This window comes from Schistocerca gregaria, chromosome 3 (genome assembly GCF_023897955.1).
Source record: "Schistocerca gregaria isolate iqSchGreg1 chromosome 3, iqSchGreg1.2, whole genome shotgun sequence".
Lineage (NCBI taxonomy): Eukaryota > Metazoa > Arthropoda > Insecta > Orthoptera > Acrididae > Schistocerca > Schistocerca gregaria.
In genome coordinates, this window is record NC_064922.1 from 697,360,896 (window position 1) to 697,588,119 (window position 227,224).

At 42.0% G+C, this 227,224-nt stretch overlaps 1 protein-coding gene across 3 annotated transcripts; it reads left to right on the top strand.

The window, feature by feature from the left end:
* Positions 1 to 49,809: 49,809 nt before the first annotated feature.
* Positions 49,810 to 224,540, top strand: LOC126354704 (spondin-1-like). Of its 3 annotated transcripts, XR_007565374.1 has the most exons (15): positions 49,835 to 50,108; positions 92,968 to 93,170; positions 112,469 to 112,763; positions 119,595 to 119,739; positions 124,726 to 124,932; positions 138,150 to 138,273; positions 150,919 to 151,046; positions 151,131 to 151,332; positions 164,253 to 164,421; positions 172,134 to 172,362; positions 182,368 to 182,533; positions 199,042 to 199,271; positions 207,256 to 207,331; positions 220,599 to 220,881; positions 223,744 to 224,540. XR_007565374.1 is itself a non-coding variant. In XM_050004524.1 (14 exons), the coding sequence occupies exons 1-14, from the start codon at positions 50,038 to 50,040 to the stop codon at positions 220,766 to 220,768; spliced, it is 2,415 nt and encodes an 804-aa protein (XP_049860481.1). In that variant the 5' UTR covers positions 49,810 to 50,037; the 3' UTR covers positions 220,769 to 221,464. The 3 variants fall into 3 exon arrangements, 1 of the variants encoding a protein (XP_049860481.1); XM_050004524.1 differs by lacking the exon at positions 223,744 to 224,540 and having other exon boundaries at positions 49,810 to 50,108; positions 220,599 to 221,464; XR_007565375.1 differs by lacking the exons at positions 207,256 to 207,331; positions 220,599 to 220,881; positions 223,744 to 224,540 and adding an exon at positions 199,745 to 199,948 and having other exon boundaries at positions 49,896 to 50,108; positions 199,042 to 199,367.
* The last annotated feature ends 2,684 nt before the right edge of the window (positions 224,541 to 227,224 follow it).

Sequence of the window (227,224 nt, forward strand, 5' to 3'; positions counted from 1 at the left end):
TTGCTCAATATACAGATTGAATAGCATCGGGGAGAGCCTACAACTCTGCCTCACTCCCTTCCCAACCACTGCTTCCCTTTCATGCCCCTCGACTCTTATAACGGCCATCTGGTTTCTGTACAAATTGTAAATAGCCTTACGCTCCCTGTATTTTACCCCTGCCACCTTCAGAATTTAAAGGAGAGTATTCCAGTTAACATTATCGAAAGCTTTCTCTAAGTCTACAAATGCTAGAAAAGTAGGTTTGGCTTTCCTTAATCTTTCTTCTAAGATTAGTCGTAAGGTTAGTATTGCCTCACGTGTTCCAACGTTTCTGCGCAATCCAAACTGACCTTCCCCAAGGTCCGCTTCTACCAGTTTTTCCATTCGTCTGTAAAGAATTGGCGTTAGTATTTTGCAGCTTTGACTTATTAAACTGATAGTTCGGTAATGTTCACACCTGTCAACACGTGCTTTCTTTGGGATTGGAATTATTATATTCTTCTTGATGTCTGAGTGTATTTCGCCTGTCTCATACATCTTGCTCACCAGATGGTAGAGTTTTGTCATGACTTGGCTCTCCCAAGGCCGTCAGTAGTTCTAATGGAATGTTGTCTCCTCCCGTAGCCTTGTTTCCACTCAGGTCTTTCAGTGCTCTGTCAAACTCTTCCCGCAGTATCTTATCTCCCATTTCGTCTTCATCTGCATCCTCTTCCATTTCCATAATATTGTCCTCAAGAACATAGCCCTTATATAGACCCTCTATATACTCCTTCCACCTTTCCGCCTTCCCTTCTTTGCTTAGAACAGGGTTTCCATCTGAGCTCTTGATATTCATACAAGTGGCTTTTTCTCCAAAGGTCTTCTTAATTTTCCTGTAGGCAGCATCTATCTTACCCCTAGTCATATGCTCCTCTACATCCTTACATTTGTCCTCTAGCTATCCCGGCTTAGCCATTTTGCACTTCCTGTCGATCTCATTTTTGAGACGTTTGTATTCCTTTTTGTCTGCTTCATTTACTGGATTTTCATATTTCCTCCTTTCATCAATTAAATTCAATATTTCTTCTGTTACCCAAGGATTTCTATTAGCCCTCGTATTTTTACCTCTTCCTGAAACTCTCTACAACCTATGGTTTTTTCAGTTTATCCAGGTCCCATCTCCTTCAATTAGCACCTTTTTGGTTCCAGTTCATACGTTTGTATTTTATTCCTAGTTTCAGGAAGGTAAAAATCTGTCTCCCTTTGTCATAAATAATACACTTTCACCACCAAAAAAATTTGGGTTGATCAATTTTGAAAATCTTTGAAATGGGACACACGTGTCAAAAAAGTTCAAATGTGTGTGAAAGCGTATGGGAGTTAACTGCTAAGGTCACCAGTCCCTAAGCTTACACACTACTTAATCTAAATTATCCTAAGGACAAACACACACACACACATACTCGAGGGAGCACTCGATCCTCCACCGGGATTAGCCGCGCAGTCCAAGACTGCAGCGCCATAGACCGCTCGGCTAATCCCGCGCGGCGACACACGTGTCCCACGAGCCTAACTACACCAATGTTTTCGTGTGGACATAGGATTACAGGAGTAAATTTTTAATTTGGTAACCATGGAAAAAATATAAAAAAAACAGTACCAAAACACATTTATTCTTCTGACAGAAAACCACGAAAGATCGCCCACAGGTTTTCAGCATAAGATTTGAAGATGGCTTTGACGTCCTGCACACACGTTGTCTTTCATCTACGAAGTTTTCTAGGGCGTTGCGTCCCGCTACACACGAATTATGTACAAACCAGCAGAATTAATTAGGTATGTAGCAATATTTCAAAGCAATGTCCACGTTGTACAAGAAAATACAATTAGTTACTTCATTCTTGGAATGAAGAAGGTCGTGATTTGACTTTCCTGAAACACACACACTGTGCTACCTACATTTCTATTCCGTGGTCCGCAGGTCTAAAAGCTCCTGGCTACATGCAAGCATTAAACAGATACGATGTATAGACGCCCCAACGCTCAAAACTGTGCATCACTTTAGTGGGACGTATGTGTCCCATCAATCACGAAAAGGTTAAAATGTTACAGTTTAAGGAATATCAGCTATAACAGGATCAAGAGTGATAGAAGAATTTGCTACAGTTCTAGCAGCATGAGTAACTGCAGGCGCAATTACTGTATTATCTGACTCCTGCGTTGTCTTGACACCACATAATAATAATAATAATAATAATCACTCTAAACAAAACGAAATGTCTCTTAAGACGTTTATTTTAACGAGAAATCCGTCCTTACGCTATAATTTTAAAAGTGTCCAAATAATGACAAAAGAAACGGGATCGTTGTACAAGGCGAGCCTTTAACTGACATATATACAGCATGATGCGACAGATGTCTCATATTGGTTCTAGGATTAATTGTGGCTCTGGGCTAGTGAACTATTCTGACGACAAAGTGCGTTTCTACAATCCTAGGGGTGGGTGGTCCATTTCTGGGCTTCAGCGCTAATGACAGCCCCAGCTGTCTGCAACAGGTCTCTTCAGGCAAGTAATGATAATACATCAAAACAAATTAGCGTTTACTACAACAGTTAATAAACAATAAAGTCAGTTACATAAAATGCATGACAATTCTGTAGGAATAAAATTAAGAAAATGCAGTCAACACAGTGGTAAATTTAAGGTGAATAGAATTTTTTCAATTTACGAAAAAAGAATATGTGTATAGATTTCCTAAGCAAATTAAACAGTTAAGATCGCAGCTAAGTAGAGGTAAGATTATGCGAACAGTTTCAGAAACTACATGATTAACTATTGCACAGAAGAGGTCAGTTACGGTCATTAAGATCGTCACCTCTCTTGACTAGGTTTATCAATTTTTTTCTTTTTGGCAAGGAGCATACAAGGATGATAAACTCATTGGTTGCAAATACTGAACAACAAAACGGAAAACTAACATATGTAGTGTCGTATGAAGACTTGTGGACTTCAGCTGTGAATGTCAGTTTATTCATAAGTATTTCTGGGGTTTCGGAAGACGACTGCGTGAAAACTACAAGACAAACGGAAGAGAGACACTTTGCAGTGCAAGTACAAAAATGTTCACGAAAATTCAGGAATACAGAAATAAAAGTCTCTAAGGAATGAAATATAAAGGAAGTGCAGGGAATCTCAGACAAAGTGGCTGTATGAGAAATGTGAAGAAATCTAGAAAGAAATGATTGTAGGAAGGAGTGACTCAGTATATTGGAAGTCAAAAAAACCTTCGGGGAAATTAAAAGCAAGGGTGGTAACATTAAAAGTACCAAGCAAGTTCCACTGAAAAATGGAGAGGACAGAGCGGACATGTGGAAAGAGTACATTGAAGGCCTCTCCAGGGAGCAGATTTGTCTCACGTGATAGATGAACAAATAGGAATCAATTTAAAAGAGATAGGGCATGCTGTATTAAAATTTTGTGAGAGCTTTGGGGGACTTAAGGTGAAATAAGGCAGAAGACTTTAGATAACATTCCACCAGAATTTCTAAAATCAGTGGGGAAGAGGCAACAAAATGACTATTTACGTTGCTGTGTAGAAGGTATGAGTCGCCAGCCGCGGTGGTCTCGCGGTTCTAGGCGCGCAGTCCGGAACCGTGCGACTGCTACGGTCGCAGGTTCGAATCCTGCCTCGAGCATGGATGTGTGTGATGTCCTTAGGTTAGTTAGGTTTAAGTAGTTCTAAGTTCTAGGGGACTGATAACCACAGCAGTTGAGTCCCATAGTGCTTTGAACCATTGGAACCAAGGTATGAGTCAGGCTACACACTATCTGATTTCGGAAGAATATCATCCACACAAAGCCGAAGACTGAAAGAGCCGACAACTTCGAGAACTATCATGCGATCAGCTTAACAGCTCATGCATCGACACTGTTTAGAAGAATAATTTTCAGAAGAATGGAAAAGAAAATTAATGGTGTGTTACATGACAGTCAGTTTGGCATTAGGAAAGGTAATAGCACCAGAGAGGTAATTCTGACGTTGCCATTGTTAATAGAAGAAGACTAAAGAAAGATTAAGAGACGTTCATATTATTTGTCGATATGGAAAGGCGTTCGACTATATAAGATGGTGCAAGATATTCGAAATTCTGAGAAAAACAGGGGTAAGCTGTAGGGAAATGTACAAGATCCAAGATGGAATTATAAGAGTGGACGACCAAGAACGAAGCGGTCTGATCAAAAACCGTGTCAGACAGGAATGTAGTCTTTCGCCCCTACTGTTCAATCTGTACATGGAAGAAGCAATGATGGAAATAAAAGAAAGATTCATGAGTGGAATTAAAATTCAAGGTGAAAGGATAACAATGATACGATTCCTGAATAAATTGTTATCCTGAATGAAAGTGAAGAAGAACTGCTTCATCTGCTGAATGGAATGGACGGTCTAATGCGTATATAATGTGGACTGAGAGTAAACTGAACGAAGACGGAATTAATAAAAAGAAAACAGCAGAAATGAGAACAGCGAGGATTGATGGTCGCGAAGTAGATGAAGTTTCGCAATTCTGCTACCTAGGCAGCAAAACAACCAATGGCGGACGGAGCAAGGAGGACATCAAAAGCTGACTGACACTGGCAAAAAGCGCATTACTGGCCAAGAGAAGTCTACTATTATCAAACAAAGGCTTTAATCCGAGGAAAAAATTTCTGAGAATGTACGTTTGGAGCACAGCATTGTACGGTAGTGGAACATGGACAGTGGGAAAACAAGAACTGAAGCGAGTAAGCATCTGAGATGTTGAAAATTAAATGGACTGATACGGAATGAGGATGATCTGCGCAGAGTCGGATAGGAAAGGAATATGTAGAAAACACTGACAAGGAGAAGAAACAGGATGATAAGACGTATGTTAAGATATCAGGGAATAACTTCCATGGTACTAGAGGGAGCGGTAGAGGGCAAAAACTGTAGTTGAAGGCAGAGACCGGAATACATCCAGCAGATAACTGGACGTAGATTGCAAGTGTTACTCTGAGATGAAGGGATTGACACAGGAGAGGAATTCATGGCGGGCAGGATCAATCAAGTGAGAAGACTAATGACAAAAAAATCTTTGGACAGGGTGTCTCTCCAAGTTTTTAACTATCATTACAGGTGCTCAGCATGCACTTCATTTGTGACGCGGTAACCGTCAATAAATGTGAGCGTTTCATTGAAGTTGCTGACACGAACTGCCAGGGAAGGTGCGGCAACAACCCACTCTGAGTGTCTTTGCATTCGGTTACGTGTCGGCAGGCGTTAGCTAATTCTATGCCACAATACGTTCCTTATAACTTGTCAGCACGTTCTGATGTGCTCTCCCATTATTGCAACTACACCACGACACTTCCTACGAATGAAAAGCTGAAGGATGCTCTATCCATTGATATGTGTCATTTTGCAGAGTGACTTCAAGTTTTTGTGCAGTTGTCTTCTGAAAAATTGGGGAAGTTATTAATAACTGTGTGTATTTATCTCAATAAATATTTCAAATATTTCAAGTGAAGTGCTTCACTTTAAGTAACTAATGTCAGGTGCAAGTAAAAGTGGATATGAGAGGTTTGTGTCTATGTGTGTGTGTGTGTGTGTGTGTGTGTGTGTGTGTGTGTGTGTGTGTGTGTGTGTGTGAACCTGAAATTTATGTTTGGTATTTTTCTAGGAGTTATTTTATGACGCGTAATTTACATGTTACTATTACATTTATACTGACTTCAGTTATTTGCAAGGTATCAGCCTACCATTTTTCACTGTTTCTCTTCTCTGTTTGCGTAACATATTTCAAAGTCACTGTCTGCTACTTATGCATCTATACTGCAAGGTAATAAGAACACTATTCCAAGTCAGTTTGTGTATTCACACAAATACCTACGCATCTACGTCTCAAGATAATAAGAACGCTATTCCAATCCAGTCTGTGTATTCATACAAAGTGCCTTTTCATTTGAGACATCGAGGGTACGGTAACAGGAAGAGATAAGTGACATTGGGTAAATGGTATTCTAGATGGTAGATACACAGTATGTAGTCTCGTACAATACGAATTTGAGATTGTGTTTAGGTGTAGTGAATTCAGCTCTAGCGTAACAGAGTGCACTTTGTTCATTAACGATATGTGATTCACCCATGCTGACGCATATCTGAATGTAGTTGCTGTTGCTCTCTTGCCTTCTCGCTGTTGTTACAGATATGTTTAGTAGTCGCCACATTTGGGAGCATTAGAATGATCCCAACGCAACCGTCGGTGTAAAATGCATCCGTCAGCTGTCCGGCTGACTCGTTTCATCCACTCTGACAAGGAGAATGAACATGTTTTCAGTTAAAACATTCGGACTGGAAGACTGTGGTCACTGTATAAAACTGCTTCTTAAAAGTTTCGTCTCCAAATGCGGGGGACATCCTTCAAGGCAAAAGAGCCGCATCCACTAAGGCTTGAGGGGATGTGGTATTTACAGCACGCAAAGACGCCACCACCACATGTCACGTGTTGCCGACTGTATGACTACCTGTACATGGCATCATCATTCTCGATTAAAAATAATCGACTGTAGGCGCAAAGTCGACCTCCATATTTTATTTAACTTCAAACCTTCTTCGTTTCTATTAAAATTATTACAGTACTTATGAATCTCTATTACTTCCACATACGAGTAAATGAGTGCATGATAAAGTGATGTCCTTGTTAAAATGCTGGTCTCATTGAATTTTATTTGGTAGCTCCATCTCGAAAAACATATTTTGTTACTGCCGATTTTTCTGTACGTCCCAGATCGATCGTAGTGAAACATGTGTTTCGAGATGGGAACCACGAAATAAAATTCAGTGAGACAAGCGTTTTGGTAAGGACATCACATTATCACGCACGCATGTATAGAGAAGCATGAGAGACTCAGACACCACAATAATTTTAATAGAAAGAGTTAGTTTTGAAGTTAGGTAAAACATGGATGTCGGTTACCTCAAGATGTCTCCCGCAGTTAAACGTTAGGCAGTGCTTTTATACATCGACCAGAGTCTCTCAACATGGAAATTTAACTGACGAAGACGCCGGCCGTGGAAGCCTACACTGAATAATGAATGAATAGGAGTAAAAGTTGAAGGAACTACTTAGAATTTGTTGACAGCTGGAACTTGAAGCTAGGTTTCTTGCTTTCAAGGCAGATGTGCTAATCACAACACCACCGTAGCATTGTGACTACCCTATGTGATCGAAGTACCATAGTCCAACGCCTCGCAGCCCCCAATACAAACTGCAGTTCACACGTTGAGTCTTCCCCATCTTAAATCGTCAGTATTCCCGCAGCTCCTCGACAATGGAATAGCACCCCAGCTTTCTACATACTGGGGATATCTTGCCTATACCTCGTGTATAGGTTATCTACCGATCTGATGGAATCACACGTTCCTCTATAAATATCTTTACTTTTATCTTTGATAAGGATAGATGCTGAAGCAGTGAATTAAAATTTGTGCCATGGTCAGGGATTAAACGCGGGCCTGCTGCTTACTGGGCAGGTGTAGAAGTTTGTATATCTGCCTGTTTTAGTTCATTGCTTCACTTTCTGTCCTCATTTGCCTGCAGGTAAACGTAATTCCATCTCTTTGGGAAACTCAGAGAGTTGATGATGAGGATGTCGTGTGACTAGAGCCTCCCGTCGCGTAGACCGTTCGCCTGGGGATTAAATGATGATGATTAGGACAACACAACACCCAGTCCCTGAGTGGAGAAAATCTTTGACTCAGCCGGGAATCGAACCCGGGCCCTTAGGATTGACATTCTGTGGTGGCGCTGACCATTCAGCGACCGGGAGGGGGGGGGGGGGGGCGGACACTCAGAGAGTTGATCTGCTCTCATATCACTGGGTAACCACTTTTTACGTGTCTTGATTGACTTTTTTTTCCAAGGACGGTATAGAGAGCAGAGAATCGGTTCAGCAGCAGTTTTCAGCCGGCGCAGCGTCTGCCTTTAGAATACGAAGATGGATTTCATGTTCTCCACTGATCGACATATATGGAAAGTGGGTAAGATATTGCTTCGAGCAGGCGTTATTCGCTCTTAGGGATTTTTGGGGAAGCCTGATTCCTCAGTGACACCCCACTCATCACCTCGCGGCACTTCCAGGACGGTGGCAGAGCTGCGGCGACCTCTAGGCAGAGGTCGGCACGGCGGTGGTTGACGACTTTATGACTTAATGATTCATCCGATGACCAGGCTGCCCGGACGCCCAGTATTTATACGCAGCAGACCGGGTCTGTTGAGGTGATATTCATTATTTTCTACCAGTTCTCTGCGGCCTACTCAGAGGTTCTTAATATGTAACGTCAAACTAATTGTTTCCCATTTTTACTAATGTTTGTTTCTTTTCTCTTTTTCACATGTAAATATCCTTCAGTTTCTTTTCTGATTCGTGTAGTAATGGAAGTCGGTAAACTGTGCAAATATGGGTTTTCTCTATCTACTTCATAGTTCGACAACCTTTGTCACATGTTTTAATAGCTTGTGTAAGACCATCACCCAAGGTTTATTCATGAGGGTCGTTTTATGTTACATGTTGCGCGAAATTTTAAATAAACACGTGGGGAGCGTTCTGATCTACAGGAAGTCTACATGGAATCTACACATTAAACAAACAAGTTCAGTCGAAGCTCATGGCCGGCCCTCGCATAATATCGTGACCCTGCCACAGGATTTTTCATAACTGTGGTTACCTGATTGAATGTGATTATGCAGTGTAAGCAGATTTCACATTTTTCGGAAAGATAGCATAAATTATCAGTAACTTTTGGGTAGCGTGTATCAACTAATCCTAACATTTCTCTTCAATTTAATTTTGGCTTTGTGAGTTTTACATATGTATATTAGTTGTACCAGGCCACAGTTAGCTATGACCCACTCTACTTAAATGGAAAAGAATGAAAACATAAAGCGACATTTCCAACATGTATGGGGATTGTATATACGTCCTAATCCCTTTCTCTCCCCTAACTGTATCAATATCATCTCCCCCTTTCTTTGTCCATATCCTCCTCCTTCCCCCTCTCTCTGTCCATTCCTTTCACCGAAAAATGTTCTATCCATCTTCTCCTCCCCTCCCTCTCTCTCTCTCTCTCTCTCTCTCTCTCTCTCTCTCTCTCTCTCTCTCTTTCTCCACTTCCTCCTGCGCCATACGTCTATCCGCCTCCTCTTTACCGTTCTGTGCGTCCATTTCCTCTGTTCAAAGCATCTTCCTCCCTCTATCTGCCTGTGGGCTTTGTTTATTGTTACTGCAAATTAAGTAGTATTCTAATCACAAAATAAACAGCCATAAATACAACTTTATTGTTCGCTAACTACATTTCTATATCGGAAAGGAACGTTTTGAGAATTTTGGTAACACTTTTATATATATATATATATATATATATATATATATATATATATATATATATATATATATATATATATATATATATATACACTCATATTGAAGAATTAGGTACCTAAAAACAAGCCCGTACTTGTATTCAACGTTGTGTTAAAATATGAAAGCAATCGGTTCAATTGGCTCTGAGCACTATGGGACTTAACATCTATGGTCGTCAGTCCCATAGAACTTAGAACTACTTAAACCTAACTAACCTAAGGACATCTCACAACATCCAGTCATCACGAGGTAGAGAAAATCCCTGATCCCGCAGCAATCGGTCAAGAATTTTCTGACACTAACGATTTTGATCAAACCAACATAAATATCGTTTCCCCTTTTGTTACACAAGTATTACATATATACCAAGCGGTGTTCCATTATTATATAAAAAGTTGTGAGAATTCAAAATGCAATGCTACGTCAAGATTCGAAAGCAATCAGTCAAGAAATTTCGGACATTTGAGATTTTGAAGAAACGAACATCTACGTTTGCACATACATAAAAACGACAAATGTTCCAAATGACCAATAAACATGGGTCTAAAATGCATCCTTTCAGAGGTACGAACACTTACTCATCTTCGTTAGTGTGGAAGATGTCCCCTTTATTGAACAACTGTTCATAGCTCTTAATGGATGCATTTTAGAGCCCATGTTTAGTGAACTATTTTTCTCGCTTTCATGTAAGAAACCTGTCACCAAAGCTTGTCTGAGTTTCTTGGGACACCATATCCATAGCGTCGTCAGACACATTTTCTCTAGTATTTTGGCAAATATCTACAATTTCATTTTTGCAGTGTGAAAGACAGCCCAAACAAATGATTTTGTTGTTGTGGTCTTCAGTCCTGAGACTGGTATGATGCAGCTCTCCATGCTGATATATCCTGTGCAAGCTTCATCATCTCCTTACTGCAACCTACATCCTTCTGAACCTGCTTGGTGTATTCATCTCTTGGTCTAACTCTATGATTGTTACCTTCCACGCTGCCCTCCAAAGCTAAATTTGTGATCCCTTGATGCCTCAGAACATCTCCTACCAACTGGTCCATTCTTCTTGTCAAGTTGTGCCACAAACTCCTCTTCTCCCAAATTCTATTCAATACCTCCTCATCCATGAACCATGGACCTTGCCGGTGGTGGGGAGGCTTGCGTGCTTCAGCGATACAGATGGCCGTACCGTAGGTGAAACCACAACGGAGGGGTATCTGTTGAGAGGCCAGACAAACGTGTGGTTCCTGAAGAGGGGCAGCAGCCTTTTCAGTAGTTGCAGGGGCAACAGTCTGGATGATTGACTGATCTGGCCTTGCAACATTAACCAAAACGGCCTTGCTGTGCTGGTACTGCGAACGGCTGAAAGCAAGGGGAAACTACAGCCGTAATTTTTCCCGAGGACATGCAGCTTTACTGTATGATTAAATGATGATGGCATCCTCTTGGGTAAAATATTCCGGAGGTAAAATAGTCAACCATTCCGATCTCCGGGCGGGGACTACTCAGGAGGATGTCGTTATCAGGAGAAAGAAAACTGGCGTTCTACGGATCGGAGCGTGGAATGTCAGATCCCTTAATCGGGCAGGTAGGTTAGAAAATTTAAAAAGGGAAATGTATAGGTTAAAGTTAGATATAGTGGGAATTAGTGAAGTTCGGTGGCAGGAGGAACAAGACTTCTGGTCAGGTGACTACAGGGTTATAAACACAAAATCAAATAGGGGTAATGCAGGAGTAGGTTTAATAATGAATAGGAAAATAGGAATGCGGGTAAGCTACTACAAACAGCATAGTGAACGCATTATTGTGGCCAAGATAGATACGAAGCCCACACCTACTACAGTAGTACAAGTTTATATGCCAACTAGCTCTGCAGATGATGAAGAAATTGAAGAAATGTACGATGAAATAAAAGAAATTATTCAGATAGTGAAGGGAGACGAAAATTTAATAGTAATGGGTGACTGGAATTCGAGTGTAGGAAAAGGGAGAGAAGGAAACATAGTAGGTGAATATGGATTGGGGCTAAGAAATGAAAGAGGAAGCCGCCTAGTAGAATTTTGCACAGAGCACAACTTAATCACAGCTAACACTTGGTTTAAGAATCATGAAAGAAGGTTGTATACGTGGAAGAACCCTGGAGATACTAAAAGGTATCAGATAGATTATATAATGGTAAGACAGAGATTTAGGAACCAGGTTTTAAGTTGTAAGGCATTTCCAGGGGCAGATGTGGACTCTGACCACAATATATTGGTTATGACCTGTAGATTAAAACTGAAGAAACTGCAAAAATGTGGGAAATTAAGGAGATGGGACCTGGATAAACTGAAAGAACCAGAGATTGTACAGAGTTTCAGGGAGAGCATAAGGGAACAATTGTCAGGAATAGGGGAAAGAAATACAGTAGAAGAAGAATGGGTAGCTCTGAGGGATGTAGTAGTGAAGGCAGCAGAGGATACAGTAGGTACAAAGACGAGGGCTGCTAGAAATCCTTGGGTAACAGAAGAAATATTGAATTTAATTGATGAAAGGAGAAAATATAAAAATGCAGTAAATGAAGCAGGCAAAAAGGAATACAAACGTCTCAAAAATGAGATCGACAGGAAGTGCATAATGGCTAAACAGGGATGGCTAGAGGACAAATGTAAGGATGTAGAAGCTTATCTCACTAGGGGTAAGATAGATACTGCCTACAGGAAAATTAAAGAGACCTTTGGAGAGAAGAGAACCAAGTGTATGAATATCAAGAGCTCAGATGGCAACCCAGTTCTAAGCAAAGAAGGGAAGGCAGAAAGGTGGAAGGAGTATATAGAAGGTTTATACAAGGGCGATGTACTTGAGGACAATATTATGGAAATGGAAGAGGATGTAGATGAAGACGAAATGGGAGATACGATACTGCGTGAAGAGTTTGACGGAGCACTGAAAGACCTAAGTCGAAACGAGGCCCCCGGAGTAGACAACATTCCATTAGAACTACTGACGGCCTTGGGACAACCAGTCCTGAGAAAACTATACCAGATGGTAAGCAAGATGTATGAGACAGGCGAAATACCCTCAGACTTCAAGAAGAATATAATAATTCCAATCCCAAAGAAAGCAGGTGCTGACAGATGTGAAAATTACCGAACTATCAGTTTAATAAGCCACGGCTGCAAAATACTAACGCGAATTCTTTACAGACGAGTGGAAAAACTGGTAGATGCAGACCTCGGGGAGGATCAGTTTGGATTCCGTCGAAATGTTGGAACACGTGAGGCAATACTGACCTTACGACTTATCTTAGAAGAAAGATTAAGAAAAGGCAAACCTACGTTTCTAGCATTTGTAGACTTAGAGAAAGCTTTTGACAATGTTGACTGGAATACTCTTTTTCAAATTCTAAAGGTGGCAGGGGTAAAATACAGGGAGCGAAAGGCTATTTATAATTTGTACAGAAACCAGATGGCTGTCATAAGAGTCGAGGGGCATGAAAGGGAAGCAGCGGTTGGGAAAGGTGTGAGACAGGGTTGTATCCTCTCCCCGATGTTATTCAATCTGTATATTGAGCAAGCAGTAAAGGAAACAAAAGAAAAATTTGGAGTAGGTATTAAAATTCATGGAGACGAAGTAAAAACTTTGAGGTTCGCCGATGACATTGTAATTCTGTCAGAGACGGCAAAGGACTTGGAAGAGCAGTTGAACGGAATGGACAGTGTCTTGAAAGGAGGATATAAGATGAACATTAACAAAAGCAAAACGAGGATAATGGAGTGTAGTCAAATGAAATCGGGTGATGCTGAGGGAATTAGATTAGGAAATGAGACACTTAAAGTAGTAAAGGAGTTTTGCTATTTAGGAAGTAAAATAACTGATGATGGTCGAAGTAGAGAGGATATAAAATGTAGACTGGCAATGGCAAGGAAAGCGTTTCTGAAGAAGAGAAATTTGTTAACATCGAATATAGATTTATGTATCAGGAAGTCGTTTCTGAAAGTATTTGTTTGGAGTGTAGCCATGTATGGAAGTGAAACATGGATGATAACTAGTTTGGACAAGAAGAGAATAGAAGCTTTCGAAATGTGGTGCTACAGAAGAATACTGAAGATAAGGTGAATAGATCACGAACTAATGAGGAGGTATTGAATAGGATTGGGGAGAAGAGAAGTTTGTGGCACAACTTGACTAGAAGAAGGGATCGGTTGGTAGGACATGTTTTGAGGCATCAAGGGATCACCAATTTAGCATTGGAGGGCAGCGTGGAGGGTAAAAATCGTAGAGGGAGACCCAGAGATGAGTACACTAAGCAGATTCAGAAGGATGTAGGTTGCAGTAGGTACTGGGAGATGAAGAAGCTTGCACAGGATAGAGTAGCATGGAGAGCTGCATCAAACCAGTCTCAGGACTGAAGACAACAACAACAGTTACGTGATCTACCCATCTAACCTTCAGCATTCTTCCGTAGCACCATATTTCAAAAGTTTCTATTCTCTTCTTCTGCAAACCATTTATCGTCCATGTTTCACATCCATACATGGCTACATTCCACACAAATACTTCCAGAAACGACTTCCGGACACTTAAATCTATACTCGATGTTAACAAATTTCTCTTCTTCAGAAACTCTTACCTTACCATTGCCAGTCTACATTCTATATCCTCTCTACATCGACAATCATCAGTTATTTTGCTCCCCAAATAGCAAAAATGGCAAAAATGGTTTACTACTTTAAGTGTCTCATTTCCTAATCTAATTCCCTCAGCATCACCCCACTCAATTCGCCTACATTCCATTATCCTCGTTTTGCTTTTGGCGATGTTCATCTTATATACTCCTTTCAAGACACTGTCCATTCCGTACAAGTGCTCTTCCAAGTCCTTTGCTGCCTCTGATAGAATTACAATGTTATCGGCGAACCTCGAAGTTTTTATTTCTTCTCCATGGATTTTAATACCTACTACGAAATTTTCTTTTGTTTCCTTTACCGTTTGCTAAATATACAGATTGAATAACATCGAGGAGGGGCTACAACCCTGGCTCACTCCCTTCCCAACCACTGCTTCCCTTTCATGCCCCTCGACTCTTATAATTGCCATCTGGTTTCTGTGCAAATTGTAAATAGCCTTTCGCTACCTATATTTTCCGCCTGCCACCTTTAGAGTTTGAAACAGAGTTTTCCAGTCAACATTGTCAAAAGCTTTCTCTAAGTCTACAAATGCTGCAAAAGTAGGTTTGCCTTTCCTTAAACTATTTTCTGAGATAAGTCATAGGGTCAGTATTGCCTCACGTGTTGCAACATTTCTGCGGAATCCAAACTGATCTTCTCCGAGATCGGCTTCTACCAGTTTTTCCATTCGTCTGTAAAGAATTCGCGTTAGTATTTTGCAGCTGAGACTTATTAAACTGATACTTCGGTAATTTTCACATTTCTCAACATCTGCTTTCTTTGGGATTGGGATTATTATATTCTTCATGAAGTCTGAGGGTATTTCGCCTGTCTCACACATCTTGCTCACCAGATGGTAGAGTTTTGTAAGGCTGGCTCTCTCAAGGCCGTCAGTAGTTCAAATGGAATGTTGTCTACTCCCGGGGCTTTGTTTCGACTCAGGTTTTTCAGTGCTCTGTCAAACTCTTCCCTCAGTATCTTATCTCCCATTTCGTCTTCATCTGCATCCTCTTCCATTTCCATAATATTGTCCTCAAAAACATCGCCCTTATATAGACCCTCTATATACTCCTTCCACCTTTCCGCCTTCCCTTCTTTGCTTAGAAGTTCAAATGGAATGTTGTCTACTCCCGGGGCCTTGTTTCGACTCAGGTCTTTCAGTGCTCTGTCAAACTCTTCACGAAGTAGCGTATCTCCCATTTCATCTTCACCTACATCCTCTTTCATTTCCATAATAGTGTCCTCCAGTACATCGTCTTTGTATAGACCCTCTATGTACTCCTTCGAGCTTTCTCCTTTCATTTCTTCGCTTAGAACTGGGTTTCCATCTGAGCTCTTGATATGCATACAAGTGTTTCTCTTTTCCCCAAAGGTCTCTTTAATTCTCCTGTAGGCAGTATCTATCTTACACCTAGTCATATGCACCTCTACATCCTTACATTTGCCCTCTAGTCATCCCCGCTTAGTCATTTTGCACTTCCTGTCGATCTCATTTTTGAGACGTTTGTATTCCTTTTTGCCTGCTTCATTTACTGCATTTTTATATTTTCGCCTTTCATTAATTAAATTCAATATTTCTTCTGTTACTCAAGGATTTCAACTACCCTTCGTTTTTTTACCTATTTGATCCTCTTCTGCCTTCACTACTTCATCCCTCAGAGCTACCCATTCTTCTTCTACTGTATTTCTTTCCCCCATTCTTGTCAATTCTTCCCTTATGCTTTCCCTGAAACTCTGTACAACCTGTGGTTTAGTCAGTTTATCCAGGTCCCATCTCCTTAAGTTCCCACCTTTGTGCAGTTTCTTCAGTTTTAAACTACAGTTCATAAGCAGTACATTGTAGTCAGAGTGCACATCTGCCCCTGGAAATGTCTTACAGTTTAAAACCTGGTTCCTAAATCTCTGTCTTACCATTATATAATCTATCTGATACCTTCTAGTATCTCCAGGATTCTTCCATCTATACAACCAGATTCTTGAACCAAGTGTTAACTATGATTAAGTTATGCTCTGTACAATACTCTACGAGACGGCTTCCTCTTTCATTTATTACCACCAATCCATATTCACCTACTATGATTCCTTCTCTCCCTTTTCCTACTCTCGAATTCCAGTCACCTATGACTATTAAATTTTCGTCTCCCTTCACTACCTGAATAATTTCTTTTATCTCATGATACATTTTATCAATTTCTTCATCATCTGCAGAGCTAGTTGGCATAGAAACTTGTACTACTGTAGTAGGCGTGGGCTTCGTGTCTATCTTGGCCACAATAATGCGTTCACTATGCTGTTTGTAGTAGTTTACCCGCACTTCTATTTTCTTATTCATTATCAAATCTACTCCTGCATTACCACTATTTGATGTTGTGTTTATAAATACTGCTCATCAAATCTTCCATGTAACGCCCAGTGCCGAACGAAAGTGTCTGTCTGTTTCCCGTTATCAGGACAATGGTTTTTAAACTGGATTTTACGTACCCATTCGATTCAGCGGTTCCAAATTAGCCTAGGGTCATATTTGGTTTATGGAAATATGTTAACAGCGACAATAAAATCACAAAGTAACCTACTGGCCATTAACATTGCTACATCACGAAGATATGACGTACTACAGACGCGAAATTTAACCGACAAGACGAAGATGCTGTGATATGTAAATGATTAGCTTTTCAGAGAATTCACACAAGGCTGGCACCTTGTGATACCTCGTGTAAGAAGGAGAAATGGGCACCATCACGTTTCCGACTTTGATAAAGGTCGGATTGTAGCCTATTGCCATTGCGGTTTATCGTATCGCGACATTGCTGCTCGCGTTCGTCGAGATCCAATGACTGTTAGCAGAATATGGAATCGGTGGGTTCAGGAGGGTAATACGGAATGCCGTGCTGGATCCCAACGGCCTCGTATCACTAGCAGTCGAGATGACAAGCATCTTATTCGCATCGCTGTAACGGATCTTGCAGCCACGTCTCGATCCCTGAGTCAACACATGGGGACGTTTGCAAGACAACAACCATCTGCACGAACAGTTCGACGACGTTTGCAGCAGCATGGAGTATCAGCTCGAAGACCATGGCTGCGGTTACCCTTGACGCTGCATCACAGACAGGACCGCCTGCGATGGTGTACTCAACGACGAACCTGGGTGCACGAATGGCAAAACGTCATTTTTTCGGATGAACACAGGTTCTGTTTACAGCATCATGATGGTAGTATCCGTGTTTGGCGGCATCGCGGTGAGCGCACATTGGAAGCGTGTATTCGTCATCGCCATACTGGCGTATCACCCGGGGTGATGGTATGGGGTGCTATTGGTTACACGTCTCGGTCACCTGTTGTTGCATTGACGGCACTTTGAACAGTGGACGTTACATTTCAGATGTGTTACGACCCGTGGCTCTACCCTTCATTCGATCCCTGCGAAACCTCACATTTCAGCAGGAAAATGCACGACCGCATGTTGCTGGTCCTGTACGGGCCTTTCTGGATACAGAAAATGTTCGACTGCTGCCCTGGCCCGCACATTCTCGCGATCTCTCACTAATTGAAAACGTCTGGTAAATGGTGGCCAAGCAACTGGCTCGTCACAATACGCCAGTCACTACTCTTGATGAACAGTGGTATGGTGTTGAAGCTGCATGGGCAGCTGTACCTGTACACGCCATCCAAGCTCTGTGTGACTCAATGCCCAGGCGTATCAAGGCAGTTATTACGGCCAGAGGTGGTTGTTCTGGGTACTGACTTCTCAGCATCTGTGCACTCAAATTGCGTGAAAATGTAATCACATATCAGTCCTAGTATAATATATTTGTCCAAGGAATATCCGTTTATCATCTTCATATCTTCTTGGTGAAGCAATTTTAATGGCCAGTAGTGTAAAATCAGTTCCCCAGTTGCAATTACAGAGTAGCGCTGTTTGAGTTGTAGCATTCATTGTGGGTCCTGACGTTTCTGACACTGCTGGAGTACTGGCTATTCTCCGTATTTTACCGGCCCTGTTAATAGATATCTATAAAACTAATATGGCGCGAGATTAATCTGGTACTGATCATCGGATGGACACGTAAAAATTCGCTTTAAAAATCATTTTACTCGTAAGGGGAAACAGACCGACACCTACCGTCACTAGGCGCTACATGGAAGACTTGATGAGCAGTATTTTTGTGAACTGATTGCAGCTCCGAATTGCAAAAACTATATTGCAAACATCTTCTGAAACGCCTGAGATAATGCTTGTGGCTGAACTGTTTGTGACTTAGTGTGAGATCTTGTTCTGGGTCAAGCAAAGGCTCATGAGGACACAGAGCTAGAGCAGAATCAGGGAAGCGTCTCAGTTTATAAGTAACTGTATAGCTCTGGAGCTGGTTCACCATGAATCAACACAAATAAATGACGAATACTTGGTGCTACCGAAAGAGTAGACTATACCTGTTCGTGAGAAACAATTAAGACAGAGTAGCATTATGAACACAGAGAACTGCGAGAGAGGTGTAGGTTTAGTTACTGGTCGAGACGCGGCTGAAGAACCAGTAACATCACACGCAGGATCCGCAGTGGTTCATGAAGATGTATAGGAAATAAATAGCGAAACTTCTGTTTGTAATCGAAACAGCAATGTTCAACTGTGCTAGTCACCCCATGCTTCGTCTGCAGAACTCTCGTGTAAAGACAAGCCAGATATGAAAATGGAATTTATGTGATTTATGTGAGAGATAAAACGAAAATCTAAGGAAATGATGAGTCGCAGGGAGATAGCAATGAGTACGGAGACGCGAGAATTTAAACAAAGTTAGGCCAAGGTCATGGGGTTCGACCAAAATATTAGTTAGATAGCAGATAAGCAAATAGAATTGTTCAAATAAGTGTCAGCAGACTAGGAGTGTGAAAGGCAAAAAGTTAGCCATGTGAGCCATGTAGACAAATGCCAAAATGAACAAGAGGGACGAATGACCTAGTAGAATGTGGATTAAGTGTAGTGGAAGAGGAGATAAACAAAGCACCAAATCAGATTGAGGACAGATTAATAGAAGCACTAGAGAAGCTTACTATTTGAAACAGGGATGTAATAGCAAAAGTAGTTAGAAATGCCGGAGATAGCGTTGATGGAACTCAGACGGAAATTAGGGACCGAGCCGAGTTACGTAAGTTCAGAAGGAAGCCGTGATACGAGCGATCTCCTATTCGCAGGTATGACTTTCATGTGGCTAGTGACTAGTAATGAACTGAAGCTATCATTGTACTAAACTGTAAAAACATGAGAGTCAATTTATTGGAAGAACACACCCGTATGAGGACCAAGAATGTACACCCAGTAATTACAATGTCGGTAAGAAAAATACACACATAAAAAAAGTTTTGCATCACCCCGGTTCCCAGAACTGGGGAGATAGACCTTGACTGTGGATATCAAATCCCCTTTGATAATTTAGAGATGTCACTAAACCTGCCCAAAGATGTAAACAACCATACATGAGCAGCGCCTATTAGACGGAGGGGTACCGACAGCCGATCAGTTACAGTCATTCCACCAGAAGAAGGTACATGGCTCGTGTTGTCTGTAGTTCAACCGTGTCTAGACGGTCAATACCGCTGTTCTATCGCGTCCGCGTTGACACTTTTTGCCAGGAAGGACACTCAGCAAGGAAAGTGTCTAGCGTCTCTGAGTGAACCAAAGCGATGTTGCTCGGACATGGAGGAAATACGAAGAGACAGGCACCGTCGGCGACAGGCCTCACTCAGGCCGCCCAAGAGCTACTACTGCAGTGGATAATCGCTGTCTATGGATTATGGCTAGGAGGCATCCTGACAGCAACGCCATCATGTTGGATAATGCTTTTCGTGCAGCCGCAGGACATCATGTTACGACTCAAACTGTGCGCAATAGGCTGCATGATTAGCAACTTCACTCCCGACGGCCACGGCGAGGTCCATCTTTGCAACCACAACACCATGCAGCGTAGTAGAGATGGGCCCAACAACATGCCGACTGGACCTCTCAGGATTGGCAGGTTCATAATTGTTTTGAGGTGGCATGTGGCGTCGACGTACGTCGCTGGGGGTCATGGAAGGAGCCGTAACGGCTGTACGATAAGTGAATGCCATCCTCCGACCGAATGCGCAACCATATCGGCACCATATTGGCGAGGCATTCGTCTTCATGGACGACAATTCGCGCCCCAACAACGCACATCTTGTGAATGACTTCTTTCAGGATAACGACATCGCTCGACTAGAGTAGCAAGCATGTTCTCCAGACACGAACCCTGTCGAACATGCCTGGGACAGATTGAAAAGGGCTGTTTATGTATGACCTGACCCACTAACCACTCTGAGGGATCTACGACGAATCGCCGTTGAGGAGTGGGACAATCTGGACCAACAGTGCCTTGATGAAATTGTGGATAGTATGCCACGGCGAATACAGGCAAGAATCAATGCAAAAAAGACGTGGTACTGGGCATCAAGAGGAACCGGTATGTACAGAAATCTGGACCACAGCCTCTGAAGGTCTCGCTGTATGGTGATATAACATGCAATGTGTGGTTTTCATGAGCAAAGAAAAGGGCAGAAATGATGTTTACGTTGATCTCTACTATAATTTTTTGTACAGGTTGCGGAACTCTCGGAACCGAGACGATGTAAAACTTTTTTTGATGTGTGTATTTAAGCATTGTTTTTGACAGCGGTAGTGTAATTTCAGCCTTCTCGAAAGTGACTTATTTTATTTATGTACCGTATACCGGCCATAACAGATATATCACATATATCGATCTCGTGAACTGACATACGGTCGGAGACAGCTGTGTGCTGACCACATCCCCTCCATATCCGCATCAAGTGACGGCTATGGTCTGAGGATGACACGGCGGCCGATTAACACTGTTAGACCATATATATTGCAATTTTACATTTAAGGATTTATGCACAAAACTAATATGCGTTAATTCAGACTTAATTAAAACAGATACATTTAACCAGCGTTCAATATTTAGCCAATGACGCCAACTGACACCAGAGAGAGCCGCATCAATACAATCACTGAATGATTCGAGATACGTTCTCAGAGTGCAGTATTTGATACGGACGGTTCTTGGGCCCCACGATCACAGTCTGTGTGTGTCAGGGTCTCCACTTGTGCATCATAGCATTTCACTAGGTGTGGCACGTTCTTATTCTGTTCTTATCTGTTCAATCTTCTCAATTCACTTCTCTTAAATCAAATCCAAGTAGGCTGCTAAGTGCATCTTGAACACCGTAATTTTTTACTGTTGCAGCATGCCATCTCTTCCACCACACTTCTTGAACGTCATACTTCTTGTTGATTTTTCCATTATGCCACAGGGGAGTGCACGATATCAAGCCATCTGGAGGAGGGTCATTTAAGACTGTTTGTATTGGAAGGTCTTGGGGATGGTTGTACGTGATGCAGTTCCTCCATCTCTATTGGATGCTTTTTGGCGTCACAATTCAGTTGGTGGGATGTTACCAATGATTTGCAGGCAAAGAATCGATGTGGATTTTACTATATCTGAAATTATTTTCATTGATTCATTTACAGGGATGTCCAGATTCATTGTGTAATCACTGTGTTGCCATATTGGGGCACGGTGTTCAGGTACTGGGTGTCCTGACGTATAAGCTGCAATATATAGAGTGGATGCTTCACCAATCCAGGTTGTGCCAACTATTTTCTTTACGGTGTTATTTCGAGACTTTGACTTTTCGCTGGTGTTTTCCAGGCAAGACGGTGAAAAGTCTACACCACCAGCTATTGGGAAGAATGTAGACGCCAGAAAACAGGTTCGGCTTTATTCTGCCTCCCAGAGGTGCCAGTTGAGTGGAATTTTCTGGTCGTCTCCATGCTGTCACTAGATGTGATATTAGGCGTTGATTTTTTTGTCCAGACAAAACGCCATCCTCGATTTAGGAACAGGAAAAATAGCGATTGTAGAGGATTCCAGGGTAAACTTAATTTCGGGCAAAAAATTTAGTGGTAGGGCCTGAAACCCACTAGCTAAAGATATGCATGGAGCGGGTGTTGTCTGATGACAGTGTTGCTAGCCACTAAAGTACTAACACTTTTAATTCATGGTGTGTGAAATACCGTTTACGGGAGAAATTGACCAAGACATTCAGTCAAAAGTTAATTAGGAGGCAAATATTGGAAGTAGTGAATAAGGAGAACATTTGGAAATTCTAAGAAACCATACTCCAATATTTTCGCCTTTGCTAGGGACCATAAAACATTTTCAGTATAAATTCAGGGTGAAGAAACACTCAAAAGTCTTATTGAGTCCATGTCCTGTTCCGTTGATTCACAAGCAAAAGGTTTTAGAAGAAATTTAATCCGTGCTTGAATATGGAGTTATTGAGTCAGTCACAAGCTTGTATAATAGCCCACCTAGTACCATTATGTGCGTACTGTACTCTCAGCAGATCAGTACCATCATCACATCAGAGACTGACCGGTCAGAGAATCTTGAGGAATTATTACAGAAAATCCATGCATGTTCTCCTTTATCTCACCCCTGTTTGAGGTCCTAGCAGGTCGAGACCGATCCAGCCTATCGCCAGTGCATTGTGTTTCGTTGCTTTGAGAGATGCTAACAATTTAGGCTTCTCATGTTTGGATTAAACATCTCTTTCACAGCTTTTATTCATGGACTGGACCCTATCATAGACGAAACGCTTCGTCACATGGTGTGTTGCTGACATACTCATAGCTGAGACCACGAACTGGCCCTCCGCTCTTTAACCTCACCTTTTCAAAATTACGGCGTCACTCCAAAACTGAAGAAATTATTTTGTAGCTCAACAAATATTAACTTTCTGGGGCATGTTATGACATATGAAGGGATCTCACTGGACCTATTTAAAATCAAGGCTGTACGGCTACTACCTGTGCCAATCGTTGACACCATAACTTTGTGAGCAAGTGGAAAAACGGTGACCTGGAGTTTGAATGAACAGGTAAAAGTAGAATTTCAGTCATTAAGCGTACCGCCTTTGCTCTCTCCATACTATCCCATCCTGACTTGTCTTATGATTTTATAAGGCATAAGGCAGCTCAAAGATGGGCCCGAAATTAGTTCTGTTTCAGGAGGTTTAGGAAGAAAGAACAACAGAGCGTAAGACAATCGCATTCACAAGTATAGTGGAATGGAAATGTGAGCTTGCTATCTTGTGGGGATTCTAGAAATTCCGTTACTCTTGAGCGACATCTGAAAGCATTCACTGACCGCAAGGTGTTGCAGTTTCCACTTACTGCTAAACTTACGCATGGGCTACTTGCACACTGAGTACGACATCTCCAAGAATTTAATTTTACCATGTTTCACGTTCCGATGAATACCACTGAAGATGCTTTGTCTCGGTCACAAGTAGCGTTAACTCAAGGAACAGAGGAGGACTGTGAACGAAATCTTTTCAGCATGTGGTACATGAAGACGTGGTTCTTCAGAGCTTGGAGTCCACCTCATTGAGACCGACCGCCGGCGAACAGCACAAGGAGTCTAAAGGAATTTGGATATGTGGGTAAAATTATTTCCGATAATGTACAACAGATTCGGTCAATGCAGTTGAATTCAGTGTTTAAACAACATTATAGAAAACCGATTTCCACCTTGGCATACCATCCGTCCTCGTATTTGCCGAGAGACTGATGACAGAGCTAGAAAAATTGTGTCAGTTGTACTTCTCGAAACAGCACCCTTCGTGGAATGTTTTCTTCAGGTACTTCCAGCATGTCCTGAATGAGCTATGTCACATATTGTCTTCATTGCCACCAACCACATTATTAACGAATAAGTCGCCGTGAGATAGAATACGGGATTTGATTGATTTCCCTGTTAGGTAAACATTCCCATGTACCATAATGGTATTGTTGGTTCTCCAACATATTGAAAAGGCAGCAGAATGAAGAAAAGGCCAGGCGTCTCATTAGGTGAGGTCTGTGGTATGTGGAGCTAGACAGAAGCTGCTAGTCAGCTTATTACCTGAAACTGAAGGCAATCTACCATACATTTTTCTCTGTTTCTGCGAAGTCTTTCAGGGCAGAGTAGTGAATATAAATAAGGTTTCAGCTTTCACCGACAATTTGCTGTGTCTTCGACGAGCAGCCGACTAGATTTACCAACAAGCAGTACAACCACTACATTACCCGACGTGTAGAAAGGAGCTTTTCGCCGTTCAGTGTACTACTTTGCTCTAGTTATGAGTGGTAAAACTTTTTTCGTGAATTTTTACGTTCTTGAACAAAGCTGAATTTTTCAATACAAAGAACTTTAAATAAGGCCGTAAGGTCAGAGTCAACAAACGATGTTAGTCTTCTTTTCTTTACTTCCATTTACCTTGTGAGAGACGGTATAATATACATCTTAGTCCGAACGGAGATACACAGAAATAAAAACGTAACTTTACTTGAATTTACACAAATTTGTAATAACCTAGGTTGATGGCTACCAAGAGTTGTACACGTCACTTACATATAGGTTTATACACTATGGTGAGAACAATGGGCATTTAGTAATTTCTTAAAAAAATAACGGCACGTCTTGTTTAATAGTAATGATAAAAATGTTAGCCATCTTCCTACTTTACTACCCTCCCGGCTACGCTGTCTCTACAGAAGCTGTATACTCCACATAAAAGAAACTACGGTGTGGTGTAAATACATAAAGAAAAGAAACTGTTCTACCATACCAAATCGGGTTGTCCTTTAAAATCATTAGACCTTTATTCTGCTCCCTGTTTCTGTCATGTGCCTTGAAGCTCTCGAATATCCACTATTCTTCTCACGATCCTCATCATTTCAGTAATGTTTCATTATTTCTTTTATTTATCTCAGTGCTGTTGGGACTAAATTTATCATTATTACTGTTATTTCATAGTGATTACCGTAAACGACCTCAGCTATGAACCTCATAGCTGATAGCACACCCCAGAAAGCCCATTACCTTAACATAATACTCATTTTGCTTGCTGTGTTCGAACTGGTTTCAGTGCTCATAACTGACAAACATCTCTGTGTTCCTTTCCTCTTTCAAGTAGTTGCTCTTCCTCAACTTTATCTTGTAGAGTTGGTACTTAAAGGTAGACTATGCTTAAATTAAACACATGTGTTTTAAATAGTATTCCTCTGGCATTAATGGCCCTACTGCCAAAAGGATATGAAAATCTGAACGGTAAAAATGTCTTTATTCATGTACCTCCTTTCTATTACTTATTCACTGTGTGATCAAAAGTATCCAGACATCCCCAAAACACACGTTAAACACACGTTTTTCAAATAAGGTGCACTGTGCTGCCAGCTGCTTCCAGGTACTCCATATCAGAAACCTCAGCAGGCATTAGACATCATGAGAGAGCAGAATGGGGCGCTCCGCAGAACTGACGGACTTCTAACGTGGTCAGATGATTGGGTGTCACTTGTGTCATACGTCTGTACGCGAGATTTCCGCACTTCTAAACATCCATAGGTCCACTGTATCCGATGTTATAGTGAAATGGAAACGTGAAAGGAGACGTACAGCACAAAAGCGTTCCGGCCGACCTCGTCTGTTGACTGACAGAGACCGCCGACGGTTATAATGTGTAATAGGTAGACATCTATCCAGACCATCACAGGAATTCCATACTGCATCATGATCCAATGGAAGTACTATGACAGTTAGGTGGGAGGTGAGAAAGCTTGGATTTCATGGTCGAGCGGCTGCTTATAAGCCACAATCATGCCGGTAAATGACAAACGACGCCTCGCTTGGTGTAAGGAGCGTAAACATTGGACGATTGAACAGTGGAAAAACGTTGTCTGGAGTGACGAATCACGGCACACAATGTGACGATCTAATGCCAGGATGTGGATATGGCGAATGAACGGTGAACTTCATCTGCCGGCGTATGTAGTACCAACAGTAAAATTCGGAGGCGAGGGTGCTATGGTGTGCTCCTGTTCCTCATGGAGGGGGCTTGCACCCCCTGCTGTTTTGTGTGGCGCTATCATGATACAGGCCTACACTGATGTTTTAAGCAACTTCTTGCTTCCCACTGTTGAAGAGCAATTCGTGGATGGCGATTGCATCTTTCAACACGATCGAGCACCTGTTCGTTGTTCACGGCCTGTGGCGGAGTGGTTACACGACAATAGCGTCCCTGTAATAGACAGGCCTGCACAGAGTCCTAGCCTGAATCCTAATGGAATATCGCCTGCAGTGCCTCTACTGCGCTCGTGAACCTATCGATTGGACCATAGAAGATTGAAAAAGTGAGGTCTGATCAAACAAGTCCCGATTTCAGTTGATCGGAGCTGATGGTAGATTTCGAGTGTGGCATAGACCCAACGATGCCATAGACCCAAGTTGCGAGCAAGGCACTGTGCAAGCTGATGGTGGCTCCAGAATTGTGTGGGCTATGTTGAAAAGGTATGTACTGTGTCCTCTGGTGTACGTGAACCGATCAGCGACTGGAAATGCTTATATTCGACTATTTGAACATTGCAGCCATTCAGGGAATGCACGTTTCCTAACTATGATAGAATTTTCATGGGTGACTTTGCACTATGTCACCAGGTCACAATTCTTCGCGATTGGACAGTTTGAGCGAATCATTTCGCCCGATGTGAATCCCATTGAACATTTGTGGAATATACTCGAGAGTTCGTGCACAAAATACTACTCCAACAACACTTTCGCAATTATGGGTGCCTGTAACTGCAACATCGCTCAGTATTTCTGCAGGGAACTTCCAACGATTTGTTGAGGCCATGCCACGTCGATTGCTGCACTACATCGGGTGAATGGAAGTCCGACACGATATTACGAGGTATCCCAATGTGACGCCTCTAATTAGTGGTAAAATTAATTACAGTGATGTGCGCTTAACAGAGAATATTTATCACAAATAGTGTATTAAGAAGGAAGCTCCATGTTGACCTTACTTAAGCTCTTACGGGGCGTGATGGTAACAGATGCATCCCCCAGCTTGTCACAAGCGAGTAATGCCCATGACTGGGCAGAGGATGCTGTTTTTATCAAGACTGACCCTGACCGCATTTTGGGAAAGTGCTCCACCTTCGAAAACGTATCCTCTAAGTGCTCCACTAAAAACTGAGGCTTCATTGACCTGAAAGATTCCTCATCAACTCTCATACATACGATGTGACTGGGCCAATAAGCTTCGCTGCCATCATTAGTCTGGCGTTCCTCCCATGGTGTGACCAGGGAATGGAACGATTTGGGGACTTATTTCTTAGCACTGAAATTAGACTTTGACAACTAATATACTGCTGGTGTTGGACCACCAGCAAGATATGGCATACGACGCTTCATGGCGTTTCATGCCACCCACTCCGACCAGGGGCCCTCCCCAAGGGCGCCATCCAGCCTCAGCAAGGGCCACTGCTGAGTCTCTAAGCCGCAGGCAGACAGGCATCTACTCCTTGGCATACGTGGGGAGTTAACGGCGCAGACATCAGCAGAGCGATCCCTGTGTAGTCAAGGGGCTACAACCAACAGGGTACATAGCGGCCCCACCACAAAGGACTGGCTACCGTGCTGGATATGAGGTGCAAAGACTTCCAAGGTCATCGTCGGGGCAGAGACCGACACTGTATAGTGCATTGAGGAAAACGCAACCAGAACGATATCGTCGCCCAAGATATGGAGAATGAGCGTGACTGACACGCCACGTCGAGAAAGTGGGCAAAAGATGACAATGCCCGATGGACACGATGCACCACGATGCCCTTCTCCAATTGGCTCGCTCTTCGGGAATGTTTTGAAAAATAGATGTCAAACCCCACAGGGGACCATCACAAAGACCAAACCATGTGAGACTCCTTTTAGTCGCCTCTTACGACAGGCCAGCGTACCGCGGGCCTATTCTATCCCACGAATCCGCAGGGGGAGAGAAATTTGGTGAATGGAATTTCGTGAGAAGATTTCATCTCAACAAAAAAACTCCTTTCTTTTAATGATCTCCACCTCAAATCCTGTACCACTTCTGTGACACTACCCCCCCCCCCCCCTATTTCACGGTAATACAAACGTGATGCCCTTATTTGAACTTCGATGAACTCGGTCAGTCCTATACGGTAAGTATCCCACACAGCGCCGCACTATTCTAGAAGAGGATAGACAAGTCCAGTGGAGACAGTCTCCTAAGTAGATCTGTTACATTTTCTAAGTGCCCTGCCAATAAAACACAGTCTTTGGTTAGCCTTCCTCACAACATTTTCTATGTGTTCCTTCCAATTTAAGTTACTGGAAATTGTAATTCCCAGGTATTTAGTTGACTTTATGGCCTTTATGTTTGACTGATTTATCGTGTAAACGAGGTTTAACGGATTCCTTTTAGCACTCATATGGATAACCTCACATTTTTCGTTATTTATGGTCAACTGCCAATGGCCGCGACATTCAGATATCTTTTGTAATTCGTTTTGCAATTTCTTTTGATCTTCTGATGACTTTATTAGTTGATGAACGACAGCGTCATCTGCAAACAACCTACGACGGCTGCTCAGATTGTCTCCCGAATCGTTTATATGTATATATAAGGAACAGCAAAGGGACTATAACACTACCTTGGGGAACTCCAGAAATTACTTCTGTTTAACTCAGTGACTTTCCGTCAATTACTACGAACTTGACCTGTCTGACAGGAAGTCACAAATCCAGTCACATACGCAAGACGATATATAATCCATAAGCACGCAATTTCATCACAAGCCGCTTGTGTGGTACAGTGTCAAAAGTCTTTCATAAATCCAGAAATACGAAATCGATCTGAAATCCCTTGTCAACAGCACTCAACATTTCATGTGAATTAGGAGCTAGTAGTGTTTCACTAGAAAGATGTTTTCTAAACCGATGTTGACTGTGTGTGTCAATAGACTTTTCTTCTCGGTAATTCCTTATGTTCGAACACAATACATGTTCCAGAATCCTGCTACACATGGACGTTACTGATATGGGCCTGTAATTAAGTGCATTACTCCTACTCCCTTTCTTGAATATCAGTGTGACCTGTGCAACTTTCCAGTCTTTGGTTACGGATCTTTCGCCGAGCGAACGGTTGAATCTGATTGTTAAATATGAAGCTAATGCATCAGCATACTCTGAAATGAACATAATTCGTATACAGTATGGATGAGAAGACTTGCTTTTATTAAGTGATTTAAATTGCATCACTACTACTTTTACGTTACTCATGTTGGCAGCTGTACTTGATTCGAATTGTGGAATATTTATTTCGTCTTTTGTGAAGGCATTTTGGAAGGCTGTGTTAAATAACTCTGCTTTGGCACCACTGTCTTCGATAGTATCTCCATTACTATCGCGCAGAGAAGGCATTGATTGTTTCTTGCCGCCAACATATTTCACATACGACCACAATCTCTTTGGATTTTCTGCCAGGGTTCGAGACAAAGTTTCGTTGTGATAACTGTTATAAGCATCGCGCATTGAAGTCCGCGCAAAATTTCGAGCTTCTGTAAAATATCTCCAGTCTTCGGGATTTTGCGTCTGTTTAAATTTCGCGTGTTAATTTCGTTGTTTCTGCAACAGTGTTCTGACCCGTTTTGGGTACCAAGGAGCATCAGCTCCGTCGTTTGTTAATTTATTTTGTATAAATCTCTCATTTGCTACAGACACTTTTCTTTGAATTCAAGCCACATATGGTCTACACTTATTAATTTGGTAGGGGTGGAGATTGTGTCTCAGAAAGGCGTCAAGTTAATTTTTATCTGCTTTTCTAAACAGGTATATTTTTCTTTTATTTTTGGAGGATTTTGGGGCTTTAATATTCAATCTCCCTACGAGAAGCCTGTGTTCACTAATCACTGTATCCGTTTTGATACTGGTTATTAACTCAGGATTATTTGTTGCTAAGAGGTCAAGTGTGTTTTCACAACCGGTAACTGTTCGCGTGGGCCCATGAACTAACTGCTCGACGTAATTTTCAAACGTCCGTGCAGCGGTGCCAGTAATCAGCATGACAACACTTTTTCACACATTATACGTGCCTCTATTAAACATCCGAATGATGTTGAGGTGCTCCTGTGGCAAACTTGGTCCCCAGATCTCTTCCAATGAAACATGTATGGAACCAACCAGTCCCACAGACGTATCGAGCATATCAGGTACCAGTTACTACAGTCTGGGTCAGTTTGTCTCACGACAGGATGCAGCGTTTTTACGAAATTCTTCCCAACAGAACTAGTACATGAGTCTAGTCCAGAGAAGTGAAGCTCTTATATTGTAGCCACTGAGATCACATACTCTATACTCCTTTGAAATTTCATTGCGTTTCCTCGTCTCCGTTTGAATGCTTCACTTTTCCTGCCTGTTGTCGGCTATTTATGCTGTATTTGAAACCTCAATTACTGCTCTGAACGACTACGACTAGTGTGTTCCATCCTATTAAAAAATAAACTCAGTCATATCTCACAGTTTTGACGTACTCATTTTTAGGGTACCACACCTCAATCGGAAACAACGGAAGCCTTGTGGAATCGCTTTGTTGTCCGTCCGTCTGTCCGCTTTGACTTCAGAACCCTTTTTCTCATAACGGGAATACGTATACAGTTGAAATTTATGTCACATACCAAGGTCTACGATCCATTAGCTGCGTGAAACATTGAAGCTAATAACTTAATGCAAACAAAAGATATTGCCGTTGAGGTAACAACTTTGATACTCGTAAACTCTCTCATTAAAGCCTACAGGATAGTACCTGGTGATCTAGATTCGTGTAACTAGGGAAGAAACTAAGTTTCACTGCAAAAGTAAGGCAAAAGAATTCTAAATTTGTTGAATTGAAATGGTATCACATAAAAAATATGTTTTTGCCGGTAGAACTCACACTGTATTCAACAACCGTCAAAAGTATTATAATGAAATATTACTCCATGCAAGCTTAAAATGTAAGTTGTAGTCGTCATTTAGTAAGTAATGAAAAATCTTCCGTCGGGGTGTGTATAAATGGAAGTCCTAAGCTCGCTACTTTTTTTGTGTCCGAGCTAGTCTCAAGAACTACTGTAGAGAATCTGGTAAGGTCATGAAATTGACATCGATAACAGGCAAAAAATGTTTGAGCTTCTCAGTTCCCGGAATTAATGAGCTATCTACATACACACTCGAGTTTTTTTCGGAACTCCTACACTACTGGTAATTAGAACTGCTACACCAAGAAGAAATACACATGATAACCGGGTATTCCTAGGACAAATATGTTATACTAGAACTGACATGTGATTACATTTTCACGCAATTTGTGTGCATAGATCCTGAGAAATCAGTACCCATAACAACCACCTCTGGCCGTAATAACGGCCTTGATACGTCTGTGCATTGAGTTAAACCGAGCTTGGATGGCGTGTACAGGTACAGCTGCCCATGCAGCTTCAACACCATACCACAGTTCATCAAGAGTAGTGACTGGCGTATTGTGACGAGCCAGTTGCTTGGCCACCATTCACCAGACGTTTTCAATTAGTGAGAGATCGCGAGAATGTGCGGGGCAGGGCAGCAGTCGAACATTTTCTGTATCCAGAAAGGCCCGTACAGGACCAGCAACATGCGGTCGTGCATTTTCCTGCTGAAATGTGAGGTTTCGCAGGGATCGAATGAAGGGTAGAGCCACGGGTCGTAACACATCTGAAATGTAACGTCCACTGTTCAAAGTGCCGTCAATGCAACAACAGGTGACCGAGACGTGTAACCAATGGCACCCCATACCATCACCCCGGGTGATACGCCAGTATGGCGATGACGAATACACGCTTCCAATGTGCGTTCACCGCGATGTCGCCAAAGACGGATGTGACCATCATGATGCTGTAAACAAAACCTGGATTCATTCGAAAAAATGACGTTTTGCCATTCCTGCACCCAGGTTCGTCGTTGGGTACACCATCGCAGGCGCTCCTGTCTGTGATGCAGCGTCAAGGGTAACCGCAGCCATGCTCTCCGAGCTGACAGTCCATGCTGCTGCAAACATCGTCGAACTGTTCGTGCAGATGGTTGTTGTCTTACAAATGTCCCCATCTGTTGACTCAGGGATCGAAACGTGGCTGCACGATCTGTTATAGCCATGCGGATAAGATGCCTGTCATCTCGACTGCTAGTGATACGAGGCCGTTGTGATCCAGCACGGCGTTCCGTATTACCCTCCTGAACACACCGATTCTATATTTTGCTAACAGTCATTGGATCTCGGACAACGGAAGCAGCATTGTCGCGATACGATAAACCGCAATCGCGATAGACTACAATCCTACAGTTATAAAAGTCAGAAACGTGATGGTACTCATTTCTCCTCCTTACACAAGGCATCACAACAACGTTTCACCAGGCAACGCCGATCACCTGCTGTTCGTGTATAAGAAATCGGTTGGAAACTTTCCTCATGTCACCACGTTGTAGGTGGACCACCGGCGCAAACCTTGTGTGAATGCTTTGAAAATCCAATCGTTTGCATATCACAGCATATTCCTCCTGTCGGTTAAATTTCGCGTCTGTACACGTCACCCTCGTGGTGCAGCAATTTTAATGGCCAGTAGTGTAGTAGTGTAATAGCAGCTGGCCAATTTTTGTTGTAGGCCCTGAGTACCGCTGTCTCTGTCTTACGTGCAGTTATTAGAAACTGATGCCTTTGTATAAACTTGTCTTGCTTTTTTAATAACTTTTATGTAATATTCATTATGTACAATCATCGTCTAAAGTTGACTTCCGTTTACACTGATAAATGCTGCAGTATGCTGAAGTCTCAGCCTTGTTCCAATTACGTTATATACAACACATCGTCTGTAGCTGATCTTGCCGTTCTAAACGCTTGTTGTACTCACTGGCAATTTCTACAGGGTGGGACAAGTAAAAGTCGCCCGAAAAACAGGTTTCCAGGGTACATTGAAACAAAGCAGAGGAAATGAAATACAGACCTGAGTACAGCAGATGTTGAAAGCGGAACATTCCGCTAGCTCGTCAGACGGTATCACTTTACAATACCGGTGAATTCAGTATTAGCGTACGCAGCAAGAAAAACATTCTTGGCACTTTTGAGCCCTGGTCAGCAAGTTGCTTAAGACGGATCGAACCTGGATTGCTGGATTTGCTGCAGTCTCATCCTAAATGTTCTGGTGCTATTCTAGAAAACTATGAGGCTTCTTGCGATACACCTTAGACATTAGGATTCCCCACCCAGAGTAACCGCACAAAGATCAGATGATGTGGGTGGACAGCTAGGGCCGCGACTAGACTCATCTCTGCTAACAACTGTCAGGCGTGAATACGTGTACGTATTGTAAGTAGGCTGTTTAGGTTTTCTTAATGGTAACACCACGTAGCGCTCTGTATGAAAATCACTAGCTGTGCTGTGTGCAGTCTGTGGCTAGTTTGCATTGTTGTCTGCCGTTGTAGTGTTGGGCAGTTGGCTGTTAACAGCGCGTAGCGTTGCGCAGTTGGGTGTGAGCCGCCAGCAGTGGTGGAGGTGGGGAGAGAGATGGCGGAGTTGTGAGAGCGGATGATCTGGACAGAGACAGCAACTTTGTAAAACTGGATGTCATGAACTGATATATATAATATGACCTTTGACCAATATTGAGATAGATACATTGTTTTTTTCTCTATCAAAATCTTTCATTTGCTAACTATGCCTATCAGTAGCTAGTGCCTTCAGTAGTTTGAATCTTTTTTTTTTAACTGGCAGTAGTGGCGCTCGCTGTATTGCAGTAGTTCGAGTAACGAAGATTTTTGGTGAGGTGATTTGTGAAAGGTATAGGTTAATGTTAGTCAGGGCCATTCTTTTGTAGGGATTTTTGAAAGCCACATTGCGTTGCGCTAAAAATATTGTGTGTCAGTTTAAGCACAGTCTTGTACAAATTTTTCTAAGGCGACGTTTCAGTATATGTGCGTCAAGGAACACCAGACACGACTGCTCGCTACCAACAACATACAGCTACTGCTACGCAGTTCTAACTGCAGTCAATACTGCTCTTTGGTCTCAGATTCTCTTCTAGCTTACATATCGCAGGCAGCGCGTGAGCAATACATCGAAATTACATCAGCTCGAATGCGCTAGCAACAAGTTCTCTAATTGTGGACCCCTTACAAGTTTTGCTGTTACCTGTCCAGAAAAAAATTCGTCTGCCATCCATGCAACAGATAATTTACTTGTTCACCAGCGCTATTGGTTATACACAGTCACTTACCATTTCCTATATTTTAGTAATTCTGTGTTTACTTAATCTTTTGCAGTTGTTCACTTCGTGAAAAATCCGAAGATATCTAGAAGGACCAGTCCCTGCTCGGGCTGCTCATTTACGAGATAAGTCTTCCAGAAAATTACGCATCTGAAAAACAGCCGCAGCTGTCTGGCTGGCCTGCCGTGGAACATTCCGCTCGCTCGTCAGATGGTATCACGTTACAAGGTCGGCGAATTCAGTATTAGCGTAGGCGGCCAGAAAAACATCCTGTGGTGGTGAGTCTGCTACGACAGAAACGAGTGACCTGCTTTCCTAACTTATGCGTCAGAATAAAGCGTGTAAATTTCAAATCTCCACGAAGCATTCTCGTTGAAATATGCAGGAGTTTGAGGTACTAACATTCAATGAATTAACTAAGCACAGTGTTTTGCTTATTGGTCTTTATAATTAACACTGCAATATGCGAACATTTTATAAATTGCAAAGAGCAGAATAGTAGTCACGGATGCCATACGAACTGTTAAGATATTTCTACATGCAGAGCATTACATTTATAAAGTCATTTAACATTATTTTAAAAGATCTGTATATGCTAACTAACAACAGACAGTCAAGCTAATCTATATCATGTGACATTAGGGCACATTTCACTGACATCTCCCAAAGATAATTTTACATATCTAGGTGAGAAGACAATACCATCAATTTCCTTCCTTCCTCTTCCACTACTAGGTGTTGTTTCACAATGTCGTTCAATAAGCAGATGACTGAATGATTCCAAAGTAACTAAATAGATTATACAGATTGGGTTAGCGCATAAGATCGTAGTGTAGAGTTTTTCCATAAGATTAATAAGCACAACAGATAAACGTAACCGAGACTTTATTAATTAATAATATATCCTCGTTCAGCATTTACAACAGCCTACCAGCGCTTTTCGATTGGCGTGGTTTTAAGACGAACTCGTCGACCCATGTTCGGAGAGCATTTTCATCCAGAAAGGAAGTTTCTTGAAAGCTGTTCTATCGAGAGGGGGAACGGTGAAAATCTAGAGGCACAAGATAAGGTAAATAAGGTGGGTGCGGAATAACTTCCCAGACCAACTCCTCTGTAGTGTTTGTCAGTCTAGCATAACGTAGGCGTGTGTTACCGTGGAGTATCATCACTTTACTGAATCTTCATGGTCTTTGTTCTTGGACTGCCTCTGCAAGATGTCTTGAGTTGCTAACGATAAAAGTCAGGAGTGATGGTTACATCCCAGGGAAGCAACCCTTAGTACACCACAACGTTGCTGTTCCACCATATTCATAACATCTTTCGTGGATACGAGCAGCTAATATAAAAACGATCCTCCTTAAAATAAGAAAAGCGTTTTTGCCGTGCTCTATACAGTGGCATTATTTCCAACAAGACGCAAATGTTTCTCTCTGCTTCCGTTACTGTCATCCCTCAATTGAACTCAGAAAGCACAATATGTCGCAAATGTCCCCAATTCACCACACATCACTCCATTTTCTAACGTCCACAACCCCAATCACTTTCACCAAAGCCAGCCGTTGTGGCCGAGCGGTTCTAGGCGCTTCAGTCTGGAACCGCGCGACCGCTGCGGTCACAGGTTCGAATCCTGCCTCGGCCTTGGATGTGTGTGATGTCCTTAGGTTAGTTAGATTTAAGTAGTGCTAAGCTCTAGGGGACTGAAGATCTCAGAGTTAAGTCTCATAGTGCTCAGAGCCATCTCAACCATCTGAACTTTCACGAAATGACAAACTGACAATATGTCAAATAGAAATAGTGAATTACAAATAAAAACGACAATCGAGAAATAAACCTTTACCAACCGGAACACCAACATACAAAACAAAAACGCTACGAACCTCGGCACCAAACTATTATAGAGATGGTTTGAAATGAATTCCCCAGAGACGCGAAATGATTTTCGAACAAGCTAATGTCCAGTTGCCTCATTAAATATCATTGCTCCATAGTATAATTTAGGAAAGAGATATTACGGGTATCAATCATTAGAAAAGTCATAAAACTCTTCGATGCGCAGTGCATATAGCAGAAGCGAACAGAAAAAGAAGCAATATTCTAAGATTACTTAAATGTGTAAATGTACTATACCCATGATGTCACTGACGCAGTATGTCTCTTACTAGTTTCATTTCTATTATTAACAGTAGGATGATGTAATAGAAGCTGTTTTAACAACGTTATGTTGCCTTATGACGATCGTTTCGACTGTAACTAGTAGCAAAGAAAGTTTTTTTATCAACAGCTTTTGGTCCTAAATAAAAATGACTTTCTGCAATTATGTACGAACTGTGGATCATCACATACCACAGCTGGAAGAGAGACAAGCTACATTGAACACTATATTTACAAATACTAGAAATACAGGCATCAGATGCATTCGACTTTTTATTATTAAGCTATTTTAATTTTCATTTTGGTCTTCACGATGCGATTGGAAGGAGGGACTATTGGAGTAGGATATACCTCAGTGAAACAGTTTTGGAAAACTAATATTTTGGCCTTCTGTCATCCTCCGCTTCGATGCCATTGGACGGATGGCCTTGATCTACTTACCAAGTTAAGTAACATTAAAGCTTCTCAGAATGGGCATATGATTAGTGAAACTGAACAGTTCAAATTTCTAGGTGGTCAGTTAGGTAGTAAACTGTCGTGGAAAGCCCACGTTCAGGATCTTGTTCAAAGACTTAATGCTGCAATTTTTACTATTAGAACGGTATCTAAAGTGAGTGATCGTTCGACACGAAAATTAGTCTACTTTGCTTATTTGCATTCGCTTATGTCGTATGGTATTCTATTTTGGGGTAACTCTTGCCATTCTAAAGGATACTTTTGGCTCAGAAACGGACGGTTTGGCAATAAGTGGTCTTGTCGACCCCTGTTCACGAGTCTGGGTATTTTGACATTGGCCTCAATGTACGTATATTCCTTATTGTCATTTGTTGTTAACAATATTAGCTTATTCCCAAGAATAAGCAGCTTTCGCTCAGCTAATATTCGTCAGAAATCAAACCTGCATTTGGATCTGACTTCCTTAACTCTTGTGCAGAAAGGTGTGCAGTATACTGCTGCATCCATATTCAATATGCTACCACTCAAATTCAGAAATCTTAGTAGTAATCCACGCGCTTTCAAATCGAGACTGGACAGTTTCCTCAAGGATCACTCCTATTCCGTCGAGGAAGTCCTTGAAAAATTAAGCTGATTCTTGTTGTATTGTTGATTGCGTTTACTTAAACATATGGATTGACGTTTTTCAGGTTCGTAGGCATTTTATTTTTATGTGTTATTACTTTTATATTGTAATATCATGTACTGACACGTTCCATGACTTTGGAAATATGCTTCTCAGTTTGGTACTACGAAACCTGACGCGTAAATAAATACTTTTTCAGGTTTTAGAATGTCATTGTCTAAATCACTGAGCACTTCACGCATGACTTTCCTTCCTTTCATTTAGGATTAGTTCTGCTTTTGTTCGTTAAAATTACTATCTACTTTTAAGTTTTTTTGTAAACTTCTCGTTACTTTCTGACAAAATTTCTAAGACGCTCTTGAATCAACTCACAACTTTGGCACATACCTGTCGAAGGAGTATGTACAATTCATATAGCCAATAAAAGAAAAATTGCAAGATGCAGAGGCTCTGAACTTTCCACGTTGCTACCACTGTAGTTCAAGTGATAAACAAGAAGAAACAATCAGGAAGCATTTCGCCCACAGCTATGCATTACTTGCTATTGGCGTACACCTTGTTAATACTAAAAAGGAAGAGAAAATAGACTTAGTAATGTATTTATCAGAATCTAAGCACAGTCCAGTCATATTATTGTGCTCACCTGTCTAAAGCCTGAAGTCACCATCTGCAGCGCAGACAGCTGCGAGACATGCGGAGGAGGAGTCAGTGACGTTCTGGAATGTGCCGACATACACTCCTGGAAATGGAAAAAAGAACACATTGACACCGATGTGTCAGACCCACCATACTTCCTCCGGACACTGCGAGAGGGCTGTACAAGCAATGATCACACGCACGGCTCAGCGGACACACCAGGAACCGCGGTGTTGGCCGTCGAATGGCGCTAGCTGCGCAGCATTTGTGCACCGCCGCCATCAGTGTCAGCCAGTTTGCCGTGGCATACGGAGCTCCATCGCAGTCTTTAACACTGGTAGCATGCCGCGACAGCGTGGACGTGAACCGTATGTGCAGTTGACGGACTTTGAGCGAGGGCGTATAGTGGGCATGCGGGAGGCCGGGCGGACGTACCGCCGAATTGCTCAACACGTGGGGCGTGAGGTCTCCACAGTACATCGATGTTGTCGCCAGTGGTCGGCGGAAGGTGCACGTGCCCGTCTACGTGGGACCGGACCGCAGCGCCGCACGGATGCACGCCAAGACCATAGGATCCTATGCAGTGCCGTAGGGGACCGCACCGCCACTTCCCTGCAAATTAGGGACACTGTTGCTCTTGGGGTATCGGCGAGGACCATTCGCAACCGTCTCCATGAAGCTGGGCTACGGTCCCGCACACCGTTAGGCCGTCTTCCGCTCACGCCCCAACATCGTGCAGCCCGCCTCCAGTGGTGTCGCGACAGGCGTGAATGGAGGGACAAATGGAGACGTGTCGTCTTCAGCGATGAGAGTCGCTTCTGCCTTGGTGCCAATGATGGTCGTATGCGTGTTTGGCGCCGTGCAGGTTAGCGCCACAATCAGGACTGCATACGACCGAGGCACACAGGGCCAAAACCCGGCATCATGGTGTGGGGAGCGATCTCCTACACTGGCTGTACACCTCTGGTGATCGTCGAGGGGACACTGAATAGTGCACGGAACATCCAAACCGTCATCGAACCCATCGTTCTACCATTCCTAGACCGGCAAGGGAACTTGCTGTTCCAACAGGACAATGCACGTCCGCATGTATCCCGTGCCACCCAACGTGCTCTAGAAGGTGTAAGTCAACTACCCTGGCCAGCAAGATCTCCGGATCTGTCCCCCATTGAGCATGTTTGGGACTGGATGAAGCGTCGTCTCACGCGGTATGCACGTCCAGCACGAACGCTGGTCCAACTGAGGCGCCAGGTGGAAATGGCATGGCAAGCCGTTCCACAGGACTACATCCAGCATCTCTACGATCGTCTCCATGGGAGAATAGCAGCCTGCATTGCTGCGAAAGGTGGATATACACTGTACTAGTGCCGACATTGTGCATGCTCTGTTGCCTGTGTCTATGTGCCTGTGGTTCTGTCAGTGTGATCATGTGATGTATCTGACCTCAGGAATGTGTCAATAAAGTTTCCCCTTCCTGGGACAATGAATTCACGGTGTTCTTATTTGAATTTCCAGGAGTGTAGTTGTGGAGCCACGCTGATTCCAGTGGCATGAGTAGCTGCCCCAAGTTTCTCGGCTGACGATCCGTGACGCTTACAAACCAATCGATACGGGCCCACAGTTTCCTGATCGAGTTTGAATTTGGGGAGTTTGACTGCCACGAGAGGACAAAAAGCTCATCCTGGTACTCTTCGAACCATGCATCCAGACTAAGCGCCGTGTTCCATATTGCAGCGTCCTGCTGGTGGATGTCATCGTTCCGAGGATAAACAAACTGCACATATGGGTGGAAATGGGCCCTAAGGATACGTGCAAGTATGTGTTGACCCATTGTGCCTTCCAGAGCAAGGAGATCACCCAGGGAATGCCACCAAAACAGTTCCAAACCCATATCGGTCCCTCCTGCGGCCTTGGCCCTTCTGACCAGTGTTACAGGATGTTTGCTTTCAAACGCTTCACGCCGTACACGCCAGCGGCCATCTGTCCGGTGGATCTTAAATAGCCACCTGCCGCCAGTCAGTGAACGTTCAGTTGCGGTACTGGTGTAGAAGTTACAATCTCCGCCGGCGATGAATAGCACTCATCGTCGGCGCACAAAGCAGGTGCCTGCTGCGGAAAATTCTGTGAACGGTCTCTGAGGAGTGACAGTTCATCTGGGCGTTCAGTTGCTCAACAGTTGTACATATATCCGTCGTTTGCACACAGCTCCACAACCGTCGTTCACCCATGTCGTGGACGGTCCGTGGAGCACCTCAGATGCCTCGGTGCCGGTTCTGGATGGCACCATTTTGTCATACACATTATACAATACTTTCACCACGATGGCACACAAACAGTTTACAAACTTAGCCGCTTCGGAAATGCTTCCACGCTTATTCCGAAAGGCAGTGATCATGTCGTTTTGGATGTCACATAAATCCGATTCACGCCATGGACTGCACTGATTCCGCGACCTCCGACTCCATTATACGAGGGTGAGTCAAATGAAAACGTCAAGTATTTTTTATTGTGCAGAAGTGGTAAAAAGCTGTATCACTTTTCAACATAATCTCCCCCGTGCTCAATGCAAGTCCTCCAGCGCTTACAAAGTGCGTAAATTAATTTAGGTAAAAATTCTTTTGGTAGTCCGCGCAACCACTCATGCACCGCGTGGCGTACCTCTTCATAGGAACTTCTTTCCTCCCATTGCGTATTTCAGTGGTCCAAACATATGGAAATCACTTGAGGGAAGGTCTACAGAGTATGGTGGATGAGGAAGACACTCATAATGCAGGTTTGTGATTGTTACAACTGTTGTACGGGCAGTGTGTGGCCTTGCACTGTCATGTTGCAAAAGGACACCTGCTGACAGCACGCCACGTCACTTCGATTTGATTGCAGGCCGCAGATGATTCTTCAGGAGATCTGTGTATGATTCACTGGTGGCAGTGGTCCCTCTAGGCATGTAATGCTCCAAAATGACGCGTTTTGCGTCCCAAAAGAGAGTCAGCATAACGTTCCCTGCTGATGGTTCTATTCGGTACTTCTTTAGTTTTGGTGATGAGGAATGGCCTCATTACTTGCTCGCTCTCTTCGTTTCCGGTTGGTGCAAGGGAACCCAGGTTTCGTCCCCAATAACGATTTTTGCAAGGAAGCCATCACCTTATCGTCCAAAGCGAAGAAGTTCTTCGCAAGCATCAACACGTCGTTGTCTCATTTCAGGAGTCAACTGCCGTGGCACCCTTCTTGCAGACACTTTGTGAAACTGGAGCACATCATGCTCAATGTGGTCTGCTGACCCATGACTAATCTGTAAAAATGCTGCAATGTCATTCAGCGTCTCTTGGCGGTTTTCCTTCACCATGGCTTCAACTGGTGCAATTTTCTGTGGAGTCACAACTCGTTGTGCCTGGCCTGGTCTAGGTTCATCTTCCACTGAAGTCACACCATTTGCGAACTTCCTACTCTATTCGTAAACTTGATGCTGTGACAAACATGCTTCACTGTACTGAATGTACATTCATCGATGAATTTCAATAGGTTTCACACCTTCACTACGCAGAAACTGAATAACAGAACGCTGTTCTTTCCTGGTGTAAGTCTCAAGTGGGGCGGCCATCTTTATACTGATACTGCGGCGGTATGTGTGCATCTACACTATACTGCCACCTACAGGCCATTCTGCACGCTGTTTGTAGAACGCTTAAGGACTTACAGAATAAGGGCGAGAAATTTCGATTTGTTATTACAAATTTAATGTTTTCATTTGACTCACCCTCGTAGAACCTCCATTGCCAGTGCTTCCACGTACCCTCTTGAAGTAGTTATTGCACGTTGACGTCGAACATTGGCAGTAGTCACATTAATGTCACTAGACCATGGAGGAGTCGATTAAATTTAGTATACTTACATATGTTATACTAATTTAAAAAAATTAAAATCTTTTTATATGTTCCTGACAGTCTTATGTTATTTTATTTATTTAGCTATTTATTTCTTTATTTTGCACTGTACTACGACTACTCGATGTTCATAGCATGACACTATTTCTTAGTGGCTGTGGCACGATGACAAGGGTTCTGAACAGTGAAGTTTCTCTTGCAGCTACACCATTGAAAAGGTAAAAGATTTGCAAACAAAATTGGTTCAAATGTCTCTGAGCACTATGGGACTCAATATCTTAGGTCATAAGTCCCCTAGAACTTAGAACTACTTAAACCTAACTAACCTAAGGACATCACACACATCCATGCTCGAAGCAGGATTCGAATCTGCGACTGTAATGGCCGCGTGGTTCCAGACTGAACAGCCCGGCCATTTGCAAACAGTATTGGCGGGAGCGGAGTTGGTTAAATTTTACTCTGCTTGTAAATTTAAGATGTAAGTCCACAGCCTACTCACAGTACTGTGATCAGGGCGTGTGGTCGACTTCAACCTGCAAATAATTACTCACAGACGGCATGTGCCTACACTAACAGTGCAGTGTATATAAAGCAAGGAGGGAAGAGCAAAATACAGCCAGGGACAAGGGTTAAAAGATTTCCGAAACAGCTTAGCTTGTAAACTGTTAGAGTGCCACCATGGATGAATTATGTTCTGTATGGCAAAACGACGCTACCTAAAAGCGGCACCGATGCGACTGTTGTACATCACGCGCCAAAGATAACAGACCTGGACGTAGGGAGCGCAGATGTGCGCGGGCGAATAGGCATGCAGCTATTGAGCAACTGACCACCCACATGAAAGAAGGGTCTACAAACAATGTCTCCTCTAAGACCGTTGAGCGGACGCTGCTGCGTATAGGCTTCCGCAGCAGACACCTGGTTCATGCACCGATGATGACCGCTGTTCACCGGCGACGAAGAATGGAATTCCAGCGCCAGTACCGCAACTCAAAGTTCAGTGAGTGACTACAGGTGGCCTTTTAAGATTTATCACGTTTTATTCTCCATGACGTTGGCGTGTACTAAGTACTACGTCTAATACCAAACATTCTACATTATTCGTCGGAAGGGCCAGGCCGGACATGTGAGCTTTATGGTTTTGGGAATGTTTTCGTGGACCCTGAGAATCTCGTCGTTCTGGAAGGCACAATGAATAAACACTACATTGTCTCTATTCTTGAGGGACCATGTCCACCCCTACATAAACTGTTTTTCCTTGAACCGATGGCAGCTACCAACAGGATAATGCAACGTATCACACAACTTGCACTGTACGCACGTGGTTAGAAGGGCACCAGGATGAGTTCACTGTACTCTCCAAATGGAGAATCTGTGGAACCACCTCGGTCGGGCTGTTCGCGCCATGGATTTTCAACCGACAAACTTGGCGTAGTTGGACACGGCACACAGATATAAACATCATGAATAGAAGTTAGTTTTGAACATAACCTTCGTTAAGTTGGCAACAAGTAGGTAAACAAACCAACGACAAGGTAAAACGTAAGAATATTTACGTCTGCATCTACATGGATACTCTGCAAATCACATTTAAGTGTCTGGCAAAAGGTTCATCTAACCACCTTCACAATTCTCTATTACTCCAATCTAGTATAGCGCGCGGAAACAACGACCACCTATATCTTTCCGGACGAGCTCTGATTTCCCTTATCGTGGTGGTCGTTTCTCCCTAAGTAGGTCGGTGTTAACAAAATATTTTCGCACTAGAAGGAGAAAGTTGGTGATTGGAATTTCGTGAGAAGATTCCGTCGCAACGAAAAACGCCTTTCTATTAATCACGTCCAGTCCAAATCCTGTATCATTTCAGTTACACTCTCTCTAGTATTTTGTGATAATACAAAACGTGCTGCCCTTTTCTGAACCTTTTCGATGTTCTCCGTCAGTCCTATCTGGTAAGGATACCACACCGCGCAGCAGTACTCTAGAAGAGGATAGACAAGCGTAGTGCAGGCAGTCACCTTAGTAGATCTGTTACATTTTCTAAGTGTCCTGCCAATAAAACGCAGTCTTTGGTTAGCCTTCCCTACAACATTTTCTGTTTGTTCCTCCCTGTTTGAGTTGTTCGTAATTGTAGTACCGAGGTATTTAGTTGAATTTAGGACTTTTAGATCAGGCTGATTTATCGTGAAACCGAAGATTAACGAGTTCCTTTTAGCACTCATATGGATGGCCTCACACTTCTCGTTATTTAGGGTCAACTGCCAATTTTCGCACTATTCAGATATCTTTTCTATATCGTTCTGCAATTTCCTTTGATCTTCTGACGACTTTATTAGTCGATAAACGACAGTGTCATCTGCAAACAACCTAAGAAGGCTTCTCAGTTTGTCTCCCAAGTCGTTTATATAGATAAGGAACAACAAAGAGCCCATAACACTACCTTGGGGAACGTCAGAAATCACTTCTATTTTTCTCGATGACTTTCCGTCAATTACTACGAACCGTGACCTCTCTCACAGGAAATCACAAATCCAGTCGCATAACAGAGACGATATTCCATAAGCACCCAATTCCACTACGAGCCGCTTGTGTGGTACAGTGTCTAAGGCCTTCCGGAAATACAGAAATACGGAATCGAGCTGAAATCCTTTGTCAATAGCACTCAACACTTCATATGAATAAAGAGCTAGTTGCGTTTCAGAGAAGCGAAGCTTTCTAAACCCATGTTGATAATTTTACGTTGTTGTTCGAACAAATAGCTGGAAAAAGAAACATAGTACACCATAAGCAAGAAGGAGAAACATTGAAACTGCGTGAAAAAGTTCGGAATATAAAGTTATGCTTATGTTTAGGAAATAAAATGGTAGAGTGACCTCCAGACCAGATGAGAGGGAACTCAGATGCCAGCACACTAAGTAATTACTTATGTACATAAAAAACGCGACGTGAACTGTTTGATAATCTAAAAGTGACAAAGCTATCACTATAGGTCCCGCTAAAGCTGCCTTAGAGTAAGAAAAAGGCGAAACACGCCTGGGAAAAGTAAGTAGCAGCAAGAAAAGGCCGTTTTGTTAACAGAACAAGTTTTAAAATAATTTTTTTCCTAAAAGTGCTGATGATAGATGGAACCCTTCTAGCTGATAATCAGTAGGCTATTTTCCCATAAAATTTGCCCCCGAACAGATGTCTTTTAAAACATACGCAACAGTACTGTTTCTCTGTATTATTTTACTTAGTATTCAACTTCACTTCCCACAATTTCACATAAAATTTACACGAGTAGTTTACATTTAACACTCTTTTTACCACTCAGAACCAACACTAAAACCTGCAATTACGGATAAAGGAATGTAAGGCGAAAGGTTAGGGTTTATTCACCATCACGTGACATTTCCTGATACTACTCATCGACACAGGTACCTCTGAAACAGATAGGCCTTTGACAATCACAAAAAATGGTACAAATGGCCCTGGGCACTATGGGACTTAACATCTGTGGTCATCGGTCCCCTAGAACTTAGAACTACTTAAATCTAACTAACCTAAGGACATCACACACATCCATGCCCGAGGTAGGATTCGAACCTGCGACCGTAGCAGTCGCGTGGTTTCGGACTGCGCGCCTAGAACCGCTCGGCCACCGCGGCCGGCTGACAATCACAATTTCAGTTAATTGCGACACAAGATGACTAAGATATCAGATCTTAATAATAGGGCACTAAAAACAGGTACGCCCTGATTAATAGGAGTTTCAGCTAACCCAAATTATTATACAGGTTTACTTTAGTTGAAAGGGGTCAGGTAGGCATTCAATAATAACAGCTTCAGTTAAGTAAAATTACCAAATAGAAAACAGGGTAGGCCTTCATCAATAACTTCTTCAGTAAGTAACCAAGAGTTTGAATTGCTCCCTTATATAGGATTCACCAGAAGGCTTATACGCAAGGAGTACTAGACTGGACAAAATAGGACCTAGAAAGGTTAGAAAGAGAGGACTGGCCATCCAAGGCCCTTTCCGTTGGGTACAAACCGGCAAAGTAGTGTTAACACAGCAAGGTGAGAGTAACAATCACTAGCCATACGCAGAGTTGTGACGTCTACAATGTCCGAAGGTATCTCGAAATCGGCACCCGGCCATGTTAAAAGAGGAACATACTTACCTTTTCGTTCGCATGGAGGTCGGCTAAAACCCAACCGTCTAGACGCTGCTTGATGACAGGTGGGTTGGCCACAGCATAGAAGAAGCGTAATCGCTCTGGCTCCGGAAAGGCTATCGGCTAAATAACCAAAGCCAGAATCGACTCAGGAAAGGCAAACAACAGCCTCAGTTCAAGGCATCAACTAGTGGTGAAATAGATCAGCCAAGAAATCGCAATTATCGGTGCAGACCAATAGGTATCAGTAAGAAAAAAATAGTCGAGATCTCGAAATCCAAAGCTTAACTGAAGTTCACGAATCGAAGCTTAAGCTTGCTGGTCCCAAAGGGGGTCCAGAATTCAGCACAGCGAAACCGGGTTCAACTGTCTCACCGGTGTGCAATGTCCGGAAGCTGGCTGTTCACGCTACGCACGAAGACGGCACTCGAAGTCAGCCACGGATTCAAATCGGCCCACAAACACGCCCAGCAAGTCGTTGCCAGACTGCGTTCCCAAGACGCTTGATCAAATGTTCGCCTTACTCGCCTGGCGGACCTCACACATCGACCTCCTCCCTCAGTAGCAACACCCGAACTCGCCACGCCAAAACACGCCGCATCCCCATCAACAACCTCGAGCAAAGATCTTAGTGGCCTTACACCAAAGGGACATCACGCTTCAAATCGAGCTAGTGGCGCCAGGAATTCGAAAGGCGACGCCATCAACGCCACCACGGCTCAACATCACAAATGCTGTCCAAGTAATTTCAGTAAACAAAATTAGAGGTTTGGATTTATTACCCAAGAAGCATACGAAATTTTTCATTATGCTGATACAAACCGTAATGTGTTGATTCAGTTGCATATACGTCTCTCTTTCTGATAAAAGATACATATCAAGTAACGTTCATATGGAATGAAATGACTGCTCAGTGAAAGAGTCTTTCGCTGGAGTGGAGAAGAAATAAATAAATTTTGCTGAACTCTGCATAGGGCACACTCATGCCAAGTTTATCCAAACGTTGACCTAATGTGTGCTCAGTACACAGATGTAAGAGATGTCCTTCAAATAGCAGTGTAAAAATGTAACTACAGCCATATGAACTTTTTCATTCTATCGGTAAAATAAACGTAATAACACATTGCTCAGTCACATTAATGGGACCACCGCCTATGTTCGACGTCAGTGTGCAATAACAACTCAAAGACGGCAGGTGGTACCAATAGTCATGGAGAGTATATAATGTGAGTCGCACGTTGGGGAGGGCTACTCGCAAAACACTGCACTCGTTGACGTAGTGTGGAAACGCAGAAATTTATCTGACGTCCAAAAGGGTCCCCAATGTAGTGTTATAGGCCCTTGGCTGTTCCTTATCTATATAAACAATTTGGAAGACAATCTGAGCAGCCACCTTCGGTTGTTTGCAGAAGACGCTGTCTAATAATAATAAAGTCATCAGAAGATCAAAACAAAATGTAAACGATTTAGAAAAAAATATCTGAATGGTGCGAAAAATTGCAATTGACCCTAAATAATGAAAAATGTGATGTCATCCACATGAGTGCTAAAAGGAACTCGTTAAACTTCGGTTACACAAAAAAATCAGTCTAATCTAAAAGCCGTAAATTCAACTAAATACCTAGGTATTACAATTAAGAACAACTTAAATTGGAAAGAACACATAGAAAATGTTGTGAGGAAGGCAAACCAAAGGCTGTGCTTTATTGGCAGGACACTTAGAAAATGTAACAGACCTACTAAGGAGACACTACGCTTGTCAGTCCACTTTTAGAACACTGCTGCGCGGTGTGGGATCCTTACCAGGTAGGACTGACGTAGTACATCGAAAAAGTACAAAGAAAGGCTGCACGTTGTGTATTATCGCGAAATATGCAAGAGAGTGTCACAGAAATGATACAGGATTTGGGCTGGATATCATTAAATGAAAGAGGTTTTCGTTGCGATAGAATCTTCTCACGAAATTCCAATCACCAACTTTCTCCTTCGAATGCGAAAATATTTTGTTGACACCGACCTACATAGGGCGGAACGATCACCACGAGAAAGTAAGGGAAATCAGAGATCGTACGGAAAGATATAGGTGTTAATTCTTTCCGCGCGCTATACGAGATTCGAATAATAGAGAGTTGTGAAAGTGGTTCGATGAACCCTCTGCCAGGCGCTTAAATGTGACTTGCACCTCTATCCATATAGATTTAGATGTAAATCATTGGCTTTCCGAAATGGCAATGTTTGTAAACTGTTCGCGTGGTGCAGTGTTTAAAGTATACCATACAATGCAAAATGGCGCTCTCCAAAACCAGCGCCGAGGCAACTGTGGTCCACCGTAGATGACAAGGGTGAACGACGGCTGCGGCCATGTGCACGGGTGAATAAACATGCAACTGTTGATCACCTGGTCTCCCATCAACAGTGACTCCTCAACGATCGCTGAGCTGCTGCGTATGAGCCTGCTATTCATTTGCAACGACGGCAACAGTTTGCACGTCAGTACCGCAATTGCCAGTCCATTGAGTGATTACAGGTGGAATTGAAAAGTTAATCAAGTTTTCTGCTACACCGAACAAATAACCGTTGGCATATAAGGCGTAAAAACGTGTGACAGCAAATACTCTGGAAAAATCATGGGCATTACATGGGTGATCTCGACATTCCGTAAGGCGCAATGTTGATGCACCAACACAAGTATGTATCTTTCTTGGGGATCCGTGTCCTCCCCCACATACATATGGTTTTTTTCTCGCCACGATGTCATATACCATCAGGGCAATCCAACATGTCCCACAGCTGGCAGTGTACGATTATGGTTCGAAGCCCACCACGGTGAGTTTACCGCACCCCAGGGCCACTGTATTTCCAGGACTTAAACCCGATCGAGAATGTGTGGGACCACCTCAATGGTGTCTTCGCGCCGTGGATCCGCAGGCGAGAAAACTAGCGCAATTTGTCACGGCAGTGGCGTCGACTCGCTCCACATCCTTGTCTTCCAGAACCTCATTGACCTTCTTTCTGCATGTCTCGCAGTGGTTCGTGCTGGAAACGGTGGTTTTCCAGGCTTCCGACAAGTTGCCACATTCAAGTGGCTGGAGAGTGAAATATCAACTGAATCAGCATTTAACAAGAGTTTGCTGAGACAGTTGTTTGTGCACTTTTTCTATTGAGCGGCTAGCTTGTTACTCTTACCTCGCGTATTTTAAAGACAATTTTTGGTAAACGACAATCTGAAATACCACTGAAAAATAGATTAATTAGGTGTGACTGCGTAATCTTTCCCAGAGCAGTAATTCTTAGTAGTTTCCATGTGCTTACTGACGGATCCTAAAATTATTACCAATTTTTATTTCGGGGATCCAATTGTTCGGCATCTTCAGGAGAGATGCTGCTGCCTCGGAGTCTCGGTGAAAACCTTAACAGCAGCAGGAGCGGTGGACAGATACATCACCTACGTATCGAATCATGTTGACTTTAGGATCCGGTAGCAAACCTGAGGGGGCTATCACATTACTTACTTTCTCACTTCTCGCAGTGTGGTAACGAAAGAACTGTCTACATAACAGCGCAGCCGTTTTGCTATGGCAAGAAAAATAAACATGGAGCCATCCGATAGGAATACCCGGTTGCCTTAAGTGATACAAAAAACAGCGACAGAATGTAATAACACTTCCCATCTGTCTTGTACAGCGCGTCTCGGACTCCAGCGCTGCAAGCGGCCGGCCCGCAAACTGCTCGCAGCGCGGCGCATAAGAACAGCGGCCGTCGCGAACTATTCCAGTGCAGCGTCAGACGCGTTGCTGAAGTTAAGAGCTTAGCAGTTCGCTTGTGATTTCGTAGTTCATTCGGCTTTGACATATATATACTTACACCTAGCGCTTCAGCGACTTTAATGTATGTTTAACGTGGCGCTGCTTGAAACAGTATTTGAAGAATTTCCTGACAAAATGTACGACGCACGAAGAAGGTAAGTCTCTTCCTACAGCTCAGTTTCTCCAATTAAATTTGAACAGAGCTACTTTCATCTTTGTTCCTAAATGTGTCTGTTTTTCACTGAGTTGGTAAACTATCCCGAGAAAGCCTACTTATAATTTTTCAAGAGTCGTGCACTTCACAGATGCTTGTAGAATACAGATGTAGACAACATGTTTGCCTTTGATGATCAAAAATGAGTTATGCAGCTAATTTAGCTGTGGGTTCCAAAGGATTGTCAAGAGGACCGCTTCCAGCTGACTACAGTCTTACACATATAGTCATGGATAAGCTTTCATAATTGAAATTGTATTAACGTTGATAACAAGCAACAATAAAAAAGCAACAGTCGTTGAACAATGACACGCTGATATATCTCGTGCAACATAGTTCAGACTACGTGAAAAAGAATGGGAGTAGGGGGGGGGGGGGGATGAACAGAACAGCGGGTGGTCTCAGAATCAACTCGTACTTGTAGAAATTACTGAAATTGTTACTAGAGAGAACTGAAGCACTCTTTTGTAGCTTCTGAGGGGCTTTATGCTATGCTCACGTGAGGATCCATGTATGTGAAAGTTTTCTTCGTGGTTCTCACCATAAGATACAAGAGGTACAGTGGTGTAATTTTAAAATGAATACTGCAGTACATCTAACCCTACCTTTCTTTTCCAAGAAATTACGGGACACGTGGAAAGGCTATGACCAACTGACCAACAATTCCTGAGATACTGTGTTAACGAAACACGTGCATGATGGACTAACTGACTTTGCATCATATCAGGATTTATTAGTAGCCTAAGAGAAGTACACTTACAAATCATTCACATTGCTAGAATTTTGTTTGTATCTTTCATTTGAGTGAATTTGCTCACACAAATGTTTAGTAGGTGTCAATCTGTCGTAGAAATTTGCGCATAAAATTCTTAGATTGCACTTTACAATCATTGCATGAGCAACTGAAATATCTAAAACATTTGTTTTATCACATGATTAACAATCATTAATTTTTGGAAACTAACGCTCAGTTCTTGCATTCAATCCCAGGATGCACACAGCAAGTTCTACAACTTTGGACTGGACTTTCATTTTTATACTTTTTATGTAACACTTTAAATATTCCAACTCATTTACTTTACACTTCTCCTTTGAAAATACACTATCAATTTCTACAGTGCTTACTTTCTGAATCCTTTTCCGAACTGGTCCAGCCATGTGAATCATAATCTGAGAACAGCTTCCCTCATTAATACAAATACTCAAGTGCTACGTTGTAGACAATGAACATAAGAATAAAACCTACTGTGAGAATCTTGATCATTGTCACAAAATTCCTGAAATATGTAGATTTAACCTTAAAACTTCCAAAAATTATTTTCTTTCCTATTTTTTTTTTTTTTTTTTTGTCTTTGTTATTTGTAATTCATAACAAGATCTTATCTCTGCAAGGAAGGAATTTTGCTTTTCGATTTCTTAAATGCCTTCACTGTTATGACCTAACAATTGACAAAACGCTAAAAATCTCTCAGCGTTTCCACCTTTGCAGTATAAATATGAAAATACTTGTAAATCTTACAGCTGTTATTCTCTGTATCAATTCGCAGCTTCCCAGTAGCTGTTTCGAAACTGTTATGAATGATATATTGCCATGCAGCCAACATCTATAAGATAATTCCTTCCAAGGCTTGTTTGCAATTTTGCAAAAGCTTTTTCTTTGCCAATTCTGTTTTCTCAACAAAAAAAACTTTGGTTCTCGACAGAGATCAGGCTGATCCGACATCACATTTTTAGATATTAGATTAGAAGTTTCATTTTCAATAGAAATGAGTTCCAGTGTCTTTCAATTTTTTAATGTTTTATTTTTTTCATACAAATTAAGGCTCACAACTGTAACATGTGTGGTTATCACTACACAGAGCCGACTTTAAGGAAATGTCTTATAGCAGCTACGTAAGCAGAATTTCTTACACTTGTTGAAGAAGTCATGGATTTTAGAGGACGTTGCAACAACAGTAAAAGAAGCCACCTTAGTTTTGTTTGATTTGTCATGCTGAACAAGATGTCTAATTGAAAAGGTGGCAATGAAAATTTTATAGTGAACTTACATTTCTCCTTTTAAGTTGTAAGAAAAGGTGCATTCGGGTTTATGCATAACAGATCAGTCCATGCGAATAACCACACACCTCATCAACTGCCAACACTAGACTAAACACATGTCGTCTATCTTAATTTTTCACAGAACGCGCGAAACAGTGACAAGGATAAGTGTGATAGGCATCTATCCAGCATATCTCGAAACAAGAAATGGCAAAACTAGTTCGTTTTTTTTTTTTAATTTAGAAATTCAACGTTAAGAAAATGTGGGACCTATGCACGACCTAACAAAAAATTTCGGGGGTTGCAGTACACATCACGTCTTTTACGCGACGAATGGCAGGCTTCAGTACACCTTTAAGGTGGTTTTAATTCACTCACATTGCTTTACTTAGAGGTCTAGTTTATAGATGTTCGCGAGGTTAGTAGCATAGCGATTTAATTGTGTTTTGCATGGCTCTATCGATGTGATCGCAGAGAACATGGAATTCAGTTTCCGTTTAGCATTCCAGAAAAATACATAAACCAAAATTGACTGTCCAATGTTTGATGTTTCTCGACAGCCGCCAGGCCATTCTCAGTCACTCGTTTAAGTTTGGAAATACGTACACTTGTTACAACAAGAAAGTTTTCCTTTTATGTATTCAGTAGACGATTTGAATGTTATTTTCTTGTCGATATTATGTGGAACGAGTCAGTTTAAAAGACGTACGTTAATTTACTATAATTACAAGTTCTGCATGCTAATCACATACTTTTAACTTGGCACCCATACCGAGGATGCTGGGAGGCAAAGCTTGTGATCTGTTTATAGCACACTGGCTGCTGACAAAGAGACAACCACCACCTCCTTCTCTCAGAGCAACAAGCTATAGCTTGTAAAAGAAACGAACATATAATCGATTAATGCGTCGTAGAAGTGACAAGAAAGCTGACGGCGAGTAGCAAGAAGGGCTAGGTACAACCTCTTCGCTCATTTTTGTAAATAATGTTGACTATCACCACGCCAAGGTATGCAAGGAGCGTAAACATTCTGGAGCTGCATGAAATCAATCGACTTTGTGGAACAGAGGCAGCTAAGTTGGTGAGATTAGTACGAGACCTTCGTAGGGAAAATCCTGTTCTGATACTTCTCCTACTCTGTAAAACGCGTTTTACATTCGTGATGAAAGAACAGTAAGGTTTCTTTAAATTTCTCAGCCTCATGTGGGCGTGTAAAGCATATTCATCACGTATTGCATGGAGAGGCAACACAAGAAGTTTTGGTATATGACATTTTTCTTTATGACGAAGTGTTACCCAAGAAGCAGTGCGATACTACTGTATATTTAGATTTACTCTATATCTAAGTTTAGTTAAAGAGCTGCAAATGATATTAAAAGTGGAAAAAAATATCATTGCCTTTAGATTATTTGCTGTGAAAATATCGTACTCTTTGAGCAAAGGCTTAAAACGTGCCAGCCGGTGTCATTAATGTTGTACAAATGTCTTAGACTGGCTGTGAATAGTGATAATAAATGCCGTTGTAAGGTCTTTAATGACAGCTTGTTCAGTCAGTGATAGAGTGTGTTTGCGTATAAAGAATTCATGTCATATTGGTTCAGCCGTAGGTAGGGGTCATATACAGGTCCGTTATGTGGAAGATTTATTTGAATGATGGGAAATCTGTCGATCTATTACTTATCGCTCGGTCTAAGAAGACGCCGTGCTTGTTCCAGTGTCAACAAAACAGGTATGCGGTAATTCCCCGTAGGAGGCGTGAAGGAAATACTTGACTGATTACAATTCGGTACGTCACACACAAGTAGTAACTCTTCCATCACCACTTTAGAGAATGTAACAGGAACAATACTTCATGAATCACAACAGACAGTAGCCTCTGCTTCCACTAGGACCCGTCTAAATGACTTAAATAGATTTGAAAATTAAATTTTGTACATTCTTAACGTAAGGAGCAATCTAAAAGTTCCCTGTTGAGATCGTTTTTGAAGCGTATAGTCTATTTAGCACGACCCGATGCCAGTTTACAAGCAACGACCTGTCGGCAAAGGATTAGTGTGGCATTCGCGTACTTCCGGCGTGTGTGCTGTAAATAAGGAAACTGCAAACTGTGGTGACCAAGTGCGCTTGCCGAATGGCAAACACCCACTGACATGAAGAATTAAGGTGAAACGTCCGGAAAAACTGCGATAGTTGGTGCAGCTACTTCGTGATGACGCAGAAGTTTCGCTAACTCAAGTGGGAGACACTCAAACACCCGACCTATGTTCCTGATGTCTCCCCATGCGATTATTATGCCTTCGGACCCTAAATAAAGGCCTTGAAAGGTCGACGATTCCTGTCGGACTAATATTGCAGCAATCTGTTACGGACTTCCTCACGCAGCAGGACACAATGTTTCCCAAACAAGTATCTTCAATCTGGTGCTTCGGTGGGATGATTGCCTCAATGCTCATGGCGATTTTGCCCGATTTTCATGCTGTTTGTGGACCGTACGCCCTTCCAAAGGAGGCTTTTCGATAGTCCCTTAGAGCTCACGACTATTCATACGAAATACTGAGGAATGTAACGCAGGTCATTGTTCATGGGCAGAGAATTTAACTTTGTATGTGTTCCACGGTACATTCAAACTCCTGAAATTGATATTAGCGTGCGAGGATGTAAGGTATTCAACTGACTATTGCATATATTAATAAGTCAAATGTAATGTACATCTTGCTGACGTTTGATAGCTACACTTTTGAGTAAGTATGTTTTCCAGTTAGACCCTTGTAACATTTTCCCGTAGGTACTGTGTAAGCAACAACCTTAGGTAAACGTAAATTCACTGACACACTAAACAATTGGCCAAGTGCGAGTAGTACTCGTGTTGTGAGGGTTCTGCACGAATACAGTTACGTATATACATAAATATAAATCAGTATAAAGGTATCGATATTGTAGGAAAATTAACATTGCCGGTTCAAATAGTGGTGCACAGTGTATCTGTGATGGTATGAGATCCACCATAGTGATAAATACAGTCAAATGGCATCGCATTTGATGTCAGTATCATAGTGTATAACTTGTAGAGGGTAGAACTGGGAATTGAAGTAATCCTAGTGTGTGAGTACATGCCTTTCCTGCAGATACGAAGCAGACTTCATTACTGACAAAGTGTACTGTGTACATAAACCATCATTGTGACAGCGCCACGCGAAAAACAGTTATCATGTGATAAAAAAGCAAAAATCCATGCATAGGAGGAAATGGGACTCTTAACAGTGGAGTCGCCAAGAAACTGAACCGTTAATGTGCAGTGATTTGTAATTTCATAAGATTGGGAGCACGATATGAATAGAATGGTAAACATGGGCAAACTAGAAAATTACCTGAGTCATCGAAATGGTTACTTTTGTATAAAATAACTTCTTATTTACAGTTGCCAGTAACTGACAGATGTGAACTACAAACTTTGCAAATGACAAACATCTGGCATTCAAGACACGACTGCAGAAACCTGCTCTAACACCCTAACATAAACAAGCTAGATTGCACTTAGATGAACAGCAATTGTCTTGGACTTAAGAGTGGGATAAAGTCATCTTCATTAATTTAGATGGTCCGGATGGATTTCGGTATGATTGGTATGCTCTGAGAACAGAGCAGCGGGTAAGAATGGTAGAAAATGTGGTGATGAAGGTGTTTCGACTTGGGAAATGTTCTGCACTAAAGGTGGCTCACACATGGCTTGAATAAATACTAAAATGTGAGGTGCTAGAGACAGAATAGATTAGAATGTATGAGGATCTAGGAGACGAAAGTTTGATGTATGAACAAGATAATGCATCTCTGCATCCTCCTACTAAAATAAAAAATTGGTTTGAAGAAAAAAGATATCGATGTCTAGTCCTGGGCTGCACGTAACCTGGATTTGAAGCCAGTGGAAAAAATTAATTGAATACTTGCAAGACGTATTTACCGCGGTGGAATGCAATTTGAGACGTACGCCAACTGATAAGAGTGAGACGAGAAAAGCGGCGACAATTTCACTGCAAGAACTACAAACCCTAACTAAATCAACACCGAAGAGATTTTTGGGGTGATTAGGAAGAGCAGAGTTTGGAGGAAGAAATAAAAATTCAACATGGCAACAGGACAGTGAGTGTCTTTGTACCAACGTCAGTGCAGGAAATGCAAACGCCTTGTTTTGTTTCTCGTGCTATGAAAGAAACAATGTAATTCCGTCTTAATTGTTTATGTCTGCTATGTATCTACTACTTTCATAGTAAATATGATACATGCATGCTTCAGGCACTATATTATTACTTTCGTATTAACCGTGCCTTTATACTGATGTCCACGAGTGCAAATTCTTCCTCCGTACCAGGAATCAACAATCTCGATGATTTTTGCCTTTTTTCTTTGTATTCTTGATTGGCGTCTTTCTTATTTTCTTCATAGCTATTGTTCGTATTGCATTCGATAAAAAACTTCCGGTGCTGACTGACTCGCGCAAGTAGCGGGTCTGTCTAACGTGTAGATGCCCTGTAGTGAATCTTCATAAAAGGAGCGAGCTGTCTCATGGTAGTGTTCCCGTAGAAATGGGGCGCATGCAGCCTGGTATACGATCTCAGTTCTCGTGCCTTTACCGTTCGAAGCCTCTTCTCATCTTTCGGCAGTGCTGTCGCATAGTACCGAGAAGTATTCGAGTACAGGACAGGACGACGCCTTGTAAAGTGGCAGGCCTCAGTATGACGTCAGAGTCATGCCCGGCTTCAGCATCAGATAGAAGGAGATGAGTCATGCAAAGACCTTGTTTCTGACGTCGTTGATGTGTTGGCACACGTCCGCTTGTCTGATATGGAGCCAAGATGGCACGTCGTGCTGTCCGAGGACACAGCGCGAGCAACGGTGTTGACAGGTTCAAGGTCTACTGATGTGCGGCGTCTTGGTGGCGTTGGGAGTTGAGCTGCATTTGACAGCCCACTTACTGAACCTGTCACTGAGGCGCTGCAGGCTAGATTACGAGATTAAAATATAAGTGGGCATTTTCTGCTTGCAAACATCGTCGTGTCATCAACTCACAGGGCCCGTAGCATGCAATCAGTCCATGGCGAGACGGTGGCGTACAGAGAGTACAAGATCGCTCAAGGAGCGATGCCTGTTGAATTCTGCACGTATGTGACGTGCTGTGGACATGATGCGACATGCCATTCTACACACCATCCGTTCGGTAAGGCAGCTTTTCAGCAGGTGAGTGAACGACACAGTACCTCCTGCACAAGTAACTAGTTCAGGAGACGATAGTGCTACACGCTGTCGAAGCTCATGGAGAAGTCAAAGAGTTTTGGAGGAGATTTCCGTTACCAGGGGAAGGAAATGTTCTACCGTTGAGTGGCCACGCTGAAACCCAATCTGCCCTTCCGGTACGAAGGACTCTGCTTCGACGTGGTACAGGAGACCAAACGTTTTGACAGCGCCCTGAGCTGCCAGCCATCGGACGTTTTTTTTCCCGATTCCGGACACGGCAACTATCTCAGCGTATCTCGGCATGTCTTCATGCAGTTTAGATCGAAACATCTCGCTGAAGATATCCACCAGCTTAGTGGCGATAGGAGGTAGCCGCTTCAGGAGAATACAGGATGTGCCAGGAGAATGGCCAGTATTCAAGGATGTCACAGTAAATATCATTTGGAGCAAAAAACTTCATATAGATATATTCCCTAGTCTGCATCGTTTCCAAGATGCAATTCAATGCACATATGATATTGGGCCAGTGGCGCATTTACCCTAATCGCTTGATTGGTCATACATTTAACTGGGCATCAATGTGGAATTTGATGAAGTCTGTGGTATAAAAACGAAAGGCGAATGCGTGAAACGAACTGATTGGTCGCATCATTGACGCTGCTGCCATCATTAGTGGCACTCAGACAAGAATCACAAGAGTGTACAAATGCACTTAAGTTGACAACTTTTATTGTGAACTGTACAAGAGCTGTTATTTCAAATGTACGATAATGCATAAGAGTGAACGTGTAAACTACGTATTTTAAACTGATAGTAAGTCGCTTACTAATTGCTCTATGTGTGTTCCTGTGTAAACCTGACAACGTATTGAATAATACAGAAAATAAATAACAAAATACATTAAATGTGTTCTGCCTTGGGAACCATTCGGAATAGGGCATATGTCCACATGAACTTTCTTCTTCAAAATATCGTTTCAGCATTTCCCTGAATAGTGACCATTCCTCCTGGGGCTCGCTGAACTGGAGATATCTTCTGATCTTCCAACCTTCTTGATGTCGAGACGGCGTAGTGACAAAGTAACCCATTCTGCTGATGCAGTCTTTACTTTGTCGCCTTCCACAGAAAGCTCAGAGGTGCCGTGGCAGCTGGTAGACTTGTCGACCTCTACTGCACAGACAGGCGTGAAGACAAGGGGAAATGCAAAAATGTTCGTCTCCTCGTGTTTGCTGCAGACAATTCAGGGTGACAGAATGCGATGGCAAATGTGCTCATTTCGTTTAGTATCAATCAGTGATTCCGATTCTCCACTCAGACTATCTAAATGGATGAAAAATCAGAGATTCTCAGGCTTCATAGTTGGTTCCTACAGAGCACCCCACGGGGTAGGTCAAGTCAAACCGTTCACTGACGCGAAAATACCAGCAGATGCTCGGACCCCCACGTTTCCCTCATTTTCTCGCTATTGTCTGAAGCATTCGGTACACGCCATTGACGGTACAGTGATTAGACTTGCCCGTGTTTATGTTTTTCACGCGCTTACGACGACTTTCTCTATTCCTTAGACTTTGCTCCTGGCTAGTCGTTCACTTCGTGAACTCCGTCGTCATAGACTACATGGAACGCCTCTTCCTCATTAGTGGCAATAACTCCTCGTAATTGCCACTGCAGTTGACTACAATCCTTTCTCCACCAATGCAGAGTAAGACAGGACACGAGACAAGACTTCTGTCTTCAAGTGCAGCTATTCACCGTAGAGTGTGGATCCTGAGTTTCTCAAGTTGTGGCAGTAGTACTTGCAACTGCAACAGAAACATCACCATCTGCAGCAAAAGTATCATGAGCAATGGTAGTTCCAAAAGCAGCAGCAGTAACAACAGCAATAGCAACAGAAGCATAGCAATAGCAAGAAAAGCATTTGGTACTCCAACAGCTACAGCAGAAACTGCTGTTACAGCTACTGTAAAACCAACAACAGTCTGCAGATGTAGTAATAATAGTTTCTCGAGCTTCCAGTCGCTTCAAGTGGTTTAAAATCCATGAGCTTTCGGCCGAGTACTTCTCGGCCACCGTCAAGCGGTGACAGTCTTCTGGTTTTTTTCCCTTTATTGTTATTTTAATACCTATACATCAGGTAGGCTGTCAGCGGCATGCTACGCCGCTCTTCAGCCATAGTGTTGACAATGACAGAACACAGGTTGGAGAAACAGAATGAACATAGTGACGGGCTAAAAAATAGTGGTCACAGATACACAAAAAAAAACAGAACCGTTCACACTCGACGATAACGACACTGAAAACACGTTGACTTGGCACACAGAACACTGATGAATCCGACGGCACAAGTGAACGTAGAAGCGTGACGGCGGACACTAAAAACACAAAACGACGTCACACACATGAGACACAGATGGCGATGATATCCGGCGTGCGAAAGTCCACGTAGCGTGTGTGATTCCTGGGGCCTGCCAAGAGGGGAAGAAAGGTGAGGGGGGGAGAGGGTGGGGAGGGGAGAACAAAGATGCCAATGGCTGAGGAGATGGAAGGAGGGGGAGAGGGACAGGGGAGGGGAAGCCCGGGGGAGGGGTGGGGAGAAAGGGAGGAGGGAGGGAGGGTGCCCAAAGAAACAGACAGAGGAAGAGGGAGGATCAAAGTTGGTAGGAGGGGTATATGGATGGGAGGAGGGCATCATCAGGGAGGGGGAGCTAGCGGAAGCCACCTTGGGAGAGGGTAAGGAGGGTGGAGAGATGGAGACCGTGTGGGACGTGGGAATACAGGCGTGGCAGTGGGCAGGGGTGGGAGAGGATGGGCGAGACAAGTGGGTGAGGAGGATCGAGTTTGCGGGAGGTGTACAGGATCTGTATCCTCTCAAGGAAAACGAGGAGGTGGGGGAATGGTATGAGATCGTACAGGATCTGCGTGGGGGAGGGAGTCTTCTGGTTGCTGCTGCCGTCCTTATATAGCCGCGCTGCCTTCCGTGACGTCACTGTATCCGCTCTGGCACCATGCATGGAAATGTTTGTGTTGTGCGGCCGCCGCGTCCAGTTCAACCTTCCGATGGCCGGGTCCCATGGTGTGCTTAGTTGCGGGCCGCCGTGTCTATGGAGCGTGCTGTAACTAATTATTATTTTGATGGCTTCTTTTATTATGCTTTCCAGACACTGTTAGTCCTTGTGCTAATAGATGTCTCGTCGAATGCAATACGATGACCGCTGATTTCTCTAGGTACCGTAGACGAAAACGTCCCTTGTGTTCTACACAGCGCTGTTCAATGGTACGCACAGTCTGTCCGATGTAGAACTGTTCACACCCACATGGTATTTTAGATACTCCTGGCGTTCTGAGGTCTACGTCGTCTTTCACAGACCTCAAGAGCTGTCGTATTTTTGCTAGAGTCCTGAAGACAGAATCGATTTTATGCCTCTTTAGAAGTCGGCTTGTCTTTCCTGTTAATGAGCCACAGAACGGCTGGAACGCAACCGCCTTCGAGTCCCCCTCGGAGTCTTTCTGATTACTTATTTTCGGAAAGATAGCTTGCGAAATCTGGAGGTTGTTGTAGCCGTTTTCCTTGAATACTTTCCGCAAGTCGCTCATTTCTTTTGGCAAGTTTTCAGAATCTGAGACCGCTTCGGCTCGATACACTAAGGTCATCAGAACAGAACGTTTCTTGCGACGGATGGTGGTAGCTGGTAGCGTGCAGACATTGGTCTGTGTTGGTGGGTTTCCGGTAAACGCTGTGGTTGAGACACCCATTTGCTTTGCAGCCTTAGAGGACATCAATAAACGGCAAGATGTAATATCATTGCCTTCACGGCAGCCATTCGTTTGCGTCTACCCGGTGTATAATTACGTCGTTTTGTTCTTTAAATAATTCGCCCTGAACATCAGAGGACACTTTTACTGTAATAATAACAACCTTTACAATGTGGTGCAATCACTACGTTCACTACAGACCAAGGTAGTTTGAGCTTTCCTCGCTTTTGTGATCTGCTGACTGACTATTACGCTCAAAAAACCCATGTGCTTGTAACTAGACTCAGATTTAACCAATACATTAAACACACAATATGGGCTGCTGACGTAGAAGGTTTAGCATGCAAGTGTGATCTTTCCTGTAAACGGGGTCCGCAGCTCGTGGTCGTGCGGTAGCGTTCTCGCTTCCCGCGCCCGGCTTCCCGAGTTCGATTCCCGGCGGGTCAGGGATTTTCCCTGCCTCTTGATGACTGGGTGTTGTGTACTGTCCTTAGCTTAGTTAGGTTTAAGTAGTTCTAAGTTCTACGGGAATGATGACCATAGATGTTAAGTCCCATAGTGCTCAGAGCATTTTTTTTCCTGTAAACATTGTGACGCTTTGAATGCAGAATCATTAATTCATTTTGTTATTATACATATATTTTTGATGCTTTAGAGTCGTCTGACCTAACCATGAACGATGCATCAAAAATTTCCCAAGGTCTCGAAGCAACAGCATCACCTCGAGCTATTCTTACTGATAATACTGATGTTGACCTTCATCGTAGTATTAACAACCACTGTGTTACACGATCAACTGATGACAACCAGTCATTTTAGATATCCGGTTTATCGAGCACAAACAGGTGTCCTTTGTTTTACACAACCGTTTCCTCCAAAACTGTCCCGTAACTGATATAAAATGAGAATATAGAGACCCATTGGACAAGGATAATTAATCAGCACTGAGAAATGAAATGCATATGAGTACGAGTGATCATAGCTAGTTAATTACCTTCATTTACATTTTATCTGGATTTGCGTCAGATGTATAAGTGTGAAGCCATTTGCAAGCACATTGGGATGAGCTGCCAGCACTCGGGTGGGCAGCGAAGTTCTGCAGCCGGATAGAGGAACCACTCACAGGGGTGTTGTCAAAAGCATGAGCTGGACGGGTTGCAGGTCAGTGCCACTTTCTTGACCAGACTTTGGGTTACCGCAACTGGAAGCCAAGCACCACACAGGCAGCACAGATAAGATTTCCTGTGGCGTAAGGCCTCCATCGGTGACTGTCTTCAACATTCGAAGGTGGAAATCAGAGAAACGCTGTTTTCAGCAATGTCCATGAAATGCACTATTGTGAACCAAACGTAGACCTATGTTTCTTTGGTAAGCACTGGACGCCACAGATAATATCTATAAAATGGTATGAGAGGCCGCACTTTGCGACCTTTTTTCTATGTATGAGATACCACTGAAAGTCAGGTCCACAAAAACGAAATTTTCACACAATATGCTAACTGCCAATATTGGTTGTGGAAGATAAAGTGGAAGTTAGAAAGAGAAACTCGTCTGTTCTACTGAGATCCCACTTCATTGTCCACAGAAAGAAATAGAGAGTGAGAGTTAGATGCCCTTAATAAGCACTAAATGGTACGAAGCCTATTAGTGGTTAACTACCTCACGGAAGGGGAACGGCATCACTTAAGGAAGCGTTTCACTGGTCAGTGCTCGGAATATCCGTAGCCTAGCCAGTGGGAACAAATCAAAGCACACAAAATGCCGAAATAGCTTTCCTTTTAAGAATCAGTCGGTAAAAATTCATTTGACATCCGACTTTCCACAATTCAAATTCTCCTTCGCTTCAGCAGCAGGAACCATCTTCTCTGCTAGTCTTCGTCGCTGCAAGGATCCGTCACTGAGCAGACGAGCTGAGACACTTAAAAAGATTTTGGGCTGAATCGAACGTAATGCAGGGGCGTGTCTTTGGAGTATCACCATTGACTGATTCTGCAGCCACCTTTGCCTCCACCTACCGATAGATAAGCTGACATCAAATCACGATAGTCATTTCTATAGAATTTCAGTAACATCAGGCTTCACTCTCAAGACTTTCTTTCCAGATCGCATGACCAGTTTTCTTCCAACTCCAGTCATAGACGTAACACATTACCTTCTCTAGTACCATCACTCTTCTACCTAACGCACGACAATCATGGTACAACTTTGTAACAGGAGTTGTTCCATTTTTATATGCGGCTATTAGAATCTCATCTCAGATCCTTGCGGTCAGATGTGCCAAACATTTATTGTAAAATTACTATCGTTTGACAGATAACTTGTAAGTCACTTTAACATAATGAACCAAATTAATTATGTTTCGTGTTTCATTTAGTAGTCACTGAATTTCTTATCCACTGTTTTTGACGGTGTCTAGTTAATTCATGTCAGACGACAGGATCAACTAGAGTACACTCAGATTAGAGAACCCAATGTCCCCGAAAATTTGTTAGTCATCGACATATTTGAAAGCGAACAGCAGCTGATACGAAAGTCTACAAAAGACCTAAGAGTTCCAGAAAGCTCAATACAAGCAAATCGTGTCCAGATTGCGGCTCAAAGCATCACTACCCGTTCCGTAGTGTCACCCGTATTGTATGTTGCAAATCGTGACATCTAGGAAGTGTCTGCCTTGCCTGGCGGGAGTGCACAAGAACAGCCACCAGCGCGCTGTAGTCTTTGCGAGTGCGAATAGCAACAGCAGAAGGAGCAGCACACACAACGTGGACGCACTTCTCCGCTTGCCGTTCGTTCCACATACATAGTTCGAGGGGCATGCCTTCGACATCAGTCAGCAACACACTCGCAACGAATTTTCAATCAAGCACCCGAAGTAGCAACAGATACATGCCATGGTGGGCTACACCACAGCATGTTTTCTGCTGTGCACCGGGGCTGAGCAGAGCACCTGCGTAAGACCCAACATACTGCACCAACACACTGCTAAGCGCATTAATGTGATCGCCTGTTAAAAACTGAACAACCACCGTTTGCAGCACCGGTCACTACGAGAATTGCAGGAAGAGAGTCAATGAGATTCGGAAAGATACCAACTTGGATGTGGAGTCATGCCGACTTGAGTGTCATGACCAGCTGCGATAGGCTTCTCGGTTCAGGATCCATGGCTCGAAAAGCCGATCGTGGTGGTTCCATAGATTCTCAGTTGAGCTTAAATCCGATGAGTTTGATGGGCAGGGGAGTACAGTAAACACTTTTTAGTGCTCTTCGAACTACGCACTGCAAACTGCGAGCTGTGTGACACCTTGGATTGTTCTCCTGGTGGATACCAACGAGCCAAGGGTATGTAGGAGTAAACCTGGTCCCAAAAGATAGATGCATACTTGTGTTAATCCAGTGTGGCTTCCAGATTGACGAGATCACTCAGGGAATGTCATTCTCCAGACCATAGTGCTCCCTTGGTTGTTGCAGAGTTTTGCTTTCAGACGTTTCACGCCGTAAAAGCCAGTGGCCATCCGTCTGATAGAGCATTAAGTGTGATTGATCTGAAATTCCACTTGGCGCAGAGCAGTGGACGGCCAGTTAAAGTACTGGCGCGTAAATCCCAGCCTTCGTAGTCGATGAACAGCAATGAACATGCGTGCATGAAAAAGCCGCCTGCTGCGGAGGCCCATACGCAGCAACGTTCGCAAAACGTCGTTGCGGAGACACTGTCTATAGCCCCTTAATTCATCTCGGCGGTCAGTTGCTCCACGTCTATTCGCCAGTACACATCTCTGCAGCCGTCGTTCACCCCTATCATGTATGGGCCAAGGTGCACCACAGCTGCGTCGGTGCCGATTTTGGATAGCACCATTCTGCCACGCGTGATATACTTTAACCACGGCAAAACGCGAACAGTTTATAAACTTAGCCGTTTCGGAAATGCCTCCGCCCTTGGCCGAAAGCCAATGATCATGCCCTTTTGGACGTCAGATAAATCGTTCAAAAATGGTTCAAATGGCTCTGAGCAGTATGGGACTTATCTGCTGAGATCATCGGTCCCCTAGAATTAGAACTACTTAAACCTAACTAACCTAAGGACATCACACACATCTATGCCCGAGGCAGGATTCAAACCTGCGACCATAGCGGTCGAGCGGTTCCAGACGGTAGCGCCTAGAACCACTCGGCCACCTCGGCCAGCTAAATCGTTCAGTTTCTGTATTACGATAAACTTTTTTCCGCGTCCCCCTGACCCCTGACACGATTTATATAGTCTCCACCGCTTGTGCTGCCATCTGCCGTTTGTGAAAGGTCATTGCACGTTGACGTCAAAGGTAGGCGGTGGTCACATTAAGGTGACTGGACAGTGTACTTTCTTGAATTTCTGTCAGAGATGAAATGCCATTTTGGCGCAGCAATTTCATGAAATCTGATAAATATTACGAGTAAAACTACGTTGAACAGATTTAATTCATTTAACAACAATCCAAATACGGCCTCGGTATCTTTTCTGGCACCATAAGTGAAAAATTAACGTCGTCATATGTTACAAAAACGTTGAAAAGAATTCCATGTGGCAGTAAACAGGCATCCAATTTGTCACGACTGCAGCGTCGTTGCGTTAAGTAGCAAGATATTTTTCTTCATCCACTGCAGTTTCGTATTTTAAGGCTCAAATAAGTAGTCGACATCGGGTCGTGATCCCCAGAACTATATAACTTCTATTTCGTAACCAGTAGACAAGGTCTCTTCCACGAAATAAATTGTTATGTGTGGTTCTGCAGAACATTTGTACTTGATAACCTTGTCTTGGGCAGATGCTAATACAGAAACGACTCCCCATCTCAGTTTATGTATGTCAGGCGTTATCAAAGACGTCAGCTGCGTGAACATTGCATAATACTCTTATGACTGCATAAAGAGAAGACGTTGCATTAGTATGAAACATGCGGACGCCACTATTAAATTTTAATGTCTGAAGAAAGACACCAAAACAAGGCGTAACTGAGTTAGTCTTCTCTTTAGTATATTGACTCAAACTTCTGTTGTTCAAAATGGCTCTGAGCACTATGGGACTTAACTTCTGAGGTCATCAGTACCCTAGAACCTAAGTAACCTAAGGACATCACACACATCCACGCCCGAGGCAGGATTCGAACCTGCGACCGTAGCAGTTTTCCTCTTTCTCAACTATCTGAAATGATACGATGCACCAATCATAGAAAAATAAATCCACACAGTTATTAATGAAACGAAACCCTGCATTACTCTGTGACATTTGCAGGACAATTAAACTTCTTGTCAATATAGAAGAGCCAAACATAGCTGATATTGCATCTTGAGTGAACAGATCTCCTTTGGCAAGTGGGAATGGCTGTGAGGGTACTAGTTCCTTAAACTGAGGACTGGCGATAATTTCAAATTATTCCTGGTCAGTGACTTCTTTTCCCATTATGTTCTGCGTTGATGCATTACTAAACATTCCGGTTCATTTTATCGTGAAAATAGAGCTTCGACACAGCTAGTGCCGTCACAGTTGCTTGAATTGTTCGAATGTTTACCCAGTGAAATTCTGGTATTTCTCGAAACACTGAGTTTACAGCCCTAAGTGACGCTTCTTCGATCCAAGTTCATTTCGAATCAGGTTCCCATATTCTGACTGCGACAACATAAATAAACAGAATTTAGTAGAGACTATGTAACATAGTAAGTGCATTAATTCTATACCTCTATAAAATACTTACGAAAACTGAATGCTACTTCCTTCTTTCTTAGTACAATTTCTTTTATCAAAGTACTGTAAACGCATAATTTGCCTATAGCTGTTGAGATATTCTATCTTCAAGAAAGCCTTTTTCACTGCCTTTACATTTTATTCTCTATCTAAAAATAAATGGGCTGTCTGAGATCCTGTGTATTATACAGCGAAATCTCAGTGAACTGAAATTGTGATGGAGAGGTCATAACAAACGGTGTCATATATCTTATGACGGTCAGGAAAGACTGCAACGAGTTGTTGGTGTTTAAAGAAATCCTGACGGATTGCCATTCTCAACCTAACAGAAGTCTCAGTTGTGAACCGTCCCTCCCGCACTAGATGTGGGCCAGAGGACCTCAAGATTCGAGAACCCAAGGTAATTGACTGGCGACCATCCTTTCAATCAGTTTGCAGAGTACGTTGGTGAGGCCAATCGGACGGTACATTAGCTCACACAGATATCATCAGTGAGCGGATTCCCCTCAGTACATCATTGAAAGCAATAGCGGTGCACACCTGTGGGCGTTGAGTTTTTGCCTGGTGTAATAATTAGAATGATGATACTATCTCACCGGTGCTTAGGTAAGACACTTTCGAGCCAAGTATGGCTGAAGACCCTGAGCAGATGGAAACTTCGAGCAACATTCAGATTTTGGATCATCTGATTATGAATAGAATAAACCCCTGGGACCATAGCGTGTGACAAGGCCAGAGACTGAAGCTGTTCTCATATAGTGAAAGATTCGTTATATGAGTCATCGTTCCCGAGAAAAAGATCCCCCAATGCCAACGGATTCTAAAGCAATGTTCATTGAAGTGGTACCATCCTCACAGGTGACAAGCAGAGATTCTGGGGCGCGACCTGTGTTGCTCTCCAAGAAAAACACTTCACTGATGACCATTTATCTGTGCTTGGATGTTACTGCGCATTCTGTAGGTATCGTACTTTCCCTGAGAGGATATGTGGAGGATTCCTTTATTTATTTATTTATTTTGTGTCTCATTCACTTTTGGTAGAAGGGGTTCATTGCGTTTAGGAACAGACGAACAGTTTGCAGTCATTCGTTGGGCCCGGGTTTCTGATCTCTGGATTTTCAGGGTTCCAGAGAGGGAGCGCTAACACTGCGAGAAGCTAGGGAGGATGCTGCTTCTGCAGCTGGGTTTGGAAAGTGGTTCCCATAGATGGTGCAAAGGGAAACACGAGATTCGATTTTGGAAAAGTTGAGGTAAGAAGGGTAATATCTGTATCTTTTGCATATATGGTCATTATGTGGACTGCATGCCAGCTTTCCTATTTTTTCCTTGCCTCCATATATAACAGGCAGTAGATTTATATTTTTGTATTTTCTTTTCCTTTTTAAATACTAGACAATCTGGTGAACTTCAAGAGTCAGGTTCCTTACATTTTACACACAAAGGCAGTTGCTCACAACGACGAACTTAATGAAGTGATCTTCCGCGGTTTTCGCATTTTACATCATCTGCGCAGTGGAGTGATATGTGTCCAGAGTTTAAGCTAAGGAACCCAAGGGTGGCAGGATGTAAGGTTTCATGTCCTACTATAAACCAAAAATTTTTTTGGGAGGACATTTCCTTCAAAAGCTTAGATGAAAACGCCTGTATGCATTCGATTATACAGGAATTATCACAAAGAAGAGTTACACAGTTTAAAACTGGCTATACCAACCATACCCTTTGAAATCACAATGGGTATGGGTTGAACGTGCAGTACAATGGTAGACCAGCAGATGGCAGTAGTGTTATGACGCATTGATGTCAATGGAAAAGTGAGGCCGTGGCGGAAAAATGACTGATATTCAAATAGCGAGAAAGCACTCTCAAATAGTTCTGTAAGTTCGAGGACATCAGTGAAATGCAACGACATTGGAGAGAGGAATATGGAACTGAACCAGCAAGCAGCACAAGCAACGCTCGCCTTCGTGATAGGTTCGAAGCTGCTGAAGGAATTATGGATATCCACAAGGTAAGGTCGGGCCGACCGCACAGCAACAGGTGATGATTCTTCAGCTCAGGTGTTACATACCTTCATACGCTCACCACAGAAATGAGCACAACAACGAGCAAGTGAAACAGGCAAGAGTAGGGCAAGCGTAAGTCGTATTTTGCACGGTGTAAAATAGAAAGCTTACATTCCGCAACTGTTACAATCACTGATGATGACGACGAGGACAAAAGTTAGCTTAGTGAATGGTTCATCGCACAGTTTAAACATGATGCTAATTCGTTTCCAGAGTGGTGTGGCCTGATGAGGCGCGGTTTAAATTACATGACACGATAAACAGGTATAACTGTACTCTGGTCTTCGCAAAATTAACATGTTTATGTCGGGCATGCGGTTATCGTCAAGGGTACTGATTCTACTTTTCTTCTTCGATGCTGCGGTTACTGGCAGGTATTACCTAGAGATTCTGGCCTCATTATTTTTACCATCCACTCGTGATTTGTTTGCTCATGAACCTTTTGTCTTCCAGATTCATGAAATTGAAACTGCTTGTGAATCATTTTATGTACTACACTCGAAGGCGTAACCTTGAATGCACGGCATCATGCTCAGAAGTATTTGAAGGCGGATGATTACCAGTTTGAACATTTATTGTAATTGTTTCGCTTTGAGTCATTGTAATACTGATGGTAATATATAAGCTAACCTTTATCGAAGTGTATATACATTTTTCTGATCTACCCCGTATTTTGTATCTTTCTGTACGTGACAGACAGGTTAGACCGTAGTTCCTCGTCTGTGTGAAGTTTCATGTAGAGTAATAGTCACTAGTACGTCAACCAGTGCAGCGCATGTCTGAGGTGCTTGTGCAGCAGAAGAGTCTTAAATCAATGGTGGTCCGTTTTGAAGGTTTCCTAATGAGTCCACTTCCCCAAATTTGTCTTTTATTTGTTTCACTAAAAGTAATGCGCTTCTGTAAAAGTATTCCATGTGTTCTAGTACCTATCAGGTAGCCAATAAATTGTTTCATTCCCCGACTTGTTCGTCTTCTCAGCCATGGTAGAGTACACAGTTGAAATGAAGCTGTCCACATTGAAACATCGATACCTATCTTTGAGGACAGCCGGATCAATATAGCTAATATGTTGGTGTAATCTGGTGCACTTCATTTGCGAAACGTCCTCCCTGATGTCATGTACTCATGTACTCCCATCAAGGACTTTCCCACTGGCGCCACCCAGCCAGGAGTCACGAGGCCCCCAAAACTGGGCATTTTCTGCTTTGCATGCATAGAGAGCTGGCACCTAAGGCATCTGATGTGCGATACCTATGTTGTCAGTGGACTGTACGGGAAGGGTGAGAAATGATACCGCCACTTTATATTGGCCTTTATCGCATAAATGCGCCTGCATAGTAATTGTGTCCAGCTGTACGTAGTTGGAAATATGTAAGGCGTTCTTTCTCAGGTAGTCCACACTACAGAACAGAATTTGAAAATGTAGATAAAACTCAAAAGGGGACCAAAAATTGCTTCAGCCGACAAACTGATGTAAATAAAGTGGATAGAAATGTACACGAAATAAGGCAGGAGGTAGAGTGATAGCCAGGTCAACATCAAAGACTGACACCATCGGGTAGTTGGAGGTGAGAGATTACAACTCGGTGAAGGATGTACTGCAGTCACTGCAATAGCTTGCGGACCTGTGCTGGCCAAGCAAGTACTCACGAAGATTCGAGAACATCTTGAGGGGGCGAAACTGGAAACGAATGTTTTTTAATAGCGGTTTTCTTGTAGTCTCTTACGCAGAAACTCGGACATATTAAACATCATTCGCATAAATTACTTTGCACAGTTTATTTTGAGAAGAGAACTCATAACAGCAAAGCCTCAGAGATATGTTAAATTTTATCAACGGAGATGATGCAACAGATTGTCCAGATCTGTACTGTTCAAGGATGCAAAGGGTATTTTTCGTATGTAATGTAAATTACAGAACATTTAACATTAATTACGAAGGTACTTTTTTAATTGAGAACTTGAATTACATATGAAGGTTCCAAAATACTATTTATTTAATAGTACATCATGAACCAGGTTTCAGCTTCTTTGGCCTTCGAGAGATAATTTAATACTAAACAGAAAATCCACACAACTTCAGCTAGAGTTCATAGCTGTATGGTTATTGTACGAAGATATCTGGTACTTTATGACTGTACCGATTAAAAAAACACAAGTATAACGTAATACCCAAAAAGACTCTGAGCAAATAAATCTTATATTACAGTATATTCAAATATTAAATCTGTATGAATTTATAAGACGAATATGTGCTGTACATGTGAATAATGCCACAGGCTACTATGTCATTTGGACAAGCCGGTGAATGTGATGAAAAGGCCGAAAATATTGGGGCGGTAAGGGGGGGGGGGGGGAGTTGAGGGGAAGAAGTCTATGGAATGTGGGTGTAGAACAATTATGATAAGCTCATTATCTAATGGCGAGAGAAATAATAACTGGCTGCTGCTACTTTGGTAATGGTGAGTAGAGAACTGTGTTTGGTCATCAAGGACCAGGTCAGGATTGTTTGATTGATATTTATTAATGACCAGATTTTCAAGTAATGTTAGTTTCCTACCTTTAGTTCCTCTATGGAGAACATCACATTTGATATCATATGATTAACGTTCACTCAGAGCATGCTCACCAAAGATGGAATCTTAACATTTCAAACTTCTCTCATGCTCAGTAAGCTATCAGTTGTAGATGTACTTGATTGGCCAACATATAATTTCCACTTAAACTGCAGGAAATCCTATAAAATCCTTTCTACTCTAAATGTGTAATCGTATCTTTACTGTTGAACAAAAGGTGGGCGACAGTATTCCTAGTGTGAAAAGCTGGACTATATTTCCTGGATTGCAATTTCCTGGCAAGAGCCTGTGAAGTCCTACCCACATGCGGAATGGGGGCCCACTTGCTATCGGTGTGATTTTGTTCTGTCTTGTATGACTATTTTACTTCTTTGTTTAATATACAGTTGAAGAATGTGAAGAAATTCAATGAGCCTCTTTCTTGTTTCTAATGCAATGCTTTTTCTTCTAACTGATTCGATTTATCACTTAGTCGGTGAGGTACTACGACATTTTACTCTATACTTCCAAAAAGATGTCGTCTACGGTATATGTGCGGCTACTGCTGATGTGTGTCTGTTGTGCATGTAGGCTCAAATGTGCTCCGTATGCCTGGTGTGGAAAGCACAACTTTTGGGCTATCTGTTACATCATGTCTGCGGACTACATGCAATGTATCTTCGTGAATGTTTGTTGTTGTTCGTTTTTGTTTTCGGCATATACTGTGCTCTGTACATTTTTGTGGATGACGCTTAACACATGTAAGTGTCTACATAAGAGGACTACAAGAAAACCGTGAGTAAAAAGTATTCTCTAAATACGTCAATAAATGTAGAGAAGGAGCCACCATTAAAACTGCGCGGGTTTACATATTACTTAAAGGCGACAGAATAATGGAGCAGCTCACACTCTGAAAACAGTATGAATAGATATAATACATACCACAAGACTTGAAAGTTAGAATCATTTCGCGAAACACGCCGTACGAGAAAAAAAATGTGACGAGCAGCAGCCAGAGGTACTCTGCAACAAACAAACATATCGTTTTTACAGTCACAGACTTTCATCGACCAATTCTGATGGATAAAATAAAGAAAAAGCACTTGAATTGAGGGAACTCTCAGTACTACAACTGCATACAATGTTAACAACAACTAACCCCGCCTTTATCTAAGATGTATTAAAATGTCACAATACGAAGCTCAGTGTCAGTAACTATTTAACTTACGTTGTAAAAGTTTTTTGTTAAATGTACTAGCAACATTTGGTTATGATATTAATCTTTTATGAAATCCTGAGACTTCTTCCGAAGTACGTCAAACTGTTTTCCACATAGTATAATTTTGTATGTGAAACATTTTTAAACAAGGATTCTTCTACATGTATATTTTGCACTCCCTGGACTGGTATGCAGTGTCTTTTCTTGTCGTTCTTCAAACAAAGTAAGATCAGGCATGAAAGAAACGTTGCAACGAACGTTTACGAAATCAAAACCGAGAAAATCTCGAATTTTGACACAATTCTTCTTGCATAAAGTTAGGATCTTCGAATGGACCGTCGATACGTTCATCCTCACCGTTATTTTCAACGAAATATTGCTCCACTTCATGTAAAATTTCGTCCCCTGTAAGTTAACGTGCAGCCATGTCTTTTCATACCTTTACGTAAATGAACGAACAGTTGCCGCCTTCCAGCTGCTTGGCATCGTGTAACAAATGGCTGTTTTAGAGCCTAAACGTCCCTTGTAAGACAATGAAGTTCGATGAAGCCCGTCAGTATATGTGGCATTGTTTATAAAGGCGGGAGAAGTTGTACTCCGTCACATTTCGGGATGCGCACTCTACCTAAATTTTTGTGTCCCGTCAATTGCTGGGAGTGGCAGTGAAACTATCAGTAACAATAACTATACTTACACTTAAATGCATTATGCAATACGAGATACGATGACAAGTGTCAACTAAATTTGTCGAATGTCATTTCTCTTCTGCTCACCGTTTTTTTAATATGACCGCCTCTATACCGCGCGTTCACAAATCCATGCTGCTTCCGTTTGACATGCATTCCATAGCAGTTGATCAGTACGAGGTATATATACCACTGAGTTGTCAGCACTGGAACACAAACAAGAAAACATTCTCCCTCTCACATCCTCTAACCCCGCAGAGGCCGCACTACATACTCTTCTGCTCCTGAGGTACGCGGCTAACCTTGTTTATCTCTTGGTCGAATTTGCTGACGTCAGTCAAAGTTAACCATATTTTAAAATATAACTTTCGCTGTATTTCTGATTTTCACCGAGCAGGAAAACTACACTCTTAAAAAAAACTTGTAACGCTAGTTGAAAGGTTTTGGATTTTCCTGTTAGCTGCTAGTCACATATCATTATAAAATACATATGAGAACAGCAGGCCGCACGAATACTTGATTAGGTCCACGTGCGTCCTGCGGGCCGCAGCTTGACGATCATTCAACCGGTGCTTTAGTTATCGCACCATCTCCTTCCCAAGAACGCTGATAACGCTTACAGAGAAAGCAGTAAGCAGGACAACAATCCAGATATCTTTACGACACTCAGTTATTCGATATGCGCATTTATTTTTACTTTTAATACATTTTTCTTTCTACTCTCATCTAACTGTAGATTCGACAAAATCAATAATTTTTTTGACAAGAGATGTACTTTATAAAACGACTTCCAAAGATAACAACCTCAGCGTCGTTGCCGTCGGCGGCGCCCTGATATCAAATATCATCGTCACCCATTTTACATACAGTGCGAAATACAGACCGCCGCGCGGTCTACGGCGCCTTTTCACGGTCCGCCCGGCTCCCCCCGAAGGAGGTTCGGGTCTTTCCTCGGGCATGGGTATGTGTGTTGCCCTTAGTGTAATTTACTTTAAGTTAGATTAAATAGTGGGTAAGCTTCGAGACCGATGACGTCACCAGTTTGGTAGCACAAGACCTTACCACAAATTTCCAATTTCCGATATGCAGATCTCTTCTAGAATCTTCCATTCATTGTTGCCTTAAGCTGTACCCCCAATTTCTTTGCTGCACGTTTTCTAATGTCATCTATCCACCTTCGTCTCAGATTTAATTTGTTTTTAGTTTTGTTTTTATTTATTTATTTATTTATTTATTGAGTGGTTCAAATGGCTCTGAGCACTATGGGACTTAACATCTGGGGTCATCAGTCCCCTATAACTTAGAACTACTTAAACCTAACTAACCTAAAGACATCACACACATCCATGCCCGAGGCAGGATTCGAACCTGCGACCGTAGCGTTCGCGCAGTTCCAGACTGTAGCGCCTAGAACCGCTCGGCCACTCCGGCCGGCATTTTTGAGTAAAGTAAAGAACATCCTTGGTCCAGCTGCTGTACATTCTCCTGTCTACATGTCCCACCAGCTTCCATTTTATTTTCGTTGCAGTCATAATCACACTTGTCACTCCAGCCTGCTGTGTGATCGAACAGTTTATTTTTTTCTTTTTTCGTTCTCTAATTAATTTCCTTCCTTTCTCTCCAAGTAACCCTTTCTCTCAAAGTAAATCTTAGCATGCATCTCTCAATTACTCATTGATCCACTCTTTGGTTTCCGATAGTTGTCACTTAGAAATCAGCATGAACATTACTTTATCCACGATAGTGGTGATTCAGCTTCAATATTGCGGCTTAAATAATTTAAAATATAACAAAGTGGCCCTTTAAGTGCACTAACGGGAAAATTCACCCTAGACCAAAAATTAATTAATACAGGATAATGAAATTTCAACAACACATTTGTCTAGCTAACAGGTTGGAGAACATTCGAGAAAAGCCATTGTACATGTGAAATGCTGGTACATTAATAACCGATGTAACAGCCAGAATGTTCAATGCAATGTGCATGCATTGTGTTGTGCAGATGCCAAATGTCAGTTTTCGGAATGGAGTACCATGCATGTTGCACCTGATCGGTCAACACAGGTACAGTTACTGCTGGTTGTGGGTGACTCTGTAGTCAACGTCCGATTATGTCCCATATATGCTAGATTGGAGGCAGATCTGGCGATCGAGAAAGCCAAGGGAACATTTCGATAGTCTGTAGAGTATATCCAGTTACAACATTGGTATGTGGGCGAGTGTTATCCTGCTGAAAAACAAGCTCTGGAATTCTGATCATGAACGGCAGCACAACAGGTCGAATCACCAGATGACGTAAAAGTTTGCAATCACGGTGAGTAGGACAACCACGAGAGTGCTCCTACATTCATATACAATTGCACCCCAGACCATTACTCCAGGTGTAGGTCTCATGTGTCCAGCAACCAGACAGTCTGGTTGCAAGTCTTTAATTACCCCCTGCGTAGGTAACATGCCGCTATCACTGCCTCTGAGGCAGAACGAGCTTTCACCTGAAAAGACAACAGGGCTACACCCTGCTCTACACTGAGCTCTCGCTTGACACCACTGAACTTGCAAATAGCCGTGGTTTGGTGCCAGTGGAATGTAAGATACATGTGTCTGGCTAGAAACTGTCCTTGTAGTAACGGATTTTTTAAAAGAAACTTCCTGGCAGATTAAAACTGTGTGCCGGACCGAGACTCGAACTCAGGACCTTTGCCTCTCGCGGGCAAGTGCTCTACCGTCTGAGATATCCAAGTACGACTTACGTTCCGTACTCACAGCTTCAACTCTGCCAGTATCTCGTCTCCTACCGTCCAAACTTCGCAGAATTCTTCTTCGAATATTCTGCACACACCCCCAGGCTGTGGCTAAGCCATGTCTCCGCAATATCTTTTCTTTCAAGAGTGCTAGTTCTGCAAGATTCGCAGAAGAGCTTCTGCGGAGTTTGGAAGATAGGAGAAGACGTAGTCGCACAATTGAAGCTGTGAGGACGGGTCGTGTGTCGTGCTTGGATAGCTGAGATGGTAGAGCACTTGCACGCGAAAGGCAAGGGTCCCGAGTTCGAGTCTCGGTTCGGGACACAGTTTTAATCTGCCAGAAGTTTCACATCAGCACACACTCCGCTGCATGGTAAAAATCTCATTCTGGATTTTTAAAAGTTTATTGTGTCACTATGGCGCCAACTGCTGCTACAGACACAGTTGTATGCGCCAGAGCCACACACCGAACACCAAGGTCTTACCTCTCGGTAGTTCCACGTGGCCGTCCAGACCGTACATTCCCGCGACCACGGTCATCAGCAGTCATGTACAACGGCTACATTACTTCCTAGTCTTTCTGCAGTATCGCAGAAGAACATCCAGCCTCTCGTAACCCTTCCACACCATCTCTTTGAAAGTCAGTGATGTGTTGATAATGGCATCTCCGTCATCTTAATATCCTTTTCGACTGACAGCAACTCACCACGTCCATTATCAAAGGTAACTAACGCGTTGACGGCCGTTACAACTTACATTTTAAGCAAACCTGATTAGCATCCTCACAGTCGCGCTACTAGCGCCAATGTTATGCGACTGGCGCGAAATCTGAATAATCATTTTTCAGATGTAGAAACACGCCTACCAACTTGGTGTTGCCAATTTTTTCAGTTGATGTATTTTTGTCGAGTAGTAAAAATCTAAGCGATGTTAAAGTATACATTTTTGAATGCTAGGAACGCAATTCCAACGTACATATATTCATGTCTAAAATCCATTATTGTTAGATATATAAAGTTAATGGCAGGAACGATGGTGTAACATGACCGGAAGATACTAGTATAAGGGTGACAGGTTTAAAAAACTGTTTCACGCCAGGAAGAATCGACGAACTTATTTGTAATACAAACTTAGGTTCTACTGCCATATGTCAATATCGGTGATAGCCACTAATAGTAAACTTCGTTACCAGACACATTGGAATCATGGAATCATTTCCCAGTATTACAAAGAGGTATAATGTAACTAGTGGACCTTTTCCATGGACATGGTTATCTTGTTAAGCCCCTTGGAGCATGTCACCAAAGATTTCTGTTAGTTATTTTTCTTCTCAGAACAATATTGTCATTTCTTACATAGTTCATTACCTAAATTGCCACATATTTTATGTAAGATAAATAGTTTTACACCGCATTTTACTAAACTGGTTCTTCACCTTTTAGTATTACATCAAACACCAATTGTTATCTGTGAAAATCAACTGTGACACTATGCAGATGCACTTTATTTAAAATGTTTGAACTCACAAAAATTTCACAGTCACAGATAGTTATCTTTGTACTTGCCGATGGTGTAACAGCCGAAAACCTCCTTATAAATTAATAAATAATGTACAGTAATGTACCTGTGTCATTCATAATGTATAAAATATTATAGCAAAAACTAACGGAAAAGTCAGTTATTGCAATGGACGCATAATGATTGAAAACTAAATATCTGTCCAGCAGGTTCAGTTTCTCTTACCAGGTGTTGAGGAGCTTTTAGAGATGAGAACTTGCAGTATGTGTATGACCCCTCATAGAAAATTCTTTCCAGCCGAATCAAATATGACATCGTTTTGATATCATGTTTCATGATTCTGGTAGCCTCCTTGTGCGTTTTTCCTGTGCTGTTGTTACTAGTAGTCGAGGGAGTTTGTGTTTTCCACGGCGTTTTTAACAGTAGTGTTGACGATTACGAGGAATAAATAATGTCGTTTTCTTCTCTGGAGATGAATAACAGATGGCGTAGTGTGTTTGTTCGGTTAAGTTCTCAGGAACTTCTAAATCATTAAGGAAGTTACAATGTAGTTCGCCACGGGCTTCTGTAGTGTCGGCCTGCCATTCGCCAGCAGAAAAAAAGGGAGTCAGCAGGATAACATTCGGCGTTGTTGTTTGTCCCACAGGCTGATACGATGTAGCACGTCACAGATTACTGCAGCGGACAAATAAACGACCTTGCTTCTCGGAGTTGTTTGTGGGAAACTGACTCGCCTAACTATTGGCTGACCCGCACAGGCTCACCCACTGATAGAAGGCGAAGTGAACATCTCTCCTCTCAAATGCATTAAATCTTACACAAAATTACAGTATAATATCGCCATGAAGTTACGTATTAATTGTCACACATGAAAACATATGCACACGGAGCATCTTGTGTCGAGCACGAATCTCATCAACCGTGTTGCGTAATATGGATACAGTAGCTTTCAGTTACAGTGTTTTAGATTTGATATTACCCTGTGAATTAGATCCTTCACCAGAAGAACAGTTCCAGCGATTATGAGAAACAGAATCAACGCTATTTATTTTGTATTAAAGCGGTATTTCGTGAAACAGCAATTTGAATTTTCAGTATTCGAAAGCTAAAATATCAACTCTTAAACTACAAATGTAACTTGCAGAATCATTGTATTATCTATAAGCAAGTGATGTGATATTCGCTGAGGTCGTCTAGAACAGTGGCTGCAGCTTTTATCTGTTGTGTGTGCAATGCATTTTATTATCTTTGTGCCATTCTTGCAATGAAAGCAGGCGCTGCTAACAGACATTTGGCGATGCGAGGAAAGTACTAAAGCAGCCACAATATGAAGCAATGTTAGCCAACTTCGATCTATACTTAAATAGGGTATGTGTGAGTTGTCACTTCTTGAGGAACATACATAATTCGAATGATTTAATAGTTAAATACAAGTGAAGTCAGTTTTTCGTTCAAACAATTAACAGGGTGTGGCATACGAAACGCGTGGTTTTGAAAAAAAAATCCGTAACTTGTTACGTTTGTGTGATGCAACATACATAAAAATTTACAAAAGGATAGAACACTGACACGAATGGTCACAATCTTAACATGGTATATAATTTCTTACTGCTGACAGAGAAGGACGATCGTCACCCTCCCTCCACCTCACTTTTTTCCCGGTGTACCATCCATTTACAAAACAAATTCAAGAATCTCCTTATGAAGCCCTAAATGTTATTGTGACGGCATCTAAATCTGGTAAGCTAATGCCTGAACAAGCAAACATGTTTGACAGGAGTTATTTTTCCCAGTGCGGTAGAAAATTTGTTGATTTTATGTGAAGGTGTGCTAAAACGCTATGGTGTAAAGTTTTCCTTACTGATTATCGCATTATCATAATGATTTTTATCATGACAATGGGTTACCCATTATTTTCAATTCTCAAACTACAAGTTTTCGTAACGGTAAACGAAAATTAATTTACAGCGTAATATAACAGTTTGAAACATGAACCAAAATAAATAATCAAATAATTAGAATAATAATGAATGTTTAGATATTTTAACAAGGTATGGTGCACATGCTCCGACATCACATTTTTTACAACTCATTTTCTAAAAGTGGCATAACCTTTATTACACATGGATGTGTGTGGCATGAAAGCTTCATTAATTTATGTAGCAACAAAAGTTTCCATTTTACAAAATTCTTCAATGTTAGCAGAGTAACTTACAAAATTCCATTTTTTTTTAAATTGATCATACAGTTTTCAGGAAATGTAGTTACATTTCAACTTTTATATGAAACAATTTTTTTTATATTGCATAGTTTCGCAGCTATTCCCTATAAACCTAATACTCCAAATTACCTTATGGGGTGCGTTTTACTCCTTAAAACTGAAATTGAGCAAAAACTAAAACAATACTTATTGCAAGTTTAATCAGGATCGTTCATTGACACTAGGGAATGATTCCTTGTCAGTGGACGAGGATCCAAAATAAGCGAACACGTGTTTCGGCCTGTACATAGATACTCGACCCTTTCTGAGAAAAGTTTACTACGTAATCGAAATGCTTTTTAGCGCTCGTTGAACTTCCGCAACTGGTGGAATAGTAGCTAGCGACGTGACCGTTTCCCTTTGGCATCTGGTGTTCGAAACCCGATCATTGTTTTTACTTCTGTTTTCATTATTATTATATTATTATTTTCTTTTATCTAGCCACGTCCGTAGGAGGTTACTACATGAATGTTCCTTATTTACAAAGTTAGGGGATACAAGGGCGTTATATTAACTGTAAAATTACATGTGGGTTTCACTATAAAAGTCACAGATTTGCTATACAATGATGTGCGTACAGTATTTTTAGGGGTTAGAATCTTTTCAAATTTTCGTGTTCCTGTATTTCATTCTTATATTCTTAATTCTTATAAACAGATCAAAAAAACGTTTGCATCAACTCGGTTCCGAGTGTTCCGGAACCTGTACAGAAAACTGGACTAGAGATCAATATAAACATCATTTATGACCTCTTTGTTGTTCATGAAAACCACACATTGCATGTTGTATCACCATACAGCGAGACCTGGCCCAGACTGCTCTACACACCGGTACCTATAATACCCAGTAGCACGTCCTCTTGCATTGATGCATGCCTGTATTCGTCGTGTCATACTATCCACAAGTTCACCCTGGACGTCGGGAGTGAAGTTGCTCATCACGCAGCCTATTGCGCACAGTTTGAGTCGCAACACCACTGCACGAAAAGCATTATTCTACATGTTGGCGTTGCTGTAAGGGCTCCTCCGAGCCATAATCTATATGTAGCGGTCATCCACTGCAGTAGAAGCCCTTTGGTGGCCTGAGCGAGGCATGTCGTCGACAGTTCCTGTCTCTCTGTGTCTCATTCATATCCGAACAACATCACTTTGGTTCACCCCGAGACGCATGGACATTCTGCTTGTTGAGAGCGAGAGCCCTTCCTGGCACAAAGAATCAATGCGAACGCGATCGAACTGCGGTATTGACCGTGTGGGTATGGTTGAACTACAGACAGCACGAGCGGTGTACCTCTTCCCTGGTGGAAGAGGTACCGTCTAATAGGCGATGGTCCTGCATGGTTGTTTACATCTTTGGGGGGATTTGGTGGCATCTCTGAACAATCAAAGGGACTGTGTCTGTGATACAACGTCTATCTTCAGGACTTCTGGGGGCCGGGATGATGCAAAACTTTTTTGTGTGTGTATTTTATTCTTGTGACTGCTCTTCAAGGAAGATTTGGTGCATTCCCTTGGTTGATACCGATCGTAGAAACATTCGAAACATAGAAATTCCGAACACCACGAGCATCACACAGCGACATATGAATCTCACTCAGGAAAGAAGTTTTATTAACATTGCTGAAGATTTCCCGCGCTGGCAATAATCTCGCGATAAACCTCACATTACAGATCACTTTGCCGAAACCTCGTGCTAGGAACTGATTATAAATTAAGATGCAACGTCAGAATTTCACCGAAAACAATTTCAAATAATTTATTTATTCGCTTCTTTTTTAGTTCATTCACCAGACGTACAGTTGATAGATGAGTAAGGACACTGTCATTTCAGTATACATTGGAAAACAGTCGTGTTATGATGTTCTACATAATGGGGAGACAAATGAGGTTATCCACTGTGCCACCGCTTCGGTTGGACAGTTTATTCGCTAAGTGGCACATGAAGTACTTCGAAAACTTCGCATTTTTCTTAGATTACACACGGGTAAGCCGAGAATCCTCTACTACTGAGCGGAGTTTCTGGGTAACCGGATTGTGGCTCTAGTCGTGTTCTCCAAGTGAGCTGGCCATGGAAGAGCGCTACCGCGTCCACTCCAATGCTGACCTAACCGCACATCAATGAACATCGAGTGCAAAATGTGTTGTTACCCCATCATGTTCAAACCACAGAAGGTAACGAACTTTCGACGTCATACTGTCTGAGGAACCGTGTGAAGACCTTGGTGGAACGCCTCTTTTGTACCACTTTGTTCAGTTTATCTGGAATCATGTAATGACGAATCACGTTATTGTTAACAATACCTTCTCATACATTTACAATTAACTTGTGTTGACAGGATCGACAAACCACTGGGCGTGGGCTTCCGTCATCACACACGTGGCTCTTTCTTCTGTTGAAAGTGCCCTCTCTTGTGAACATGGCCTCATCTGTAACCAACAAGAAAACAGGAAGATTATGGATTTCTACACTTTGCCGCTGGAACGATTCATTGTACATCGGATGTCTGATGGCTACAATCACTGCACTTTCTGTGGATCGTGCGGATGCAGTTGTTCACCCAAGTTTCTGAAAACGGTTGTGTTGTCTGGGTGCAGTGGTTCAGATACGATTAGCAAAACAACTGTAACTGTTTGCCGTGTGGTCGGTGGTGACAGATGATGTTCGGCAGTTAAAATGAGCACATATATGTAGTATTCAGTAACGTGCCATTAGTTATGAAGATGACTATTACTGCACACAGTAATCTTTCTGGTTTTAATTCTGAGCTTGCATGTTATGTGCTATATATAACGTGCTCCTTTTCCCCGCGCGCCGTTCGAGAGTGGAACGGCAGAGAGACAGCTTGAAGGTGGTTCATTGAACCCTGTGCCATGCACTTTATTGTGAATATCGGAGTGATCACGTATATATATATATATATATATATATATATATATATATATATATATATATATATATATATATATATAAGGCCGAAACCTGCCAGTCGTGCTACGTATAATAAATTGAATACTTGCGAAAAATTGAATAAGAAATATATGGTTTTGGTGCCCCATGTGAAGAAAAATTCTCAAAACATTTTTTAGCTTCTATTTAGACTTTGTGGCAAAATTGTCACCTATCGCTTCTAGCTCATTCTCTTCCAGATGGTCCGCAGCTCGTTCTTAGTGGCTACCACTACTGTCTCTGGATCGAGGGGTCGCGATTTCGATTCCCGGCAAGGTCAGGGACTCTCTTCAAGTGGGGAATGGGCGTTTGTCTTGTCCTCATCATTTCACATTCACTCGGCAAAGGAGCGAGACTGACCTGTGTAACATTTGGAACTTTGAACGAGCGCTGATAACCGTGCCGTCGAGCGCCCCACAGCCCATATATCATCGTCAACATGCTCCAGATCGAACGACCTAGCACACGTTACACGTACAGTCTCTCCCATTCTAACATGGAAGGACTGAGTTTCTCGTAGAGACCTATGTGTCTATGTACAGATAGAAAAGGTATGTACTCTTGCTGCCGCCGCAGCGATAACGGCTCAGCATAGCGTCCTTGTGCTGCTCTCCTGTTGCATTAACTGACACCATACACGAGGTGCACATTGGCCAGATCTTCATCAGTAAGCCTATCCGCACTGGTACGGGTCACAGTTAACGTACAAATAACATTAATTGGAATTAAACCTGAGACAGAACCGAACAATAGTAAAAGCAAGCTTGCGGGCGAAGAGTAAAATGAGCGCTACTGTTAACAGCAAGTATAAAGCCATAACTGTACTACACTACTGGCCATTAAAATTGCTACACCAAGAAGACATGCAGATGATAAACGGGGAATCATTGGACAAATATATTATACTAGAACTGACATGTGCTTACATTTTCACGCAATTTGGGTGCATGGATACTGAGAAATCAGTACATAGGACAACCACCTGCACATGTCTGGGCATTGAGTAAACAGAGCTTGGATGGCGTGTACAGGTACAGTTGCCCATGCAGCTTCAACCCGATACCACAGTTTATCAAGAGTAGTGGCTGGCGTATTGTGACGAGCCAGTTGCTCGGCCACCATTGACCAGGCGTTTTCAATTTGTGAGAGATCTGGAGAATGTGCTGGCCATGGCCGCAGTCGGACGTTTTCTGCATCCAGAAAGGCTCGTACAGGACCTGCAACATATGGTCCTACATTATACAGCAGAAATGTGGGGTTTCGCAGGCATCGAATGAAGGGTAGAGCCACGGGTCATAACACATCTGAAATGTAACGTCCACTATTCAAAGTGCCGTCAATGCGAACAAGAGGTGACCGAGACGTGTAACCAATGGCACCCCATACCTCAAGCCGGGTGATACGCCAGTATGGAGATGATGAATACACGCTTCCAATGTGCGTTCATCGCGATGACACCAAACACGGATGCGAACATGATGATGCTGTAAACAGAAACTGGATTCATCCGAAAAAATTACTTTTTGCCTTTTGTGCACGCAGATTCGTCGTTGAGTACAGCATCGCATGCGCTCGTGTCTGTGATGCAGGGTCAAGGGTAGCCGCAGACATAGTCTCCGAACTGATACTCCATGCTGCTGCAAACGTTGACGAATTGATCGTGCAGATGGTTGTTGTGTCGCAAACGTCCCCATCTGTTGACTCAGGGTGCGAGACGTGGCTGCACGACCCGTTACAGCCATGCGGATAAGATGCCTGTCATCTCGACTGCTACTGATACGAGGCCGTTGGGATCCAGCACGGCGTTCCGTATTACCCTCCTGAACCCACCGATTCCATATTCTACTAACAGTCATTGGATCTCGACCAACGCAAGCAGCAATGTCGCGATACGATAAACCACAATCGCGATAGGCTACAATCCGACCTTTATCAAAGTCGAAAACGTGATGGTACGTATTTCTCCTCCTTACACGAGACTTCACAACAACGTTTCACCAGGCAACGCCGGTCAACCGCTGTTGGTGTATGAGAAATCGGTTCGAAACTTTTTCATGTCAGCACGTTGTGGGTGTCGCCACCGGCGCCAGCCTTATGTGGGTGCTCTGAAAAGCTAATCATTTGCATATCACAGCATCTTCTTCCTGTTGGTTAAATTTCGCGTCTGTAGCACGTCATCTTCATAGTGTAGCAATTTTAATGGCCGGTAGTGTAGAACCAGTAGCGATAGGCGGCCCCAAGTGTAAACAACAAAGATAAACTCCATAAAGTGGTATACCTCCTCACCGCAGGTTGTAGTGACTACATGCTCAAATAAGCAATGTCCTCAAATATTTCCTGGATGCATTCCAATCTCTGTCGTCCTCTATAGCTTTTTTTACCCTCTTGTACCACGGAAGTTATTGTGTGATGTCTTAACAGATGTCCTATCGTCCTGTGTTTTGTTTTCCATGTACCGGGTGATTTTTACTAACGTTTCAAAACTCCCAAAGTGACGTAGATGACACTGAGACAAGTATTTTAATATCAGACACATGGGACAGCGATGTTAGGCAAGACCCCAAAAGTTGAACATGTGACGCCGCTACATGACTTACATCGCCGCTCGTGCAGCAGTGGAACATATCGGTCTGTCTCATCTGATCATTCCAACCCAATTCAAGCGTTCACGTCGGCGTGGCTCCAGGCCTACACGCGCTATTTTAGCGTATGGGGCACAGGATTCGAATCTTACGTCTGGCAAGCAGTAATTTTTTACTTTGCTTTACTTAATTATGTCTCTACATAGAGGTAAGATTTATAGTTTGATTTACCGGTCTCCTGCTCTCCGCTGGTAAACTGAAAAGTAGAGTACCACTAAAACCTACCGTGTTGCGCCAGAAGTAAATAAGTACAAACTTCAGAACTGCATCGCTAGCAGCAAATGATCTATTTGTTTATCAAATAAAATCTGCAGACACACGGAAAGGGACAAAAGCAAAGAAACACAGAAATGGGACAGCTTTTTCTTGGCTGCAGCGAGAGTAATAACTGTGTAACTTCTGTGTTTACAGCAGATAACATTTACAAAACGGGTTCCGAAACAGATTAACCTAGCCCCCTACCGGCGGGAGTAGCTTCGACATGCCAAATCTTTGCATCTGAGGCGACAAACTCAGTTGGTGACGTCAAATGTTCAATATTAGTTGTCCACTTTTGGGGTATTTCGTGACATTTGCGGCTCCATGTGTCTTGTATTAAATTATTTGTCTCAGCGTCGTCTAGGTCGCTTCCGTTTCTTTCTTTTCTTTTTTTAAAGTCAATAAAATCACCTTGTATTCCTATCGCTGCCAATCCCGCGGAGAACCTCTTCATTCCTTACCTTCGCAGTCTACCCAATTTTCAACATTCTTCCGTAGCACCAAATCTCAAATACTTCGATTCTCTTCCGTTCCGGTTTTCTCGAAGCTGATGTTTTATTACCATACAGAGCTGCACTCCGGACGGACTTTCTCCGACATTAAGTCCTCAAATTAAGGCCTATGTTTGATACTAGTAGATTTCTCTCGGCCGAAAATGCCCTCTTTGAGTGTTCTAATGTGCTTTTCATGTCCTCCTAGCTCCCTCCGTCATGGATTATTATGCTGCATGGGTACAAGAATTCCTTAACTTAGTCTGCTACGTGATCACAAATTCCGATGTTAAGTTTCTCGTTGTTTTCACTTCTACTACTTTTCATTACTTTTGTCTTTCTTGGATTTACTATCAGTCCACATTCTGTACTCATAAGACTGTTCATTACCTTCAACAAATCTTGTAATTATTCACTTTCACTGAGGACAACAAAGTCACCAGCAAGTCTTATCATTGATAAATGTCCACCTTTAATTTTAATCTTCTATTTCTCATCGCTTCTTCAATGTATAGCTACGACAGTAGGGAGAAATACTACACTGAAGTGACCATAGTCTTGGGATGCTTCCAAATACCATGACGTACATCCTTTTGACCGGCGTAGTGCAGCAATGGAGATGAAAATCAAATTCCCATGGTGGATTGAAATGCGATAGTAGAGAAAGGAGTAGAAGAAGGGGTTAAGCGAGAATTAGGGCTTGGTACTAGCGATGAAACAGGAGGAAGACTATTTGAGTTCTGCAATAAATTTCAGCTAATAATACTTTATAGCGTGTTCATGAATCATATACAACTAGAAGGTATATTTGGAAAGCGCCGGAAGATACGGAAGATTTCGGTTAGATTACATCATGGTCAGGCAGGTATTCCGAAATCAAATACTGGACTGTAAGGTGTACCCTAGAGCAGATGTAGACTCATATCACAATTCAGTAGTGACGAAGAGTAGACTGAAGTTTAAGGGACTAGTCAGGATACGAAACTACTAAGGAACGAAGAAATAGGCCTGAAGTTCCCTGAGGCTATAGACACAGCGATAAGGAAGAGCTCAGTAGGCATTTCGTCCGCAATTCGTGGTCTAGTGGCTAGAATTGCTGTCTCTGGATCTGGGGACCCAGGTTCCATTCCCGGCCTGATTGGGACTGGGGACTCAGTGTTTGTGGTGTCCGCATCACTTCATCCTTATTCCTGAAAGTGTAGAGACTGGGCTGCGTAAACATTGGGACTTTGAACGGGTGCTCATAACCTAGAAGTTGAGCGCCTTATAGACCAAATATCAGTAGGCATTTCAGTTGAAGAGGAGTGGACATCTCTAAAAAGTGCAGTCACAGAAGTTTCAATGAAAAACTTAGCTACAAGAAAGGTAACTGCGAGGAAACCGTTGGTAACAGAAGAAACAGTTCATTTGATCGCTCAGTGAAGAAAGCATAAAAATGTTCAGGAAAATTCGGGAATACAGAGATACAAGTCACATAGGAATGAAAAAACAGGGATGGCAGGGAAGAAGGCGAAATTGCCGCATGAAAAGTGTAAGGATATCTGAAGAGAAACGATTGTTGGAAGGTCTGACTTAGCATATGGAAAAGTCAACCTTCGCTGAAATTAAAAGCGAGGGAGGTATCATCAAGAGATCATAGGAACAAGCGTTCAACAATGTCAAATGGTGCAAGATCTTCGAAATTCTGAGGAAAATAGGGACAAGCTATAGGGAATGACGGGTAATATACAACATGTACAAGAGCCATTATCGCACAATCAGCTTAACAGCTCATGCATCGAAGCTGCTTACAAGAATAATATACAGAAGAATGGAAAAGAAAATTGAGAATGCGCTAGGTGACGATCAGTTTGGCTTTAGGAAAAGTAAAGGCACGAGAGAGGCAATTCTGACGTTACGGCTAATAATGGAAGCAAGGCTAAAGAAAAATCAAGACACGTTCATAGGATTTGTCGACCTGAAAAAAGCGTTCGACAATATAAAATGGTGCAAGATGTTCGAGATTCTGAAAAAAGTAGAGGTAAGCTATAGGGAGAGACGGGTCATATACAATATGTTCAACAATCAAGAGGGAATTATAAGAGTGGACGATCAAGAACGAAGTGCTCGTATTAAAAACGGAGTAAGACAAGGCTATAGCCTTTCGCCCCTACTCTTCAATCTTTACATCGAGGAAGCAATGATGGAAATAAAAGAAAGCTTCAGGAGTGGAATTAAAATACAAGGTGAAAGCATATCAATGATACGATTCGCTGATGACATTGCTATCCTGAGTGAAAGTGAAGTAGAATTAAATGATCTGATGAACGGAATGAACAGTCTAATGAGTACACAGTATGGTTTGAGAGTAAATCGGATAAAGACGAAGGTAATGAGAAGTAGTAGAAATGAGAACAGCGAGAAACTTAACATCAGGATTGATGGTCACGAAGTCAATGAAGTTAAGGAATTCTGCTACCTAGGCAGTAAAATAACCAATGACGGACGGAGCAAGGAGGACATCAAAAGCAGACTCGGTGTGGCAAAAAAGGCATTTCTGGCCAAAAGAAGTCTACTAATATCAAATACCGGCCTCAATTTCAGGAAGAAATTTCTGAGGATGTACGTCTGGAGTACAGCATTGTATGGTACTGAAACATGGACTGTGGGAAACCCGGAACAGAAGAGAATCTAAGCATTCCAGATGTGGTGCTATGGACGAATGTTGAAAATTAGGTACACTGATAAGGTAAGGAATGAGGAGATTCTACGCAGAATCGGAGAGGAAAGGAATATGTGGAAAACACTGATAAGGAGAAGAGACAGGATGATAGGACATGTGCTAAGACATGAGGGAATGACTTCCATGGTACTAGAGGGAGCTGTAGAGGGCAAAAACTGTAGAGGAAGACAGAGATTTGAGAACATCCAGCAAATAATTGAGGACGTAGGTTGCAAGTGCTACTCTGAGATGAAGAGGTTAGGACAGGAAAGGAATTCGTAGCGGGCCGCATCAAACCAGTCAGTAGACTGATGACAAAAAAAACAAGAGCCAAGAGGAAACAGTAAGAGTAGAAGACTCAGAACGTAATGCTCAGGTTAAAAATGGTGTAACTCAGGGCTGTATTCATTAACCTCTATTGTTCCGTCTGTACGTCTAAGAGGCAGTGACGAAAATTAAAGAAATGGTCAAGAGAGGAATTAAAATTCAAGTTGGAAGGATATCGATGATAAGATTCGCTGATGACATCGCTGTCCTCAGTGAAAGTGAATAAGATTTACAGGATCTGCTGAATGGAATGAACAGTCCAATGAGCACAGAATACGGGTTGAGAGTAAATCTAAGAAAGGAAGTAATGAGAAGTAGCAGAAACAAAACATAGAAAAATTTGCATCAGGACTGGTGATCATCGAGTAGATGAAGTTAAGGAATTCTGCTACCTAGGTAGCGAAATAACGACGACGTCCAGAAAGTTTTCGAAACCAACGGCGAACAAATGCAGTACAGTGAATGGTGCATAGTCGTCCATAAAAATTCCATTTCTGCTTGGGAACATGAAGTCCAAAAATGGAAGTCCACCATAACGGCTTCCCGTCAATGACAGATTCATTTGGACCAGGCAACCCAGTCCATGCCATGGAAACATAGCCCACGTCGTTCTAGAGCGATCACCAGCTTGCACAACGCCTTGTTGACCAACTGAGTCTATGACTTCGTGGGATCTGTGCAACATTCCAAGCCTAACATCACCTCTGACAAATTTAAGACGGAACTTATATGACCAGACAACGGTTTTCCGACTGTCTGAGGTCACGAGCTCAGGAGTGGCGGTGCTCTCGGCCATTAAGTGAAGACCGTCGGCCACTGCGTTACCCGTAGTGAGAAGTAAAGTCTGAGATCTGGTATAAGCATCATATTTTTCATACTGATGATATTGGAATACTGAAATGCTTAACAATTTCTGAAATGGAACGCCATATGAATCTAGGTCCAACTACCATTCCGCGTTCAGAGTCTGCTAATTACCAAAGTGCTGCCATAACCATGTCGCAAACCTTTTTGCTTATATCGCCAGAGAACAAGTGACAGATCCGCCAATGTACTGCCATTTTAAACGTTGTGTACGTGATACTACAGCCATTCGTATACGCGTATTCACTATCCCATGACCTGTATTACCTCAGTGTACATCTCTGTCGTACGCCATTTATAATCCTATCAGTTCGTTCTTGGTCCATTTTGGTCCTTGTATATATTTTACGACACACGTCTTTCCCTATGCTTACCCCTGTTTTCCCCACAGTTTCGAACATCATGCTTTAAATTATCTAACGGTTTTTCCAAGTCGTCAAATCCTATCGACGTCTCTTCATTTTCTTCGGTGTTGCTTCCATGATCAATCGCTACATCAGAATAGCATCTGTCGTGCCTTTACCTTCCCTATAGCCAAACCGATCGTCATCTAACAGATCCTGAATTTTTTTCATTCTTCTGTATATTATTCTCGTCAGCAACTTGGATGAGCTGTAAAGCTAATTGTCCGATAATTCTCGCACTTGTTGGCTCTTCTAATCTTCGGAATTGTGTGGATGATGATTTCCGAAAGTCTGATGCCAGTCACATACACCCTACACGCCAATGAGTATAGTCGTTTTGTTGTCATTTCCCCTAATGCTTTCATAAATGTCGATGGAATGTTAAGCAAGTCTTCCAAAACTCTTTTAAATTTTATTGTAATACTGGTTCCCTTATCTCTTCCCTTTCGACCCTGTTTCTTCTTCTATTACAGGTAAGTCCTCCTCCTCATAGAGACCTCCTACAGTGTAACTTTTCAAGTCATTGCACACTCCTCTGCATTTAAGAGTGTAGTTCACATCATCTCTTAATATTACATCCTTCATTTTTAATTTCAATGAAGGCCGCTTTGGTTTTTATACATGCTCAGTCAGTCCTTCTGCCAATCATTTCTTTCTCGATCCCATACCACTTTTCACGCAACTCAGAGTCAAACGGGTCGCTCGGGTAAGGGGTGCAGGGAGACAGCCCCTACGACATATGTATACTACTGGCCATTAAAATTGCTACACCAAGAAGATATGCAGATGATAAACGGGTATTCATTGGACAACTATATTATACTAGAAATGACATATGATAATATTTTCACGCAATTTGGGTGCATAGAACCTGAGAAATCAGTACCCAGAAAAACCACCTCTGGCCATAATAACGGCCTTGATACGCCTGGGCATTGAGACAAACAGTGCTTGGATGGCGTGTACAGGTACAACTGCCCATGCAGCTTCAACACTATACCAAGAGTAATAACTGACGTATTGTGACGAGCCAGTTGCTCGGCCACCATTCACCAGAAGTTTTCAATTGGTCATAGATATGGAGAATGTGCTGGCCAGGGCAGCAGTCGAATATTTTCTGTATCCAGAAAGGCCCGTACAGGACCTGCAACATGCGGTCGTTCATTATACAGCTTAAATGTAGGATTTCGCAGGGATCGAATGAACGGTAGAGCCACGGGTCTTAACACATCTGAAATGTAATGTCGACTTTTCAAAGTGCCGTCAATGCGAACAAGAGCTGACCGAGGCGTGTAACCAGTGGCACCCCGTGTCACCACGCCGGCTGATACGCCAGTAGGGCGATGATGAATACACGCTTCCAATGTGCGTTCACCGCGGTGTCACCAAACACAGATGCGACCATCATGATGTTGTAAACAGAACATGGATTCATCCGAAGAAAATGTCATTTTGTCATTCGTGCATCCAGGTTCGTCGTTGAGTACACCATCGCAGGCGCTCCTGTCTGTAATGCAGCGTCAATGGTAACCGCAGCCATGGTCTCCGAGCTGATAGTCCATCGTGATGCAAACGTCGCCGAACTGTTCGTTCAGAGGGTTGTTGTCTTGCATACGTCCCCATGGGTTGACTCAGGGATCGAGACGTGGCTACACGATTTGTTACAGCCATGCGGATAAGATGCCTGTCATCTCGACTGCTACTGATACGAGGCCGTTGGGATCCAGCACGGCGTTCCGTATTACCCTCCTGAACCCACCGATTCCATATTCTGCTAACAGTCATTGGATCTCGGACAACGCGAGCAGCAGTGTCGCGATACGATAAACCGCATCGCGATAGGCTACAATCCGACCTTTACCAAAGTCGGAAACGTGATGGTACGCATTTCTCCTTCTTACACGAGGCATCACAACAACGTTTCACCGGACAACGCCGGTCAACTGCTTTTTGTGTATGAGAAATCGGTTGGAAACTTTCCTCATGTCACCATGTTGTAGGTGGACCACCGGCGCAAACCTTGTGTGAATGCTTTGAAAATCCAGTCGTTTGCATATCACAGCATATTCTTCCTGTCGGTTAAATTTCGCGTCTGTACACGTCACCCTCGTGGTGCAGCAATTTTAATGGCCAGTAGTGTATATGGGACACCCGCGTAATCTCAACACTTTGCTAGAAGATGGTGAGTCTGGTAGTACTTAGATAAATGTCATGGAATTTAAACGCAGCCACACGGATGGAAGGTCGAGAAGATTTCGTCAATCATCAGCTCATTCTACGCTCTCATCCCTGGCACTGAAATGCTCAATTCCTTGCCTCGATTGCCATAAACGAAATTCCTCGCCTCAGTACCCTGACTTAGCTTCGGCCTTCCACTCGTGTTTCAGCCTGAGCGGGGCACGCGCCCGCAGCTGCCTGGTGCTGTCCGCGCTTCTGGGGTGTCTGGTGACGTCAGCGGCGTCCAGCGCCACCGAGTGCCGCCGGCTGCCGTACGAGGACACGGCGCCGCGCACGCGCCTCACCAACGACCGCTTCAGCATCTCCGTCAGCGGGAACCCCAACGGCTACGTGCCTGGGGAGGCGTACACAGGTACTTAGTAGCCGGTCCTTCAGTTGCTTACTGAACGTTGCGAAGCAGCTTCACAGGTGGTGTTCCAGGGACGTATTGAAAGACTCATACTCTTCGTTCCTCAACAGAAGGAGTCTGATATTATGTACTTTATGGGCCTGATCTATGCTTATCGGAGAACTGAAGAACACTTGCACTTCTTTTATACAGTGGTCAGACAGGACATTATGACCATCTACCTAGTAGCCATTATGCCCACATTTGGCACGGATATCAGTGGCGAACCATCGTAGCTTGGAAGCAATGCAGCCCTTGCAGGTCATTGGAGGGACTTTCCACGTCATCTTGACACACAAGTCACTTAATTCCCGTAACTTCTTGGGAGGTAGGCGATGAGCTCTGATGCCACCTTCATTCACATCCCAGATGTGTTCGTTCGGATTCAGACCTGACGAGTTGGGGACTAGCACATCAATTGGGACTCGCCACTGTGTTCCTCGAACCACTAAATCACACTTCTGGCCTTGTGACGTGGTACATTACCTTGTTGAAAAATGTCGCTTCCGTCAGGAAACATGATCGTCATGAAGGGGAATTGGTCTGCAACCACTGTATGCTTTGGGGACATTCACGTGGCCTTCTATGGGTACAGTGGAGCTGGTGCTTGGTACCTTAGTGACTTGCAAGAGCGCCACTGGACTCGTGGGTGCCCAAGTCAATGTTCCCAGAACATAACGGAGCCGCCGCCACATTGTCTCCCCGACACAGTACATGTGTCAAGTAGCTGTTCCACTAGAAGATGGTCCACAGCTCGTGGTCGTGCGGTAGCGTTCTCGCTTCCTGCGAACGAGTTCCAGGGTTCGATTCCCGACAGGGTCAGGGATTTTCTCTGCCTCGTGATGACTGGGTGTTGTGTGATGTCCTTAGATTAGTTGGGTTTAAGTAGTTCCAAGTTCTAGGGGACTGATGACCATAGATGTTAAGTCCCATAGTGCTCAGAGCCATTTGAACCTAGAAGACGACGGATGTCCGCCCTGCAATCGGCTTGATGCAGAAGGTATCAGGATTCGTCAGACCATGCAACACTCTGCCACTGCATCAACGTCCAGTGCCAATGGTCACGTGCCCATTTCAGTCGTAGTTGCCATTGTCATGGTATTAACGTTGGCACATCGTTAGGGCGTTCGGTGCAGTGTGAGTTCACACACATTTGTATTCTGTCCAGCATCAGAGCCTGATGTTAGTTCCACCACAGTCCGCTGCTGTCTTGTTTTACCAGTCAGCCCAGCCTACGACGTCCGACAGCTGTAATGAGGGGTCTGGACGTGGTTTAACCTTTGTTTCACTACGTGTTGCAGATAATCACCTCTACACTCCTCGAACACCCAAGAAGTCGCGCTGTTTCTGAAATGCTCGTGCCGACCCTCCAGGCTATCACAGTATGCCCGCGGTCAAACTCAGATAGGTCACGCGCCTTTCCCATTCCACGCACGGACAGTACGCTCACTTATACTACATGCACCGTACGTGTGTCTGAGTCGCAGTCATTCCTCGCCAGGTGATGCTACTGTTGCGTGGACAGGTTTATATCGATAGTAGATCAGTGGCCATAATGTTCTGGCTGTTCAGTGCATACTTATTGTGTTGTGTACCGTACACAGTGAATAGATGAACTTAGAAACACATGGGTAACATGATGTGAAGAACTGATTCAGAGTGCAATTTTGAATCAGTGTTTTTTAACAAGAGGCAATCTGAGCGAGCATTTAGAAAATGTGTAAGATACAATAACACATGTTGCACAGACCTGTCCGTCAGATTCTCATAAAGAGTTCCAAAAGGAGAAGAAGCTAAGTAGTCTTATTCCAGGAAGAAGAGTGCGAGGTTGTTTTGTATAATATTCGAGAATCATCTTGTTGCAGAAGTTCTGTAACACTTAAACCAAGAATACTATAAGACTGGAAGCCTCAATCCCCCTTAAGTACATAAAAAGTGTACAAAAATCACACACCCCTTAACCCCTTTCCGCTGTTTGACGAGTCTGTCTCGTAATAACAATTTTGGACCGGGTTCGAGTCCCGGTCGGGGCACACATTTTCATCTGTCCCGGTTGACGTATGCCAACGTCTGTAAGCAGCTAAGGGTGTTCATTTCATTGTAATTTCATTCTAACGAGCTGCATGGTCACCGATGGTATCTGTTCTTCCGGACATGTCCGAAAAAACAGATACCATCTTAGTGTATAATTCTGGACAAGATATGAATATCTTGAGTGAGAGGACCCGTGGAAACAAACGCGGACCAAAAATAAATTTCACGAGTCACACTCGAGGGAACGAAAGTCGGTCCATCGCCTGTCTGAGTCATGAGACAAACACCTGCCAGTTGCAATCGTGGTTTAGTTCTTAGCACTAGGCGGCGAGAATTAGTGACAATTCGTTAAATCCAACCCACAAGGCAATGGTGCTAGTAGTTTCGTTCTTTCGTTTTGAATAAAAAATATTACAAACTATGACACAATGTTGACAGAGTGGCGTTCACCGGATGTAGTGATGAAGTATCCAGTGATACTGACGACATTGTACAAAGTAGAACATCTCTACACTGATCTATGCATCTCAGACAATGGTAATGAAGAAAAGAGATGTAAGAGGATTACAGACATGTAAAATGAAGTTCCTCAGAAGTAGGATAGGAGTAACAAAAAGAGAGAGGGTGAGAAATGAAAGTGCAAAGGGAAACAGTGAAAAGGAACTTTTGGCGAGCAGTATATAAACATCAACGTGGTATGGGCACTTAAAGAGAATAGAAAACAAGAGATATTTGAAATGGAGATGCGAGGGAAATGACCAGGAGGAAGACCAAGTGTGGCGGAATGTGTTCAAAAAAGAGGCGAGAACTGGATCAGAGTGAACAAAGAAAGTTGGTGAGACAATACGACTAGATGGCGCAGTTTATGTTCCAAACAGACTCAGCTTGGGGCTGAAAAATGTTGATGATGATGATGATGAAAATACAGATTCTATCGGGAAAGTACGCAGTAATAGGCAAAATTCGCCATAAAGTATTCATAAATAAATTTTACAGAAAGGAGAATGTTTATGGAGAATTTGTAATTATTTGTTGGTGCTCAGGTGGAAAGACAAACGTGCCATGTATAAGACATCGACAAAACACGGAAGTGTAGTGATCGTCGATTACATAGACAAAAAACTTCGAATAACAATGACCCCGAAGTGCACGCCCCAATACATAACTGAATGGATAGAACAGATCGTCAGTATCAGACGTTGTCCCGTTTCCCAGACGTAACAAAAATCGTTAAAGAATATCGAAAACTTCTTTTTTATAACTCTGATATTGCTGTTCTCAGTACTTACATTATCCATAAAACAATACACGGTCAAAGAAAGGAAACATATGTTGTAACTCTTCAGGCTTTCCCGGCGAGATCTTGACATGTGGAATAATCGGGCCTACTGCCGGATGTTTGTGTCGCTCTGGCACAATATTTCGGCCACGTAACACGTTTCCTCCTTCAGGTGCTACCTGAGACTGCTGTGTTAGAGGATCTTGTCCAGTATTTTGCCCAGAGGGCGCTGGGTGCTCTCTTTGTCGACTGCGCCCGCCTCGCACTGCTTGTAATGTGTTGTCTCTTCCCAAGTGTTCCCTCGGACATCCGCGCCCGACTTGGGCGCCATCTGTGGCAGCTGCGCTGCAGAATATATTGGGGCATCAAGGATTGCCCAATCTGAAAGTAGAAGTTAAAGCCATGCGGCTATGACTTCCATAATAAAAATTAACATTAAAACAATAGCTTTTTGGTTGTCATATTTTTTTCTGCTTTTAAATGATTTAAAATACATTAGCTGTGTGGTAATTTTTTATTTTATGATTTTTATTTCTTTTTTCTTTTTTTCCTTTTTTTCTCTCTTTTTTCCCTTTTTTATTTTTTATTAATTTTTTTCATTCGATCACACATTCACACAATATATACATTGTACTCACACATACATAAAGTTAACACATTCTCACACTCATTCATTCACCTTGGTAAAATAATAATAATAAATAATAAATATAATAAAATAAGAACGTCAAAACAGGGCACTAGCACAAACAGGCAGCCTGGGTGGCTGACTAAAGGGATAAGAATATCTTGTAGAACAAAGTGGCAATTATATCAAAACGTTAGAAACAGGCAAAATCTAAATGCACCAGCACATTACAAACAGTATTGTAAGGTGCTTAAAAATGTTATTAGGAAGGCAAAAATTATGTGGTATGCAGATAGAATAGCTAAGTCTCACGATAAAATTAAAACCATATGGTCAGTGGTAAAGTAAGTGGCTCGTCTGCAGAGACAGGTCGAGGATATAGAATCAGTGCGTAGTGCGAATGTCCGTGTTACTGATAAGTCGCATATATGTACAGTATTTAATAATCACTTTCTGAATATAGTAGGTGAACTAAATAGAAACAGGGAATCATATAGTGCTCGTAGAAAAAAGTGTTCCGAGACTGTTACCTAAAATGCTCCTCCATGATACTGACAAGAGGGAGATTGAGTTAATAATTAAATCACTAAAGACTAAGAACTCTCATGGATGTGATGGGGCATCTATCAGAATACTGAAGTATTGTTCGATGTATGTTAGCCCAGTACTTAGCCATATCTGTAACTTTTCCTTTAGGAGCGGTCGGTTTCCTGACTGATTAAAGTACTTGGTAGTGAAGCCACTTTATAAAAAGGGAGACAGGGATAATTTTGACAATTGTAGATCTATTTCTATGCCATCGGTGTTTGCTAACGTCATCGAGAGGGTTGTATATGCAAGGTTACTGGTGCATTTAAATTCACATAATTTGCTGTCAAATGTACAGTTTGGTTTTAGAAATGGCTTAACAACTGAAAATGCTATAGTCTCTTTTTTCTGTGAGGTTTTGGATGGATTAAATAAAAGGTTGCGAACGTTAGGTGTTTTCTTTGATTTAACGAAGGCTTTTGACTGTGTTGACCACAAAATATTATTGCAGAAGTTGGACCATTATGGAGTAAGGGGAGTAGCTTACAATTGATTAGCCTCTTACTTTAAGAACAAAAAGCAGTAGGTAATTCTCCACAATATTGAGAGTGGTAGTGATGTTCAGTCCCAATGGGGCACTGTTAAATGGGGCGTTCCCCAAGGGTCAGTGCTGGGGCCGCTGCTGTTTCTTATTTATATAAATGATATGCCTTCTACTATTACAGGTGATTCAAAAATATTTCCGTTTGCTGATGACACCAGCTTGGTAGTGAAGGATCTTGTGTGTAATATTGAAACATAATCAAATAATGTAGTTCATGAAATAAGTTTGTGGCTTGTGGCAAATAATTTGATGCTAAATCACAGTAAGACTCAGATTTTACAGTTTCTAACTCACAATTCAACAAGAACTGATATTTTAATCAGACAGAATGGTCATATTATAAGCGAGACGGAACAGTTCAAGTTCCTACGTGTTGGGATAGATGATAAGGTGTTGTGGAAAGCCCATGTTCAGGATCTTGTTCAGAAACTAAATGCCACTTTATTTACCATTAGAACAGTATCTGAAATAAGTGACATTTCAACACGAAAAGTAGTCTACTTCGCATATTTTCATACGCTTATGTCATATGGTATTATTTTTTGGGATAATTCTTCTGATTCAAAAAGGGTATTTTTGGCTCAAAAACGGGCTGTTCGAGCTATGTGTGGTTTAAGTTCGAAAACCTCTTGTCGACCTTTATTCAATAGTCTGGGAATTTTGACATTGCCCTCACAGTATATATTTTCTTTAATGTCGTTTGTTGTTAGCTATATTAGTTTCTTCCCAAGATTTAGCAGCTTTCACTCAGTTAATACTAGACAGAAATCAAATCTGCGTGAGGAATGCGCTTCCTTGACTCTTGTGCAGAAAGGAGTGCAGTATTCTGCTGCATCCATTTTCAATAAGCTACCACAAGAACTCAAAAATCTTAGCAGTAGCCCAAACACTTTTAAGTCTAAACTGAGGAGTTTCCTCATGGCTCACTCCTTCTATTCTGTCGAGGAGCTCCTGGAAGAGCTAAAAAATTAAGCAAATTCTAGTGTTACATTCTTGGTTTTCTTTATTTAATCTAACGACTTGTCGCCTGATATGTTGCTTACATTTCATTTTATCTGTTTCTAAAATCGTGTTATAATTTCATTTATTGACTCGTTCCATGGCCATGGAGACTTCTTAATGTGGTCCCACAGAACGATAAATAAATAAATAAAAATAAAATAAAAATTAATTAAAATAAAATAAATTGCGTTAAAATAAAATAAAATAATTAATTAAAATAAAATACATTGGGTTAAAATAAAATAAAATTTTAATTTAAAGTAAACGTTAATAAATTGTAAAAATTAAAATAATTAAAATTGTATAAAAATATATACACAAGATGTGTAATCTCGTTATTCACGTAGGTCATCGGGCCATCTAGTGGAAGCCAGGTAGTCCACCCAGTGTCCAAGTTGTCGTACAAGTTCGTTATCTGACTGTTGCGTGTTTTCATAGAAGGTTTTTGCACTGGTTCTAAATCGGTCTATCAAATAGGGTACCCCTGCGAGTTGGTGAAGTTCATTCGTTGGGAACCGGTATGGAAGATGGAGTGCTCTTTTCAGAGCACGATTCTGAATACTTTGTAACCATTGTATGTGGGAGGGAGGGTGGGAGAAGCATTGCCCCACACGACAGCAGCGTAGTCTAAGATTGGTCGCACCAGTGTGAGGTACAATATCACCCCCAGTCTTGATGGTAGTGTTGACGCTGGATTTAATAATGGATAGCGCTGTACCATTCTTCTCCAGGCTTTCTCTCGAATATCTTCCATATGAGGTTGCCATGTCAATCGCCTATCAAGGGTCACACCCAAGTATTTTGCTGTTTTTGACCACGTAACTGGGGTGCCCCCTATCTCAATGGACTGGATGTTAGGTGGAAGTGGTCTTCTACAGATTACTATGGCCTGCGTCTTTGTGGTGTTGAAAGACAGTTGCCATCCCGTTGCCCATTCACTCAGCTTATTACATGCTTGTCACAGTCTTGCCTGGAGGTGTGCAGTATTCGTACTTTGGGAGTAAATGGCTGTATCATTGGCGTATAAGGATAGGTGTGTTCTGGCCGTCGATGGTAGGTCGGATGTATACAAGTTGTATAACAGTGGTCCCAGAACACTGCCCTGAGGTACTCCTGCTTTGATTGGTCTGGTGGACGATATACCATCTTGAGTACGGACTTGAAAAGTCCGGATTACTGGATAACTCTTCAGGAGTGTTGCGTGTGACACGGGGATCAATCAAAGGCACGAGAAACATCCAGAGATACAGCCCCGAAGAATTCTTTCCTTTCCATGGCGCTGAATGCTTCCTCAGCTAGGCATAGTAGCTGCTGGGTGGTGGAAAGACCTTGGCAAATGCCGAACTGGACATCTGGTATCAGATGCTCTGCTTCCACGTGCTGTTGAAGTCTCTTTATGTATAAGCGTTCAAAAAGTATCGATATGGCAGGTAAAAGACTGATTGGTCTGTAACTAGCAGGTGATCGAAGGTCCTTTCCTGCCTTAGGTATGGCGACGACCTCTGCATGTTTCCATGTGAGGGGGAAGTCGCCAGTTGCCAGGATCTCATTGAACACAGCCGCCATTATTGGTACTGCAGTAGGTGGTAATTACTTCAACAGCTCATTAGTCAGAAGGTCTGGTCCTCCAGCCTTCTTTCCGTTTAATTCTTCGAGCAGTTTTGTAACTTTTGCTGTCGTGATTGGTTGAATGTGGTTATATTCGGCTCGACTGACGAGGAATCTTGGAAGTCTCTCGTTGACTAGGCCAATGTGGTCAGCGTCGGCAGGATCATTCATCGGTGTGAAGTTTTTTGCGAATACATCTGCCAAAGCATTTGCTTTGGCATTTGGTTCGCTGATTATATGGTTGCCCACATGTAGTGGGGGTAACTTCTGTCCACTTCTTAGTAGTGACTTCGTCATCTTCCAGGCCGATTGGTCTTGTAATTGTAGCAGTGCAACCTTATCTGCCCAGACTTGATTCCTGTGTTTTTCTACTTCTGCCTTAATTTCTCGTTGTAGTCGATTTACTAGGCGCTTTGTGGCTGGATTGCGCATTGCCTGCCATTCTCTGAATGCTCGGTTTTTTCCCTGATGGCTGCTATGATAGCTGGCGGTGGTTTATGAGTTTTTGGTGGTATAGGCCGTCTCAAAGTAGGATGTTAGGTATAACAGAGTGTTTTCTGCTCCTGCTATCCCTTGGTCTGGTGCATCCAGGAGGTCTCTTTCAAGCACTTGATGATACATTTCCCAGCTGATTCCTCGAATGTCAAGACAGTGTCTAGGCGGTTTATTGATGCCGATGAGGTCGACATAAAAAATGACAGGTTCATGGTCAGATGTAAGAGCCCTTCTGGTAGTTGCAGTAACACCATTGGGGAATCCCTTAATGATGGCTATATCCAGCACGTCACTCTGGCCTCTATTCGGAAAGAAAGTGGGGTCATATAGTCCCACGATGATGGCGTGGTTTCTTTCAGCAACCCACATGAGACGATGCAGCTATTCCAGTTGGTATTTTCGGCATTAAGGTCACCAGCAAGAAAACGATTTCCTTGCTGTGACAATAGCACCTCTAGATGGCCACGGTGGGGGGGGGGGGGGGGGGGGCTGTACACTGCAATAAATTGTATGTGGCCTCTTGATGTCGGGACTGCAACTGATGTGGCTTCTACAGTGGCTAATGCTGGAAGTGGCAGTTGGTGATGAATCAAAGAGTTTCTTACATATACTGCTGTTCCTCCACCAGCAGTCGGCCGGTCCGTCCGGAAACAGCTGTAGTTGGCGACTCATACTTGGATGTCGAGTTTCAAGTGTGTCTCGGTGACCAGGCACACATCGATTCTTTCATCTTGGAGGAACTGACGAAACTCTCCTACTTGTTGCGAATTCCATTGGCGTTCCATGTGCACACAGTCCAAGGGAGCACCGGGGAAGAAACAACACCTTACAAGCAGCGCCAGGCGGGCGCGGACAGCGAACAGAGCCCCCGACGCGAGACGGGCCACAGACAGCTGCCACAACTGCAGATGGTCGACTAGGCGGGCGCGGCCGTCCGTCGGAGCACCAGGGAAGTGCCAACACCTCGGGAGCAGCGCCAAGCGGGCGCGGACCACGAACAGAACGCCACATGTGGGTCCGGCCCCAGACAACTGCCACGACCACAGATGGTGGATGAGCCCGGCGCGGACGTCCGTGGGAGCACCAGGGAGGTGTTGTGGTTGGCAGGAGAGCCAACCTCGTATTTCTAAAGGAGGCCGAAATGCACGTGTCTCAGCACACGCAGGCTGGCGTGAGGTCTGGAACATGACAAGGGAATTAGAATTGAGATAAACGGATGTAGCTGGTGGAATACTTAACTTTAATCCATTAATGACGAACGTCGCTCTTTATGGTACATGATTCACACTATCAATAGTACGGATACTGGCGCCTTGCTAGGTCGTAGCAAATAACGTAGCTGAAGGCTATGCTAACTATCGTCCCGGCAAATGAGAGCGTAGAAGTCAGTGAACCATCGCTAGCAAAGTCGGCTGTACAACTGGGGCGAGTGCTAGGAAGTCTCTCTAGACCTGCCGTGTGGCGGCGCTTGGTCTGCAATCACTGATAGTGGCGACACGCGGGTCCGACGTATACTACCGGATCGCGGCCGATTTAAAGGCTACCACCTAGCAAGTGTGGTGTCTGGCGGTGACACCACAGGAGGGCTAAAGATCTCAGGAGCAGCACCTGGCGGGCGCGGGCCGCGAACGGAACGCCCGACACAGGACAAGCCTCAGAGAGCTGCCAAAGGTGGCGCCCAAGTCGGGCGCCGACGTCCGAGGGAACACCGGAGAAGAGACAACACATTACAAGCAGCGCCAGGCGGGCGCGGACGGCAAAGAGAGCACCCAGCGCCCTCTGGACATAAATACTGGGCAAGATCCTCCAACACGGCAGTCTCAGGTAGCACCTGAAGAAGGCAACGAGTAATGTGGCCGAAATATTGTGCCAGAGCGACACAAACATCCGGCAGTAGACCCCATTACTCCACATGTCGAAACATATGTTGATTACTAAATAAATGCAGCAAAGGTAATTTTTAAAAATGTTCAGTTGCTAGACTTCTAAAGCATGGAGAACCTTCACTAGATGCTACACCTCTTCGACTCCAAGTCTAATATTGGGCTCATTTCCTATAAACACAAAGTACTAAGTGAAACGATGTGCGAATGAACGGAGTATAAAGAGGTATAACATCTACAACAGTGCTTTCGAAAGTATTACCATGCCATTGAGGACTACTAATTTTTAGAGTTGTAAATATTTTCCTATTAAAAATTCGTTCAAGGGAACAGTACATTATTTACTTAAGTTTATTTTGGACAGTATCTACCTTTAGGTGTCTTGATATTACATTTCTTCTGAAGGAGACGCCCAACAGGTCTATAATTTCTTGAAAATAGGGTTTTGGTATAAAAACTTATATTTGTGTTTACATATGTATTATGAAGGACTGTTTGAAATACTCTGTTCACAAATATTGCTATATAATAGTAGAAATTTTAGTATAACAGTAGTACACACTAGTAAAATCTGAGTGTTGACGTCCCCAAGAGCAGTATTGTTTGGAACGAATTGACGTGTTGCTACATAACAGGTATCCACAAGTCAGACAGTACTGCGATTGGTACACTAGCCTATTTCACACGGGTCGTCTCCAACCGCTTGGGCATGGATTTCATTGAACTAAATGGTAAGTCAAGGGGTTAAAAAAGAGGCCACTGAAATAAAACAAAACTGGCATAGTACGCAAAATAAATAACAAACTATCAGTTGCAGACGCAACATAATACTACCACAAAAACGAAACAGACGTCGCGCGGCAATGGCCATCACAGATCGACATAGTACATCCGAAAACCTAACAGAAACATTCAGAAGACTTCGAAAGAAATCCATGAAAGGAAAAAGGCGTAATTCTCACGATGAAGTGTTGAATGAACTTCAGAATTCGTATTCGAGAATGAGTGTGCGACCATTAAGCTGTAACCAATGTATAACACGAGATAAAGTTAAGAGGTATTGGGGCTCACACAGAGGCATTTCGAACTCCATTCTCTCTCGCTGAATGAGTGAATAGAAAAGGAAATAAATTTACACATACACGGCTCACGCTTTCCGCCAGATAGTACTGTTAAATTCTTACAATATTTCATCGTCACAATTGTCGAGGCGGGGAATGTCAGAAGCCCGAACGTGGTAGGGAAACTAGAAAATCTTAGAAACGAAATGATAAGGCCCAATCTAAATTTAGTTTGGGTCAGTGAGGTGAAGTGGAAAGGATATCAGGATTTGGATCATGTGAGTACAGGATAATATCAACAGCAGCAGAAAATGTTAGCTCGGGAGCCTGCCGGAGTGGCCGAGCGGTTCTAGGCGCTACAGTCTGGAGCCGCGCTACCACTACGGTCGCAGGATCGAATCCTGCCTCGGGCATGGATATGTGTGTTGTCCATAGGTTAGTTAGGTTTAAGTAGTTCTAGGGAACTGATGACCTCAGCAGTTAAGTCCCATAGTGCTCAGAGCCATTTTTATGTTAGATCGGGAACAGGAATCGTTATGAATAGGAAGGTAAGCCAGAGAGTGTGTTATTGTGAACAGTTCAGTGATAAGGTTGTTCTCATCACTATCGACAGAAAACCAACATCGACAACGAAAGTTAACATACCGACGTCGCAAGCTGAAGATGAAGAGGTAGAGGTGGAGAAAGTACACGAAGATACAGCACGGAGCACGGGTAATACAGTACGTAAAGGGAGATTAAAATCTAATATACATGGGTGCGTAGAATGCGGTTGTAGGGGAGGGAGTAGAAGAAAGGGTTGCGATATAATATGGACGTTGCACTAGCAGTGAGAGAGGACCAACACTAATTGAGTTCTGCAATAAATTTCACTAGTAAAAGCGAATGCGTTGTTCAAGAATCACAAGAAGAGGAGGTATGCTTGGAAAAGGCCAGGAGATACGGGAAGATTTCAGTTGGATTATAACATATGCAGAGATTCCGGTATCAGATATTGGATTACAAGGCGTATGCAGGAGCAGACGTAGAATCAGATGACGATGTAGTTGTGACGGAAGGTAGACTGAAGTTTAAGAGATTAGCCAGGAAGAATCAATAAGCAGAGAAGTGGGATACGGAAGTACTAGAGAATGAAGAGATACGCTTGAAGTTCTATAACACAATAGATAAAAGCAATACCTTAGTAGGCAGTACAATTGAAGAGGAATGGGAATCTCTAAAAAGAGTAGTCTCAGAATTTGTAAAGAAAAACATAGGTACAAAGAAGGTAACTGCAAAGAAACTATAGATAACAGAGAAGAAATACTTCAGTTGATCGATGAAAGAAGGAAGTGCAAAAAATGTTCAGGGAAACTCAAGAATACAGAAATACAAGTCACCGAAGAAGTTCAGGGAATCTGCATGAAAAATGAGAAGTCATCGAAAAAGAAATGAATGTCGGAAGGACTGACAATGTATACAGAAAAGACGAAACAAGCTTTGGTGAAATTAAAGCCTTAAGCGTGCGACGGGAATTCCGCTGTTAAATGCCGAGGAGAGAGCGGATAGGTGGAAAGAATAAGCTGAGGGCCTCTAGGACGAGGAAAATTTGTCTGATGTGACAGAAGAACAAACAGGAGCGGATGTAGAAAAGAAAAGAGATAAGAGCTCTTGAAGACGATCAAATACAGCAGAAGGGATAGAAGGGACAGATAACATTCCATCAGAGTTTCTAAAATCATAGGATGAAGTGGCAACTAAACTACTTTTCACGTTACTGTATAGAATGTATGAGGTGGCGATACACCATTTGACTTGCGGAAGGGGCAAGTGTGGCAAATGTCCGGCGTGGCAAATGTCCAGCATTCACTGTAACTGTCTCGTCCGAAGAAATCGTCCACCCTTCCAGCCCTTTTCTAAGGGGCTGAAGAGATCACGGCTACAGAGCGAGTGCTCGAGTGTCGAGTGTTACGGACGAGGCTGGCCTCCCAAACTGATCGACGTCTTTTGTCGAATCGCGACCTTCGCGAAACCTGGCGCACCATTCCACAACGGTGGTTTTCGATAGACATGCTGCCCCCTCTACATTCATCATTCTGCGTTGGATGTCTTAACAGTCTTTCAAAAAAAGAATAACAGCATGCTGATGCTTTTGGGACGCATTAGGTAATAACGTCATCATAGTTCACTTTGTCGCATTTAGCGCAGACACGTTGAAAAGCCACAGATGCCATGCTAATCACTTACCTACATGTCAGTGCTTATCTGGCCACATCGAAGTCGCACAACGCTCCATGCGCGCTGCAACAACACCCCCAAATGGAAACTTTTTGATAGCCCCTCAAATGTTCTCGGAATACCAAATAGATATCACTATTGTGAAAAGGAAAGTTGCTACTCACGATATAGCGGAGATGCTGAGTCGCAGATAGGCATAACAAAAAGAGTGTCACACATATAGCTTTCGGCCAGTTAGGCCTTCGTCTAAATTACACGACGAACACACACACTCAGACTGCAGTCTCAAGCAGTCTTTTTGTTGTGCCTATCTGCGACTCAGCATCTCCGCTATATGGTGAGGAGCAACTTTCCTTTTCACAATATTGTTACATTTCATCCTGTATTTTGCATTGTTTGAAATAGATATCTCTATTACGTACAACGCCGTTTCGTACTGGCTAAGAAAAGGAAATCTCGAAAACACCCAGAAGATAAGTGGTGTCAGGATCTGTAATAAAGTCCCGTTAAAAAACTGGACGGCGAATACCTGGTAGAGTCGATAGAACGGTACCGATAAGAAATGACAAGTTTTGTTCTCTCTTTCTCAACATTTCGGGAAGAATGTCCCAGTCCATCCCGTTCGGGGTGTGGCGTTTGAGTAAGTGGAACTGTAACGAAGTAAAAGTGAAGTGGTCAGCGAAGATAACAAGCGTGTGAAGCTCATTTCTTCAAAGCCAGGTGTCCACATCGTTGGCAAAACTCACTTACGCGCTACCGAAACGACAAATGGAGATAAGTGCTGGTACCAAACCCGACGTAGGTTCGTGTTATGTTTTAACAATAGTAGTTTTAAGATATGTTTTGTACAAAATTCAGTTGCAACTTTACAGCGCAGGGTAATTTTCTATAGTGAGACCTCACAAAAGCCGTATAATGGGAACAAAGGCTCTAGTTCTCCAGAGCCTCATTCACACGTGCAAGGCTGCATAGAAGTAGAAACAGCAAGGAAATTTAAGCAACGAGCTGTGGCTCTACACTCGAATTTATATTCTAGATCTACAACATCCGGCTACTGAATGGGGACTTGCCTATGACTCTTCCTTTCTCTATGCTTTCTTCTCTCTTACTAGCTTGTAATGAGAATTCTTGAGTATTTACTCTTAGATTATATCTTTTACATTAATTATTATACTATGTAACAACACCGTATACAGAAATTGTAAATGAATGCGACGCTTTTATATCATCTCACTGTTGTAACTGTGATTGTTAGTTGTGTACTTAATGGAATGTAGGTTCCGTCACAGTATTTAGACGGCATGCTCTAAAGTTCGTGCAGCAAATGCATGAATAAATACATAAATAAATAAATGAACAGTATCTCAAAATTTGACTCATGAGCCTTCCATCAAAATTCACTTCATTTTAGGGTTACCTGACGTGCACGCTTTTACTTTTCTACAGAGTAAGTGCTAATTACCAATCTTTGGATTAGGTTGACATGTCGTCAAGATGAGACTAGATTTGACTAATACTATTAACAAGTAACACTTACTTATAAATAAGTTACAAGTTATATAGGTTAATACTGTCTTCGTGGTTAGAATAAAAGTCTTACAAAGACCAAACGTGCTTCACGTTATAATTCAAAACATCTGCAGTGCATTGTTTTTCTTATAACTTTGTTTGCTAGCATCATAAAAAGTTCTCATGCGTTTACTTAATATTATACAGTATTAAATTATTATCGAAGCTAATATTTTTTTCTTACGTCATTTACTTCATTCCTCACTTTCCTCTATACGTATATAGTAGCTTTCCACTACATCAGATATCTTCATCTTCACTTTTTTAAGGTCTAATGCAATATCGACATTTCGTGTACTTTGGTTTGCTACTGCGGGATGCGTTCGTCTTTTGCTTGTGTCAGTAGACCCTGCAATGGTCTCTCTCTCTCTCTCTCTCTCTCTCTCTCTGTCTGTCTCTGTAAGACGAGCCAGTTTGTCGGAGATGTTTCTTTATACTGGACCAGGTTATTTTCATGTCTGTTTCTATACCGGTAGGTTGATGGTTTTCTTGTTAGAGAAGGTCTGCAAATGTTACATGGATGTTGTCATATTTCCATACTCCGTTATATTGTATTTAAAATGCGCTGCTGGTCTGCCGTAAGTGCAGAGTATCACAACTGTTGTACTGGGGTCGCTAAATTGCAGACAATTGATATTTGTCAGTATCATCTTCCTCCTTTAGGCACTTCTGCTTTGAGCAACTGCTTTGGTATCTACTTTCATTCCTTTTCTCTTGGGAATGTTCGTAATTCTGTGCTTTAGTTTCTTTTCCAATATGTGAGTGCGTACGAAAGTGTCTGTTGAGTTTCCGTGTTGTGTCCCTGTTTTATTTGTGACGGTGTTGTTGGTGAGTTTGTTTGCTGTCAGTGTTATAGATCTCTGTATTTGTGTGGTATTTTTTATTATTTTTAAGTTTTCATAGATTTGCTTATTCAGTTTTGGAGCCAGAGGTTCTTGGTATCAGTTATTTTTTTGCTATCTGAATTATGTATAGATCGTTATCACAGTTTCATTGGTCAAGTGGTACTGTTTTTATCCTGTGGAACGTACACCTGAGAGTCGCTTGTTCTTGGGACTGGGAGCGCTGAGATAATCACTGAAGAAACCATAAACACAATGACTGAGGAGGCTTCAGTCTACAATCTCAGATTGCTCCCAGTGTGATGTCCTAACGGCAGGCATTGGCACCCTTAATGATATATGGATTCCTGTTTCTTGGTCGCTGTCGTTTTATTACTCAACTAGCTGACTACTGGGCGTTGCCCGGGTATGTATTTATTAGTTCATCTCCTACTTTCCCTCTGACTACCTCATTCTCTCCTTTCTCTCTCTCTCCCTGTCCAACTGCCGCTCTCTGTCCATCTGCTCCAACCCTTCTCACTGTCCATCTGCTGCCCCACCCCTCCCCTCTGTACATCTGCTCCTTTTCCCTCTGTCCATCCCCACCTCGCACTCGTCACATTTATTTCAACTCTATTTAATATATTCCATATTTACCTATAGACGTATTTCACTTCTATCTCTAGCGAATTTAGCCCTGCAGTTTAGTTTTCACGCAACTCTATGTTTATGACATCGTATCTCCCGCAACATTTTGTGAACAGAGTTAGTAGCAAAGAAGTAATAATCCTGATGCTGCAGTTTTACTGCAAGACCAGTGAAAATGTAGTTAGAGGCAGAGTCTTTTTTTCTTTAATCATTTTGCGAGGGGCTTCAAAGAAAAAGTGTCGTGCAGATTTAAAATTATGTGTAAAGTCTGCTGCAAGCGACTATCTGCTCTCTTTCTCAAATACTGGATGAATTTAGTCTGGGTATTTGTGCGTCGTGAGCTACTCTTGTGTTTCACCCCCATCCTTTTGAGAGGCAGGTGGTGTTTACCCCTACAATGGTTTTTTCCAGACAGTAAGTGATATGTGTACCAGCTTTGGTTGAAATTGATCCAGTGGTTTGGAAGAAGATGTGGAACATATATGCATACATTTTATAATACACTATGTGATCAAAAGTATCCGGACACTCCCAAAAACATAGGTTTTTAATATTAGGTGCATTGTGCTGCCACCTACTGCAGGTACTCCGTACCAGCGAGCTCAGTAGTCATTAGACATCGTGAGAGAGCACAATGGGGCATTCCGCAGAACACACGGACTTCGAACGTGGTCAGGTGGTTGGGTGTCACTTGTGTCATACGTCTGTAGGCGAGATTTACACACTCCTGAGCATCCCTAGGTCCACTGTTCCCGATGTGATGGTGAAGTGTAACCGTGAAGGGACACTTACTGCACAAAAGCGTACTGGCCAATCCCGTCTGTTGACTGACAGAAACTGCCGACAGTTGAAGAGGGTCGTAAAGTGTAATAAGCACTCCGTATTCAGGCCACGAGTGGCCTACCAGGAGCATCCGACCGCCGTGTCATCCTCAGGTGAGGATGCGGGTAGGAGGGGTGTGGGGTCAGCACACCGCTCTCCCGATCCTTATGATGGTATTCTTGACCGAAGCCGCTACTATGCGGTCGAGTAGCTCCTCAATAGGCATCACGAGGCTCAGTGCACCCCGAAAAATGGCAACAGCGCATGGCGGCTGGATGGTGACCCATCCAAGTTCCGGCCACACCCAACAACGCTTAACTTCGATGATCTCGGGAACCGGTGTATCCACTTCGGCGATGCCGTTGCCTGTAATGTATAATAGACAGACATCTATCCAGGCCATCACACAGGAATTCCAAACTGCATCAGGATCCACTTCAAGTTTACTATGACAGTTAGGTGGGAGGTGAGAAAACTTGGACTTCATGGTCGAGCGGCTGCTCATAAGCAATAAATCCCGCCGGTAAATGCCAAACGACGCCTCGCTTAGTGTAAGAAGTATAAACAGTGGACAATTCAATAGTGGAAAAACGTTGTGTGGAATGGCGAATCACGGTACACAACGTGGCTGTCCGATGGCAGCGTGTGGGTATGGCGAATGCCCGATGAAAGTCATCTGCCAGCGTGTGTAGTGCCAACAGTAAAATTCGGAGGTTGTGGTGTTATGGTGTGGTCGTGTTTTTCATGGAGGGGGCTTGCACCCCTTGTTGTTTTGCGTGGCACTATCACAGCACAACCTTACATTCATGGTTTAAGCACCTACTAGCTTCCCACTGTTGAAGAGCAATTCGGGGATGGCGATTGCATCTTCCAACACGATCGAGCACCTGTTCATAATGCACGGCCTATGTTGGAGTGGTTACACGACGATAACATCCCTGCAATGGACTGGTGTGCACAGAGTCCTGACCTGAATCCTATAGAACGCCTTTGGGATGTTTTGGAACGCCGACTTCGTTCGAGGCCTCACCGACTGACCGATAGCTCTCAGTGCAGCACTCCGTGCCATTCCCCCAAGAAACCTTCCAGCACCTTATTGAATATATACCTGCGAAAGTGGAAGCTGTAATCAAGGCTAAGGGTGGGCCAACAACATACTGAATTCCAGCATTGCCAATGGAAGGCTCCACGAACTTGTAAATCATTTTCAGCCAGGTGTCCGGATACTTTTGATCACATAGTGTGTGTATGATTGTATACAGAAAGAGAGAAGGGGAGAAAGATTTTGATAATCTTGTACACACATAACAGCAGCGATCGCTATGAATTAATATTATTACACAGAACAGTCTTGATCGTATAAAAATACTTTTATTCATAAGTGGTGACCGGTTTTGGCCCGATGTCTGTCATCTTCGGGCCATACTCCTTTGTTCGACCTGTACTTGAGTATTGCTCATCAGTGTGGGATCCGTACCAGGTCGGGATGAGAGAGGGGATAGAAAAGATACAAAGATGAGCGGCGCGTTTCGTCACAGGGTTATTTGGTAAGCTTGACAGCGTTACGGAGATGTTTAGCAAACTCATGTGGCAGACTCTGCAAGAGAGGCGCTCTGCACCGCGGTGTAGCTTGCTGTCCAGGTTTCGAGAGGGTGCGTTTCTGGATGAGGTATCGAATATATTGATTCCCCCCACTTATACCTCCCGAGGAGATCACGAATGTAAAAGTAGAGAGATTCGAACGCCCACGGAGGCTTTCCGGCAGTCTTTCTTCCCGCGAACCATACGCGACTGGAACAGGAAAGGGAGGTAATGACAGTGGCACGTAAAGTGCCCTCCGCCATACACCGTTGGGTGACTTGCGGAGTATAAATGTAGATGTAGATGTAGATGTATATCGTCTCGATACGTCGTCACTGGAGTCCATCTGGTCGAAACTGGTATCCACATATGAATAAAAGTTCCTTCACGCTATCTACTCGTATACCATATTTTATAGGGAGAGGTTTCTGGAGCACACTCTAGCCGTGTGTAGGTTTGCTACGGTGTGGGTTGTGGCGCAGTGGTGCTGCAGAGCTCGCCGCAGATGCACCGGTTCACGGGCTTCGTGCTGACGGTGGAGCTGGCGGACGAGGAGCCGCCGGCGGACGACGACGAGGAAGAGGAGCAGGCGCCGCGCGGCCGGCTGCACTCGCTGGGGCCGCTGGGCGCGGGCACCTTCTCGCTGTACGGCGACACGCTGACGCGCTTCAGCGACCGCTGCCCCAACACCGTCACGCACACCTCCAGCTACCGCAAGGACAAGGTGCAGGTGTACTGGAAGGCGCCGCCCTCCGGCAGCGGCTGCGTCGTCTTCAGGTGGGTAGCTGCTACCTGCTACCTGCTGGATAACCCTGCATTCACCTCACAATCCCTGTCCTAAACTAATCTCCATCGTGTTTAATGACGAGAACACGGCAGGTGCCGTAACCTGATTTCCCAGAAACTTCACTCAGTGGAAGACGTGTCAAAATAAACGAACAGATGTCTCGGCTTATCTGTAGGTATTCGACAGTTTCTGAGAAAACGACGGTCAACGTTTTCGAGGTACTTCATGTTCCTTTGAGCGAGTAAATGGTTCAGCAGAAGCGGTATCACACAGGCTACTGTCACATCCTAACACTTTTGCCTCCCGTATTTGAAACCTAATTACCATTTCTAATATTATTTTTGTTTCTCGTTTATCTATACGCGTCGGTAGAAGATTGCTACACGAATGTTTCCCAATGTATACTGAAATAACGATCTCCTTAGTGTTCTATTAAGGCAACGGCCTTGCCGCAATGTACACACCGGTTCCCGTCAGATCACCGAAGTTAAGCGCTGTCGGGCGTGGCCGGCACTTGGATGAGTGTCTATCTGTGTCATTTTTCGGGGTGCACTCAGCCTTGTGATGCCAACTGAGGAGATACACCACCGAATAGTAGCGGCTCCGGTCAAAGAAAACCATATAGCCACTAGGAGAGCGGTGTGCTGACCACGCGACCCTCCTATCTGCATCCTCAGCTGACGATGACACGGCGGTCGGACGGTCCCGGTGAGCCTCATGTGGTCTGATGACGGAGTGCTTTATTATTCTAGTGACAGTATATCTGATGAATGAATTTTTTTTTAAATGAATGAAAAATTTATTTTAAATTGTTTTCAGTAAAATTCCTGTAGTCTATCTTGATTCTAAATCCATTGCAAGTGACAGAAGTGATACGTCATGCATGGTTTCCCGCGAAACTATTGCCGAAGTGTGAAATCTTTACGATGTTTCTTTCCCTGGCGAGATTTATACAAAGAAATGTTGTGGTGGCAAGCCTGCCTTGGCTCTTGGTCTTCTGAATTTCTATCTTTCGAATGGTTTTGTGGTCGATATAATCCAAGGGAATGCATCAAGTCTTCCTAAAGAGTAAATATACGAATATATTGAAAGAATCAACAATATCAAGAATGAGAATTTAAAAAGACTGTAACCCCTGAAAATATCATACATTCATGTATTGTATAATAAGTGTCAGACACTTATTGTGAAACGCAGTTCTAATTTTACAATTATTGTAACTCTCTTCTATCTCCTAACTTGGTAAGAAACATTCGTAATGTCACCTTCTATGGACATGAGTAGCAAAATGAAAATATAAAATAACAGCAATAAACGGATTTCGAACACTAAATGCAGAAAAGCGACACATCGCGACACCAGCCACTGTGCCACAACTTGGACTGAGTTTATCAACCGATTTCTCCCTCCAAGCGACTCAAAGTAGGATACTAATTACCCTGTGTTAACTAGATTCAAAAGACATTTCTACTTTTGTGGTATATGATTAAATGTGGTGTGTCCTGTTTTGTCAATGAGAAATACCACTCCTCGTCTTCCCTCCTGCACACAGGTCTGTAAGCCGTTGGTGTAGTGCCTTACATAATATGTGTATGTTCCGTCCACAGAAAAAGTCAGAAAAACATCCATGCATTCCTCCTTCCTGGTAACTTTGATACATACAAGGGTTATTCGGAAAGTAAGGAACGATTGGTAGCGAAATGGAAAATACAGTGAAAATTTGATGAAGCTTTTCACTGATGCCTTGGGCACTGCGTCTAATAAGCCCGTCGATCGCATAATGTAGCTCTTTTCAGTTCTGAGCTCACAGTGAGAACGTAAAGATGGCTAGAAATTAGCGTCTCCCGCCAAGTATGAGAGCCTGGCGAAAGATTTCGCCTGAAGCTATGCAATCCACATAACATAACTGTCATGTTCTTCGTTCTACACGACAATTTTCGGCCGCACTCTTCGGGGGCATTGAAGATGCTCGTGCACGGTTTTCGATGGGAAATGTTTAATCACCCTGATTACAGCCCGTAAATGGCTGTCCCTGAGGTTAATCTCTGCTCAAATGAACCGCTGGCTATGAAGACAATATTCTGCACAGACAACAAGCTGCAGTCCAGAGTAGAAAATTGGCGGCTGTCTTCTGTAACGAGGGAATTGAAAAGTTGGTACAATGCTACGACATATGTCTAAGTCTGAACGGCGACTGTGTAGAGAAGTAGCTGGAAGGTGTAGCTAACCGTTAGATATAAAACAGTTTGGATTTTCACTGTGGTTTGCATTCCGCGACCTATCGTTCCGTACTTTCCGAATAGCCCTCGTATAACGTTTTACAGGAGTCTACCGCCTCATGGGATCGAATTGTTGAAGGTGTCACAACTTCATGAACTTCTGAGTTCTTCCGAATACGGTCAGAGAGAAAGTTCAATGAGAAGCGAGGAAACATGTTACTACAGTAAGCACATTTGGATGAAAATAGGACATCTTTATGTTAGTGGATAATCTGCAGATTTTTTAACCTTTTTACACTGTACAGCCACATCAATGTGGCGACGTTTCAAAAGCCTGAATAATCACCTTTTGCAGGGTGAGACATGCGAAGGAGAGTCAGTGAGGCTCTGTAAGGATGTGGACCCACGCCGACTGAAGTCGCGCGTCCAACTGCGCTAGGTTTCGCGGATGTGGACTCACGACCCGAACAGTCCGCTCTAGGTGGACCTAGACTTTCTCGCCTGGGTGTAAATCTAGGGAATACGCTAAGCTCATCCTGGTGCTCTCCGAGTCACGCATTTACACTACGAACAGTGTGACACGTTGCATTGTCGTGCTGGTAGATACCGTCATGCCTATGAGTGCACATGGTCGCCAAGAATAGACGCACACGCGCGTTGATCCACTGTACCGTCTTGAATGACGAGATGAGCCAGAGAATTCCACGATCACATTTCCCAGACCATAAGGCTCCCTCCTCCGGCTGGACTGTCTCCACGCCGTACACACCAGTGGCCATCTGTACAATGGAGCACTAAACGTGATTCATGTGACAAAGCCATCTGTCGCCACTCAGTGGACCTCCGTTTGCTGTATTGCCGTGCAGATTCCAGCCTCCGCCGCCGATGTACAGAAGTCAACAAGTCTACACGAACCTGACACCTGCTGCAGAGGCCCATAAGTAGCAACGTCCGTTGGCCGGTCATTGGGAAGATAATATGGGTAGCGCCTTGGTTCATCTAAGCCTTCTGTTGCTGAACGGTTTCATATCTGTTAGTTCGAACACATCTCCGCTGCTATCGTTCACCCCTGTAATCTATAGCCCATGGTGCATCACAGTTACCTTGGCAACTCTTTCGGATAACGCCATTTTCCATGCACTATATACTGTAATAACGGCGGCATGCAAACAGTTTGCAATCTTAGCCATTTCGGAAATGCTTTCACCCTGGACCCAAAAACCAATGATCATGCCTTTTAGACGTCATATAAATCGGTTCCTTTCAGTTCAGAACTCAGAACTGGATAACAATGCAATATTAACTCTCTTTCTTGTCTGATGTGTGGCGGAGTATACTTTGTGTACCACTGCTATTTCTGTACGTAAGAAACTGGAACAACTACACCCGTGCTTACGATGTTATTTATTATATGGCTACCAGTTCAGGTTCTTCAGTGGACCGTTTTCAGCCCTTAGCTGACGCTGACGAGGTTCACTTCAATCGTATACACGATTCTTCAGTGCCCATCATGAGCTGGTTTTCGCAGACTACCTATAGCAACGATGTGACTCGTAGCATCAACCACCAACTCCCTGCTATTTCTCTCTTTTCCTGTTGGATCGCGAATGTTTCTCGGTAAGAACGATTGCCAATAGGCCTCCGTGTGAATCTCTCTAATTTTTACCTTCGTGATCTTTTCGCGAGACCATAGGAGGAAGTAATATATTGATTCACTCATGGTAAAGAAAATTGAAATAACCCAGAACTTTACCAGTTGTCTGTTTTCATCTCATTAAAATGTCTGACAGCTACAGAAAAATTGCATATTGCATACACACAAGACTAAATAGAATAAAAAGCCTTTTTAATATAACATATTTTTAAAACGAACTAAACAGAATAAAATAATTTCTCCTCGGCCTGCACACATTCATAACACCATACAGATAGTCCTGAAAATCTGTGCTTTTGAATTTTTTGATAGCTATGACAATACTTATAATATTTAAATTGATAAACGTGGGAAGCACGCAACAGATAATAGTAAGTAATGCAGAGAGTAGCTGCTGTTGAGAAAAATAACGCAACAGCTCACATCATTTGTAGAGCAATAATCATTGTTGGTGACTTAGTCATTCATACATCACTTACTATCTACTGTATGCGACCGCGTTTTTTGTTTAAAATTTTACAAGTATTGCCATGTCGTTGTTGTTGTGGTTATCAGTCCTGAGACAGGTTTGATGCTACTCTATCCTGAGCAAGTTTCTTCATCTCCCAGTACCTACTGCAGCCTACATCCTTCTGAATCGGCTTAGTGTATTCATCTCTTGGTCTCCCACTACGATTTTTACCCTCCACGCCGCCCTCCAGCACTAAATTGGTGATCCCTTGATGCCTCAGAACATGTCCTACCAACCGATCCCTTCTTCTAGTCAAGTTGTGCCAAAAACTCCTCTTCTCCCCAATTCTATTCAATACCTGCTCATTGGTTATGTGATCTACCCATCTAATCTTCAGCATTCTCCTGTAGCACCAGTATTGCCATAGCTATTAAAAATTTGGTACAGCTTTTCGTAACTTCCTTTATGGGGTGAGGGATATGTGTGGGACTAGAAAAACATTAACGTATTCTCCAGGTTTGACTGATATTTCTGCACGGGAAGTGGATTTAGAGTGACTATCTTCGTACAATATGTTTAAGGAACTTCAGCTGTTCAGTATGCAACGTAACATTAAAGACTACTTCAGCCGTCTGTATTTTGAACGTAATTTATTTATGCGACCAATTTCGGAGTTTTATTACGTCATCTCCAGGCCTGCTGAGCAACTTGTAGGAGATCGAAACTTATGTGCAGTTGAAATAGGGGCCAGAATTAATTAAATGAGATCAATAGGCTTCTGGTTTCGACAACGAGATCCCTTCGTTGATCAGCTGCTTTCATTTATAAACGATTTACCACCTAGTGACAGACAGATTGTGTTTTCACAATATTAAATTTTACAGGTACATATTATGAAGTTTATTTGATTTCCTAATATTTTAACGAAGTTTTGACTACATTGAAGCTTCAAACAGCTGTAAACTTAAAATTAGTTGGGAAACTAACAGTTTTGTGTATTAATAAGACAGGAAATAGGAAGAAAGGAAAGAGTTTCGATTCATAGAGTGTGCTTCTCGTTTCTGGGCAGCCTCCGCTCGAGCCTATACTACTCGGCATCCGAGAGCAATGACCTCAGCAATACCTTTAAGCTCTCGTTGTCGGATGATATTTCTTCAGCAACTTCTTCTTCAGTAATCACACTACTTTCCTCTTTGGTAGAAATAAACATTATTGATCTGCGTAATTTTTTATACGTTACTTCCTCGTTTTCACTAGCATGTGTAACTATAGGAGCTCAACGCGTTTGGATTATGAAAATAACTTTCATCGCTTATTTGCTGTTAAATACACACATCATCAGAGATTTTCATCACCCCGATATGTCGCGCAGATGGGTTGCTGTTGTGACTGTTCCCGTGTCAATCGGAAGGTCACTCCTAAACTTGTTTGTAAAGATACACACAATAGTCATGAGCGCCACCTACGGGCAGAACACAGTACTCGTACGGACTTCAGCATCTCAGATGAAATTGAAGCAGCAGTAGGGACGCATAGAAACTGCACAACACCACGGACTTCGTTAGAAATGGGCAAGAAGTCATGGTGAACTGACGCCCCAAGACTGGCGTCGGCCGTTATTTGCGGATGAAACTGATATATTTGTACCCTGATAGGTGCAGACAACGTGACTGGAGACAGTTCGGTAATAATGAACGCCCCCAACACTGTCCTCAGCATTTATAACAGGCAGGTGGTGATAGAGTGATGTTCTGTGATGGCGCTACATGGGACCACCATAAACCTCTCTTAGTTATTCAGGTCAATCTCATTGCTGTGCGATACAGGAAGGAGATTCGGCAATCAAAAGTGCGACCGTATCACCAACATTTTGGTGACTATTTCATCTTTACGGATGATAACTGCGCTGTTGTCATGAACACTTTCCTTCGGCGTAGTAGGACCCCCATAATGGAGTAGCCTGTCCATGAAGCGAACATGAACCCAATCGAGCATCCGTGTTGTTCTTGGACGTCGTCAACGGGCACGAACGTTGTGCGACTTGTGCAAAGTCGCCCTGTAAGAGGGGGACAATTTGGAAGAATGCTGGCTTGATGACCTCATCGATGGTATGCCACTGTGGATTCAAACTTGCATCCGGACAACGGGACGTTCCACCACGTTTTGCTGTTGCCCAGGAGCGCTGTGAAAAACCACCCTTGGGAAACAGACGATTTCGTCGTTACACCATTTTTTTTCTGTTCGTGATCTGGAACGTTGCAAATACAGATAGTTTTTGAAATCTGTGCCATGAATTTCGAAACAAACAAGTGATGCGAAACTTTTGTTGATGTATTTAAATAAAATTGGCAAGATGGATTAGAGCGACCCTTTCATATGAGGCTGAAATTTACCATGGCACTTCAGCTATTCCCTAGCAATATATCCTTTACCTGAACAGGAATTCATCTATAAAGAGATGCATTGCGTTACGATAACATGTGTGAAACTGTTTCAGGGCCACAGTAATAGAACGTCCAAAGGTCTGGTACATGGATGACGGGCCATTGAGCCACGTTCTTTGCGAAGAGGTTCCGGACACCTTCGAGGATCAGCTGCCAGTTCAAACAGAGTGCTGTCCTTGCGACGAAGCGAAGTACGAGGTAAATAAGACTTTCAGTGGTTGCTTTTATGTCTTTCTAGCTCATATTTATTTCATTGTTTATTCGCCAAATGAGATCGCTACCTTACACGACACAATATATTCCTTTTAGGCAAATGCAACTTATTTTGCCACATAATAGTAAATATTAAATTAGTTCTAAAGATATGCACGTTTATTGCCTCCCCTTTAGCTAACTACTCTCGGACTGATTTGATCTATAGTTAGAGACAAAACGACATTGGTCTTAGCCTGTTGTTGCATGCAAAATTTAGTATTGTGCTATTTCTCTCCCTGTCATTCTATTAAAGCCAATCACTATCCTTAAAGATTAATAGCAGAGTCTATACTATATCTTTATTAGACTCAGCCTTCAGGATTCTGTGTCTTCAAGAAGTCCATTTTCATCACCTTCACCACAAAGTGTCTACAGTTTTAGGTTTCTTTCTCGGTACAAATCAAGTGCAGATATTTTCTGAAGTTCCCGTGACCTGTCATTAGTACTAACGTGAGTTTCATGTGTCTCCTTTTATAACACGAGTTTGCAGAACTTCTCTTAAAACATGGCTTCTGCAATATTAGCTATCCATGTTTTTGTTTTTGGACCTTAATCCAATATTTTGCATGCTGCTTTCTGATCTAGCTACTTTGTTCTGATTTTACCATCGCCTTAGTAATGTTTAAGACAGGTTCGACCCAACAAGTGGAGTCATCGCTCCTTCCTTGATCAGTTTGTCAGCTGGTTCATCGCCACTAATTCCCGAGTGACCAGGGACGCACACCAGTTTTTCTCTATTGCTTTCTCCTGGCCGCACAAGGGCGTCATGGCTTCCTGCTATGATCTTAAATCTCGTTAGGGAGGAGGGGGAGGGGTTGACTGAGCTTTTGGACCAGCTTAGTTTTCTGAATGAATGTAAATACTGTGATCCTTGTAGCTCTGACAGCAGCAAGTTCCCCCCCCCCCCCCCCCTGGAATATTGAGGTCAACTTCCCTAGAAAGACTGCGCTCTATAGGCCGTAGACCTTATACCCTGGCCCCAGAACCTTCATCTGTTTTCGACCTGCCAGTAAACCAGACTACATCTCTTGATGCGTATCGTGGTGCATTCTTCCACTGCTCCCAACTCTCAATTGTTACCTTGATAGGTTTATTGAAGCATCTCTAATTTATTGTTTAGTCAACTGGTATTTTCTTGACCATGCTTATATTTACCAGACTCATTCAAATAGTGTAGGACTCAAGATATGCTAAAGATAGTTTTAGCCTATATGCACCTGTTGATGCCTCAGTTTTAACCCACAGGTGTACAGGTGTAATGACAGCATGTCCAGCATGATATTCACCCTAGCAATGGGTGTGCTTCTAAGTCCTCCTGTTATGACCAGGCAGACCAATCTCTGCGCTTTCGCAGACGCCTTAGTACACACCGTCCGTTTCCCTTTATTCCATCTTGTTGCACCCCCAAATTTTCATAGGTTTTATTACAGAGGTTCATATCCAGTACATACTCCTGGATTATGGAACCCAAATTTTAACACAGGCCCTTCCCCTTCTGGTGCACATGAAAACACCCTTTGCCTCGGAACATATTCTTTGTATGAGGAATGCATGATAGTTTCACATCTAGGGTAACTCCTAGACCCATCACTACAACTTATACTGCTAGTATTTCGTCAAAGAGCTTGATATTCCAGTGCCTTTGTCGCTATGCTTCCTCGTGAATGGTATTACAACAGTTTTCCAGGGACTGACCCATAGATCCCGTTTCCTGCACCAACTGTTCACAATGTTCAGAGAACATTGTGACATTGTTCTAACGGTACTTCAAAGATTTGTCGAGTGTTACAATGACTATTGGATATCACTGTCAGTAACCATCATCCTAAAATCAGACTGTGTAATATATATGTGTCTTTTTCTGGATGTGATTGTCCTGATAAGTGGGAGTACTGGATTTCTGCCTCGTTCTCTTCTTTCCCATGTTGGAGATGGAGGGCATCTATTCACCATTTCACTCTGATAGTCTTTCTTTCGAGGTCATAACTTCAAGACCTTTTAGTTCCCTCCACCTACATTTAAGACGCCAATCTTTACCTTCCTTTTTGAGAAGTTTGCTCCTCCTCTCGACCTGGTCCAGCTTCTCAGTAAAGCTTTCTGTTTCTTAGGATAGCCTGTCACTGAACCCAGTAGGAGAGATGACTTCCACGGGGCCAGCTACGACGTTTTGTTATTTGGGGTATCACCAGGTCTTTCAGGTTTTGGATTGTTCTCCACTTTGGTCCAGTGAGAACTGAGGTTATATTAGATCGACACTAGTGGCACGCCACACCGTTGCAAAACTAATTAGTCAGGGTAGTCTCCCAATATCCCCCAGGCTCCGTGTACAACTTACTTTAATTTCCCATATGTTCTTTAGTTTAAAATCTGAATTTTCCTGCGTTTTCGTATATTTATCAGGCACAGTTTCGTATTTTGTTAACCGTGTAGTGCATACTACCGCTGTTTGCATTGCGACAGGGGTTTTTGTTGAAGCGCCACTACCAGCTGTAAGATCATTCAGCAGCAACGCATCGCAGCTCACCGTTTCATTTGTCAGTAGACAGCCTCTTGTAAGAAGATACTTATTTTAAATTTCCTTTGTGATTTTAGTTTAAACTCGTAATTTCTTCGTTGTTTCCGTATTTATCGGTTTAGTAACTGCTAAGCCGTCTTTAATATGGATAGGTGGTGCTGATTTCGGTCACGCAGCTTGAGGCTGTTGCCAGTGGGCATCACCGTGGAGAACCAGACGTGGGGATCCAAGGGACGTCCAGCACATCACCCGTGTTCCCCACCTCAGGTACTGCCTGTGCTGATGTCAACACCTCACATGTAGTGGAGTGAGAGGTCGTTCCAAGGTGCGGTAGGCAGCGAAAGACTTTCCACAGGAGTTAACGAAGGCCCTCCCCAGTTCTTGAGACGAACAGGCTTCAGGCGCTGTCTTGTGGGTGATAAACGTACTGAGCCAGATGCAGTCGTTTGCCCTGTTTCGGGGAAAGCTTCTCGGCCTGAAAGATCTAGGCAGTCACAGAGAGTGCTCCAATGTTAGATACGTAGTAAGCCCCTCTAGGGATATGGCTACCTAGAGTCATTCTAGATATGAAACAGGTATTTCTTAATCCCATGAAGAGTACAGGGTGCAGTGAACTGCGGGTGCTGGCTCATGTTGGTACTAACAATGTGTGTCGCTTTGGACTGGAAGAGATTCTCTCAGTGCTTCAGATGGTTAGCTGAAGTGTTAAAGACTACCACTCTTGCTTGCAAAATGAAGCCGGAGTTCATCTGCAGATCTTTGGCACAGATCCGAGTGGAGGATCTAAATCTGTGACCGCGTAGGCAGCACATACCTCGACTTGCGCCACATGGTGGTGGGTTTTCGGGTTCTGCTTAATAATCAAGGATTTACTACACATGGATAACAGGGGCTGTGTGGAGGGGACTGGGTGATAGCGTCTTGGGAAACTAATAAAATGCGTCAGTCTAAAAGGATGCAGGGCAAACACAGAAGGCAGGAACCATTTATATTGTAGGTGTAATCTGTCGTATCTGTGTTGGGAAAGAACAAGAGCTGCAAGAACTAATAGAAAGCACTGAACTCAAATTGTGATAAGTGTGGAAAGCTGGTTACAACTGTAGATTAGTTCAGCCGAAATTATTACAAATAACCTAGCAGTTTTCAGAAAGGAGTTTGTGGTGCAGTGTTTGTTGCTGTCAACCTTGTAGTGAACTAGAAGCAGATAGTTCCTGTGATTTAATGGGGATAGAGGAGCTACCTGAATTAAAAGTAGTGCCTCTAAAGTCGACAATACAAGATGGATTGGGATGCAGTGCGTTGACCATATGCATCTTCAGCAAAACACTATCTTTACGACATGGTTAGTTGCTTTAGTTTTCATGAAGTATATGGGTCGCAGGTACACTATTGATGGCAAATTGCTCTAAACAGTGTATATTGTAAACTACCCAGAACGAGCCTAAAGTGGAATGACGACATAAAACAAAAGCATTCGCCAGACAGATTCATAGGAAGATTCTTAAGCAAATGTAACTAATCTGTAAAAGAAGTGGCTTACGAAGTGACTTTTCGACCGATTTTTGATTATTGTTCATCAGTCTGGGACTTATCGGGTGGGACTGATAGAAGAGGGAGGAGGGGAGATCCAACGAAAGGCAGCGCGTGTCATCGCGGGACCATTTAGTCGGCGGGAGAGCGTTACAGAGATGCGCAACAGCCCGTAGTGGCAGACGCTACAGAAGAAGCGTTGCACATCACAAAGATGTATGCTATTGAAATTTCGAGGGAGCACTTTTGGGGAAGAGTCGGACAGTATGTTATTTCCTCCCAAATACATCTCCCGAAATGACTACGAAGAGAAAATTCTAGAAATTGGAGCTAACACAAAGGCTTACCTACAAGCGCCATCCGAGAGTGGAACAGGGAAATGGGGGGATCTATTAGTGGTACAGAAAGTACCCTCCGATACGATTTACGGAGTATTGATGTAGTTGTAGACCACGAGTGCCGGCCGCTGGTGGCCGAGCGGTTCTGGCGCTACAGTCTGGAATCCCGCGACCGCTACGGTCGCAGGTTCGAATCCTGCCTCGGGCATGGATGTGTGTGTTGTCCTTAAGTTAGTTAGGTTTAAGTAGTTCTAAGTTCTAGGGGACTTATGACCCCAGCAGTTGAGTCCCATAGTGCTCAGAGCCATTTGAACCTTTTTTTTTTTTTTGACCACGAGTTTCTGACACCCTCTGACTTAAAATCAGGATGTTTCTCAATGTTTTAGTAACTAAAAGCTCGGTATCATTTTCTTTGTGATTCCATATTATTATTAAGGCCGTAGAATAAAGCTATACGTTTTAATGTGTAGATCACAGATCTTCTCGTGGTGTATGGATAAATTTGTAAGTGATCTACCCTGCACTAACGACTTTCTCTCTCTTCAGCTCGCCTTTGAAGGACTGTGGTCTCGGCACACGCACCCGAAAGGCTTCCCGGACGACAGCTTCCTAGCAAAGTTCAGCGACGTGGTCGGAGCCTCCCACACGCCGGACTACTACTTCTGGTCGTACGGAGCCAGGGCGACAAGGGGCCTGAGGCAGCTGGCCGAGCGAGGCTTCACCCGGGAGCTGGAGCACGAACTCAAGACCCACGTAAGAGCGCGCCGCACCTCACTTTGCTCTAGTCTGTAGCTGTACGTCACTTAACGAAAAACCCGACCGGACAGTCGGGCGTACTAACATGACCACTTGCAGTACGGCGAAGTATGATGGCCCCGGATCCAATCCGCCCGGTGGATTAACGACGAGGGTCGGTGCGTTGGTCAGCCTGGATATGGATTTTAGTAGCTGTTTCCCGTTTGACAAGAAGTGTACACGAGGAGGGTTTCCGAGTTCCGCTTCAGTTACACAGAACGCAAGCATTTACACTACAAGCCATTAAAATTGCTACACCAAGAAGATATGCAGATGATAAACGGATAATCATTGGACAAATATATTATACTAGAACTGACATGTGATTACATTTTCACGCAATTTGGGTGCATAGATCCTGAGAAATCAGTACCCAGAACAACCACCTCTGGCCGTAATAACGGCCTTCATACGCCTGGGCATTGAGTCTGAGCTTGGATGGCGTGTACAGGCACAGCTGCCCATGCAGCTCCAACACTATACCACAGTTCATCAAGAGTAGTGACTAGCGTATTGTGACGAGCCAGTTTCTCGGCCGCCATTGACCATACGTTTTCAGTTGGTGACAGATCTGGAGAATGTGCTGGCCAGGGCAGCATTCGTACATTTTCTGTATCCACAAAGGCCCGTTCAGGACCTGCAACATGCGGTCGTGCATTATCCTGCTGAAATGTATGGTTTCGCAGGGATCGAATGAAGGGTAGAGCCACGGGTAATAACACATCTGAAATGTAACGTCCATTGCGGAGTGCGGTCAATGCGAAAAAGAGGAGACCAAGACGTGTAACCAGTGGCAACCCATACCATCACGCCGGATGATACTCAAGTATGGCGATGACGAATACACGCTTCCAATGTGCGTTTACCGCGATGTCGCCAAACACGGATGCGACCAACATGATGCTATAAACAGAACCTAGATTCATTCGTGCACCCAGGTTCATCGTTGAGTACACCATCGCAGGCGCTCCTGTCTGTGATGCAGCGTCAAGGGTAACCGCAGCCATGGTCTCCGAGCTGATAGTCCATGCTGCTCCAAACGTCGTCAAACTGTTCGTTCAGAGGGTTTTTGTCTTGCAAACGTCCCCATCTGTTGACTCAGGGATCGAGACGTGGCTGCACGATCCGTTACAGCCATGCGGATAAGACGCCTGTCATCTCGACTGCTAGTGATACGAGGCCGTTGGGATCCAGAACGGCGATCCGTATTACACATCGGAACCCACCGATTCCATATTCTGCTTACAGTCATTGGATCTCGGACAACGCGAGCAGCAATGTCGCGATACGATAAACTGCAATCGTGATAGGCTACAATCCGACCTTTATCAAAGTCTGAAATGTGATGGTACGCATTTTTCCTCCTTACACGAGGCATCACAACAACGTTTCACCAGGTAACGCCTTTCAGCTGCTGTGTATGAGAAATCTGTTGGAAACTTTTCTCATGTCAGAACGTTGTAGGTGTCGCCACCGGCGCCAACCTAATGTGAATGCTCTGAAAGGCTAATCATTTCCATATAACAGCATTTTCTTCCTGTCGGTTAAATTTCACGTCTGTAGCACGTGATCTTCGTGGTGTAGCAATTTTAATAGCCAGTAGTACAGAACACTTTGTGACACTTGCACACGGAAAATCCATGCTATACGTAGACAGATTGGGTACACTGCTTCTGTCGTGGAAGGTGAATGACCTTCGCTGTGTGGTCTCCTCATATATTCTCTTAGTAACAGCACAACAAGAAAATAATCTAATTCGTTCTTGATTCTCCTAATACGTACACGCCAATTGTAGAATGTGCACTTTCTCTGCTGGAAATGTCACACTTACTTAAATATTCCGAACTATTGCATCGTTGGCCCCCGTCTAAAATATGCAGCTGAGCGCATCGGCCACCTGGTTGTCTGGAACCTCGAAACGAAAGGCAGATATACGGATCGCCGGCCTCACAATCCTGCCTGTATTTCTTGGGCGGTCCAAAACCCAACCTAAGTCCTGGCCCCCCCGGTCAAATTCTCTGTGTTCAACATAAAATTTAAACTTTTCAAGAGCGAACCGAACAGCCAGAACTTCACACACATACAACGAATACTTAAGTTCTAGTCCCACCCGTCTTCGCGGGGCATAGGCAATAGGTCGCCTCTCTCCTACGTCTTCCTGTAAAAGGACGGCGGCCACCCAGGCAATAAAAGAATCGGTCTGCAGAATGAGTCTCGTTTCCGAATTAAGAATCACTAATATGGGCTGGTTACTGAGAGCCGTCTTAATCGCCTAAAATTCCCATCCTTTCTTAGGAATATTGTAAGAGGTCCATAATCAAAAAATTTGTTGCTAGCTTATTCAGAATGATGTATCAAGGCCGTGACGTAGCATTGCTGACGTCCAAAATTTACCAGGTTAACTTGACTGTCAGTTATTGAAAGGTTATAGGTTTGTCACATTGTATTATATTTTCACTGTTGGGTATTACGCTAAATGAGAGTATTATTCATATTATTATGTTTTATTTTTGTGGGAGGTTACAATATCGTTAAGGGAGGCGGCTAACTGAGAGAAATTAGGGACAATCTTCCGAAAGTAGTTGGCCGTCCAGTAACTCGGGTGACACCCTTTTCGTTCTTAGTGCGAGGAAATTTCTTCAGATCGGCAGTACATTATTGGCCGATTCTTATTCCATCTCTACAAACCAGATCTCACAAAAGCGAAATTTGCTGCTTGGTGAGAGTGACCTTAGAAGGTTTGACCATCATACAAGCAGATCGAAGCCTCAATAACACCTGTTGAAGATACGAAAGGTGTTCAGCGAAGGATCGACTACATGCAATAACGTCAACAAGCTAATTATAAACAAGTTGAACTTTAAATCCCCGCCGGCCGCGGTGGTCTCGCGGTTTTAGGCGCCCAGTCCGGACTGCTACGGTCGCAGGTTCGAATCCTGCCTCGGGCATGGGTGTGTGTGATGTCCTTAGGTTAGTTAGGTTTAAGTAGTTCTAAGTTCTAGGGGACTAATGACCACAGCAGTCGAGTCCCATAGTGCTCAGAGCCATTTGAACCATTTTAAATCCCCCAAAATATGATCTAAAAGCCGTGAAAGCTCGGCAGCTCCAGTGTCTAGGCCGAAGGGTACACGGTTGAATTCAAAAAAATTCCATTTCGTACAGAAGGCTGTAACGGTCTTGGAATCCTCAATCAAGGACATTTGATAATAAGCCTGATTTAAATTAACCACAGAAAAACTAGAACGCTTCACCAAACCAAGTAAAACAGTTATGGAGATCCGAAAGGGGAACAGATTCTACAAAGGCCGTTCAAAAAGTTTTGAACAGACGTCTCTATTTTTTTTATTTTTTGCAGGAGGAGAATGAATTTTTTTGTGAATATGCTTGAAACATTTAGCTATACATTGAGCCTACTCAAAGTAGCCATCTGGCACAGCGTTCTTTCCATAATGTAAATGCACTTTGGTAAAATTCTGGGGATTGATTTTTACACCATCACTTGAACAGGAACTAAGGTATTTCTCACTATCAATTGTTTTACCGCGCAGGTGGGCCTTCAGACGAGGTAAAAATCAGACGGAGCCAAGTCCGGACTGTAGGTAGGATGAGGAACAATTTTCCAACCCATTTTCCTGATTTTCTTCTGCATCGTAAGGGCTGTATGGGGTTTGGCATTGTCATGGTGTAGTCTGATGAGCTGACCATGAAGCTGTGGTCTGTGCGTCTTGATGACACGTCGCAGCTTCTCCAGTGACAAGTAGTAACGGTCCCGGTTAATTGTGGAGCCAGGTTCTAAAAAGTCAATGAAAATGACACCACACTGATCCCAGAAGAAGGAGGCCATCAAGTTTCGGCCTGCTGTTAGCGAAAGTCTTGCAACTACCGCTGGATATTGCTGCCATCGACTATGTCCTCCCCATAAACAGGGAGCAACTTCCTGTGAATCGATATGGCAGAGTTATCGGCGGTCTTGAAGAGGAATTCCATCACCGACCGTTGTCGCACCCTGACATCTACTTCACAGTCTACATTATGGCCTGTAAATAAAAGAAAATGCTTTTATACACCAACTTATAGCTAAATGTTCCAAGTATGTTCACAAAAAATTTCATTCTCCTCCTGCAAAAAATAAAAATAAAAAGATTAGAGACGACTGTGCAAAACTTTTTGAACTCTTTGTAATAGGTTTTTTTTTTATTGAGGATCTTGCAATCAACAACGGATCTAAAATCTTCCCCTCTGTCCCTTAGGCACCAACAATGCAGGCGAGGCATATGGAGATGAAGGTTTAATTACTGCATCGCGAAGCGTGGTCTCTATCTTTTGCCTTAAAATCTTCATTTTAGGTGGTGAAATATGATGAAAAGCCTGGCGAAAGGGAACATCATCCAATAAACAAAATTGATATTAAATTTAGTCGGTCATCGCCAACCGATCAGTCAGCACATCGGGAAACTCGCTCAAAAGATCCCTTAACTGAATAACCTCAGGTTCACTAAGATGACCACGATCAACCTTCGTCCGCTCAGTCTACACTACTAGCGGAACAGGTACGGACGCCTAGCTTCTCTGACGGGCAAACCACAAAGGAAAAGGTATTGCAGGCAAAATCGAAGACTAATCTAGTACGTTGGGTAAAATCACATCCAAGCAAGGTGACAGATAATTTCTTCACAACTAACTTTCTAACCATCTTGGAAAAAAACAGAAATCGTCAGGCTCACTCGTACCTCACCTACCAAAGGCAACTCCTGCCCATTGTCAACAAATCTCCGGGGCGGTTGGGGGTGAGGGGGCGGTTAGGGGCGGGAAAGATCTAAGAGAGGTCGAAATTCGCGGCACCAATCCTAATCAAGTAAAAAGCATAATCAAGCAGACCGCAAACGGGTTCTCTATTAATTTGGGTACATTCATAAGGTAGGGGCGGCTTGTCATTAGCGAGAATACGTGCACAAAACCACACTAAGTGACTCCGGGGACCACACCGAAAAAACTAGTTACTAGACGATGATTTAACATCTGAGTCGCGATAGTTGCCACTACAATAAGAATAGCCATGTGACTCTCACTCACTTCGTTTACGCTGCTCACCATCAAATGTAAGGGCTTCCATAGAGGTTACCAAATCATTGAGTTCAGCAAAGGTGGGCGGCTTCCGAGTGAAGACAAGCCATGACCGATCCTCAGACCCCCAGATCTTTAAGATGTTAGAAATACAATGAATCCGGTTCGGTGACATTCATACTACATTTACATACATACTCCGCAATCCACCATACGGTGAGTGGTGGAGGTTACCTCGTACCACAACTAGCATCTTCTCTCCCTGTTCCATTCCCAAACAGAGCGAGGGAGAAATGACTGCCTATATGCCTCTGTACGAGCGCTAATCTCCCTTATCTTATCTTTGTGGCCTTTCCGTAAAATGTAAATTTGCGGCAATAAAATTGTACCGGAGTCAGCCTCAAATGCTGGTTCTCTAAATTTCCTCAGTAGCGATTCACGAAAAGAATGCCTCCTTTCCTCTAGAGATTCCCACCCGAGTTCCTGAAGCATTTCCGTAACACTATCAGTAACAAATCTAGCAGCCCGCCTCTGAATTGCTTCTATGTTCTCCCTTAATACGACGTGATAGGGATCTCAAACGCTCGAGCAGTCCTCAAGAATAGGTCTTATTAGTGTTTCATAAGCTGTCAGATGAACCACATCTTCCCAAAATTCTACCAATGAACCGAAGACGACTATCTGCCTTCCCCACAACTGCCATTACATGCTTGTCCCACTTCATATCGCTCTGCAGTGTTACGCCCAAATATTTAATCGACGTGACTGTGTCAAGCGCTAAACTACTAATGGAGTATTCAAACATTACAGGATTCTTTTTCCTATTCATCTGCATTAATTTACATTTATCTATATTTAGAGTTAGCTGCCATTCTTTACACCTATCACAAATCCTGTCCAAATCATCTTGTATCCCCCAACAGTCACTCAACGACGAAACCTTCCCGTACACCACAGCATCATCTTCAAACAGCCGCACATTGCTATCCACCCTATCCAAAAGATCATTTAGGTAGATAGAAAACAACAGCGGACCTACCTTCGACCAGCTTTCCGATTTTACGTAAGACCAGAATTTCCTTGGGTTTTCAGTAAGATCTTTTGCTAAGGTACGACGGTGGTAGTGATTGAATGCTTCGCGCATCGCTCTTTTTACAGCAGCACGAATCTCTACTAACTTTTGCCTGTCCTCATTCTCCCGATGTTTCTTGTAGCGGGAGTCCAACTGCCTTTGCTTTCTGAGCATTCTCCGAATTGCGCTGTTAAACCACGGTGGGTCTTTTCCGTCCTTAACCCACTTTTTCGGCACATACTTGTCCAATGCCTGATTTGCAATGTGTTTAAAATTTGCCCATAATTCTTCCACGTCCATCGTACCGTTAGTAAATGAAGTCGATTCATTTACTAACTGGGATGCTAACAAGTGCTTATCTGCTCTTTCTAGTAAAAATACTCTCCTAGCCTTCTTGACCGACTTTTTAACATCCATAACCATAGTCGTAATGGCAACATCAAGATCCCTGTCTCAACTCTGACACCGTCGATGAGGTCTGGTCTGTTCGTGGCTACCAGATCTAAAATATTTCCATTACGCGTTGGCTGTCGATTTAGCTGCTCAAGACAGTTTTCGGATAATGTTTTCAAAAGTAATTCATACGACGGCTTGTCTGTACCACCTGTAATGAATCCATAGACATCCCAGTCTATAGTGGGTAGGTTGAAGTCGCCTCCGACTAATATAGCATGATCCGGGTACTTCTGCGATACAGAATGTAGACTCCCTTTGAATGATTCTAGAACTGTCACGGCGGAACCTGGTGGCGTAATAACATCCAACAATTAACTTTATTTCCCCTAGGCCTGTTAAGCGTGTCCAGATAACTTCACAATCACACTCTACTTTGACCTCAATAGACATAATATTTTTGTCAACTGCAATGAAAACACCACCTCCTACGGTGTCTAATCTGTCTTTCCGATACACGTTTCAAACCTCACTAAATATTTCAGAACTTCCTATCTCAGGGTTCAGCCACATCTCAGTCCCGAGAATAAGTTGCGCGCCACACGCTTCCTTTGTACTCCGTCTTCAGGCCACAAGTGGTCCATCGGGACCATCCGACCGCCGCGTCATCCTTAGGTGAGGATGCGGATAGGAGGGGCGTGTGGTCAGCACACCGCTCTCCCGGTCGTTATGATGGTTTTCTTTGACCGGAGCCGCTACTATTCGGTCGAGTAGCTCCTCAATTGGCATCACGAAGCTGAGTGCACCCCGAAAAATGGCAACAGCGCATGGCGGCTGGATGGTCACCCATCCAATCGCCGGACACGCCCGACAGTGCTTAACTTCGGTGATCTCACGGGAACCGGTGTATCCACTGCGGCAAGGCCGTTGCCTCCCACACGCTTCCTGGACGGCAATAAATTCAGGAACTTTATTCCGAACACTATGAAGATTTACTGCTAATATCTTGATAGCTAAAGTGTCTTTACACTGAGCGCGTCCTCGTTTCCCTGCCTGCACGTTGACTGGTGAGTGTTCATCAGGACACCTCGCACTACTGCCTAGCCTAAAAAAAAAAAAAGAAACCATGCGCACGCCACTCAAAGCCGAGACAGCAATACGATCACGCTTCAATGAACTGAGACAAGGTTTCTTCGGAAGCCTGTACTTGCTCAATAATACAAGCTCTCAAGTTCGTTCCTAATGCAAGCTGGCAATTTCCTTTGAATTATACAGGCCCTATCTAACCTGCCCCACATGTTCCTGCTCTCCGAGTACATGTGACAGCAATTCACTTAACACACCCTTAGACAAAGTATAAAGAAGAGAGAGAATGACTGTAAGCGAGATCTGCAAGGCGTTAGCATGTAATTCAGACCGCACGATTAACAGTAAAACTTTAGGAACTTGGTTCAGTTGGTCAATAGCTAGTTCAGTATTACCATTTAATAAAAGCAAAATAGGATTCGGCCATTTAGCCAAAGAATCTGAGACAGATCCCCAAGAGCATGGATTTCGGCCTTTATACCTTGGAACTGATCATCGGAAACACCATTTTTCCCTCTCGGTCCTTCACTCTCCAAACCTAACTCGCCCGCGCTAACCTGTAACTCCTTAATCCTCGCGCTTAGCTGTTTCACATCGCCCTTCTGCTAATCGACGACTTCAAGGTGGGCTAGCTCATCAACACCGTTACTGAAATGACACAACTGGGCTAGAACTGTACACACTTGCTTACGCGTGAGTTTGTTACCCTCTAAGAATTTAATGTTTTGAAATAGTTCATCCGAAGTTAAACAAATGGTGAAACCAGCAGCACCCACCTCACTGTTCGTTTCGGATGAAATGTGGGAATGCTCGCCCAGTGCCGCAAGCAAACAAGCAAACCTGCTGCCATCTCTGAAACACCGCCCTCGACAGGTGTACGACGAATCCGCAGTTTGTATTTAAGATATTCGCGTTCTAGATAGCCTATGCCTGCACGACTCCCTGCCTCGACACTGGCCACGTTTCTCGGAAACAAATCGATATTTGTCACAAATATTGCACTTAAAAAGGACAAATAATGTTAACAGGGGTAGACAGTACTCGAACCCTCCCTCGAGGATTAGCAACCATGAACGCAACCACGCTCTGTGGCTACCAATGACATCGGAAATTACCAGGATCAGGGAAATGACATGGAAGGACAAGCCCCTTAAATTAACATCATTTAGCCTCCGACACCAACATTTATTTTTATATATTTTCTTTGACAACAACGGCTCCTCTTTGAATAATAGGTAGGAAAATTTAAGTTAATTTGCCATTACAGTCATTCAAAATGGTGAGTGAGACAGCCGTTAAATTACAATAATAACCTTAAAAATTCAAGAAATAGGACCTTAACAATATTAACCTTCCTAAAAAATTTTAAAATAATGTTTTTTAATTAGACTAGCCAATTAAGATAATTAAAACAGTTCTAGATAAATTTCTTCAAGTGAATTCAAGTCCAATACATTAGACAGTACTCTGAAGGATAAATATTAACAAAGATAACCTAGGGATTACCCAAAAGGTTTACACAAAAAATTATAATATAACTTACAACAAGAATACAGTATGTATTAAACACTAAGGAGAAGATTCTCGACTCGAGCATAAACAGGCAGGACGCACGATTGCAAACAGACAGCCGCGCTAGGAAATGCTCGAGAGCCGTGCACACGGCCGCAGGTTAAGTCCAGGAAAATAAGTTGATACGCCCTAGCAAATGAGATAGCTAACAGGACTACAGAAAGGGAGCTGTAATTTCTTCCAGGAAGAAATACTCTCCCCACAGCCACGCGGGGTAGCCGTGCGGTCCAGGGCGCCTTGCCATGGTTCGCGTGGCTACCACCCATCGGAGGTTCGAATTCTCCCTCAGGCATGGGTGAGTGTGTTGTCCTTAGCCTAAGTTAGTTTAAGTTAGATTAAGTAGTGTGTAAGCCTAGGGACCGATGACCTTAGCAGTTTGGTCCCATAGGAACGTAACAAAAATTTCCAAATTTACTCTCCCAACGGCTTAGTAATAAGCGTCTAACTGGACTTAACTTGCGGCCGTGTGCAAGGATCTCGAGCATTTCCTAGCGCGGATTTCTGTTTGCAAACGCACGTCCTGCCTGTTTAAGACGAGTTACTTCTAAAGCACACAGAGCAGACACGGTAATACACTATTCCTGAGGTCATAGGACCAAGTACAAGACGAGCATGACGGCTCAATGAACATGCGAGGTGCATTCAAGTTCTAAGGCCTCCGATTTTTTTCTCCGCACTGGAAAGAGATAGAAACATGCGCATTGTTTTAAAATGAGGCGGCGTTCATTGCCAATACGTCCCAGAGATGGCAGCACCGTACGGCAGGTGGAATTTTACCGCCAGCGCCGAGAATGGGAACTGTTTTAAATACTTAAAATGGCGACGTTTTCCTTACTTGAACAGCGTGCAATCATTCGTTTTCTGAATTTGCGTGGTGTGAAACCAATTGAAATTCATTGACAGTTCAAGGAGACATGTGGTGATGGAGTTATGGATGTGTCGAAAGTGCGTTCGTGGGTGCGACAGTTTAATGAAGGCAGAACATCGTGTGACAACAAACCGAAACAACCTCAGGCTCGCACAAGCCGGTCTGACGACATGATCGAGAAAGTGGAGAGGATTGTTTTGGGGGATCGCCGAATGACTGGAGAACAGATCGCCTACAGAGTTGGCATTTCTGTGGGTTCTGTGCACACAATCCTGCATGACGACCTGAAAATGCGAAAAGTGTCATCCAGGTGGGTGCCACGAATGCTGACGGACAACCACATGGATGCCCGTGTGGCATGTTGCCAAGCAATGTTGACGCCCAAGGACAGCATGAATGGGACTTCCTTTTTGTTGGTTGTGACAATGGATGAGACGTGGATGCCATTTTTCAATCCAGAAACAAAGCGCCAGTCAGTTCAATGGAAGCACACAGATTCACCGCCACCAAAAACATTTCGGGTAACCGTCAGTGCTGAAAAAATGATGGTGTCCATGTCCTGGGACAGCGAGGGCGTAATTCTTACCCATTGCGTTCCAAAGGGCCCCACGATAAAAGGTGCATCCTACGAAAATGTTTTTAAGAACAAATTCCTTCCTGCCCTGCAACAAAAACGTCCGCGAAGGGCTGCGCGTGTGCTGTTTCACCAAGACAACGCACCTGCACATCGAGCTAACGTTACGCAACAGTTTCTTCGTGATAACAACTTTGAAGTGATTCCTCATGCTCCCTACTCACCTGACCTGGCTCCTATTGACTTTTGGCTTTTTCCAACAATGAAAGACACTCTCTGTGGCCGCACATTCACCAGCCGTGCTGCCATTGCCTCAGCGATTTTCCAGTGGTCAAAACAGACTCCTAAAGAAGCCTTCGCCGCTGCCATGGAATCATGGAGTCAGCGTTGTGAAAAATGTGTACGTGTGCATGGCGATTACGTCGAGAAGTAACGCCAGTTTCATCGATTTCGGGTGAGTAGTTAATTAGAAAAAAAATCGGAGGCCTTAGAACTTGAATGCACCTCGTAAACACCAGTATGTCCTCAAACATCTTGCAGAGCGGGAAATCGGTGTACTGAGCTGAACAACTAGGTGCGCACAAGGTAAACGAACCACTGCTTTGCCTTCTTCCCAGACCTGGGGAAGAAGAGTGAACAACGGCCAAGAAAAGACGTTGCTGCCTCCAGCTCCAAAATGTGCGAAAGCTCTCGTCAACTGCCTGTACCGCGCTCTTCGGAGCCCCTGCCCTCTCACCACTCTCTCTCTCTCTCTCTCTCTCTCTCTCTCTCTCTCTCTCTCTCTCTCTAAGACCCAATTCAAAAGTAATAGCAGTGTGCATACCTATAACACCAGGAGAAAGGATGATCTTCACTATGCAGGGTTAAATCTGACTTTGGCACAGAAAGGGGTAAATTATGCTGCCACAAAAGTCTTTGGGCACCTACCAAACAGCATCAAAAGCCTGACAGATAGCCAACTAACATTTAAAAATAAATTAAAAGAATTTCTAGATGACAACTCCTTCTACTCATTGGCTGAATTTTTAGATATAAAGTAAGTAAAAAAAAAAAAAAAAAAAAAAAACTTAATCATTAGTGTCATGCAATATTTTGTGTAATGTAATTTCTTGTACAGACATCTTTTATTAACCTGACACGTTCCACATCATTACGAAGTGTCGTATTCATGATCTATGGAACAAGTATTAATCTAATCTAATCTAATCTAATCTTTGAATACTAGACGAGGCAGCGATAACTGGACAAGGGAGTAACCCTCGCCCCCTAGTAAGATGCCAGCTAAAAGTTATAGAAAGTGAAATGAGCCGCCACGGCTAATCGTAGTACAGTGAAAAATAAGAACAAACCTGAGGGACTTGCGACAGTAAATCTTCCTATTATGACATATTGTCTGTTGATTTTTGTCTCGGGATCTTAGACTGACGTTTTGCTGCGAGAGTGGCTGGCATTTTCAAAGGTTCACCATCCATTGCTGGTTAGAAAAATCGATAAACAAACCTCGCCCGATATCCCGAGATCCAATACAACAATCAATACGTCAACAAATTGCCAAGTAATCCTGTTTCTTTCCAAAAGCAAGTAGTTAAAATTAGCGCTGAAATAAAATACAGTTAAATCTGTTCCTTCAGATCGTCTATTAAATTAGTGTTAAATTGTTTCCTTCAAAACGTCAACATAATTTATGAAAAAGTCGTTCCTTTTGATTTGATCAGCTATTGCGCTGTCAGGTTTTAGTAATCTCATTCGATATTTTTGGTAAATGTTACAGTATTCCCTGATATTTCAGGGTAACAGCTGGATGATGTTGGCTTAGTAGCATGTACTCCGACAGCAAAGGAGAAATTAGAGACCGTAGGGACAGGAATAATAATGTCCACCATGTTTTTAATCATGACTATGCTCACTGCATCACTTTCTGCCCACAGCCCCCCCCCCCGGCAACCTCCTCAAAAAAGTTTCTCTTGTTGTCTTTTAACATGCGGATGCCCAAAGCAATTTCCGTGTAACACATAACTGATGTCTTCCTTCATCGCCATCAATGGAATTAAAAAATATTATGAATGCAGCGCATCACATAAATAATACTTCTTAGTACTACCAGTTGATTACAGATATTTCAACAAATAACGTAGACATTACTGAGTGACTAACCGCGCAATTTGTGTGGCGCAGTGCCAAATTCTGACGTTGACGCTTATATTCAGAATAGTATAATTTTCATGACCTTTGGTACCTTCCACTAACCTCAATGTAATGAAATTCAACAGCAGTAATCAACGAGCATGATTACACAGTTTTTCAGATGCTATAGTCGAATGCTGATGGCGAAATAACCATGAATCCAACAAGATTTTGGTAGGTTACTTTTAATCTGAATCAGACCAGTTTCAGAAGACATTGCATGTGATTTATAATATGTCAGATATTAACAGACCACAGAAAAGACATCTCCTCTGTTTTATCATTCACTAAATGTAATCTTAAATGCCTCTTCTGTTTTAGCCGAAATCTGCATTAATAAATGATACGTTGTTTCCTTTTAGAGTCACGAAATACGCACTATTATAAAAGCGCGTGGCCTAAGCTTCCCTGAAGTGACAGGGAAGACGTTTTCAGGCTTCCGTGTCGACAGGAGACATCACCTGGTGTCCATTGTATCAAAAATAAGTAAGTATGGCTGTGTGAATTTATCACTTCTCATATGATACACTTAATGGCTACAATTTAAATGTACGAGTATACTGGAACTTTTGTAGAAGGAGCACCTAAAAGTTTCTGAGAATGGATTTATATTTAAACGTTGAGATCGTCTGATCCAATTTTTATCGTAAAAACTGAATGAACAGGAGAAGGCAATACACACAGTAACTCTTCCAAACTTCACTTAACTTGTTACATTTACTTTTAATAAATAGGGGTAAAGTAACATTACTTTATCAGTGTGTTAGATGTCCGCCCCCGGTAGCTGAGTGGTCAGCGCGACAGACTGTCAATCCAAAGGGCCCGGGTTCGATTCCCGGCTGGGTCGGAGATTTTCTCTGCTCAGGGACTGGGTGTTGTGTTGTCCTAATCATCATCATTATTTCATCCCCATCGACGCGCAAGTCGCCGAAGTGGCGTCAAATCGAAAGACTTGCACCAGGCGAACGGTCTACCCGACGGGAGGCCCTCGTCACACCACATTTCATTTCAGTATATTAGATGGTTAAAAAATAAAATCGATGAATTTCTTTTTGGTTAGATGAACAGCAGCTTGCAAAGTATGTAGATGTAACATATGGCATTTAATCATTGATTTCAAATATGGACAAAGCAGAGTTGTCGCTTATATTTATAAAGTATTTAAATATGAATACAGCGATGCTCACCGACTTTACAGCGATCAGCACTTGGAAGCTTGAGCTGTACATATATAATTTCGTGGAAAGTCACAGTAAACGCGTAATTCTGAATTATTTGTGAAACAGCTTGATACACTATTAAACTTCTTGAGTTTCAAACAGACTGAGATAATATTAAAAAGGTATTTAAATTAAATTAAAATTTTTATTGGACACCTGTTATTGAATTATCATTGAGTCTCTTGCCACTACACATAAATTTCGGGAGGATAATGTACACTAAATGTTATAAACACTTAGGACATGAATATTATTCAGTAGCAATAGTTTGGATTTAAAAAATGACTGGCAACCGGACAGGCCATATTTATCTTTACATATGGCACACTAAATCGATTAAACAGTAAGCTCTACCACTGTAGATATTATGTGAACTGACTAAAGTTTTTGATTATGTGAACCTTGTTAACTCACTGCAACAGGTGAAATATTATGGAATAGTACACATACCAGCAACATGGCTTTTATATTACTTGAAGCCGGCCGGGGTGACCGAGTGGTTCTAGGCGCTACAGCCTGGAACCGCGCGACCGCTACGGTGGCAGGTTCGAATGCTGCCTCGGTCATGGATGTGTGTGGTATCCTTAGGTTCGTTAGGTTTAATTAGTTCTACGTTCTAGGTGACTGATGACCTCAGATGGTAAGTCCCATAGTGCTCAGAGCTATTTGAACCATCTTATTTGAAGGACTGGAGGCAATTAATCTGTTCCATGTCTATAGCATACCGGCAGGCATTCAGAGTTTGAAGGTATCACACGTGGTGTACCACATGGTTCTATTTGGCATCGTATGTTGCATCTCACATAAAACCTCTACTTGCATCTTCGTAAGATGAAAAAATTTCTCCTTTTACCAAATCGTACAAGCAGAATAAAAAAAAAGTAGTTATAGCCCACTCACTGAAGAGGCAAATAATGAAGCACTTGAAAACCCCAACAGGTCGATTAAGACCTATTTTATGAGACACACTATATACAGTTCAGTGGTCCTCGTTGAACATCATAAGCACTATGAACAGAATTCTCATATACTGAGACACAAAAAGTCGAGAGAGATCACAGATAGATCACAACCTTAATTGAAAATATAACTGCCTACTATTAATGAAGCATTTCAGTTCACCTCTCTTTGCAGCATGTGTGATTACTACTGCAGGTGATTTGACAAATAAAGATACTAATTTATTTGCCTAGTTTCATTCAATAATGGTTTATGAAATCACGTGCTGTGAAGACTCAACTTAAACGTACTTTGATTCAAAATGCGGAGGCATTTTATTCTTTAATTCGGTTCCTTAACTGTATAACATCCTCCTGACATTTCTTCAAAAAACTTTGTATTTTGATATGTGCTTCACAATATGTATATTCACTGACGTCGTTTGCCTTTAGCAATATTGCTTCAATCTGGGTATGCCTAGTTAGGTGTAAGAGAAGGCCTGAAGGCCCTAATCTTGCCAGGTAAAATAAATGCATAAATAAATAAATAAATTACCAAAAATGATGGAAACGAAGAACATAACACTTAAAAACGAAGGAATATTAACGTTTAAATGATAATTAAATCAAGACCATACGCTGTCGACAGGCTTTGATTTACATCAACGGGAACAGTTGAAAATGTATGCCCCGACCGGGACTCGAACCCGGGATCTCCTGCTTACATGGCAGACGCTCTGTCCAAATTAGCCACCGAGGGCACAGTGTGTGGACATTCGATTGGGAATGTGGGTCTCATGGAGAGCGTGGAAGGAATAAGTCCCTGCAATCACACTATTCCCTGTGCCCTCGGTGGCGAGAAGGATAGAGAGTCTGCCATGTAAGCAGGAGATCCCGGGTTCGAGTCCGGGTCGGGGCACACGTTTTTCACTGTACCCGTTGATGTATATCAACGGCTGTCGACAGCGTAGGGTCTTGATTTAATTATCATTTCATTCTAGAACGCTGCATGGTCACCGATGGTATCTGTTCTTTCGGACATGTCCGAAAGAACAGATACCATCTCCATATAATTAAGGTTTAACGTCCCTTCGACATTAAGGTCATTAGAGACGGAGCATAAGCTCGAAGTGGTTTAAAGATGGGGAAGCAACTTGGATGTGTCGTTTCAAATGAATCATCGCAGCAATTTCCTTTAGTGATTTAGGAAAATCAGTAAAACACTAGCACCGAAAACAGTTTCCATGGGTTAATTTCAGTACACGAAGGAGACAGCTACATGGGTTTACATCTGTTCAACAAACAAATAGAGTACTTAAATGTTATATAAATGATGTGGTGGCGTTCAAGCCTGAATTACATAACTTTCCTTTGAGCACATTTTTCTGCTTTACTGAAATATCTTCACAGAAAACCTTAAATTAATTATTTAATTTACTTTATAACGAGAATTGACGTACCCAGTCTCTTAATAAGCTTTAAGTATGAAAAATGTAGACGCAAGATTCAGGGCAAGGCACGAGCAATGTGCGGAAATTTTGATAAGATTGCTTATGATGAAGGAACAGCCAGCACAAAGCTGGCAATCTTCCACTTCTTCTGAACAGACAGAAAAACAGAATCAACGTATGGAAATTCAGCATCACCACAGGAAAGAAAACATGGAGTTCAAAAGCAGCAACAAACGAGAAGTTTTCCAATAAACTTTACACCATCCTAAGCTAGTAGTTCCTGATAAATCAGATGAGCACATACATTCAGGAGAATTAGAGGCTGAAGTGTGCCAGCATATAAGCCTGCTACCCGGAATTATCTCCAGAAAGAGAGGGAAGCGCAAACACAAAATTCCCACTAGGATGGCTTCCATACTCTAGGGGAATGTTAATGGGTTGAGGAACACAAGGGGAGAAAATGAAACTTTTCGTACAGGATAGAGCGATGTGGGGCAGTGGATAGCGCTCTGGACTCGAATTCGGGAGGACGACGGTTCACATTCACATCCGCCCATCCATATTTAGGTTTTCCGTGATAATCCTAAATCGCTCCAGGCAGATGCCGCAATGTGTCCTTTGAAAGGGCACAGCCGATATCCTCCCCATCCTTTACCCTCCGTCTCTAATGACCTCGATATCGACGGGACTTTAAACGCCGTCTTCTTTCCTTCCTCCCTCGTACAGGAAATATTTCTCTACCTGTGTCTACTAGAAACAAAACTTACTGACTACCCTGTACCTGCAGGCTATTGTCACTGCAGAAAAGACGACGCTGCCAGTGACAGGGCGATGAGTACAATGGCAGTGTTTGTCAGCAATATCTACGACTGTTCATCTGCGTCTTAATTACATTACTACAAGCCTGTCAGGTTCATGCTCACGTTACGTCACCGCTGGTATCTGTTCTTTCGGACATGTGCCTCCCACCACTCAAACCTGATAAGGAGACCCTCAAAAAGCTTATTGTGAATTCACGCATCCTTTCCTCGTTTTAGGAGATTTCAAGGCAAATATTGCGTGACGTGGCTCTTTCACTACCTGTCCCCGAGATCGAATAATTGAGGGCCTCACACAAACTGAGGGTATCACGTTGATGTATCACGTTACATATTTTAATATAGATATAGCTTCATCTGTAGATATACTCCTGTCATTCTGCTAGCTTAACTATGTAGCCGCTGTTCAATATGAAGTGAATCACGAGAGCTGCAGTGATGCGTCCATCCCAGAATCAGGAAAATGTAGGTTACCTGCTCCTTGAAGAAATGACAACCACTGTGCTGGACTTAAGGTTATATTGGTGGCAATGTGAAAGTTTAAGCGGTGATTCATGCGTGAAAGCCTCGCAGCCTTTCACGTGGAAGGGATAAAAGTGAGCAAAACAGTTTAAGAGAGTAAGAAGGGCTTGTAGCAACAGTTCCTGAGCATCATCAATAGAGTCAAATACACAAGTAAAGTACGGGATATTATTAGGAGGATTTACAGGTGGCATACAAGAGAGCCAGTAGCCGTTGTACAAGATAGGATATTTCCCAGAAACGCCCTTCCCAGACAAAGGCTCCTGAGCTCCATCAGTAGATTCAAATCCATAAGTAATGTACGGGTGACTATCAGGAGGGTTTCCCGGTGGCATACAAGAGAGCTAGTATCGGTTGTAGAAGATAGTGGAAATTTCTTAATAACATCAAGGGGTATTTCCCAAACAAAGGTTGAATTTTATAAGAATATTTCGGCTGGCTACAGCCAACTTAGAGTCGATTTTGGGCCAAAGGGGAAAGAGGTATTTAGGAGTTCCGATCCGTCAACGTGAGAAATACAGCTACCCAATCACCCAGTGCGAGCTGGATTCTGAATGTCTTGTGATACTTTCCCTGGTCACGGCCAAAAACTATCATTATGTTAAAACAGATAAATAAAATTGAATAAAATTCGACTGACAGAAATATTTCCCAGCTTAGGAAAGAAACAATGTTAACGCCAATTCGCCGATTCATTCCGAATCTTATGTGTGCGCAAAATTTTCAAGAATCTTTCTTTAGCACCACTTCTCGAACGCTTCAGTTCACTTCATATTCGGTTTTCCCACAGTCCATAATTCGGTTACGTACAGTGCCGTGCTTCTAACGTGCATTCACAGAAATTTCTTCCTCAAATTGTAGCACACGATTTGTGTGGAGTTTATCTGGAGATTATGCAAGAGAGCACTCACAATTATATTTCCTTTACTAAACAATATTTTACAACACCAGGGCGCATATGAATATTAAACTTTTCCTCTCAGTTTCTATTTCAAGAACAATAACTTCACGAATCTAATGATACAATACTTCAAAACAATGCGCCACCCCGACGGAAATGTAATCTTACTGCACAATGAAAAACAATAAAAAAACAATAGAACTTATGCCAAGTTATATCCTTGCGCTATACGAATAAAATAATCTTACTTCGACCTAGAAAGACTACAAAAGAAAGCTCCAAAATAAAATGGTATGTTGTTTCTGAGGGTGACTAACTTTTCAAAAGAAACTAGCTTCTATCCATTAGTAACTTTATAGGGGTGCACTAAAATAAATCAGAATTGGCAACAGACTCCCTACAAGTAACTACAATCTACTTATATCCCTGATCAAAGAACTAGGAAATGCAATTACTAGGAAATGAAGAGACACGCTAGAAGGTCTCTAAGGTAACAGATATTGCGATAGTTAATATCTCAGTAGGCAGTTCAGTTGAAGAGGAATGGATATCTCTAAAAACTGAAATTACAAAAGTTGGAAAGAAAAACAAAGGTACAAAGAAAATGAATGCGAAGAAACATCGGAAACAGAAAATACTACAGTTAAGCGATGAAAGAAGGGAGTACAAACATGTTCCGGGAAATTCAAGGATATAGAAGTACGAATCGCTTATGAAGTGCAGGGAAGCTGAGGTGAAATGGTTGGATGAAAGATGTGAAGAAATCGAAAAGGAAATGATTGTCGGAATGATTCACTCAACATACAGAAAAGTATGATGAAATTAAAAGCAAGGGTAGTAACATAAAGTGTGCAATGGAAGTTCCACTGTTAAATGCAGAGAAGAGAGCGGATAGGTGGAAAGACCACACTGAAGGCCTCCATAAGGGGAAGATTCGCCTGATATGATAGAAGAAGAAACAGGAGTCGATATAGGAGAGATAGGAAATCCAGTATTATTATCAAAATTTAAAATAGCCTTGCAATATTTAAGATCAAATAAGGCAGAACGGATAAATAACATTTCATCGGAATCTCTAAAATCATTGTTGGGAAGTGGCAATAAAACGACTATTCGCTTGCGTGTGTAGAATGTATGAGACTGGAGACATACCATCTGACTTTAGGAAAAATATTATCCACAAAATTCCGGAGACTGTGAGAGCTGATAAGTGCGAGAATTATCGTGCAATCAGATTAACAGCTCACGCATCCAAGTTGCTGACAAGAATAATAAACAAAAGAATGGAAAAGAAAACTGAGGATGTGCTAGATGACGATCAGTTCGGCTTCAGAAAAGGTAAAGCCACGAGAGAGTTGCAGTTGATATTGGAAGCAAGACTAAAGAAAAATCAAGACACGTTCATAGGATTTGTAAACCTGGAGAAATTGATGGATAATGTCAAATGGAGCAAGATGTTCGAAGCTCTGAGGCAAATGGCGGTAAGCCATAGGGAGAGACGTGAAATATACAACATGTACTAAAGCCAAGAGGTAATAATAAGAGTGGAAGACCAAGAGCGAAGTGTTCGGATTAAAAAGGATGTAAGACAGGGATGTAGTCTTTCGCTCCTACTGTTCAATCTATACATTGAAGAAGCAATGATGGAAATAAAAGAAAGCTTCAAAAGCGGAACTATAATTCTAGGGTGAAATTATATCAGTGATGAGAATCGATGATGACACTGCTAGCCCCAGTGAATGTGAAGATGAATTACAGAAGAGTCTAATGAGTGCAGGATATAGACAGATAAATCGAAGGAGGACGAAATTAATTAAAAGCAGCATAAATAAGAACAGCGAGAAACTTAACAACAAGGCTGATGGTCAGGGAGTAGATGAAGTAAAGGAATTGTGCCACGTACGCAGCAAAATAACCACTGGCAGACTGAGCAAGGAGGACATGGAAATCAGACGAGCACAGTCAAAAAGGGCGTTTCTGGCCAAGAGAAGTCTACTAGTACTAAACATATGCCTTAATTCCAGGAAGAATCTTTTACAGACAATTGTCGATCGATATATTTTTATGATGTTTGCAACTTCATTACAGAGTCATGCAAGCTCTTCCTGATGAAAACAACGTAGAGTCCTGAATCCTGGGCAGTTTTAACACGACAAAATTGCCTTTCACGTGGGAGCTACATCACAGATCTAGCTGGGCCATTACCACTTTCAACTGAAATGGCAAATAGTCTCGAAAACAGTTCGAAACAAACGTAAGATTGATAGTGACCTGAGAAGGTTTAGAAAACTATCCTTATAATTCTTTCAAGATCGCAATAAATTATTCAGAACTCACGTTTTCTTTGACTACAGTGAGCTTAGGATAAAAGATAGTGTTTTTTAATCAGAATTTATCCCTTAGGTGATGTGATTTTCTTTTTTATTGCATCCCCTTCAAATCTAAATAAGTTGTTTCTCACCTTGCGCTGTGGTCAGTATGCACTCCACTTCCCAAGTCCACTTAAAATACACCGCCTGCAATCCATTCCCAGTGTTCTAATTTTCGGTTCTGCTTTACTTTTCCTTCATGCTCCTTTATTTGAGCAATACTTGGGTGTAATGTACACAGTGACGAAAAACGTCGCACTTGGCGGTCAGCACGCGATCCCTCATCCCAGTTTAAGACAAAGGTGTGTCTAGCGAAACCTAGCCCGTCCATCACGTTTAACAGAAATTTTATTTAAAAACGAGGCTCTATAAACTGCGTTCAGCACTGTGCCGAAGTTGTCCCATGAGCTCAGTGAGATGCGGCACCGTAGCTCAGCGTGCTCGGTCAGAGCAAAACAGAGGGAATGGATCAACGATGAAATTGAACGAGTGTCATGGGACGTCCGTCCTGAACAAACGCAAAGAAAAAATTTAATTAAAAAAATAGTAAGAACGAAAATGCAGACTTGCCGATGTCCGTCACGCATTCCCAACAAACATTTTTCGGTTAAAGCATCAAACTGTTTCCAGTTTACACCTTCACAGTGCGGTATCTTGTGCCTTCTTTCTGTTACTGTTACCTTATTTAAAGACTACACCACGAACTTCTTGCAGCCATAAACGACCGTTTTGTATCATCTATGACACAAATAAAGTCAACAGTGGTTACAGTAACATCGTCTGCATCCAGGAGATACAAAAAGCACAATAGGTAGGCTATAGTAGACTGCACATTATACTACGCACAGTAATTCTATTCTGTACATTTGACGTCCCGGCTTATCTTCACACGACCTGTAGATTCACATACGAGCAATGTTCACCTTATGAAAGATGTTCAAAGCGATCACCCTGCATTTCATCACTCGCTGGATCGTGCTTTGTTGGACCCTATGCAACGCACCTGCATCTATCATTGCCGAGGCGGCAAGCGAGCAAGCTACTGTATTATGTCGTGTGCATCCGTGGGTGGAGTACGATAAATTTACTCCTTTAAGTACCTCCACAAATAGAAATCTATTGGATTAAGGTCCAGCGAACGTGGAGACCAGGCCATTGAATCTCCACGATCAATCCATTTCCTTGTAAATGCTTCATTTAAACAATTACGCACATTCTTTCCAGCGTGTGACGGTGCAACCTCACGCTGAAACCATAGCTGTCACGGAATACCAATGAATCATATGTAGTACTGCAAAGAAACGTATGGTACAGGGACACACTTAGCTTGACCGGTAGTAGGTAAGGACCCAAAAGTACTTTTCTTACGATTTCAGTCCACAGATTTATGGCAAACTATGCCTGAAGGTCATCTTAATGCGTGACATGTGAGTTGTGTTCCGACCAATAGTGACTGTTATGGATGCTGCAAATACATTCACTAGTGAATCTAGATTCGTCATGCACATCAAAATATTTATAAAATGTTCGACGTCTTCCACTTGGTGCAAAAACCATCCACAAAACTATGCTCCTCGAATGCAGTCTTCTGGACGCTGGTGTTAACGTTTAATTATATGAATGCAGTTCTTCTTCGTGAAACATCTCAACAACCAGTCTTTGAGATATCCGGAACTCCCTTGCAATATCACGAGTACTTCACCGAGGTGACTGGTGAACAGTTTCAAGAATTGCGTCCTCTGTGGAGTACGTCTAGTCCATGGATGACCTCTATCCATTACTTGAGAACGAAGATTATCGGTTTCCCGAAGGCGTTGCTCCAGGTGACAAAAAACATTCTTATCTGGATGACGCCTCTGAAGACATCGTCCTGCATACGTACAAGTAGCAGCAGCAGCTTTGTTCTCGGATGTACCCAGCACCGAAAGCATATCGACGTATTTATCATTTTTGAACTCCATGGGGAAGCCGCCCTACATGAACTTGATAGTACCAGTTATTGTTGTGCACTGTGTGGTTAATAGGGAGATGCATGCAGATTCATGGATCCCACAGTCATGTGATAGGCTATTGTCATGTGACATAATGATGTCCTGCTTATAAACGAAGAGCACTAGGAACGCCCACAAAATAAAACAGGATCCTGACGAGAATTCGAATCACAGTTCCCTGGTGGATGTGGTGTTGCAGTCCACTCCTTGAGCTACGATGGCTGGTACAGCAGTGTGGAGTGATACACGTTCCTCTGTACATTTCGATGCGCTGCACTACGTGACAATGTTGCCAGCTCCTCTTTTTTTACACAAGTGTTTCAAAAGTGCACCCAATATGATTTTGCTGGAGGAACTTTTGTCTTGAATATGGATGAGGAATCTCATGCCGACCTCCAAGTGCTGCATTTTTTCTTTGTCCTGTACAAAGTCTCTATACTCTCCGTTCAGTTCCGCCGAAAAATGTTGCAGCTTACTATCTAGTAATGAATGCGTAATCATAATTGCACCACGTGCTCCACGCCGGCAAATTTAGTGCAAAGTACTTCTTGCTGTAATGTTCTTTCATCGTCGATTAAATATTCAAATTCCTTCTGCACGGTGTTGTAATGTCGTTTCACAGCAACTTTGCGGTGCCTGTAGATTATGCGACTGCATAAAAAATATTGAGAATTGCCATCCTTTTCTTCAGTCATTCCCATTTGATTTTAAAGGCTTGTGGCGACAGAACGCTGCACAGCCTCTTCTTGTCCAAACAGCCACTGGACATGTGAACTTCCTTCACACCCCACGAACAAATAGCGGTAGGTGCACAGCTCTTACACCAAGATACTGGACATGTGAACTTCCTTCACACCACGAACAAACAGCGGTGGGTGCACAGCTCTTACACCAAGATACTGGACATTTGAACTTCCTTCACACCACGAACAAACAGCGGTGGGTGCACAGCTCTTACACCAAGATACTGGACATTTGAACTTCCTTCACACCACGAACAAATAGCGGTGGGTGCACAGCTCTTACACCAAGATACTGGACATTTGAACTTCCTTCACACCACGAACAAATAGCGGTGGGTGCACAGCTCTTACACCAAGATTCTGTCGAACTGAAGAATTTCGAGTTGACTGAAACATGCCACACCGTAATATTAAATGAAATATCGCACTCTACTGCGTACTTTGGGGAAGTAAACCTACCCTAGGGATACCCTTCGATTTTGTTTGGCTTTGAATGTGTTTTGGTGAAGAGCAAAATAAGACACACATACAGGCCCGCTTGAAAAAAATTCAGTTTAATTTTTCTGAATGAATATCGTCGAAACGGTTAACAGATATAAAAAAAACTTCAAGTAGAAGTTCTATTGTTTTTAATGTACGCTACAACAGTGCACCCACATTTCTAGAAAAACTCATTTTCTTCCAGGTCCTCTCCCCACACTATTTTATTTTTCATTTCGACATTTGACTAACAGCAAAACGTTAACATCACATTTAATCGTAAAATGATGAATTGGTATTCCAAAGCCGCATTTGTCATAAATAAGCAAGAAAAATCTCTATGTCGCTGTACGTGTACCCAATATGTGTGTGCTGCATAGCCTACTGTCATGTTGGCTTTTTCAGTAAATCTTTCCCCGATAATAACATTCTAAATGTGTATGCTACAGATATTGTTCTTTATTTATACATTCTTTTAATGTTATGGAATATAAAATATCTTGTGTTGTATTTGTGTGCTTCTTTTTACATTTGGTGTACTATTTTATTATTGTTTTTATTTTCAAGTTGCTACCTTTTCAGACTTAATTATGTTATATTTTAAAATGTTTATATTTTATTGTCGTAACATTATTGTAAACTTGTACAATTATGAGAAAGACGCTGAATTGTTCTGGTCGGAACAATACTGAATACACGTTATCCAGAGAGTTACTACCTTATTTCTGACAAATGCGTCTTCGGGATAACACTTCATCATATGTGACTAAACTTGGTGTAAGTGATGCTATATGTTTTACTATTAATCAAAAGTCGAAATGAATAATAAAACAATAGAGGTGAGGGTATTTCGAAAAAGAGACTTTTTCCCCAAATCTGGCTGCACTATTGTAGGGTACATTAAAAACCATAGAAATTTTATTTGCTTTTTTTTTTCATGTGTGTCACCGTTACAGCGGAATTCATTCAGAAATATTAAACTCAAATTCTTTCAACGGATGTTTCTCCCCCTTAAAGGCCGTATGGGCACGTGTAAAAAAATTTGGGTCTCTTATTTTGCTCTGCACTAAAACACACTCAAAGGCGATCAAAATCGAAGTGTATCCCTTCGGTAGGTTCACTTGTGAGAAGGATCGAGCAAACCCGAGACAGGCCGTGCCTCGGCCTGCACATGGCGCACATATGTGTGTTTTGGCACGCTTTGTCTGGCCCTGATATGGCCTATCCGAGATGTCACACCTGGTTCATTTAAAGTGTTGAAAATTGCCCTGATACTGTTTAGAGACTTTTTTCGCTTACGTGATATGTTAATGTACAGCGTCGTTTGAATGACGTAGATGTACATGTATAATGTAATTTTGCGCCATATTTCCTTTCTGTGTCTAATACAGGTTTCCCATTGAGCGTTTCCATCGGGGCATCAGCTTTAGTTTTTGGTGGTTTCCCTTTAACAATTAATGGAAAGACCAAGATGGGTCCACTAAAAAGTATAAATCCAATGACTTCTACCATTTTTCCTTCAGTCTGAGCTAGTATTATGTCCTTTCTTCTTGCTACAAATTATGAACTTTTTGTAGAATATATTCCCTGTTTTTATTTAAAGATCGTAACTATGCTATCACTGACTGTATTAATAAATATTCTGTACGCTGCGAAAGCTTAACTATTGTAGATATTTATTATTTTCTATTTTTTTAGATCCATCACCTGATTGGATTGTTGGTATAGCTGGATTGGAGCTCTGCAGAAACTGCAGCTGGGTAGAGAACTTGGAATTAAATTTGTATCCATGGGACATAGGAACAGATAGCGGAGTCACATACACAGTGAGTAAATTTCAGTTTCCAGAGCTTTACGCTTTTTCTTTTTTTTTAGAATTTTTCCCTATATCTCCCCATTATTTCCTGCAGTCGCCTAACATGCCAACCGTTCCGCAAGACGTGATCCGACGCATCACGTCCAGCTTCCCTAACGACGAGGAGGCACCGTTTTATGACGAATCTGGAACTCCGATGAAGCCTCTGGCCCGTCTTTACCTCACAAGGCAGCGATTATACAGAAGACACTGTTCACCTCAAGAATCAAGAAGTATGGGAGGATATCAAATTGATGGCAAGTTCTTCATTACTCTTATACAATCTTCTCGAATCACACACAGTTGGCATTTTTCACACATTGTGGTTAGTACAGCCTGCTACTGTTTTTGTCTGCATGCAGCTTGATTTGTTTCGTTCATATGCAAACTGGAATGATAGTGTAATAAATACGTACAATTTTTTATCTGTGTTAAACTATCAATCAATTTCTGTTCGAAAACTAAGTTTGACTCGGAAGAATCCTTTTCAAAATTGTATGTAAAGTCGGAATCCAACATTGATTTCCGTAATTTCTTAGCAGAACCCTATTAATTGAACTTTCAAGTACTTCTGTATCTAAGGATGTAGCTCGGTTGATACAACCCTGAAAACCACTGCGTGTTGGAAACCAAAGACAACATAAACTGACCGATTAGCTCAATTCAGACTTTCTTCCATACTAACAGATAGTAAGGGGCCTTCTGACTCCTAAAAACTTCTATCACAAATGCAACCAACGTTTCCTGATGGTCGTATCCCGATTAAATACACAGCGTTCGCCTCTCATGAGAATTGCTATTACCAGACGCTTCACCACAGAGTCACGTATGGCTTTCCCAATGCTGACATTACAAAAAGTATGGAGAAAGTACATACAGAAGCACGGTAACCAACAGACGCAGTATTCAGAAATCAGTCGATAAAAACATTATACTGACGAAGATACTAAAATATCTTAGGCTCCAAACCTTTCTTCGCCAAAATAAAGCTTCAAAAAAAGCGACTATTTGCTGTGTTCTTCAACTAATTCAGTCAATGGAGGAAACCCTGTTTTACTGAAATAAATATGGCCCTACACAACCGTCAGCTGGCGCTGTAAGCATCTTAACGTAAATAGGGTCGGCTGCAAATCAATGGTGAATCACAATATGACGGCTATGAGTTGAGTTCGACATTACACAATCCGTACTGTTCAATGTGCTGTCAACATTTGTGGCACTGTTAGTCAGGTAATCCCCTCTATGACAGCAAGACCGTATTAAATCGGAAGGGAAACATTGGTTTTTAAGTGTCCCGAGACCAAAAATCGCATACAAAGCAAAATGACTTCGGTTTCTAATTTTCGCGAGATTGGCGCAAGGCATATTCAGTTTGCTGTCCACCGTTTTCTCCAAGTTGAAATCGAGAAACTGGCAAAGTTCATATCTCATTAGACAATACAGACAGAAGTCCGAAAGCTGTCCTGCCTTTAGTTTGTATGAGGAACAATCCATTTAAGTTTTGAGAGCTCCTCTCGGGCGCATAGACTCGTGCGAGCCCTTGCATTGTCATCGACGAAAAGTTTGTTTACATTTTCGTAATGATGAAATTGCTGAAGTCATTCCTTCGGTTTCATGAGGGAATCACAATACACTTCCGAATCGACCGTTGCACCATGATGGAGGGCATCGAACAGAATAACTCCTTCAGAGCCTCACGAGACTGTCGTCATGACTTTACTGGCTGAGGGTGCGGCGATGAACATTATCTTCAGAGCAGAGGTGGCGCAATTCCAAGGATTTCCGTTTTGCTTCCGGATAGCCTGTGACGATCTTCGAGTAAAAAATTGCCACAATCAGCCTCATAGCGCGCAAAAAATTCCTTACAGATGGTCATTTATTACTTTGTATGGCCTTCTTTAGGCCGTTAGGAACCCAATGGGCGCACAACTTTGAGTACCCCAATTGGTGAAGGAGTGTATCAGTGCTACCAACAGAGACGTCCAGTTGTGCAGCGAGGTATTCCATTGTGATCCATCGATGACTCTGGATGAGGTGTTCACATGTTCAGCACTGCAAGAGTCCCAGCTGAGTGCGGTCGGTTGGCACGCAAGAGATAGGACAGGTTTGTGCGACCTTGTTGCGATGACGAGAAACGCCTCTCCCAACGACTAACCGTGTTTCTGTTCATTGCCTAGGAATATCTGCGATTCTCTGGTTTTCCGCAAAAAGAATCTCAATGGAAGCTCTCTGCTTCGAACGCGCCTCCTTTACAGATGCCATTTTCAACGCTTTGTACAGCGTTCCCACCTACTGGAACTTCATAAAACTATTAGGGCTGAGCTGGGAATATTCCACGGGTCCCTTAACTAACACTGTAGTTTTTCAAGCGAAACTGACCAAGCAAAAATGTGTTGCAATACTTTTTTAACGCCCCTCATATGGAAAAAGCTAAATTCGATAACTTTCACGACTTGTAATGCACTGTCACCATATGTTTTTGTGCGTTTTTTTCTCAGCCATGAAGGATACAGGAGACTGCTATATATACAATAGAGTGTAGATTTTAGTTTTTATAAACCAAATACTACGATAATCAATGCCACAATAAGTAGTTCAGCTGAACAAGAAGCAGAAAGGGCAATCGCAAATGGGCAGGAAAGGAAATTACAGATAAATTTCAGTACAAGCAAGGTAATTATGAAGTAACTGCAGAGAACTATTTCAGTTACCGACAAAAGAAAGAACGTACAAAAATTTTCAGGAAAAGACCAGAATTAGCCAATAATTATATAGCCATAAATTTTATAAGTTATATAATAATATGTAATTGTATATTAAACATTATTATAATTGGATATAATAAATAAAATATATTTATTTAATATAAGTTATTATCTTAATATACATATTTATATTAATTATAATAATATAATTTTCAGATTATCAATAATTAGATTAGTTAACTTAATTATATTTAAATTAACTTAATATACAGTTAATTTTATATAAATAACATATTACATTAATGGTCCGCATTCCACGTTAAACCATAGATCCCTATCAACGGTTGAAGAACTGGAGAAGGTTGGAGATACGCAATGTGTTGAAGTGGCGTCGAATTTAAAGGCATCAACCAGACCATTGAACCACACGAAATTGTTATTATTATAGATACATAAGTCCCTTGTTGTTGTTGTTGTTGTTGTTGTGGGCTTAAGTCTAGAGATGATTTCAGGCAGCTCTCCATGCTACTCTATCTTGTGCAAGGCCCTTCATCTTCGAGTAACTTCTGCAACCTACATCCTTTTGAATCTGTTTAGTACATTCATACCTTGGCCACCCTGTACGATTTTTACCCTCTGAGCTTCCCTCCAATACTAAACTGATGATCCCTTGATGCCTCGCCGGCCGCGGTGGTCTAGCGGTTCTAGGCGCTCAGTCCGGAACCGCACGACTGCTACGGTCGCAGGTTCGAATCCTGCCTCGGGCATGGATGTGTGTGATGTCCTTAGGTTAGTTAGGTTTAACTAGTTCTAAGTTCTAGGGGACTGATGACCACAGCAGTTAAGTCCCATAGCTCTCAGAGCCATTTGAACGATTTTGAACCTTGATGCCTCAGTATGTGACCTATCCACCGGTCCCTTGTTGTAGTCAAGTTGCGCCACAAATTCCTCTTCTCCCCAATCCTATTCAGTGCCTCTTCAGTAGTCACATGATCTACTCATCTAATCTTCTTCAGTAGCATCACAGTTCGGAAGCTTCTATTCTCTTCTTTTTAACTATTTATCGTCCATATTTCACTTTCATACATGGCTATACACCATACATCTACTTTCAGAAAACACTTCCTGACACTTAAATCTAAACTCGATGCCAACAAATTTCTCTTCTTTGGAAACGCTTTCCTTGCCATTGTCAGTCTACATTTTATATCCTCTCTACTGCGACCATCATCAGTTAGTTTTCTTCCCAAATAGAAAAACTCATTTGTTACTCTAAGTACCTCATTTCCTAATCTAATTCCCTCAGCATCACCCGATTTAATTCGACCACATTCCGTTATCCTCGTTTTACCGTTTTTGATGTTCATCTTATCTCTTCCTTTCAAGACACTGTCCATTCCGTTCAACTGCTTTTCCAAGTCCTTTGCTGTCTCTGACAGAATTACAAAGTCAATGGCGAACGCCAAATTTTTTATTTCTCCTCCATGGATTTTAATACCTACTCCGAATTTTTCTTTTGTTTCTTTCACTGCTTGTTCAATATACAGATTGAATAACATCGGGGAGAGGCTACAACCCAGTCTCACTCCCTTCACAACCTATGCTTCCCTTTCGTGCCCCTTGACTCTTATAACTGTCATGTGGTTACTGTACAAATTGTAAATAGCTTTTCGCTCCCTGTATTTTACACCTGTCGCCTTCAGAATTTCAAAGAGAGTGTTCCAATCAACATTATCAAAAGCTTTCTCTAAGTCTACACATTCTACAAACGTAGGTTTGCCTTTCCTTAATCTTTCTTCTAAGATAAGTCGTAGGGTTAGTATTGCCTCAGGTGTCCCAACATTTTTACGGAATCGAAACTGATCTTCCCCGAGGTCGGCTTCTACCAGTTTTTCCATTCGACTGTAAAGAATTTGTGTTGACATTTTGTAGCCGTGACTTATTAAACTGATAGTTCGGTAATTTTCACACTTATCAACAATTGCTTTCTTTGATATTGGAATTAATATATTCTTCTTGAACTGTGAGGGTATTTCGCCTGTCTCATACCTCTTGCTCACCAGATGGTAGAGTTTTGTCAGGTCTCTCTGTCCCAAGGCTATTGGTTGTTCTAATGGAATGTTGTCTACTCCCGCGGCCTAGTTTCAACTTAGGTCTTTCTGTGCTCTATCAAATTCTTCACACAGTATCGTATCTCCCATCTCATATTCATCTACGTTCTCATCTATTTCAATAACATGGCCCCCAAGTACATCGCCCCTCTATGGATCCTATATGTGCTCTTTCCGCCTTTGTGCCTTCCCCTCGTTACTTACAATCGGTTTTTATCTGAGCTCTGGATATTCATAGAAATGGTTCCTTCTCCAAAAGTCTCTTTAATTTTCCTGTAGGCAATATCTACCTCACCCCTAGTGATACATGCCTCTACATCTTTACATTTGACCTCTAGCCATACCTACTTAGTCATTTTGCACTTCGGTCGATCTCATTGTTGACACGTTTGTATTCCTTTTTGCTTGCTTCACTTGCTGCATTTTTTATATTTTCTCCTTTCATCAATTAAATTCAGTATCTCTTCTATTACCCAAGGACTTCTACTAGCCCTCGTCTTTTTATCTACTTGATCCTCTACTGCCTTCACTATTTCATCTCTCCAAGCTACCTATTCTTCTTCTATTATATTTCTTCCTCCCGTTCTTGTCAGTCTTTCGCTAATGCTCTCTCTGAAACTCTTAACAACTTCTGATTCTTTCAGTTTTTCCTGGCCTTTTCTCCTTAAATTTTCACCTTTTTGCGGTTTCTTCCGTTTAATCTACGCTTAATAACCAATGGATCGTGGTCAGAGTCCACATCTGCCCCTGGAAATAACTTACAATTTAAAACCTGATTTCAAAATTTCTGCCTTACCATTGTATATCTGAAAGCTTCCAGTGTCTCCAGGCCTCTTCCACGTATACAACCTTCTTTCATGATTCTTAAACCAAGTGTTAGCTACGATTAAGTTATGTTCTGGGCAAAACTGTACCAGGCGGCTTCCTCTTTCATTCATTACCCCCATGCCATATTCGCTTACTACTTTTCCTTAACTTCCTTTTCCTACTATCGAATTCCAGTCCCTCAGCACTATTAAATTTTCATCTCCCTTCACTGTCTGAATAATTCATTTTGTCTCATCATACATTTCTTCAGTCTCTTCGTCATCTGCGGAGCTGATTGGCATATAAACTTGTACTACTGTGGTAGGCGTGGGCTTCGTGTCTATCTTGACTACAATAATGCGATCACTATGCTGTTCGTAATTTCTTTCCCGCGCTCCAATTTTTTTTAATTCATTATTAAAGCTGTTACTGCATTACCCCGATTTGATTTTGTATTTGTATCCCTGAATCAGCTGGTCAAAAGTTAGCTTCCTTCTGTCACCGAACTTCACTAATTCCCATTATATCTAACTTTAACCTATCCATTTCCCTTATTAAATTTTCTAACCTACCTTCCCGATTAAGGAATCTGACATTCCACGCTCCGATCTGTAGAAAGCCAGTTTTCTTTCTTCTCATAACGACATCCTCTTGAGTAGTCCCCGCCCGGAGATCCGAATGGAGGACTATTTTACCTCCGGAATATTTTAGCCAAGAGGACGCCATCATCATTTAATTATACAGTAAAGCTGCATGCCCTCCGGAAAAATTACGGCCTTAGTTTCCCCTTGCTTTCAGCCGTTCGCAGTACCAGCACAGCAAGACCGTTTTGGTTATTGTTACAAGGCCAGATCAGTCAATCATTCAGACTGTTGCCCTTGCAACTACTGAAAAGGCTGCTGCCCCTCATCAGGAACCACACGTTTGTCTGGCCTCTCAACAGATACCCCTCCATTGTGGTTGCACCTACGGTATGGCTATCTGTATCGCTGAGGCACGCAAGCCTCCCCACCAACGGCAAGGTCCATGGTCACTTAGGAATTAAATAAATAAAAAGTGCAGGGAAGCCAAGGGAAAATCGCTGCAGGAAGAAAGTATTGAACGTTGGAAAGACTGGTTCAGCTTACAGAAAAGTCGAAAAAAACTTCGTTGAAACTGAAAGCAAAGGCGTCAACACTTGTAATGTACGAGAAATTCTACATGGGGATTTCAGGAAACGGGTAAGTGGAACGAGTACACTAGAAGCTTGTATGAGGGTGAGCAACTGTCTGCAGAAGTGGGAAAAGAAGGAATGAGAGTCGAGATGGAAGACGCCGAGGTTCCAGTATTTGAGTCAGCGTGTAACAGAATTATCGAAGACTTGCGATCAAATAAAGTGAAAAGCAGATATAACGTTCCTTCGGAATTCCCTCATCATTTCATCTCATCTCTACCGCCGCGCAAGTCGCCGAAGTGGTGTCAGGCACCAGACGAGGATCTCCCAGCCTATAATACTTTGCCATCATAATTTTTTTCTAAACTAATTTTTGGAAATAGCAGACAAACGACTATAGTAGTTGGTGTGTGGAATCTACGAATCTGGAGACACACCATGGACGTTCGAAAAAATGTGAACCACACAATCCAGAAGACAGTCAGTTTAACAGTTCTTGTATCCAATTTGCTGATCAGAATAGATACACAAGGACGAAAAAGAAAACTGAGGTTCTACTACATGACGATCAGTTTGGATTTAGCACAGGAAAAGACACCAGAGAGGCAGTTCTGTCGATGCACTCGATAACGGAAGAAAGATTTAAGAAAACTCAGAACTCTGTCAGAGGGTTAATCGACTTAGAGAACGCGTCTGTCTATGTAAATGGATCAAAATGCACTAACTTCTCAGTTGAATAGGTAACAGATTTTGGTGGTATGCGAATAACATACAGTATGTACAAGAAAGAAAAGGAAAAAGTAATAATCCGAGGCCGACAGTGGAGCACTCGACTTGGAAAGAACATAAGAGAAGGATTTAGTGTTTCGCCCCTACAGTTCAGTTGTATCATGACATACTGTAAAGTAACTCGTTTTGGTCGTGCGTGTCATTTAGTTCATGCAGAGAGGCTGGCCGGTGGGACATCGGCAGCTCGCAGGCGACACAGTGGCACAAGCGGGACGCTGAGAACACGATACCAGATTAGACATTATGTCCGCCCTAGGAACACGCACGGAGGATTGTATAGTGTTATCGACATTTGACATGTTCAACACAAACCGTAGTACTTCCAGTGAAGCACGACGCATCATCTTCAAGAGGAGAGAGAGATAATTAAGATAGTATACAGGTAGAGCAAGAGTCTAAAAGGTCTCTGTAATGCATTTTCAGTATATGTCTTTAATAACACTTGTAAGTATGAATCAAGAAAAGAAATCGAGCCTTCAGGTTAAAGCACTCATCTACATACATCGCTTGAGTTGCTTACGTGTTGGCCTGCCCGGTTAGCGGTGCGGTCTAACGCATTGCTTTCCGGGCGGGAAGGCTTACAAGTCCCCTGCATCTGCCGGGCGGATTAGTGTCGAGATCCGGTGTGTCGGCCAATCTGTGGATGGTTTTTAAGGAGGTTTTCCATCTGCCTAGGCGACTGCGGGCTGTTTCCCTTCATTCCGCCTCAGTTGTACTGTTAGCGCAAACGCTGTCTCCAAGTACCCGAACACCATAATTACTCTAACACGCTAACATTTGTGGTTACACTTGTTTGGTGTGAGACGTTCTGGGGGAGGGTGGGGGGGGGGGGGCACTGGGGCCGAACCGCACAATAACCCTTTCTTCGGTGTGGGCTGGCGGTGGGGTGAGTGGACTGCTGTAGCCTGTTGTGGGGTTGTGAACCACTGAGGACGACGGCGGGGACGAAGCCCCTGCGTGGCTTCTACGTCCCCTGTTCACCACAATACAATACATATATTTTTGATTACTTATTTAATCAACAAGTGAAAGGCAGTTTAATCACACTCTTAAATCAGTTTAATTTATGAACAAAACTTGGTACATGACAGCAGTACAGCATTGCAGTGTATGTCGGAACGACTATGCACGCTTCACCTACAACATGTAGATCATACGTTTTATATTTTTAATTGACAAATTTAATTGATTATACTGCGTAGCTTCACCTGTAATTTAATTGCGATTAAAGATGTTCTGTTTTGATTGCAACAAGGAAAAGAGCAGGTTCCTAGATATCCATGCAATACTTGTGTGGACTATAACACAATTGGAGCCACCGTGAGAAAACACTGAAAATCGATCACTACAATTGAAATACGTCATCATTTAACTAAGATTTGTGGGCGAACTACAGGTATTTAACGTATTATTAAGTGCAATATTAATTTTAAACATATTTTTAGCGTGCTTCTAACGATGCATCTGTTTTTAAAATTAGATTTTTTTAAAGATATGTACGACCAGCGTTCAGTACACTTTTTTCTCTGAAAGAGGGTTGGTTTTATGCAGGATTCCAATGCACCATATTATTTCCCCCCTCTTTTCATTATAAAACTCTGCTCTTCAACTCAATCTCTGTTCAGCGCGACGGCCTTACGCCACCTTACCGGAGGGTCTGTATGCCCACGGTTAAAGGTCAACGTCAGAGTCGACGCCTTTCTGCACCAGTAACCCTCCCCCCCCCCCCCCCCCCATCAGCAACGCACAGCTCCCCGCGGGATGCAACCTTCTTTGGGCTAAACAGACGAAAGTCGGAAGGTGTGATGCCCAGGCGATGGGGTGGATGACGAAGAACAGTCCAATGAAGCTCCTCTAGGGTATGAAGACTTGCGTGAGTCCTTGCGGTGTCATGGAGGAGAAGTTCGTTTGTATTTTAGTGGCGTCGAACACGCTCAAGTCGTTCTTCATATCCTCCAGACTTCATCGTTGAACCATCAGGAGGGACATCAAACCGAATAATCTCTTCTGAGTGCCAGATGACCGTCGTCTTCACTTTACCAGCTGAGGATGCGGCTTTGAACTTTATCATCGGAGGGTAGGTGGTGTGACGCCACTGCAAGGATTGCTGTTTACTTTCCGGTTGATTCATTGCCTGTGAGGACGTTCGACAAAAAATTGTTACCATCAACCTCGTAATGCGCAAGCAGTTTCACACGGATGGGCCTTCGTTGCTCTGCACGGTCTTGTGTTAGCGTCAAGAAACCGAGAGGGTAGATACCTTTCGGTATTGGTGGACGAGGTGTCAGCACTACCAACAGAGGGTCCAGTTAGCGGCTAGTTGTTTGACTGTGATCCGTCAATCACCTCGAGTGAGAGTGTCCACACGTCCCAACATTGTAGGAGTCACAGCTGTGCGCCGCCGGCCAGCAAGTGGGACCTTGTTGTAATGGTGACAGCGACTCACATTGCTCTTGTTCAGTGCCAGGTCTCCGTATAAATTGTGCAAGCCTTATGAATATCTGCGATGCTCTGGTTTGAGAGCTCACTGCTTGGAACGTATCTCCGTTACAGATGCTATTTTGAATGCTACAAAGAACGATGCCACCTATCGGAACTTTATGAAACTACACAGGCTGGAGCGGGAATATTCCGCAACGTCCCACAACGAGTTCCGCCTTTTCTGAAGCGCAATTGGCCGACAGAACAGAGTGGCGCATTTCTTATTGAACGCCCCTCGTAAATAAGAACTGCTCAAAAAAAGTATTCAAATGTGTGTGAAATCTTATTGGATTTAACTGCTTAGTCCCTAAGCGTACACACTACTTAACCTCAGTTATACTAAGGACGAACACACACACCCATGCCCGAGGGAGGACTGGAACCTCCGCCGGGATCAGCCGCACAGTCCATGACTGATGCGCCTTAGACCGCTGGGCTAAACCCGCGTGCCTAAGAATTGTTCTTTCTCTCACACGTTGATGTGGGTTCTTGGAATTTTCTGCAGTACAGGCACTTAATACATAAAACGCGGCGATAATCTTGCCACTTTCCTTGGTTGGACGCAGATGAACATACAGAGTCTGTGCTACTTGGGTCAATGATCTAGCCGTACCTGTTTTGAAACTTTGAAATTTTCTGAGGCGACGGGTCGCAACCTTAGTATTTCATGCTGTTGCTCAGAGGGGGTTCTTATTACCTTTGCAGTCGTAGACAGAATTATTTTGATTTTAATTTTAATAATTAACAGCCTCACTTGCCCCATTTGCCTAGAATTTACCTAGGTTTCAGTCGGGATAACCCAACCTTCTTCAGAATAACAGTAACTACCGTCTTTCCATAGTGGACATCGTCAAGCTAAAACTACAGATCCATAAATTATCGTCGCACTATAAAACTTATCTGGAACTGCCTCGGCACGACTTCGCGACCGCGATGTGGCAGCCACGATTGCTGTATTGGAACTCCTGCTATTCAAGCTGTGAAAATGTTGAATAAGCCGTTGAACTCAAACTTTAATAAATATTGTAGTTGAGTAACGGTCATTAATTTTTATTTGTACATCAGTGACAATTAATTATTGTTATTTAAGAAAGCTTTAGGTATATTCTCAGCACTCTCTATAACAACGCTTACAGAGCGAATTTGTTGATAAAACTGTACTGTGGCGTAGCCAGTACGCTTGCACAATGGCAGTGGACAAAATCACGGTGAGTCGTTGGGCAAAGCGTCTGTCATCATCGCAACAAGGTCGCGCAAACCTATTCTTCCTCATACACCCTACAGCCCGTATTTCGCACTTTCCGACTTCCATCTGTTTGGCCCAATGCAGGATGCGCTCCACGGGAAGCGGTACATGGATACTGTAGAGGTTCCTGATGCAGCAAGACGTTAGCTCCGACGTCGACCAGTAGATGGTATCATGAGGGCATATAATCTCCTCCAGTAATATGGCTTAAGGCTGCCGTATTCAACGGAGATTATGTTGCAAAATAGTATTTTGTACCCAGAAGAGCGGGGAGTAATGTGAGTAATGTGGTGGATAGGAATCCTGAATAAAACGTACCTGCTTTCAGAAAAAATGTGTTGACTCGCTTAGTGAATGCAACTCGTGGGTTCGTTTGTTGATAATGCGGTTCGCCGTAAATTGTACCGTTACCTTTAAAATGTAAATCATATTGGAATGGTTCTGCAATAAAGAGGGATGCTATCTTTTTAAAAACAGTAGCAAAATAGAGTCCCTAAATTGAGGCCCACACATCATTGTACATCTCCTTATGGGACATCACACTCCAAACGAAGAAGAGTCAAACACGCCGGCGATCAGCCAGTCTTCAAATCCCTGAACGGTCCTCTTCTACCTCACCAGTACAACACAAACATGGCTATACTATTCTTGGCCGACGTCCCGCACGCATAGTAATAGCCTCCTTTCCGTTTACACTCTAGAATCTGCGGCGACGTACTGAGACTACAGAGACTCTTACATGGCTCAGTTGTGGTGGAGCCTGAAAGACACGGCGCTTCAGTTTGGAACCGCGCGACCGCTACGGTCACAGGTTCGAATCCTGCCTCGGGCATGGACGTGTGTGATGTCCTTAGGTTATTTAGGTTTAAGTAGTTCTAAGTCTAGGGGACTGATGACCTCAGATGTTAAGTCCCATAGTGCTCTGAGCCATTTGAACCATTTTGAAAGACACAGCCACTTCTTCAATAGTTACTTATCTTGATGCTTCAGTTATGGACCATAGCGCAGTCATCGCAAATAGCACGTGTCACTTCCTGCGCTAGAATTTGCGAAAACAAAATAGTTCGCAAAGTGTGACATGTAGAGGTTGCCGCCATTTCGAGCTCGAAAGGAGAGACCACTGAACATACAAAAATATAGTTACAAAATTCTCCAAACACTGGCGAGGCTGTTCAGTCATCTTTTACAGTGGGGACGCAAGGACTTGTCGTGGTTTTGGCCTTGGCCGTTAAGAGGAGTTTAGGCTAGGTTGTTTGGGGAAGGAGACCAGACAGCGAGGTCATCGGTCTCATCGGATTAGGGAAGGACGGGGAAGGAGGTCGGCTTTACCCTTTGAAAGGAACTATACCGGTATTTTCCTGGAGCGAAATCACGGAAAACCAAAATCAGGATGGCCGGACGCAGGATTGAACCGTCGTCCTCCCGAATGCAAGTCCAGTGTCTAACCATAGCGCCACCTCGCTCGGTTAAGACTTGTTTCTAATGACCAACTTTATGGTTTCAACTAGAAGAGTTAATACTTTCTATTTCGTTTTCTGTTTGTTCCTTTTCTCCTGAACTGTATTAATTTTTTATCACATCAAATACCATCAATTTTCCAACAACGAGGCACTATCTGCAAGCACAGGAATTCGCAAACTGCTGTATACCCACAACTTACATAAAGTGATATAGAGCATCAGAAAACTACTTTTACAAGTACGAATAAACTCGCCGACAGGCCTAATAAAATGTTTATCTTCCAGTAGCCTCTGAATGACGTTCAATTAGTACACAATGTAATCATCGCTAAAAGCCTTTGCCCTACATGCTTCTCACATCTTTGTACACTTCTGAAATATTTTCTCCTCGTGTACAAAAATTATTAAAGGAACACTTTTTACAGGATGCGCAACGACGGAATGGTCTGAGTGGAGTCCCTGTTCAGTAACCTGTGGCGAGGGAGTCACACAACGTTGCAGAAAATACGTCGACCCACAGACGGCAAAAGAGAATGGGTGCAGGAGGAAATTAACGGCAAAGAGAGCCTGCACTGCCACTATTCCAAGCTGCAGGTAGTAGACTAACCCTGTAATAGCATGGCTCACAATAATAATGATATTAATAACATTAAGAACCAAACTATTAACCAGAACAAATCTCTTATTACAAACTAAACGGACAGTGTAATTTCTTCTGTAACTGCATTCATTACAGTTTAAGAAATGACTGATTCACGGCAACATTAGAATATCGTCCGTAATGCGTTGCTTGATAAGAAAAGTGAACTATCCAGAAGGGGAGGAGGAAACGAAACGAAACTTGATGGCTGAGAGTATATTTGATGTTATTTCAGCGAGTACAACATCGAGTCAAATTTAGAGAGAACTTGGCAGTATGAACCCACTTATCGGTATGCCGTTGTCCCGTCTTTGGCCTGTATGCTTGCACTGATTCGGTCTACACGGGTATCGTAAAACCGTTGTATTATTTCCGGAAGTAAGCTAGCCCTATGTATTGTAACTGACCCTAGATTTCCTGGATACTGACACTGGGACACTGCTGCTGCTACTCTCCAACAAATGGTGCCGGATGATAAAGAATGTTGCAAGGAGTCCATTACTCGTTCTCGGATGGCAGACATGCTCGAGAAGCGGCTACGGTATGCCTGATGTACGATACGGAGATCCTCCCATGTGACGGTGAGACTTGATCGAGGACAATCCTGGCGACGAATATGCCTGCCATAACATTCCCACTCAGTCCAACAACAGGCTGCTGTCACATTCGAATGTTCTACGGATCTGGATACTGCACGATTCGCCCAGCCAGCTAAATGACCGCCCACAATGAGGACCCTTTCATGCACTATCAGTTGCTGATAACGCTGTCTCACACGAGTATGGCCATCTCTTTGTTCTTCACAGTGAGTTTAACATCTGTCGCTGTCCATGTCCCTTACACGGGCTGCGCAGAAACAGTCTGAAAAGTTTGTTAAGTTGTAGCAGGGTAGGTCGCGTTGAGAAATAATTTTTCTGAAAAAAATTTGATGTCTTGCGCCTTTCAAGACTTGTTAGTTAGCCAATCAGGACGTAGATAGCGCAATTTCGAGCCTAACACCAGATACAATTAGTGTCAGTTCTTCTGATAGAGTAGATGATAGCGCGCGAGACTACTCAGCCTTTGGCTCTGGTTCGATTCTTTCTACTATCAAACGTCCAATTTTTGTATCGCTCTCTTGTTCGATTTTAGAAAACCAAACAAAATACATGTTTGGTGACACCGTCTCTGACGGGCCGCTTGAATTTGCACGCGCAACGGCCTGATTCAATGCTAATTAACTCGGAAACGGCTCAAGGTATTCAATTTATTTTTCTTAACCATTATTTCTCGGCTCATCCTACTCTGCAAAGCAAATATCCTGACTGGTTCACTACCTCATCATGGCCCACCGAAAGCGCTAAGGATAGAAATTTGAAATTTGAAGTGTGTGTTGATCTCATAATTTAGGCATCGTTTAAGGAGGGACTTCGCCAAATTCCACCCCTAAGGGGATGAATTAAGGCATCAAAAGCTTTTCGAAACTATGTCGCTATCGGAACAATTCTGAAGTTGGAACGACGAAAACTGGTATTCTATTTCTCGGTCTCCATTAAAAAAAATTTTTGGTAATTAAATCCCTTAGGGACTGCAGTAGGGGATGAAAATTTTTATGGAAATATGTAGTTACTTTAAATGTTTTAAATCAAAATCTATGAAAACTGGTATTTAACTTCTCAGTTAGAAATACATAGATATGAGAGGGGGGATGGAAGTTTCTGTGGAAATATCGCCACAAGAACTCAAAAGGCAGCATTAACAAAAAGCTCTGACTGGAGCTGCCGGAATAGCTTTTTGATCAGAATTGCTATCGGAAAAGACCATACGTCTATGGCGTTAATTAGTGCAAAATGTTTAGAAGGTGTTCTAATTAGTGAACTAAATGAAACGAAGCTATTTAGCAGTTTGCAGAGAGTGTAGATTTACACTTGAGCAAAGGATGTAACAACCTATAAATTCTATTAAAGAGAAGGAACAAGGGAAAAAACCGTGTAGACCACACAGTTTGCAAGAGTGTAGCTGCAGGCGTTAAGCTGGTTCCTGTATACACTGAGCTGTTACCGCCATCTGTAAGCCCCAACGTATACAGATGGCGGTAATATCGTGTAAACAAGCTCTAAAAGGGCAGTGCATTTGCGAAGCTCTCATTTGTAGGCAGGTGATTCATGTGAAAAGGTTTCCGACGTGATTATGTCACATGATGGGAATTAACAGACTTTGAACGTGGGCTGGTAGCTGAAGATGGACGTGTGGGACATTCCATTTAGAACATCGTTAGGGAATTCAATACTCCAAGAACCACAGTGTCATGAGTGTGCTGAGAATACCAAAGGCCAGGCATTTCCTCTCACGACTGACAGTGCAGTGAGTGACACCCGTCACTAAACGACCATGAGCAGCGGCGTTTTCGTAGAGTTGTCAGTGCTAACAGACAAGCAGTACTGCATGAATAACCACAAGAATCAGTGCAACCGTTACGACAGTGCTGCGAAATTTGGCGTTAATGGAGCATAGCAGAAGATGACCGATGGCTGCAGCGTCTCTCCTGCGTGCCTATTCTGTATTTTTTCGCCAATGTGCCGATCGTTTCGGTACTCAAGACCACCGAACGGTCTAGTACTCGACTTAAGAGTCCCATCTTTATTCAGTATGCATTTCGGTAGCGATGCCGTTCGGGTCTAGAGAACGGAAGCGCTGTTGTCGGTTCGCACCGCGCAAGCCAATGAAAAGCAAGCGGCCACAGATCCGCGCATGCGCACTGCAGCGCGCACAGCGCCACAAACACAAAGCGGCCAGCAGACGACACAGGGGTGCTATTCTTCGCAGTACCGTACTTGCGTTTTCGCACTACGAAGTGTTGCTAAAATACCAGCGGAAATGTCGGACGAAAATGAGGTTAGTAGGTTCACAGTTCAGTGACACTGACAGAGCGTTAAGGGTTGCTATTGTGATTGTCATTTATGAGTATTTTATTTGAAACAAAAACAGCAACCCTGGATATGGAGAGGCACTTTTTGAATAGTTTTGGACAATATTTGTGTGTAGTACCACATTGCACTGATACATCTATAAAAACACCCGAAAAATTGATTGAGAGTTTCAAAGAATAAGAAGACAAACAGAATGTGGTTATCACTCGCTCCTAGAGATCCAAAGGATTAAGTAGCCCATTTCCCTATATGACACGACATCATTTCGGTCTTCAAAACAAAATTGAAAAAACGCGTTTTGGACAGCTCCTGCAGTTCATCAAAGTTTATAACATGCATCTCATGAATGAAAATCTATGAAAATGAATGAAAAAATATTACGGATATCTTTCATCTCTGTCTACTGTTGTTGAGGGTTCGATCGTAGAGAAAGACTTGCGACAAACAAGTTTATGAAGATGACTCCTGCTAGTTACATTCCCAGTAATTTAAATTGTGCTCTTAGTTTCCCGTCTGACCGCATACTCGGAAATCGCTACATATTTTTAAAAAATGTGAATTATTTCTGAGAAGAAAAAATATAACGGTCACTGTCGGTTGTTTCACTCACAGCAATTTCATCTCCAACAATTTCATATTTCGTATTTTAAACACACAGAAATCAAGAAATCATTACTGAGGAAGTGCGGTCTTACATGCAAGTAGTATTGCAGAAAAATCTTAACTTACACGAATAACAATGTGTTGCGCATATGAAGAAGAAAAAAAAAATTTGCACCCATTCCCGCGCAAGCCCGTGCCTTTACGTGTAGCATTCCCGCGCGCTAACCACTTAGCTGCGGTAAACAACAGCTACGCATGGCTTAATTCTTGTACTATTGTAGGCTGACTTCGTTGCCAAACGATGCTGCGTAAGTCAGAAATGCGTAATAGTTTGGAAGGTTTCTAATGTCAGGCTTCACACAATTGCTTTACATTGTTACCTGAAAGTTGTAAACACGTATCGATGATTACTAACTACAACCATTTGTGGGAAAAAGTACACAAAGTCACTAGTAACGTCAGTTCAATATACGTAAGTAGAATAATGCCTTGCTATTTAATGATCTTTAAACTCTTATATGCATTAAAATAACACGTATTTTGTGAGAATATTGACCGAAAACGTTTTCTTTTTGGATGTAATCATTCACAGTAACAACCTAACGTAAACATATTTCTAACAAAGGAAAATAGTCTATTATGAACTCATTTTCCAACCAGATGCATCCTCTGGTGATTCTTTAGTAACACAATCACTAAATCCAAAGCTAAAACCGCTAAATATGTTTAAAATAACAAATTATAGGTGTACATAAACCACAGCTCACGGATCGACAGGGCCACACCGAAATCCAAAACCTGTCGGTACAATTGTCGTAAAATCGCTGGGAGGACCGTTCGGTAACAGGTCTCAGAATCGTACTGAATAGGATATTTCGATAAAGAACCGAAAATGAAGTCACTACCGAAACGAACCAACTACACCGATCGATATGAGCGATACAGAATAGGGCCCCTTGGCTCGGGACCATATCGGTTGGATCCCAGATGACTGAAAACCATGGCCTGGTCAGATGAATGACGATGGTAGGTTCTGAGTGTGGTGCACACATGACGAGGCCGTGGATCCAAGTTGTGAACAAGCTGTGTGCAAGCTGGTGGTGGCTCCATAATGATGTGGGATGTGTCTACATAGAATGGACTGGGTCCTGGTTATGTTCGGCTACTTGGAGACCATTTGCAGCCACTTATGGACTTTGTGTTCCCAGACTATGATAGAATTTTTGTAGATGACAACGAATGATTTAGACACCCAGGTCCCCAACATAAACATTTATGGGACATAATCGAGGGGTCAGTTCTTGCACAAAGTCATGCAGCGGCAGCACCTTCACAATTATGGATGGTTAAACAGGCAGCAGGACTCAGTATTTCTGTAGGAGATTTCCAACGACTTGATGATTCCATGCCACGTCGACTTGCTGCACTGCTTCTGACACAATGCCGTGCGACACGATCTGAGGAGGTATCCCACGACTTTTGTCACCTCAGTGTATAATGAAACTTACTGTCACGTACGTAACCGGTAACGTAAACAGCTATTTAATTAATAGATGCTTGTGTGCTATTTAATTAAGAAATACTTAAGTTGACACCTGAATGTGCGCTTACGCTGGAATAACAATAACAATTATAGATTCTCGTGTGCATAAGGCGAAACGAGACCCTGACAGGTCACTGCTGTGGGCAGTTTTCAGTAGCAATTGAGAAAGTTTAGGACAGTACTTCGTCAAAGCCACAATCTCCTGTAGTGATGAAGGTAGGCTGCGCGAAGCATTCACCCAAAGTTCACTTCAACTGTCAGGTATCTTCTCCGGCCGTATCGTCTTAGGACAAGAGGGTGAGGGGGGTGGGAGTGAGGGGGATTTTGGAGGAGGGGATGCGTAAATGAGAGTCTGGTGTTGGTAGCGAGAGGACCGAGAGGGATAGGATGTTCGGATCACGGCGACATGAGGAAATGTGAAGACATCGAATGTCAATCAAATGGAGGACCGTGGTAAATAACAATATTGGTTAAACTTGTTATGGTTTTAAGATGGAAAATGTAGCTGAATATGTAGTAAAACAATGGCTAATTTCAAATCAGTGTTTTAATTTAGTGAACTAAGCGATAAGGAATGCATTATAATAAACTCTGTCATTAATGAGGGTAGTGTCATCTCAGAGCACCCAGACTTTAAATATTGAAGGAACAGTATTATTAAGTGTAGTAAGGACTGCGTTTGACTACTAGGCACATAATCGGAAGAAATGCCAGTGACGGAAGCTGTACCACTATTAATTAATCGTCTAATCACCAAACTTGATGTAAGACCATTTCTGATAAAAAAAGATTCATAAAAAGCATGGGGAGTGTTACGCTGTGTTTAACCTCTATTAAAAGGAAGGAAGAGATTGAAACCCAGTGTCGGCAAACAGTCAACCTCTTTCGAGAATCACTAAGAGTGCTGGCGAGCTTAAAAACTCGGACTTTTCCTTCAAGTTTTTCCTGCCTCTTTTGTCCACTTCCATAGGCGTAAAATAAAAGTGAACGTTTTTCATATTACTGTCTTCTCTAAGACAGTCAGTACATGCGTGTTTCGAAAACGTCAGCAACGTTAGGGTAGACAGTCTTGTCATTCTTAGCCCTTATTGGTATAAAAGTTTCGTTTGCAGATAAATTATTAATTCAACAATCAAGCGCACAATAACACCATTTCATTGCACATGGCAAGTCATATTAAAATGTAAAATATGTTCTACAAAACCTAATACTCCACACAAAAAGTTAATAACCACAATGAACTTAAAATGACTTATGTCTAGATTTTATACCAATAATTATCATAAAAACATGTCTGCATTCTACAGAGCTGAATAAAAGTACCCACTGCTGATGGTAAAAATATGCTGAAACATGTTTTTGCATTAAAAAGAATAAGTGTTTGCCTGAATTCCTGTTACAGTACTTCAGTATTTGTACTAGGTTTATCGAAAATGCTCTGTAGGGAACACTTCGTAACGAGATTCCTATGAACCCACTAATTTGCTATTTGTTATTTTCCATACATATGCATTAATAGTTATAGTCTTATTGAACAAAACAAGATACTAAACTAAAGTAATAACAGTAAAGTATACCTTTAGTTTGTACCAAAACTAATTTCCAATTTGAGTTGTACTAGCTGCGACGTTAGTTCACATCATATATTATGATCTTTTCGTGTTTCATTATACTGATTTCTTTTGTAAGACATGGAATCCCCAAGTTAGACGGACTGCGATCTGTATTATTTATCATAAACTTTAGTAGTCTTTATCACAGTACAATGTAATTAAAAATAGATGGCAATCGGTTTCAGTTGACTAGCAACCGTCCTCAATCTTGTAGAAATAAACAGAAAAACTTAGTTCTAGATAATATGAAGATCTCCTAACAATATTTAGAAAAACATACGTTATTTATTAAAGTTTTACAACACTAAAAGTAGTAAAAAACATACCAGCTTACTACTACAATGGGTACCTAAGTACACTGTTCGCACATCAACACCGTTTCTAAGCATAATTTGTCATTTTCCAGAAGCAGGTCAAAGCATGAATGTTAGCGTATAAAATCAACAGGAGAATAACTGCTACGTGTACTAGCCTATGACTCCTGTAGTTTGCCAGTTATAACTGACAGGGAATGTACAATAAAGCAGAATGGTTTTGAGAAACAAACAGTAATGTTTCAACGACAGTTTTAAAATTATTGAAAAAGTACAAAAACACTCCATTTCTCCTTCCTTAATTTCATTTATTATATAATTCAGTTATTTCAGTTACTATACAATTTTTGTGAAATTTATATTATACTGGTGTCATCGATTTCATGTAAGTTTTCACATTTATCTCAGTAATTATGTATCTTTCACAATGTTATTTTGCGACCAGTACCATTAAAATTTATAGTACACTGATTTTCGTTTGACTGCAATCACAGTAACAAGTCTAACTGATAGTTAAACACAGCTTTATACATAAGTACACAATAAAAAGAACCATATATAAAGCGTTGTGCATATGTGCCAATAAAACGTTTTCTAAGTCAGTTGTGTATGAATAAGAAGAGTACTCGTAGAAGCAGGAACTTCTGTCTGCCTACAACTTCTTTTGTGTCTTTCTCTCTCTAGGGCTATACCAGACGAATGGGACTGCAAAGTAACCGAATGGTCTCAGTGGACGGAGTACATCAGTAAATGCCGCCAGGGAGCTCAAGGAAGGGATGTGCCATTCAGACAGCAGCAAAATGCGGAGTGTAATGTAAATAACGTAATGAATATTGAGCAAACCGAAGTCTGCTACGGTGCGCAAAGTAAAGACTGCAGTCAGTCCGCTGAAGAGGAACAAGAATTTCGGAAAGTAAGAACACCAATAGTTTACATCTTATTGTGTTATTTTATTCTATATCCACTGTAAAAGATTTTCCAATTTCGGTTGCTTTCGAACATGTAGGCCACTTTACTTTCTGTTCAGTTAGTTCCATATACGAGCAAAACATATTCCCAGTGAGTGAGATGTTACAGCAAAGAGAAGTGTTTGCTTTCATAAAGTAAGAAATCAATTGATTCTCATATTCTTCTCAGGTAAATGGCATTTCGATACTGGGGTAATACTCTAATTAACTTTACCATAACTTCGTATTCACTTTCATCTTATTTAATCATAGGACAAGTCAATGACTTATTGGCAACATCAAATTTTGTAGCCTTTGTGGTCTGTGGTGCGATATCCTTGCGCTTCTGCTCATAATAATGATTTTGGATACTCCAAAAATTTCATCAAGAAGTATGTTCAGTTATTTATAGTTTATACCCTACTAACATGTAAAAATACATCTCAAGGAACAAACTTTCTCCTGCAGTTAAGTTTGTTATGAGTTCTAAATAATACGCACTACACGACAACAAGTTTCGATATCTATTTCACTAAACAAGTTCCCGGTTTTGAAAGATTAACTTTCAGTCCATTTTTATGAGCTGATTCAGTTGCTACTAGATGATAGGAAAAGTTATCATGTTTGGAATAATTAAAGTAAGTGCTGTGGCATGATACATAACGGACTAATGAAAGATATACAGAATCGCGACACACGTGCCGTTTTCTTTTATTTCTTCTGGCAGATGAGGATTAATGAGCTACATATACGTCGAAATATATTAAAACTAATTACTGTTGGAGCTTTTCTAGTAAACGAGTGTCTTACAGTACACATATTATACTCTGGCTACTGGTTATGTCAAGGATTGAGAGGCTCATTTTGCATGTTGTTCCAGCTGAGCGCATGAAATCCAGACACCAATCTTGATTCTACCATCGTAAGCACCTCTACACACAGCTCTGCGTTGTATCGCAAAAGCTATCAAGAATTAGCACTACTCGTTCTCTACCACTTATATCTGTATGTAATGTGTTATCTCCTCTTAAACTCATTTCACACAACAAAGAAAGCCTTACAAAGCAACAATGTGATGTTACATGACACATGATTTCGAAACTTTCACATTTTATCTCTCCCCGATAATAGACGTTAAAAGAAAAAATCGGGGGAACTTTTATTTACAACAATAAATCATTCCACCATATCTACACGTGCAGTTATATACGATTATTCCTTGAAAAGTTAAATTCTATTCAGTCAATGACTCACTTACACAAATCATTTTTCTGATAGATACGAAATAAGGTGGTTAGTGTCGTCGTTAGATGGTTTCATGTCCCTTGACTAAATGTAAATGTCGTGTGACTTGGGCCTCCCGTCGGGTTCACCGTTCACTGGGTGCGAGTCTTTCAATTTGACGCCACTTCGGAAACCTGGCGCGTCGATGGGGATGAAATGATGGTGATTAAGACAACACAACACCCAATCCCTGAACGAAGAAAATCTGCGACCCATGGCTGACCACTCAGCTACCGGGGGCGGACTCCCTTGGCTTATTTGTACAATTACTCGCAATGATGCAGAATGAAGCATTTTACATTCATATTATTCTTCGGTAAAGATACACCCGTGGTCTAGGGGCAGCGTCTTTGACTAGTAACAACCTCTTCGCGTCACTTTCTCTCAAAAATTACCAGCTTAGAGTACAGGGAACCGCTAAATTTTCCACGAGGAATGAGCATCTTATCGCTTCGTTTCCCGGTTCTATGACGGCCTGTACCTGACTCTGAGTTCGCTGCAGATGTCCACGTATCGCCCCTACAATTCCACAATTTTGAACAGGCATTGTTGGAAACTTATTCACCTGATTTACGCAATTGAATAGGTTGCAGTTCTTAACGGATATACTTGCGCCGGTATCAATAATTACATTCACCGGCATGCTGTGTATGTTTCCTTTGATTGCAGCTTGTACTAACTCAGTGTTTCGCTGACCGCACTTTCTCGGATCAACACACAGTTCTTCGTTCAGATCCAACCCTTCGTTGCATCTAAGCATGCCTCCCATTCTGCCCCAACTACCACATCCGGAAGTCTTACATTGAACGTGTGGCGTTCGATGCTTGCGACGTACTTGGTTGCGGGTCATCCAACGTCTGTACTATTCTGACACTATAAAGTTGATGCATCTGTCGCGGCACCATATTCTCTGGCTGTAGGCACTGTGGTTGTTGATTAGGGGCTGGCAATGCTGTAACATTAATGTTATTCACAGAATGATTCCCACACTGTGGTGTTTGGTTTGAATGCCAGTTTCCTAGACCTGTCTTTTGTCCTTGTTTATTCCTCATATTCTTCGGTTGAAACGAGGCGTTATAGCCCTCTTCAGTTTTCCTTTTTCTATTAAAATTGTTGCTCCTGTTCTTAAACGGATTCCCATTGGAACTGTTGTTAAGATTACTTCCATAATTAACTTGAATTCCGTGCCCGGTTGCAGATTTTTAATTGGCTAAGGCACAGAAATCATTGTCTCCTTGGTGTTAGTTTTTGCTGGACTCTTTCCATTTTGATGGAGTGGCCGATTCCACTCTTACCTGTCTCCCGTATGAGATCAAGTCAGTCAACAGCGGCCATAAACTATTCCAGGTCCGTACCAGGGACATGGAAAATTTTTCCCTAATGGCAGTTGGTAGTCTGCCTGTCAGTATTCGTAGTACATCTCTTTCAGATGTTGATTCATCCCAATACCCAGTCTTATTTAAGAAACTTTCAATGTGTTTACGCAGGTTTCCATGTTTATGATTACATGGTTCGGGATTGCTAACCTGTTTCCTCAAGCGTTCTTCAACACATTTTGACCAGAAGTGTGATAGAAATAACTTTCCGAATTCCGAAAAGTTCTGACAGGTGTCGGCTATTTCCATCGCCCAGAATGTTGCATCGCCAGTGGTGAAGGAAATCACAAACAGGACCTTTCTAATCAAGAAGCCGGCAGTATATTCCTAAAACTCTTAATGAAAACAACGGGGTGTACCGTTCTTTACTCTTCTGAGAACGTCTGGAATTGTCTGCGTTTTATAAGCGACTCTTGGTCCTTTATATGTGCCAAGGTTGGCACTGCAACGTCGACGGCTAGAGGGTATACATTGCGCTCGGCACTGTTCGAGCTGTATCTGCCAGCTTGACTGCAGTTTAAAATCTCGCAACGTGCACTGTCAATGCTCCTATTTGGGATTTCATTAGGTTCTCTAAATCTGTTACCGTTCGTCTCACGGCCTGCCATAACCATACGTTGCTGTGTGTCACGCACGGCCTGTGGTAGTTAAGGTCATCTTTCTCACGATTTACTGCAATATTCACACATTGCAGTGGCTCGGTACCTCCGATTTCTGTTTTCTTGTCTAGGTAATAGGACAAATGCTCCACAGTACTAGTAAACTTTGTTACCTGGCTTTCAAGTGTTTGGTGAGCTTCTTCTAGTCTGTTCACTTGTGCGTCCATTTCCCTCACTTCAGTAGGCAAATCCATATTTTGGGTGATTAGTTCTTCCATTTGTGTGCGCATAGTATCCATTTCCTCCTTTATGTGGTCCACGACACGCTTAGCACAAGCATCGTTCGGCCAGCCAATTATTTCTTATCACATTTGAGTTCGAGTATTCATTCCCTTTCCTCTCGTTCCTTTTCCCTTTCTTCTCATTCCCCTTCCTTTGTACGCTCTGTCAAGTCTAGCTTCTGAAGCAATAGGGAAACGAAATCGTTTTCTGTCGTCGTAAGTAACTGCATCTCACCTATCGCTACAGCTTGTGCGGTATTAATAGTAGCGTCAGCTGATACTGCCCTTCTCTGTTGTTCCTGCGTTCCTACAATACAACCAGACATCTGATTACCCATCTCGGTTTCCTCGGTTTCCAAATTCTGGAATTCCGCGGTATTATCCTTTGTTTCGGTATAAGCCAACTCAGGAATTTTATCAGTTTCCTCTAATTCTGTCACATTATCTCCCTTTAACCTTCCTTTCCTGTTAGGCCTACCCATGTTGAATACATAAGTACATTAAGCACACAAGAAATATTAACAAACTGAAAGCAGCACAATAATCTAAATAAGAAAATCACTCCTACTATTAATCCGTACTCTGCGATGAAACTTTCCCACACAGAATTGCAATTTATGTAGCAACAAGAAGCAATTTTAAAAAGGCACAAACAAAATTTTATTTCTTCCATGACCCAAAGATACTTATTACTGTTATTCTTGAAGCTTGATGTTTCATGCCACAGCATCCTTATCTGGGATGTTACTCAGTTTTGTAGTGTTGTTCAGGATCTTATTAGTAACGCTCATCTCAGCTTATTGTCTTGCCGATCAATTTGTATGTTAGTTGGTGTAGGCAATGATATACATGTCAGAAAATACGGCACAAATTACAATGAAATATAAATTTTGAATCTTGTACCACACATGTGTTTCTCGCCACACCGTATAGGCGCCAATGTAATGATTTTTTCGTATGTGTATGGTTATGTATATTTGTGCTGTTAATAATACATCGTAAGGTCACACAAGGCTGCATACAACATATTCACTGCAATTTCACTCCACGGCAATAATTTTTATTTTTTATATTGTTAAGACTTTCTGTATTCAAGTGCCCGATAAATAAGTCACTTTCGTATGCCTGTGCAGACGTAAAATAAATTACGATCAGCTTGGTGTGGACACATTAATCGTTTAATTTTAGAAAATATCTCATGGTTCTAACGGAATGTCTTTTCAGATGAATAATAATTTATACTTTGGTATGTTCGATTGGAGAAACACGTTTTGCGTGGTAAACTTATTATTAATTCAAAGCTGAGAACTTTCTTAACTGTGAAAATCACTTCACTTGAACAAAAGACAGCCGTGATGCGGCAACAACAAGGATATATTTTGATATCGATCATACTCTTTGAGAAATGACTGAAATTAACGTCACTTTAGTCTGTTTATTCAAGAAATTAATTGTAACCCATCTCGTTGTGGCTTTACCCTACGTAATATTAGAATAATTTAAAAAAGAAACTGCCATCTTCCAAATAGCGGCCACTAATACTAATTACAGCTCTCGCTGTACTGCATGTTATCAATCACTGAATAAATGATCAATTAATTTTTCATACATTTAGGGATGCTAATGCTACTATAATAAGTGCTTTGGTTATCAATAATAGCACATATTTACTGGAAATACGATACAAAATACATTCGTCCCCATTCACGTCTTTCCCTCAGGAAGATTCGAAGCAGAGTAAAAAGATTATGAAATTCTATTTCTATTCTTTTCATTCTTCTGAGTATTTGTACTACGAAACATAAATTATCATAACGTATCGATTCTGCTTTCATATACGAATACATCACAGTGAAGTAATTAATATTTTAAGTACTTCTTTGTACACGGAATAACAGTTCGTTTCATTAGGTAAACATTTCATGTCAACCATAAATAAATGTTCCTTGTTCCCAGAGGACCAGTACAATAAACAAACTTAGCTGAAATTAAAAGCAAGTATAAATTCTGAAGGTATCAAGGATCAAATACAGGGAGCGAAAGGCTATATACAATTTGTACACATACCACACGACAGGTATAAGAGTCAAGGAGCATGAAAGGGAAGCAGTGGCTGGTAAGGGAGTGAGAAAGGATTGTAGCCTACCCCTGACGTTATTCAATCTGTATATTGAGCAAGCAGTAAAGGAAACAAAAGAAAAATTTGGAGTAGGAATTAAAATCCATGGAGAAGAAATAAAAACTTTGAGGTTTTCTGATGACACTGTAACTCTGGAAGAGACAGCAAAGGACCTGGAAGGGCAGCTGAAAGGAATGGACAGTGTCTTGAAAGTAGGATATAATATGAACATCAGCAAAAGCAAAACGAGGATAATGGAATGTAGTCGCATTAAATCAGGTGATGCTGAGGGTATTAGATTAGGAAACGAGACACTTAAAGTAGTAAATCACTTTTGCTATTTGGGGAGCAAAATAACTGATGATGGTCGAAGTAGAAAGGACATAAAATATAGACTGGCAATGGAAAGGAAAGCGTTTCTGAAGAAGAGAAATTTGTTGGCAACGAGTATAGATTTGAGTGTCAGAAAGTGTTTCAGAAAGCATATGTGTGGAGTGTAGCCATGTATGGAAGTGAAACATGGACGAGAAATAGTTTACGCAAGAAGATAATAGAAGCTTTCGAAATGTGGTGCTAGAGAAAAATGCTGAAGATTAGATGGTTAGATCACATAACTAATGAGGAGGTACTGAATAGAAATGGGGAATTTTTTCACAACTCTACAAGAAGCGATCGTTTGGTAGGACAACGGCTGGCAGGACACGTTCTGAGGCATCAAGGGATCACCAATTTAGTATTGGAGGGAAGGGAGGAGGGTAAAAATCGTAAGGGAGACCAAGAGATGAATACACTAAACAGACTCAGAAGGATGTAGGTTGCAATAGTTACTCGGAGATGAAGCATCTTGCACAGGATAGAATAGCATGGGGAGCTGCATCAAACCAGTCTCTGGACTGAAGACCACAAGAACATGGTAACATTGAGAGTACAATAGAAAATTCACTGTTAAATACAGAGGATAGACGAACAGATGGAAAATGTACATTAAAAGTCTCTATAAGCGGGTGCACTTGTCTGACTACGTGATAGAAGAAAAAACTATAGTCAATAGGGAAGAGATAGGAAATCCAATATTAGAGTTCGAATGTAAAAGAGCTTTGGAAAATGTAAGATTAAATAAGAAGGGATACACAACATCCCATCAGAACTGGTAAAATCATTTGAGGAAGCGGTAACGCAAAGACTAATTTACATTGGTGTGTATAATGTTTCAGACTGGCAATATACCAACAGACTTTCAGGAAAATACCATCCACACAATTACGAAGAGAACAAGAGCCGTCCATTGAGAGGATTGTCAAACAAACAATATCCGACAAGGATAAAAAATCAAAAAGAAAATTTAGGATCCGTCAGACGAGAATCAGTTTCGCTTTAGGAAAGGTAAAGACACCAGAAGGGCAGTTCTGATGTTGCGGTTGACAATGGAAGCAAGAATGAAGAACATTCAAGACTCTTTCACAGGATTTGTCGAGCTGTAAAAAACATCCGACAGTGTAAAAAAGATGCAAGATGTCCGAAATTGTGAGAAAAATAGGGGTAGGCTATAGAGAAAGACGGGTTATATGTAATAGGTGCAAGAACAGAGAGAGAAGAACAAGAGAGGGAGACTAGCCACCATATGCTCGGATTTAAAAACGTTGTAAAGCAGAGAAGTAGTCTTTCTCCTCCAGTGTTAAATCTATACATCGAATAAACAAGCAGTGTCTGCAATAAAAAAAAAGTTCTGGAGTGAGAAAAATTCAAAGTGTACGGATATTATTGGTAAGATTCGCTGATGACGTTTCTATCCTCAGAGAAAGTGAAGAAGAATTACAGAATCTATTAATTGGAATTAATAGTCTCGTGAGTACAGAATGTGGACTGAGAGTAAATCGACGAAAGACGAAAGCGACGAGAAGTAACAGAAATGAGAACAGCAAGAAACTTAACATTAGAGTTGTTGATCGCGAGGTAGATCAACTTAAAGGATTCTACTACCTAGGTAGCAATGTAATCAATGACAGTCGGAACAAGGACACCAAAAGAAGATTAGCACATGCAAAAAGGGCATTCCCGGCTAAGAGAAGTCTGCTAGTATCAAACATAGCTCTTAATTTTAGGAAGAAATTCCGATAATTTACGTTTGGAGTACAGCGTTGTATGGTAGTGGAACATGGATTGTAGAAAAATCAGATCAGAAGAAAACTGAAGAAAGTTGTAAATTCGGCTTACTGGTAAGGTAATGAATGAGAAGTTTCTTCTCAGAATCGGCGAGGAAAGGAATACATGGAAAACACTAATAAGACGAATCGACAGGATGATAGACCGTCTGTTACGATATCCATGGACGACTTCCCTGGTACTAGAGGGAGCTGTGGTCTGTCAAACATTTTATGGTACCAGGTAGGTGATAAAATATTATTATCAGTGTTGTGAACCCTTTTTCGTCTTCAAGTCAACCTTTATATGGACTAATGAACCTCATTTCTTCTTGTGTTATTGTAGTCATGTATGACAACGTTCCTTTAGAACTGGAGTTGGTTATTTGCAACAAAATTCTTGAGGGAATACATATACTGTAAGCAGAAGTCAGAAAGCCTAACTCCTTATTCACCTGTCTACAAAATGATCATTGCTGAGCACCGCATATTATATTCTTACAGCATATTTTTAGCAATGAAAACTTTCTATTTAAGATGAATTACTCCAGAGTATTGTTCCAAAAGTCAGTATTGAATGAGAATAGGCAAAATCTGTTAACTTGTTGATTTATCTCTGCCAAATATTGGCAATCTTTCGAAGCCAGAATAAATCTGTCTGATGGTTTTATTTCCAATCTTTATTCTTCGCTAAATGGACGCATCCTGAGTTTGGGTCTCGGTCTGGCACACAGTTTTAATCTGCCAGGAAGTTTCATATCAGCGTACACTCCGCTGCAGAGCAGAAATCTCATTCTGTAGTTCCATCTTTCGTTATTTTTCATAAAACCTCTGTTTCTTTGCGAGGATATTTTGCATCATATGATCAAATGTCTTGGGTAGCTTACAGAGGATACAAACCGGTGCTCTTAATACAATGCTTGTAAATTTAGGCTAAAGTCTTGTAAATGTTATTCTCATTTGAGTAACTGAAGTGCAAAAGATAAATGCTTAAAGCTTAAGCAAGTGTTCATGTTTCTGCATATGTATGAGACACTATACATTCTACAAGGTAAATGCTGCAAGGTTAAGCAAGTGTTAACATTTTTGGATTTGTGTGTTCCTAATGTATATGTTACTGGCAAAGTGTCACATCAAGGCATTTTATAGAATGGCTAGGCAATATATTGAATGCCTCGAACTTTTTTGTGAGGTGTTTTATTTAATACCGATTCAAAGTTTTTCCTGGGAAATGTATAAAATAAAAAGGTATTTTAAAAATGCGAATAGGACACAGGCAAAGTATAAAATTAGAATGAAGTACTATGTAAAAATAAAAAATTTATATATTTAGCGAAAGTTAAATTATCAAACGAAAGTATCATTATTGTGTGTGAACGAAAATTGGTTTATCCTGAAGTAGAAGTTTTTTAACAGTTTTTAGATTTTACTGATATTTAATAAACAATAAAAACAGTTTTTAACAATTCCTAAAATGTATAATAAACAATAAATTAATATTAATTTTCAACTTTTATATGCTTCATAGCTTCACTTCTTTTATGCTTTCTCAACTGAAAATAATTTTTCTTTTTACACTTAAACACCTGAGGTTCTGGTATCTGTTTTCTCACATGCACTTCACAGATCATTTTCCAGTCCTTGTGTATTACTGAACTGCAGCTGACCTGAAAGATATTTATTTGTCCATCGGAACATCTTCGGACTTAAGGAAAGATTTCTTGCCTGCTTGAACTGTGACGTTGTGTACAACTACTTTAGAATTCTATGTTTCCAATTTATAACCACCATCCTTTGTCACACCAACCACGACAGCCAAAATATTGCGAGCGTCCCAATAACCTTTATCAACTTCAACAACAGGAACACTGACTGTAAATCGTTTTTCAACGAACGAGTACATTTTGTAGTGGAGCACATTCATTTTATTCTCCTGAACCCGTATTTACATGCCTAGGAAAAATATTAAATTATTTTATTCTCCTGAACCCGTATTTACATGCCTAGGAAAAATATTAAATTATACTCCATCACATTCTATATGATGCCTAGATATTCCATAATGTGCCAGATTTCGCAGTTTGCCTGTACCATAAACGATCGCCAATTGAGAATCTGATAATTATTTTCACTGCATGCGAAACATTTTGATATCTTTCTTCAATTCTCAGGATTTCTGTCTGCTTCCAAGAAGTTCAGGTCACTGTCGCGGGGCTTTCTACCACTGGTTTTTTGATGAAACAGAGTGTAAGGAGTTCAGGTATGGCGGCTGTGGCGGAAATCAGAACAACTTTCCAACCAGGGAAGAATGCGAAGAAAAATGTATGAACAGAACAAGTAAGTCCTAGAAACAAGAAATCGTAGAGCATTTCATTGCAGCATGTATGAATTTCTGCAGATGAAAGGATTGACATAACCAAATATAATGTACAGTTCACTTCTACAAAATGAGTGGAAAAATAATTTATTTAAACAGAAAAAAGTATTACACAAATCGCCTCAACATTTGAAGCAAGTTATACAATAATTTAGCAAAGGGATGGTTTTATAGATAACGTGTGATTTCCAATGTTTTTTTTTACATTTCTATACCATTTCCATTACCTCGCCTTCAGTCGTTCCAACTTTTATTTCTGTTGAACTGTTCCCTGCTTTCCCCGATAATTTATTAAATAACCTATAGTGCTTCCCCTCAAGATCTGTTATGTACTCGTATTCGCCCTATTTTTTGTCACTGGCTGCAAGATTCCTCCACAGTTCGAGTGTACCGGTCGAGTTACCGTATCTAGAGCTACATCGTACCTTATTTTGTCTTATTCGTTGGATTATGACAGATGCTAATAGGAGAGGACCACGAAAAGTACATTGTACATTACTATAGCAGGCTAAGTAACTGTCATTGAATGCTGCAATGCACTTCACAGTGACACAGATAGATGACACTATTTATCACCAAGTTTTTGCAGACAACGATCGGATCGTCCTATTAATCGTTCACTTCCTCTAAGATACAAATCCATTCCTTGGACACGGAGCCATCCGAGAACAACTTCGTGGACTTTTTCATGGGTGGAAAACTTTTATTCTCTTAGTTGTCCTTTCAGTTTGACTGCAAAATGGAAATCGGGTTGTCCTAGATCTGAACTTCCCGATGAGCACCACCCAAGTATGTGGTGCCTTGGTCAATTATTGGCACCGTTTCACTCTGACTGGACGGGACACTGCATCTGGTCCACATAGAGCCAGAAGTTCGTAGTCAGTCCGTGTGCAGTTTACACGTTTAGGCCACAGGAAATGTACCGTCCCGCGTACTTCAACTTTGCAATACGGTTCCAGTTACTATTCAATTCAGTTTCGCTCGCACACTGTAATGGACCTGTTACCCGTGCGGCAGCAGAACTGTTTCTACAGAAAACGCGTAGGCTATTCTGCAAATGCGCAGCTCTTGTTGCGTATTGGTCTTAGCGTGGGACACATGCAACTTCCTTTTTGATGTCGCTATATTTATATCCTGTACAGTGTGGCAACTTTTCATTGTGTCCGTATTATACGAAGGCCATAGAATGATTCATAAAAATCTTTGAAGGAACTTACCGTAGCAGTTGGACAGACTTCCTGAAGGGGTTTACCTTCAGTTCAGTCCAACCAGATGATAGTGTACGCGCCCGTAAACACGAGCTGCTCTAGACATGGAATACCCGAAGTACGCCGACACTATCTCAGATGGTGTTCACTGTTTGTTTCTGAATTCTTTGTTATAAGGCACCTGTCGTCTCTGGTACCTCGTTAAGGAGTAATTATGTAATTATGCTTGGTAACCGAATGACCTTAGTTTCTTTGAAAATGTTGTTGTTGTTGTGGTCTTCAGTCCTGAGACTGGTTTGATGCAGCTCTCCATGCTACTCTGTCCTGGGAAAGCTTCTTCATCTCCCAGTACCTACTGCAACCTGCATCCTTCTCAGCCTGCTTAGTGTATTCATCTCTTGGGTTCTCCTTCAGCGATTTTTACCCTTCATGCTGCCCTCAAATAATGAATTGGTGATCCCTTGATGCCGCAGAATATGTTCTCCCAACCGATCTCTGCTTCTAGTCAAGTTGTTCCACAAACTCCTCTTCTCCCCAATTCTGTACAACACCTCCTCATTAGTTATGTGATCTCCCCATCTAATCTTCAACATTCTTCTGTAGCACCACATTTCGAAAGCTTCTATTCTCTTCTTGTCCAAACTATTTATCGTCCATGTTTCACTTCCATACATGGCTACACTCCATACAAATACTTTCAGAAACGACTTCCTGACACTTAAGTCTATACTCGATGTAAACAAATTTCTTTTCTTCAGAAACGCTTTCCTTTCCATTGCCAGTCTATATTTTATGTCCTTTCTACTTCGACCATCATCAGTTATTTTGCTCCCCAAATAGCAAAAGTGATTTACTACTTTAAGTCGCTCATTTCGTAATCTAATTCCCTCAGCATCACCCGACTTAATTCGACTACATTCCATTATCCTCGTTTTGTTTTTGTTGATGTTCATCTTATATCCTCGTTTCAAGACACTGTCCATTCCGTTCAACTGCTCTTCCAAGTCCTTTGCTGTCTCTGACAGAATTACAAAGTCAATGGCGAACGTCAAAGTTTTTATTTCTCCTCCATGGATTTTAATTGCTACTTCGAATTTTTCTTTTGCTTCCTTTACTGCTCGCTCAATATACAGATTGAATAACGTCGGGGAGAGGCTACAGCCCTGTCTCACTCCCTTCCCAACCACTGCTTGTCCTTTCATGTCCCTTTACTCTTATAACTGCCATCTGGTTTCTGTACAAATTGTAAATAACCTTTCGCTCCCTGTATTTTACCCCTGCTACCTTTAGAATTTGAAAGAGTGTATTCCAGTCAACATTGTCAAAAGCTTTCTCTAAGTCTTAATCTTTCTTCTAAGATAAGTCGTAGGGTCATTATTGCCTCACGTATTCCAATATTTCTACGGAATCCAAACTGATCTTCCCCGCGGTTGGCTTCTACCAGTTTTTCCATTAGTCTGTAAAGATTTCGCGTTAGTATTTTGCAGCCGTGACCTACTAAACTGATAGATCGGTAATTTTCTCATCTGTTCACACCTGCTTTCTTTCGGATTGGAATTACTATATTCTTCTTTGAAAATGTAATCATAATAATTAAAAAGCATGTAATACGCAATCACAAAACCATACAACACACACAGAGTAATGCGTGATTGAAGCTTGAGATCGAAGAGTAAAATGGTCACTCCTGTTCCCAGCAGCAAGTACCATGGACGAATCTAATAAGTTCGTTTACAAACAATACACACAGCACATAGGTCAATATTTGCACTGTATTGTTGATATTGTCAGTGCAATACGGATGTAAAGATGAACTGGAGGAAGAAATCAAACGAAATGCTGGAGACCATTGGTCTCTTATACCAAAATACACAGAAAAGTCCCTGAACAACGATAAATATTTTGTCGGTGGAGTACAGTTTCACTGTTTACGTGGATCCATACATAAATCTGACTGATTATCATTAACAAGTCGTGCTTGTTCCTCCAAACTATTGACGCCGCCGTAAAGCTGGTGGCCTCGCGAGTACAGTACACAAGTATGGACATTGTGCGAGTCGGCGTACATTGTGATAGTAAGGAAGCTGAAGTAAATGAAATTTATTCATCGAAATATTCATGAGAGTATCATAGTGAATTAATACTGGGCTATAACTATACTTGCACTGGGCTATACTTTACACTGTATTTTTGATACGCCCATGAATGTGCCGATAAACAACTTTTCATTTCACCACGTTTCCTCAGTATATCTCTATTATATCTCCCCATGCTATATTAATAGCTATTATTATTATTATTATTATTATTATTATTATTATTATTATTATTATTATTATTTTCTATGATTCCCATTTAAGAGAGCGTTAGAACTTGAATTCCTTTATGATGATTGTTTATGTTTCTCCTGAGCCCACATTTTCTTCATGTGTTCACTGTGTTATTTCTTTCACTCCGCAGTCCATTTGTATCCTAGTCTCTTCTGTGTTGTGGTGTCAAATTTATGTTTTTTGATGATGTTCCTGAATTCAGTTCTATTTTCTGCATCGTTTACTGTTAAGTGTGTTAGTCTGAGGTCCTCTTCAACTTCTTTTATCCATTTTGTTTTTCCCCTGCCTGAGTTGATGACTTTAAGAATTTGCTTTGAAATTCTGTTTTCATTCATCCTGTGGATATGTCCATAGAACTGCATTCTTCTTTTCCTTATTGTATCCGTAACCTTGTCTGTGTATTTATACAACTCTGATGTTGGTCTCTTCTTCCAGATTCCTTGCTCTTGTATCGGGCCAAAAATTTTCCTGAGAATTTTCCTTTCTTGTTTCTCTATTTCTTTGATTTTAGTTTGCCCACCTATTTGTGTTGTTTCAGATGCATACAGTGATTCCGGAAGTACGACAGTGTTGTAGGGCCTCAATTTTGCGTTAATGGATATGGACTTTTTGTTATAATAGTTCCCTGTGAGTTTAAATGCTTTCTGTAGCTTTTTTATTCTTTCCTCATTGGCCTTTAGGTTGATCCCTGATGGCTGGATGATTTCTCCCAGATACTTAAAATGTGGTACTTGTACGATTTTCCCATGGGTTGTCACAATAGGCAATTTGTCTTGTGGAACTCTTTCTATGTACTGGGTTTTCTCATATGAGATTTGCAGGCCGGTTCTTTGTGCAATTTCGTGTAACTTCTCTATGGCGTTAGTGGCTTCTTTTCTACTATTTGTGAGGATTTCAAGGTCATCAGCAAAAGCTTAACACTTCACATTGAATCTATAATCTTTTCTAATGCCAATTTGGATTCCTTTGACTTCTTTTTCCCATGTCCTGATAATTTTTTAAAGAATGATATTAAAGAATAATGGTGTAAGTTCGTCACCCTGTCGCACTCCAGTTTGGATTTCAAATGGTTCAGAGATATCCCCCATAAATTTAAACTTGGAGACCGTGTCAGTTAATTTTTCCTGAATGATTGCTGGTGTCTTTCTGTCAATGCTGAATTCTTCCAGCGTGTTGCAGAGCGCTACTCTGTCTATTGAGTCGTAGGCCTTTTTAAAATCTACAAAAGTGACCACTGTGTTTCGGATGTTTCTCATCTGGAGAATCATTTTCAGATTCCATATCTGCTCTATGCATGACCGTCCCTTGCGAAAACCAGCCTGGTATTCTCATATTTGTGGGTCAGCTTGTTCTTCTAATCTATTCATGAGAACTTTTGATAGGATTTTATATGTGACCGGTACGAGTGAGATACCCCTGTAATTATTTGGTTCAGTTTTGTCCCCTTTTTTGTGGAGTGGATGGATGAGTGCGCATTTCCATTCAGAAGGGATCTGTTCTGTTTCCCAAATGTTTAATATGATTTTGTGAATTTTTCCTGTTAATCTTTCATCATTTAGTTTCCGTAGTTCTGCAATAATTCCATCTTCTCCTGGGGCTCTATTGTTTTTCAGTGTCTTGATAATTTCTACTATTTCGTTGATGGTTGGCGGTTTAGCGTCAGGATTTGGTGTAGACGTATTACTTATTATTATTATTATTATTATTATTATTATTATAGTTATTTCCGACGAACCTTAATTCGTTGTAGCGATAAAAATGTTTCGTGTAAGATTAGAATAAAATGACGGGATTCGAACGCAGTACGGGAAGATTTCTAGTATGTCGTCTTAGTCGGTTGTGCTAACGTCGCTGATCGCTGTCTGGCGCTCTCTTACTGTATTCAGGGTGCAACGACATTGGGATCATAAATTTACTTCACACTTTGTACGCATTTAATAAGACATCAAAACAACAAGCAGTTTTGAAAATCTGTTATGTAACTGATGTATCTGTGAGCAGGTGCCGAACTTCAGATTTCATGGTTGTCAAGCGGTTAGTGTTCGAGCTTCGTAAAACGAACGTGTATGAGACGACGCTTCGACCTTTATTTTTGTAGTATAAGTATAAATTGTGCTAATTTCAAAAAAATTGCGCCTACACTACTCGTTCTCGCTACATTAGATGCGTCTTGCCACTACACAGACTAACTTGCCAAATGGGGCCTTCTCTGTGTCTGCAGCGGGAAACGTTGAGGTACAAAGAAGTTCCAGCTACCTTACCATCTACATCTACATGGATACTGTGCAAATCACATTTAAGTGCCTGGCAAAGGGTTCATTGAACCACCTTCACAATTCTCTATTATTTCAATCTCCTATAGTGCGCAGAAAGAATGAACACCTGTATCTTTCCGCACGAGCTCCGATTTCGCTTATTTTATCGTGGTGATCGTTCCGCCCTATGTAGGTCGGTGTCAACAAAATATTTTCGCATTCGGAGGAGAAATTTGATGATTAGAATTTCGTGAGAAGATTCTATCGCAACGAAAACCCGTTTCATTTAATGATATCCAGCCCAAATCCTGTATCATTTCTGTGACACTCTCTTGCATATTTCGCAATAATACACAACGTGTAGCCTTTCTTTGAACTTTTTCGATGTACTACGTCAGTCCTACCTGGTAAGGATCCCACATCGCGCAGCAGTGTTCCAAAAGTGGACTGACAAGCGTAGTGTCTCCTTAGTAGGTCTGTTACATTTTCTAAGTGTCCTGTCCATAAAATGCAGCCTTTGGTTAGCCTTCCCCACAACATTTTGTATGTGTTGTTTCCAGTTTAAGTTGTTCGTAATTGTAGTACCTAGGTATTTAGTTGAATTTACGGCTTTTAGATTAAACTGATTTATCGTGAAACCGAAGTTTAACGAGTTCCTTTTAGCACTCATGTGGATGACCTTACACTTTTCGTTATTTAGGGTCAACTGCCACTTTTCGCACCATTCAGATATTTTTTCTAAATCGTTTTGCAGTTTGTTTTGATCTTCTTGTGACTTTATTAGTCGATAAACGACAGCGTCATCTTCAAACAAACAAAGACGGCTGCTCAGATTTTCTCCCAAATCGTTTATATAGATAAGGAACAGCAAAGGGCCTGTAACACTACCTTGGGGAGCGCCTGAAATCACTTCTGTTTTACTAGATGACTTTCCGTCAGTTACTACGAACTGTGACCTCTCTGACAGGAAATCGCAAATCCAATCACATAACTGAGACGATATTCCATAAGCACGCAATTTTATTACGCTTTTGTAGTACAGTGTCAAAGGCTTCCGAAAATCCAGAAATACGGAATCGATCTGAAATCCTTTGTCAATAGCACTCAGCATTTCATGTGAATAAAGAACTAGTTTCACAAGGATGATGTTTTCTAAACCCAGATTGCATGTTTTAGGGATATCACGAATCACGAAACGCAATCATTTTCAGGAAGACTCTATGTGTTTCTTCATTTAGTTGTCGATAACTATAAATATGCTTTTTTGTAATAATTAAATTCAATTAAAAGTACTAAGCAGTCAAATAACACGAAATTCAGTAAAACTTCATGGAAATGCAGGTGTTTATTAATTATAGTACCTGTCAAATGTCATATAAATTAAATAATATGACCAGAGATGAAACAAATAGAGATTATAAATTAAGATTGAGTGGGAGTCTATCCATCGCCTCATACTCTCTCACATGATATCCGTTCAAGTTGATCGTCGATTCCTTTACTCAGTTTTTCTATTACAAAAGTTAAACACTCCTGCACCTGAAGATGCTGAGCTACAGTGCCAGCTGACCACTTGATCACCATAAACTCTAAAGCCGGGTACCTACGCACAGGTACTCAGTTACATAACAGACGAGTAACATTTCTCTTGCGGTTTTCTCGGAATCGCCAGAGTGGTGCACATTATGTTATTTTAATGGCCTACTAAAGGTGTACAAAGTTTGAAGTAAATCTGAGATCCCAACGTCGTGGCCTCGCCTTGTCAAGCTTGCGAAGCGCATCGAACTATAGCGGCATTTATTGTATGAAAGTATGCACTACAGTCATGAAAAAGACGAGCAATTCAGTGACCGCTTCAACATATGTTTGTGTGTGACCAGTGCTATGCCGCAGTCACGTCGAGAGCGACCTATTGTGCACCGACATTAAGCAGGATGCAGCTAAATATAGTCACGCGGTGGCTATTTTTGACTGCTGCCCCGCCATTAAAGTGAGTGACGTGATTACGAACACCGGAGAGAAACACCGACATTAGCGGCTGAAATATGAAATGGTTCTGCTACCGTCATCTTGAAGGACGGGATTGTTACAGCTATTAGACGAGCCATCTACACTCTTCCGAGATTTGTCAAGAAAAAGGGTTTGAAAATCAGAGCAATTACATTCCTGGTAAAGAGGCTATTCCACATATGATTAGATTCAGGCAAAGTAATAACACAAAAAACAGATAAAGGCAGCTTATGGCTACACCGTTCAGAAAGGTGGACGAGTAAAGCCACGTCTCCAAGCTCACTGCCAAGCACAAGTGATTGTGGCCGTTAGAAACTGATTTGCTAAGCCTACTTACTCTCCAAGTCTGAACATTTTATGCCACTACTGTGTCCGTTGCAACTATTGAAGGCCAGAAGCCATGAGAGCTCACGTTTTGTCGTTACCTGTGGAAACTCCAACGTACAGTTAATAAGTGTAAACGTTATGACCGCTGTCCACCACGAAACCGATTGTCGCCTTGTGGCAAGGCGGCGTGCAGGGTGGCTATAATAAACTTTCGTTACCTGAGTGGGCTGCCATAAAAGACGAGTGATCGCGGGGTAGTTAACCTTTCTGGAAATATTTGTAAATACACGAAGAAGAGAAATAACGAAAAACCATTGAAAGAAACACATATTAATTTCCACATAAGAGGGTAACATTTGTCAGTTGTGTACCAAGTCACAAACGCCTGCGTGTTGTGGCCATAAATGGTCAGCAAAGTGAAGTCTGTACCGTTACCATTCCACAATTGTTCGCAGCGCTTTTCGAACGACAGACTATAGAATGTTAACTGTCGTGACACGGCTCGTGCACTGGTTGAAGATCGCACTTTGCTTCCAGATTTCTTAGCCACGGCAACAGTAGCTTCTATAACAATTTGTGGCAGAACTGGCCGTCAGCCTCTTCCAGAAGCAATTCCCACAGGTGCCAGTTAATTCGAATTTCCGAATCATGTTCTTCATCCACAGTGCAGAGAAAGTATCTCTCCGTATTCCTTTAATGCATCCATACTTGCAAAGAGAATCAGCACTATTGTTGTTGAAACTTTCTGGCAGATTAAAACTGTGGGACGGACCGAGACTCGAACTCGGGACCTTTGCCTTTCGCGGGCAAGTGAAGGTAGGAGACGAGGTACTGGCAGAATTAAAGCTGTGGGGACGGGGCGTGAGTTGTGCTTGGGTAGCTCAGTTGGTAGAGCATTTGCCCGCGAAAGGCAAAGGTCCCGAGTCCGAGTCTCGGTCCGGCACACAGTTTTAATCTGCCAGGTAGTTTCATATCAGCGCGCACTCCGCTGCAGAGTGAAAATCTCATTCTGGAATTATTGTTGTTGTTATGCTAAAAGAGCCTTACGAATTAGGCCCTGCTCACCTCGACCAGACCAATGTTGACTGCCTGCAATTGTAGTGCACACTGATGATTTCTTTCAACCACACGGTCGCCGTACCAATACCGGCGCCTAACGGCAAGTCACAACACTAGCACTGCTAAGAACGAAAATCAGTTTGAACACGATTCCTACAAAAGTGAAGACAGTAAATAGTTTCCCGTCTGCGCTGGCTCAAGTAGTAAAAGTATAATTATAGCCACGCTGTATATGAGGGGAGCAGAGACGAACGAGGAATCGTTATAGCGACGACAAGTGCCACAAATGGAGCAGTTCTGTCGTATAAGAGACTTAGGCAAAGGGCAAGTTGTTATACTCCGGTGCCACGGAACAGATATCTCGGAGATGACGAAGCTGGTCTCTTGCTCGCATGAGTCTGTCGTGAGCATACGTGGAAAGTACTTGAAGGAAGGTGAAACACGAGTAGGCGAGGTGTTGGATGAGCATGCCTCAGTATAGAACGTAAAGGTCAGCACAATGCTGCTGCAGACACAAGCGTTCTGTCAACTACCATTGAAGTAGACGCCGAATCTACACCTACATACATACTCCGCAAGCCACCTGACGTGAGTACCTCTATCGGTTCTCCCTTCTATTCCAGTCTCGTATTGTTCGTGGAAAGAAAGATTCTCGGTACGCCTCTGTGTGGGCCATAATCTCTCTGGTCTTATCCTCATGGTCTCCTCGCCAGATATACGTAGGAGGGAGCAATATACTGCATGACTCCTGGGTGAAGGTATGTTCTCGAAACTTCAACAAAAGCCTGTACCGAGCTAGTGAGCGTCTCTCTTGTAGAGTCTTCCACTGGAGTTTATCTATCATCTCTGCTTTCGCGATTACTAAATAATCCTGTAACGAAGCGCGCTGCTTTCCGTTGGATCTTCTCTATCTCTTCTATCAACCCTATCTGGCACGGATGCCACACCGGTGAGCAGTATACATGCAGTGGACGAACCAGTGTACTGTAACCTACTTCCTTTGTTTTCAGACTGCATTTCCTTAGGATTCTTCCAATGAGTCTGAGTCTGGCACCTGCTTTACCGGTGATTACTTGACAAGTTAACACAGTAAACAGAAGATTTACTTAACTTGTATTTCTGCAAGCGCATGAAGACTCATTACAAATAATGCAGCAGGAAATAAGAGTCAACAAGGAAGAAGCTCCGTGAACAGAAACATGAACGGTGGTGTTGGAGCCGTACTAGGAGGCATCTGTGTAGCGTCACGCAGCGAAGAGGCTTCGAGTGCGAGTGGGCTGCCTTGAGCAATCGTTGAGATTGCACCATAAAAAGTCAAACCTGTCGCCTGGGCAGTTGTACCACAGTTTTTGTTACAACAGGTCGATAGTCGTATCGAGATAACCCGTCGTCCAAGCAAATCCCTTCATCTGGGCGAACAACTGCTCCAATCATGCACCGCATCCTGGATGCAGTATGATGGTAAGGCGGACATTCGCTTTGGCTCCCACGGGACGTATGGCAATATTCGAAGGCACCATGACAGCTGTGGATTACTTGAGCATTGGAAAATGTAAACTTTCACGGCCGCAAATGTCACAATTAATAAAATGTTATACCTTGGTTGAATGGATTTCACTTTAAAACCCAGTGTTTCGTCCCCTATCTGCGGAGGACATTTTCAAGGGAAATCGTAGCTTCTTTGAATGTCCGATTCATACACCCTGACTCGCTACTGACTACAGAAAATTCCGGTTCCGCTTGCTTCCGTGCAGTGGCGTGACGTCACATGTTTCGAATCGAGGGCCACGAGAACGATAGGCCGCGGCGCGTACGTCACGAAAGTAGTTCTGAACTCGCTCGCAAGCTCAGCTCAGCAGACAAAATGCGTTTCTAAACCTGTTAACTCGCAGCGTGTGTGTAAGTACTAACGAGAATTGCATCTTCCACTGGAATCTGCTGATATGAAGTCTTACTGATTAACAGTACTACAGCAAAATTTAATTTAAGATCGATACTTGATATAAATGGTTTATAGCATTTAGTCTCGTCTACTTAACAATACTCATTACATGCTGGAAGTGGTGCTTATACAACTGATAATCATTTTAGCATGATTTTATTTTATTGTACGCCAGTACAGCCGTAACAAATTATAAGTAGGCCCATGGACTTCCCATCATTATAGGACAAATAACAGTAAGATTCCGTAATAGCGGTGTCCAGTAGAAGATTAAGTTTTCGTTTGTACGGACACCCCTAGTTACGAGTTAACAGGTGTAGGAACGTTGTTTGTCTGCTGATTTGAGCGAGCAAGCGAGCGAGCGCAGGGCTACCTCCGTGACGTACGCGCCGCGGCGTATCTTTCTCGCAGGACTCGTTTCGAATGCGCGAGCGCAATTGACCGTTGTCGACTGCCGTCGTCCGCTGGTGGAAGACTGGTACACATTGTTTTCAGCACGGGAATCCAGATGATATTCAATTTCACACCCTCTTCCTTCCTACTGAACTTCCTGCGCTGTTTTACAATCTCTATGGCCTCTCGGTATAACCTTTCATTGCATCCACTTGTGGCTGCCAATACTTGAGTCCTATCAAAAGGCATGTGGTGGTCTCCTGGCTGCAAAGCATCTTCCGCAACAGCTGATCTGTCAATCTTCCCTCTTCTGCAGTTGCCCTTGTGCTCTCCTAGTCTTTTTTTAGTACCGACGTATACATCACCACAGCAACACAAAATCTTAAAAATTCCTGCTTTTTCCAGTGATTGGCGAGAATCCTTGGCTGATTTTAAGTGCTCTTGTATCTTGTAGATTACCACGATGTTTCGCTTTTCAAGATTTTTCCTATGAGCTCAGTAACGTCCTCAATTAAAGGCAGGAAAACGTTCAATTACAACGACGCTTGAGCATCGCTATGATTTCTACGCGATACTCTTAGCGCTCTTTTCACCTCATCCAACGAACAGCCATCCTCAAGCAATGCGTTAATGACATGTTTCAATTCTGCGTCACCCAGCTCTGCTTCGCAGATTTTTCTTGCTCTATCCGCCAACGTTTTTATGATGCCTCGCTTTTGTTGTTTGTGGTCGTTCGAATCCCGGTGTAGGTAACGGTCTGTGTGCGTGGGGTTTCAGCAAATCGTGCTTCCCAAGCTATCATTTTCTTTCTCTAAAACTAGCTCATTAAGGAAATTCAATCTTCCGCATGTCTCCACCTCCATGTAAACTGAATCTTTCTCTTGATCACGTTGAGATGTTTCTGAAAAGACACAGTTCCTCCCTTCCATGCCGCCACAAAAGAAAGGTATCATCCACCAAATATTCGGTTTCTTATTAGTAGTCTCCAATGCCTACTTCTCGAATTTGAATAATGTGGCTTTATGAGAAATGGAAAGTAAAATCGACAGTCTCCTGAAACCTGTACCGATTCTGCTGAACAAATGAGTAGTATTTATTTATTTTTATTTATTTATTTATTTAACCTGGCAAGATTAGGGCCATCAGGCCCTCTCTTACATCTAACCAGGCATTCTACTTATTTTACAGTCATATGTTTTAGTAGGCATGTTAAACTACATCTAATACAAAAAGTGAGATAAACAATTAGAAAGGTACACCTCGAAAAATACATTACTGAAGAGAAAGATTTTAGATAGGAGTGCTGGCAGCAGGGAGTATGAGGGAGACTCATGGTGAAGGGAGGAGAAGAATAGAGAGACATGATGAAACATGATTAAGGAAAATATAAAGGAAAAGAAGACTGCGTGGCTAATAGAGATAGATGAAGTGGAAGGCATCTCAGGAGCAAGATAGGAGACGCTAGCTTTGCTATTTGACAGATGAGAGGATTGGCCTTGCACATTAATTTTGTGGAGAATTTTATGCGGATGATAGTAGGAAATGCTTCAACTTCTTCTTAAAAGCAACAGTAGATTGAATTTTCCTCAAGGTAAGGGGCAGTTTGTTCCAGAGGCGGACAGCGGCAACTGAGAAGGAGTTTGCAAAAGTTTTTGTTTTGTGAGTGGGCACAGTTAGGATACCAGATAAGAGTGACCTCGTGTTTCGATTATGATGGCATGACAGGTTTTTAATCTCTGAAGCTAGGTACTGGGGTGCTTGCGCGACGAGGAGTCGGTGAAGTAGACATAGAGTGTGGTAGTCACGCAGTTTGTCCGGCCGCAGCCACCCTAGCTCGGAGTATGAAGCACTAACATGATCATATCGGCGAATGTTGCAGGTGTAACGCACACAGGCATTCATGGTTAGCTCTAGCCGTCTTTTGTTTTCACTACTCATGCCTTGTTGAATCACATCACAATAGTGGAAGTTCGGTAGAACGAGTGCTTGCACGAGCTGGCGTTTCAAGTCCTGTGGGAATATGTTCCGAAACTTTTTGAGAGCATAGAGACAAGCAGACGTCTTTCGGCACACTGCGACTGTATTCTCCGCCCAGTTGAGATGCTCGTCCAAAGTTACACCCATGTTCTTCACTGTTTTCTGATATCGTATTGGAGTACCTTCGAGCAGAATAGGAGGTAGCCGTTCGCGGAAATCTGAACTTATTAATTTCTGATGGGCTATTAAGATTACTTGCGTCTTTTTTGCATTTAATTTAAGCCCCAGGTTTTTCGCCCATGTCACTAATGAAGACAGATCATCATTCATCAGAGCGATTGCAGTGTTTACATCTTCAAGTCTGACGCTTAGGTAGAGCTGGAGGTCGTCGGCATAGAAATGTTTACAGGAGGACAAAACCGACGAAAGATCGTTGACATATAAAGAAAACAAAAGTGGTCCTAAGACTGATCCTTGTGGCACTCCCGAAGAAACATGTTTCCAGGAAGATTTTTCATTTGCGCAGACAACACATTGCTGTCTGTCTTTTAAGTAGCTTTCAAACCATCTCATTGCACTATCAGAGAAGTTAAGCTTTTGCATTTTTCTGAGTAATATGTCAAAGTTAAAAGTGTCAGAAGCTTTGCTGAAGTCCAGTAGCGTCAATATTGTTGCCTTTCGATTGTCGATGGCATATTTCAGGTCATCAGTTACTTTAATTAGAGCAGTGTTTGTGCTGTGATGTTTACGGAAACCGGATTGAAATTTGTCATATAGACTGGATTCATGCAAGTTTTCAGTGATTTGGTCATGAACAATATATTCAAGTGCTTTGGAAACAGCAGGCAGTATGCTAATTGGTCGGTAATCACTAGGCAGTTGTGGGTTTTCGATCTTAGGGATGGGTCGAATTATGCTTCTTTTCCATGCAGTGGGGTATATTCCGTTCACGAGGGAAAAATTAAATATGTCAGTTAAGACAGGTACTAAGATATCGGCAACATTCTTAATCATGGTTATACCGATACTGTCATTGCCTATTGCATCAGAAGAGATTCTCATTATTGCTTTTCTTGCCGTATTTGTTGTTACATGTTTTAGATGGAAGGTAACGTTGTTAGTTATCCTGTTTGGGGATTCTTGTGGACAGTAATTATCAGCCGTGCTGGTATTCAGAGGTGCAGAGAAGAATTCATTTAATTCGTTAGCTGACATATGAAAAGTAGTTTCCGATTTTGCCTTTCCGACCCCCAAGCTACGGAGATTCTTCCATAGAGTCTTGGGTGTCAGATCGCTGCATACAAGGGAGCGAGCGTGCCTGATTTTGGCATTGCGAATGCATTGTTTCACTCTGTTCCGTAGCTTTCTATATTCTTCGAAACGCTCGGGTTTCGGATCTGCCTTGAAACGCCTGTGGGCAGCATCCCTATTAGTCATCATTTGACGTAATTCAGCTGTCAGCCATGGAGCAGGAGATTTTCTTACACGGACTGTGCGCACAGGTGCATGTTTGTCATAGAGGGCAGTGAGTTTATCACCAAGTTCATTAATTTTGCCGTCGATTGTAGGTTCTCTGATTATTTGATGCCATGAGATTTCTGAGCAATCGGCTGTTAGAGCGTCAAGGTCAATACGTTTCATGTTCCTACAAGTTATGTAACGCGATTTGATCCTTGGGGGCTGCACAGAGTAGGCCAGGAATATTACATCATGTGCTGAGAGGCCAGGGGCCGATGATTGACCAACATCTCTTACTTTGTCAGTCTGTTTCGTTGCGATCACGTCTATAAGAGTATGGCTGTGCGCCGTATGGTGTGTAGGTTGTAATGGAAGAATGTTCATGCTATTGCAACTAAACAATCTTCTTAGGTTTATTGCGGAGGGAGTGTCTCTTAGCAGGTCTATGTTCAAGTCACCCATTACGATGACATGTTCGTATTGACACTGAAGTGAATGTAATTCCGACGCGTATGCCTTCCTTTAACGTTAGTGGTTCACACTCCAAACAGTTTATGAAGAATCCTACAATTCTTTCAAACAATCCAAACAGCAATGCCGCTTAACACCTTCTACTTATCAGCGCTTTATCAAAAGTGGAAGTCACGAGTTGTAGCAAAAATATTAAACTTTTTTTAACGCTTCCTCATAACAATAAGTAATTCAATACTTAAAGCAATAGATATTAGCGCTACCATCATCATATACTTCATTTTCACATAGTAGATAGTGTTGTTGTATAAACCAAATTAGCATTTTAACAAAATAAACTCATGTGACATACGTACCGCATTTATTTAGTGTGAACGTATATGCTACCTGAAGTACATCATCTTTCGAACACATTATACCGTACGAACTTCCAGCGCGCCAGAATAGCTGTGGATCAGCAAGTTCTATGAATCAGTACACCGAAGAAACCAACCCAAAGCTGCAAATTTTACTTTCTTTATTCACTCGATGGCTAGTTTCGGGCCGGGATCCACTTTCAAATCGTCGTAACATAGCAATTATGTCTATGCTCTGTAACCGTTTGCATATTTTTGACATGGTTTTGCATTTTGGAAGTATCATTTTTGTCTACGTCATGGTGATTTGAAAATGGGTCCCTCCCCGAAACAAGTCATCGAGTGACTTTAAAAAAAGTTAAATTTGGGCCGTTGGACTGGTTTTCTTTTTTTTTTCTTTTCGTTGTACTGACATTATACCTTGTTCCAGCATACCGTAACTAATTGCTACACATTACCTTGGCGATAATACTAGTAGTTAACCAATAAGGCATATTTCATTAAAATACCTCTACTTCGTCCGTTACAATATTTCTATCATCATATTCACTCACACATAGAAACTCTAAGACACATTAAATTTCAATTCACTTACCTTATAGAAGTTTAGTCTTTTCGTCTTGTTAAGTAGTGGTAATTTCTCAACACATAATTCATTTGCTACAACCAATGTATATTTCAGGTCAACACAACGGTGATGATATGGAGGAATCACTTCAAGGTACTGATGACGAAAACAGTGTGAACGATCTTGCAACGCCGTTTCCAGGCGACACTGATAACAATGACAACATGTCAGCAGAGAGAGAATCACGTGAACGTGTGAACTGTTTAAGCAGCGAGTGGACAGAATGGTGGCCCTGCAGTGTAACATGTGGCAGAGGAGTTAGAGTGAGAGAGAGATATGTGTCGGTAAGAAATGTTTTCTTAGGGAATCCTGAAAGAAAAAAAGTATAGTTGCAATTTTCACATAATGTTGATTTAGTAAATGTATCTTATAACTGTACAGTGCTTCTGTTGAAAACTAACTTATGAATAATGTCGACATAACCTACAGATTGCGCCATATTGCTTTAGTATTTATAAATCAAACCCATTTCATGCGTAATAAGATAGATTCCTAATGTTTAAGATATCACCGTTCATTTTTCAATAACAAAGAGCGTTTATATGTTTGTCGTACAGATTCATCATGTAAATTGAAATTCTTCACGATTTGATTCATAATATTAACGTTTTATGGATTACAAGAAATGTTAGCTGTAAACCATTTCTTTAAAGTCAGTACCGCCATTGGAGTGCTTTGCAGTAGGCTCTGCCAGAAATATCGACTCTTAGACACTGTGCCTAATAGTGTACTTTAATATGACAGTATTCCATCTTAGGCAATTTATAACAGTTGAAACACTTGAGAATGGCACTTTGAAACAGCAAACATGATTGTGTAAGTGTAAATATAACACTGTAAATAGACAACAGTCTAATAGCGATACTGAATTTAAAGAAATATATTATGACTATGGCCGTGCATTATAAAAAAAATTAATAAACCATTTCATTTTCTTTATAAATTACATTTACTAAGAAAACCATTCAATTTACTATCTAGATGACCAACAATCTTTGTAGGCTTGAATTCAGTGTTGTCTACAGCAGTGTGATGTTAAGTAATAATTCATCCATGAGTAGTTTTCATGTTTTAATCTCCAGTTAGCTGTTACTGATAAATTTAATACTGCAGATATTGACAGTTGCATCAAAAGTCTGCAGTTATTCGAGTGCATACACTCTAAGGCAAAAAACCTACGCACCACGAAAGAATTATCCGAATAGGACGGAAATCGGTAGATGTGATGTATACGTACAGACAAACAGATGATTACAGTTTCAGAAAAATTGCACGATTTACTGAAAAGAGAGGCCTTCACTGATTTTGCAAGTCATTAACATGTTGGTATACATATGTCCCTGATGGAAGCAGTTATTCGGCTTGGCAATGATTGACAGTGTTGTTGGATACCCTACTGAGTGATATCAAGCGAAATAGTGTCCAGTTGGCGCGTCAGTTCGCCAAAATTCCGAGCTGGTTGGACAGCCCTGCCCATAATGCTCCAAATTTTCTCAATTAGTCATCGGGCTGACTTCGAAGTGGGATTCATCACTGAACACAATTCTACTCAATGAGATTACAGGCTTAAGATGTGTCTGGAGACGATCTGGACAGCGGTGGGAAACCAACCTGACTGTCACGCGCCATATGGGCTGACAACCAGGAGGTGCCGGGTGCGAATCCCTTTCTTAACAGGACCTTTGGTTGTTATCCGCGACACCTTTACAGCACAGCGGTACGTTGACGACACTCTAGGTCCCGTTTTGCTGCCTGTCATGGCAATCCATCCTGGTCCTATATTTCAGCAAGATAACGGCCTCCCACACACGGCGCAAATTTCTGCGGCTTGTCTTCGTGCCTGCCAAACAATGCGCTAGCCAGAAATGTCCCCGTTTGAGAACGTTTGGAGCTTTAAGGGCAGGGCCTTCCAACCATCTCGGGATTTTGGCAATCTAACACACCATTTAAACAGAATTTGTCGCGACATTCCTCTGGAGGACATCCATAATTTTGTCAATCAACGCCAATCCGAATAAGTGCTTGCATCAGGACCACTACTGCACCAACGCGTTATTAGCTTGCTCCGTTTGTGAAGCTCTTTCTCTTGAATAAATCGTCCAATTTTACTAAAATTGTTGTCATTTGTTTGTCTGTTCGTGTACGCCACATACCGATTTCTGTTTCATTCAGATAATTCCTTTGTAATGCTTCGTCGTTCTCTTTTTTTTTTCTTTTCTTAGAGCGTATGTTACATCTTTCCCAGATGCTTAAGGTCTAATGTTGTTATAGTGCAAAGTTAGAACACAGGAAAAAATCTCTTGAGATTCCAAAATGTCTCAATAACAAGTATGAAAAAGTTGAAAAACCCTCTCAATTTAAATACTTAAACATAAAAATTACTAAGAAAGTTTCAGGAGTTACCTTTATTAGGACATAATAAGAAGAAGAACAGCCAAATGGAAGTAGCTTATTCATAAAAGTAACAGAAGAAAGGAAGCAGTACAGGGAAAGAAGGGTCAACAGAACATTGTTCTCGAGAAAGCAGTAGTTAACAAAGATGGGAAGTATATAATGATCTAAATTATGCACCGAGAAGTGAGATACTATCATTTTGCTCAATAAGATCATGTAAAACATAAATTTACTTTGAAATAACAGGAAATAATCAAATAAATTATCATAAGAGTGAAACATATTTGCGAGGGGAAAAAGTGGTTTGAAGATAGCTGTGTATTCAGCATTTTGTGTGTATTAAAATTGGAAATTTGTGGTAATTGCTTACGGGACCAAACTACTGACGTCATCGGTCCCTAGGCTTACACACTACCTAAATCTAATTTACACTAAGGACAACACACACACCCATGCCCGAGGGAGGACCTGAACCCCGATGGGGGGAGCCGCGCGAACCGCGACAACGCGCCTGAGACCACTAGGCTTAGCGTGTATTAAATTTACATACGTAGTTACAAGAAAGCATGCTCGCATGTTGAAGATTTAAGGCCCAACTCTGATGTTCCAGAAAGCAACAGCCAATAGAACTACAATCTAAATGCTTTTTGCACCAAGGCATCAGTTACTGCTATCACTGCATTTAACACATTTCACCAAAACTTATTTTTTCCCTGTTTGTATAATGCCTATTTGTCCTCATTTGTTTATGCTATATATAGTTGAATGAAAATCGCAGCATCCTAGTTGCATAATGTGTACTGCTTCAAAACGTAATTTCCCTTCGTGCAGTTGTTGCTGTTGACTGGGTCTGAAATCATGATGATTCACCTAAGCTGATTACCTCCAATAGTTCCTGAACTGATAAGGCACCAAATGAAATGTGAAAGGTTCCCCACTAAGTGACGTACAGTCACTTTTAAATAGAACTGTAGTAACAACTGTTAACGTAGTTAACTGGCGACTCATCTTTGGATGCCACGTCCTTTATCTTCCGGTTGGTGTATCGGTTCAACCACATGCAGACAAGTATGATAGTATAAGTTTAATTTAAAACTTTTCTCAACTTCTCCACTTTTATAAGCGGACACTCAAAGCTACATCGAGTTTGAACGCCGCACCAGCCTGGCGGGACAGTTCCGAATAATAATATCAACTTCCACAAAAGACAGCAATCGGTTACGTGTTCAAAACAGATAAATCTTAAGATTTTACTGAAACTAGTAATCGGATATTGAAGAGGCACACACCGTTGAATTCCTTTTCCTTAGATCTAAGATATTGGCAGAGCAAGAACCGACAAGCTCATGCATCCAAGTTAGTGACAAGAATAATATGCAGATAAACGGAAAAGAAAATTGAGGACCAGCTGGATGACGATGAGTTTGGCATCAGGAAAGATAAAGGCTCCAGAGAGGAAATTTTGACGTTGCAGTTGAAAATAGAAGCAATACTGAAGACCTACACGTTCGTAGCTTTTGCCGACCTGAGAAAACTTTCGACAATGTAAAATGGCACAAAATGTTCGAAATTCTGAGAAAAATATGGGTAAGCTTAGCGAGCGACGGGTAATATACAATATGTACAAGAGACAAGAGGGAGTAATAAGAGTGGATGAGAAAAACGAAGTGCTCGGAATAAAAAAGAGTGTGAGGCCAGAAAGTAGTCACTCGCCCCTGCTGTTATATCTGTATCTCGAAGAAGCAATGGCGGAAATAAAAGGAAGATTCAAGAATGTGATTAAAGTTCAAGTAGAAAGGCTATCATTGTCATTCTCGGTGAAACTGAAGAAGAATCACAGAATGTTTTAATAGAATGAATACCCTACTGAGCACAGAATATGGATTTAGTGTAAATTAAAGAAAGGAAGAAAATTATAAGGTGTAGCAAAAATGAGAACAGCGACAAACTTAATATCAGAATAGCTGATCACGAAGTAGACGAAGATAAGCAATTTTGCTACCTACGCAACGGAATAATCCACGACGGACGGAGCAAGGGGTACAGACTGACACAGGCAAAAAGAACATTCCTGACCAAGAGAAGCCTACTAATATCAAACAGAGGCCTTAATTTGAGGAAGAAATTTCTGGCAATGTACGTTTGGAGCACAGCACTGTCTGGTAGTGAAACACGGACTGTGGGAAAACCGGAAAAGAAGAGAGTCGAAACATTTTAGATGTGATGATACAGAAGAAAGATGAAAATTAGGTGCATTGACCAGTAAGGAATGAAGTCCTCTGTAGAATCGACGGCGAAAGGAATATATGGAAAACATCGTAAACTGGAGTGACAGTCATTAAAACAAACGCGTTTTTCGTTGCGACAGGAGCTTCTAGTGAAATTTCAATCACCAGTTTTCTCCTCCAATTGCAAAATCATTCTGTTGGCGCCCATCTACAAAGGGAGAAATGTTCATCAAAATAAGAGAAATCAGGGCTCGCACAGAAAAATCTAAGTGTTCGTTTTTTCCTGGGCCGTTGGAGAGTGAAACGGTAGAGAGACAGCTTGAAGAAGGTTGATTGCACCCTCTGTCAGACACTTTATTGTGAATAGCACAGTAATCACGTAGATGTAGATGAAGAAGTGTCAAAATGACAAGACATCTATAAAGACATCAGGGAATAACTTCCATGGTACTAGAGGGAGCTGTAGAGGGTAAAAACTATAGACGAAGACAGAGGTTGGATTACATTCAGGAAACAGTTTGCAAGGAGTACTCTGAGGTAAAAAGCTTGGCACAGGAGAGCGAGTGGCAAACCAGTGGCAGGACTGATGATCAAAACAATTAGCAGCAGAAATTGTTACAGCTCCAGTTAAAACAAAGTTAATACTGGTATCTCTGTGACATAATTATGAAAAGAGATTCTACGCCGTTTAGTAAGGAGTCTCCTACATTTCATCTTGGTGAAAGCAAAACTATGATATCTTGAACATGTCGGAATTATTCGTGGCGAACATTTTAGTTGAGTCATACTGCACATGTGGCAGTACTAATAGATGCAGTCCAGGCCAGACAGCTAAATAGGGGTGCTAAAAACCATTACTCCATGCCTTATAATTGCGGAAATTTACCGTGGCTCATTACTCCATTGAAGATGCTTTTCTTTAATTTAGTGTATTTCTTTGTTATGGTGGGTCGCATATCGAACGCCTGCAGAATGAAAAATTCTTTCTGTGAAATCTGCAGTCTGTTAGCCACATTGCACTCCAATTGTATTATTTCGTTATCACTGATCATTGTTCTCGCATGGAGTCAGTTATTCGTGGGCCCATTTCCTTCACTTTCATCCGCCGCCATAGTAATAGGCCAGGCAGTGAAATATGTCTTAAATCCTTTTTTTACTAGTACACGTTGCTTATTAAATCGCTAAATCAGTTATTCATGGCTTCTTGCTCTTATCTGTTATTGTACTACAAACTAGGTACGATACGTATCAAGAGAAAATCATCATGAAATGTAACAGCGAGCTGTTTATTACTGGAAAATATCACGATACAGGGTGGTCAGAAGGAGTCTGAAAAGTTTGTAAGCGGGTTTCAGGGAAGGTTCTGCTGAGGAACAATCGTTAAGGCGACAGTTCGATACGTTGCACCGTTTTCTGTTTAAGTGGCACTGATTCTATCCAATCAGATCGTTCCAAGCGCAAATTCGGACAGAGATGGTGTCACCAAACGTCTTCTAAAATTCTGGGTGGTGTCTGTTTGTTCTATATCGTGTCTCCCTACCACTTTCGCGCAACGACGCTCTGAGCGTGTTTTTTGGGGAATTGACTAGTTTGAACCTGGGACCTGTTGCTGGTAAGGAGACGCCAGACCACACATGACATGTAGAATTCAGAAGATTTCAGTGAGACTAGCGATGATATAATCAAATACTCAATGATTTCAGCGACAGCTCCACTGCACTCCATGTAAAAGAATCTTAATTCTAACTAAATTTAGTGGATGGGGTTCAAGGCTTTCCTATTTTTAGTTATCTGGTAAAATAACGTCAAAAAAGCAGTTAAGTTTACCAATGGAAATTTTATTCTACTCACAAAACATTGTTTATAAATTGCACTATTCATAAAAGGAAGTGTTTTAATACAGGATGGTAAAAACCAACTGCGTTCAACAAAAATGTGAACGAATATTCCCTGAATGGATTTCCAAGTTCTACAATGGATCGAAGGATGACCTATGCCATATTACATCTATAATCTAGGCTTAAATTAAGTTTCACAAAAGAGAAAACTATCAAAATGGTCTACAGTGACCCTCAATAATCTTTTATTACTTATCTAACTTGTCGTAAATTACAGTGGCTGATGTGGCTTCTCAATAACTATATAACATCGAGTTTCAGATTTTTACTTCAAGTGGCAAATGTGAACACCATGAGCTTTAATTGACGATCGACACTAGTATTACGCAAAAAGGGGTGTAACAGATGAGATTTCTGCAGTTCTGAGTGAAGCTTTATGCGCTGTTATGCGGCATCGCGTGCGTTCATTACCTTGTTGGTGTTCGTCAGGGGGCGGCGATCAGCACAGCTCCGCTCACCTCGCCGTCTCGGAAGTAACTCACTTCTCCTGACTTCTCTTTACTACCGTTTACCGAAGTTGGTTTAAAAAAACTATCTGGCTGTGTTTTCATCTGACCAATTAGGGTCTCAATGTTAACCTTAAGCTCCGCCTACAAAAATTCTGTCTATCCAATGAGAAACGTTATACTTTTCGTGGTGGGGCAATGTTTTTAAAGTTTGCAACGTAACAGAGACGCGAAAAAGTCTCACGCTCAAACTTGCAGCTGGTGTGGTCCTTTTAGCGTTATCGTAAGATCTATACTGTTCTTCTGGAGGGCTCTATCTTTTAACATGGGCTGGAGCGTAGTCCTAATGTAAGAGCCACGCGAAAAAGTCTCACGCTAAAACTTGCGGGTGGTAGTGGCCTTTTTTTGTGTTATCGTAAGATCTATACTGTTTTTCTGGAGGGCTCTAGCTTTTAACATGGGCTGGGGGGTGGTCCTTGACGTAACAGAGACGCGAAAAAGACTCACGCTAAAACTTGCAGCTGGCGTTGTCCTAGTGGTTAGCTGGCGACGTGGGTGTCCAGTCCGTCCCTTATCGTAGGGCCTTCTAGCTTAACACGGTTCTGCTCTCGGCTTCTGTTCTCGTTTCTCCCCTCGGGAGAGCGCCTGTCTCACGGTGGGAAGGTATGACATGCATTTAGGCATTCTTGTGTTGGTATGTGGTATTGCATTTGCTCACTCGTTACTCGTATTACTTTGCTTAATTTAATGTCTCGATTTATTCGGAGCTATGTGACATACTACTGGATTTGCTTATCATGTCAGGGTTTTCATGGAAGGTGTTGGATTTGCCTGACACCTTACAGTCTTCTTCGATTGGTTTTCTCAAACCGAACAAACGCACCTTTAGCTCAGATAGCTCAAATTTATCACTTCCAAAAAAGGCATGCTTTGAATGGTAATGATCATATCAGCAAGTGGTAACTCACGGACTCATTGCTGCTTGTTGCTTACCGCCTTTTAATGCTCGCAGGTGCTCGAATTTGTGCCCGCAACGACCTGATGGCCAAAATTCGATGCTAATTAAATCGGAAAGCGCGGAACAGTTATTTCTCAGCACAACCTACCATGCAACACCCTTACAAGGTTTTTACACTGTTTCTGACCACCCCGCATATGTTACGTCAGCTAAAAATCAATAATCATTTGGCAAAATGTCTGAGTAATATTGCACTTGAAATCTTTTACTCTTTGCACACTAACTGTTATCGAACCGAATTAATTACTTTTAAATTATTAATCAATAATTGCATTAAATTACAGGTACTCCCACGTTGCAGAGGAAGGGGGTGTCCTAGAAGACGTAGTGGCACAGAGAGATGTAGACGAAGGAACTGTGGTTTGTAATATTACCCTCCTTTATCTTAATGTATTAAACATTTTAACAAGTAGTTGAGTAACAAGATAAACAGATGCCCAACGTACCTACGATCACTTGCACCACTTTTAGTGTCAGATTTGCACTGTCCAGTCACATTAATGTGACCACCTATGAAAAGCCTGTATAACCACATCTGCAGCGCGGACCGCTGCGAGTCATGGAGGAAGAGAGTCAGTGAGGTTCGGGAAGGTACGGACAGGGCTCTGGCTACAATCTGTGGCCAGCTATGAAATCTTCACGGGTAGCAGCCGAGTGGCGTCGTCTTCTAGTCGCAACTTTTCAATGGACTGTGTATCCATCATCTTCGCCTGAAGATGATGGATACGCAATCTATTGAAACGTTGTGACTAGAAGACGCCACTCGGCTGATAATCCGTGAAGATTTCGTAGCTGAAATACGCCGAGAAAGCCTGCAATCATATTCTGTGGCCACTTGTTCTAGGTCTCAGTTGAGAATCCATGGCGCAAAAGCACGATCGAGGTTTTCCCAACACAGCTTCCTGACGTTGTTTAAATTCAGGGAGTTTGGTGGGCAGGAGAGTATGGTCAGTCATGCTGGTGCTGTTCGAACCACACACAGCACTGCGAGCTCTTTGACACTTCCCATTGTCCTGCTGGTGGATGTCATCATGCCGAGGACATGTGGGGGTGGACATGTTCCTCAAAAAGAGATGCGTATTTGCCTTGATTCATCGTGCCATCCAGAATTACGAGATCACACGGGAATGCCACAAATACATTCCCCAGACCAAAACGCCACCACCTCCAGCGTGGATCGTTCCTTCCGACGTTTGTTCCAGGGTTGGACTCGCCAAAGGCCACCCGTCTGATGAAGCATAAAACGTGATTCGTCTGAAAAGGGTCACCCGTCACCATTCAGTGGACGCCTTGATGCGGTACTGGCGTGCAAATTCCAGTATTCTTCGCCGATGACCAACAGTCAGCATCTGTTCATGAGCCAGGCATGTGCTTTGGATGGCCATACGAAGCAGTGTTCTCTGAACGGTCATATAGGAGACACTGTTGGTAACCTCTTGGTTCATCTGGGCGGTCAGATGCTCAACAGTTCCTCCGCAACCGTTGTTCACCCCTGTCATCTATGATCCGTGGTGCGCCACAGTTGTCACAGCGCCTTTTTTGAATAGTGTCATTTTTCCAAGCACGGTATACTTTAACCACAGCGGCATGCAAACAAACCGTTTACAAACTTAGCCATTTCTGAAATGCTTCCACTCTCGCCCAGCAAGCTAATGATATGCCAATCGGGAATTCAAAATTACTCAACAACTGCACTGTTTTCCGTGTCCTCCAACATGCTTTATATACTCTACACGGCTAGTCTGCCACCAATAGTCTGTGTCTGTTTACTGCACGTTGACATCGAAAGTAGGCGATGGTCACATTAATGCGACTGGACTGTGTAGTTTCTTAAAACCGTCATCCAGTAATATCGTTATCTTCATGCTAACTACACTATTGGACATTAAAATTGCTACACCAATAAGAAATGCGGATGATAAACGGGTATTCATTGGACAAATATATTATACTGGAACTAACATGTGATTACATATTCACGCAATTTGGGTGCATAGATCCTGAGAAATCAATACCCAGAACAACCTCCTCTGGCCGCAATAACGGCCTTGATACGCCTGGGCATTGAATCAAACAGAGCTTGGATGGCGTGTACAGGTACAGCTGCCCATGCAGCTTCAACACGATACCACAGTTCATCAAGAGTAGTGACTGGCGTATTGTGACGAGCCACTTGCTCGGCCACCATTGACCAGACGTTTTCAATTGGTGACAGATCTGGAGAATGTGCTGTCCAGGGCAGCAGTCGAACATTTTGTGTGTCTAAAAAGGTCGGTACAGGACCTGCAACATACAGTCGTGCATTGTCCTGGTGAAATGTAGAGTTTCGCAGGGATCGAATGAAAGGTAGAGCCACGGGTCGTAACACATCTGAAATGTAAAGTCCACTGTTCAAAGTGTAGCCAATGCGAACAAGAGGTGACCGAGACGTGTAACCAATGGCACCCCATACCATCACGCAGTATGGCGATGACGAATACACACTTCCAATGTGCGTTCACCGCGATGTCGCCAAACACGAATGCGACCATCATGATGATGTAAACAGAACTTGGATTCATCCGTAAAAATGACGTTTTGACATTCGTGCACCCAGGTTCGTCGTTGAGTACACCATCGCAGGCGCTCCTGTCTGTGATGCAGCGTCAAGGGTAACCGCAGCCACGGTCTCCGAGCTGATAGTCCATGCTGCTGCAAACGTCGTCGAACTGTTCGTGCAGATCGTTGGGGTCTTGCAAACGTCCCCATATGTTATCTCTGGGATCGAGACATGGCTCCACGATCCTTTACAGGATCCTTTTGTGGATGCTGCGGATAAGATGCCTGTCATCTCGACTGCTAGTGATGCGAGGCCATTAGGATCCAGCACGGCATTCCGTATTACCCTCCTGAACCCACCAATTCCATATTCTGCTAACAGTCATTGGGTCTCGACCAACGCGAGCATCAATGTCGTGATACGATAAATCGCAATCGCGATAGGCTACAATCCGACTTTTACCAAAGTCGGAAACGTGATGGCACGCATTTCTCATCCTTACACGAGGCATCACAACAACGTTTCACCAGGCAACGCCGGTCAGCTGCTGTTTGTGTATGAGAAATTGGTTGGAAACTTTCCTCTTGTCAGCACTTTGTAGGTGTCGCCAACGGCGCCAACCTTGTGTGAATGCTATGAAAAGCTAATCATTTGCATATCAAAGCATCTTCTTCCTGTCGGTTAACTTTCGCGTCTGTAGCACGTCATCTTCATGGAGTAGCAATTTTAATGGCCAGTAGTGTATATGTAAACATTGGTTTGTTGTGGATGCTTTAGTATGGTTTGTAACTGTTGTGGCATAATCAGTAAGACTCTTGGTAATTCTGAAAATCGTATTCAAGTATTCTTTACGATATACTACATGTTTAGCAAACCACAAATGCCTCTTCATTTCGCCGCTCGGTTTCTACGAGTATAAGACTCTGCAGCTTCTTTCAGAACTCACACTGATTTGGACAAGAGACGCTGCTGACAGCATAAGTAACAGCATTCTTCCAGCATCGCTTGTCTGTGGCTACCAGGAAATAATTTCTGTGGGATAAAGTTTGAATACCATATTGATGTTCATGAACTATATTCTGCGATTTTACCTTTACAGAGAAGCTGCAGGGTAGACCAGCTGTTGTAATAAGACACCAGGATAATATGTCAGACAAAAGATATATTTAAAAATAGACAAGTGGATGGTCCAATGAATTTGAATACTTATAGGACTGTCTAGAAAATTTTCTTTCACTCGTCTGTGAGTTTGTGAGAAACGAATCGCTTTCCCAAATCTTTGTAAGTAACGGTTTTAACATTGTCCTTTCTATGCCTTGCTTTCTTCTATAATAATTCCAGTGACTGTAGCCTATATTGTACCTCCATATGTCGCAGTGCCTCATTGTTTATTGCTCAAGCATGCTGGCAGACAATCGAAAAGTGTTACACTGTTAATATTTTCCTTTCCTTTCCTTACCGGATGCGTTTGATCCTGCTGCAAGCACATTTTCAGATCACCACAAAAAATGCTTGTGAACGAGTCGAAATGAAGTGGAAGATCTTACAAACTACTTTCCTGAAATTATTTTTGAGCCATTCGAAACTGTATTCATTTCTGCTTTGATATGCTGAATGCGTACATTAATAAAATCTTGTAAAGGCTTTCGTGAGAACTAGCAACTAGCAATAAATAGGTCTCACAGAAACGAACACTGTTCTCTAACCATCACTTTGATTTCGAGTTCGAAGGCAGATATCGTCAAAACACGTGATCAAGTGGAATCCAAATAACATCCAAGAAGCACATTACCTAAACAGAAAACGGTATGGCAGCGTAATCTATTTGAATGTAAAGAGTACAAAAGCGTATATGTAAGTGAGGAGCTTCTCACTCTGCCCCTCTTTCATCCCACTGTATGACCACGGGCCCTCGCTGGTGTACAGGCTGAGTGGATCGTCCTGGACCAGAGGATGGAGGTATGACCTCAGAACCTGTAGTGTACTAGTGCCTTCATTTTCACAGTCGGGCTAGGATGATTTGTTGTTCTACCGCTACCCACTCCCATCTCCCGTACCTCAATCCCCTAAGAAGACACAGATTTGCTGGAGAGGTTCATATTTCTGACAGCTTCTGTGGAGAGCGAGAGGTAGAGTGTTGACGGTATCTGCCAGAACTGGATACTTTGGTCCCCTAATTGATGTTCAACAAGTATGATGTCAGTGATACTCGTTAGAGATCAAAATTTGACATATCACGCAATTCTTAAATAGCGCCCAATCCCTGTAACACCTTAGGCATGCGTGCCTCGGATGCTGTTTCGGCTGCTAAGGACTGTGAACTCAACAGTTCTTTCTCTCCACTGTCTCATGCTCCTTCTCATATAAGTTCACATTTCTATTCTCTCTCCTTCATTTTTTACTGTTATTGACCTTGATTATTATTATTAGCCTTCTGTAATATTAGGTGCGTGATAGTTGTATGGTAATTCTGGTGGATAAGTTAGTAAACATATACCTATTAGGAAAAATAAGTCCGGAGGAACACACACGCCGGAATGATCGTTAGTCGGCGGATTGCGAGGTCACTAAGACGCGAAGTGTCCAACGTATTTTGACCACACCTAATATTTTCTTTATACAGAAGCAAAATAAATATTTTGGTGCCAGGGATACATTAACAAGCGTGATGGCCTTTCTTGTAGCTGTGTTTGTTACGAAGATATAAACACTAGTTCGACTTTTTTTTTAACAGCAAATAATATTATTATTCAGTAATCCATTTTATCCTATCAAAGGCTGTTCAAGAACTAACATACCGTTCCTTTGACTTAAACATGACGTTATTAAAAATGCAACACAAAACTGACTTTGCTTTCAGGAAGCTTTCCAAAGATTGTGTGTCGAAATTGCAATCGCAATAAACAATATTTTAACAGCTAAATGCGAAATGACTTCATTCAAAAATTGGCTTCTATTCTCCTCTATTAGCACACTCTAGTCATCAGTCCCTAAGCTGCCACACTACTTAACCTAAATTATCCTAAGTACAAACATACACACCCATGCCCGAGGGAGGATTCGAACCTCCGCCGGGACCAGCAGCACAGTCTTTCCAAGTATCAGTCTTGGTCAGAGGAGTGTCATGTGTACAGTGAGTGGATTATGCCGAATCTAAGTGAATTCGAATGTGGACAGTCTGTTGGTGCTCGTATGATATTTCCGTAACCAAGGTAACCGAAGTGTTTGGTGTTACACAGGGCACCGTATCGAAGATTTACATCGCATACAAGGAAAGCGCAAAAGCATCACAGATGAACCAGGATGAAAGTGTGTATTGAAGAGAATTGTAACTAAAAATACGAGGACGACAGCTGCGAATATTTCTGAAGAACCTGATATTGCACTCGCGAACCCTGTCAGCACCAAAACACGAAGGGTGTTCCATAAGCAGGGCATTCCACTGAGAGCTGGAATTCCAAAACTATACATAAGAGGTGGTAGTTCTCGTAATAGGAAAACTTGGTATCAAAGCCAGAAAACCTAAAGTGTGGGGCCATGGAAGGAAATCATTTGCTTCGATGGGTCACGGCTCACACTGTTTCCAACTTCTGGCCGAGTTTAAGTCTGGCATACGCCGTCCAAAGCCTACGATGCACACTGCTTACTGCCAATATTGAAACATGGCTTCGGTTCGGTGATAATCTGGGTAGCCACAATGTGGTATTCCATGGGCCCCTTGAGTACACTGCAAGGTCACATTACTTCCAAGGTTTATGTGACTATTTTGGCTGATCGAGCCCGTACGATGGTACTATATTTGTTTCCGAGTGGTGCTGCTGAGTTCCACGACGACAGACAACAGGGCCCCTGTTCACACAATTTGCATCTTTCAGGACTGTTTATGTGAGCACAAGGATGAATTGTCGCATCGTCTCTGGCCTCCATGCTTAAGATCTCAATATTATTCAGCGTGTGTGGTTTACTTTGGATAGTAGTGTGCGTCATCGCTGTCCACCTTCGTCATCGTCACCTACACTTCCCACTATTTTGCAGGATGATGATGATTTTTGGTTTTTGGGGTGTTCAGCGGTGTGATTATCAGCGCCCGTACAAATTCCCAATCTTTTCACTGTCCAGTCTCGCCATATTCCTGAATGATGACGAAATGAAGAAGGCAACACAAACACCCAGTCCTCAGGCAGAGAAAATCCCCGACCACTCCTGGGAATCGAACCCTGTGGTCCAGAGGCAGCAACCCTAACCAATAGATCAAGGGCTGCGGATTATTTAGCAGGAATACTGGTATAAGATTCCCATGAAAACCACACAGTATCTGTATTTATCCGTACCAAAATGACTGGCAGGCATGTTTATTGCCAACGGGTTTCCTATACCCTATTAGTTATGGTAATGTGTTGTGTTTTTTGTGTTACTATATTTTTGTCTGTCCCCTGTAGTGCAGGTACCCGGGGTAACGTAATTCGTCCACTTGCTGTAGTTGACAGTTAACAAATCGAAACACGAGCAAAATTCACACTCGTCATTCAGTCAACAACCTTCAGTTAATGGTTTTAGGGAGTACAGTAAACACCAACGAAGATCGGCTAGAAATGTTGCTCATTAATGGAGACGTAAATTAACAAAACGGTAATTCAACAATTTTTAATCATTTAATATACGGGTACATGTACAGCTGTATTTTTAACCGATAGGTTGTTTCTCAATCGATGAGCTGAATTTCTGCCTTCCATTCATTGGTGTACATTGCATTCACATAAACTTTCAACAAAAGACGTTTGGCCGCATGACCGCCGTGCATTACCCCTGATTCTCATTTCTTTAGTGACAACATCAACTAGAGCGAAGGAGTTACGTTACCCCATGTACCTGCACTGTGTACCGCAGAGAGTCAAAGTCAGTTTTGTGTTAAGTTTCTAATAACGTCAGTTTTGCGTGAGTTGTATACTACGGTACGGCTTTGAGTAGCTACTGAGAAGAAGAAATAGACTGCCGAATAAAAAATATAAAGTGCTAATTAAAAATGATGTACTTATGTTCAAACCTTTCTAATGAACGAAGATGAAAGAAAGAAAATTACGCTGACTATTGTCCTCTTAGTAATTAAACATTTGTCTTCATATATTTTTTGTACCACTTCTGGAAAAAATGTTTTTTTGTCAAAATAAAAGGGTCACTCTGTATATTAGATATTCTAAACCATGGCGACAAGAACGAATATATATATATATATATATATATATATATAACTTGTATGGAAATTTAATGTATAAAAGGCAGTCTGTTTAGTTACCTAGTTGGTAGTCCATTAGCAAAGTGTAAAATCTAAATCTAAGGTAACGGCATTTCTGAATTATGGCCAGTTTTTAGTCACAATAGTACATGTGTTCTACAGCGAAGACAAGCATATCGACAACGAAAGTATTTCTTGACAGTATCTCCACAAATACAACTCATTTTACGTTCATACATGATTCTGTAAGGTCGAGGAACTTATTTTCTTTAGGTTCACAGAAAACAGGCAATGGTAAAGAGGTGGTGTGGCAGCAAGGTCGAGGAACTGATTTTCCTAAGGTTCACAGAAAACAGGCAATGGTAAAGAGGTGATGTGGCAGCGATGCCAGCCATACCGAGCCTTCGGCGTCATTTGGTGACTGGTATTTGTGCCGCTTGGCCAGAGGTATATCCTTTTCCTTCAACAAGAATCCAAAATTCGGATCTAGCCTCGTAAGCGAGTAAAGAGAATCTGTGTTACCTTGGTTGGATGTCGTTTAAACTGTATTTCTTGATTGTGTTTGTTTATAAACATCGCTCTGGGCTACAACATGTTAGTCATATTTCCAGCCAAAATAAATAACCCACGGTTTATAGTCGGTAACAAGATGGAATTTGTAGCCGTAAAGTAAGATGTGGCATTTCTGAACCACATAGATTAGCGCTAAAATATCTTTTCCAATTTTCGTGCCGTTTATTGATGTTGATCTCAACGGTTTTGAGGGATAGGAGATAGGCGGCAAGAGAAAGAAACTAGTTACTTTAGTTACTTTATTTCATTGACATGTGGGTAATGCAGCATTTCGGTGTAACTTACTTTAGGCGGAAAGAGTAATTATAGCCATAATTCAAATCATCTGAGTCATTTGGTTTGGCTAAGATGATATAGTGCTTTGTTTAACGTGCTGAGGATTCTTACGCTAAAACTGCAGTATATATGATTCTAAAGAACTGTGATTGGAATCAAGAACTTAGGTAAAATGTTGGTCAGTGTACTGTTACCACTTCTGCATCACTTGTTAGCAGTAGACACAGTGGCTGCGCCAAAGACTGAGACGGCGTGGAGTTTTACAATTATTTATTGAACTTTCTTTACAATTTCTCCTTCATTGTCGCTGCCCAGCCCTGCGGACCCCTCCGCCTGTGCTGTTGCTGTGTAGATTCTCCGACAATGCGCGTAACAAGCGCCACTGATCACACTCGAGAGCCTCAGGTCACCAGTGCTCCACTGAAGCCAGGATGCCCTGTGGTTGAGATGAACTCGTCGCCGTGAGGTCAGCTGCCGAAGCCAGCTGCACTGGCGGCTGGGAAGCCGTCAGTCGCGATGTCCGCGATGTCCAGTCATGGACGGACCCCGCGCCGTGGGGCCGGATTGCCGTTAGTCCCCGGCGGCGCCTGTGACCAAGACCGCGTTGCGGCCTGTCTTGCTGGAAGTTCTCGCTGTAGTTAGTCAGCCACGGTGCCGACCGAACTCAGGCCGACCTCCAAAGCTGACGTTAACATCTGGCGGCGAACAGATGACTCCTGCGAGCTGTAACAGAGTTCCGGAATCGCCACCTACGAAGAGTGAACATTCGGACACGGACCACGTCTGTCCTCAGATCCGAACTGATTCCTAATGGCTTCTATACGTTGCTGCCTGCGCCCCACTATTTGTATCCAGCAGGAGGACGTTTTTTACCCTCGGTGGTAGCTTTACGTTATTACTCCCGCAGTATATTGCAGCTTAACTTAGCGTGCTGGCCGCACTTCCCCTTACTCAGCACTCTACAGGCTTCGCTCGGCGCTCGGTTTGTGTGCGTCCTTGCGTCAGTCTATTGGTAGACTGCTGCTGTCAGCAAGGCTATCTGTGCGTGCTGATTTCGCAACGCCTCGGTGGCCGGCGTTCCTCTGTTTTGCCATTCTCCACTGTGTGAAGCAGCGCTTACTACATGTGGCTGCAATAGTACACTCAGTGAGTAAAAGATAGAAGAGGATCTCTGTGTTAGAAGTATGTGTTTAATTGCGGTTCTGAGGTGTGAACAGCTCTCTGCAACAAACATTTTCAATGGACCAATGTAAAGGCTGTTATTGGCAAGGCTATCTCCTGGAAAACTTCGACACGTTACTTTCTCTGTTGTAAATTTATTTCACTGAAATGGATGAAACAGCATACTATATTGTAAAGGCGTTATCTTTGACATCTCTTTCATTGTGATGTAACAGCTATAAGTCACTAATCTGCAAACTACATTCAAATCAGTCTTTGCAGTGCCGGAGACTAGAGTTAAAATGCTAGCACAGGGAGGATTTAGACTGAAAGACTTAATCGCTGGACACTTGTATCTGATGCATCTGTCATTAGCTAATTCATGCATGAATGTCAACTACATTCATTAGTTCAAAATGCTAACAGTTCGGCAGAGAGAGAGAGATACTCGCGTAATGGGGAAAACATATAAATAAACTTATTCTCTTGATAAGGAAGGATGTTTCAATAGAAATTATTCCTCTGTGGATAGTAATCACATCAACACCTCCTTTTTGGAAAGAGTGCACAAACTACAGACATAAACTTCACTGAAGAAAAAGCAGAATTGTTGCAAAATGGTTAAAATGGCTCTAAGCACTATAAGGACTCAACTGCTGAGGTCATCAGTCCCCCAGACTTAGAACTACTGAAACCTAACTAACCTAAGGACATCACACACATTCATGCCTGAGGCAGGATTCGAACCTGTGACCGTAGGAGCAGCGCGGTTCCGGACTGAAGAGCCTAGAACCGCTCGGTCACAGCGGCCGGCAGAATTGTTGCAAAAAGCGTTAAAGTGCAGTATCTCATCATGACTTAATGAAAGAAACAAACATTATAGTTACCACTAAATCCACTCAAAATTATATAACTAGTTTATTTGATGTATTATAATAGTATAACGGTTTTTGAATGCAGTTCACCAAAATTTGTATCTTTATGCTGCGACTCACTCTTTAAAAAATTAAAAAGAATTGTAGCTGTGTAATTGTTATTTTCAGAGAGCAGCCAATACATTGTATTGGAAAACAATAAAGTATTATTCATGCCAAAAAGATAATGGGTTTGTTCACTTTTCAGAGGTGTCCATAGCTTACGCGAAAAAAAGTACTAATACACTATCACCCTAAGTTTTTTATTTTCCTTGATGATTGTTGTAGTTCTAAAATGAAGTAAATTATGGTATTTCACATTTGCTTGCATTATTATTATAATTATTTGTTACGTTAATCGGCTATCTAGTGGTCACAATAAACTCAAAACCATTGTCGCAGTTGTTCTTTTTCGTATATAGTACGTATTTTTCATCAGTCCATTGTGACTAGTGCGATATCCATCTGACCATTTCGCACCAGTTGTTCGTTTATCATTTCAGACAGTCTCAAACGTCACTAAAGCTCTTCTATAGATGTCTCGGTTCAGTACGTCTTCCAGCTGCATACTAGTTATTTGTAGATCTTTTGTGATGTCCGTCTACCACGGCGTTCTTGTTATCGGTTTTGATTCAAAGGTGTTGAATATGAGTTCATCCATTTGGAAACATGTCTTCATACATTTAAAAAAAAAATAAGGAAGAAAATAACTTGAACTCTCTGCTTGCGCATTCTGTCCGTAACTTTTATTTTACAATACATATTTCTTTCGATGTTGTATGAAGTTCCTGTTACTGTGTAAGCTCTTTCTCAGTTTTTTTTTTTTTTTGTAATTCCTCTAATAAACATCACTCAAGGTGGGTAAGATAGATGCATACAGAAACTTTTGTTCTAAGAGTCGTAACAATGAATTGCTGTATTTCTGGAAATCATTTTCCGATGTAAATCTCTGATGTGGCTTGGAAACCACTTTCCGTTTTCCTGGTATTTGCTTTCAAGTCCTCTTTACCCATACCATTGGCTGCTGATCGTCTGACCAGATATTTAAATCCATTCACGCGTTTTATTGTTCCATATCTCACGTTTAAATGTGCGATTTTGTCCTTGATGTTTTACTTTACTTTTATTTTTGCTTTATTATTTTTTTTATTTCACTTAAAATCTTCTGCAGTTCCCAAAAGATAGACAGTCTATCTCAAGTCCATTTATCTTTGTCCCAAATCTTTTGTTGGTCAGAGAGCTTCCGATCTCGTAAGGGGGGTAGGACGTCAAACGGGACGGCTTGGAGCAGGAGAGGCACCAGAGCACGTTTTAATTTTCACTGTCTATACTTTTACGAATAAATTCATAAAACTTTGTCAAATTGACCAGAAAGGATTCAGGGTTTACACTCATAGCAGTGGAAGTTCAAAAATATATGAAAATATTTTTTTTTTACATTTGAAATTTGACCTTTTTTCACTTACCATTGGCTGCATTTGTTGCTATAGGTACTCGTCTCTTCATAAGTAAGGAATATTCGTCGATGAATTTTGAACAGCATACAAACCATACTTACAGGTGTATGAAACTCTAGAATTTTCCAAATCTATTGAAAACTGTATTAAAAATTAAGATAATTAACTATAAAATTAGTTTTTTCTAAACATGAAGTTTAAAATGTAACAGCACCTTCATTTTTTCATAAATTAAATAATTTGTAGAGTTTCATACACCTGCAAGTATGGTTTTTATGCTGTGCAAAATTCATCGAAGAATCTCTCTTTCTTATGAAGAAACGTGTACCTACAGCAACAAATGCAGCCAATAGTGAGTGAAAAAAATGATGAACTTTCACATGTAAAAAAAATTTTATTTTGAAACTTGCTGGCAGATTAAAACTGTGTGCCGGACAGAGACTCGAACTCGAGACCTTTGCCTTTCGCTGGCAAGTGCTCTACTAACTTCTTTTTTTATTTCATTTTCTTCGTTTTCGTTCGTTGTATCTGCTCGTGGCGGATGTCGCTAGACATCCGTTTCAGGTCTTCGTTGATCCATTAACTCAGTTTTTTTTTATTATTACAGAGGGCAGCTAACCCTCTGACCGAAAACGCTGAGCTACCGTGCCGGCGCCAACTGAACTACCCAAGCACGACTCACACCCCGTCCTCACAGCTTTACTACTGCCAGTACCTCATCTCCTACCTTCCAAACTTAACAGCTCTCCTGCGAACCTTGCAGAACTAGCACTCCTGAAAGAAAGGATATTACGGAGGCATGGCCACAGCCTGGGGGATGTTTCCAGAATGAGATTTTCACTCCGGCCGAGCACTCCTTTCTTTCAAGAGTGCTAGTTCTGCAAGGTTCGCAGGAGAGCTTCTGTTAAGTTTGGAAGGTAGGAGACGAGGTAGTGGCAGAAGTAAAGCTGTGATGACGTGGCGTGAATCGTGCTTGGGTAGCTCCGTTGGCAGAGCAGTTGCCCGCGAAAGGCAAAGGTCCGGAGTTCTAGTCTCGGTCCGGCACACAGTTTTAATCTGCCAGGAAGTTTCGTATCAGCGCACACTCCGCTGCAGAGTGAAAATATCATTCTGAAAATTAACTTTGTCGTGTTTTTGAACTTCCACTTCTATGAGGGTGAATCTATGATCCTTCCTGGTCATGCTGACAAAGTTTTATGAATTTATCCGTAAAAGTATAGACAGCGGGAATTAAAAAGTCCTGTGGTGTCTCTCCTGCTCCAAGACGGCCCGTTTAACGTCCTACACCCCCCCCCCCCCCTTGCCTTAATTCCTGACACTACCACTTTGGAACTTCTTCCATGTTATAGTATTTTGTGAACCTATGTCTTGGCTTATTTTCACACATTGTGATACTAATGTCCAATTAAATAAAACATAAAATAAAGAAAGAATGCGTTGAGACGTTGAGGTGCTGTGTACACTTGGGTTTCAGGAGGCGACTGCCAGCTGTCAGAGTGGAGCGAGTGGTCGCTGTGCTCGGCCAGCTGCGGCGACGCCTACCGACAGCGCACCAGAAGCATCATCCGGCCGGCACGGCGCCGCGGTAGGCCGTGCGGCCCGCGCCTTGAGAAGGAGGCGTGTCAGCTGCCCGCCTGCCATTAAGGCGCGGTGAACTTCACGTAGCGGCAGCAAACTCTCCAGTAGTGCACGGGGGAAACAGCTGCGGCGTGTGTACAATAGTCTCATAGTTTCCAAAACGTCAATTTCATTCTTATGTAAGTTGAAAAAGACTCATGGACGATCACTTTCTTGTGTGCAACATTTTGAACTTTACAATCTCACAAACACTGCCAGCTATATATTTTCTAAGATAAATTATAAACGTTCATTCCATCGATGAAGCTTTATTCTAGCATATAAGAATTTCATGTTTCATTTGTAAATATAAGTAGTCAATTTTGGGAAGTAATTCTCAGATTTTTGCTTCCAACAGGCAGTATTCTATTATTAAACCTGTACCGGTGAATCAGAACATCGCCAAGCTCTCCCATCAGCAGTAATATTTGAATCATATTTCATAGCTATATTTTGTGTAATTGTATACGTCCTAATAGACTATCAAATTAGCCTATATTGCTCGGTGGACAGACCCATCATTAAGAAAAAGCTATCAACCAATGACTGTTATTGACTGATTATATTAAAATGATTGTAAAATACTGTAAGAGCAATCAGATACCCCTAGTGTGATTCTCATTATTAATAACATATTTTTATTTCTAAGCTCGTGTGACATATATACAGAAGTAATTGTAACATTATGTTGCATTATTTGTGGCAATATATCATATACATGCAGCTCTTGCCCTGTTTTTACATAATGACTACCTTCTCCAAAGTGTCTGTGACAGACCAACAGATCACAACTAAAATATCCATAAAGGAATCAATAAATGCAGAAATGGATGACTTGACTGGTACAATGAGATACACATTGTTATGCACTCATCTGAGGAAAAATATCTGCTAATCCTCAAACATATGTACCAGAGTTGTTAAGAACATTGCAACAACATCAAAAAACTGAAAACTACAAAACAAAATCCTATCATTCTCCCTGTTTCACGAAACATTATTTTCCCTTAACGACCCTCGATAAAATTAAGAGGTATGTAACATTTCAAGTACTTCCAACCTCACAGCCTCACTGAGTCTTGACGTGGCCGCAGGAATGCGTATTGGGATGTCTGTGTGGTTGTGTGTGTGTGTTTGTGTGTGTGTGTGTGTGTGTGTGTGTGTGTGTGTGTGTGTGTGTGTGTGTGAATGTGTGTACTATTGCTAGAAAAAGAGCTAGTGCTCGAAAAGTAGTCTGAATGTTGTTTCTGAGCTCCACATATCAATACACTACAGTAACTACAGTAGAGCCTCAATAGTTCGAGGTGAACGGCACCGGAACCACCTCGAACAATCGAAAACTCGGACTAACGAAATTGAAATGGGAAAAACAAATATTATGATATTGTAAGTAATACAGGTCAAAATATGAACTTTATTAAAATAAAAGTATTTGCACATGCATTTGTATTGACAGAATAACAATAATTATTTATTTAGAGAAGTAATAGTGAAGATTGGCGAAGCTGCAACGTTTCCTCGCGGCAATGTCACGCCACCATCTCAGGAGCAGTAGGTCAGTTGGTGTCGCCTCAGGCTCTTGTTCCACGTAGCATATGGCGGCCTCGAGAGCAGCGTAGCCATCGGTGTGACTCATCATCGGTGCAGCCTCTGCCTCGTCATCCTCGTCACTCTCACACTGCTATGGAATGTTAACCATGTCAATTATAGAAAAGTCTGTCACTTCCTACTGAATTTAACCACTCGCCTACTTACACCTCTTCTGCCTCTTCACACCCTGGCAATCTTCTGATTAAATTACACAATGGTTGATCGTTTCTGTGTCTGGCATACTTTCCTGTAGAATTTTCCTCCATGACTTAGAAATTGTGTCTGACTTTATTTCGCTCCAAGATTCGCTAATCCAGTACACGACGTCCTTCAAAGTCACTTTGGTCAAAGCTCCTACAATGATTTCGTTGTCTTCGGAATGCAGGATTAACTGTAGCAATCGCCGTCGATACTTCTTTTTTTTAGACATTCCAGAACGCCCTGATCCATGGGCTGAATCAGACAGGTAACGTCTGATGTGAAAAACAAGGCGCGAATACCGTCGCACTCCAGTTTTCCTGCACTTGGATGTTTGGATGTGGGGACGCATTATTCATGAGCAAAATTGCTTTGCATGGCAGTCCCCTTTCTTTTAAGAAACTCTTGCAGTCAGGTACAAATTAGTTAAAAACCAGTTCTTGAAGATTTCCTGATTCATCCAGGCATTATTCTGATGTGTATAGACAACCGGAAGAGCTGAGATGGATACGTTCTTCAATGCTCTTGGCTTGGCATACTTCCTAATCACAACTAGAGTTGTAGTTTGTGGTTTCCAGTTGCATTAGAAGTTGCCATAAGTATAAGCTTGTTTTGTGCCCAGGAGACTTTTTTTTTAACAAGAAGCAAGTGTCCTCCCAGGTATCATTTTAAAATTTAGCCCAGTTTGGTCACAGTTGCATATTTGTTCATTAGACAAATTTTCGTCAGTTATGATTTTTTTAAACTCGGCGATAAATTTTGAAACGGCGTGAGAGTCACCAGAGAGTTTTTCTCCACATACGTCTAGTTAACGCACTGCATACCTCTTCTTCCACTCGTCGAGCCAGCGCACACTAGCGGCGAAATTGTTATCTCCTTCCTGCAGCTGGTTTCTGAAAAACAATGCTTTTTCTTGCAAGATTGGGCCAGAAATCGGAGCACCCTTCTGTCTCTGTTTGGTAAACCACATGAACAATGCCTCACTTGTTTTCTCGAAGTCTGGCTTCTTTATACTTCTTCGCCTGAGAGATTCGTGTGAGCATTTCTGAGAAGAAAACAGTTGCAATTAAGTCGGTTTCTTTGCCAGTCACCAACAGTAAATTCACCGACACCGTATTCGAGAGCAAGTTTTGTTATTGTTTCACCTTTGTCAAGTCATCTTAGTACTTCTAATTTTAGATGCAAAGTCACAAATTTCCTCTTTTTTGTTACAGCGCTCATCTTTGTAAGGTGTACAACGGTTACACAGTTAACAAACAAAACGACACACAACACAGTACAGTACAGGTACTGGGAACTACAGCAGCGTATGAACTCCCCAGTTGATCAGTAGCAGCCGGCAGCAGTCGCGGTATTTCGTGCCATACTGACAACAGATGTTCGTGCTACAGGTCAGCCAGCTAATCGTCGGTGTTGATTGCATTGTTGTCTGCTTTATCACTGAGCTGTACTCTACCTATCTATCTTTTGCAATGATGTTTTCATTTGGAAACTCGAACTATCGAGACGCGAACTATCGAGACTCTACTGTATAGGTGAATGGTTCCCTTTCCCTTATTTTACATATTGCCCCATCCAGAAATTTCTCCTACTGTCATTCATTAGATAAGATTTGCCAGTGCGAATTTACTTTAAGTCAAATCCAAAATGTGTGAAGTTGGTAAAAGACAAAAGACAGAAAATAAGTTCCAAGCAGAGCAGATCAACTACTTTGCAATTCGTGACGTACACAAATCAGATAAAATAATTCAAAGCTCACCTATATGTATTAATGTGATTATTCATGCAACTCTGAATTATGTTAATATATACTCAAATGCTTTTATACATGTCACAGCAACAATTCATGAACTTATAAATAATCGGTAAGAAAGGCAACCTCCAATTTCATTCAGCACACAGTTGCTAGAAAAGATACATATTTCTTCCAACTAAACACATAGTGTTAGATACTGCAGTATGCTAGATTTATGGTTTAGTAAAACATCTGGATCGCACATACAAATGTCTTTTATTTCTCTTTTGAACACAGTCATAGTTTTCTCAAATAGGATGATATTATTACTCCTAAACTACCAGTGACAGTGTGTAACACCACAACATATAGCTTTCATTTTTACATGTTATAGTCTGTACATTATGGACACTAAATCTAAAATTAAAATGTTCCCTTGTTCCTTACCTCTAATACGTACTATGCTCCTAGTCAGTACTTGACACATTGCTGCAGTGCCAAGTATTTAGCCTTTTCAGTATTCATATATTGTGTAGCACTAGAAGTAGGTATTATCTATGGAATACATCTTTCAAGGATGGTCAGTTATTATTTACTTTCATCACAACCATTAATAAATGACAAAGAAGGTCATCATTAAAGATATTTTATAGGATCATGGTACAAGGACAAGCTTTTTATTTTGTGTTTTCTTGGACAGGATAGTAGGTAACATCCTTTATGAGCAGTCCTGACTATCTTGTGTGGACCTGTATGAAACAGTTGCCATTTATAAGTTTTAACAGGTAGTAGTGAAGAGTTTGGATGAGTTTTTAACAATATGTTTTTACCTGTGTAATAATTTAGTACAATGCTTAGTTTCTTGTCATATTGGCATTTCCTTAAACGTGCTTTCCCTTGCCTTGTCCTCCTAGAAACACTCTTTTCTATAGAGATGAGGAAGAGCATCTACACATTCATTTTCTTTTGTTTTGTTTTCTTTTTTAAGTTTTTTAGAAGTTCAGCTAGTGTGTATATAGGTAGAGTATTTACTATATGTCCAGACAATTTCAGATATTCAATCTAATATGTCTGCCAGTTAGCAGCATATGTGCAGGTAATTCTATTAAACTTATAGAAAATTCTCACTGTGGGGATTTTTTCTGGGTGATAGATTTTTTAAATCTTGTGATCATGGAGAAATTTGTTCCTTATGCGGCTAGTGAAATTTGATGTGTTGTCAGATAGCAAGGTGGCAGACTTTCCAACTGTTGGTATGTAATCATTTACAATCCTTTTGATGATCAGACCTACTGTGGTAGACTTTGTTTCCAACAGTTTAATATATGAATAAAATATTCTCGGACTTCTTGACGCAGCATGAAGTCCGAGAATATTTTATTCAACAGTTCCGTTGCAAAAGACTTCGTTCTTATAGTTTAATATATTTCAAAAACATATCATATCATAAAAATATCATACAATGAGTTCTAAATTCAACAACATTAATCTGTCAAAATAGTAATCAGTTAATACTGATCAATAACATAAAAAATAATTTATCTACATGGTCCTCTTGAAAAAATCATACATGCAGAAATATCATACATACATCAAGATAGGATGTAGCTCTGTATGACTACATTGGTACGAAAGTGTTGTTTCTGGCATATTACACATAAGGAGTTGCTATATACATCTGCTCATGTTTGAAAAATACCAGTACCAATTTATCTTTGTAGTACATTTTGTTGACCATAGTGCCCCCACACATGACATGTGTACCAAATTAAAGCATCTTCACATGAGCCTGGAATACATATTCATGAGGTGTCAGACCACACATTTCATCTAGAGATCAGAACCTCATAACATATATTGTAATGTTTGTTTAGTCTTTCCATAAGATTTTGTGAAATCAGTGTTTTAAATTTTCCACCACTGCTCGTCAGTATTCTCCAACTAGTCACATTTTTACACATGTATAACAAATACGTCCTGTAACTACTATCTTTCACTATTACCATATGATGTTTTCCAAAGATATATATTATTTCAAAACTGTTACCATTGAGGGTTCTATAATTCTCCACTCAAGCATTTGCCATATTCCCTTTGTGACTACCTCATGCTTGGTTCATGAAATGGAGTATGTTTTATTTCACATGATTGAAATTCAATTCGATATTGCTACATACTTAAGAAACAAATCCTTTAAGTCAACCTGCGGCAAAAAGTCAATTTTGTAAACACTTCTCTTTCAATGATTGTAAGACTTTGTGCTTGGTAGAGAGTACTGAGACATGCCATGATCATTATTGTTATTGCCCAGTTTTAAGTCTTCGTGTATCATACTGAATGAGTCTAATATAGACATGAAGTGCTCAAAATTTGTTTCTCGTGTGTGGAGCAATTTGTCTCTTAGATCAAACAGCAACTCTGCTTCCACTATTTATAAAAGGTTCCTGTGTGACACTGAAGTGGGTTCATCCCAGTACTGTGTATTATTCAAATATCTCTTGACATACTTGTGTATACCTCTTTTCCTGTTGCTAAATGGTTCAGGACTGAACACCCTTACATCAGGATAAGATGTAGCTCTGTATGACTATATTGGTTTGACAGTTTTGTTTTCCAGTATATGACACATAAGGAGCTACTGTATACATCTGCTCATGTTTGAAAAATACCAGTACCAATTTATATTTCTAGTACATTTTGTTACACCATAGTACCCACATAAAAGACATTTGTACCTATTTGCAGAGTCTTTCTTGCAAAGGATCAGACCACTACTTCGATAAAAATGCCTTCTTAAACTGTTTATATGTCTGACAGTTTTCAGTGGTCTGTTTTGGCTCAAAGGCACCTATAAAGCTTGTAGTGATGTGAATCTTTTGCTGATCTGTCCATGATTTTGGTAAAATGCAAATTAGCCAAACGGTCTAAGGTGGTGCAGTCATGGGCTGTGGGGCTGTTCC

Coding starts and splice junctions, on each gene's coding strand:
- LOC126354704 (XM_050004524.1), top strand. CDS start 50,038: ATGTTTAACGTGGCGCTGCTTGAAACAGTATTTGAAGAATTTCCTGAC. Junction 182,534..199,041: donor AAAATGTATGAACAGAACAA/GTAAGTCCTAGA, acceptor TGTATATTTCAG/GTCAACACAACGGTGATGAT. Junction 199,272..207,255: donor TGAGAGAGAGATATGTGTCG/GTAAGAAATGTT, acceptor ATTAAATTACAG/GTACTCCCACGTTGCAGAGG.